Source organism: Arvicola amphibius, chromosome 1, assembly GCF_903992535.2.
Source record: "Arvicola amphibius chromosome 1, mArvAmp1.2, whole genome shotgun sequence".
Taxonomy (NCBI): Eukaryota; Metazoa; Chordata; class Mammalia; order Rodentia; family Cricetidae; genus Arvicola; species Arvicola amphibius.
This window is the reverse complement of record NC_052047.1, coordinates 13,113,060-13,353,860: the sequence shown is the minus strand read 5'-3', so window position 1 is coordinate 13,353,860 and position 240,801 is coordinate 13,113,060. Positions and strand designations below refer to the sequence as shown.

Below are 240,801 nucleotides of genomic sequence, written 5' to 3'. Positions count from 1 at the left end.
CTCTGCAGTTGCTCATTTTAAAACTCTGAAGGGCAGACCGTCTATTCAAAACTCCCAAAAAGCTACAAATTTAACCATCTGTGTGCTATTATTTTTGCTGACTCCCATTTATCAACACAAGTCAAATGACAACTATTAACTCACATTTTACTAGTGGTGGAGCCTGCAGGTAAGTCACCTGTCCGGAGCCACAGTCTGAGGAGCCTCTGCTTTGCTCTGTCAGGGTGTTTGAAGCCAAAGCCTGCCTACCTTAGCAAACCTCCAACCTGAAGTTCCCTCGACTCCTCTAATGTATCCCCAGTATCTGGAAGACTGAATTTGTAAAGTCATCTTTTAAGATCAGAACATTCTTATTATATAGCAGAGTTGCCTATACTCAAACAGTCAAATGTGCATGAGAAACTTAGTTTATTTTGTTCAGGTGTTCCCATCCCTTTATCATTAAAAAATATATGGTTTTTATTTTTATTATTTTATGTATATGGGTGTTTTGCTTGCATGTATTTCTGTGCACCTCACATGTGCCTAGTGTCTAAGAAGGCCAGAAGGGTTAGAGTTCCCTTGGAACTGGAGTTGTAGATAGTTGTGAGCTGCCATGTGGGTACTGGGAATCAAACGCAGGTAACCTCTAAGCCATTTCTCGGCCGCCACTGCCATCCTTTCTTACCCCGTCCTCCAGTAGGACCCATGACTCCCTCTGATTTGTCTACATTTATGGCCTGTATGCCACTAAGCTGAAGTCCTTTGGTCTCTCTAGGTCCTGTTTCATTGTTCGGAAGCAAATGCCCCACCTATAGCATAACAGCAAGCACCAGGAGTCATTCCTCAGCTTCACACAGAAGTCATGGCTTTTCTGCGTTAGATAAAGCCCAACTCAGAGCTGACAAGCATCTGGAATCTAGTTTCTGGAGGGAAGCTGCCAGGCTCAGGGACCCACAACGATGTCAGGGCCCTTCCCCACCAATCACTGTGTGGGGTTCAAAGAAGCAGAAGTCTTCTTGAAGGAAAGATGAAGCAGCTTCCAAGAGAAGAGTCACATAGGACAGGATGCTGAACGGGATGCTGTTCTCTATAGCCCTGCAGAGAACACTGCTCCCAAGTGTCTCAGTCAGGTCACTATTGCTGTGACAATACACCAAGCAAGCTGGGGAGGAAAGGGTTTATTCCGCTTACACCTCAACATCAAAATCCATTGCTGACAGAAGTCAGGACAGGAACTCAAACAGGGCTGGATCCTGCAGGCAGGACTGAGGCAGAGGCCATGAAGGAGTGCTGCTTACTGGCTTTTTCCTCATGGTTTGCTCAGCGTGCTTTCTTATAGAACCCAGGACCACCAGCCTAGGGAATGGCACCACCCACAAAGGGCTGGGCCATAGACGGACGTTTCCTGTCAGAGGCCTAATATTATTTATAAATGCTCAGCCAATAGCTCAAGCTTGTTACTAGCTAACTCTTACACTTAAATTAGCCCCTATTTCTTATTTATCCTCTGCCACATGGCTCATGGCTTGTTAACTCATTTTTCACAGGTTCCTTTGCTCCCTCTGACTCCACCTTCTTCTTCCCAGAGTTCTCTGTTTCCTCTACCTCCTGCCTGGCTGCCAGCCTGCCAGCTTTTTATTAACCAATGAGAATACATATTCCCAGTATACGCAGTATACAGAACGATTATTCCACAGTACTGGCCCCTCCCACATCAATCACTAAGAAAATGACCTACAGGTTTGCCTAATGGAGGCAGTTTCTCAACTGAGGTTCCCTCCTCTCCAATGCCTCTGCTTGTGACAAATTGGCATAAAACCAGCCAGCACACCAAGGAAGTAGGTTCTCTTGCTGAAGTTGCCACCTGGTTTCTTCTTGCTCACAGTAAAATGTTTGGTGAGAGAGAAGCCCCAGAAAGAACGGATTTGGGAATGGTTTTGAAAACCCCCAGGTCCAAATTTTATATAGAAATTTGGTTTATATACCATGTCCTGTCTGTGGAGATATTTGCACTGTAAATAAATGACAAAAAGTGTCAGGGGCTAAGGGTGCTTGCTGCTGTATCATGAGGTCAGAGTGTGATCTCATCAGCTGTGCTGGGCAGCTCATGGACGCCTCTAACTACAGTGTTGATCTAACTACAGTGTTGATCTAACTACAGTGTTGATCTCATCAACTGTGCTGGGCAGCTCATGGACGCCTCAAAGGGTCTGACACCTTCTGGCCTCCTTAGACACGTTCACACACATGTGATCATATATTCTCACACATACATAAAAAATACATCTTTTAAAAAGAGAGTAAAGCAATCAGAAATAGAAAATGGTTAAAAGCGCTAAAAAGAAGCCTGGCGGTGGTGGCACACCTTTAATCCCAGCAACTCGGGAGACTGAGGCCGACAGATCTCTGTGAGTTTGAGGCCAGCCTGGTCTACAGAGTGAATTCCAGGACAGCCAAGGCTGTTACACAAAGAAACCCTATCTCGAAAAAAATAACAACAACAACAACAAACCAATCAAATAAAGAAAAAGGAAATTAAACTGAATAACAAAAAAGTGGCTATCTCCCCTCTCCAGGACCCCCTGAACTGCACAGTAAAACAGTTAATCACTTCACAGGTAAAAGCCTACAGTTTTTGAGTCCAGTAACACTGAGTTGATACGGCTGTAGTAAAAGAGAACTCTTGTGGGTGGGGTTACTACGCAGTGTAGCTTTATCCAAGACCAAGGAACCACAGACCGTCCAGCCTAGCAATTCCATTTCTAGCAAAGACTTGTCCATCATCTAGTTTGGATAAAGAAAAGGAAAGTTCTAAGAACATTCAAACATTGTTTATTACTCATGGTTCTGCAGAGGCCATGAGGTCTTTCCGCTCACAGATAAACCCCAGGGAAACCAGGAATGTGAAGCACACAAGCTTATCCTCAACAGAAGGGATGTATACCTGCTTTCACCCAGACGTCTGGGAGTGTATGCAGTTAATAGGGAGCGTGTGCAGTTAATAGCCCGGGGGTGACCTTTGCTATCTGTAGGGCCAAGCCACATCTGAATCCCTAAAGGATTATGTTTATCCCAGACTCTCCCTCCCTAGGCCTTTATTTTTAGCTGTTTCTCAGACAACAGAACCCATCCTTAAGGGAGATGTCACATGCGCTTTGTAGCTTGGTGACCTCTAAAAGATCTGTATGACCAAGACGACACCTGCTTCTTCCCTAGGCCTTCAAGGTGTCTTAAGCTTTGCTGTGCACATGGGGTTGAGATAACTGCCACCAGCAAACTTTTTCCCCAAAATTGTACTGCTCTTAAATGCCTAAAGGAAAAGCTGCCCCGTGCCAGACTCTAGAAGCTCAAAGCAGGTACCGGCTGCTGAGCGGGGCTCTTCTCACCTCACACAGATCGTTTTCCTATGGTCGTTTCTCTGATGGCTGTAGTGTTTGCAGGGATGCCCAAAAGGCTCTAAACAGAAACATCTAACCACTTTTTGGCAGGAAAATAATGAATTATGAACGGTTGAATAAAGAATGCAACATTTAACCAAATGAAAGATGCATTTGTGAAGACTCTAATACTGGGCCAGGGGAAGATGACCCAGTTGGAAAAGCATTTGCTGTCTGAGCATGACAACCGGGCTCGGATCCCGGTGTCCATGTAAAAAGTCAGGCCTGTGATCCCGGTACAGGGGAGGCAGAGACCAAAGGGTCCCAGGCCTGTCTGCCCCTATTGCCTCTTGCTGAGAGGGAACGAAACTGCACCGCATTCCCAGTTCAGAGAGAGAGCAGCTCCATCTCAGAAGATGCGGGAAGAGGAAGACACTGGATGTCGGCCTCTGGCCTCCATGTGCACACACGTGCACACACCCCACATACAACACACACAGAAGCCAATGCTGAGTCATAGTCAGCAACAGTATAAATTGATACTCTGTAAATTTTTCACAGCACCATGCTGAACACACGCTACAGGAATGGCAGGCATGAGCCCTGAGATTAGCAGCTCTCTTGAGGGAGGAGTCGTGATGAGAACTTCATTTCACCCTAATGCTCTTTTCCTTATAGTTAATTTCTTCCCTTTAAGACACACACTATGTAGTGCAGAGCCTGGGCTGGCCCCAGGCTGCTCCTCCCGCCCGAGTCTCCTGTGTGCTGGGATTACAGATGTGTACCACGCCAGCCTCACATGCTTTTATTCTTTAAAACAATATAATATATTATGCTGAGTTGGTAAATGTTTCATTGTGCTCTATATTTAAAGTCACAGTTATAAAATGTCTTTATCTTTTAAAAAGAGGAAGGTTTATGAGGCCTTGAAACAGGAAGTTGTGAGGAGTACCCTCTCCACCTGATCTGCTTCCCGGGCGATTCCTTTCCCAGAAGGGCAGTGGGTTCCTATTTCGCCCTACGGCTTTACTCCTTGGCCCAGTTTCCTTTTAAGGCCCCTTTTGATGCTGATTTAGGAACAGAAAGTCCGCCCCAGCAGCCTCTTGCTGAGATGAAACTAGAGCTGTTCCTGGTTTTTGCTAAGGATGCTTTGTATAAATGCTTAACATACAAATTATCAGGATGCCTAAGACAGAAAAGCCGGCACCATATTCTTCCTACTCACGGCCAGCAGCCATTTTCATGTGGTTATTTTATTTTAAATACCATTACTGTATGTGCCTCAAGGGAGAACTGTCATTTAAAGTGTGACATCCTTTTTTTTTTTTTTTTTTTTTAAATAAGGACTCTGTTTGCATTTAAAGAACTCTCTTAAGTCTTTGTACAATTAGGGGGAAAAAGTGTCTCTACTCTTGTATGTTAAAAAAAAAAACCTGAAATTAAGACATTGCTGAAGCTTCTGTGCACTTGGGGTTAATGTTTTCCAACTGCCATATGATTTGATGTAGATGTCAGTGTTTAAGGATGAGAACCTGAGTTGCAGTCTCCAGCAGTCCCCTCTCCCCTCACATGGTGGCTCACGCCTGTACCCCCAGAGCTGCAGTGGCAGAGGGAGACAGGCGGATTGCAGGGGCCCACTAAGCTGGCCAGCCTAGCCAGCCTGTGAGCTCCAGCTTTAGTGAGAGACCTTCTCAAAGACTGTGGGTGTGCATTAGTGTACACTTACACAGAACCTTGGTGATTCGCTTTGGAGGCAGGGCTGTGCTACCTGGAACTGGCTCCACAGACCAAGCAGGCTTTGGATTTGCAGCAGTATGCCCATCATTGGGATTGCAAGTGGCCTAGTGTGGACCCCTGTGCCTGCAACCTACAGCATCTAAGAGTTCACTAAGATGCAGGCTTTAAGCTGTGTGTGTTTCCTGCTGAGGTGAATACTGAGATGCAATTTGGAACATTCACCAAGCTTAAGTGTCCTTGGTGCTGGAGCACTTTGAGGTTGGGTCTTGTGTGTCCTGCGCAACTCTCAGGCTTGCTGTGAGGTGCTGGTATCACAGGTGTGCACAGCCATGCCTGGCCGTATGTAGTATGGGAATTGAAAGCAGAGGTTTGCATATGCTACACACCACACACCCGCCCCCCGGCACCTGGACTTTTCTGTTATGACAACAGCTTAATATAGCTTATCTTTTATTATTATTTTTTTCTGTATTTTCTGACTAGCTACTAAGCCCCACTCCCAAGGTTGGATGTTAGTGCCTGTGTGGTCTTAAAGGTGACAGCTGGAGATCTGAGACCAAGTCCGGATGTGCAAACAGGACAATATGCTAAGACTGTCACAAGGATGCAAGAACTTAAACACATTCTAATTTCAGACATTAATACATAAAAGCCTTAATATCACTTTATATAGTCCCATATACTGCTTTAAAAACAGCTTAACCTCAGGCAAGTGCCGGGCAGGAGGCTCATGAGTTTAACCTGATCTACAAAGTAAGTTCCAGGGCAGGCAGGGCTACACCAAGAAACCCTGTTCCAGGGCAGGCAGGGTTACACCAAGAAACCCTGTCTTGAAAAACTAAATACTAAATAAAAATAAACCAGCTTAACTTTTTTCACATTACCAGTGTATACATCCTGTGTATGTTTTCAGAAAAGGTCTGTGTAGCCCGGGCTGGCCTTTAAATTCATGAGTACTAGGATTACAGCTGGGTACACATCCAGCTTGTACCTTAGTTTAAAATGACATCGACTAACAACTGTTGCTTTATAGTCTACCTGTGACGGCGTGGGCGTGAAATGCTCGTCACAGACTAACCAGCCGGCAGCGGTGGCTGTGGAACGGGGAACCTTTAGGGGCCAAGGGGAGGGCGTGAGCTGACGTACACAGAGTCAGTCTTGTTTTTCTCCTGCCTTCTGGAATGAGACGTCTCGGCCACACACTAGCACCAGGGAGCTGCCTACTGCCACGCCTCTCCCTCCTCACAGTTGTGTCCTTCAAACTGGGAATCTAAATAAATCCTTCCCAAGTCATTTCTTGCTGGATATTTGATAAGAGCAAGGAGAAAATGATCACTATTCCTCCTAATTATACTGCATATTGCCTGTATTCTAGAGATGCTGTATTATTCTTGCCATTTAATGTTATATTGTCTGCAGCAAAATGATCACAATGTATGTTTTCATATAAGAGTTCAAAGAAAAATCTGTGACTCTTGCCATATTCTGATCATTTTCTTTGACGAAAATCTCAGCTGAGCGGTGGTGGTACACACCTTTAATTCCAGCTCTTGGGAGGCAGAGGCAGGTGGATCTCTGTGAGTTTGAGACCAGCCTGGTCTACAAGAGCTAGTTCTAGGATAGGCTCCAAAGCTACAGAGAAACCCTGTCTTGGGGAGGAGGGAGTGGTAAACCACTGAGTCCAGTCCTAGCAAATGGCACCTTTGACAACACTGTGTATTGCTGGCAGAACTGAGAGATGGTGATGGTTCTAGAGAATGTTTCTAGACCCCAGGAAGCCAGTGTGAAAATGAGGAAGAAGAGACAAACACCTCTGGATGCTTTTAAATCACACCGTCCTTGGGGTTTAAGGTGCACGTCCAGGCCTGAAGTGTAGCTCAGGGGGAGATCACTTGTTCCACATGCACGAGGTCCTTCATTTGATCCCAGTACATCCCCTGGAGGGGGGGCAGCCTCCTTCTCATTACAGAAAAATTTCACAAGAATGATCCTCCATGTACCTTTATTCCCATGTCTTTTTTCTTACACAATGACATAAGTAAAAAAAAAAAAAAAGTGCAAGACTCAGAAAGTAAATGACAATACATCTTACACACGATCCCAACACCCCCCCCCCCCCCCCAAGATTTGGCACATTTTCTGCATGTTTTTTACAATCTCCCACATGTATACCAGATTATACAGCAAACACTTTTCATACTTTAACCTTAGCCTAATAAAACACAGAAGCAGAATCTGCAACAGAAAACAACACACAGAGCTCTATGTGCACGCGATTCACCTGCAGCTGAAGCAGTGGTGGCCTCTGCTCCCTCTGCACCTTTACAACAGAGGTGAAAATGACCAGGAAAGGGGCCCCGGAGCTCGGACCCAACCTAGCGCTCCAGGTGCTGCCAACTTCCTTCTTGTAGTCCAGATCTCTCTATTCTACTTCGTTTCGTGTCCCCTTCCCCGAGACAGGGTTTTGTTATCTTGCTAAGTAGGCCAGATCAGCCTCAAACTCACAGCAACTCCCTGCCCTTCATCATTCTCCCAAGTACTGGGATTGTAGGTTATGTCACCATGTCTGGTCAGAAAACACACTCCAAAACCAGGGAAGGGATTAACGAGAGGATGCTATTTGGGAGAGCACCATTGTCTACATACAGTTTAAAAATATGTTCCTTAAAATGGATTAAACAGAACACTCAAAACAAATGTTTAGTTAAAATAGAATTTCAATGTAATACTCTATATACATTACAAATATTCAATGAATTAGAATATAAATAAAAACAAAATCTGCATTAACTATAACCTTTAAAAACCATACCAAGACCATTACATCTTAAGCACAGGACTCAAGAACAAGTTTTCTACAGCGCTGCCCTGCCCACGGCGGGCATCGGGCGCATGGATTATGGTGCAGTGTGAAGGCTCAGTGTGTGCCTACTGCGAAGTGACTGGATCTTGACGAAGCACAGCTGTCTTCATGGAACACAAGTGCAGTGTGTGTAGCCACAGCCACCTAACAGTGCTTGTACACAGTGGACAGTCAACATGTATTTTAAACTAGCTGCCTAGACACTGAACTTGACAGTTAAAAGAAACACAGCAACTTAACTATTATAAGAAAAAAGAAGGAAGGGGGGAACCACCAAAACACAATTTACTAAAAGAGAGGTAGGCGGTGTGACATTTACAGACAGCCTTGGCAGGCAGGGTTAATCAGGCTCGAGCATGTGCTGTACCTGTACCCTCCACACTACAGGAGACACCTGGCTAGCACAGGGATGCGGCAGAGAAGAGCTGAGACTCTGTCTTGTCCGGCGCGTCTTTACCAGTGAAATCTGCTAATGCCATAGAGGCAATGAGCTGGTATTCCGGATTTAAAATGCCAAGGCCTGAGTATGACCCCTAGCAGCCCAGACGTGGTAGTGAGCAGCTGGGAGGTGGGGCAGGAGGGGTTGAGAGGCCACAGAGCACAGCTGCAGCTGGACTCTTGCAGCTGATTTCAGAGCTGATGCACAAGAAGATGCCTGAGGAACACGAGAGGAAAAGTAGAGAGTTGTTTCAGGTCTGACACAAGTCTGCACTGAACACTTCCTCCACAGCTGTGCTGGGGTGAGGCTGCGGGCAATCCCCTACCAGGGACCTAGGCCACCATGGGGGAAAAGTGACAGCGGAAAATAAAACCAAAGTTGATCCCAGCAACCCAACAGAACAATGAAAGGGGAAAGGGAAAGCCAAGAGCAGAAGCTGCTACCAATCCCGAGGGGTGGAGAACTGCCCTTCCTCCAATCCCGAGGGGTGGAGAACTGCCCTTCCTCCAATCCAGAAGGACAGAGAACTACCCTTCTTCCAATCCAAGCATAGACGGCTGAGGCAAAAGGCACCAGACTATTTCTAAATCCAGCAGCCTGCATGCAGACTGTGTCCCACAGGGGACTCAAGCGTGACTGTCCACTGCACACACCTATCTGACATTAAAAACGTGTAGCTTTGGTTGAGAACAAGGTAAACAATGGGCTGAGAATGAAGGGAACTGATCAAACCAGTGCAGAGTAGGCACTTGGGGCTGGAATTCTCAGGGGCAGAGAATCCACTCAGTGGTAAACACCAGAACCTGGGGTTGATCCCCAGCAGAGCAAAACAAAAACAAACCCCAACAGCAACCGAAGGCAGAGGAGAGAGAGAGCAGGCTGCACAGACAACCAAACCCCAACAACAGACGGCAGAGAACAGGCCACACAAACGGAAAGCCCAAAGGGTCTGCGTTTCTGGTTGGGGTTTCACTATGAGCCCAGGCTGCCCCTGAACTAAGTCAGTATGTTCCAAGCTGGTTCTAAAACCATGAGCCTTCTGCCTTAGCTTCCTGAATGCTGGGATTATGGGTGTGCCTCTGCACCCTGCTAGATATTTCAAAATCACTATTTAAACTTAAGGCAATTTTAAAAAGGGGGTCTTAGCCAACTCTTAACACTAAAAAGAAAGAAGAAAACAACACGGTCTGTCCAGCAGGAGCCTGCTCAGCAGGCAAGCCTATTACAAGTAAGAACCTCTTACTCTTGTAACACCAGCCTGTGTGCAGAGCATGTATGACTCCCATCCCGCAGTTAGTCCAGGAGCCCAGCGACTCCAGGAATCTGGACCAACAGCCACAAGGAACTACTTACAAGCTCACTATAAACACAGCATATACACCTGCCCTCACTGGGGCTCTGCTCACTCAGCTGTGCATGCAGCAATTAGTAGGCACTTGCTATTGCTCTGACTTAGAAAGGAGATCTTAACACCACTACTATTTACATTCACAGTCCCACCAGCCCCACCTCCAAATTAAAAATACCAAATTGCTACAAATGCTATTGTGGTTTCCAAAATATAGTGTCTCTTGTCCTTTTAATGTAAGCAAATATTTACTAATTTTCAGCATGTCGATACACACAGCAATGGCAGGAAACGGTAACTTGCTGCTACGTTACTTCATTCTTTTCCTCTTTTTCAAAAGTGCATCTCGTAGTGCTAGCTGCAAGAGAAGAGGAAGAAAATGTCAACAGTAACACTTGCTACACCAACTAGGTCATAGTTACCAGACACTAGGTCAACAGCCATTCTAAAAATGTCACATAGTGAAGTATTTCACCAGATGGCTCGGTGGAGAAAGGCGACGCTGCCAGCCAGTAACACAATCTTACCATCATCACCACTGTGACTTCTTTTCCATGGCAAAGACTTGAAGACATTAGCAAGGGGTCAAAACTCTGGGTATTGGGCTCAGGACAAACAAGCATTTCTTCCTAGTTAATCCAGGCTGTCAGTCTTTCACTTCCTCATCACTTTGTGTCAGAAACCTATCAGGTGAAGTGAAGGCAGCAACGTGTGCATTCTAGCTGGACGGGACTCTCTTCTAGCCACAGCAACGTGTGCATTCTAGCTGGACGGGACTCTCTTCTAGCCACAGCAACGTGTGCATTCTAGCTGGACGGGACTCTCTTCTAGCCACAGCAACGTGTGCATTCTAGCTGGATGGGACTCTCTTCGAGCCACAGGAATGGGGACTCATGTGACGATCACATATGGGGCAGAATTAGAGTTTAAGATCCAGTTTAAGACCAAAACCAACGTCTGCAGTGACCTTACGTTTGCTACAGAAACAGCATCACCTGCCTTCAGGGAGGGCACAAGCATTTCTCTGCTCTGCTCGGCACTTGGAGGTACAGATGTCCCCTCGAGATTCTTAACCCTCCCCAGGTAACCAGAATACGAAAGGCTAAACAACAAGTCCAAGTTTTAAGTAGTAACGGCAAGCAAGGCCGAGGCACACATCTCCCTTAATTCCCGACACTCACCCTGGCTTTTACTCACTAAGGTGTGCTAACTTGTTGTGCTGTGTTCAGCAGACATGTTTGGAAGCCAGGTATCGTGACTCATGCCTTCAGCACCTGGCAGGCTGAGTCAGAAAGACAAAATTTAAGGCCAGTCTGGACTCATACTCATCTGAAACCCTGTCTCAAAAGTACTAAGCCCATTCTAGGTTAGCTGTTGCCTGGCTCTACATCCATGCGTTCTACAGCTCTGGATTTCACATCTCCATGCCTTCAGCTTCCTGCTGGAGTTTGGATCTCCTTGCAGGCAGGTGGAGTTGTGAGGTTGGCTGAGGAGTGTCTGGCACTCTCCAGGTCCTGCTGGCTGTCTGCATTTGCACTTCACTGTAAAGCACACAGTAAGACCCTGTCTTAAAACAAAATGGGCAGCAAACCAGCTAAGCTACAATGGACAGAAATTCCACAGGCTGTAAGCACAATGCTCTCTGAGACAGAACACTGACATCACAACTCACCACAACTGTGTGCTGAGCTGAGCACTGCCTTCCTGAGCCAGTCCACACCCAAGCAGTGCTTCCTCCTGATCAATCTACTTCACAGGCCATGGGAATGGACCTCAGAGGGGACCCAGCTTGATCCTTTCACTTCAGAGACGATGATCCAGGGTCACCCACAGGTCACATGGCGACCCCATGAATCCCACCCTGATTGCTCCCAGCCTCCCCAAGCACACTCGGCATGTGGTCCTCAGAGGCAGCCCTCTTGTAAAACACAGCTGTGTCTATGTTGCTGGACTCAGGCCCACGCGGAACCCACCTGCTTCTCCCGGAAGGAGCGCTTGGTTTTTGAGCGGACATTCTGGCTGTAGCGCATCATCATAAAGTTCTTCTGTTTCTTCTTCTCTTTATTTGTGGAACTGGAAAATGGATTTATTTTGGTTTTTTTCCTCACAAATTCCTTTCGATCTGTCCTTCCTGCCTGTTAGTACAAAGAGATTAGTGTTCAGTATTTCTTCAAGTACACACCGCAGGCGTTATCTAACCCCTCTGTTTGATGCCAAGGACAAGACAGAGACAAAGTGCAGCTCTTGCTCCCTGGGACTCAATCCAGCAGACAAGGATGGAGCTCAGTGAAAGGAAACGTCCTCATGCAGTCTAATTCCAGAGGCCGAGCTGGGGTTGGCAGGTGGGAAAGGGGAAGAGGTCGGTGTGTGGAAAAGCGGGGGAGAAAGCACACGGCTCTCACTGCCCACAGAGTTTCCATTCACAGAATGCGAGAGTGAGGAGGGGCTGCTGCCAAGGCACAGAAAGCAGCAGACGCGTGGTCACCGCACAAACATGTGCAACAGCACAAGCCGCAGGCCCACTCTGACTGTGACATTTCTCTATTGCTTTAATCAATGTGCTAAGCATTCTGATCCATGAGCACGCAAGACTGCATTTCTGTCCTCTACATCTTGTTTTGGGTGGTAGTCACAGGGTTAAATACAGCTGTCAAAACTCAGTCAGGTGTGGAGGGGACATTTTTAATCCCAGCACGTGAGGGGTGACCTGAGTTCAAGCCAGCCTGGTCTATATGGAGAGTTCCAGGACAGCTACATAGAGGGACCCTGTCTCAAAATAATAAAAAGTACACCAAAAAACAGACCACAAAAGCTCCCCTCTAATTAGAGCTGGGGTGCGACTCCGTTGGTAGAATGCTTGCTTAGCAGGCACAGGCTCCAGGTCCTTTTCCCAGAGCTGCATAAGCTAAGCAAGGCACAGGTCTGTAAACCACCTGGGGAGTAGAGGTGGGAGGGTCAGGAATCCAAAGGTCATCCTCAACTAAAGCTTTAGGCCAGCCTGGGGTGTGGGTTATGTAAGATCCTGCCTGCCTTAAAACAAAACAAAAAAACACCTAATTCAACTGTTATATGTTAATTATACCTTTAAAGGGAGGGATGGAGGGAGGGAGGGATGGAGGGAGGGCGGGCTGGCATGGACCAGGAAGCTTACAGCTACACACACTGGGGACTAAGACTCCTATCCACCTCCTGTTTACAGTGGGGAAGGGTACGCCTCACTCACCATGGCGGTTGCTAGTCTTGTCTCCTTGTCAGACTTGGGCTTTTTATGAAGGCGTTCAATGTCCCGAAGAGACAGCAATTCACCCCTGTGGTGGGGATAAAAAATACGAAATGATGGTGAGCTCTTCCCCGATGCTTTCTTCCACTGCAGCGAGCGACTGCAGAGCTGGGCGTGGGCCACTTTCACCTGGACTCCTCGTCGCTGTCGATTTCTATGTATTTCCTTTTCTGGGCTTTCCCGGGGGCAGCATCCATTTCTTTCTTCATCTGAGCCATGCGGATTTTTTGGAAGTCATCCTGTGTTAAAACCCGACTTGTGCTGATGGCTGCAGCTTTGGCTTTCCGCTCCTCCATGGGCATGCTGTCCAGCTTCTTGGCCTGGAAAAGCGTACAGCCAAAAGGAAAATGGCTACCAGCTCAAGTGACAGCTCAGTCATTTAAATTTTAACATGGCCCAGTAAACATGGCATCTTGGCAGAGTGACACCCTTGAGAGAGGTCACGTGGACTTACAATTTCTTGCTGCTCTTCGTCGGAAGAGTGGTGCACGTCCACCCACTCACCCTCCTCCTCCTCCCCGCTGAGGCTGGCGCTCTCCCATCCGTCTGTGAAAGAGAACTCACTGACACAGCCACCTCTTCAGGTCGGGCAGTCACAACAAGGTGAGCTAATCAGCAACGAGTGTCTACTAATAGCCAAAACCTAACAGTGACTTATCTAATTCTTACAGCTCAAAGAGGAACAGACAGAGGGACAGACTCTGAGTTAAGTCACGTGCCAGGAAACACAGCCTGCACCGAATCATGGAGAGCCGCCAGCATCCCCTTGCTGTCCATCAGAACTGTGCCTGGACATTTAACTGGAGCCTGAAGCATGCATATGACTAACTCACCTAATGTACTCAAGACATAGGAGAAACAACTCCAGTGACCTGGAGTACAGAAAAGGCTTCCGGATACGAAAGAACCTGAAGACACCTCATTCAAGAGGCTTCCAGGACACAAGAGTATCATAGCTCTTTGGTCCAGCATTTACACAACCACTCATAAGCACCCTGATCTTGCCAGGTAGCTTCAGGGGCCAGATCTTCTGTAGCATAAGTGAGAGCCTGGGTTCAATTCCCAGCAAAAGGCAAGGCAAGGGAAATGAACCTTCATCATTTTCTGCATCCTCTTCTTTCTCAATCTCTAGAACCTCTGCTCCCGGAATGTAATCTTTAGCATCTAACTCTCCATATTCTTGTATTCTTGCTTCAATGGAGGCTTCAGTAGGTTTACCCTACAAGAGAAAATTATTTAAAATTCAGATGCTTAGATTCAAAGGAACGTTCATAATGAAAGGCCCTCTAGGGTGAGAGGAACCTGCTTACACATCAGGTCAACAGCGTAATCCCAGGCAGAACGCAGTTCACTTCTCACTGTCTTTGGATCTAAACCGAGAAACTGGCTTTTGTGAAGAATAACTGCTCTGGCTTTAAGTCTCAGCAGTGCCACCTCTTTGTGTTACAAAGCTTCCCTCTCTGCCAATAGGCGGCACCCGGCTGGGCTGTGCATCAGCTGCTGACGGGCACTGCAGATGCCAGCCTGCCGACAGCATCAACACTGTCAAGTACGAAAGCCGGCACACCGTTAGGACTCAGCCTCATCACAGAGCGCATGTTGGCCACATGGGTTGAGGACCAAGGAATTCAATCAATGGCGTCCTAAGCTTGAAGAACAGAACCCACACATCACGCACACTCCCCATGAAGCATCGCTCATCCATCATGTGACCAGCAGGCACTGCCCTCATGTCTGACCACAATCTTTAGACCACCCCAAGTATGCTTCACCTACCCGGAACTTCTTCTGCAGCATCTGAGGGTTCAGTGTCCGGAAGAGATGGATCAAAGTTCTGGCAGACATCATTACGTCTATAAAACACCACCTTTAATTAGAAATGTTGAAGCAAAGACCACTGAGAGGTAAAGGCGAGACAGCTGTGCCGCTGGCCCAGAGAACGACAGGCAACTCACTCTTATCTTTGTGTGTCTTGTACTGAGCCAAGTCCTGGAGAAGTTCTTCAGTCATGGCCAAAGGACATCGAGCTGTTATTTCCTTTATAGCATTGATTCTGGAAAAGGAAAAGTAAATTTAAAATAAAAGAGTAATTTTATGTTCAAAAATCAAAAGGAACACAGGTTGGATTTCACAGGCTTAGGACCCTAAACCTATAGCGTGGCAGAGAAAGAACGTGAACAGCCGTCCAGGCTGATATTCCCAACAGTCACAGTTGCTCTGCCAGTGTAACAAGGACCAGTGTTGGGCACAACAAATCATGGCAGCATTTGCTCACCCACTCTAAAGAGAAGGCAGGAAGTCGGCTTGGAAGGGTTAAAGGTCTTTAGGGCTGCTCTCCCAGCATCAGTTTGCACGGGAGATACAAAGTAACTGCTTAGTATACCACACATAGCCCTTTGAGTCACCCAGAGGACTGCAGAAGTTCTCCAGCCTCTCTTCAGAGTGACTAACAACCACTTGTCCCAGTGTAAGGGAACTTCATGGGATTGGTAAACAGTCCCGACACAACCATCACATGCTGATCACAAGGACAAGTATTTTTGATCTGAGTCCCTCCTTAGAATTCTGACCAATAGAATGAAAACACCAAGCCTCCTGAGAAGAATGCTCTTCCAGAGGCCGAAGCTACAGCTCCATGTTGGTCTGTTAAACCCACCCACAGTCCCACGCATGCTCTACGTACCCTACAGTCATGACTTCCCCAGAGTTCTTGTCAGTAACAAAATTGTTGGCCACCGTCATGAGCAGCGACTGAATGATCTGAGTTGGAAACAAAAGAGGTGAGTCGGGTGAGAGGCCCTTGCTTCCAGAGCAGAGCAGTCCTCAGCGAAAGCAGCCTTCCAGCTCCAGGATGGGAGCTGAGAACCAAACCCAGGCAAGTGAGGGACTTAGTACTCTGGGTTATACTTCAGGGGAAGGTTACCAGCATTGGACACAATGTCCTCTAACATTGTTTCCTTTTGTAAAATTCTGATACTTTAGTGTGTGGGTGTGCACACACCTGAGTGCACACCAGGGCATATGTGTGGAGGTCAAAGGAGAACTTGCAGAAGCCAATTCTCATCTTATCCCTCTCTGAAACAAGTCTCTCATTTCTGACCTCAACACTCCAGGCCAGCCTTTACTCTTTGAGGAGATTCTCCTGCTTCTACAGCCATCTCTTGGCAGAAGTGCCAGGAATACAGGAATACAGATGCCCACAACTGCATCTAGTTTTAAGTAAGCTCAGGCATTGAACCCATGTTGTCATGGTTTTGTGGTAAGTACTTTTACCCACTGAGCCTTATGACTGGCTTATAACACAGTTTTCCTTTTTTTTAACATTCATGTTTTAGGTTGGTGTACAAAGTAACATGTTCACTGCCAGCGTGGGCACTGTTACACTCGGGCCATTCCTTTGCTAGACTTCATTTCTGAAGCATCCTCCCCCACCTCTGCTTCTTCCCTTCTCCCAAACAGTCAGGCTTCTGCTTCCCTTTTAAAGAATCTTGGTTTTTACTTATGTGTGTATGCCATGTGTGCTGGTGGCCTCGGACGCTAGAAGAGGGCACCAGAGCAGCTGGAGCTAGTAACAGGCAGACTGTGAGCTCTCCAACTTGGGTTCAAGGAGCCAAGCTTGGGTCGCCGAAGAACAGCAAGTGCTCTCACCACTGAACCATCTCCCCTCCCTGCTTCTGCTTTGTTTGTTTTCTCAGAGAAAGGGTTTCTCTATGCAACAGCCCTGGCTGTCCTGGAACTCGCTCTGTAGACCAGGCTGGCCTCCAACTCAGGGATCCGCCTGCCTCTGCCTCCCAAGTGCTGGTGCTCAGCTACTTCTGCTTTCTTACTGCACATATTCCATTACATTGTTTTTAAAAATGGCACTATCAAAACAAAACTTTGCTTTGACACAGGATAATTCAATGTTGATCAAAGAATTATCAGCTTAAACAATAATCACTGTGAAGTTATAAATATTCTTGGATCTTCCTAGACATATAATTTGGTTGTTAAAGTCAGAATCCTCAGCTTGTTCCCCTTCTATGAACTGTATAGCTAACTTCTATTATATCTCCTGAGGAGTTAGGTCTCCTCTGTTCATGGAAAGGGGATAGGAGAGACAGCAACTCTGGGAAGAAACCCTAATATGCCCAGCAGCAGCATTGCACATTCTGGAACTGGGAGGCAGCACCGCACTACACTTGTGTGTGTGTGTGTGTGTGTGTGTGTGTGTGTGTGTGTGCGCGCTCTCCATATCCCTATTCTGGAGGTCATGGCGCGTTCTCACCTCTGGAGGCACCAGGTGATGAGAGGCTTGTGCAGCAAACAGAAGGATCTTCGTGACTTCTGAAAGCACAAGAGACAAGAAAGCACACACATTATCATCTGCCTCCAAGGACTACAGCAACATGGCAAGCCAACTCAGTTATCACATGGCCATCGCTTAACTTACTTCACCCAAAGACCAACCCCTACCTATGTGCTGGGTTCACCTCTTGGCTCCTTCAGGTCCTTTGTTCCGTCCTCCATGATCGCACAGGCTAACAGAGCATCTGCCCCCATACCCACCATTGCCCTTACTCTGCTTTTCTCTTCCAAACCTTTGACCTGGATATTATACACCACGCTGTCAAGGACTCTGCCTTACGGTCACCATAACCTCAGTGTCTAACAGGCGCACTGCTCCGGGGCTCTGTGTGGCAGCTCACACCTACAGTCCTAACACTTTGAAGTGGCAGCAGAGACAGCAGGACCCCGTGACTGGGGCCAGCCGGGACTACACACCAAATCCGGTCTCAAGCAGCAAACTAACCAAATAAGTCAGCAAACAAACATCTGTTGGACAGACACAAGCGCACATGTATGAACACACTCTCTTCCAAGAGGCTGCATAGTGCATGGAAAGAACAGGCCTTTGGACCAGGCACATGGCTCATGCCTCTAAGTGGAGCCCACGAGAGGCCCAAGCAGGAGGCCCTCTGATGTGCCAGCCTGGGCTAGAGACCCTGCTTCAAAAACAAAAAACCAAAGGAGGCCCTTGGGAAAGAGGCAAAGCTGACCTGTCACTCATTTGAATGACCGTGGTCACTTTCTGAACTTTAAAGAGGCCACTTATCAATTTCATCGAGTGATTACAGAAAGCACTTAGCATAGTGCAAGGTTCATGTCAGATGTTCAAATGTCCACTTTCTTCCCGTTTAGACAAAACAAGCAACCATCTTTCCCTGCTTCTGTGTCATTGCTAACTGAGAAGGCACACAGGGCCATGGAGACCAGTAACCAAAGGCTCGTTACCACAACGCTACAGTTAAAGGGGAAAACTAGATTCTTTTTTACAATTTATTTCTTTTTTATGTGTATGGATATTTTGCCTACACATGTGTGTGTGTACCACATGCATGCCTGGTGCCTGTGGAGGGCAGAAGATCTCCTACTGTAGTTATGGATGGTTGTGAGCCACCATGTGGGTGGGGAAGTGGACACAGGTCCTCTGCAAGAGTAGTATAGTGCTCCTAACTTAGGCGCCGTCTCTCCAGCCCCCAAACTAGAATTTTTGACAGAATTTATATTACAAAAAGACTTACAATCAAGAATTTATCTTTACCATTTTTTTATAGGTGTGTGTGTGTGTGGTTAGGGTTGACCTGAAGTGTCCTGATCCTCCAACCTCAGCCTTCCATTTTTCCTTTCTCTATATAAAACACAAAGGCCATCTATCCTTAACGACGCTAGAACAGACTAGCCACTTATTAGGTCACAGCCAAGGATCAGACACACAGGTTACCTCTCTGGTGGGGCTGCAGAAACCTTTGCACAAAAGGGTAGAAGTTGAAGAGGAAAAGCTGTGGAGAGAAGAATGTACTGACTTTAATATTTATGAAACTTAAGCATGACATTTCATCACCAAAATAAATGCACTGGGAATCACTTTGACTATTTGAGTCAGTAAGCAATCTCACTACAGGCAAATTCAATGCGCTTCAGTAACCCAGGGAAAGAATATTCTCCCCAGCACTATCCTCTTATCTTTACCATGTGAGAGAGAAAGAGCAGATAAAGCGGGGAAAGGCTAACAAAACCCAGCACTCTTCTAGTTTTGACCCTGGCCTGGCTACAGAGCTCTGTCTTGGTGTTCACAGAAGGGGAGCCAGACCAGGACCAACACTGGTCCTAAAGTCCCTGGAGACAGAGAAGGGTAAAACTGAGTGGCCCTAGTGCTGTCAGACTGTCACAAACTGACAGTCCGACTCTACTCTCATCCAACCACACTGGAGGAAGAACTCTGAACTATGTATCTGTAATCAAGGAAACCAACATGCTGAACAATCTCAGAACAGAACCAGTCATGACATCTATGTCAGAAAACCAGGCTGGAGATGACTCAATCCTTAAGAGCACTGGCTGCTCTTCTGGAGAACCTCACACTCCCAGCACCCACATGGTGACACACAACCATCTGAAACTCCGGTCCCGGAGGATCCAATGCTCTCTTCTGGTTTCCATGGGCAGTGAACATATGCATTACATAAAAATGCGCAGGCAAAACCCCCATACACAAAAGAGAAAAAAACAAAGCAGTTAAGAGAACACTTTCAAGGGTCACTTCTTTGTGACCTAAAATTTTAGTAACCTTTTTAAAGGTAGCTACTCTGAAAGTATTCACACGTACACCACTCAAACACCACCAAGGAGCTCTTGCAATATAACTCAATACCAAAGAAATACCCAGGGCTCCCATCTTTGCAAACGTACAACCCCTACCAGAGACACCTGGAAGTTAATATCAGGAAGGGTTAGGCACACTGAAAAGCAGCAAGAATCAATAGAAGTATGTAGTTTATCCTGGCTCAGGAACACGCTTGTTACTTGTGAAAGTAACAAGAGCGAGCACGTGATGGCTCCACGTGAACTGAATGTGCATAGGTTAGTACCCACACACGCTGGAGAGGAATCAGTGGTAAATAAAAGCAGCTGCTTTCAGACAAGAAGGCTGGATTCCCTGCCGATTCTAACTGTGCAAAGGGCTTGAGGATTAAAACTGAAACATTGTTCTACGTAACTGCTAACACCCCGAGAAGCCGCACAGTCCGCACCTCGTGAATCCCCACCAATCTGGAGATGAGGTTCATGAGCATCACCTTCACTTCAAACCTCTCCCTACAGCTCTCTAGCTGCTTCAGAAGCTTCTCCGCAAAGTCTGGAAGGAAAGAATCAGAGATCGGTGGGCTCATGGCTGCAGACAGCATTTAACAGGCACAGGGAAAAGGGCACAGCATGAGGAGTTACATCAGTGAGAAGATCAAATACGATACCCCAAATTCATCTTAAGAGTTCCCAAGATGTTTTATTTTTTTTTTAGACAGGGTCTCACTACATAACCTTAGCTGCCCTGGAACTCACTGTGTCGAGCAGACTGGCCCGCAGAACTCAGGGATCTGTCTGCCTCTGCCTCTGCCTCCTGAGTGCTGTGCCAACACTCAAGGTGATTTTTAACACTTGTTAGAGACTAGTTACTTATTTTTATTTATGTATATGCACATGTGTACACACATTCATAGAGGCCAGAAGAAGGTGTTGGATCCCTTAAAGCCAGGCTGGCATTGTGTGCCATCTGATGTGGGTACCAGAAAGCAAACTTGGGTCCTCTGCAAGAGCAGCTAGTGCTCTTAGTCGCTACGGCAACTCTTCAGAGCCCTGGATTCCTAAGATATATACTTAAAATAATTTCTTTTATCTTTTGAGGTTATAATCACATCATTTCCCCTTCCCTCCCATATACCTTTCCCGGCCTTTTTCCATTAATTGTTGTTTCGTGCATATTTGGGTATGTGTGTACACACATATTCCTAAACACAGATTCCTGAGATGCTGGGCACCAACCTCTATAGTGGATACAGTTTTCCAATCTACTAGGACTTTCTTGAGAGTGCAGACTCCAAAGCCACACCCACACCCTAATGAACCAGAATCTGTACTTTACCCAGTTTCCTAGGAAACTCAATTAAAAAAAAAAAAAACTGGTCTCAAGAGTAGTAAGTTAACAGGGAGTGATAAGGCCAACAAGGAACTCAGAAGCAGTAATTATGGTACCTTGGGGATCATGAATCAAATGAATAGCTGAAAAGTTAAACACTTCTGGTTTCTTCTTCTTCTTTTGTTTCTGAAAGAGAACAGAAACCCAATCAAAACCCCTTGGTCATGAATTAGCCAGTCCTCAGACTGTGTCCTGAAGCCATCAGCCAGTCCTAGACTGTGTCCTGAAGCCATCAGCCAGTCCTCGACTGTGAGCTATGTGCCCAGCAGGGGAGTGCGTCAGTGCTTTGTCTCGCTGAGACTGGGTTTCTTACTGAACCTGGACTTGCTGCTTCTAGCAAGGCTGTCTGGTTACCAATTCCAGGGACTCACCGGTCTCCTGTCCCATCAGACCTAGGCTTACAGATGTGCGCAGCCACATCTGGCTTGTGCTAGATGTCTGAACTCAGGTGGTCATGCTTGCACAGCGGAGTTCTTATCCACTGAGTCATTTCCCTGCCCCCATTACACTAGCTCAAAAGAAAATCTTGTTTTAAAAATCTCTTTTCATTTGGAAGAAGCCAGATGTGGTGGTGCACACCTTTAATCTCAGCACTTTGAAGGCAGAGGCAGGTGGATCTCTGAGTTCAAGGCCAGCCTGGTCTATAGAGTAAGTTCCAGCACAGCCAGAGTTACCTACATAGTGAAACCCTGTCTCAAAAAAGACCAAACCAAACCAAACAAACAATACCAACAACAAAAAAGCTTTGAAAATATACCAGCTATGAAAATGTGTGAGACAGAAATTTAAAGATGCAAATACTAGCACCACATAGAGGCTAGGGAAATGGCTCAGTTGGCCAAGTGCTTGCCATGCGAGCATGAGGACCAGAGTTTGCATCTCAGCACCAAGAGGGATGTGGTGGTGTATTTTATAACTCAAGCTCTGGGAAGGCAGAGAGGGGTGGATTCCAGGAGCTCACTGACTGGCCAGGCTAGCCAGGTTTCAGAAGGGATGTTTTCTCAAAGAGTAAGGTGCAGAAGTGATTGACCGACACCCAACATCAATCTTCGGCAACCTGCACTGTGTTCACGTGCACCTGCACAAACGTGAATGCATGCACAAACACGTGCACATACTAACCCCCACACAAATAAGCTACCCTCACATGCATGCACAGGCACAGACTCCATGGGGATTAAACTAACATTATTTGGAAAAACCATCACCAAATACCAAACTTTTTCTAAGAACCCATGTCTAGTTAGAGTAAACTTAATCAAACTTATTCAAACCATTTTTGTCAGAGCTGAATATAACCTATTTATCTAAAATATCAGTACTTACAACTCACCATCCATTTCTAAGGTTTGTTTGTTTTTAATGCTCTTTCTCTCTCTTAAAACCTTGGCAGGCAAAAAAAAAAAAAAAACAAAAAAACAAAAAACCCATGCACACTCCACACTCTGAGGATCCCGGCTGCAGTTTCCAGGCACGGGCCTCACCTTCAGCACCTTCATTGCCTTCTCCAACTTCTTCTTGTTTTTGGAGCCCTTCTTCCCCGTGGCATACTGCACCAGCAGGTCTCTTGCTGTGGGTCCTTCATCCTAAAAACAAACTACACTGGGAAACTGGGAACAAGGAAAATCTGCACAGGAGCAGCGTACAGGCCTCCCAGCTACATTCTGTTTTGTTCTAAAGATTTAATTTTTATTTATGTGTATGTGTGTGTGTCTGTAGGTGAGCATGTGCACGAGAGTTACACGAGTCTGGTTGTTTACCATGGCTTCTACAGACTCAGTTTAGGTCAATGGAATTGCCCCACGAGTGCCTGTATCAGCTGAGCCACCTCTCTGGCCCCTAATTTTGGTTCTTAGACTTTTTTCACACACCCACTAATGAATACAACCTTTTAAAAATCAGGAAATCAGCACACATGTGCAAAAACAGAGCACACATTTTCTCTACAGCAATGATTCTTGCACCCTTCATCTCAGTATGACATCCAGATACAATGTTGCTTTTATTCGTAGGAAACTGGAAATGTATTCATCAATAGAAGAATGCTTAAAGTATAATACATTCATATTCTGGAATATTCTGGAATATTCACAGATCTAAACAAAATGCATCTGCACACACTGACACACAAAGCACACTGCAGTGTGTACATATGCTCCAGCTTCTGAATGCTTACACGGGACTTTCTGTACAAACATAAATGCACTGCAAACAAAATGGTTACTGAACGAAGGAAATATGACAGAAATAACCCAGTCAAGAAAACCCCTTACTCTGTCTACATTATCTCAAATTTTTACCATGAAATATGGTGAGTTGTTACCAGGAGATCCTGGTCTAGTTACCACAATACTAAAATTTTTTATTTGTATTTGTGTGTGTGTGCGTGCACCCGTCCCTGCAGATCCCTGCGGAGAACAGAGAGGGTGTTCAGTCCCTCGGAGCTGGAGTTACACACAGCTGTGTGTGTCCAACCTGAGTGCTGGGAACCTAGCTCTGGTCCTCTACAGGAGCAGGAAGTGCCTGTCACCCAGGGCACCGCTCTAGTCCTGCATGTATGTGTTTCTAGAATAGATCTTTTTACTTCTTCGAAGGAATTATTCATCACAAACCTTGATTTTAAAGACACCACAATATTATGCTCCTCTTTCCTACGTTTGTGATGTTGGGACCACCCCAAAACTGCCAGCATCTTCTCTTCCTCCAAGGTTATATATGAACAGGCAGAAACAGATCAGAGCGCAGACCAGGGGCGAGTGAATCTGAGTCACATTTTAGTCAGTATTGCTAATAAATAAGAGGAATAAGTTTTAAACTGAAGCCTCAGCACGGCAGAACTCTGAAAGGACAGATATGACACTCACTTCCTGCAAACTCAGCATCTAAAGGTCTGACAGCCTGAACTCAGCGGAGCAACACACAGGGAACTGACACCTCTAAGGCCCTGCATTCAACCCACCTCAGATTCGGAGTCACTGTCCTGTTTCTCTTCCTCATCTTTCCCAAGGAAGAACGTCAAAGCAGCAACCAGTATCTAAAGACCAATAAGAAACAAGTCAATGTACCCAACCAAGAACAAACAGACTTCTGCCTGCACTTCTACCCCACATGCGCAGACTGCTGTGTCTGAAGAAAAAGCCTCCAAGGGCGGGAGGGAGGGCCGCTTGTTTCACAGACGCAATAACATCCGTCACTAGAATGAGGCGAGGGACACAGCTCAAGGGCAGTGCACATGCTCGAGAGTAAGCCCAATCCCGGGTTTCCACCCCAAGGGTCCCCAAAACCAATCATTTATTAGATAAAGAACTGCCACAGAACATGCCACATGAAAGGAGAGACCAGCTCTCTCCTGGACAAACGGAAGGGCCGCGGGCCTCCCAGCACACGCCTAGCTAAGGCACTGGCACCGCGCCTGCAGCATCTAATCACGTCTTCAGACACTTGTATCCACTGACAAACACTAAATCAACCAACAGAAACGACCACCAGGCTCTAAACAGTCACCCTTCAGGTAGACTGCAGAGAATCTCCGCATCCCCCAGAAAGGAGCCGTCACAGCCCTTCCGACAAGCCACATGCTGTCTGAGTTTCTCTCAACCAGAGCCCACAGAAGAAGGCCGGCTATCACAGGGGATATAATGCAAACGGCTGCCGTGATCCGTCAACATCATGCGTCAGACGGTGTTTCTGTTTACAGTCGCTTTCCTGGCTCACGCTTTAGAGGAGTCAACCACAACTCCAGGATTTGTAAAGCATGGCGGAGTAAATGGCAGCCATCTCCTCCCGACACACCCAGCTCCTCTTCACCCTCAGCAACAGACAGCCCTACAGCTCACCTTGGTGACCTTTGAGAAACAGGCAGTTGTGATAACATTGACAGTTTTAGCATCATTCCTAGAAGAGAAAATGGCACAAAACAGTGAGTCCTTCTGACATTAGGATGGTCAGTTCTAGGACTTAAAGTGACAACCCCCTAAATGAGTCCGCATAGGTACAAAACTTCATCACAATTCCAGCTCAGTCTTAGGACACAAAGCTTGAAGCCATCAATGTGAAGAATATTTGGTGCCACAGGGTAAGTGTTAAAAAAATAAAAAACAAAATGCCAACAACTTGGAAGGAGAAAACAATACAGCAAACGCAGAGCTGGAGGAACGGCTGGTAGGAGAGCGCTCGTGCGAGTATGAGCTCCAGAGTTCCGATCCAGGACTCCTGTCGGGGCGCATGGTGGCCTGTCTGCTGGCAGACACGGGATCCCCACAGCAAGCCGGCTCGCTGAACTAGCTCAACTGAATTCAACTGGGTTCCAATGAGAAACCTTGTCTCAAGGTATAAGGTAGGAGTAATTGGGGAAGACAGCAATAGGACGTCAAGTTTGAAGGGCGCACGCACACAGTTTAAAACTCGCAACAAATTGCAACCACAGCTGAAAAGAGGTTTATTTCAGCTCAACTCCACACTGAAGCTGGCAGGGCAGCAGCTGAAGCAGAGGCCCCCAGGGGGCTGCTTATCGGCTTCTTCCTCATATTACTCAGCCCGCTTTCTTAAACACTCAGAACCACCTGCCCACCATGGGATGTGCCCTCTCACACCCATCACTAATTAAGGATGCACCTAAACTGCCTACAGACCATGTGATGGGGGGCATCTTCTCAACTGAGGCTCCTCTTCCCAAATAACGAGCTGACAAACGGACCAACCATATCAGATTGCCTCTGTATTTTATGTAAACTTTCAATGTACGACAAAGTCTATTAAAATGTGTAAGATTAAACAAAGACAAAAAGCCACACTTATCTATGAGCTCTGTTATCATTACAATATGAAAAATACAGCTGGGCGGTTGGTGGAACACTTGGAAGGCAGAGGCTGACAGATCTCTGAGTTCGAGGTCAGCCTGGTCTAGACAATGAGTTCTAGAATAGCCGGAACTTATACAGAGAAATCTTGTCTCCAAAACAAACAAAATACAACACGTGTATGTCTATTTCTCATGAAAACACTCCTGTGCGTATTACCAGATGTTCCTTCTGTAGAGCTCGATCATGACATCCAGCGACATCTTGGCTGCAGTCGCGTTCTGTCTCTCAGCATGGTGTACATGAAATTCTGCGCCAGCACCTGGGGAACAAAGAGGATGAGGGACTCAATGCACAGACAGCACAAAGCTTTGAGCACAAGAGGAAGGGCACTTACCACATTACTTTATTGTTCTTGTGTTTGGCATTTATGTTCTTGATGTCAGTCACGATATGTGTGTATAGAGTCTGAGGAGACAAAGCACACACATGAAACAGATGAGCACTTCTGATCTTGGAGAGAAACGCACCAATATACAGGACAACTTTGCTTTTCCTATTTCATTCTATAACAGAAGAGAGTCAAAGGAGGCAAACATTCAGGATAGAGAGATGGCTCAGCACTTAGGAGCACTGTCTGATCACTTCCAGAGGACCCGGTTCAATTCCCAGCACCCACGTGGCAGCTCATAACTGTCTATAACTCCATGTGGGTATGTGCACATGAGTGCAGGTGCCACGCAGGCCAGAGGTGTCAGGTCCCTGAAGTTACTGATAGTTCTCACTGCTGACGTGGGTGTGGAACTGAACTTGGATCCTCTGGAAGAGCAGCAGTGCTAACACTGAGCCATCTCTCTAGTCACTAACTCTTTGTTAAAAGGAGCAAGCATCTGACTGAATGCACAACAGTTCACCAGTCCCAAAACATGTCCCATGGACCATTTGTAGCTCACAACTCAGACCATGGCTACAAATGATCAAATCAAACAGAAGCAGTCTCTCTAACATTTGCTATGAGGGATTAACTTAATGAATACAAACTTCAAATTTTTCTTTTTTTTTTTTTCTTTTTTCTTTTTTTTTGGTTTTTTGAGACAGGGTTTCTCTGTAGCTTTGGAGCCTGTCCTGGAACAAGCTCTTGTAGACCAGGCTGGCCTCGAACTCACAGAGATCCGCCTGCCTCTGCCTCCCGAGTGCTGGGATTAAAGGCGTGCGCCACCACCGCCCGGCTCAAATTTTTCTTTTTGAAATTTGTTTTATAAGCCTTCAGCTCTTATCTTAAGCAAATATAGGCATAGAAAAATGTTATAGCAATAAAAAGTTTTCATTGTATAGGTTGGTTCCAGCTAGTGTGCGTGCCCTCATGAAACCATCCAACAGTGTGGTCACAAAGAGACTAGGTTTTGGCACCAGACTGCCTGGGTTCACGGTCTAGCCCTGCACATGGAAGCTGTCTGACCTGAGACAAGTAATTCACTGTGCTTCAACCTGTCTGTCTGTCTGTCTGTGAAGCATTAACAATAAAGATCTCAACAATCTCTAGCTCAGGTTTTTGTGAATAAGCAAATACTTGAAGCCTCTGAGATGAATGGCTAGTCCAGAGCGGCATTCAGCAAGTGTTGGTTATCAATACTAAACTGCAAGGTATGACGTTTGCTCCTCCTGAAGGATCAGCTATATCTATCACCCTACCAAAAAAAGTCAATAATTCCGCGAACTCTGAGCTCGGCTGTGTCAGCGCAGGAAGAGGGGAGCGCAGGGATAAACTGAGCTCGGCTGTGTCAGCGCAGGAAGAGGCAGCACAGGGGTGACCCCGCCCCTCACCTTTCGCAGGAGCTTGTCGTGGCAGCGCAGGAGCTCGAAGAAGAGCTCCAGCAAACTTGATGGGTTGATGAGATTTTTATTTCTCAGCAAGATCAACGCTTTGCAAAATGTCTAGGGGAGGAAAAGAAAACATACTGAAGGTGAAGTTAATCAAACGAGGAAACGCAGCATGCACGTCCCATCTGCTCCCCCAGGCGCTGCAGAGACGTTCACTGGAGGTGCTCTCACTTCGCCCTCATCGCATGCACGGGACCTTTGACCTCTCCTACCATGCGGAGATCCGGGTCCAAGACGGTGTGGTTGTAGGAGAGCAGCTCCTTCAGCTCCTGTGGGAAGCTACTGAGATGCTCCGGGTAGCAGTGGGCAATCTGTAAGAAAGCAGGGCTCTTCTCAGTGCGGCCTTTCTCCCTAACTTCAGCAGCACAGTTAGATGCTCAGGGAAGGGCATTGTTCCAGTAGTTTTGGCAAAATGCATGGAACACACTGAGAACCTGCCTGTATGACAAATTAAAGAAATTTTTTTTTGATTAATTTTTGTTCTGGTTGGTTCTGTGTTAAAAATTCATCAAAATTCTCTAAAATATCTTAGGAAGAAAAGAAGAGCTACAAAAGGGAAGGCTTTAGAAAAATTTAAGTTTCCACACAGAGGCTGGAAAACACAGGGATGGGGTGGGGTGGGATGGTGGTACTTCTGCACCTCACTGTCTCACTGAGAAATCACCTTCTTACCTGCGCCATAAACATCACCAGCTCTGCCAGTTCTTTGCTGGGTTTATTTGGCTGTAACTTGAAAATCTCCATATTGGATTTATAGTGATTATACTGCTGGAGGAACTGTAGGGAAAACGAGAACAGTTTGTCACACTCTTTTATACAGAGTAACAAGCTGGCACGCACCTTTGCCAGTGGTACAGAGAAAAAGACCTAGGTATACAAGAGCGGTGTGAACAGGAGTCAGGAACTCAGATTCTGGCCCTGTTCTGCCATTGACATTACATGACCCGTGTATGAAGGGCACCTGGATCAGCAGGAAGATGCCAGGCCACTAAGTGTGGAGTACACCTGAAGGACATGACGCCTTCTAGTCAGTCACCCTCTTAAATACCACTGAAGCTTCATGCTGGAGCTCTAGACAGAGATGCTAAGAACCAAAGACAGCGCAAGAGCGCTCAGCGGTTAAGAGCACTTATTCTTGCAGAGGGCCTGGCTCACTGCCCGGCACCTACACAATGGTTCACAACCATCACAATTCCAGTCCCATGGGATCAGACGCCCTCTTCAAAGCTCCGAGGGTAACAGGGATGCATGCACATAGTACATGCAGCTGAGACACTCAACACAGCTTTTTAAAGTTAGAAAAAAAAAAGAAGGGGGAGAGGAAGAAGGACAAGAATCATCATCATCACCAAAGACATGGCTGGAGAAATGGCTCAGTAGTTGGGAGTGCTGGCTGTGTAAGCCCGAGGACCTGAATTCAGATGTCAGCACCCATGCAAACACCTGTGTGAGGGATGGAGACAGCAGGATCTCTGGGGCGTACCGAATACTAGCTTAACTCCAGAACCAGGGAAAGGATGACACTGGGCAGAATGAGAATCTAGGGCACCCAACATCCTCCCATGGCCTCCACACAAGGCACATGTGTGCATACGCCAACCCCTGCCTACCCGACCCCATCCCGGAAACAACAAACCCAAGGGTAAAAGACAGAAGGAACAAGAATAAAGCCGCAGCTTCCACTTACTAAGCACTTCGTTTGTGCCAGGCTCATGATACACACGGCCTCGTCTGACCCAACAAACACGCCAGTTTACCGCTGGAACTGGAACTGGAGTCAAGCCTTAGGTCCACGCCCTATAGTTATTGTCGCTCACATATGCTGCTGGCTGTGGTGCTGGGGATGGAACTGAGGGCCCTCAAGTGTGCTAGAGAAGTGTTCCACTGCTGAGCTACATCCCAGCTTCCCACAGCCCCTATGCTTAACTGTGTGTCAAGGTCACACACACATTCACACACTGTCTTAATTACGGTTTCTGCTGCTGTGAAGAGACACCATGACCACAGCAGCTCTCAGAAGAAAACATTTAACTGAGGTGGCTACAGTTTCTGAGGATCAGTACACGGCAGGGAGCCTGGTGCCATGCAGGCAGCTGTGGTGCTGGAGGAGCTAAGAGTCCTACATCTTACAGGCAACAAGAAGTTGACAGAGACACTGGACGGTATCCTGAGCACAGGAAAACTCAAAGCCCACCTCCACAGTGACACAGTTCCTCTAACAAGGCCAAACCCATTCCAACAAAGCCACATCTCCTAATAGTGCCACTCCCTATGAGATTATGGGGGCCAATTACATTCAAACACAACACATACACACACAGAGAGAACTTTTTTTTAAGTCAGGTTTTCACTGTGTTGTATAGCCCTGGCTGTCCTTGAACTCAAGAGATCCGCCTGCTTCTGCTCCCAAATGCTGGGTTTAAAGGCGTGCGCCCACTGCCCAGCTACGAGAGCACTTCTTAGTCATCAGCCTTTCCTAGTCCCCAGTTTCTCGGAGTCTAAGAGTTAAAAGACCAACACCATGCTTGACTTCTCACCTGACCCCATACCACCACCGAACAGGAGTGAGAAGGCCCCCAAACTCTTCACGTTCCTAACCCAATCCTGTTCCCAGTTCCTTCAATGCTCCAACCAGGGCCCACTTACTAGTGTCTGCCTTGACATGAGGAGGACCAAGCCCATTCTGTCCTTCATGCAAATCCATCATCACAATGCCCAAAGCTCCACTCTCTCCCTCATCCCTGTCATTCTAACCTCCACACCGGTACCCCAGAACTCTGGGGGTGAAGCCAGGGCAACCAGGACTTTTGAAGTAGCCCAGCCATTCTGATTCTCCCAGGGACCACAGATGGCGCCTTCATCCAGCACCGCGACATCATTTTCTTGCACCATGCATTTTCTTGTACTGACTTAGCTGAGTCAGTATGTGTCCTCTTTGTTCCTTATGCTACTTTTAGAGTGCTGCTCTCCTTCCAAATGGACTCCTTTTCTTATCCTTGATTGGCCGGCCCACTTAGTCCTAAATCTCGCCTCAATCTCTGCCCTAGCCATAGTTCACTGAATGCCATTCCTTCCACCATGTAATGAGAAACTCTGGATCCCACTCCACTCTCTGGCTTCCACTCCATTTCCCCTTCTTCTTGTCAGAACAACTTCAAGAACTATCCATGCTTGGTACCCAGTTGATTTAAATCCTCAATGGCTCCCAGAAACACCAAAAGTCAAATCCAAACTGCTCACCACTGTTGGGGAAGCTGACCAATCACTTGTCTGAGGGGCATGGCCGTTCCAGGGCGGTTCCGGGGGGGGGGGGGGGGGAAATACCTTTAAAATAGAACCGGGTTTTGGTAAGCCCCTCCTTCTGGTTTCCCTGCTCTTCGCTGGAACCTTGGCTCTGTAAGCTTACCCCATTCCCTTCCCTTATTAAAGTTGATTAATTAAGGCTGGTTTTGATTATTTCCCATTGCTGACCGACCGCCACGCTTCACACCACCATCTAAAGGACTTGCTACATCCCCACACTACACTTAAGGGATAACAGGCGTTCCTGCTTCATTTCTTTCCACAACAGTCTGCCAGTCCTACTCCTGCCTAGAATGCTCTGACCTGCTGGGCTCACACCACCATTGCAGAAAAGGCTTCCCCACTCACGAGTCAGCAGCCTGCTCCTCTAACGCTCTCACCCAGGGCCACCTTCTCCAGCCCTTATCTTAAACATGCACTATCCTCCTTAGAAGAAGTCCAAAAAGACAAGGCTCAGTCACGTCCTACTTGTCCCCATATTCTCCATGTCTAGAAATATATTGCCATATTAAACTGTGTGCATGTGTGGATCTGCACACATACTCAAAATGAATGGAGGAGGTGAGTATTTACCTTCTTGAATATTAAAATACAAAGGTTGTTAACCTTCTTTAGGTACACAACTGGTCAAAAATAGAACCAGAGCTTTGGGTCAGCTGTGAAACAGGTGGTCTTATTCGCCTTCTGAAAGGACTCCAACAGCACAAGAAAGAATTCAAAGGATTGATCAATGGGCTTGTGTGCAATTAAAAAAAGTTCTGTACAGCAAAGGGGAAAACCAGCCCAGTAAAGAAAACCTACAAGACAGCAGAAACAAGCTTTCCCCCTAGCCAATCATGGGACTGCTAGGGAGAATATATAAAGAATCATATAAATCAAACTCCAAAACAAATCTTCCAATCAAACAGACTAACGAACTGAACAGACAACGCTCAAAAGAAATGCAAATGGCCAAAACTATCTGGAAAAAGCATGCAACATCCTTAGCCATCAGGGGAATGCAAATTAATTAAAATCATCTGAGACTATCTCACCTCAGTTAGGATGGCTATCATGGGAAAAAGAGGGACAAAGGCTGGAAGGATGTGGGAAAACAGAAATGTGTGTGTGTGTGTATATATATATATATGTTATGATACATATGTGTGTATATATATGATATATATGTATGTATGTATAATTCATGGAAATAGAGTCACTATGGAAAACTAAAAACTGAACTTCCATATTGCCTAGCTATAGCACTCCTGAGTATATAACAAAAGGAATCCAATCAAATACCCCAGATAAACTTGCACATTCATGTTTACTGGTGCATTACCTACTATGGCCAAGAAACAGAATTAGCCTAGGTGTTCACCAACAGAAGAATGTGGAATGAAAATTTGGTACACACACTTTTTTTCCCCACCCAGGAGCAACAATGAAACCATGACATTGGGAGGAAATCATGTGAAGAAAATAAGCCAGACTCAGAGATAGCCCATGTTTCCTCTATAAGCAGAATTTAGATTTAAATTTTCATTTGTGACACATCAGAAAAGGGAATATGGGAAGAGATTCTTTTTTTTATGTGTATTGAGTGTTTGCCTACATGTATGCCTGGTGTCCAGAGGCCAGAAGAGGATGTGGGATCCCCTGAAACTGGAGTTACAGATGGTTATGTGCTATCATGTAGATGCTGGGCACCAAACCTGGGTCCTCTGGAAAAGCAATCAGTGCTCTTGACCACTGAGTCAACTCCCCAGAAGAAGAGACCCTAAAGGGGTGCAGGGAACTGAGATATATTTGACATCAATAGCAAGGGTTATTTGGGGAGAGGAAGGGGACTAGTAAGAAGGGGACAGGGAGGATTGGGAAGAGAAGCAGAGAAGGGGGACACATAAGAACAAAACACTGCACATATGTATAAAAGTGTTGAAATGAAACCCACCCACTCTGCAAGCTAACTCACAAAACTAATAAGGGAAAAAGAGCTGCAGGGGCTCTTAATCCAATCGGCTGTGAAGGACGGGACAGCGACATTGGAAAGCCGTGCCTGTTGCCACTTTGTTGTTCGGTACTCTGTACTGGCAAAAACATTCGCATCAATATTCACAAGGAAAAGATACATATATTTGGATAAGAACCGCCAAAACAAGAGCTGAGTTATCTACTCAAAAACAAAAGCATAGAGTCGATCGAAGGACTGAACGGCGGCCGGCTGAGATGAGGGTTTAATGCTTCCGAGACAAACGGACCCGCTCTGAAGCATCTACCAGGTTAACAACACAAAGTCACCCCTTTCATTTCGTCTCCTCTCAGTTCACACACTTGAAGTGCTAAGTCCCTCACAGCGTGGGCCTAATGTCACTTCCGACCTCATCTTTTCCCATAGCATCTCAACTCTAGCTGGCTCCCTCCCAGTGAGTTTGTACCCTGGCTTAACTGCACCTTCTAAGTTTCTGATGGTGGCCCAGGCATCTGAAACTCTCTGCTCTTCCTGGCAGAGCCTGGGGCACTCGGGAGCGGCCGTCTGTGGACAGCACCTTTAAATTAAACACGACTCATCAAATCTCAGGGACTAATGAAGAGTGTCTGGGACGCAGCCTCTTCGGCCCTCGGCACCTCGGCGGGGCAGCTGCATAAACCCGGAGGCAACAGGTCTTAAAGTGTGTTTCAGTGGCTGTGGGACCCGCAGGGCGGCAGGTTTGCCAGCGGTGGGAAACGAGTCCTCAGGAACGCTCCCTCCCCACACCCGCTCTCCTCCCGAGGGTCCCGGAAGCCTCCGGGAGGACCCCAGGGAGCCGGGTCCCCGTCCCACCTCCTCGATGTAGGCCGGCGGGTCCCGCTTGATCAGGTTCTGTAACTGCGGCAGGTTGCTGGGCAGCTTGTTGTTGTTCCTGCCCGACATGGTGGCTGCAGACGGGCTCCCAGGCGAGCAGCTGGTGGAAATCGCAGGCCTCCGTCAGTCACTGCCCAGTCCCCGCGGCAGCTTAGACGCGTGAGTCCCAGTGTAACCGGAAGTAGCACGTGGGACACCGGGCAAGCCGTACCCAGCTACGGGAGCCGCAGAGGCTCACACTTCTCCGCCCGGCTTGCAATGCTTTGTTGGGATCTGCATGCTATTGGCTCCTGCCGTTGGGCCGTCACTACCACTGTCACCAAATATTTTTGACACAATCTGAAGGTTAAAACTGGGCTGTGGTGGCGCACGCCTTTAATTCCAGCACTCGGGAGGCAGGGGCAGGCAGATCTCGAGGCCATCCTGGTCTACAAGAGCTAGTTCCAGGACAGGCTCCAAAGCCACAGAGAAACCCTGTCTCGAAAAACCAATAAAAAACAAACAAACAACAACAAAAACAAAACCTGTGGGTTTTTCTTCCATATGCAAGAGTAGGTTTCATTATCTCAACATCCTTTTTCATTGAAAATATTTATTTATTTATTTATTTATTTATTTATTTATTTATTATGTGTATAATATTCTGTCTGTGTGTATGCCTGCAGGCCAGAAGGGGCACTAGACCTCATTACAGATGGTTGTGAGCCACCATGTGGTTGCTGGGAATTGAACTCAGGACCTTTGGAAGAGCAGGCAATGCTCTTAACCTCTGAGCCATCTCTCCAGCCCCTGAAAAGAATTTTTATTCAATATATTTGATCATGCTTTTTCACTCCTCCAATTCCTCCCATCTTTCTCAGCATTTTTAGAATGGCACAAATGAATGAGAATTAATAGCGTACCCAAGTATGGCGGCACACGGCTGTAATTCCTCAGGAGGCTGAGGCAGGAGGATTAAGTGTTTGGAGCAAACCTGGGCTGAGGCTTACCCTGTCTCTAGGAAAACAACAGAAATTAAACATGGGCTTGAGGACTGGCTCAGGTGGTCTCTCTTATAAGAGATCGTAGGTTTGTTCCCCAACTGGGTGTATTGGCTCATGCCTGCAATCCGCATATTTACGAAATGGAGACAGGAGGGTTGAGACTCCACGGTCATCCTCAACTACATGTGGAATTTGAGGGAACCCTGGGATGCCTGAGAACCTGTATTGCAAAATAGGTTCCGGGGCGAGAGAGATGACTTGGCAACTACAATCCAATGTTGTTGTTACAGAGGACCCAGGTTCAGTTTGTAGCTGGCAGTCAGGTGTCTATAACTCTGACTCCAGAGACATATGAGACTCCAGCAGGCACCTGCACTGACAGTGCGCTTAGCCACACACAAATGCATAAACATAGTTAAAACAAACAAAAAAATCTTTTTAGAAACGAGATTGAAGTCAGGTGTGGTGGCACCCTCCTTTAGTTCCAGCACTCAGGAAGCAGGCAGGCAGATGTCTGTGAGTTCGAGGCCAACCTGGTCTACAGAGCAAGTTCCAGGACAGCCAGGACTTTTACACAGAGAAACCCTGTCTTGAACTACCCCTCCCCCAAAAAAAAGAGGAAGAAAAAGAAATGAGGATTGATCTTTCTTTAAACTTTACTGTTGTGGAATATTAAAGTGGGCAAAGATGTGTTACATTTGTTTATACTGTGGAATATTACTTTAACTGTGTGAAGGTGTGTTACATTTGTTTATACTGTGAATATTTAACTGTGTAAAGGTGTGCTACATTTGTTTACACTGTGGAATATTTAACTGTGTAAAGGTGTGCTACATTTGTTTACACTGTGGAATATTTAACTGTGTAAAGGTGTGCTACATTTGTTTACACTGTGGAATATTTAACTGTGTAAAGGTGTGTTACATTTGTTTATAATGTGGAATATTACTTTAACTGTGTAAAGGTGTGTTACATTTGCTTATACTGTGAATATTACTTTAACTGTGTAAAGGTGTGTTACATTTGTTTATGCTGCGGAATATTACTTTAACTGTGTAAAGGTGTGTTACATTTGTTTATACTGTGAATATTTAACTGTGTAAAAGTGTGTTACATTTGTTTATGCTGCGGAATATTACTTTAACTGTGTAAAGGTGTGTTACATTTGTTTATACTGTGAATATTACTTTAACTGTGTAAAGGTGTGTCACATTTGTTTATACTGCAGAATATTACTTTAACTGTGTAAAGGTGTGTTATATTTGTTTATACTGTGAATATTGCTTTAACTGTGTAAAGATGTGTTACATTTGTTTATGCTGCATTTACTTAACATGTAAGGATGTGTGTTTAATTATGTAAAGATGTGTTGAATTTGTTTCACCTTGACTGCCTGAAGCACCTGATTGGTCTAATAAAGAGCTGAATGGCCAATAGCTGGGCAGGAGAGAGGATAGGCAGGGCTGGCAGGCAGAGAGAATAAATAGGAGGATAACTCTAGACTGCGGAGAAGAACGAGAGAAGAGAGAACAAGGGAGATGCCCAGGGTCAGAAGCCAGGCAGCCGCCAGCCAGCAAGAAAGCAAAAAAAAAAAGGTAAAATGCCCTAAAGCAAAGCATAAATAAAAGAGAAACAAGTTAATTTAAGTTAAAAAGAGCTAGCCAGAAATGTGCCTAAGTTAGGCCAAGCATTCAAAACAAATAAGTCTCTGTATCATGAACTGAGTGCTGGTGGGTGGCCCAAAAGAAAAAACCGGGTACACTGTACTAAAGTGAAAAGAAAATTCCATGAGAAATATGCCTAGAAAACACTGTTTCAGACAATGACGAGAGCAGGGGGTGGAGGTTAAATCGTTTTTTGTTTTGTTGTTGCTGTTTTTTCAAGACCAGGTTTCTCTGTGTGGCCCTGGCTGTCCTGGAACTTGCTCTGTAGACCAGGCTGGCCTTGAACTCAGAGAACTGCTTGCTTTTGCCTCTTGAGTACTGGGACTAAGGGCATGCACCACCATATATTTGTTTTCCTTTTGGTTTTGGTTGATTGAATTCATTGTGGTTTGAATGAAGAGTGCAAACTAGTTTGTATTTAGAATTCAACCGCGGTTAGAGCTTCTGTGGATGCCCCTAAGCTAGAGTTTTAAATTCAGGGCTGGTGCTTGGCGACGTTTCTACAGCCCCACAATGTGCATCAGCGAACACAAGCTGGCTGGCTGGATGAATGAATGAAATAACGGTAATGTTCATACAGGAAAACACCATCATCCACCCTGTGCCCGTACTGTTCAAGCACTTAAATGAATTCCTTCAATCCTCAGAGTATTCCTCTGAAAAGGTGAGAAACAGCCTAAGAGGGTGATTGCCCAAGTTCATCACCAATGTCAAGGAAGCTGGGACTCAATCTAGGCGACTATTCTAGCTACTGTGTGTGTGTGTGTGTGTGTGTGTGTGTGTGTGTAGGGGTAGTAGCTGCTGGATGGAACTGCTCTGACACTAACGTAAGAATCAGTGTTATTCTGTTTAACCCAAGCGTTTCCCCAGACCAGCTTCACCCAAGGACACCTGCCACTCTTTTAGAGTCCAAATCTAAACAAGTCTGTTATCCCACCTTGACACAGTCCTGATAATTAGATATAGAGCTCTTACGAAGGGGTTAGTGCTCCAAGGAGAAAGCATCCTCCCTCATCTCTTCCATGCTGATGTCAGACAGCAGGATCTCCCAGCACGGCATGGAAACAGCATGACAGCAAGCCATATAGTGTGAAAGAGGCAGGAAGGCTCACTACTACAGCGGGCCATCAGCCCTTGAGCAGAAGGAAGCTGACACTGATTAAAATGACTACTGGCTTAGCAGAGGGCTTCATTGACTGTGTGTGTGGGGGGGGGGGGACACGATGATGCTGCTAAAATTTGGTAACTGTCCATTGTTCCTGGGCACAGTTTCAAAGGACTTTTCCTTTCATGTGCAAGTATTCTAACCTTGATGTTTGCAGCCTGATGGCTGGTGATTTAGCTTGGAAATGAGGTACATATTATATTTGTACATGCATATTTGTAGATGTACATATACATGTATATTTATATATTTGTACATGTATATTTATACATGTATTAGTGTTTTGTCTGCATGTTGGTCTGTGTACTATGTGCATGCTTGGTGCTCATGGAGGCCAAAAGACAGTTTCAGGTCCCTTAGACTAGAGTTCAGATGCTTTTGAGCCAACATGGGGGTGCTGGGAATTGAACACCAAGCCTCTAAAAGAGCAGCAAGTGCTCTTAACCACTGAATGATCTCTGCAACCCAGAGAATTATCATTTTTAACGAATGTCCCGGGCCTTGTCATGAGTCTGAGGAACTGTGGGTGCTCCAGCTCCCTGGAAACACAAAGGTAGGGTAGTGTCCAGCGCGGCTCCGGGGCTGACCTGACTGGGGCCGGGAAGGAAGGAAGAAAAGACAAACGTACAGATACGTGGGAAAGCTGGGATTGCGTGGACTGGGCTCTCTGACGGAGAAGCTGCAGCAGGCCGGAAGCTCAGTTGAACAGGGAGGTAGTGCTGTTGCGTGCAGCAGGAGGGAAACAGGTGTACCTATTCTTTGTAGGAGTTATCTCCATAGGAGAACAGTCTTGGGGCTGTAAATATAGGCCGTGGGGTGAAAGAAAGCATTTTTTTTTTCTATACGCACTATCAACATTTGCATTCAGACCAGGAGGGAAGGCTCTGCTGTTTCCCTGAGACTGAGGAATTGGGGGTCCTTAGCATGGCTGTGCTCATGTCAACTGTACACATTCAGTCAGGAAGGTACATCCGCTTAGGGCTTCCTCTGCTCCCCCCTCTCTCCCCCCTCTCTCCCCCTCTCTCCCCCCTCTATCCCCCCTCTCTCCCCCCTCTCTCCCCCTCTCTCCTTCCCTCCCCCTCCCTCCCCCAAGTCCAGCTTATGCTGTTTATATATCTTTGCATGTGTGGCCTTCCACTGGAGCATGGTGAACTTCATAAGGGACTACATCCTTAAAGAAAACTGACTCTTCATCCAACAGCTGTCAAGTACCAATAATTCCTCGGCCAGTATCTCAGAAACGTGGGCCGGAGAGATATTTCCACAGCTGAAAGCACTTGCTACTCTTGCAGAGGAGAGAGAGGTTCAGTTCCCAATAACTTCATGGTGACTCACAACCACATGTAACTCCAGTTCCAGGGGATTTGCTGCTCTATTCTGACCTCCTTGGGCACCAGGCATGAATATGGTACACATACATTTCTGTAGGGAAATGCTCATATCTAAAAAAAAGAGGAAAAATATTTAAAATCATCTCAGAGTGGGTAACAAGAATTTCATTACTCTCATTTGAAACCAACACTGAGGGTCCTGGAGAGAGAGCTCAAAAAAGCGGTGGCTGCTCTTGAAGAGGACCCAGGTTCAATTCCTAGCAACCGCAGGTCTGCTCACAATTCTAACTCCAGTGCCAAGATTTCTGACACCCCTTCTGCCTTTTGTGGGTATTCTGCATGCATGCAGTGTACAGGCACAGATGCGAGCAAAATGCCGCACTTATAAAAAGAATCCAGCATTGAGAACGGTCAGAAACGCCAGGTCTGCTTCAAACCTGTTTTAAGACACTGGGGGGAGCTCCTGCTCTGTCTTAACAAGAAAACCAGCAGACTTGACGCCATGACCACATGAAAACTCATTGAAACAGACCTCAGTCTTTTCTAAAGCTGACTTTAGGACCAAACTGGGGTTGCCCTGCTTGGCAGCCTGCACCTGCTCCTGCTGAGCCTGCTCACTGGCCGCTGGCTTCATTTTTCATTGTTCTTCCCTGTTCCCACTATTTTGTCTATTTATTGTGAATGCTGCCCGAAGGCCCATCTATTTTTTTTCCGTTTCTGGGAAAAGAGAACTATTGGGGTAGTCTGAGGAGGACAAACCTATAATCCTAGGCTTGCTGCGGACTTGTGTGAGTTTCATTCTTTGATTTTTTTTCTAAATCACTGCTAGTTCCTAAAAAATATTTCTCAAACAAACAAACAAAAAAACTGAATAGTTTTGCTTTCTCTGTCTTTCCACTTAAAAAAGCTGAGTAAAAACCTATTTTGTTTCCTTCTGTACTTCGTTAGTTGTTTCATACTTCATTAATTCATTAAGCAAATGCTGTGGCTGAGCAGATAGCTCAGTCCTTAAGTAGCTTGTCTTATGAGCTAAGAACCCAGGTTCCTCCCCTAGAATCCACATTAAAAAAGAAAAGAGCTGCCATTGTAGGCATATGGGGGCATGGGTGGGGGGCATGGGATTGGGACAGGAGGTAGGTAGATAGATCTTTGCTGCTCACTGGCCAGACAGTCTGGCCTATTTGATGAGGTCCAGACAATGAGATTGCTCTATCTCAGAAACAGGTGATCAGTGCTCAAGAAACCACTCCTGAGGAGGTGGTCTGGCCTCCATTTGTATTCATGCACCCAGGAACATGTACACCCCCCCCTCTCTCTCTCACACACACACACACAGGAACTAGGCTATGGTGCAGCTCTGTTTTTTGCCTAGCATGAATGAGACCCTGAATGCCATCCCCAGCCCCACATAAACCAGACACGTGGCACACCTGTGATCTCAGCACTCAGGAGTTCTATGATAGTCTGGGTTATAAGAGACCCTGTCACAAAAACCCAATAACAAATTGCACATGTTTAATACATATAAATTGATGAATTCAAACATATTCACAGGCCGATGATCCAGCCCCACAGTCAACATGACACACAGCCATCACCACCAAAAGTTTCCTTGAACTGTGTGTGTGTAAGAACAATTAGTCTATCCTCTAAACAAATTTTAAATTAAGTGCATAGTATATTACTGAGGGAAGGCACGTGTATACAGCAGATTTTTAGGGTGGTGACATTTTAGTTGACTTTGAAAGATCTTTTAATCATTCTGAGAATCCCAGTTGGGCTGGGTGTAGTAGTGCACACCTTTAATCCCAGTGATCAGGAGGCAGGGATAGGTGGATCTCTGAGTTCAAAACCAACCTGGTCTGCACAGTGAGTTTCTAGAAGAGTCAAGAGACAATAGAGAGACCCTGTCCCAAAAATACTACTACTGCACTAAAATATACAGTGGAGAAGCAATTGAGGAAGACATCTGAATTAACCTCTGACCTCTATACAAGCATGCATCACCTGGCCCTGCACAAACACACACACATCATAACTCACCCATACACATCCACACAAAGTTTTAGTGAACCTGACAGGAAGCTTTCTTGCTCTTGGATGCCCTTCTTAACTACTAGAGATGTTTGGTTAGCTCAGTTTTAACTGCCATGGTATAAAAATGTCCAGGCCAGCACGCCCCTCACCATAGGCCCCAGGCAAAGAGATGTCTACTCTGAGGCAAAGTCACCTACTTTCAATCTTGTACAAGTGATCGCTGCATTTAAAAACAACACACACACACACACACACACACACACAATCCAGAGCTTTATTTCCCCTTTCTCATATGAGTTATGTCAATTCTCCTCTCACTTTATGGAGTCTGATTCTCAGTTTCTTTCCTGAGGAAGTTCAAGTTGTCTACCTAACGAGAGTGACTTGCCAGGTCGTCGTGGTCTCATCCATACACAGACAACCAAAGCCTGGTGCCCTGGAGAGGGTGATGCCGGCAATTTTTCTCTTATTTGGAAAAATCAAAATAAATTATTTATTAAAATAGCCTTGAAGCATTATAGTACACTCAAGGGGTAAGAGTTCCTTATGTGTGTAGCAACATGCAGTTTTTTTTCTGAGAGGGGTCTGGTTGTGTAGCCCAGACTAGCTTTGAGTTTGAAGACTTTCCAGCACTGTCTTCTACATGCTGGGATTATAGGTAGGGGCCACCATGCCTGGTTTATGGAAGACTTTTAAGGAAAGTGAATAGTTGTATATAATTAATATTTTCCCCTCTAATCTATTTTTTTCCTCTTTTTCCCCTCTATGGTGGTTTCAGTAAGAATGGCCCCCATAGGCTCATATGTTTGAATGCTTAGTTATCAAGGAATGGCACTACTTGAGAAGGATTAGGAGGTGTGGCCTTGTTGGAGTAGGTGTGACTTTGTTGGAGGAAGTGTCACTGGGGGTGGGCTAATCCCAGCACTCAGGAGGCAGAGGCGATTGGATCTCTAAATTCAAGGCTAGCTTGGTCTACAGAATGAATTCCAGGACAGCCAAGGCTCCACAGAGAAACACCGTCTCAAATTCCCCTTCTCCACCCCCACCAAAAAAAGCCCAAGCACACAGTCCCAGTGTTTCTCCCTCTTTGTTCCCGTTGCCTGCTGATCTGGATGTAGGACTCTCAGCTCCTTCCCCAGCACCATTTCTTCTGCCTGCATGCTGCCATGTTCCCCGCTATGATGACAATGGACTAAACCTCTGAAATGGAAAGCAAGCCCCAATTTTAAAAGCTTGCTTTCGTAAGAGTTGCCATGGTCACAGTGTCTCCTCAGAGCAACAGAACACTGACACCTGCCCTCCGATCATTTATCAGTTTATTGCAGCTCATAATCTTATTCACGGATGAAGACTAGACGGGTTCAGTTGCCAAGAGCCCTGTGGCTGGGCCTGGATTGTAGCTGAGTGGAAAAGCACCAGCCTTGCATGCCTGAGGCCCTGAGTCCTAACTGAGGCAGCAGTGAGCACAGAACAGTTTCCATTTTCTCACACATACATCTCTCCCAATTACTTGACTGAGAGTTTGCCAGTTTAAATTAAAAAAAAAAAAAGTCTTTTATTAATTGTTTAAGACTACAGTGCTTTTTGGCATAGAAAAACAATTAAGAAAAATGAGAGAATCGTTCTTCCTGCTTGAAGACAGAGGCTTCAGTGTGTCCAGGGGCCTCCCAGGATGCAGTTTTGAGAGAGTAGGACTTGGATCATATACAGCAGATGTCAGGGAGGGGTGTGAAGCCGCGCAGGCGAGCGCAGGCGAGTGCAAGGACGGGCAGGCTGAAGGAAGACAGGGGTGCATGGTGACCATGACCAGAGGAGTTGAAACGGCTTTGCAAAAAGCCTTTGAGGAAACTCAGGGTGAGGCATATAACCAATTGACTAAAAAATTCTTTTTGTTTTGTTTTGAGACAGGGTTTCTCTGTGTAACAGCTCTGGCTGTCTGGAACTCCCTCTGTAGACCAGGCTGGCCTCGAACTCAGAGATCTGTCTGCCTTTGCCTCCCAAGTGCTGGGATTAAAGGCATGTGCCACCACTGCCCAGCCTAAAATATTCTTAAGGAATACCTAAATGCCAGGACCTGCTCTATACCCTGGGCATACAGTGGTAAAGAAGACAGAATTTCTATAGCCAAGCAATATAACCTTGTGTCTGTGATGGAGAACAAGACACAATCACGTAATTTTATTAATGATTTCCTAAGTACATGTATGTGTCTGTGTGTGGGTGTGTGCACTGGAGTGCGGGTTACCCTCACAGGCAAGAAGAAAATGCCATCTGCAGGTGAAATTAGAACACGCATACAATATATGTACACCCTTAACTCTCTTGTTAGCCTAGCTGGGTTGCTTTATTAATGTTACTTCACTGTGAATTTCTTTTTAATTTTTTTATTTTAAAATATAAGTACATCATTTGCTATGGTTTTCTTAGTGGGAATTCTTTAAAGCTCTGTCCCATCCCAGTTTTGTGAATGAAAATATAGCTCTATCTTACATAATAATATCTGGCGTTGTTGTCATTGGTGGGATCAACTACTAAGTGACCAACATGCAGCAAGGGAAGGACGCAGTGGGAGCTTGTGCCAGCCACTCCTAGTTGTTAGGCTTGCTTTTCCTTCAGAAAAACCAGCATGTGACATATGACCCCTTGACAATTGCACTAAGCAAAGTCGAACAGTATCAGTCGTGTGTTGTGTGTGTGTGTTGTGTTGCAGCAGCATGGGAGCCATGTTGTTTCATTCAAAACGATAGTGTAAAATCTAAGTGTTTCATTTCATTCACACCTTAGGTATACATACCCCACGTTAGAAGCGTGTGAATAACAAGAGTCTGGGAAAGGGGCAGCTATTTTATGGAAGACGAGATGGGGAGGAGACTCCAAAGTAACATTCAAACTACAGTGGCCCCCGTAGGCTCAGATGTTTGAATATTTGGCTCGCAGCTGGTGGTGCTGTTTAGGTGCTGGGAGAACTAAGTCACGGGGGCAGCTTTGAGGTTTCAAGCCACATACCATTCTGGTCCCTCCCCCTCTCATCCTTTCCCCACTCCCCCTCTCTATCCCCTCTCCTCTCCTCCTCCTGTCCCTCCCTCCCTCCCCTCCTCTCCTCTTCCGTAGTTCACCTTGGTTGTCCTGTTTTTGGCTTAAGATATGAGCGCTCAGCAGTTTCTGCCATCCTATCTGCTTGTTGTCTGCTGCCAGGATGGACTCTAGCCCTTCGGGAACCATAGCTCCAAATAAACCCTCCCTTCTACACAGTGCCTTTGGTCATAGTGTTTTATCACAGTTCTAGAAAAGTAACTAACAGGTAAACTGAAGCCTAAATGATAGAGCGCTTTACACCATTGTACCGGTTAGGGAACCGAGTCTCTGTTAGCCCTTGTTGGGACAAAGGGTTTGTTATGGGAATCAGGGGAGGATGCTGAGAAGCAAAGTCCCAGTGGGAAGATCGGGGACTGACGAAAGAATTATCAACGGATCCAGTAGAAGCTCTGGGCCAGCTGGACATTTCAGCTCGTGAGAAAACTCAAGACTCGCGCCTGGTTGCCAAAAATAAGGGTTGCTAAGGTTTTGGTGGAAGCTGCTGCTTCTGGATCAGTATGGGCCACTGTATATCCATCCTTCTGCTCCTCGTGGGGACCTGGTGAGCACCAGTGAGCACAAGGTCAGCAATGGAGAAGCTGAGCCAGCTGTGGCAAGAAGAGACCTGACATGCTGGAATCCAGTGCATTCCAGCTGGTCTAGTAGGTCCTCTGAAGATTATTATCACTCGTGCTCCATTCGGAATCTCACCCAACTCTGCATAAGCTACTCTGAGGAGGACACAGGGAGCGAGATCCCAGGAAATGCAGGGCCCAGTCCCATTAAGGTGATGGCGCAGTCCAGCCCAGCACAAGCAGAATCTACAAAGGTCTTGAGAAGGAAATGAATTCTGTTCTGTGCGCTCAGAAAACAAAAAGCTGAGGCTCACACATAAAGGAACGTGATTGGAGAGGCAGGTAGAGCCCAGCAGAGCAGATGTGGACAACTTTGACCCAATTGTAGATCCCAAGAGATTTTAAAGCACAGTATTTGTATTTTTAATTATTTCTTTAGGATTTATTATTATGCAGGGTTCTGCCTGCAATGCGTGCCTGCAGGCCAGAAGAGGGCACCATAGTCTCATCAGAGATGATTGGTAAAATCAACCATGTGGTTGCTGGGAATTGAACTTGGGACCTCTGGAAGAGCACCAGTGCTCTTAACCTCTGAGCCATCTACATCCAACCCTTGAATTATTCTTTTGAAACGATCATCCTAGTGGTAGGGGATGCAAGACAAACACTGGGATATAGGAAACCACAGCTGTAACCAGGAAGAGGCCATGGTTGTCTAGGTTAGAGCTATGAAAATGTCCCTAGAGAGACCTGATTCGGAGTCGCATTTCTCCACACAGTAGCTCTCTGTCCAGGAGGAGTGGGGGTAGCCTTTGGTGAGGGCAGGTCTGGCAGTGCTGAGTGGTCAGGGATCTAGCACTCCTACGCACCAGATCTGTAGGCATTCTGTCTCTCATGATGGGCCTGCATGAGGAAATGAATGCAGAGAGGGTTACATGCTTGGGCCAAAGCCACAGAAGCCCAACATAGTGGTCAGTAGTTCCTAATTTTCAAAGCTAAAAAATCTTTGCTCTTCCCACAGCCATCTGAAGGGCCCTTGGGGGAATTCACAATCTACCACTAGTGGCTGACGCCTTGCCCACACAACACACCAGTCCTGGCTTCTCAGTACCTCAGTTATACAGCCTGGATGTTTTCTGTCACCTTCAGCGTTCCGAGAGTTTCCCACACACTGGCATAGCTCTTGTCCGAGTATCGTAACTATGGTGACTCTCCATCACTAGGATAAATATGTGAGCCAATCAATATAAAAGGAGGAAAGGTTAGCTGGGTAGCATAGTGCATGCCTTTAATCCCAGCAATTGGGAGGCAGAAGCACGCAGATCTCTGCATGAAGGAGCATGGCCAGAGAGGGCCTTTGGAGGATTAATTTTCTAAGCTCTAGAACCCGAGACTCAACCATAATTGATCTGGCATTTGGGTTCTCCACCAGTCCCCTACTTGAGGCCAGCCTGTCTACAAGAGCTAGTTCGATTACAGGCTGCCAAGCTACAGAGAAACCCTGTCTCAAAAAAAAAGTACGAGAAGTTATATTCTGGCCCATGGTTTCAGTCTGTGGGTCCAGCTTGAGCTCATGTGGCACAGTGTATCACGGAAGGGCTTCAATGACCGAGAAGGACGTTGACAATTGTTGACAACATGGTATTCAGGAAGACAAAGAGAAGTGGGGCGTGGTTGGAAGGGTTAGGATTTCAGCATCCTCTTCAAGTGAATGTCCTTAATTTCCTCCCAGTGCCACCACCTCTTCAAGGTTTTTATCTCCTCCAAAGAGGTAACCACAGGCTGGCAATTAAGCCCGAGAAATACACAGGGAAAGAGATTACAGGAAGCACAGCTCCCAGTACAGTGGCATCGACATAGCATGGTCCAGCCTCCAGTACAGTTACGGTGACAGCACAGTCCAGAACAACAGGGATCCTGCCCAGGCCCTGAAAAGGGAATGAGCGCGCCCCAGGGATGCGAAGAGAGGCTCACTGCATGAAGGAGCACGGCCAGAGAGGCCTTTGGAGGATAATTTTCTAACCCCTAGCACCCGAGATTCACATAATTGATCTGGCATTTGTTCTCCACCATCCCTACTTGAGGCTTTATGTTACTTTAACATACATGATTTTAGGGGAGAGAAAAGGACTTTATTTGGCTTGCTGGGCTTATAGCTCACTAGAAAGCATTACTCTTGATAACTAGAGCATACATTAAATGCCACATAATCTTTGTATTTCTATTCGAGTGTATGGACCTTTTGCTTGCATGCGTGTCTGTGTACCCTGTGTGTACTTGGCACTGGATGAGGCCAGGCGAGGAAGTCAAATCCCCCAGGACTGAGTTATGCTGCAGGAGATTTGATCACACTGTGAAACTCTGAGATTGGGTCAGGGTGCAAGGCCAGCAGCTAGTTGACAGGAATTAACCATAGAGAGGTCGAAGGACCTGGGAAGACGGATAGAGAGACACACAGGAAGAGGAGTAGGGAGTGGTTTAGAGATTCACAGTCTTTTTTGGTTTGGAACAAGTGGAGAGATGCTTCTCTCGCTAGGTCTCCAACCAAAAAGAATGGTCAGCTGGTTGCTTCTCGGCTTCTGGTGTAGCAGGTTTTCACTCCAACACCTGGTTCCCGAGTCTTTAGTGGTAATTAGGATGATAGAGACTTAATTAAAATCTGCATTTGGTGGTCACAGCCAAGCTGGTGCTGGAGGAACCAGAAATCCCATCTGGCCATGGTTGCTGAATGCAGTATCTTAGGGCACAGGCGGTAGTTAAAATATGACCAATAGCCGGGCGGTGGTGGCGCACGCCTTTAATCCCAGCACTCGGGAGGCAAAGGCAGGCGGATCTCTGAGTTCGAGGCCAGCCTGGTCTACAAGAGCTAGCTCCAGGACAGGCTCTAGAAACTACAGGGAAACCCTGTCTCGAAAAACAAAACAAAAAAAAATATGACCAATAGGCCAACAGAAAATCAAGACAGTTGTAAGCTGCCATGAGGATGCTGGGAACTGAATTCTGGAAGAGCAGCCAGTGCTCCTAACCCCAGCCATCTCTCCAGCCCCTGCATGACTTTGTTGTTGTTTTTTGAGGCAGGGTTTCTCTGTAGCCTTGGCTGTCCTGAAGCTTGTTCTGTGACCAGACTGGCCTCAGAGATCCGCCTGCCTCTGCATCACCATCATCACAGCCAAGCCCTATTTAACTCTTATAAGTCTATGTTATTGTAAGGTAGGGTGTTGGGTTGTTACATGTCAGCTTGACACAGGCTAGGGTCATCTGAAAGGAGGGAGCCTCAATTGGGAAAATGACTTTATAAGACCAGGCTATAGGCAAGCCTGTAGGATATTTTCTTGGTGATTCATATGGGAGAGCCCAGGTCATTGTGGGTGATGCCATCACAGGGGTGGCGGTCTTCGGAGCCATAGGAAAGAAAACTTAGCAAGCCATGTTGAGCCAGGGAGTAAGCAATACCCCATGGCCTCTTTTGTATCAGCCCCTGCTTCTAGGTTCTGCCCCTTGATTGTGTTTCAGTGACGTAATTTGATTTGAAGTTTACGTGAAAATGAACCCTTTCCTTCCCAGTTGCGTTTGGTCATGGTGGGTCATCACAGCGATGGAAACACTAACTAAGCAGGAGGTGCTGTATTATTCCCCAAAGAAGTTTGTTTTCTTGTGCCTAAGAAACCCCTTAAAGTGCTGGTCGTGTCTAGATCTCAACTGACAGCACTACTAGCTTGTTGGGAATTAGGTCGGTACGATAAATCACCAGGCTAGCTCAAGAATAACAGTTATACTTTAAATAAAGTAGGGGAAACTCACCATAAGAGTGGGAGGTCCGACCTACATCATCCAGCGGGCCAATGGTGCGGAGAGAGTGCACACCTGGATCTCCTAGTTTTTTCTTCCTGGGGTCCAGGTCACCATGCCCCAATTAACTGTGACTGGTTAACAGAGTTTCCCCCATTAAGCATGAGATGAAAGCCAAAAAGCAAATGGATAAAGGATATGTAGGAATTATTCAGAAGCCCATAGCAGTGAAAGGGCAGTTTACAGACATTAAAAAAAAAGTTTATTTTGGTATTAGTGACCTTTGATATCCACCAGTCCTTTCACAAAATAGCTTCAAAGGCATATGTGCCATATTGTTTTGGATTAAAAATTAGAGTTATATCTACAAACCCATGCTGTAGGCATACGCTATATATCCACCAGAGTTACTGAGTTGAAAACACACAGTCTTTGGCTAGTTGGTATGTACACTACCCACCTGTCACAGCAAGGGCCACGGGCTAGATAGTTAAAAAACATTTTAGCTTCCCCCACCCTCAGAATAAGTTACTTGGAGGGAGCTGAACGACTGCATGACTATGTAATGGTGTTTGGCTGGGAACAACACTCAAAACCACCTGTAGCACGAGGAATGAGAGTATTTGGGGAAGTACCCTAATGGAGGCTGAATTTCCAGCCAGAGACATTCTCTTCTGCTTAGCTCACTGGACCTCCTCTCTAAGGCAGTTTCCAACCCGCACCCCCGTGTCTGCCCCCGCAGAGGCTAGCTCGGCCCCAGCCGTGCCTCTGCCAACAGAATTTACTATTTCCTGTAGCTCTTGCTTCTTTTAAAAATATTTCTGCAAAGATTTCATTTTTATTTTAAATTATGTCTGTGTGTCACGTCTGCGTGTGGACTTGTGCACATATCTGTGCAACGCTTACAAAGGCCAGAAGAAAAACTTGGATCCCCTGGAGCTGGAGTTGCAGGGGGTTGTGAGTCCCCCAGTGGGTTTGCTGGGAATGGAGCTCTGGTCCTCTACAAGGGCAGACCACCTCTCCAACCCACTCCTTTTCTGATGCGGCAATCGATCTGATAATACTCTGGGAATTCTGAAATGAGGGAAGGTAATAATGAAGCTCATACTTGCCTAAAATGAGCTTATTAAAGGAGTTGACAGCTGTCGACTCGTAGAAGCTGGAACCAATTAGCAATGATTTCAGAGGAATTTTCCACTGGGGAAAGGTCTGGCAACTTGCCAATCAGTAAAGCCTCTCTTTGTTATGAGCTTTTGTGCTTCGAGACGTCCTGTATGTTTTGTGAACAGTCTGGGGATATCCACAATGTCTGTCTTAACATGTGGTTCCTATTTGTTAGACTTTAGCATCCTGTCACAGGTAAGGCTATGCTTTTACCCAGCCTTGTGTACTTGAAGAAGCCTGAAGATAATGAGAAAGCTAGGCAGAGGAAGAGAAAGGAAGGAAAGGAAGAATGAAAAGGAGGTACAGCAGCATACACCTTTAATCCCAGTGTTTAGAAGGCAGACCTATGTGAGTTTAAGGCCAGCCTGGTCTACATAGTGAGTTCTAGGATAAACAGATGAGAAACTGTCTAACAGAAACAAACAAACAAGGAGACCAAGGGTTAGAGTTGTGCAATGTGGAGTGGCCTGGATTGGCCAATGCCTGGTGTCTAAAGGCCTTTCTACCTCTAGCACACACGGGAAATCATTCAAAACCAAGTTTTAGGCACCATGGAAGTTTTAGGAGAATAACCTATGGCTCCTGCCCTCAAAAGACAATCACATTGGAAAGAGAAAACAAACACACAAAAAGTAATTAGATAACAATGAAGTTTATTCATGAGACACCGAGCAGCAAGTGAAATAAAACTGAAGAGAATTTGAGTAGCCAGAAAATCTGCACTGTTAGTGATCAGCTCCAGGCCTTGTCCGTGCAAGGCAAGTGCTCTACCACTAAGCTACCCCGCAGCCATCTAAGAGGGTTTTATTTAAGAAGCAAAACTTGAAATGAGCCTTGAAGATGGGATCAAGTCAATGATGAGATCACATGGTCTCAAAAGGTACATGGAAGGCTCTGAAAGCCAAGTCTGGTGATCTCTACTGTGGAACTCAAAAAACATTAGCACAGATCTCTGCGACAGACTATGTGCCAGGCCTGTAGGCTAACCCAAGTGCAGCTGCTGATGGCCAGATTAGCGAGGTCTTGCTCACCAGCATACAGACAGACTTAGGCTTGGTGACGACCTCAGAACCCTCCGGATGCTGCAGTCTAGAAGCCCAGAGACAGCTGTTGGGCATGGGATAAGCACGCATGGATACTTGCCCAGATTTGAGATTATCAAGACTGTGTTCAAGAGCTTGATGGAATTTTGTTGGCTGCGTGTAACAAAGACAGTTTTTGCCTCTAGCAATCTTTACTATTTGGATTTTACAATTAACTTTCTAGCGTTAGTTCTACTTTCAAAATCATGCATTGTATTTTCTAGCCAAGTTAATGAGCTTACGTATTAAAGCCCGCTCCCCACCGAAGGCATTTTTAGTATGATCTAGAAGGCCATTTACAACGCAGAGCGCTAGCTGGGAAAGTTGTATCTCACGGAGTCTTGAGCGAGGACCTTGGGTTTTTTAGCTTTTCCGGTTTTCTTGAACTTTGATGTTTTTTTTCCCCCTCTTTTGCTTTTTCTTTTGGCTGATCTGCAAAAAGTGAGAAAAAAAAAAAAAAAGGACAATGCTTTCACACGTAATTTTCTCTCCTGATGGTCGAACTCCTCCCAACCACAACTTGTTCCTTATCCTTAGCACCATGTTAAGTTCACTGCTCATTACCACCCGTTTTTTCCCATATTAAAGAAGCAAATCCAGCTCTCTCTTTGCATGTGTTTGTCTGTTTTCCTGGCATCTTGCTGTCTTATCTCCTCCTCCTCCATCACCTGGTGCCAAACACACCTCTGGGAGCGGATACTCCTATGAGTCAGGGATTCTCAACCCGTGGGTTGAGACCCCTCTGGGGTTGCATATCAGATATTCCGCTTATCAGAAATTATGAGGTAGCAACGAAATAATTTTATGGTTGGGAGTCACCGCAACACGAGGAACTGTATTAAAGGGCTGCAGGATTAGGTCAGTTGGGCACCACTGAATGTGGATGAGGCTGTGGGAGAGTGTTGGCTAGGGCTTCACAGTGGGTCTGTGGCAGACCCAAGAGTCAGACTCAGGGGCTCAAACTCCCCACTGCATACTCCATGGCCCTTCTCAGACTCAGCTCCTTAACGCTTCACACAGGGTTCTTCCCGCTCTGTCCTGGCTTCTTTCCCATCCCAGTCCCTTTGTTCTCTAGACTTAAATTCCAGCTACTTACTTCGGACTCACCGAATGAACGAATGAACGCAGCCAGCTTCCTCATGAAGCCACTGACGCCCACACTGTACTTAATTAACTTCCTGGTAAACACCTTCTCTATCAAGATCCAAAACTGAGGTCACTCGACACAAAGATATCTACCTTAATACTTTCCATTCTGCCTCTGGCCAAGCCAATTATCCTTTCCTTCATTAGTTTCAAAATTCTTGTGTAAACACAATTCTATACATTTCCCACGAAGTCAATGACTTTCCTATATTGTTAATGATGAGTTGCTATCAAAGGGTGGGGTTGTAGCTTGTTACTTTTGAATCTTTAGTGTATTCCTATTTGATACAATTCAAACAGATGGAAAATGTATCCTTAATGGCTATGCCCTATGCTCCCTTCCAGGGTGACTCTGAAAGAGAGAAATCTTTTCTTCCTGTCACCAACCTGTTTCTCCCAATCTTGCATCAGCTTCTTCACATTCACTGAATCTGGGTTCAGACAGGTTTGAGTTCCGGTCTTCAGGGTAGCACTGCCGAAGAAACACCAGTGAGCTTTCTCCCCAAATAATTGAACAATTCTTAGTAGAAATAGTGGGGGGAAAACATGGATTTTACTGAGTTTTCCAAAGAAACCACTTAAAATACAGTAAGATGTTTTCCTAAGATTATCAGGTGGATTTCAGAAATTTTAGCAGATCTTTCAGGAGAAATTTTACTTTAATTATTTTTTCTAGACAACTTGAGAATAAGAATAGCTTTTCCATACAGACTCCCTTGATTTAGGGTCAAAAGTCTTACATATACATAACTTTCACATCAAATCCAAGAGGCTGGAATGGTGGAGTATGCCTGGAATCCCAGCACTCGGGTAGCTGACGTAAGAGGATCACGAGGTCGAGGCCATCCTTGGCTACATGAGAAGACGGTCTCAAAAAAAAAATTCTAATTTCTAGAAAAGTATTATTAGAAGAATTAAAGATTCTACCATAGCAGTAGTGTAACAATAGAGAAAATTTTGACACAACCTACATTCCTAGCAATGGGAATTGCCTATACAAATTATGGCATATTGATATGATGTAAAACAATTTAGCCATTAAAAGTCATTGTTAGGGTCAGTGGGTTGGCTCAGCAGATAAGCATTCTTGCCTCCCAGGCCTAGAGAACTGAGTTCAGCCCCCACAGAACCCCATATGAGGAGACAGGAAAGAACTGACTCTACTAAGTTGTCCTGACCTCCACATGCATGTACATTTGAACACACAGATTAATGCATTAAAATTTATTGTACTTTTGATTTACATGTGTTTCTGTGTCCATATGTGTACTTGTATGCAGGTGCCCACTGCATCCAGAAGGTGGTGTAGGATCTCCTGGGGATGGAGTTACAGATGCTTGGGACTTGTCTAACGTGGGTAATATAAACTGAACTTGGGTCCTCTGCAAGAGCAACAAGCGCAGCAAGGTGGTAGTGGCGCACACCTTTAACCCTAGCAGGGAGGCAGAGGTAGGCAGATCCCTGAGTTCGAGGTCAGTCTGGTCTACAGAGTGAGTTCCAGGACAGCCAGGTCTACACAGAGAAACTCTGTCTCAAAAAAACCCAACCAAACAAACAAAAGACAAAGAGCAAAAAGTGTGATTAACCTCTCAGCCCTCTCTCCAGTGACCCCTCAAACATTTTAAAAGTTATTCTTAGAACTCGGGAGTAGTGTCTGGTGGAGAGTATATGCAAAGACTATGCAAAGTCCTGGGTTCAATCCCTAGGCTCCCATCCCCAAATAACCTGACAAGTATGGCATTATTAGAGAAAATTAACTGATTGAGAAACTGTCCATTGTTGCTGTGCTAAGGAAAAAGCAAATTACAACTGGGAATTTCTCCTTACCCGTAGGGAAGAAAGATGTCCAGGTTCCTACACTCTCAGGTGATGCCTATGTACTTATGATAAAGTCTAATGGGTAAATTAAAAGTAAGATAGTAACAACAATAAATAATATCAAAATAAAATAACTACGACAATGGACCATAATGAAATTACTGAAAACTTATGAACCATTTGTTTCTAGAATATTCCATTCAATATTGCGGCACATAGTTGACTTCAGGAGACTGAAATCTAGGAACTTGAATTAAAAGATAAGAGGGAACTACTGGGTATAGTGTATAACTTAATTGACTTTACTTTTATATGCATGTACCTATGTATACATTGCATATAAATAGGAACACACATGTGAAAGACCTGAAGGTGCTTTGAAATACGACATGCTGAGGTTGGGAGAGCAGAACTCTGATTATTATCTTCTTTTCAGTAATCTGCCTTAAACATTTAAGATTCTAGGGCCCAGTTTTTTTTTTTTTTTTAAAAACAACTCAGTATATCCTTTGATCTTTTAAAAATTGTGTTTTTATTCATGGAGAATTCCACTCAATGTAGTTTGATGATATTCATAAGAGCTAATTGTTGACATTATTCAAACATATGTTTTCTGAATTAGAATCCTCAATAGCCTTGAAAAGGTCAGCTGGTCTTATTTAGATGGTATGTCATCCTTCACTTTCAGTCTCATCAGAAACTTTTTATTTCATGGGAGAAAAAAAAATGAGCTGACAGATTTATAGAGAGCCAACTGCCTGTGTAAGCAAGTTGTCTTGAGGGTGAGACTGCCACTAAGTTCCATGTGGGATGCATGTGTTGGAAGTTTTTACTTACATGATTTCAGTTTTGTTGCACTGAGGGCTTGGGGCAAATTGTTTGAGATCTCTTAAGGACCTGTAGGAGGGGATCATGCCTTTCCTGGTCCTGATACAGGAGCAACGCTGATTCCTTATGACTAGGGCTCCTATAGGAAAGAAAACATACATGCTTAGGTCAAGGTCTCACTGGGCATGGTTGATGAGAATGATGATGAGAATTATTGCTGTCCCTGAGCGTGTGACAGAGTTTCCAGGCAGGCATTATTTCCATTCTGTAAACGAGGAAGCCAGGGTTAAGGACAAAGTCATTTAGCAAAAGGAAGCAGGGGAAGAATTTCAGTTTAGGTCACTCTGAGTCCACTACCTTACTCTACAACCTAGGAAGAACAGAAAACTTCCCCAGTACTTAGTTAAATCCCCACTGAAGTTAGGCACACACATACACTCTGTACTGTGAGGACGGATTCCTCAACCCGTTTATTACCTGACCTCAGGGGCATGGAGTTGACGTAGGAATGGACAGAAAGCTCTGCTTGCAATAACCAATTATCACTTCAATCCTTATCCTTTCTCATCCCACTGCTCTGAAAAGTCTTTTAAAATATTCTGTCTTGGTCCCTTAAACCTTCCATAGACTATTTGCATCATCTATTTGCATAGCATTAACTCCAAAACTTCGACTTTGAAGATGCAGAAAACACATTCTAGGAAGGGTATTTGTCCACCGTAAACTAAGTCCCGAGTAAAAAGGCCAGAGGCAGCCTCTCTGGTTTCTGAGTTCTCTGTTGGTTAACCGCAGATGTTTATCAGTGCACAGGATCAGATGAAGCTGCTGCCGGAGACAATTTAGAAAAGGATCTCCTGGCTCACCACCAGTTGCCAGTGCTACAAATGTCATATCTCTCATGACAAATGTCAGACTCACGTGAAATGGAAACAAAATACTCAGAAATGCCTTTACATCTGAAAATGGGGTTTCTTGTTATCCAGATATGGTTTGAACCCTCATTGGAAACTCACAATACCTACACCAAGAAGGCGTGTTTGACTTGGCAGGTGCAAATTATGACCTTTGGATAGTTGGTCACAGCATCCAAATGCTTTGATGAGTGAGCAATATTACTTTTTATTGCATGCAAAACATTCAACTTTATCTCTTCAACCAAGAAGTCTTTTTATAGCAATGGATATATCAGAATTTACTAACTTGATACAATGTAAAGCTCCTCACCTTGAACCCCACACTGGTCCAGGAAGATGACACCCAAGAGAAACAGAGCAATTGACCTCATGGCAGAGCACAGTTCTATGGAGCTGCTGTGTCAGGTTCAAGTCGGAGAATGTCTTTGGAGAACCTGTTCTTGGGAATCATATTTATTTAGGAAATCCCTTTCCCTTCTCGTCTCTGATTGGCTGGTCTCCTCAGCTGACCTAGAACTAAATTAACCACAAACTCGATTGTCCTGGGGAAACCCCTACTCTCAGATCCCAGGGAATTTCTGCACGTTTTGCTTCCACTTCACATAAATGGGTAGGTTTATAGGAAGGGATGTGAAACCGCTAGTGCCCGCTTTTAGCACAGCCAAAGTTGCTACCTGGATGCAGAATGGATTGCCACACGATGAAGGCTGGAGGCGTGCTTCTCACGTGAGAGATATGAACGTCCAGGGAAGTGACTCTTTCATATTTGTAGCGTACATAGATCTGTGCACTATGTAGCTACATTAATCTTTTCTCATATTTTCCACATAACTTAAAGCATCTTAATTTGTTGAGGGACTAGATTGTTTTCTCCTTGTGGCAAATTCATTTTGTCTCATTGTTGCTACAATTTTTGCCATATTTTAATTGTTAAATGAGTTGCATAAGCCACAGCTGTTTCATTCCTTGCTACCTTTTCCAAATGTTTCCCCAAATGCCTGTAATACTGATAGCGTGACTATGGCATGAGAACATGCAATAATGAATATTTCCCAAGGGGTTCAAAGGGAGATACATCTATTAAACAGCATTCAACAGCAAATAATTTAAAAAAGAAAGTAGCTATCAAAACATCCTGGCTACAAGATTCTTGTAGCTGTTGAAACTTCAACCAGAGTGTGATGATGAGAGACATAGCATCACGTGTCCTCAGAGAATATTATTTTCCGGGACAGGATGAGAGCTGGAGGAAAGGGGGAAAAAAAAAGCAGGACAAAGCCAAAAATTACCCTTTCAAAACAGGAACAAATAAAATCAAAAGTGCATAAACTGCCGGTGCTATATATAGTCCTTTGATGCTTCCCATCCAGATAAGGGTGTTAATTAGAATCTAATAAAAGCACTGTAAAATCTGACCAAATGCTGGATAAGACTGGCAACAGGTGTCAGCATCTTCTTCTCTACTTCACGCCATAGTTAAGATAGTACTGGCAAAAAGTATTAGAAATTTTTGCCTTTACTTCACATGATCGTTGGGTACACTTGTTAACAGGGAAAGATGGTAGCTAAGAGATGCTACTGTTGTGTAGTTGAGCACACACACTTATAGACTTTGTCTCCACATCAACTGCATCTAGACTTTCAATCTTTCTATCTCCCCTAGAGACACTAGGCCAGCTTTCAGTGAACTAGCGCATGCAGCTTTCTTTTCAACTCAACCTAGAACACCATTGGATAAAATGAACAGTAGCATGTAAGTTACCTTTCTTCTCCTCCCTCTCTTCCACCTGTTGCTCCTTTCTCTCTTTCCCACCCTCTCCCTAGATCTGCTGGTTTGGCTGAATTGCAGGCAGCAACCCCAGGCATACCCCAGTCTTGTTAAGATAAAAGCAAAACATATTCCTCAAATCAAAATAAAAGTTATGTAAACAATATTTACCAACTTTTCCCACTATGTACTCTGCTCCTCTATAGAAAAGCATATGTAACTTAATTAAAAAATTTGTAAAATAAGTGAACCAAAATCAAAAGTAAATTTCTCCCTAAAGAGAGATAAAATACATATATGTTTATATGTATGTGCGTATATATAAATATATATTTCTAACTATAATATATATATACACACACTATACTAAAATGAATTTTATAAGGTGAGGTTGAACTTTGGTTGAACACTAATCATTGTAATGCAGATTTTTTTGTTTTGTTTTGCGATAAGATCAGGGACTCATTCTGTACCCCTCCCCCCAGGCTGACTTTGAACTTGCCATTCTCCTGCCTCAGCCTTCTGAGTATTGGGATTGTAGATCCGCATCCTGTGCACTGACTGATAATGTCTAAGAGGTTTTTAGGCTTCCCAGACTGATGGTCATCCTCGGAGCAGTTATACTTCCCCCTCCCTAAGGAATGCATGTTTTAGAATAAGAGGATTACTTACAGCTCCATTTTATGTTACATGATGTACAATTTTCACTTGTTTCTACGTGGATTAGTAATACAAATAATACAGAAATCGTTTTGAAAAATAAAACTTGCAGTGACTTTTGACAAGTGTATCCATTGGTTATGTTTACTCCTGGCAATGGCTGTGACGGTGGCTAGGGTGGACCTGGGTTCAGGTACCAGTTTTACTACTTGATGATTGTCGAGTATTGATAGCCTCTGCCAGCCTTGGAACTCTCGTCCAAGAAAAGAGCGGTCAGTTTCACAAGCGGTTGTTAAAGATTAATAGCAAGAATATGCTGCCAGTGGGTAGCATCAGAGATTTGCAACCAGTCAGAGGGTGGAGAATTAGTAACTATAGAGTGCTCTGATCTTAAACAGGACATCCATGTCACCTCTGCCTCCAGGTTCAGGGAATATCCCAGAGGAGGTGCCAGAAAGAATGTAAGAGCCAGAGTTGGGGAGGAGTGCTGAGAGATTGTTTTCCAGCCTGGATACCCCATTGTGTGCATAAACTCAGAGCGGCTGTGTTTACCTGCTCAGGACATGTGGAGCATGATAGTAACTGTTTCGTCATGCCTAGAGGAAAGGCTCGGGAGGCCCCACCCTTAATTAAGGTTTATGAGTCAAAGAGAAACAAGAGTTCAAAGTAAGAAGGGCATTTCTGGGAAGAATGGTTTCAATAGGAATGAGGGACGAGAGAGGGCAATGGGTGGTGAAAAACGCCTGAAATCCAGTATATGCCTGCATGCAATTGCCAAAGTGTGTATAGAAGGAACATTCTCCCAAACGCAAGCACCGCGAAGCCGTGACTATAGACGTGACTATTTTTTCTAGCAGAGCTGATGTAGACTTCCTAGAAGAAAGAGGAAGAAGGCTCAGTATGAGCTATTTTTCCAGACTCTAATTGCATCTTTTTTTCTTGTCCTGACTTTGAAAAAAACATCGCTCATGTCTTTCTCATGTCTGTAATGTGATACTTTTACCTTATTCAGCATCCCGACTTTGGGAAGCCGTCACTTAGCTCCACAAGCGCTAAATCCTCATGGCACCTCATGGCTTGTCTTCACCGAGCAGGCAGAGTAAGCAATGTTAGACTATCTGGGATACTCTGATCTCTCCTATTAGGAGGAGGGTTTGTAAAGATCCATGTTTGAGTATGGCCATAACCCAGCACCTATCCTGGAAGAATGTTCTTGAAGCCTAGTATATACTAGTAAATACTCAGTATAAATGTTCACAAGTGACAAATAGGGACCAGAGCCCAGCTGGGCAGATCTGGCATCAGCCGAGGATTGAGATCTTGAGCCACAGATTCTGTGACCTCTTCTAGTGGGACTTTGCAGAGTGCGCATGCCCAGCCAGTTTGCTTCCAGAACTTTCACCCAGAGCGCCCAACGCTTGCTCTACGCGTGTAGTTGCTGAGGCTGCCTGCACTTGTTCATCTACTGAAGAGAAGAAGCACTTTAGGGAGGAAAGGTAATGTGTGCCGGAGGCTCTCCTCTCTGTCCCCACTGTCCCTCAGCCTCCTGGCCTGAGAAGGCCATTTGTCCCGAGGAAGCCCAGCGGAGGCTCAACCAGGTGCTAGTCTTTCCGGGAGCTCCCTAGGTGGCTTTCTCAGGAGCCTTGATGAGGGTGGGAGGGAGCAATGGTTCCAGAAGCCTTTCTCATGGCATGGAGGTCACAGGGCTGGGGAACAGGACTGGGTGACCCTGAGGAAGGTCCGTTGGGCGGGAGCTGGTGTTGAGGTCGGCCGGAGCTCCCGAGACCATTAACCCAGGATGTCCGGAGCCACAAAACCTCAGAGCCCCAGATGCTCTGATCCCCAGAGGCAGCGAGCTCCACAGCCTGGGCTCCCTGCTGCCTTGCAAGGGTTTCTTCCTCTCTAACAGCTAAGGAGGCCTCCTGAGCAGCGGGAATATCCTACCATGGTAAGGCTTCTCGGATTAGTCTGGGTGCTTAGGCATGAAGGTTTAAGATAGACAGTTGAGTTCAGGCTCTTAAGACATTTGCTTTCCAGACTCCATTTTTGACAAATTCAGGACGCTTCCAGAGGAAGTGCGGTGCAGACTAGAGAAAAAGAAGAGGGAGTCCCCAGAGACTGCGTTTATGGATAGAAGGCTTTTTAGGAGAAAAAGAAACTTGCTAAGACAGACAGGATGTTGCTGGAGTTTCTCACAGGCCTGGGAAGAAAGCCAAGGATTATAGGGACTGTTGGAATCAACAGACAGTTCCTAATTCCCCCTTGAACAGCAACAACAAAATAGTCTTCATTTTTCCCAAGTCAGTGTCCCTGAGGAAATCATTGGTGATGTAATCTGCAAGAGCCAGGCACAGCAGGCTTGGTGGGTCTGTGTGTGTCATCAGCCTCCCCTTCCACGTGCTCTCTAATGGAATTGTAGAAATCCGTCTAAATAGGTTAACAGTGGGCTGTCGTAGTAGAGACAGGGTGCTTCCCTTTGCTTGTCAGAAGGGAAGTTTCTCTCAAATTGAAACTCCTATTATGCTTGTTTGAATTTCTCACTATGCCCCCCTTTTCACCGGTTTCTGCTACTATTCAAGAATCCTAACTTTAAAACAGTGTATTTCTCGAAAGTCTCAAGCTATGAGTTAGTGTTCTGAATTCTTTCCCCTCAGTCAGGGAGTCCTTCCTTTAACCAACAAAAACAAACAAACAAAAAACTGAAAAAACTTTTTTGCCAGCAAATCGTACTTTTGTGTATTTCAGGCCCTTAACGACGGAGCAAATTCTTTCTTCATTAATCTTATTATCTTGGCTTCGCGGTTTATATCTAATAAAAGCTCCACGGCTGGTTAGATTTGTAACCAAATAGTTCTGAGAGAGAACTTCTGGACAGCTTTTCAAGGTCAGACGTAAGCCGGGGTTGGCTTGTCCTGTGACTTTTGGCAAGCTGGCCTGCAATCTGAGGACATGCATAGACAACACCTGCAAAAGCCCTGCTTCCAAGACTGAAGGAAATCATCCTGAAACAGAGGACACGTTTTTCTGTTTTAAATACTCACACTTATTGTAAGTGATTTACTTTAGAATTTAGAAAATAGCTCTCCAAAGGCCGGGACGCAGAAGTTTTGAGGGCCTGCTGCTCTGGCTGAAGGCACAGGTTCAGTTCCCGGCACCCACATGGCAGTAACTCCAGTTCCAGAGGACCTGTCACCCCTTCTGGTCTCCACAGCATGGCATGCATGTGGCGCACAGACGTACCTGCACACAAAACACCCATACATATAAAACTATGTAAATCTTAAACAAAATCCTCTAAGGGGAAAATCCTTTTTATTAATTTACTTTTTTTTTTTGAGACAAAGTTTCATGTAGCCAGCCTGACCTAATTTTTTTAATTAATTAATTTATTTATTATGTATACAATATTCTGTCTGTGTGTATGCCTGCAGGCCAGAAGAGGGCACCAGACCCCATTACAGATGGCTGTGAGCCACCATGTGGTTGCTGGGAATTGAACTCAGGACCTTTGGAAGAGCAGGCAATGCTCTTAACCACTGAGCCATCTCTCCAGCCCCTAACCTAATTTTTTCATGTAACTGAGGATGAGCTTGACCTCCTGAGACTAACCTTCTGAGTCCTGGGATCACAGGTGTGTGCGTGTCCATGCTAGAAGATCCCACGTTCACAAGCGCCTTATTTACCTTCTGTTCCATTCACTCCAGTTTGTTCATCAAACCTTTTTTTTGGTTTTTTTTTTTTTTTTTTTTTTTTTTTTTTTTTTTTTTTTTGAGACAGGGTTTCCCTGTAGTTTTCTGGAACTAGCTCTTGTAGACCAGGCTGGCCTCGAACTCAGATCCGCCTGCCTCTGCCTCCCGAGTGCTGGGATTAAAGGCGTGCGCCACCACCGCCCGGCTGTTCATCAAACTTTTATTATGATTTTAGATTCTAAGGACACAAATTTTTCTGCCCTCAATGAGCTTATAATTTACGTGGAGACAAATCAACATTAAACAAATAATGGCTGTAGGGCCAAAATGTTAACATAAAAGGACAGTACACAATTACTGGGTGCAGAGAATCTCCATCTATTGTGAGATGCTTCAGGCAACCGTTGGACTATATTCAGAGGGGAAGACTGAAATTCCTAACTTCAAGAAAGTAAAGAGGCACGAGAAGGCATTCAGAAGCAGCGAGGGCTGTGCAAGGGTAGAAGACGGTGGAAAAGAAATTGTGAGGATTGGGTCGAAAAATGGAGCCAGCCGCTGAAGGGCAAAGGGGCTTGGAGTCTGTGAGGGTGAAAAGAAGGATTCTAGTCAAGAAAGCACATCGTGGAGGTTTATGAAATGCACGAACACACACACACAGGAACATGCACACACAAGCACACACACGAGTGCACGCACACACGAGCATACACACAAGCGCATGCACACATAAACACAAGCACACACACGCACATATAAACACAAGTACATGAACACACATGAGCACACACACCCTACCTGTTTTTGTATATCTGTTACTGATTTTGTCACATTTTTACCCATTAATTTTACTTTATATAAATGTTTCCTTTGCCTCTATGTGGATGACGTATTTTTTTTTAAATAGTTCTTTATATGTCTAGACTGTTCTCAGTGCTGGACATTTGGGTTGTCCCTAGCATCAGTAACACAATAGTGCTCTAAGTATTTTGTTTTCTGGTTCTGTGTGAGGCGGTGCGCCCCTGTAGTCTGAGGTACCGAGGAGACTGAGACAGGATGATTGCATGAACCCCAGCGTTCAGCGCCAGCACGGACAACATGATGAAACCATGTTTCCTAACAGAAATGTTTAGCCTTTCCTTTTTTGAAATTAAAAAGAAAAATGGTAAGAATATTCAATATTTCTGTAACATTTGATTGCTTGCCAGAAAGAGGTTAATTTCATAATAACACTAACTGAAATGTACATGTATTTGTTCCTCGGCCTTCTATTATTTGTATTTATTATGCAAAAATTGGCATATGAGATTTCCAGTTGTACCACGCATGTGTGTGCACGAGCTTGCGTAGTCATGTGTGTATAGGTGTACAGGCATCTAGAAGCCAGAGGTCACCCTTAACTGTTGTTCCTCAGGTGCTGTCCAGCTTGGCCTTTTTTTTTTTAAACAAAGGTTCTTACTCTCCTGGAACTTGCCAGTAGGCTACTCTGGCTGAGATTTACCTGTTTCCATCTCACCAGTATGGGGGATTAGAAGCACAAAGTACCCTCACCCAATTCCCAGTCCCCCACCTCACCCCATTCTCTCCTTCTCTGTTCCTTCTCTTCACATACAGTTGGGCATCCATGTTGTGGGCTGTCTTACCTAGTGGATACCGGCCAGCCACACCGTGGGCTATCTTATCTGGTGGATACCGGCCAGCCACACCGTGGGCTATCTTATCTGGTGGATATCGGCCAGCCATACTGTGGGCTGTCTTACCTGGTAGATATCAACCAGCTATTTCATGGGCTGTCTTACATGGTGAATATCAGCCAGCCATGCCGTGGGCTATCTTATCTGGTAGATATCAGTCAGCCTCGCAGTGGGCTGTCTTATCTGGTGGATATCGGCCAGCCACGCCGTGGGCTGTCTTATCTGGTGGATATCAGCCAGCTATGCTGTCTTACGTGGATGGGTTCTGGGGATTGAACTCGGGTTCTCATGCTTAAGTGGCAAGCACTTTACTGACTGAGCTATTGTTCCAGTCCTCCATTTTATATTACAGTTACATTTTAGCTTATCTTGGTTTCATACTTACGTATAGTCTACCTTTCTAAGATCAGTTGTCAAATAGGGTCAGAGTAGAGTAGTCTTCTGATCTTGGTGGATCTACTTCAAAACCTTCAGCGGATGCCTGGAACCATAGGTAACACCAAGCCTTGTACATGACTATACTATTATATATACCTATAATAGGTTTAACTTATAAACTAAGTATGCTAAAAGGTTACAGCTATAACAGTATACTCCAACGAGAGGTATGGGAGGGCGATGTCTCTCAGAATATCTCTCAACAACCTTGTAGTGCCTGGTTGTTTGAACCTGTGGAAGTGGAACTGAGAATACAGGGGATCACGGTATTGGCATTGTAAATATATGTCAGTTGTTTACATATTTTGGTTGGAAAAGTATCCACTTAAGTGATATTTATTTTGTTGCCTTCCTTTCATGATTTTTTTTTAATTCAACTCACATCATGAGCTGGTTTATGTCCCCCAAATCCTTTTGTGGAAGCCTGAGTTTCTGGTGTTCTCAAACTGTGACTGCATATAGAGATAAGGCCTTTGAAGAACTGATTAAGTTGAACTGAGATCCCAAAGGGGAAACCAAAGAACAGATCTATTAGCTAAAAATGTCAGATCACTTGTCTGAAGCTTATAGAGGCAAGGAAGCCAGTGCAAAGAACAACAAAATGAAGGCAGCGATAAAGAAGTGGGAAATTATAAAAAATTATAAAAAAGAAACTGTACGTTTTGGGACCTAGAAAATTTGAAACCTTCAGCAGCTGGTGGGAAAACGTATTCTTGAGGCCCCGGGATCAGTCACCAGTACCACATGAAAACCCAACTGAATATCACCCAGGACGTCTTCAGTGGCAGTTTTGAGTTGTCAGGAGGGAAAAGAACCAACATATGTGAAGACAAGATCATGGGGATTATTGAATCTGAGAGCAGAAAGAAAATACTGAGGAAGAGAAAATAGAGCCTAAATGTGTGACACCTTCAAGTTGGCCCACACATCCTTAATGTGAGCTTGGGAAGGAGAAAGGGCAGAGCAAATGTTCTCAGGATCAAGACCCTCAGCTCCCCAGACAGGAGCACTCAGTGCTCTGTGATGCGGGTTTGCTTGTCAGTTGACTACATCTGGAATTAACTCAAACCCAAAAAGGCTGGGCACACCTGTGAGGGACTTTTGCTTAACTGAGTCATTTGAAGTGGTGAGGTCCACTTCTAATCCAGTTCTGAGGTGGGAAGACACCTTTAATCTCGGATCTTTTGAGGTGAGAAGACCCACCTCTACTCCAGGCCACACCATCCGCTGGCAGTCTGTATAGAGGACATGGAAGGAGGAAGCTTTTGCTCTTTGCCTGTTTGGCCTTGCCATTGCTAGCAAGTCCATTCCTTGACTGGCATTAGAGCCTACAACTGGGATTCCAGCGTACTGAACACCAGCTGAGACATCCAGCCTGTGGACAGCTACTGGATTCTTGGGTCTTATGTTGGTTAGCCAGCCATTATTGGGTTAGCCAGACCACAACCTGTAAGTCTAATACATCCTCTTTCTCTGTATATAGAGAGATCCATTCTGTAAATTCTGTTACTCTAGAGAACTCAAATCCATGCTCCAATAAGACAAATCTGGAGATCTGTACAGATATACCCACAGTCTGCTTGTCCAAATCTGTGGACAGAGGATCTTTAAATCAGAGGCTGGAGGGGGGTGTGGCATGCCTGTACACGGCTTCTTTTTTTATCAGTCGTGTGCCGAACATTACCGAAACAAGCATTTTTCTGGACCACTTGGGTGGTATCCCTCACCCATCCTTAGTGAGAATAGCTGCAGGGTAGGCAGGGGCATCTGGAGTTCACTGAGGCTTGGCACAGTTCCCTGAAGCAGCCATGACTGAGGCAAGGCCCCTGCAAGCAGAACCCATGGCTTCAACAGGCGGAGTCTCAGGGCTTCTTACAGCCGAGCTACTGTGAAGCCGTCAAGGCAGCAGGGCATCATGGTGACCATCCACTTGGTAGCCGAAGAAGGGGTTGATGGATTGACAGCCCTTTGCACAAGGTAGCTGTGCGCTGTGATGTGCCGGCTGCCAGTTCAGTGGCTGAATGGCCCATTCTCAACGGCTGTATCTGGTTAAAGCAGCAAAGGGTGCTTACAGTTAAGAACCAACATGAAAGTAATACAAGGTGTCAGTGGTGCTTAGTCTCCAGACAGCCTAGGGAGAGCTGGGTCCTGCACTTGTCACTCCCAGGGGAAAGCTGAACTCTAGTGCGTTCTAATCCTCTTAAGGTGTCAATATGGTCCCCCGCCCCCTGTATTTTCTCCTCTGGAGGTGAGGGATTTGTAACTTCTATCATTTATGAAACTTCATTGGCTTTCTGACTTCAGTTGTACGTTTTAGTTTTTGGTAATTTAGTTATAGACATGATGCTACACTTGGCATTTTAGACACAGTCTTCTCCCTGTGTGTAGCTTTAATTTAGCTTTTGTTTTATGTGCCAAATACAGGAGGGGCGCTTCAGTGTCTGAGGATGTAGGGCTTGGAATTTTTACACTTCTGGTATTTTTCTCTCGGTACTTTCTCTCCACGTGAAGTGAATAGTTTTTCTTAGTCCCGAAGGTATGTAATTATGTATGGAAGCCTGGGGATATGACAGCAAAAAGGGATCTGTGATGCTTGCTCCCTGGACAAGTCTGTCTTCTGTATGTTCCCTGGAGAGTTTCACTCTGGGGTACATTGTTGGGAACAGATAAGTGTATCAGAGCCCTCTTGCTTTGTCGTGCTCTGCTCGAGGTTATCCAAACTTTGCCTGAACAATATCCACCCTTTTTAACCAGGGCATTGCTTCCAGGTAGTGTTCAATGTTAGCATACACGAGACAACAGTGTTTTATTTACTTATACTGACACCAGTCATTGGAAGACATACGGTCCGCAGCATCTCAGGTCACTGTGACGTACACTTAGTACAGTCTTAGAGTGGCCACTGTGTCACCAGGCCATAGCGTTTCTCATCTAATAATCATGGAGCCAGTATCCTTTAATCTGGACTCTCATGGATTCCCATACATTTGCCTGCGCATAGAGTTTATGTAGTCTGCAGCAACAAAAGCATTATTATGTAGTGATGGATGGCAGTCTATCGTTTTCAGTCTGTGCTGCTTGAGTCCTGAGAAGCAGAAGCTGTGGATTTTCTGTGTGTGCGTGTACGCACGTGCGTGCTGACACAGGGAGTCTGTGTAATAGTCCTGGCTGTTGGGCAACTTGCCCTGTAGATCAGGCTGACCTCAAACTCTCAGAGGTCTGCCTGCCTCTGCCTTCTGTTGCGGCGAGCGAACCCTGACCAGCAGGGAAAGATCACCACCGACACAGGATTCTTCTCTGATCACACTTTAATGAAGCGCTGCTTGGTTGAGGGAGAGCTGGAAGCAGGGGGCCCCCCCGAGCCGGGCTGGGTGGCGGCTTATATAGAGGAGGACGGGGCGTGTCTACTGATTAGGTGACGTGGCAGAAAAGGATTGGTGGAAACCTGTTGCCAGGCAGATGTGGCGCGAAAAGTTCGCGCCACATACTTGTTTACTTTAGCCCTCGGCGCCATCTTGTAATGGCGAATGTAAGTGCGGCCGCCACAGTTCCCCCCTTTTAATTTTATGAAATTTAAAAGACAGTCAAGGCTGAGGTCAGAGGACCTTACCCTGAAAATGTAGACATGTCCCGTTTTTCTCAGGGATGGGAAAAATAAGCGGGACTACCCATATGCATAAGGTCATGATCTCCTGAGTGGATCTACTCAGTGCACTCTTAGGTGCAAAACCTCCTGTCCAGGACAACACATCCCCAGATTCAGGGGAACCTCATCGATCCCTCTTTCCGAGTGCAATGGCTCAATGGCCTTCGGGTGCAAAAGCAGGGATTAGGGTCAGGAGTCCTGTAAGATGCTGATCCAAGCTTGGGGGGAGTTACCGGCCTCCAAGGCTGCGAGGGCACGAGCAATGGCCACCTTTTCCCGTTTCCTTACCCGAATCAGCCTTAGAATCAGAAACAACGCCAATATCACTCCCGAAGTTAATATTAATCCTAGCACGCCAACCCCTGCCCATTCCTTAATATATGAAAAGGTATCTACCAGCCAATCTGTAAATTCCCCCAGCGAAACCATAGTCGCCTGGGTTTGATTCAAAGCCAAAATCTTCAAACTAAAATTTGCTTGCAATTGTTCCAATTCCCTTGTCCAATTGCCATTTAGATATTGAGAAATCGCTCGGGATTCATTAAGGGTAGCAGTATAGGGGGTAACACACAAATGCTTAGTACGATCTACACAACCAAAGGTAACTATATCAAACATTTTTAACATATTTCTTTCCACCAAATCAACTCTCTTATTTAACAATAAAATACCTGACATTAATTGATGGTTAATCTTTTCTTGTATATACATAGCGTCCGAGGTTTTTTGAACCACGGAATTGATAAAAGTAACTGTCTGAACTTGATTGGCCATAGCTACTCCTGCAGTAACAGCTGCAGCAGCAGACACTGCAATAGCCGTCACAATAGTTGCTGTAATGCCAAAATCCCTTTTCCGGCGAACCAGGGTGGCTAATGGGAAGTTCTTAGGATTGGCTTTTACAGGCAAAAACACAAAGGTAGGGATGCGCATAACAATCGCACCTGAATGGTAGAAATTCCAACATTGTGACAGAGAGCAATTATCCTTCTTGCAATCAACTGCAGTATTATTTGAACTCCCTGTAGTATTAAACAAAAGCCAGACAAAGGGAGGATCCAGGCAAACTCTGGTTTGCCGTAGAGTAGTATTATGTTTTTTCTCTACACTAGTTATATTAATTTCTTTAGAAGTGTGATTCATAATCCCTGTATAATTATTTAACATAATTATTCCAGAGCGAACAAATGTAGCAAATGGAGACAACTCAGTTATAGCTCCTCTGGAATTCATAAGTATCCATGGTGTAAAGGGTGATCCAACCTTTATCATAAGTTTTCTTTTAACCTTAAAATGGTTAAGATTCCTAAGAACCCATCCAGAATTATTGTAAAACTTATCATATCGTCCTCTGCAATCCACAAATTCAGGGGGATAGCTCAAATCATTACCAGAGCATCTAGGGACAGACCAAGAAAAAATATTATTACTAGTATGATTACTATTGCCAACCTGTGAATCACTATTATTAACCTTGCTAACCTGTACCCAATTGGGCGTTGTAAGGTTGCAACTGATCCCATAAGTGGTAACATTAACAGTATCATTGGAACCGAAATAGGAGCCAGATCCAGATTTAGCTCCAGATCTGACCTGAGGCAGGGCTACGCTAATGGCCTTTCTCAAAAAATTAGGGGTATCTTCTAAAAATGGATCTCTAGCTACAGTAAGATTCATAGCATCTAGCAAGATGCAGTCTGAGATAGAAGTGCTCTGATTTGTGGTAAAACATAAAGTTCCTGCTAGGGGCACTACAGTTTGATTAAATTTCTGTTCCTGAGCATCCACCTTTTTGCAAACTAAGTTCAATTGGCAACTATCAACAAAAAATTGTGGCAATATTGTGGACTCATTGTGAACAGGAATTGGAATGGGCCATGTACGGGCCACAGCCCAGAAATAAGATTCTTCAGATTCAACTGGAACCGGCAGGTTCACCAACAGGATCAGGAGCAGCAACATCTCCTTGCTCTTCGTCAGGCTGTTCCAGTGTTGTCACGATCCTTGTCAGTCTGGTAGGGATCCACACCGGATCTGGCCGATTCTGAGGAAAGACACAAACAGCTCCCCTGGACCTCTGTATCACAGGGTCCGGTCCATACCATTTGTTATCAATTACATCCTTCCATTTTACTAATTCTGTATTTCTGTGTCTGTGGTCCATATGTCTTTCCGCGGCTGAACAGCCATTGGAATCCAAGGTCAAAAAATTAAATGTAAAGAGAGCGAGAGATATTCTATCTCGCGGGGATGCGCCCTCGGCTATTCCCCCTTTTTGTTTTTGAAGCAATTCCTTAATGGTGCGGTTAGCCCTTTCCACGATGCCTTGTCCTTGTGGATTATAGGGCAAACCAGTAGTATGATTAATTTCGAAAATAGAGCAGAACTGTTGAAAACTTTTAGAGGCATATGCCGGGCCATTATCAGTTTTTAAAGAATAAGGCTTGCCCCAAGCAGCCCAGGCTTCTAGGCAATGGGTCCTTACGTTAAGGACCTTTTCACCACATAACGGGGTGGCATGTATAACACCTGAACAAGTGTCCACGGAAACATGCAAATATTTTTGTTTACCAAATTCTGAAACATGAGTAACATCCATCTGCCAAAGGGTAAGTGGCTTTAACCCACGTGGATTAACCCCAATATGAGGCGGATGATGAAAGATCACACAGGAGGAACATTGTTTAACTATCTCACGCGCTTGGTCGCGAGTAATATTAAACTTAAGGCGAAGGGTATTTGCAGGCACATGAAACTTTCTATGAAATTGTTCAGCCGATTGCATAGGATCCAGGGCAACTAAAGCCATTTCCCTGGTAGCCCTATCAACCATATCATTAGCTTCAGTCATAGGTCCAGGAAGACCGGAATGAGCTCTAATATGACCGATAAAAAATGGTTTAGCACGTTGAATTATACAATTCTGAATTTGTAATAACAAAGATGCAACCATGCTACTAGGTTTAACATATGCAGCCACTTCCAGATGTTTTACAGCATTAACTACATAGCATGAATCAGAATACAAATTAAAAGGCTGATGGGGAAAGGCCTTAAAGACCTCCAACACTACTTGACACTCCACGACTTGGGGTGCTCCAGAGCGAAATTTCAGAGTAACAGGCGGGGAGCCATATACCATATAGGCTCCAATTCCAGTTTTGGACCCATCAGTAAAAATAGTCAAGCCATTATTCAAAGGAGAAGCACTGGTAATCTTTGGAAAATATACAACATTCTGTGCCATAAAGGACAGCAATTTATCAGACGGATAATGATTATCAATAACGCCTGAATATGAGGAAATCAATACGGCCCAATCATCAGTAGTCCCTGTCAAAACTTCAATTTGATCTTTGGTATAGGGCAATATTAACTTCTCTGGCATTTTTCCAAAGGTGGTCAAGCTGAACTTCACTCCCAATAATGCCTGTTGTGCCACTAAATCAGGATAATAGCTTAACGTGCGTGAACCAAGTGTATGACCATGTATCCACCAAATCGGGCCTGTCTGCCACAATACTCCAGTAGGATGACCAACAGTGCGCAGAATGCAAAGCAATAATGGTTGTTCTGGATCAAACCGAAGAACCTGCGCTTGTTCTATGGCCTTTTCCACTATCTTTAATGCTTCTTTTCCCTTGGGTGTAAGCTCTCTAGGTGACGTTACATCAGGATTTCCTTCTAATATTGAGAACAACGGCTGCAAAGCTTCACGGGTAATGGGGAGATATCCTCTCAGCCAATTTATATCTCCGAGCAATTTTTGAAAATCATTTAAAGTGCGTAAATGTGATGTGCGAATGCAAATTTTTTGTGGAAAAATCTGTTTTGGGGTAACATGGGCTCCTAAAAACTCTATAATACTTGTCTTTTGAATCTTATCGGCGGCAATAATCAGCCCCTTTTGTTTTAAGGATGCCTCCAGGGCAACTAATGCCCGTTCTAGCATATGCTCTTGTTTTGCTGCCAATAGGATATCATCCATGTAATGGATCAGCCTAACTTTTGGAAAACTACGTCTCACTGGTTGTAACGCCTGATCCACGTATAGCTGGCACATGGTGGGACTGTTGGCCATACCCTGTGGTAAGACCTTCCATTGATAGCGTTCATCAGGCTGTTCGTGATTTATAGAGGGAACAGTAAATGCAAAACGATGTTTATCTAAAACATGCAAGGGTATAGAAAAGAAGCAATCCTTAACATCTATGGCAAAAACAGGCCAATCTCTTGGTAAAGCACTTAAAAGAGGCAACCCTCTTTGGACAGATCCCATGAGTTGCATTTGTGCATTAACTGCTCTAAGGTCATGCAGCAGCCTCCATTTTCCTGACTTCTTTTTTATGATGAAAATAGGAGAATTCCAAGGAGACACAGAAGGTTCAATATGACCAAGCTGAAGTTGTTCTTTAACTAATATGTGTGCGGCCTGGAGCTTTTCCATAGACAGGGGCCACTGAGGCACCCAAACGGGTGTATCTGTGCCCCAGGGGATGCGTAACGCATCATCAGTGGCCCCTAGGAAAAACCCAAGCCCTTCTGATCAGATTTGGGAGTGGGCAACACGGGATCACTTCGTCCTTGAAGGCGAGCCCCCAGCCCTTTTCCTGGTACAAAGCCTTGTGCCTTCATGACATCTTTACTCACTTGAGAATAATCATTGGTAATTATCAATTTTAATTGTTGTTGTACATCCCTTCCCCATAAATTTAAAGGAAGGTCTATGACAAAAGGCTGAAAAATGCCTTGACTGTGTTCCATCCTCCAATGCAATTGCTTAGCACTCATATCTGGAGTATTTTGATATCCTAGACCCTGTAAGGTTTGTGCAGCCGTCTGTAAAGGCCACCTCTTCGGCCAATCCTGTTTACGCATCACACTTCTGTCCGCTCCGGTATCCAATAGGCCCGTAAAGAGCTTTCCTTCTATTTCTAGGGTACACATGGGGCGATCATCAAGTCCTATAGACAAGCATGCTAGTTCAACCCCAGAGGAGCCGAACCCTCGCTTGCCCCTCTCTTTCTCATAAGAGGGAAATTTTTCATGGTCTGATCGAAGAATTAACAATTGTGCAATACGATCTCCGGGTGCAATCGAAATGATGCCAAACGGAGAATGACACATTACCTTAATAATGCCTTTGTAGTCAGGGTCGATCACTCCAGGTAGCACTAATAACCCTCTAAGAGTACTGGAGGATCTTCCTAAAACTAGTCCCACTGTTCCTTCCTCTAGAGGTCCTGACATATCTGTGTCTATAGCTTGAACACCCATACTCTGAGTCAGTACCAATCCGGTGGTGGCACGGAGGTCCAACCCTGCGGAGCCTGTGGTGGCCCTTCTGATGACTGGGGTGGTCTCATGTTTGGCTCCTGAATTGCCCCATAAATTCTCGGGCCCTGGGGTAGTGGGCCCTTCTGCCCGTTTTTTGACATGGCTGATGTTGCATTAGGTATGGGCTGTCCATTGATATCCTTTACGGATCGACACTCATTTGCCCAGTGTTTTCCCTTTTTGCACCGCGGGCATGTGCCCGGCTGTCTCTGACCTTGGCTCTTTTTATGTGTGCCTTGGGGGCAATTTTTTCGTACATGCCCCGGCTTCCCGCAATTAAAGCAGGTACCTGATCTTCCCTGCCCCCTGGAGACTGCTAGCATAGCAGCCGCTAGGCCAGCATTAGTTAGAGGGCCGCCTATCTCTCGGCAGGCCTTAAGCCAAGCATCCAGTCCTTTATTTTTCCACGGCATGATGGCTCTCTTACATTCTTTAGTAGCCTGTTCAAACACTAACTGCTGAACCAGAGGCATAGCTTCTTCCGCCTCACCGAAAACTTTTCCTGCAGCTTCCATCATGCGAGCCACAAACTCCGAAAAAGGTTCAGTAGGGCCTTGAATAATTTTAGTAAGGTTGCCCGTCACTTCACCTCTTTTTGGTATCATTTTCCATGCTCTTGTGTAAATTTCATTAATTTGTTGATATACCTCCACTGGATAGGCTGTTTGATTAGCCGTCCATTGCCCTTGCCCTAATAACATGTCTGCATTCCAGGGAGCTCGATTTGGCGTTTGCGCATTTACTCGAGCCTGAGTGTGAGCAGCTTCTACCACTATAGATCTATAATCTAGATATTGACCTGTAGAAAGGCATGCTCTAGCAATTTCCCACCAATCTGTTGGTGTCATAGCTCTGGTGGTCAACCGAGTCAGTAATGTGCGGGTATACTGCGCATTAGCTCCATAAGTCTTTGCCGCTTCCACTAAATCTTTTAACTCTTTATAAGGGACTGGCTCATGATATCTTTGTTGATTTTGATCCTCAAAAACAGGAAATACCACCACTGAAGGTGGATAATGCACAGCTAACTGCGCAAGAGTGCCCCTGTCGATGAAATGGCAGCTACTCCTGGGCTGCACGTAAGGAGGGGGAAACTCTCTAGTAGGCACTTTTAGAGCTGGCCCATATCTCTCCTCCTCATAACGTGCATCTTCCTCCTCTAAGCTCTCCTCCTCTGCCTCTACCAGCTCTTCTTCAGCCAGCCGCAAGGCTGCGAATTCATCCAGCACCGGATATAGGGGAGGTGCTGAAGGTTTATTTATCTTAGGATCCTCTTTTTCTTTTATATCTTTCTTTTCTCCTTTTTTGTTCCTTATTACCGTGCACTTTTCTTCTGTATCCTCCTCTGTCTTTGAACCTGCTTCTGAAAGGCTGTCCTGGTGTCTTGCCAACATTTTCCTTCCTTCTCTTAACTCCTCTACATTTTTTCCGTCTTTCAAACAGGAGTGTACTAATCTCCAAAAAGGATAAGTCCCCTTCTTTAATTGCCCCTGTTCCTTTGCTGCCTCCAAATCTTTGCCTAGCTTTCTCCAGCAATGCAGATTTAGATCCCCAGACACCGCAAACCACGGCGCCATGCGATCAATATCCCCGACAATCACCTTTATGGTGGATTTCGAGATTTTCAATCCTCTCTCCTGTAGTAACCGCTGTATGGGATCTACAAAATCGCATACACTGGAGACAGACTGATCGTTGCCCATCTTTGCTCACTTTTCTACAAGAGGCTTACAAAAGGGCAGAAAAATCGCCTTATCTGCTACGGATTTACTTTCACTTTAGATGTTACAGCAGAGACACTCCTCTCCTGGTCTATGACAACGGATAAAAATGCAAAAGGCATAAACCACTACAGCAAAAACAACCACTGCTAGTGCAAACCACAAAGGACTAATTCCTCCAAGAAGCATACCTAAGGATACTTACCGGCGCCGACCGCTTCGTGTGTAGAGTTCTGAATCCTTTTCGGCCCCCTGTGTGTGTCCGCCGAAGTTCCCGGGTTTCGGCACCAGCTGCGGCGAGCGAACCCTGACCAGCAGGGAAAGATCACCACCGACACAGGATTCTTCTCTGATCACACTTTAATGAAGCGCTGCTTGGTTGAGGGAGAGCTGGAAGCAGGGGGCCCCCGAGCCGGGCTGGGTGGCGGCTTATATAGAGGAGGACGGGGCGTGTCTACTGATTAGGTGACGTGGCAGAAAAGGATTGGTGGAAACCTGTTGCCAGGCAGATGTGGCGCGAAAAGTTCGCGCCACATACTTGTTTACTTTAGCCCTCGGCGCCATCTTGTAATGGCGAATGTAAGTGCGGCCGCCACATTCTGTGTGTTTTATAACATAAAAAGTAAACTATAGTGTTGATGGCAGACACCAAACACAGACGCTCATGGCTTAGTTCACATCTGTCCATCCACAGCATCTGTACCTGCAGCTGCCTTCACTTTCTTCAGAGTAAACACACGCGTGCCTTTGTGTGTGCTCTCCTGAACTAAAGGTCACTTTTCTGTGTCCGTCAGCTGCCAATGAGTCTTTCAGGCCCAGCTCTGCCATCGCGTTCGCAGGACAGGAATTCTGTTTTCTGCTGCAGTTTTTTTAAGTCCACAGAATAACAGATTGCCGTTGTCTCTGTTTAACCGTTAAGCTATACATTACAGTTGTTTCTTGTGACCTGACATACAACCAGCATAAACTGTTGAATACACACCTTGCCTTTGAACAGAGAGATGTTTAAAGCCCTCTCAACAGCTCTTTGAAATGTGCTTGTCAGCAGCCCATTAGGTAGATGCTGTGGTTTGAACGTGTCTCTCCTAAAACTCAGCTGTTAACCATTGTGACTAGCTTCAGAGCTGAGGCCTTGACTCTGGAAATGCAGTTTAGAAGAAAGTCATGTCCCTAGCTTGTAAGAGGCCTTGACTTGCATCCTAATACAGTAAAATGAAACACCCCCCACACACACAAAAAAAAAAAAAGAAGAAAGGGAGGGTAGATCCGTTAGCCGCCGTGTAGGTGGTAGAATCTAAACCTGGTCGAATCTTCCTCTGGAAGAGCAATCAGCTCTCATAAGCACCTCTCCGTCTCTGCAGCCCCAGCTTTCTTAGTTTAGCATAGACTATGCCTGCCAAAGAAGAGGACAGCAGACGGGAGGGAGATACGATCAGAGCACAAGCTGTTACCTACCTACCACAGAGACAGACTAGGGCCCTACCAGTCCAGAAGCCCTGGTTGTGTCCCTGGTGCCTTGTGTTCTCTTTTCTCTTCTGAGTTATGCATTTTAAGTAAATCATTTCCTTGTTTTCTGGCATACACACAAGGCTCTGTGTTTGATTTCTAGTATAACCAAAGCATACCAAAGCAACAAAACTGCAGGAAATGGAGTCCTCTGCCCGTGCTCCTCTGTGGCGTGTTCCTTCTTTATCTCGTTCGGTGCTAATGGCAGAACCCAGAGCCTTGTGAATGGCAGGCCAGTGTTCTGTCACTGAGCCCCTTTTAACTTAGAGACAGTGGCTCACTAAGTTGTCTAAGCTGGTCTTGAACTTTCAATCCTCTCACCTCCCCGCCTCTCAAGTAGCTGTGCACCACCACACTCACCAAGTAGCTGTGACCACGGGTGTGCACACCATGCCCACCAAGTAGCTGTGACCACGGGTGTGCACACCATGCCCACCAAGTAGCTGTGACCAGGGGTGTGCGCCACCCCACCCACCAAGTAGCTGTGACCATGGGTGTGCACCACCACACCCACCAAGTAGCTTGACCACAGGTGTGCACCACCACACCTACTAGGACTGTTTCTCAGTGTGGTGTGTTTTCGTTGACACATTTCACTGAATACCTCAGCTGCCCCCTCATTGGTTTCCGGTTTTTGCTATTGCTAGTCATGCTGCTTTAAATATTCTTTAAAAAATCTTTATTAGCGGGCTGGAGAGATGGCTCAGAGGTTAAGAGCATTGCCTGCTCTTTCAAAGGTCCTGAGTTCAATTCCCAGCAACCACATGGTGGCTCACAACCATCTGTAATGGGGTCTGGTGCCCTCTTCTGGCCAGCAGGCATACACACAGACAGAATATTGTATACATAATAAACAAACAAACAAACAAATAAATAAAATCTTTATTAGCATATGTTAATGAATTTTGTTGCCACATTTGCATATATGTGCATAATGTGTTTTGGTCATATTCATATTCCCGCATGACCCTTTCTTATTGCTCCTATTCTTATTGACCCTTTCTTCTTCCCAACTAGTGTGTGTGTGTGTGCACGCGCACGCACGGACTTTAATGACCCAGTGTATTGCGTTAGAGTATTTACAGGATCCGACCAGTGGCCACCCCACTATATCCTGCATGGGTGATGAGGAGATGAAGAAATGACAGACACACACACAGAAAAGCTGGAAGCAGACTGTGGTCTCTCTGATGGAGAGTGCCTATTGTTTCCTGCAGGAGGAGGGGTTAGCCAGTCTCAGTGGGAGGTCTCTGTAGGAGACACCTCAGGTAGTGGTCATCCAGGAGGAGGGAGCTGAGGTTACTAGTTCTTGGCCAATCATCTGTAAACACTTGCGCTGGACCAGAGGAAGGCTTTGCAAGTTCTCATGGGGCTGAGGCATGGCTGTGCCCATGTCGATGATGCACAGATATTCAAGACTTCATCTACTCCCCACACTGTACTCCCGAAGAAATGCCCCTTCACCATTAACTCTGTATGAATCCCCCAGGTTGGGTGAAGTCTCATGAGTTCTCCCCACTTCCATGACAGAATATTTAGGCCCAGTCTTGTGCTGATCTCATGCAGGTAATCCTAGCTGCTGTGGGTTTAAAAGTACAATCTTCAAAAAGAGAAACGTGATTCTCATTCAGTGTTCCACATCTCTCTTCCTTCCTGTTCTTACATTCCAGCCCTTTCTTCTGCTGTGTTTCCTGGGCTTTGGCGTGCATATGCGATCATCTGTGGTCCCAATTTCGGCTGATTACTTGGCTGTCACCATCCTCATCATCCAGTCAAGTAGGTGCCTTTGTAGTCACTACTATCAACCGCAGAGAACGGCAATAATCCACAGGCATAAACGGTTATTAGAAGGCAATTTGATGAGCACATCATATATCCAGGCGTGGGCTTCTGACTGGCTTTATAGTAGCAGACAATGATCATTTACTCCTGTGGAGTAGGCCTCAGATCCCATCAGAGAGCTTTCGGTCACCCTAAATAGACTTGCAGCGAGTGCATCGGTGGAGACCTTGCCTAGCCTTGGTAGTATTGCAGGATCCAGAGCTAGGTTGGACTGTTGTTCACTGTTCTCCAGCCTCAGCATTTTTCAGCACTGTGAGGACTAGTCAGCAGGGTAGAAACTTCCAGGCCGATTCCAGTGTATGGGGTCATCATCAGTGGGCTCTTACCATCTAGTTCTGATGAGTAGCCAGCACTGCTGGAATATCCTTGTATATGACCTATGAGACAATGGATTATTGGATGGTGATAGAATTGCTCGGGCATACAGGATGAGGTGTTCAGTTTCAGAATATCACACTCTTTCCGCAGAAGTCATGACTACTTGTTCTCAATAGCCATGAAAGGACCTTTCTCACTGTTGTATATTTTTCTGTTGTCAGAATGACCTGATTTATTTATTTATTTATTTATTTTTTGCCAGTCTGATGGTGCAAAGTGAAGTGTTTAAGGATCTGAGAACACATTTCCTTCATGAAAATGAGGTTGAATACCCTCTCATGTTAAGGGCATGTGCTTTTCTTCTGTGAAAGTCTTAACTGTATTTCAGCTGTTAGTCTTATTTTAACGTTTTTGTCCATGAGAACTTCTTTAACATTTGTAATGTGTGTGTGGTGGGTTGAGGTGGGGGAGTGCGCACAGCCTACGCTATGGGTGTCGCAGTCAGAGGACAACTTGCTGGAGTTAGTTCTATCCTCTTGGGACTCGGGGGTTGAACTTGGGTCTTCAGGCTTGGTGTCAGGTGCCTTTCTCTGCTGAGTCTTCCTGGAGACCTCCATGAGAGTTCTTCATACGTTCCAGAGACTAATAATTTATCAGCTGATAGTGTTGCAGCATCCTCTTAGTCACTGATTAGGAGGTAAGGAAGAAGTGGTCATGTGAGTGTCTTGTTTGGGGAACTGAGTGGACAGTGGTATAATTAAACAAGTCCATAAAACAGAGGTGAAGACACAAGGCTAGCAGGGAAATGAATTGACTCCGAGTTTGCCTGTGCAGTATTCTGGCAGAGATGTCTAGGAGTCTGTTCGAGCTTCCTCTCTGCTGCTGTGCTAAAGACCAAAAGCAACTTCAGGGAGGAAAGGGTTCTCTCCAGGCAACGGTCTATCACCAAGGGAAGCCAGGGCAGGAAGCAGGAGCAGAAACCACGGAGGAGGCTGCTTACTGGCTTGCATCCTGGTTTGCTTCCTCTGGCTAGCTTTCTTACACAACCGGGGAACCTGCTCAGGGTGACCCTGCTCAGGGTGACCCTGCCCAGAGTGGGCTGAGCCCGCCCACATCCGGCATCAGTCGAGACAGTCACCCTCGGACATGGCCACAGGCCAGTCTGGTTTACACATCCCCTCAATGGAGACTCTGTCTTCCCAGACAACTCAGTTGTGTGGAGTTGACAATAAAAACTAACTGGGACAGGTCCCTGCCCGTGCCATTCTCCCATGCCTTGCCAGTTGTATAGGACTCTTACATGGTGGGCGGTGAGGAGGCTGCACTTAGGAGTGTGGCAATTCTCCTTATCTGTTTGTCCTCTATCCATCCCATACCAACTTCTTGTCCAAGCCATTGAGTCTCTAAAGCTCTGAAATAATTCTCAGTCAGATGAACCACAAGGCATTTCCGATTAGCTATTTTACTTTATTACCTTTTGGTCTCAATATTTTCAGTACAGTACATTTTTTATTTTGAAAACCAACACCTTTTGTGTTATGTAACATTCAAAACCTCTTGTCTGTATAAACTTCTCTAATTACTCATTGATATGTGTAGTCAGTTACAAAAGTTCTTCCATATACAATGAAAATTGTACAAAAACCATACATCTGGAACAGTTGTTCATTAAATAATATGTATACATACATTTCTATACATTCTAGCTTCCTGTCAGTACTTTGAGTTACGAGGGTCCCTTGGGAAGACGGCAGTAAGCCATGAGATAAAGCATGGCCTCAGGAGCAGGCCGGTGGGAGTCTTACTGTGACTGTGTTTGAAATCAAAGAACCCAGGTAACTCAGATCCAAGAGATCTCCTAACACACCTTAAGACAGGGAGGACGAGGAGGGTGAGAGGAGCAGCAGGCAGGGCTTGGCACAAGGCTAAGAGTGTAGCACCTCAGCGTAGCTTATGGTACAGCGCCGGGAGAGCCATTGCAGTGGTTTGTGTGAGAACTCGGGACCAACTCTTAGGGAACTCTCGTTACTGGAGTTGCTCTTGTCTCAGGACGATGAACTGTCCATCGTCCTGATGTCACTAGGAATAGCAGCTGATGTGACCATGGTTGGTCACCTTTCAGGGAGAACCAGGGACAATTAAGGCTAGCCACACACGGTGTGAAGGGAAGTGATGGAGACGGGCTCTTGGCCGTCTGTCTGTCTGTCGGTCACAGCACTGTGGTGATTGGCTTCTGTCTTAAGGAGCTCTTTTAGACCTGTAGAAAGAAGACAGTACTGAGTGGAGTAGATCGACTTCAGTCTGGGAACCCAAGGAACCTTGAGAAAAAGGCTTGGTGCACTTCCTGCTGCTAGCCAGTTACTGTGGGTCACAGTGGCTGTTGTTTTTGGAGAGGCAATGTGGAAAATTGGACAGCTTTACCCAGGGACGGTTATAACCGCCTACAGGTTGCAGTAATTACCTGTCACTCCTGGACTATAGGTATTTATGGCCTGAGGTGATACCTCAGTGTTGTGTAAATAGAGGTGGGAAAGGAGCATGGGGGTCACGTGACTTTAAGGCAAAGATCCCACAGCAAAACCCAGTGCAGAAGCTGCTTCCTACGATTGCCGTTTCCTGAAAGAACAGCAGGAAACCCACCTTTTTTTGCTAACTGCTTTCACTAAACTCTTGATGGCCTCAGATTCTGGATTCAGACACCGCTTCTCTTCAGTCCTTTTCATTGTGGCGCTATAGAAATGGGCAGCGAGATAGGTAGATTAGCATCAGGCCGACAACAGAGGCACCATCCAAGTCCACAGTGAATTCAAGTCCCGTCTGTTAGGTGGAGAGTTATCACACACACAGCCTTGGCTGATCTGTCCCGATTACCATCACATGTTTAACATGCAATTACATAAGGGGAGTTAGCTGTAGGTTGGGGTTTGACTCACATGATCTCAACACGTGGACAAGATTGACTTGCAGGAATAATCTCCAGTTTTCCTATGGCCCTGGGTTTTACAGGCCGGTCATCAATCTTGATGCAGGAGCAGCGGACTGTTCGTGAGAGAGGGATTCCTGTAGGAAGGGGGAGAGTGACACAGGCACTTAATATAGGTGAGGCGGTGATGAGCAAAACCTGTCCCCATTATTGTCACTTAATCTGAGAGATGTAGCTCATTGTACCATAGGTCCGAATGGCTAAATAGCTCATTACTGTAAAGAAGGGAGCTGCCTGCTACTTCTTAATGATGAAATCACGCCCTTACGTATAGATTATATTATTAAATAGGCTAAGGTAAGAAGGCATCTGTCCTACCCCCCTCTTCTCTGCTTCTCCCCTCCCTCCTCCTCCATCCTCTCGGTTCTTTCCTCCCCTTCCCCTCTTTCATCTCTTCTTCATTCCCTTTCTCTTATTTTTCTCTGACTTCAACCAGCATAAGTTGTGCAAGCAGGAGGAATCTCTGCCTGTCTCCCTTTCCTTCCTAGGCACACAATAAAAGAAACGCACTGTTTAGACTCGAGCCCCACCATCTTTCTGACTTGGGAAATTAAATAGCCCTGGTGTTCCTTACCCTGTGTCCCACTCAGACTCAGCAGGATGAGGCAGAAAACGAGGACCGTGCTTCCGTTCATGGCGCTGACAGTGGAGGCTTCGGGATGGCTGGCTCGGGACAGATGTCAGTCAGCTGCGGTGAATGCCTCAAAGTGCGGGGCTACTGTGCAGTATTTATCTGCAGAGAGTTTCCCTCCCTGCCTCTTGATTGGATGGCTGTGGAGTTGACTCAGCAGGACTTCAGTGTCCTTTAAGGGAAGTTCCCTGTTGCAAAATTGAGGTTATTTGTGTTTATTGTGAGTTCTGAGTTTGGAATTTCCCTCCCTGATCCTTTTAATTTTTAACAAGTGAACGAGTTAGGTTTCACTTTCCAGAGCATGAGCTGTTTGAGAAAAGAGATGGAGTGAGCTGCCAGATAAGTTTGAAAATGGCTTTAGAATCTCTTCTTTCCCCTCTTGTAAAACTGAGTTAATATTTAAGTCAAGACCTAAACACAGTTTTTATTTTTGTTGCATTTTCATTATTTACTTTTGCTTTTTTTTGAGAAATGTGTTTATCTTACAAACTTTATTATAAAACCTTGCAATCAATAAAAAAATCACACACTAGATTTTTTTTATTCATTAACCAGATCTAAAGTCTATACAACTTAATGAGCTTCTGTGTGTTAGAATAGGCATTCAGAGCAGAAGCTGTGGGGCCCTGAGTGCAGGTGATGGTCACAAGTGAGAAAGGAGGGTGTAAAGCTGGGTGTCGCTCTAGTTCTGATTCTGTCGTGGATTTCTTGATTGTTTTCTTAGCAAGTGTGTGTCAGCGGGATCAAGGATGAAGGTGATGCCCACTGGATGCGGGCATGACTCTGCAGTGCAGAAATGCGGCAGCAGGTCTTAGAACCTAGGAGAATACATGGGAGGGCTTTCACAGAGGTCCCAGGGATGCAGGGACAGGCTGGGAAGTGGCAGCGATTTCCCGGGGTTGGGCTATTGACCCTTCAGTGTACTGGTTCAGAACGGTGCTGGTTGCCAGGAATGAAGCCCATATCTGCAAACTGGAGAACAGGAAGTCTGTCACCAGGACAGGAAGTGAGTTGCTGTTTGGGAAAGATGGAAATTTCTAGAGTGCTAAATCCTAGGTTGATGTAGTCCAAGGACTAGAAGAGAGCTAAGCCTCCAAGTGAGCAAGGCAGACAGCTGCAGGAATCTGGAAGGAAAAGAAGGAAGGCGACTGAGGCCAGGTTGACAGAAGCCAAGAGACTTCTGATGAGGGGTGGCTCCTATGAGAGGGGGCCCCAAGGAGTCCCTGCACACCTGCTTCTGCAGACTGGTACTGCAGTGCAGGCATGTCAGAATTCCAGCGTGGACTCTGAATGGGAGGGGTGCTGAGCAGGGTTACATTAAACAGTCACAAAGATACATGGTGACAGTTTTATTTTTTTATTGCACAAGTTCACAATATGCAAAGGAGAAAACAGATTCGAGGTAGATAGCAAATCGATGACTAATAGTCATTCATTAAGAAGAAAATATTTTTTAGTAAGAATTGCATGGCATTGAGTATCTGTAAGTCACTCATGAGCTGCAAAACCCAGGACCCCATCTCTAGCCCACACTCTCAAACACTTGAGTACGAAGAACAGATCTCCAAAGAGCAGATTCATGGTCAAGGTTATTGACCTTCCCCTCTGTCTATTCACTTGGATGAAGTCATCTTTGAGGTTAGTTTGGAGTTTCTGGAACTAAAACATCTAGGAAAGGTTTAAGTTAGATTTATTTTACACCAAATTTTATGCTAAAATGAAAATTACTATAGTCTATAGTATATATGCATTGCATGTATGTGTTACCCGATAGACAGACACATGATAGGCATGCACGTGCATTTATAAGCAGTTCTCTGAACTGAAAACAGACATTTTGCCCTGAATCCTGACAAAGACTATATCAAGTATGGCATTACATATCATGGCATTTTTGTGGGTAGGGAAAAAACATGTATTTTTTTTCCTATGTATTAAAATCTGTAAAAAATAAAATCAAAACCAACCACCTATAAGGTTAACGTCAAATGACTAAAATAAAGGTATCTAATGTGGAAGTTTCTAGGAACATATACTTGCTGTGTCAGAAATGCTTTGAAGGCCTGAAGAAAAGGTCAGCCTTAGATGATCCTTAAGAGTGGGGTGTACTTACAAGCTGTATGATGGCGCAGACCTTTAATCCCAGCACTCCAGAGGCAGAGGTAGGCAGGTCTCTGAGTTTGAGGTCAGCCTGTGCTACAGAGTGAGTTCCAGCACAGCCAGGGTTACACAGAAAAACTCTGTCTAGAAAAAACAGAAAAAAGAGGTGAGGTGTGCTTACAAGATGTTCATGGTGGAACACACCTTTAATCCTAGCATCTGGAAGGCAGAGGCAGGTGGATCTCTCTGAATTCAACACTGGCCTGGCCTACTGCGTTCTAGGATAGTCAGGTCTGTGTTGAGAAGCCCACTACAAAGAAAAAAAAAATGGCCAGGAGGGGGAAGCATATGCAAGTATAGACATGCCACCACAAAACAAATACAGGGGAACCAACCAGCCAGTCAGGAAGGTTGGTGAGTGGCATGGGCTATTGATCCTTTGTAAGAGCCTGGAGTTCAGCATTGCAGGTTTCCAACACCCTTGTCCCCAGTTATCCCCAGCATGCTCTTGCAGAGCTAATTATGCCAAACAAATCTGATAAAGATGAAGGCACAAATTATTTTTGTTGTTGTTGTTATTGTTGTTTTGGTTTTCCAAGTCAGGGTCTCACTATGTAGCTATGGCTGTCCTGGAACTCACTATGTAGACCAGGCTGGCCTCAAACTGACAGAGATCTGTCCACCTGCCTCTGCATCCCAGTGCTGGGATTAAAGGTCTGTGCCACCATGCCCAGACTAAGATGCAAATTAAAAGTTGATTCCTTTTTGACCTACCTCCAGACCTAGCAATACCACTTTGGGGGTATTTACCCAAAGGATGCTCAATCGTACCACAAGGACATGTTCTCAGCTATGTTCATAGCAGCATTGTTTGTCATGGCCAGAACCTGTAAACAACCTAGATGCCCCTTGACTAAAGAATGGATAAGGAAAATGTGGTACCTTTACACAGCAGAAAAAAAAATGGCATCTTGAAATTTGCGGGCAAATGGATGGATCTAGGAAACATCATATTGAGTGAGGTAACCCAGACCCAGAAATACAAATATCATATGTACTCACTCATAAGTGGCTTTTAGACATAAAACAAAGAAAAACCAGCCTACAATTCACAATCCCAGAGAACCTAGACAACAAAGAGGACCCTAAGAAAGACATACATGGATCTAATCTATATAGGAAGTAGAAAAATATAAGATCTCCTGAGTAAATTGGGAGCATGGGGACCATGGGAGAGGGTAGAAGGGGAGAGGAGAGGAGGACGGGGAGTAGAGAAAATATATAGCTCAATAAAAACAATTTAAAAAATGCTGAAAAAAAAGTTGATTCCCTTTTAGTGTGGGCCTTTCCATGACCAGGATGGCTGGTTGAGGTACGGATCCAGGCCACCCAGTTCCAGGGTCAGGGTGCCTGAGAATGTGAACTAGGAATCTGTTCTGCCTCTCAAGAAGAAAAGCAAAACAAAGATTCCTTCTTCTGTTTTGCATGGGAACCTATTCAGGGCATAAACCTCATGAACTATGGGAAAGGGTTCAAGAACAGCTATGGTTTGGCTAACCTGCTGTGACGGCTGACCTGACCTGCGTGGGGTATGTGAATGGAAGAAAAAAAATAAAAGGGAAAGTGATAACTTTTAAACTTTATTTTTCTTTCAAAAATTCTCGAGGCTTTGGTCCATTTACTAGAATTCACTATTCGGTACTCACTTTGAAAAAAAGCAAATTAAAGAACTTAGTTTCAGTTTCCACTTGGTTGCTTCAGCTCCTCCTCCTGTAATTATGCCATCAGACCAGAGAGGAAACACAATAAAACAGCCTGTCCCTGAATGCTTGTGAGTGCAGACCCAGAGAAAAGGGCTTTCTGAGAAACGAAAGCTCTTAGAAGAAGCGCGGGAGCCAGAGGTTTGTAGCCGGGATTCCCCGCCCAGATGCAGGACAGGGCTCTGACTTGGTATCAGCCAAGCTTCCCCAACCTAGTTTTGACTTGGCACTTGCTGGGTGGATGGCTCACGTGAGTCCCTGTAACAAGGCTGTCCCTTCATTCAGGGCAGCCTGAGCCCTGGGCAAAGGAAGCGCTGACAAAGGAGTGACAGATAGGGATCCCCTTTGGGAGAGAGCTTCTGTGCAGCTCATTCTGGTGGTTCTCAGCCTGCGGGTCACAACCCCTGGGTGGCTACCCTTACTTTATAGTTTACAGCCGTATCAAAATTACAGTTACAAAGTAGCAATGAAATAGTTTTATGGTTGCAAGTTGCCACAATAGGAGCTGCATTAAAGGGTCACAGCATTAGCGAGGTGGAGAAACAGTTTTTCTTTTTGTTTTTTCAAGACAGGATTCTTTGTGTAGTCCTGACTGTCCTACCTAGCAGTCACTCTGTAGACCAGTCTGGCTTTGATCTCAGAGATCCACCTGCCTCTGCCTCCTGAGTGTTGGGATTAAAGGTGTGTGCCACCACTGCCCGGCTTTGAGAACCACGGTTTTAGACCATGCTGGGGATCCAAACCAGAACCTTGGACATGCTAGGCAGGTGCTCTACCATTGAGCTGTGTCATATCCCTAGCTTTCCCTACCTCCTGGTGGGAAGTCCTTTGGATGATACGGTTACCACTATTGGCACGTGTTTGCCTCTCTGCAGAGTTCCCAGGTTGTGGCTAAGTCAGCCCTGGCACTGAGGACCTTAATCATGTAGGCTTTCTTCATAGGAAAGGGCTTATATTGGTAAGCCAGTTTACCTACAGGATAAATAATAGCACACAGTGAATTCACAAAGCAAGGATAAGATACCCTTTCTGTGTACTGCAGGTTCTATCCTAAAGGTTAAACAAAGGAGGACAAGAAGACAGCATCTTGCAGATGATAAAGTCACACAGAAAACTCAGGAGTAACACATCAGAGATGATAGAAGGTGGTATACTGGGGGCCATCTACATAAGTAGTAAATAATTTTAAGATGTTCTATAAAAATAATTTATAGTAGCAGCAATACTTCTAATAAAGTCAACAAGCAGGAAAAAACTTGTTTGTACCAAGTATAGATGAATCTAAGATACTATCAACTAAAATAATATTGAGTCAAACATCTCATGTTTTCCCGTTTGACAAAGTTCAGCAAGTCAAAAGTCGAACAGTATCTTGTCTGGGCATGGGTGCTTGTATGAGTGGCTGTAGGCACACTGCCCTGAATGTGCTTAGTGGCACTGAGCTGAAAGCAAGTTTTATGCTAATGTTCCAGTCACTGCCATTCAAGGTATTTGAATGAAAAAAAAAAAAAAAGGAAAGTGTGGTGATGTTTTGTTTGTGCTGTATCCAAGAAAGCTTGCCTGAAGAGTGCTGAGTTAGCCACACTAGTGAGCCGTAGAGGCCAGGCTGTGGTAGCACACGCCTTTAATCCCAGCACTTGGGTCGCAGAGGCGGCCTACCTCTGTGAGTTCAAGGCCACCCTGGGCTACCTGAGACGACCCAATAAAACAGAAATAGAGCCAGGCGATGGTGACTCACACCTCCAATCCCAGCACTGGGGAGGTGGAGACAGGAGTGATGTGGCTGGGTGGAGAGAGGAAGATAAGGCGGGAGGAGACACGCGCTCAGAGCGGTCAGTCTGAGGATTGGTAGGGACAGGATACCCCTTTGGCCTGAGGATTTAGCAGAGGTAAGAACTAGTGTCTGGCTGCTCTGCTTCTCTGATTTTTCAGCATTAACCCCTGCATCTGACTCTGGCTTTATTATTAATACCAACTAGAATTCGTGCTACAGGAGAGTGATAACTTCTAAAATTTATTTTTTCTTTCAAAATTCTCAAGTCTTTTGGTAAGTTTACTTTGCTAGTAGTCGCCATTCTAGGCTCACTCTGAAAAAACAGTAAGAGTTAAAGCCAGGCCTGGTGGCGCACACCTCTAATCCCTGAACTGGGGAGGCAGAGGTAGGTGAGCCTCTGTGAGTTTGAGGCCAGCCTGGTCTACAAAAGCTAGTTCCAGGACATCCAGGGCTACACAGAGAAATTGCCTTGAAAAACCAAAAGGGGGGAAAAAAAACCAACTTAGTTTCAGTTTCCATCCCATTGATCCAATGATTCATTCTACCACACATTTAAAAACAAAACTCAGGATAGTGTTTGGATTTGGAAGAGCTAAAGGAATGAGGTACCAGAGTTTTTTAATGCCCTTGATTTGGGTGGAGACCACATACATAGGCCTTCATGTTATAAATCTAAGGATGCAAATGCGTGGGCCAGGGATAGAATTTTATGTGCCATTATTAAAATGACAATCTAGTCTGCACACCAGAGATGCAGTGAACAGCGATGCTGGGTGAGGTAGCACGTGTTTGTAACTGCATCTCTGGGGAGGTCGAGGAAGGTGGACCACGGTGAATATGAAGCCAATGTGAATATATGAGTTCTAGGACAGCCTGAGCTTCAGAATGAGACCCTGTCTCAAAAAACAACTGCTACTACTAATAATTAATAATAATAATAGTAATAATACTAGTAATAATATAATAATAATAATAATAAAATAGCTACAAAGTTCTCTTCTTGGGAACAACAAGCACAAGGCTTTATTTAGATTCCTGGTTCCTTGTTGGAAGAGAGGAGCCAAGGAAAATGTACCCTAGCCATGTGGTAGTCATCATATTTTACTCCCAGAACTCAGAATGCTAAGGCGAGGGGATTGCCACAAATTCAAGGTAATCTGTCATGCATAATGAGTTCTAGGATACAGAGTGAGACAAAACCATAATGGAATTGTGCCAGCATTTTCCTGGGTCATACCATCTTAAGAACTAGAAAGTTCTTGAGAACTTCCTTTGATATTAGGCTGTGGCAGTATTTTGATTTAGAAATCTGGTAGAGAGACTTAGATCACTTAGTTTTCAGATGACATTGGAGATCTACAGGGGAGAGCCTGGAAGGTCATGGTTAAGGAAATAAATGTAACAGCTGAAATGGGAGGAGAGCGAATCAGATGCTGGGCCGAGAACAGGTGATGGGAGCTGCTTGCCCTCCTTCTCCCTTCCCAGCTCCCCACCCGCTCACTTTGTTTCTGTCTCCCCTTCTCCCCTTCTACAACCGGAAGGTTGTGGCTTACGATGTTTTGAAAAATCCCAGCACAGGGAATCTCAATACATGAGCAGTTTAGTGATGTGAGCAGCTCAGTGATGTTCCAGAGCAAGTTTCCACTCTAATCCCAGGCAGTGGAACGCCAAAGCCTCACAGCCACACTGCTGTCCTGCTTGTCTGTGTTACCTTTGTCATCCGCCTCTGTTGGCAAGGAAAATCGATGAGTCTGTAAGTCAGGACATTGGTTATCTCGACTCTAGAATCGTAAACTGTCTCCGGGGAATGAGCAGTTCTCTCATTCAGTCTGCCTGGCCAGGGTCAACAGTGCACGTCTCACAGGGACTTCAGGGAAGTAGAAGACAGCTGTGAGTCTGAGAAGGTTCTTGTTTCAGCAAGAAGTCTTTTGATCTAATGTCGAAGTGACATTTCTGAAGCTTGTTTTAGAAGCCGAGCTGATAATGCAAACACTGATTACAGATGAACGGAGCTCGTGATCAAGTAGCAGTGAGCAGAAAAATTTGAAAAATATGTTGTGGAAGTTGATGGTTTCTGTCTTAAAAATTAGTTGGTATAAATCCATAACATCAAAGCAATGACGCACTTCTGGCTCCCTTGCTCTGGCTCTGCCCACAAACCTTGTGTTGTGTATCCTCTGCCGGGATGTGCCCTCACTGATAGTCACTTAAACATCTCTTTCGTTTCCCCCCTTTATTAAAGATAGATTCTTATACAATATATCCTGATCACAGTTTCCCCTCCCTCTACTACTCCCAGTTCCTCCTCACCCCCTCCCATCTAGATACCCTGCCTTTCTGTCTCTCGTTAGAAAAGAACAGGCTTCTAAGAGTAGGGCCCGCAGGTCTACCCCTGATCCCGGGGTTCATCTTGAGCTGTGTGTTTCAGGGTTTCACTCTGTGTAATGTCTGGTTCTGGGTCTCCATACTTGGTTGCATCTGCTGCAGGAGGAAGCCTCTCTGGTGATGGCTGAGCAAGACACCGATCTATGAGTATAGCAAAATATCATTAGGAGTTGTTTTTTTAAGACCAGTAGTATTTAGTTTTGCCTAAATCTCTGAGCTATCTAGTCTCTGGCTCTTCATCACCCAGGCAACATTAGGTATGGGTTCCATTTCACGAAATGAGCCTTAAGTCAAATCAAACCTTGGTTGGCTACTCCCACAGGCTTTTTGCCTCCATTGCCCTCGAGTATTGTGCAGTTCATTCCCTGCTGTGTCTAGATCAAAGGTTTCGAGACTGGGTTGGTGTTCAGGTTTTCTTTTGGTAGCCTGCAGTCTACCTTCCCGTGCCAAAGACATTAGACTGTGGGTGAAGGTCCTCTGTAGACACCGGCTCGTCCACTCCATGCTCAGTGAGTTGTGTGGCTGTTACTTTTAGAAATGGAGCCTTGTAGTCAGTTTGCAGAGAGCAACCTAATGTTTTGACAACAGCCTGCATTGTTTGGGGATTTCCATGGACCCCTTTGAATGTAACCCAGTCCTGGTACTGGAAGGTTCATTTGGTGACAAGAAATGCCCACTTGGTGCTCTGCTTCCCCCATTATGATTTCATTAGGATTGCTTCCATCTACTTTAAGCAGTTGCCACTGCGTTGGGTTGTAGCATGAATAATAAAAACCCAAAGACAGATATTGGGGTTCAACCTGAAGATCAGAAAAGCAAGGCAGTCAACTACTAGAGAGACCTTTTACCTCTATCAAATCTTAAGATGAAAGGGGTGAGATCCTGTCTCCATGAATCCTCACATTCCACACTCCACACTCCACACTCCAGTGAGTTCCTGTCTCTTCCCTTTTTTTTCTCTCTCTGCCCAGCCATATCTCTCCTGTCTCCACCTCCCTAGTGCTGGGATATTGGGATTTAAAAGTGTGTGGCTCCTAAACACTGGGATTAAAGGTGTGAGCCACCACCACCTGAATCTGTTTCTGGATCAGTCTTGTGCAGTGCAGGGTAGACTCGAACTCACAGTGATCCATCTGCCTCTGTCCCCTGAGTCCTAGGATTAAAGTTGTGTGCCACCACTCCCCGGCCTTTATGGCTGACTAGTATGGTGCTTTGCCCTCTGATCTTCAGATAAACTTTATTTATTAAAACACAAATAATATATCACTATATTAGGTTTCTAGACCACCCCTCAAGTGCCCCCTAATTCTAGGCATATCTGCCAGCATTCCTTCCTTCAACCCCTGTCTCTCTTCCTCCTCCTCACCTGATCTTTCCTCCCCTCCCCAACCTGTCCCCAGTCCACCCATAAAATCTATTCTATTTTCTCTTCCTCCATACCTCACCTCTCTGGATCTATGAATTGTAATTTGGTTATCATGGCTAATATTCACATATATGTGAATACATATAATATTTATCTTTCTGTGTCTGGCTTACCTCACTCAGGATGATTTTTTTTCTAGTTCTATCAATTTACCTGCAAATTTTATGGTGTAATTTTCTTGTTTTTGTTTTTGTTTTTTTGAGACAGGGTTTTGCTATAGTTTTGGAGCCTGTTCTGGAACTTGCTCTTGTAGACTGACCTAGAACTCACAGAGATCCACTTACCTATGCCTCCTGAGTGCTAGGATTAAAGGCATGTGCCATCACCATCTGGCTGATGTCATTTTTAACAGCTGAGTAATATTGCATTGTGTAAATGGGCCACACTTTCTTATCCATCCTTCTGCTGAAGGACATCTGGGATGTTTCAGTTTCTGGCTGTTCTGTACAGAGCAGCAGCGGACATGGTTGAGTGAGTGTCCTTGTGGTGGGGTCCTTTGGGTGTATGCGCCAAGAGTGGCAGAGCTGGATCCTGAGGTAGATCAGCTCCTGTCTTCCTGGGGAACCATTGCATTGATTCCCACAGTGACTGTAAGTTTGCACTCCCACCAACAATGAAGAAGTGTTCTCCTTGCTCCATATATTTACCATATATGAACTATCATATGTGTTATTGATCCTAACTATTTTAACAGGTGTAAGATGGAATTTCAAAGTAGTTTTGATTTGCATTTCATTGATGTCTAGTTGAACCACTGGAAAGAAATGTTGAACATTTAAGTGTTTCTCAACCTTTTGATTTTCCTCTATTTCTAATTCTCAGTTTAGATCTGTACCCCTGATGGCGTAAATCACAAACAATCCCACACCAGTTTGGAATTATGATTAATAGAATGGTTATTTATTTAAAGGGGAAAAAACTTGCAGATCACCGTCCCAGACAACAGCCCTCTGCACAATCAGGAAGGGAGCCTAGTCGTCAGAAGCGGAGCCGGAAGCCAGAGAGCGAGCGGAGGGAAGTGGCCGCATTTTTAAAAAGAGAGACCACGCCCCAATGGGCTGGTATCTCAGCGGCTATTAGCTGAAGGAGCAGAAGGAGCTCCCGCAACACCTCCCCCATTTGTTTAAGAGAGTTCTAGTCTAATTATAAATGACAAACATAGATGACTACTGATCTATATAATTCTCAATACCTATCTAACTTAAAGACTAAGACAATAAACAACTGTGCAATAAATGAGGACAATATGACCTCCAAATATAAACAATGTACAAATATACAATGCAATATGGTAAATACATACAATATATATATCAATACAATATATATCAATACATAAATGTTTTAAACAGAGGTAGAAACATGCATGCATGCAATAGTCAATATAATTTAACTTTGTATCAATATACAAGAATTGATACCAAATTATTTGTCTAAAAACACAAATCTATTATCCCATCATCCAATTATTCCTCTTTTTTTTTCAAAAAGATCCCTGAGCTTATAAAATTCCTCTCCCAACTCCCAAACCCTCAACCATAAACTAATTATAATCAACCCTTAAATAATGTCCCTAAACCCAAGGACAAACTTTACGGGGAGAGCGGACGTTGTCCTCTAGAATTGCTTTTAGCTGTCATGGGGGGCGACGTCTTTCTGGGGGATCCTGTGAAAGTAAAATGATGGTTAAATTTCAAGATCAATATCTTTTAAAATTGTAAATAGTCTCTGAGTATTTTGTGTAGGTCTGGCCAGAATGTTGTACAAAATATGCACCATTTTAGATAACCAAGTTGGAACTGTCTTGTGCAGCTGGTACCCAAAACAGGTCTTGTAGTCTTGTAGTAGCGCTATCAACCAGGTGGAGTTGTTGTTATGGGGCCCCATCTTCTTCCTGGAAACTTCAAATGTCACTGTAGGAAAAACTCATTGTTCATTGTGAAAAGCTCAAACATTAATCATATAGACATATACAGACATACATATATTCAATGAAAGACATGATATGTTCAATGAAAAGTATGAGAGGTATGAAGAAAAGCAAAGATGTTTTTTAAACTCATATTTCTTTTTGTCCCATATCATGGCTCTTGACATGAGACAGAAACTCCAGAAACTCTGGGTTTTTTCTTAACAACAGGCTTGGAATTAGAGAGGGACTGAGCCAGAGTCCAACTCCAAAACCAGCTCTATAAATTTAGAAATATGATTTAGTATATTTTACTTATAGAATCCATTTAGTTTTTTTGATAATCCCTATAGTTATTTTCCCATCTGTCAGTATTTAAACATCCAGGGTCCCTTGAATTTTTTAAAGATGAATGTTTACCTGTGGAGATAAGAACAGAACCCTGCCCCCATTCTATATGTTTTTTTTTACCACCTGTATGAATATCATCATTGTGGATGAGCTGTCATTTCACCTTTCCAAGAGGTTTTTCCTCTTTAAATCGAACCTTTATTAATTTTGATGGTATCCACAATTTTTTTTCCTGTGGAAACAAGAGCAAAACCCCTTCCCCAACGTAGCACATCTCCTGGTTTCCATTGAGAGGTCAGCACATCTTTGAAATAAATTGGTTGATTTAGTTTAGCAGACTTTTTCATTATCCAATGTCTTTTTGTCGCTGTTGTTTCTTTCTCATTAGCGTTAAGAAAATTTAAGGTTAATAAAGCATTATGTAATCTATTTTTGGGGGTATTTTTTGTCCCTTTTTGTTTGTTTAGCATATCCTTTATAGTACGATTTGATCTTTTTATAACTGCCTGACCTGTAGGATTATTTGGTATACCTGTAATGTGTTTTACATTATAATAATCAAAAAAGCGTTTTATTTTCTTAGATACATATGTTGGACCATTGTCTGTCTGTATTTGTGTAGGTATACCCATGATGGCCATAACTTTTAATAAATGTGTGATTACTGAATCAGCCTTTTCTGAGCTCAGGGCAGTAGCCCATTGAAAACCTGAATATGTGTCTGTGGTGTGGTGTACATATTTTAATTTACCAAATTCCATAAAGTGAAACACATCCATCTGTCAGATTTCATTCCTTTGATCTGTGAATATGTTGGTTTGGAGAGGTCTTGGAGTTCATTTGTGAATCATCTTAGTTAGCATCTGTGGTAGTTAGAATGAAAACGGCCCTCATAGGAAATGACACTATTAGGAGGTGTGGCTTTGTTGGAGTAGGTGTGACCTTGTTGGTGGAAGTGTGTCACTCTGGGGGTAGGGTTTGAGGTTTCATATATGCTCAAGCCATGTCCAGTGTCTCAGTTCACTTCCTGTTGTGTGGGGGTCAAAGACGTAGAACTCTCACCTCCTTCAGCACCATGTTTGCCTGCGTGCTGCCATGTTGCACCATGATGACAATAGAACAAGCCTCTGAACTGTGGATTACCCAGTTAAATGTTTTCCTTTGTAAGAGTTGCCATGGTCATGTTATTTCTGCACAGCAGTAGAAACCCAAAGACAGAAGTTGGTACCAGAAGTAGGGTATTGCTGTGATAGGCCTGGCCATGCTTTTGTTTGAAAAGATATGGAATTTGGGACTGTGGATTAGAAAAGCAGTTGAATGCTTTAAGTGCTGCTTAATGGGCCATCCTAGCAGGAGCATGGAAGACAGTGGGGCTTAGGGGGATTTGAACTATGGGCCTGGCTCAAGAGGTTTCAGAGGAGAAGAATTTTAGTATGTTGCCTAAAGATTATTCTTGTAATATTTTGGTTAAGAATGTGGCTGTTTTTCACCCTTGTCTGAAGGATCTGCCTGAGGCTAAAGTGAAGAGGTTCAGATTAATTCTGTTGGCAGAGGAAATCTCAAGACAGCCTAGTTTAAACTCTGTTGTGTGGTTATTACTGGTCACTCTGACACAGATTTATAATGAAAAGTCGCAAACTGAGTTAGGAAAATACAAGATGTACAATTTGAGGAGAAAAGGAGCACCAGGAAGTGGAATGGAGCTAAATCCTGTGTCCAAGGAGATAAACAGATCAAGAAATGGAATAAAGGGAGTGGTGACTCAGGGCAAGATCCCACCCACCTACGTTTTTAACTTTAATTCTAAGGAATTGAAGAACAGCTTAAAGCAGGGCATGGTGGTGCATGCCTTTAATGTGAGCTCTTATAAGGCAGAGGCTGGTGGATTTCTGAAAACAGAAAGTTGTTGAAGATGTAATTGAATGTGGGGCCATGTTCCAGTCCCAGTAAGCAGCAGAACTTGGCAGCTTCAACCACAAGGATCTGGCTTTAGAGTTAAGGACAGAGGAAGGGGCTATTGAATTTGCCTCTACAACTAAGGAAAGCCATGAGGCCAGGCATGTGTCAGGAGTGTTCATGAATGGAGGCCTAGAGAAGCCATTGTGTGAAGCTGTGAAGTTGAAGCCTGGATTGCCTTGGAGAACCCAAGATGTTGGAGACACCAGATTCATGGAATACCTGCCAAGGAGAGCTGCTAACAGAAAGTGGAACCAGCCCCAAGAGGAAGAAGTGTGGTATGGTCAACAAAGCTGGAAGGAGTTGGAGATGGGAAGATTGTTTTGACATCAGACTTGGAGATGCAGAGTCTGGAGTTTGCACAGCTGGTTTTTGGTCTTGCTTTGGTCCAGTATCTCATCCCTGTGCTCTCTTCCCTGTGCTTTGGAGCAGGGAAGTATCATTGTACATTGGAAGTATGTGATCTAATTTTTGATTGTATAAGGGATAGTTAAGAGATTGCGTGAATCTCAGAAGAGACTTTGAACTTTTTTTAATATTTATTTATTATGCATACATTCTGTCTGTGTGTATGACCACAGGTCTGAAGAGGGCACCAGACCTCATTACAGATGGTTGTGAGCCACCATGTGGTTTCTGGGAATTGAACTCAGGACCTTTGGAAGAGCAGGCAACGCTCTTAACCACTGAGCCATCTCTCCAGCCCGAGACTTTGAACTTTTAAACATGGTTGAGACTGTGATAGACTAAGGGACTTTTGAAGTTGGACTAAATGCATTTTGCATTATGATATTGTTACAAGCTTGTGGGGGCCAGGGAGTGGAATGGGGCAGTTTGAATATTACCAGAGTCTACAAAGACTCCCAGCTGAAACTGGAGTCTCCTTTTTCTCTGACATTTAAGCCACTGCCGAATTTGGACTGGCTCGGTGTCGGGTATCTTCCAGGAAACACTCTTTTGTGATACTTACACAAAACTGTACATCACATTATGATCTCAGACTTGGTCAGCTTAGTTATCAGCATTTTGAAAGTAGAATTAGCAACTAAGACAAGAAGAAGCGACTATTGTCTCCCCTGCATAGAGATAGCAGTTCTGTGAGTGTGTATTATTTATATTCCACAGAATGTGTTGACCACATCATAAATACTTATGTTTATTAGTTATGGATTTTTTTTTGAGATAGATTCTTGCTATGTAGCTCAAGCTTGTTTCAAATTTGTGATACTCCAACCTCACCATCCCAAGAGCTGGGATTACAGGCACTCATATAAACACCTGATTTCGTGACAGGAAGCTCATGCGGCAAGTAAAAGGGTATGCTAATTCTATATGGACATAGTGGGCATCACACTCATTATCCAAAATAGTTAAATGTAGCCTTTGCTCTCAAATAGTACTTTGCAGAACTATTCCATGTATTTGGGGACTCTCTTGGTTAGTTAGAAGGAACAGTCTTGAATTTCTTTTTTTTTTTTTTTTTTTTTTTTTTTTTTTGAGACAGAGTTTCTCTGTGGCTTTGGAGCCTGTCCTGGAACTAGCTCTTGTAGACCAGGCTGGCCTCGAACTCACAGAGATCCGTCTGCCTCTGCCTCCAGAGTGCTGGGATTAAAGGCGTGCGCCACCACCGCCCGGCCAGTCTTGAATTTCTAAGTGACTGTTAGTAATTAATATTTCATGTTCTATACATTTAAAACCTAGCCTTCAGATTTCCCCAATAAACCAAAGTTTCCAAGTTAGAGGCAGTACTGTATTAGTTACCTTTCTGATGATACTGTGACCAAGTCTCTGACGAAGTCACTTGAGCATGGGTGTATTCTGGAGCACAGTTCAAGGGATACAGTCCGCCCTGGGAAAGACATGGTGGAGGGTGGTGTCATCTGTGGAGGACGGTGAGGAAGGCAGGGTGGAGGGCGGTGTCATCAGTGGTGGCAAGACTTTGTAGTATGGCTTGCTCACATCTCCGAAGCTGATGAAGCAGAGAGCTTGGCTAAAGAGGAGCTCAGCTCTCAGGCTCGGTTCCTGCCCTTAGAGTCCCACAACCACCAGCTAGTCCTCATGGCCAAAGGTTCTACAATCCCTCAAAATAGTGCCGCCAGCTTGAGCCCAAGTGTTCAAATGCAAGCCTTTGGGGCACGTTCCCCTGTACTTTCAAACCCCTCCGTGTATTTCTTAATTCCCATCTCTGCTCCTTAGCATTTTTTTCTTGATTCCTTTTCTTAGTTTCTACTGTTCATCTACTCCATCCCTCAGTCTATGGCGTATTTCTCATTTCTTTCTATTTTTATCATTATCTGATTGATTTAGCCCTTTCTGTTGTGATAAAATGAACATTTAACTTACTATCATAGCCACTTAAATTATAGGTGATTGGTAGTGAGCACATTCCTAGCACTGTGCCAACGTCCTGCCCCCTCCCCTGGACCCTGTCCCCATCCTGTGCTCGTTTATCTCAGATACCTGTGCCCACCAAACAGCATTCCCCTCTTTACCCCAACCTCTTGAATCCCTACCAACCTTGAACCAGTAGATACACCAGATTATAATCCTATGATATTTTCATTTTCCAAATGTATATGCAGCTATATGTAAGTGCTATAGTTATAGGTTTTGATATAAGAAAAATAATTAATTTAATTGTTAGTTGAAGAATCTACAGGAAGACAGGAGCAGGGCTTCTAAAGCATTCCAACCTGTGATGACTTCATGTCCAAGTATGTTTATGCGACCCCAGATGATGCATAATTATATAAAATAGGCATGCAAGCAAATGCTGATAATATACCACAAATAATATATTTTTAAAACAATAATTTGCTGTACATATAATTTTGCCATTCATGAAAGACAAGAATGGTTTCATATGAATAAGAATGTACGTGGTTCTTTTTACATAAAGCATTCTGTTTTAGCTGGGTGCTTGACATTGGAGGGAGTGGAGCATCTTCAGTGCATTTCAAAGTCTGAGGAGATGTTTTTTAGTTTTTTTGAGACAGGGATTCTCTGTGTCACAGCCCTGGCTGTCCTGGAACTAGCTCTTGTAGCCCAGGCTGGCCTCAGACTCAGAGATCTACCTACTTCTGCCTCCCAAGTGCTGGGATTAAAGGTGTGTGCCACCACCACCTGGCTGGATATCTTTATTTCAAAATTGTCTGTGTTGAGGACACTGCTTTACATAGTTGTACAAAAAATATGACATGTATTTAGGGCATTTCAGAAATTTGTTGGAAATTCTTCTCTAATCCTCAGCTAAAATAAGCTGATTTCTTTTCAACAAAGCTCAAGTCACCAACTCAAAGAGCCATATACTGTCAGTGCTGGGGATTGAACCTAGGGCCTTGCACACGCCACGCAGTGGCTCTAGTATTGAGTTATAATCCCAGTCCTGTAAGGGCAGTTAAAAAACCAAATCTTCTAATTCAATCCAACCCAAGGATACCCTGTGATACTTTTACATACTGAATGATGACAGTATGAAAATATGAAGAGCCTTTTTCTTTGTAATTAAGCAGCAGTGTTTCTGTAAGAGCAGGCGTCTCTGTATACGCAGCAAACACTTCAGTTGCTGCATATGCAGTGGTCTCCAGTCTGAGTGTTTCAGGCACAATTGATTGATTGCATTCATGGTGTCATGGCATGCACAGTCCTGTAGTAGGATGAGAGCCCGAATGTTCGGCCCTGCGGCCCAGCTAGCTTAGCCCCGAAATAATCACACAGAAACTCTATTAATTAAATCACTGCTTGGTCCATTTGCTCTAGCCTCTTACTGACTTAACTCTCACATCTTGATTTAACCCATTTCTATTAATCTATATATTGCCACATGGCAGTGGCTTACCGGCAAAGATTCAGCATGTCTGACTTTGGCAGCTCCATAGCATCTCTCTGACTCTGCCTTCTTCCTCCCAGTATTCCGTTTAATTTTCCCCACCCACCTAAGTTCTGCCCTATCAACAGGCCCAAAGCAGTTTCTTTTTTTTTCTTTTTTTTTTTTTTTCTTTTTTTGGTTTTTCGAGACAGGGTTTCTCTGCAGCTTTTTTAGAGCCTGTCCTGGAACTAGCTCTTGTAGACCAGGCTGGCCTCGAACTCACAGAGATCCGCCTGCCTCTGCCTCCCGAGTGCTGGGATTAAAGGCGTGCGCCACCACTTATTAACCAATGAAAGCAACACAAAGACAGAAGGACCTCCTACACCACAGTGCAGTGAAACACATTATGCACTCAGAACCAAGGTGACAGTATATATCCTGTAATGAAACATGGGCAAATGCTGCTACAAACACCATGGACTAATGTGTTTGATTTGTTTGGTTGTTGTGCTTTCAGAGGTCTTTTACTGTTGCCAGGTGGTGTGTGTGTGTGTGTGTGTGTGTGTGTGTCTCCGTATTCGGTGATGTTGTGATCCCCTGTTTATGGAGCTACGAACTGACAATCAGATCTGCAAAACTGGCATACACATACGGGAGCTAGGTAGAAATGTCCCATCAGGGCCAAGTCAGGTGCTAGGAAGCCGCTGACAAGAGTGTCACCGCTGCTACGTTGCGGTCTTCCTGATACTGTCTTTGTGTCCTGGCTGAAGTGCAGAGGGTGGGGTAGGCACAGCCAGGCAGAGTCTTTGTTGAAGTTGATAGGAAACCTCCCTTTGCTTTCTCAGTCTTGGCTGGGCTCAGAAAGTCACAAGGTAAGGAATTTGTTTAAGGGAAAGGGGAGGAGGTGTTGGTTTAGGAAGAATCCCTCTTAATCCTAAATAAATGTGAATAGATTCCTTTATGACTACTTTCTTTTTTTTCCTGGTGTTTCGAGACAGGATTTCTTTATGGTACCTGGGCGGTCCTGGAACCCATTATGTAGACTAGGCTGGCTTCAAACTCGAAGATCCTCCTGCCTCTGCCTTTCAGGTTCTGGAGTTAAAGGCGTGCACCACCTTAGCCAGCTAATTTACTTTTATTTATTTAAGAGTTTTCTAAAATACCTTTTCATTATATTCTTTCTCATCCCAACTCCTCCCATTGTAGTATATTTCTAAAGAATTCTGTGTAGTGACATGTAGCTGCATGCCTCTAAAATACAAAGTAAAAAAAAAAAAATCTAAAGGCATATTGATGCCCAGAAAGCAAACAGTTGTTTGATTTAATAACAGTCATAGGCGCTGACTAGAAAAACACAAATTTTATTCTTTTTAAAGAAAGCCAGTTTTAGCTATCCCTACCATTCACAGTTTGACAAAGGAAATGTCCAAAGTATATATTTTTCTCGGAAACAGAATCAAAAAGAATAGATTGATATGCATATGTTTTCAAGGAAGCATTAGGATTCTTTCCAGAACTGTCTGCAGTACATCTCGTGAATGAACAAACAAGATGCTACATGGAAACTTTCTTCTAGATGCTTATGTGCCTTGGGATATTTGGGGAAATGAATGTTTATTTGTATGAAAAATCCTTTAAGGAATGTCTTACTACACACACAGATGCTTTTGAGTCCAGTACTGGACTGGGCTCCAGTAACAGTGAGTCCATTGTAACCACAGAAGGTAACGCGGAATGCGCACCCATGCAGACACGTGACTTTTAGAGATAAATATTTCTATAGCCAAGCAGAATAGTTAGGCATATCAAACTTCCTAGAAGGTTTTGCGACTTGGTAATTTATGGGTGTATATTCCAAGACAGAAGGTCGAGCTCTTGTCTCCCAGTTCATGCTTGAGTTGTCACGGACTCTTCAGGTTTCCAGCCCCCTTTTCTTTAGGACTTCACGTGGTTCTGGCGCTTTGAAGAATTCTTTCTCTCTATTGCCTGTAATTAGAAAATGAAGAGATTTTGTTTTATTGTTTTTTTTTAACCACAAAATATAGGTTTAATTACTATTTTAAACACTAAGGGCCGGGGGAAGACTAGCAAGGAAACAAACCATAAATCCTCCAGTAAGGCTTGCAGCTCTGAATAAGATAACATTTTTTCCTCTGAGTTTTAGAACATAAAAGGATGGTAGTAAATGACCATTTGGTACAGACAGAATCCTCACGACCTTTCTTACAATTAGATTTTAACATTTTCCACCAATAAAAATGGGTAATGTATGAGTTATTCACATAAGTCACAGATGCTGAAAGGAAAACTGACTTCAGGTAATCAGTGTGGTATTGCTGAAGTAGGTTTGCTTTTTTTTTAAGAAATAAAAACAGCAAATTATCTTGTAGTAGGAAATATAAAAGCAAGCATGACACATGGCCACGCCACAAACACCAGATTGCCAGTGGACATAAAAGGCAGAAGTTGCTTTCTAAAATACGGTTACATATGAGCGGTGGATGTACAAATTCTTTGAAAATGAAAAGTTTTATATACTGGGTTGTTTTGTTTCCCCAGTAATTAAGGGCTGACCTCTAAGGATACGTAGCAGGAAAAGGATGTTGCCATAACCCAGGACCCCTTTTAACTGAATGTTTCCTGCAGCTTTCGTTAGGATTGTAATGGGGTCTTCCTTCAGTTGCCTGCTTTCTGTGGTCCAGAGCTCTCGTGGATAAGATCACATTCTGGCTTGGAAGTCTGGTAACCTACCTGTTGTATGATGCGTGCTTGCTTTGATTTGGGGTTCAGACACCTTTCTCCTTTATTGGCTTTCAGGGTAACACTGTTAAGGAAGATACAGAGAAGTTTTAACCCTTGGGGGAAATGTCAACAAAGCGAAGACACCTACCCCACGGTCATCTCCAGCAAGCCCATTCCTTACATCACTTCGACTTTGGCACAGCCTCTAGTCGGGTAGATTATGGAGACTTTCTCAATATCTGCCATCCTGACGGCTTTCACTCCGGGGTCTAGGCAAAGGCAGCGCCCCACTCTGAACATAGTGAAGCCTAGAACAGATCACGGAACTGGTTAGTCATGGCTGTGAATTACAGTCCTGGGGGAAGGGGCGGCGGCAGACACATTTCTAGAGTGTGGATTGGAATTAAGTTAGGATCTCCCTATAATATTTCCCTCTGCTTTATGCTAATTTATTATATCCTTGATTATTTCACTCATTGATTTTTATAAATTATTAAATTTAGGTTTCAGATAGGACTCGTTTGCCGTTTGACCCAGGCTGGCCTCCAGCTCACCGGAAAGCCCAGGATAACCTTGAACTTGAAGAGGTTCATAGCAGACCGCACATTTTAGTGTTGTCCTGCCTTCGCTCAGCCTCTTTAAGTCCAGAACTTACATTGTGGTGCGTGTGCCACCAGGCAGGCACTTGAGTACCTGAAATAACAACTCCACAGCCTCAGGGACACGGGAGCAATGTTTATTTTAAATGGTTTTCTAGCTGGCACAGACCCTGGTAGTCTTTTCTTCAGTAAATGAGCAAATAGTTAATAATTCTTTTGATCTTTGTCTTCCCAAGATCAGATTCTAGACTAAAGCCAAGTATCATAAATCATGCTATCCTCCAGAGCTTACTGGCTTTCAGACCCCACAAGTGCCTCCAGGGAAACCACAAAGAGTCGCTGTTTTCTCAGAGCAGGGAGAGTTCTAAACACGACTAGGTTTGTCTTGTAGACCCCATATTCCTTAGCCCAGATCTGCTGTGATCAGAAGAACCATCAGAGCACGGGAGATACAATTCTAGGTTCAGCTGATGGGGAAATGTCAATAAGGTTGCCCTTTAGAGACAGTATTCTTGGCGGGGCGTGGGGAATGCAGAGCGTTGTCGGTACCCACACTGCCCCAAACACGCTTGTCCTTCAGCAAAGTATTGATCAAACACATATAACACATATAACATTACTATGACCATCACCCCAGAGAGAATTTCCTTTTTTCTATTATTCTGAAAGTATTGGTTATAATAAATCAATGAGCTCTTGCTTAAAAAAACTAATTTTCCCACACACCAACATAATCCCATATAAGATTCTCTGAACAGACACTGAGAGCTACCTCTAAAGGCTCTTGCTAGGTAATTGTCAGAAAATTAAGAAATCTATAAAGTTTATCATTCATAGTTAAAATAATCTTTTCATATAAAGATTTCCAACATTTCCCACTGTTGCTAAAACTTCTAATGTGTGAAATTAAATTGACTGTATTTTAGAGAAAAGTCACTTGAAAGATAACACTATGAACGAGCGCATAGGCGCAGAAGCGAAAGGAATCATATACCTTGGACAGTTGTAGCACAGATTAGCACAGCGAAGGCCATGGCCATGCCCTTCATGTCCACCCAGCTGCTGCTGTTCTGCCTCGGCTTTGATGTGCTCTGCAGAGAACAGTGGGAAGGCTGAAGCAGGAGCATTTTATAGACCAGCAGTCCTGGCAGCAGCAGGAATTTCCCTGCTTGACTCATGCTTCCTAGAGTTTCCCTTTCGTCCCCATGTCAGTGCCTCGGCAGGTTCCTGTCGGCTGCAGTGAGGACCGTGACTGGAATGTGAAAGTACTTGGGAACTGGAGTGCTGCAGGTGCCTTTACCTACAGGTGCCTTTGTCTGGTGCTTCTGGACAGTGTAATTCCAAGTCCCACAGACTCAGGCAGATCTTCCAAGTTCCTCCTCCTCCTCCATGTAACTATAGGAAAGGGCATGTGTATTGGACAGAGATTATTTGCTAACAGGTGACCTGCACTAACTTTGCATTATTTTACTTTCATTTCTTGTTTGAAGTTCTCTCCCCTTATCTATGTGTTTGCATTTACTTTTTTTAAATTGTTTTTATTGAGCAATATATTTTTCTCTGCTCCCTTCCTTTCCTCCCCATCCCCTTCTGCCCATGATCCCCTCACACCCAATTTACTCGGGAGATCTTGTCGTTTTCTGCATCTATTTGTTTTTGAAGTTAAAGCCATATGTGTGCTTGTATGGAACTAGCTCTTGTAGACCAGGCTGGCCTCGAATTCACAGAGATCTGCCTGCCTCTGCCTCCCAAGTGCAGGGATTAAAAGCATGTGCTACCACCATCCGGCATGTGTGTGCTTTTTAGTGCATATACTTTGTATATTTATATTTATACTTTCATATATTTTCTGTTAAGGACTATAAAGACAAAGTTGTTGTCTCTTCCTATTTCTCCTAAGTTTTCCGACTCTGTTTTAAATGTGTCATTTATAGAAACATAATAAGTTCAAGTCTAGGAGAATTGCGGTTTCTTTTTTTAAAACTTTAGACTGGGTGCGGTGGTGGCACACACTTTTAATCCTAGCACTCGGAAGGAGGTATAGGCGGGCAGATTTATGTGAATTCAAGACCAGCCTGACCTACAAAGCAAGTTCTATATTTGCAGATCGCTTAGAATATTGCTGGAGCAAATACAGAATGGAAAAGTGTCCTGCTCCTCCTCCCTGAGGATGACACAGATGATCTGCTTTTATTCTGTGTCAACCTAGAAGTGGAAGAGCCGAGTCCCCCATAGGGGTATGGCTGCGTCTGCCTTCCCTCTGAAACATAGTATAAATGCCAAGGAAGGTTTCAGTCTTGACTTCAGGTCTTCAGATACTGGATGTGAATGTATGGTGAGCTGGGAGGGGGGCTGCTTTTGTATTGAAACTTTCTTGCCTGATTTCCTGCACCTAAGGAAAGCCCAGCCTAAGGGTTGGCAGGGATGTCCCCCCTCTTCCTCTCAGTAATCCAGTTTCCTGGAAAGCCACCCTTTACAACAGTTCAGCAAATATTTGCTCCCGGTCCAATGTATGTTACAGCCTGGCATTCTCAAGAATAACTAAATACCTTCTTGTTGAGGCAGAATTTTGTAACTTTTGCTCCATAAGGTTTCTGCTGGCTCTACAGATGTGGTGTGGGAGAGCTCCTAAGGATTGGTTCTGATTTGTTCTTACCTGACAATCTGTGGTGTTCCAGGAGAAAGACTCTTTTTCAGAACATCCCCTCACCCATGGATCCCCTGTGCCCTGTGAAACTTAGTGCTTGTGACCTGGAATGTGTCATTCATCTCCTGTTCAGAGCCCCTTAACTCACCATATCTTATCTTCATGACTTTTTTTTTTGACATGGTCTCCTGCTATGGAATTCAGGTTGACTTAGCTCGTGACTATCTCCTTGCCTCAGCCTTTCAAATGCTTAGAATATAGGCATGTGCCAATATGACTGGGCTCTCATTTATTTCCTTGAAAAAGTGATATCTTTTTTTATATACCTTTTTTTATTTTTCTCATTTTTTTATTCAAGATTTCCATCTCCTCCCCTCCTCCTCCCCCTTCCCTTTCCTTTCCATCCATACCCCCACTCCACCCCTCTCCAAAGACAAAGAGCCATCAGGGTTCCCTTCACTATGTTAAGTCCAAGGTCCTCCCAGCTCCCTCTAAGTCCAGGAAGGTGAGCAACCAAACTGACAAGGCTCACAGTGAGCCCGTCCATGCTGTAGAGTTCATGTTCATTGCCATTGTCCTTGGTTTCTCAGTCCTCCTCCACCGTCAGCCACATTCAGAGAGTCCGGTTTGGTCCCCTGTTCCATCAGTCCCATTCCGACTGGACTTGGTGGTTTCTCGTTAGATCTGTCCCACCGTCTCAATGGGTAAACGCACTCCCCGCGGTCCTGGCTTCCTTGCTCATGATCTCCCTCCTTTTGCTCCTCATCAGGACCTTGAGAGCTCAGTCTGGTGCTCCTATGTGGGGCTCTGTCATTTTCTCCATCCAATGCCAGGTGAAGGTTCTATGGTGATATGCAAGATATTCATGAGTATGACAATAGGATCTGGACATTTCTGGCACCCTCTCCTCAGCTGCCCAAGGAACTAGCTGGGGGTGAACCCAAAGAAAAACATATAGTTATCCTCCTGGATTTTGGAAGTAGACAAGATTGCCGGACAAAAAATGGGAACATGGGGGTGGGGTGGGATGGGGGGATGGGGGGATGGGGAGAGAAAAGTGTGAAGTGGAGGATGGGAAGAGCTTGAGGGAATAGGATGGTTGGGATATAGGAAGGGTGGATATGGGAACAAGGAATTATATATCTTAGATAAGGGAGCCATTCTAGGGTTGGCAGAGACTTGACTCTAGAGGGGTTCCCAGGTGTCCAGGAAAAAGTGATATCTTAATATTCATACTATGTAATGATTACTTCTAATTTTATAGAACTGACTGTTCTTGCCTAGCTTATCCAGGAATAATGTAAAGTACATCTATGATTTTAAATCTCTAGTAGCCACAGTTAAAAAATAAAAATAACTGAAAATAATTTAAGCAATATATTTAATGTAATTCAAAACATAAAAGATTATTTTGCTTCCTAATCAGCATTGAATGAGTTTGTTCAAACTGAACCAGTCACATGCCAAATGCTCAGTAGTCATATGTGCTTAGTAACACATAAGGGACAGGAGGACCTAGGTTAATAGTCTTATACACTGGCTGCCATGATGCTCGCTCTAAAACAGCCCAAGACTGGGTGTTAGCTTTCACTGTCGACTTGACGTCTAGCGTGACCTGGGGAAAGGGAGCCTCAGCTGAAGGTTCACCCAACAGACTGGCCTGTGGTCATGTCTGTGGGAATCATATTGATTAATGTGAGGAGGGCCGAGTCTTGGGATGCATGAGGAAGTCGGCACGGAACAAGCCAGTAAGCAGCAATCTTCCACGGTCTCTGTTTCAGGTCCTGCTTGAGTTCCGGCCCTGACTTCCCTCAGTGATGGAGTGTGACCTCTAAGCAGAAATAAGCCCTTTCTCTCCTAACACCCAGTGCTTCCAAATGACTCAATCCATGGAGACCAGACAATGCTGGGGCTGAGGGGGGGAGCTCAGAGGGAGCACATTACCTGGTACATCTGTAGGCTCTCTGGTTGACCCCAAAAATTTCCAACATAGTTTTCAAATTTGAAGCAATTAATGCAAGTCATTTAAGCGTAACTTTAACTCTCTATTTAATAAGTTTCAGAAACGCGGACTGACTCCCCCCCCCACCTATGTTAATACCGAGGATATTTTCTTTAGTTAGTGAAAAGTGGGCTAGAAATGGAAACTGTAACATTTCCATTTATTAGAAACCAGCATGACGTAACAGAATCCTGTTTCAGGTTTATAGACAGCAGATGACTCACTCCAGCGGGAGAGAGTACCAGAAGTCTTGAAACAACATGCCCTGACTGAGCACGGGGATGCCCAAGCCCAGCTCCTTAACCTAAGATAGCACAGCACCTGCCACCCTTTTAGCGAACAATTCAATCGTTTTCGGAAGCTGTTAGTCAATTTTTATATTGTTAAGACAATGACACTATGATCTCCTTATAATATTAAAATAATACTGGCCCAGAAGTCAGGAAAAAAAAAACCCATACACCATGTTCAGAGAATCTGCCAGACCCTGAGTAAGACCACACAGCAAAGGAAACAGAAACTAGACATAAATCATGTAAACACAAAAGTTCATTAAAGCACTGAGAAAATTATGCATTTTGTTGTTGCTGAAAAGAACTCCAGAGTGAACAGGAATTTGAGTAAAGCTATTTCTAAACTTAATATTCTGATAATTTGACCTAAGGAAACGTTTTCAAAAGCTGCATTCTGCCATCTGGCATTTGGAACATCTGCCAGGGCTCACGTTGCATAAGTACCGCTTCGTGTTTGATGTGAACTGGCCCAGATGTTACAGTACTGAGTATGTGCACCGAATAAGAGGCGGTCTCAGTAGCCACCACCGTCTGACTGACCTCCCCATGTTTGAGAGAGCCCCAGAGAGTCCTCATCTCCTGCCTTGTCAGCATACCGGAGAGGATGGAATCAAAACTGAAGTCTGCTGGACTTCAGTGCTAATGGGAAGCACCTTAGTGTCCGAAAGACAGAAGACAAACAGCTTTGGACTTCCAGTGGTCAGAGATTTTAAAGGCTGTTTACTTTGTGTGTCTGTGTGTTCACATGTGAGTGGGCGCACACATGTATGCCTATGGAGGCCTGAAGTTAATGCTGAGGGTCTCCCTGGTTGCTCCATTTTACGGATCAGGCAAGGTCTCTTGCTGATCTCAGAGCTTGCCAGTTCTGGCTAATTAGCCAGCTTACCCTTGTGTCTGCCTTCCAAGTGCTGGGACTATGGGGTACCATCATGCCTGCCTGTCTTTTATGTGGGTTCTGGGGCTGTAAGCCCCAGTCCTCACACTTGCCAGGGAAATGCTTGGTGCACTGAGCCAAGGCCTCAGCCCCTGATAAACATTGCCGAGCGCTGGATCTACGGTCCCAGTTCCTGCTGGGCTGGTGACCCTGTCTCCAGCTTCTTCCTGCCCTTAGTGTGCTCTGATTGGCTGGGTTAGGTCTACTGTGGGTTTTCCTCTGGTAAGCTGTAGGCGAGGTGTTTATTAAGCTATCTGCTTCCATTCACTTTGGAAATTGAGTTTGAGCTACAAAGAGTTTGGGCTGTTTCCCCTCTGGATATTTCTCTACCTTTTTTAGAAGAAAATTTATCATCAGATTTAATAGTAGCTATAATGGTGGTTATTATTTATTCCTTTTTTTTTTCTTTTCTAGCCTGGGAAAATGCAGTGCCTCAATATTGTTTTATCTATAACCAAACTCATTTGTCTTGGGATGTCACTTTTTATGAAATCTTCTCCCAAACTAATTATATTAGTACGTAATTAACACATGCCAAAGCTGTTCACTTATTTTTTATAATTTATTTTTTACTTTTATTTTATGTTCATTTATGTATTGCCTGCATATATGCATGTAAGGGTGTCAGATCCCTTGGAACTGGAGTAGCAGACAGTTGTGAGTTGCCATGTGGGTGCTGGGAATTGAACCCAGGTCCTCTGGAAGAGCAGGCAGTGCTCTAACCACTGAGCCGTCTCCCCAGCCCCACTTCTTTTATTTTTAAGTAATTCTAAAGGAAAGAAAAGAACTCGAGTCTGAAAACTAATTTATTTAGAATCTTAGGTAAGTTCAGCAGAATCTTATGCCAAAACTCAGAACGCAGACTGGAGCGGTGGCTCCATGGTTAAAAGCCCTGGCTGTTCTTGCTGAGGCCTCAGGCTCAATTCCCAGCACCCCCTTGGTGGCTCACAACCATCTCTAACTCCAGTCCTGGGGGATTCAACACTCTCTTCTGGTCTCTGAGGGTACCAGGCACATGTGTGGTACATAGGCATCCATGCAGACAAAACACCCATGCTTATAAATGAAATGAAAATAACTGTTGCAAACACAGGGCGTGTTCGAGTTCTGTAACCTCGCTGGCTAGACTGACCCGCTTTTCCATGTCCTCTGTTCCACCCTGGGAGTTTGCTGTCATTTGCATGTGTTGGAGCCAGGAAGAGTGTACAGCACAAAACATCGTCAGTGGCACCATAAGCTTCAGAGAGAGCATTTTCCTCCCAACAAAGGCAGCTCTGTGCACGGCCTTCGGTTGGCCGCCCAGAGCAGAACACGACTGCCAGGCAATGTCGATGTTCATGTGAGTTTTCCAAGCCTGGAAACAACATGGCTATTGTTAAGGAGTGGAAAACACGTGAGAGAGTAGCAGCGAGCAGCATTACAAACAGCTCGTGGATTCAGCAGCAGGGCACACTTGGGCGGCAGCTTGATTGCCAGTCCTGTATTGATCCCCTGAGAAGAGGGGAGGGGAGCACCTGAGGGACACTCTCCCTGCTCTAGTTGGAGGATCCTGCTTCGGGGATGAGTTCTGTCTGTGACTGTTAGGAGAGCCATGTGTGTAAGGTATGACATTGCTTTGGGCTTCTAGTGTTTTAATAGGCTCCGACTCAAATGACCAGTTGTCGGGAGCATTCCAGGACATGGACACGTGGTTTGCCAGTTTGAACTAGAGGTGAACCAGAGCTGTTTGACATGGGAGACCTGCCCAGGAATGTAAAAGGGATTGGAAGGACATTCTTGTCATTGCAGATATTTTATTATATTAAACTTAACTGCCTTTTTTATATTCAAGACAAGAATAGTCTTTTAAATATTTAGAAAAGCTACAAGTTTAGTGGCCTTTAAGAAATTGAGTTTATTTCTTTTTAGATAAAGTAAAAGAATCCTGTCATTGGCCTGTTTCACAGCTTTGTGTTCTCTCTGCGGTCCCAGCTTCCCAGCTCTGGGTTTTAATGCACAGAGAACTGAGTAATGAGGGTCTGGTCAGAAAACCATCTCTGTCTCTCTCTCTCTCTCTCTCTCTCTCTCTCTCTCTCTCTCTCTCTCTCTCTCTCTCTCTCTCTCTCCCCTCTCTCTCTCCCCCCTCCTTCTCCCTCCCTCTCCCTCTCCCTCTCCCTCCCCCTCTCTCTGGGTCTGGATGCCCACTCTGACCTGCATCTGTACCTGTTGGTGGCTGGGTAGATGGTAGTAGCAGGACAGATGGCTAGGAGACCAGAATAATGGCTGTTGTTTGTTTGATGTCTACAGTGTGCCAGTTTGATGTGTGCAGTGTCCCCAATCCCATAATGTTTCAGTAAGAAAGAACACGTCTTTTTAAAGAAGAAAACAAGGATTCAAGCATGTGTACAATGCTGTCTTAGTCACTTAAAACCACTTATAAGAAGCAGGGTCAGAGTAGCAGAGAGGAACAGCGCAGGAGAATTCCTTTCTACTCTGTTGCAATAGGAAGGAAGGGCGACCACAAAGGTCTGACTATAACTCGCGTTCTAAGGCCTCCTTGAGAAAAGAAGGGTAGAGCGGGAGGCAAGTGTGGGCAGCTTGAGACAGTGGATCCGAGGGTCCTGGGGAAGAAGCAGCGGTGAACGTAATTTACCTTCCAGACGTTTATCGTGCGCCTAGGCAAAGCAGTCATATCTCCCTTCTGTGTCTCCGTCCTCACCAGCAGCAGTAGCTCCCAGAGCAGCCAGTGCGTATCCCACGGACAAGGGAAGAGGTGACAGAACTGTCGTTGACGCTGGGCTGAGATGGACAGAAACTGATGTGGGCAGTGACTGACGCTCAGTGCAGCAGGTCATCTCCAGACTGCAGGAATTGTGACCTTGGGTGGTCACAGCATTTCCCGACTGCAGCTTGTACTTCAAGTGCCTTCTTAGAGTCCCAGTTATCCTAGTTCTTACTTCTTCTCATCCCAAGCCCCCTTATTTTGAGTTTATATTAAAAATGTAAAATATAATATAAAATGGGAGGATGCCCAGGATCAGTCCAGTTAGCAGACCGAGTTCTGTGAGGGCTAATCATCTTGTGAGGGGTGGTGGTGGTAGTGGTTTTCAGCTGTTGCTGGGGCATTTTCCCCAAATTCAAATAATGTGCAGTGTCCCAAAGTGGAGTCTGGAAAACCAGGAGGCCTAGAAACATGTCCTAAAACCAAGGACTCCAAAATAGTTCTCAAGCTAGGAATCTGGGATTAGAGGAAGAGAGTCGCAGGCTTAGGGCAAGGGACCGTCCCAGCCTCAGAAGTCACTAGTAACCAGTATGGCTATTCAGTAGAAGCAGAGAAACGTGAGTGGGGAGACCCGAGTAGACAGAAGTCCTCTTGCCCATCAAATCGAGGGAAGAGTGAATCAAAGAGATATAACTTCTACATCTTAGTTGAGGCTTAGAAGACTTTTCTCCTGAGAAAATGGATCCACTTCCTAGGCTAGCCAGCTAGAGTAGTTAACCTCACAGTGATTCTGAAATACACACACTTAACTATCATGAGAGAAGTTACCTTAGGAGAAAAGAATGAATTTTCAAATGTAAATTGAATTAGGTAGCATTGATAAGTGGGAACCACCTGTAAATTAGAATTAAAGGAAAGGCAGTCACTTTGGTACCTTATCATATACGGGTATTTGTTAAAAATCTAATTTAGGGTGCTGGGGAGACGATTTGGTGTGTAAAGTGTTTAGTGCAAGCGCGAGGACCTTGTCAGTCAGGCATCCTGGCACATCTAGCCCCCCAGTGCTGGAGCCGTAGAGACAGACGGATCCCCCAGTGCACTGACCCGCCAGTCCACTCAAACCGATGTGCTCCCTCCCAGCTCCAGGGAGCTCCTGTCTCAGGAAGCAAAGTGGAGAGTGGCTGAAGACACTAGACAGCACCTTCCGGCCTCTACACATAAACACACATGCTCACACATATGTGCATCTACCCACACAAACACATGCACCATACACACAAAAGATAACTTATATGTATTTTTTTAAAAAAGTTATGTGCCCGGATAGCTCAGTTGGCAGAGCGTAAAAAGGAAATAATGAAAATGAGAATAATAGGTCCACAGAGATGGCTCAGCGGGTGAAGCCATTGGCCCAGTGGCCTGGGTTTGGAGCTCCAGAACCCACGTGGAGCTGGAGGTGGCAGTGCCCCTTTGTGACCCAGGTGCTCCCATGCTGAGATTGGAGGCAGGGGCAGGAGACCCCCCTGGATCCTGGCCTGCACACTGCAAACAGCAAGACGCCCTGTCTCAAGGCAGAGAGCAAGGTGCGGAGCTTGAGAAGAAGCAGGGGAGGGGCCTCACTGTGAGAATTAGTTAGACAGAAAGCGGTCAGATGCATACATTAGCACTTAGGGATGATAACCGTCACCATTTCCGCAATCAGTCACTACTGATTCATTACATATGTAGATACATTCATCTCTATCTTTCTGTTTTCTTTGGCAAAAAAATCCCTAATTATTTAAGAGGTGAGAAAATTGAAAAGAACTTTCCTGTCTATTTCTACACACAACACAAACCATCCAGTCGCTGCAGAAGCCGCTTAGCGTTACTGTTCTGTGTGTAGCCGTGGCATTCCCCACTTTGTACTGAGGTAACACGTTCAACAGAAGCAGCGTGTATTCTCATTCATCTTTAAATTTTGTGGGGATTGTGGGGTGTCACAGCACATACTTGCTTTAGAGCGTCCGAAGGTCAAGGTTCTCTTAGTTTGACCCTTCTGCCCTCCACTCAGTCCTTTTGCTTACTATATAGTCCAGATACCACCTCAAACCCATGATCCCCCTGCCTCAGCCTCCATGCTGGCTCATGGTTTTGTTGTTGTTCATTTCATTTTGTTTTGTTTTTGAGTCACTCATTGTGTAGCCCTGGCTGGCTTAGAACTCTATTTAGACCAGGCTGGGCTCAGACTCAGTCACTCACCTGCCTCTGCCTCGCTTCCACTCCTGACTGGCTTTGTTCCTCCCTTTCTCCTGTGGTGGTTTTGCTTTTCCCCATAGCTTTTGTTCCCACTTTGAGTTTCTTTGTTTCTCCAGTCTTGCTTTTTAATAGCAGGAAACTCAAGTGTGCTGCCGCCAGTGGTAGTACCATGGTTTTGGTTTGTGGTTTTCTTTGTTGTTGTTGTTTGGTTTTGTTTTGTTTTTTGAGATAGGATCTCACTGTGTAGCCCTGGCTGTCCTGGAACTCACTCTGTAAACCAGGCTGGTCTTGAACTCACAGAGCTCTGCCTTTGCCTCCACAGTGCTGTGATTAACATGCAACCCCACTTGTAGCCTGAGTATTTTTTTAAAATACCTATACATTTTTTAAAAGAGAGATTGTGTTCTTGGCCTTAACGTTAAAAGAATATAAATCACACCTTTCTTGTTTCTCAAACCTGTAAAGTGGCTTTTTTGTTGTTGTATTTACTTATTTATTTTGCTTGTTTGTTTCTTCAAGACAGGGTTTCTCTGTATGGCCCTGGCTGTTTCGGAACTCACTCTGTAGACCAGGCTGGCCTCAGACTCAGAAATCTGCCTACCTCTGCTTCCCACGTACTGGGATTAAAGGCGTGCACCACCACAGCCCATTAAGTGGCTTTTTGTATATCTGTTCTCAGTTCACTTCTCTCTTTGTAGATCTCTCAAAAGAAAACGATATCTTGTCCTTTGCCTGCCATTCAGCACTACATACTCTAGTTGTTATGTCCAGGGAGTCCCAAATTGTATGGATGACTAAGTGACAATTAGAGAACTAAAAAACTACATTTAGTTAAGGGAAAACAGAAGCAAACTGTGTTAAGTCTCAGAACTGCCAGGTTTGCATGTGCTTGACAAAGAAATGAAGGCTACAGAGAAAGCCATCAACCAGATGACATTACGTCACACTGGCACAGTCGACAGGGCGGCCGGTATAAACACTAACACCATGGCAGTTCACTTTCTGTGGTCCTTGAAATGCAGGAAGCTTGTCTGACACACCTGCCTGCTCCCCTCATTTGTATAAAATAAAGTGAATGGGAGGGGCAGGGAGAGAGGAGCAAGCACAGCCAGAGGCTGGCACTGGTGTCTTCATTTGTATAAAATAAAGTGAATGGGAGGGGCAGGGAGAGAAGAGCAGCACAGCCAGAGGCTGGCACTGGTGTCCTTCCTCAGTCCAGTCCACCTTAGTGTTTGCGACAGCGTCTCTTCATGAACGTGGAACTTTCCAGTTGCTGGCTGACCAGCAGTCTTCAGTGATCTGCCCATCCCCACCCCTCCAGCCGTGCAGTTACAGACACCACCATGCTTAACTTTCACATGGGTGCTGAGGATCCGAACTCAGGTCCTTAGGTTTGCATGGCTGACCCTTACCTGACTGAGCCACCTTCCCAGCCAGTAGAGTCAAACCAGAAACTTCATTTCTGTAATTCCTGTCTTGTAAAATCTCCCCCTTTTCCTTCACTTTTCACTCCCTTTACAGATATGGGGCTGAACTCTCCCCCAGTCTGACAAGGGAGAGTGTGTGTGTGTTCGTGTTCATGTGTGTAAAGGCCAGATATGATGACCTGTGTCCCGGGTCTTTGTCCCAGATGTTTTCAGTTGGTCTTTCTTGTGAATACACATAGTGTTGAAGGACTGGGAAGGTAAGCACACAGATCCAAGTTCAGATCCCCAGCACCCAAGCGAAAGGCTGGGCCTGGCAGTGCACATACTGGACCAGTACTGGTGAGAGAGAGCCTGGGGCCAGGCCTGGCAGTGCACACCCCTCACTGGTACTGGTGAGGGAGACTGGGGGTAAAGTACAGGGTGTGACCTTTAGCTGAACTTGTCTTGAAAGACTGATAGAGGAAGACCCCCCCATGTCAACTTTTGACCTTTACACACATGAACACGCACGCGCGTGCGCGCGCGCGCACACACATACGCACGCACACACATGCACACACACGTACACCCTGAGGATAGGATGCTATTCTGAGACCCCACAGTGGTGTAAATAGGTAGCAAGGACAGCAGCATTCTCTCTGGGTGCAGCTCTTAATCACTAACGAATCTGGAGCTTGCTGAAGGCGTCTGTTAGGCAAAATTATGACTTAGGGACTCAGCACGGCTTCCTAAGCATCTTCAGGACTTGGCAAAAGATACTAGAGTATGACGTACGAGCCGGAAGTTTGGCGAAGACTGAGGAAAATGGCATCCTGGCACATGCCTGTATTCCTGGCAGTCAGGAGGCAGAGAGGCAGCCTTGCCACAAGTATCCTACCTTGATTGACGTTGTGCCTATGCATGTGGGTACCTTAAGTAAACTCCTGCAATTGCGTCTTTCCTCTCTCTACGTGCCCCTGCTCTACATAATCGTTGCCATTAACCTTCCTTCAGACCCTGTCAGCACGGATTTAGTCAAACCCTCATGGCTCCATGCTTGAATTCGCCCCAAACTTCCCATTGCTTCTCCCTCGCTTCTAGCCAAATGTTTCTTCAACGTCACCTTTGTCCTGTGTGGCATGACTTGGAGATGGGATCATTTCCTCCTCTACTTGATGTCCTTTGCTGCTTCACTGAAGTTCCAACCTTAAAGGCTCTTGGTTACCCAATCAAGATCTTCCCTGCCCTCCCTGTCTGCAGCTTAGACCGCAGTGCTAGCTGGTGAGTGAGGCAGGCACTTTCAGGAGCAAATGCCAGTTTCACTGCCCCTCAAAGTGTCCCTTATTTCCAGCTGACATGCAGGCTGAAAGGCCCGGATTCGCTCCTGCCTACTGTACTGACATTTTTAACATGTTTCATGACTGCAAGCCAAGCATGCCAACATGTGCCTGCTGTCTTTCAGAAATGTATGACTGTCAACTGAGCACACTTGGGAATGAATGAATGGATTCTCTAAGCGAATGTGCTCAGGAATTTACCTACCTGTGTGCATGGGCTCCCCAAGATAGGAAATACTATCAGGTTCTTAGTTAGGTGTCTACTGCGGTGATAAAGACCACGACCAAAAGCAACTTGGGGAGGAGATGGGTTTATTGCAGCTTACAACTCTCAAATGGCAACTCCATCACGGAGGCGGGGAGTCAGCACAGGAACCTGGGGGGTAGGCAGGCAGCACAGGAACCCAAGGCAGGAGGCAGGAGCTGAAGCAGAAGCCATGGAGGAGTGCTGCTTACTGGTTTGCTCAATTTGTTTGCTTATACTATCTAGGACCACTGCCTTGCCAGGGGTGGTACCACCTACAGTGAGCCCCCCTCCCAACATCAATCACAAATAAAGAAAATACCCCACAGGCTTGCCCACAGGTCAACACCACAGAGAACTTCTCTCACCTAAGCTCCCTTCTTCCTAAATGACTGTGTGTCAAGCTGAGGTAGAACAGCAGTGAGCCAGGGTTCAGGGAGGATTTGCTTTAGCTTGGGCTCCTCAGACGGTATTGTGGGGATATCCTGTTAGCTTCTTTTACTATGGGAGGACACTGTGTCCCATGAATTCCTTACCTTACCTGCTGCAGGTGGGGAGTCTTCCCCACCTCTCATGCCTCGGCTGGGCTGCTTTGGGCTTTGCTCTTACCAAGACGGGAGCACATTGTGTTCTGTGAAGTATCATGTCATGCAGCCGTATGGAGTGGCTTGCACTTTTTGGAATATGTGCTGTTCTTACATCATCAGTGCCTGGGATTTTCTCTCTTTTTTTTCTTTCCCTCCATACTTCTTCAGCTTCTAAGTACAATGGTCACCATAGCATCTCTGCCCCACTGCAGGAAGTTGCCCTCCTTTGGAACCCCGACCACCTGACCCACACAATCTTATTTTTGATATGATGTACTACTAGTCCTTTCCTATTGCAGTGATAAAACACCACGATCAAGCCAACCTGTGGAAGCATTAATTTGGGCTTGTGGGTCCAAAAGGTTAGAGTCCTTAGGGGCAAAACAAGACGCGGTGACAGGAACTGGAAGCTAAGGGCTCACGTCTTGAGCCACAGGCACCAATAAGCAGCAAACAAAGTCAGATGGCACAGTCTTTAAAAACTTTCAAAGAACAAGGTCATGCCCTCTAAACCTTAGCACCATCAATTCAGGACCAAGCACTCACATGCCTGAAACTGGGGGGCACGCTTCCATCCAACCATCACATGTGGTATCCTCTCGGTACAGACTAAGGTGTTCAAGGACGGGACGCACCCCACCCCCTTTTGTGCCGAGTACATGTTGGACTCAGTAAGTGCTGTTTAAAGAGCGATGAGCAGAACGCCCGCACATGAAGTAAGCTACAGAGTGGGTTCCGATCATCTGGGACAGTCTGATCTAAAATGTTCCTGGGGTAGTTCCATGGCAGCCTTTTTATTAACTTCCAATAGAGCTAATGGAATAGCATCTAAATTTGGTATTTGAGAAGGAGCAGACAGCTTGCTGAAGAGTTAGTTTAAAAAAGAAAGCTGATAGGGGTCCCGAGACCCACTTCGGTTACCGTCTGCCACCTCACACACAGGGATTGTCCCTCCTAGTTCTGCTTCCTCTCTTCTAAAAGCCAGTGTTTCCTGTTTCAGAAGGGAATACATTTGCGCTTCTAAAAAAGAAGTTAGTTATCTTTAGCTTTCTTTTAAGTTTGGCTAATGTTCCCACAACAGTTACTTCATGGGGGTTTCCAGCCTTGGGAATAGCAACTCTTGATTACAACACCCACCGTGCCACAGGGAAGAGCTCCAACCTTCCCGCATGCTATGCGATGGATCACTTACTTCACAGTCATTAAAGAAGCAAATGTCCTTCCTTCCCCTCAGCTCTCTTAGGTCCCATCTTCCCTGATTTGGGTCCTCAATCCACAGGCCCTGTATTTTGGACATGTTACGCTGAAAACAAATTGCAATATCTTGTTTCTTAGCCCATTTTGCATTGTATGGGGGGAAACTGCAGATAAAAGTGATTGCACTGGAGGCAGGTAAGTGGTATGTACCACCAGTCCCATGCACTGGAGGCAGGTGAGTGGTATGCACCTCCAGTCCCAGCACTCAGGCAGAGAGGTGGGTGGATCTCTGAATTTATGCACAGTCTACAGAACAGGCTCCAGGGCAGCGAGGGCTACATAGAGAACCCTGTCTTGAAAAAGAAGCAGGCAAACAACAACAACAAAAAGATTGAATTGAAGAGGACAATAGGGCTGGAGAGGTGGCTCAGTGGTTAAAAGCACTGATTGCTCTTCCAGAGGACCTGGGTTCAATTCCCAGCACCCACATGGCGGTTCACAACCATCTGTAACTCCAAGATCTGACACCCTCACCCAGACATACATGCAGGCAAAACATCAGTGCACATAAGATAAAAAGTAAATTAAAAAAAGAAGAAGAGGGCAACAGAATAGATGGTGTGAAGAGTCAGAAAGCGACCGGCCTAGCCTGCTGCTCCCCGTGGGCACGGTAACACAGGACAGTTTTTCCTTCCTTGTGTCAGGTTACAGTGCACTGGTTTCTGGAGGCCTGATTATAACAGTCACCTCTTTCCCCGAGACACAGACATCTTCATCTGTGCAGAGACGGACTAACCGTGCACCCACATCTTCCTGTGAGAGACCCACTGAAAGACCGGTTCAGAATTTCCCTGCAAACTGAGGAAGCGGCTTTCCACTTTTCCGTGTTACACATACAGTAACTTCACTTCAAGACACTTCTCTCACCACATGCCCTGAATGAACAAGAGCTTCTAGACCCTGAGGGTTACCTAGGAGACATGTTTAGCAGGAAGGTCGGGATTTCCCATGGCAGTGCCATTTCCAGTCCCCACCCCACCGGCCCTTCACTCCCTGGCCTGGGCTGCGCTCACCATGGATCCTGCTTGTTTTCCTCAGCCTTAGGCTGACTGCTTGCTCTAGCCCAGCCTGTCTGAAAGAGATGCAGGGAGCTGGGTATGGTGACACATGGCTGTATTCCTGTACTCAGGAGGCTGAATCAGGATTCCAACTTGGAACCTACCTGGGCTGCATAGCAAGACTGTCTCAAACAAACAAATAAGCAAATCAGGACAAACAGAAATGAGGCTACAAAGGTATTTGGGGGGAGGCTAGCCTCATATGCATGAATTCTCCCTTGGGTTTGATTCCCAGGACAGCATAAACCAGGCTCCATGACACATGCCTGTAATCACTGTAGAGGCAGAGACAGGATAATTAGAAATGCAAACTCATCCTTTGTAGCACGATTAATAAAAACCCAGAGACAGAAACTGGGGTGTAGTAGGAGGCCGCTTGTTCATTTCCCAGCTGCCCAGAGTCCCGAAATAGTCACACAGAAACTATATTATTTGAAACACTGCTTGGCTAGTGACTCTAATGTATTCCTAGTGAGCTTTTACATATTAAATTAACCCATTTCTATTATTTTATATTTTACCACAAGACTCATGGCCTACCAGCAAGGTTCTGGCTAGCAGTTCACATCTTTCTCCTCTGGCGGCTCCATGACTTCTCTTGATTCCGCCTTCTTTCTCCCAGCATTCAGTTTAGTTTTCCCCACCCAGCTCTGCTCTGCTAAGCCACTGGCCAAAAGCAGCTTCTTTATTCATTAACCAATAAAAGCAACACAGATACAGAAGGACTTCTCACACCACTGGGGTTCAACCTGAAGGTCAGAAAAGCCAAACAGCCACTGGCTCTTCCCTCTACCTCAATCTGAGATGATGACCCTGCTGCCAGGAATCTCAGAATGAGACCGTGTGTGAGAGCTGTCTCCTCCCGTCTTATATTCCTCTCTAAGTCTGGGATTAAAGGCGGGTACCACTACTGCCCAGTTTCTATGGCAAACTAGCACGACTACTGGGATTAAAGGTGCATGTCACCACTGTCTGGTCTGTAAGGCTGAACAGTGTGACCACAGTTTTACTCTCTGAACTTCAGGCAAGCTTTTTCTATTGAAATACAAATGAAGTATCACTACAACCCTTAACTACATAACAAATTGGAAGTCAGCCTGGGCAACATGAGGAAAAAAAAAGTAAATAACATTAGCTACGTGGATAATGAAACTTTCTGAGTTAGGTGTGGCTGCTCACACCTGTAATCCCAGTACTTGGCTTTAGCTGGAGGATGCCCCAGAAGGTCAACCTGGTTTACATAGCAAATTTCCCACCAGCCTAGATTACAGAGACACTGTCTCAACAAACCAAAGGAAAAACTTTCGTGTAGCCACACTTGAAGAAACACAAGTGAAATTAATATCACTGATTTTTTATCTTATTTAACACTTTGTATCTGAAGGGCATATTTTACTTTCTTGCTATGTTTAATCCTTTAGGGGTTTTATACTGACAGCCCTTAGCATTTGCATACTAAATTTTCATCTCAAATAATTGATCTATATTTAGATTTCATGAAATGTCAAGTCCAAAAATAGATGCAAATACTTCCGTTGTTCTAAACATTGAAAACTTTTCCGTAAGCCAATCATGGCTTTAAGATGAAATAAAGCTAAATGCCCTGAAACCCTTCTTCTTCCTCTCCACTAAGTCACTTTCAAAGGGCTCCGTGTTTGACTGGGGGCTGGAGAGGCCATCGAGGCTGTCCACTGAGACGACTTTTCCTCCAGCTCCCTCCAGCTCCCTCCCTCCTGCCCTGGCTTAGATGGTGCCCTGCCAACCTCATTCAGCCCACTCTGTTTAATACAGAATTGCCCCCCTTCCCCTCTCCCCTCCCCGCCATCTCCCACACCCCTGTCTCCCTCCCCCGCCATCTCCCCTCCCCACACTCCACAATTCTGATCCTGCTCATTCCACAGGACTTTAGTCTCTCCCACCAAATGGTTGCTAACTTATTATCTGATTTGCTGCCTCCTCCCTCCCCTCTACCACTTGCTAGCTTGTAAGCTCCCTGGAGCACTATCTGTTAACTGATACTATCTCAGCGTTTACAGCTCAGGAGTTAGGGCCTCAGCTAGAGATAGTTTGCTGGTCTTGGGTATATTCTCCAGCACTTGAAAAAAATGTGAATTAGATTTACTAGATTACTCTTTTTTTTTCAATTCGACAAATTTATTCAAAAAAGGAACAAATAGAAACATCAGATGAAACAAAACGAATGCCTAATTGAACTTTAAAACGTGTATGTTTTCCGTAGCATTGGGTGTATTTACTCGCCCATTTGGGCACCAGTTTGTGTAGGGCAGTAGATGAGCCTGGCACTGTTTGGTGCTGAAGGAGGGGGCGCGTTACATAAGTCAGTTTCTTTTTGAATCTCGTAGAGAAAATCAACTATACTCAAACGCATAATTCTGGGCATTGACAAGCGTCCTGGGATGGGGGAAAGGACAGAAATTAAGGCCGGCTGACACATCTGAACAACTGGTAATAAACAAAGGCAATGCAATTCACTATAAATCCCAGAGCACAGCATAGGTACACAGTGAATCGTTATTGGATAATTTAGTGGCTAGGGTTATTGTTTTAAATACAAGTAAATTAGTTAACAATAATGTCAGTAGAAGAGAGTGTATAAATTTTCTGAAAAAATAGGATGGAATTTTTTTCCAATTGTTCTGCATCTCCTTTATTTTTTTTTCTTATTTTTTTTCATGACGGTGGAGGAGGACTGAGAAACCAAGGACAGTGGCGATGAGCATGAACTCTACAGCATGGACGGGCTCACTGTGAGCCTTGTCAGTTTGGTTGCTCACCTTCCTGGACTTAGGGGGAGCTGGGAGGACCTTGGACTTAACATAGTGAAGGGAACCCTGATGGCTCTTTGGCTTGGAGAGGGGCGGAGTGGGGGTATGGGTGGAAGGGAGGGGAGGGAAGGGGGAGGAGGAGGGGAGGAGATGGAAATTTTTAATAAATTTTTAATAGATTACTCTTATAAAGGCTTATTAAGTTGTTAGAAGGTGTAGGCTACATTCAGTAAACCCCATAAAGATTCGAAAGCATGGTTGCTGAATTCTCTGAAATGCAGCCTGAACGTGTCCTTTGTATCCCGTGCTATTCAAGCTGGAAGCGGTGGACAAAGGAATGAGGAGAGAAGAAACTTACAATTTAGTTACAAAGACAAAGGTCATGACACACAGTGAGGATGTTTCAAAAAAACTAGAATTGGTGCTGTGTGTGTTCTTTTGAGTGAGAATTTCCCAGGAGGCATTTCAGCTACATGCTTCCATATCATGCACTTTTTGACACAGGTGACACAGAGAGAACATGCAGCAAACGGGAGCGTACAGACTAAGAAGCCTGCACTTGAAAACGTGTTTGAAACACGGGACAGAGAGGAAAATGGGCTCCAAAAATAAGATTGACCCAAATTTTGTAGCAACTAATTTATTATACAAATTTTTAAAGGAAAGATATTTTGAAACTAGAATTATATAGAAAACTTTAAGAATCATTGCATTTTAAGCTGCTGTGATGCTCTGTGGAGGCCAGAGGATGCCCTGGTGCAGGAGATGCTTCCCTCAGCGTGGAGGGACCAGAAATTAAACGCAGTTTAACCTCCTCAGTCACTTTGCCACTTGAGAACTGCATATAACATTTTAAGTGTATTTACCTTTCAGGACATTAACACAGCTTCCATACCTGAGATATATAGTAAAGTTTGACTCTAGGCAAGAGAGGGGTGCTTTCTTCTTGGAGGAGACTCTACAAACACAGCTGTAGAGGCCCACCCCCCGAAGTCTCAGGACTCTCAGCACCGGGCAGTTTATGTCTAATTTTAATTTTTTTCTTTTGCCTGTTTTTGGGGGGAGAGTTCAAGAACTCTCGAGTTCTCTTAGGAAGACACTTTGTCTCGCAGACAGGAAATTGCGATCGGCAGAGGATGAGTGAGGACAAAGGTTCTTTCCAGTTTCCTGGAACTGGCGATCGTCACGATGGAACATCTAGATTTCCTTTTTTCTTTCACTGAAAATGGATTTTTAAAAACATACATATTCTGACTACCATTTCTCCTTCCCCCTACTCCTCCCAGTTCCTCCCCACCTCCCCTTCCCATCTGGATCCACACCCTTTTTGGTTCTCCTTAGCAAAACAGGCTTCTAAGGAATAATAATAAAACAAGATATAAAAAGCAGACAAATCAGAATGTGATTAAAGAACCGAACAAAAGGAACCAACGGAAAAACACAAACTCATAGGTGCAGATACACAGGCTCGCACACTCGGGATCCCATAAAACCCAAACCACAAGCCACAGTCTATACTCAAAGGACCTGTAAGGTAGGAAGAAGTATGTATTATAGGAGGTGTCTACTGTAGGTTTCCAAACGACCCTTCAAATGGCCCTTAGTTTTTGCTGTCCTTCCCCAAATTCTGTCCCTTGCCCCTCTTCCCTCCCTCTCTCTTCCCTCTCCCTGTTTGATCCCCCATTCCAGTCCAGCCCCCCATCCATAACTATTCTAATTCCCTTCCCAGGATGATCCTTCCTCCCGCCTAGTCCCTTACTCTCTACCTAACCTCTGTGGTTACACAGATTCTATCTCATTTATCAAGTAACAGCTAATATCCATATATAAGTGAATACATACCATGTTGTTCTTTCTGGGTCTGAGTTATAGCACTCATGGTTTTTTTTCCTGGCTGCATCCATTTCCATTATATAAATGTGAATTTCATTTTATAATGGCTGAGTAATATTTGTGTATAAATTACCATATTTTCTTTATCCATTCATCCATTAGTGGACATCCAGATTGTTTTCCGTTTCCGCCTATTAGGAATCGAGAAGCAACGAACGCGGTTGAGCAAGTGTCCCTGACATAGGATGGCGCTTCTTTGGAGTATTATACATACCCAAGAGTGGTATAGCTGGGTCTTGAGGTAGATCAATTCCTATCTTTCTGAGGAACCACCGCACTGATTTCCATAGCGACTGTACAGATGTGCACTCCCACCAGCAATGGATGTGTGTTCTACCTCCCACGTCCTCACCAATATGAACTGTCTTTTGTTACTGATCTTGGCCATTCTGATTGGTGTAAAATGAAATCTCAAAGTGGTTTTGAATTTCCATTTCCCTGATGGCTAAGGATGTTGAACATTTCTTTAAGTGGTTCTCAAACATTTGCATCTCCTCTTTTGAGAATTCTGTTTCGATCTCTACCCCATTTTTAATTGGGTTATTTGTTTTCTTGGTGTCCAAGGTTTTTTTTTAAGTTTTTCATAAATTTTGGTTATTAACCCTCTATTAGACGTGAACTTGTTAAAAATCTTTCGCCATTTTGCAGGCTGCTGCTCTGTCTGAATGATGGTGTCCTTTGCCTCACAGGAGCATCTCAGTTCCATGAGGTCCCATCTCTTCACTGCCGGCCTTGGCACCTGTGCTATCAATATTCTGCTCAGAATGTTGTCTCCTGTGCCGACACAGTCAAGGCTGCCCCCCACTTTCTTGTCTAGCAGGTTCAGTATCTGGTTTTATGTTGAGGTCTTCGATCCATTTGCAGTTGGGTTTGTACGTGGTGATAAGTATGGATCTATTTTCATCCCTCTACAATGCAGCAATTCAGTTTGAGCAGCGTCATTTCTTGATGATACTGTCTTTTTTCCAGTGTATTTCTGGCTTTATTTAAAAAAAAAAAAAACAAAACAGGTGCCAGGCGGTGGTGGCACATGCCTCTCGGGAGGCAGAGGCAGGCGGATCTCTGAGTTCGAGGCCAGCCTGGTATACAAGAGCTAGTTCCAGGACAGGCTCTAGAAACTACAGGGAAACCCTGTCTCGAAAAACCAAAAAAAAAAAACAAAAAAACAAAAAAACAAAAAAAAACAGGTGTCCATAGGTATATGAACTTATTTCTGTGTCTTCAATTCTATTTCATTGATCAGTGTATCTGTGTATCTGTGTTTGTGCCAATAAAATAAAAAATAAATTTAAAAACATGCTGGTTTTTTTATTACTATGGCTTTGTATTACAATTTGAGGTTGGGGACAGTGACACCTCCAGCAGTTCTTTATTATTTGGGACTGTGTAGCTACCCTGTGTGTGTGTGTGTGTGTGTGTGTGTGTGTGTGTTCATATGAAGCTGAAAATTGTCCTCTCAAGTTCTTTGTAAGAATTGTGTTGGAATTTTGATGGCGATTGCATTGAATATGATGGCTACCTTTACTGTATTAATCTTACCAACCCGTAAGCGTGGGAGATTTTCCACCTGCTGAGACCTTCAGTTTCTTTCTTCAATGTCTTAAAGTCTTTATTATACAAATCTTTCACTTGCTTGGTTTGAATTACCTTAAGATAGATTTTTTGAGGCCATTGTGAAGGGTGTTTCCCTGTTTCTTTTTCTCAGTCTTTTGTCATTCAGTATAGGAAGATACTGATTTTTGTATCCTGCTACTTTGCTGAAAGTGTTTATCAGCTGTGGGAGCTTCCTGGTGAATTTTTTGGGGTCACTCATGTATACTATCATATCATCTGCAGATAAAGATAAAGGCTTCTTCCCTTCCAATTTGTGTCCCCTTGATCTCCTTGAGTTGTCTTATGGCTCTAGCTAAGACTTCAAGTACTACTATATTGAATAGGTATGGAGAGCGGACCGCCTTGCCTTCTTCCTGATTCCAGTAGAATTGCTTTGAGTTTTTCTCCATTTAAGTTGACGCTGGCTATGAGCTTGCTGTAAGCATAGTAATAACGAAGACTTTTGTATCCCTGCCCTCCAGGACTTTTATCGTGAAGGGGTGGGTGTTGGGGGGGCTGTCAAAAACCTTTTCTGCATCTAATCAGATGATCATGCGATTTTTGTCTTTCAGTTTGTTTTTATTGTGGGTTACATTTATTGATTTTCAATATTGAACCATTCCTACATCTCTGGGATGAAGCCTACTTGATCATGATGGTTGCTTTATTTATTTATTTATTTATTTTTTTTGGTTTTTTCGAGACAGGGTTTCCCTGTAGTTTCTAGAGCCTGTCCTGGAACTAGCTCTTGTAGACCAGGCTGGCCTCGAACTCAGAGATCCGGGTTGCTTTATTTTTTTTAATGTGTTTTTAGATTCTGTTTCCAGGTATTGAGTTTTTTTACATCTGTGTTCATGGGGGAGACTGTTCTGTAATTCTCTTTGTTGCGTCTTTGTATGGCTTAAGTATCAGTAATTGCGGCCTGATAAAAATAATTTGGCAATGTTTCTTGTGTCTCTGTTCTATGGAATAATTTGAGGAGCATTGGCCTTAACTCTTCTTTGAAAGTCTGTTAGAATTCTGCATTAGAACCATCTGATCCTGAGGGGTTTTTTTTTGTGTGTGTGTGGAGGGCAGTTGGAGACTTAATGACTACTTCTATTTTCCTGTGGGTTATAGGTCTGTTTAAATTGCTTATCTGATAATTGATTTAACTTTGGTAGGTGATATATATTGAAAAATTATCCACTTCTTTTACATTTTCCAACTTGGTGGCGTTCAGGATTTTCTAAGCATGTCCTTACGATTCTTTGAATGTCCTTGGCGTCTGCTATTTTGTCTCCCTTTTCATCTCTAATTTTGTTAATTGGATTTTCCCTTTCCACCTTTTAGTTAATTTGGCTAAGAGGTTTTCAATCTTAGTGATTTTCTCAAAGAGCCAACTCTTTGTTTCATTGATTCTTTGTATAGTTTGCTTGTTTCTAGTTTATTGATTTCAACTTTGAGTTTGGTTATTTCTTGTTATCTGCTCCTTCTGGGTAAGCTTGCTTGTTTTTGTTCTAGAGCTTTCAGGCGTGCTTTGAGTCTCTGGGATGAGATCTCTCCCTCTCTTTTGCTAATGTGGGCGCTTAGTGCTGTAAACCTACCTCTTAGATCCACTTTTGTTGTTTGGGTGTACTGTGTTTTCATTTTCATCCATTTCTAGAAAGTTTTTAAATTTATTTCTTAATTTTTGCCTTGACCCATTTCTCTTTCAGTAGAGTTGTTTTGTTTCCATGGGGTTTTAAGCTTTCTGTTGTTTCTGTTGTTAACATCCGGCTTTAATCTCTGGCCTGACAGGATACAGGGAGTTATTTCAGCGTTCTTGTATTTGTTGAGAGGTTTGTGTGTGTGTGTGTTCACGTACATGGTCAGTTTTGGAGAAGGTTCCAGGAGGTGCTGAGAAGAAAGTATATTCTTTTGTGCGGATGAAATGTTCTGTAAATATGTTAGGTCCATTTGGTTTATTGCACCAGTTAGCTCCAGCTTTCTCTGTTTAGTTTTTGTCTGGATGACCTGCCTAGGGTGGAGAGTGTGGTGCTGAAGTCTCTCCCTATCACTCTGTGACAGTCACTGTGTGATTTTAGCCATGGCAGTGTTTCCTTTATGAATACGGGTGCCCTTGTGTTTGGTGCATAGATGTTAAGAGTTCAATATCCTCTTGGCGTCTTTTTTCTTTGAGGAGTATGTAGTGTCCTTTCTTATCTCTTCTGATTAGTTTATTTTGTTAGATATTAAAATGACTCCACTAGTTTGTTTCTTGGGTCTGTTTGCTACGAATATCTTTTTTCCATCCTTTTATTCTGAGGTAATGTCTTTCCTTGATGTTAAGGTTTTGTTTCTTGGATATATCAGGAGGATGGATCCTGTTTTTGAGTCCAGTCTGTTAGTCTGTCTTTTCATTGAGGAGTTGGGACCTGTAATGGTGAGTTACCATTGTTCAGTGTCTAGTGATATCTGTTACTCTGTTGATTTTTTTCCCTCTTTCTTTTGACTTTCTTTGACTGGTCTGAGATGATTGGCTCCTTGCGTTTTCTTGGGTGTGGTCAGCCTCTTCCGGTTGAAGTTTTCTTCCTAGTGTCTTGTGTGGGGCTGGATTTATAGATAAACAATGCTTCACTTTGGTTTTATCTTGGACTATTTTTCTTTCTCCATCTATTGTAATTGAAAGTTTTGCTGGGTATAGTTGGCATCTGTGCTCTCTTAGAGTCTATAGAACATCCGTCCAGGCCCTTCCTGGCTTTTAGAGTCACCACTGAGAGGCCAGGTTTCTCTCCGGGAGCTCTGCCCGCTTGTGCTGCTCCATCTTTTTTCCGATAGCTTTAAACTTCTTTCTTTGTTCGGTATGTTTAGTGTTTTGATTATTGTGTGCCAAGAGGAAGGATTTTCTGTTCCATTCTATTTGGTGTTCTGTATACTTCTTGTATCTTGATATGTTGGGGAAATTTTCTTCTATGATTTTGTTGAAAATATTTTCTTATGGGTCTGACCTGGGTTTCTTCCCCTTCCTCTATTTCTGTTATCCTTAGATTTGTCTTTCCACAGTTTCCCAAATTTCCTAGATGGTTTTGTGCCAAGAGTTTTTTTTAAAATGTAGCAATGTCTTTGACTGAAGTATCCGTGTCTTCTATCTAGTCTGAGATTTTTCTCTTGTTTTTCTCTTGCTGCTGTTTCTTCAAATTCCTCATTTTTTCATTCCCAGTTTCTCCTCCACTTGGGTTTTCTTTATTGATTTTGTTTCCACTTGCAAGTCTTGGGCAGTTTCCTTCATTTCGAGCCACTGTCCGCTTATGTTTTCATCGGCTTCTTCAAGGGATTTATTCATTTCCTCTTTAAGGATCTCTAGCATTTTCATAAGGGTCTTTTGAAGTCTGTGTCTGCTGCTTCAACTATACATCATTGCTCAGGACCTACCGTGAGTCGCTGGACTCTAGCGAAGGCATATTGTCCAGGGTGTTCCTGTGTTTTACCCTGGAGTATAGATATCTGGTCTGGGAAGATTGTAATTTTGGATGTTGCTATCTGGTCATGTCTTTGTTGAGTGTATACTCTGTTCCTTGGTTTCTGTTGCTCTCTTTGGATCTTAGGAGAATGTGGTGGGCTTGTGTGGCCTGGTAGGGAGTGCTTCTGAGTTCCTGTCAGGCGTGGCCACTGGAGGTTCCAGTTGGAATATGTTTCCTGGATTTGGAGTTGATTCTGAGGAATGGCTATGGACTAGGAGGGATTGCTTAGGGTGCCAGCAGGAGGGTGGAGAGTAGGGTGCCATCAGGATCTGCTAATCCCCTGGGATCAGGGGTAGAAAGGGGTAGAGGCCACAGTTGGTGGTCTGCTGCAGAGCGGGGGGGGGGTGTTGAAACTGGGGGACTGGGTTTAGAGGAGATGAGGAAGAGTGAAGATAAGAATATTGCCAATCTGCTGGCTGGCTGGTCAGGCTGGCTGTGGCGAGGCTGCCTGCTATGGCTGGCTGGTTCCCAGAGAATTCTTGTAAGAGTTGGCAGTTGAGACAAAGGGATAGGGTGGTGGTGGTGAGGGAGCCTGTAGATCTGTCTGATCTGCTAGAAATGTGGGCAAGTGGTCTGTTACAGAGCCAGGATGAGACTGGGGGACCATATGGGGGGTGAAGGTTGTCAACCTGTTTCCATGGCCAGTATGGCTGGTGGGTTCCCAGGGAATCTCTTTGAAAGTGAGCCTAGGAGAGCTGACCGGGGCAGGGCCAGCTTCCATCTTCTGTGAGAAGACGGCCAGCAAGGGAGGGGAATTATATAGAGCTCGTGGGAAAACCACCTGCTAGCCAGGTTGAGGGGAACATGTGAGACGTTTTCACTTTGAATTCCCAGTGTGGGGAGACTGTGATGAGGGGATTTACAGGAGGATGTCCATGAGTATGCAGAAAATATTTAGACATTGAGCCGGTCGCTAAATGTCACCATTGCAGAGACTAGGCTAACATTCCGACCACCAGAAAACAAAGTACATTTTTCACTGTGTCAGAGTGGCACAGGGTGATGGGGAACCGTATGTAAAATGGCAAGTACAAATTTTTACAATGAAAATGTAGCTGGTTGAAACAATCTGACCATGACTTAAATTCAGAGTTCTCCTCTGCCTCAGTTCAACCATTAAAGTGGAGCGATTGTGTTCTGGTGCTGCCCTCTGGTGGTCACTTGTCTTCACAGCGTCCTTTGGCCTGGCATGCGCGTCCCAGGAGGAACTTCCTTTCTTCAGGCGAGTGTCCTGTCTCCCCTGTCTCTTAGATGCGCGTGTTCTTCAGTCACCTGTGATAACGCCGGGGTACCGCAGGTCCCCCTGATGCCCCAGCTCTCAGGCTCTTCACTGACTACTGTAGTATCGCAGGTGCCTGGTTGGGGTAGTGTTTTGTGTATCTGTGTAGATACCAGAGGAATTTCCAGGAGCCCCCGGGCAAGAGCTTGATTTTTGTTGTTGTCTAAGATGACCTGAATCTAAACTTGTTCTGTGACACTAAAATTCATAATTTGATTGTAAGCTCTATGACTTTTGCCAGCCATTGTGCAGCCGCCACTGGAGTTATGATTTAAACATGGCGGAGGGAACCTAATGCTTCTCTCCTTATTTGCAATCCAGTCCTTAAAAGTAAAACCAAGATGATGACACATGGATCAGTAGATAAAGCACTTGGTGGGTAAGTTCAGTTCCCAGAATTCACAGAAAAGCCAAAAGTTATGGGTATACATGTAATCCTCAAACTCCTCTGGCAAGATGAGAGCCAGAGACAGGAAAGCCAGTCAGCGGGGAGGTTATGGACAGCGGCAGAAACAAGACCCTTCCTCGGCAGCTCCACAGGGCTGTGCTTGAACCGACATATGTACATGTCGCATGGCTGTGTCATACCTATGTGTGTACACTCCCACATGAATGGTAAATAAAGGAAACACAAAGCTTTTTTAAAGAGTTTTTGATTTGAAATAATAATATTCCTATACCATAAAATTTACCTAATTAAAATGCACAGTTCTTAGCTGGGCATAGTGGCATATGCCTGTAACCCAGCAGTCAGGGGATGGAAGCAGGAGGATGGTGAATTTGAGGCCAGTCTGGACTACACAGTGCATTTGGGATCATAGTTGCTGTCATTTTTGAGCTACCAACATGTGACATGTGTGCTTTTAAAGCATTGCGTATGCCAGGCAGAGGGTCACCAAAGACCATACCCTGACTCTGGTGATCTCTAAGTGACAGAGAGGAAGGCGAAGCTGTGATGACCAGATGTGGGCGAGGGACTGGCACGGCCTTCTGTGGAGGGAGGAGGCAGCCGCACAGGTCCTAAGGAAGCTCCTTCGATGCTGCTTTTATTGCTCCACAAAGGAAACCCTGTTTGTTAGCAGTCTGCCCGTCTCTCTCCCGGACCTTTAGAAACATTGTCTTCCCGTTTCTCTGCTTGGTTACTGCAGGCATACTGGAACATATCAGGACTTCCTAATTTAACATCTGAATAATACTCTGTTTCTCCGTTCATTAGAGGACAGACATGGAGCCGAAACCTAGAATTATAAGTATTGCTAAGAATATTTATAAATGTTGTTACAAATAACACTTATTATAAATTACTGCTATTAAGAGAAAGAATGAGGATAATGAATCAGGTATAAGAAATTAAGGTAGTTGGGGCTGGAGAGATGGCTCAGTGGTTAAGAGCACTGCCTGCTCTTCTGAAGGTCCTGAGTTCAATTCCCAGCAACCACATGGTGGCTCACACCATCAGTAATGAGATCTGGTGCCCTCTTCTGGCCTGCAGGCATATATGCAGGCAGAATACTGTATAAATAAATAAATAAATAAATAAATAAATCTTTAAAAAATTAAGGTAGCAATCATACGAAGTCTGAGTCAGTGCACAAGGAGAAAAGCTAACACCAAATAAAAAGCAAGGTGGAAATTTAGTGCCATTAGAAAGTCTGCAGTTTTCCCATACTCTGGACAACACTGAGTTATATACATAAAAACTATAAATGAACAATGCTGGTAATTTCTTCATTTTTTATTTTACATGTATGGATGTTTTGCTTGCATGTATGTCTGTGCAGCACATGTATGCAGGACCCTTGGAGACACCAACAACTGCCATGTGGACGCTGGGAATCGAACCCAGGTCCTCTGGAAGAGCAGCCAGTGCTCTTAACTGCTGAGCCATCTCCACAGCCCCAGTGACCAATTTCTTCCCTAAAAAAAAAACGAGGGTAGTGGATGAAAGGCGCTTGGTTTGTGAGTGTGAAGACCAAGTTCAAAACCCACACAGAACCCAGGAGCGGTGTTGTGTACTGGTAATCCAGGCACTGGGGAGGCAAAGGCAGGAGAGTCCCTGGAGCCCCCAGCCAGCTAGCCTGGCCATACTATTCCCAGGTTCAGTGAGGAATCCTCTCGAAAAAAATGAAATGGAGACTGATTGAGGATGATCACCAGTGTTGAACTCAGGCTCTTTCCCAGCCTCACACAAGCTTTTCTACATTTACCCATGTGAACACGCGCACACACACGCGCACACACACACACACACGTGTGCAAACTGAGACTCATATGCAGTTTTTCAAAGCATGCTGTACACCTTGAGGCAAAATCTTTTTCCCTTCATTGCTGCCCACACTACATCTTGTGGCTGCATTAGCCCTGAACTCAACTTCAAGGGAACAGGACATGAGGTGACAAGGGTGGTCACCTCCCTTCTTCATCAACAGTTTGTGAAAATTCTCCCAAGCATGGAGATGCACGTTGGCCCAGCAGTACCCACCGTAATACTGCAGGCAGGGGACATTGGCATAGAAGTGGGCAGATTTTTTTAAAGATTTGTTTTTATTTTATGCCTATTGGTGTCTCACCTGTCTGTGTGTCAGTGTAAGGGTGTCAGATCCCCTGGAACTGGAGTCACAGACAGTTGTGAGCTGCCTTGTGGGTACTGGGAATTGAACCTGGGTCCTCCACAAGAGCCGTAAGAACCCTTAACCACTGAGCAATCTTTTCAGGCTGGTTTTCCCTGACTTTTGAATTCCATATGTCATGGAATGTGTACATGTTTGTCTCTCATGTCAAATTTTGTTTGTGATATTTACCTACATAGTTATATATGCTAGAGTTTATTCATTTTGAATACTATGTACAATTTCAGCATATAAACATATTTCACAGCTTATTCCAGTTGGAGATACTCTGAGTAGTCACCGTCAGCTTTCTCCACGTGTCCCGATGTAAACACACACTAATGTCTAGATCTGTGCTGGCTGGAGTTCGGTCAGCTTGGCCCAAGCTACAGTCGTCTGAGAGGAGGGAGCCTCAACCGAGGAAATGCCTGTGTAAGATCCCGCTGTAGGCAAGCCCGTAGGGTATTTCCTTATTTAGTGATTGGTGGGGAAAGGGCCAGTGTAGATGGTGCTGTCGCCTGGGCTGGTAGCCCTGGGTTCTGTAAGGAGGCAGGCTGAGCAAGCCACAAGGAACAAGCCAGTAAGCGGCTCTCCTCCATGGCCTCTGCATCAGCTCCAAGCTCTAGGTTGGGCTCCTGCCCTGACTTCTTCCAGCAGTAAACAGTGTGTGTTGTGGAGGTGTAAGCCAAATAAGTCCTTTCCTCCCCAAGTTGCTTTTGGTTGCAGTGTCTCCTCACAGGAACAGTAACCCTAATCAGGACCGATCTCAAGATAGATTTTATCTGTAGTCCCTGAAGATTATGCGTGTCCATTGTTGGCTTTGCCCTGAGTGCTGTCTTGGGGTTTCTGACGCTGTGATAAACACCATAACCAAAAGCAACTTAGAAAGAGTCTGTTTTATCTCATACCCGCAGGAAGAGTCCATCATCAAGTGGCTTTTGGACAGGAACTCAAACAGGTAGTAACCCGGAGCCAGGAGCTGATGCAGAGTCCATGGAGGGATGCTGCTTACTGGCTTGTTCCCCATGGGCTACTCAGCCTGCTTTCTATAGAAGCCAGGACCATCAGTCAATGGATAGCATCACCCACAATGGGCTGGGCCCTCCCCCATTAATCACTAATTAAGGAAATGCCCTACGGGTTTGCCTACAGCGGGATCTTACACAGCCATTTTCTCAGTTGAGGCTCCCTCCTCTCAGATGACCATATCTTGTGCCAAGCTGACAGAAATCTAGCCAGCACCTGGGCTTCACTCAAGAGTTCTAGATGCAGGCATCCCCAGCTCCCTTCCTCCTCAGCATTCCTGGCAGACTTCTTTTGGACTTTGTTCGTTCTGAGCAGTTCTTTCCTGGGTGTGTTTGATGCATACACATGTTGGTTTATTTTACTAGACTGTGAACAGTCTTCAGTACTTTGTTTGTCTACCCCCAACACCTGAAATGCAGGGTACCTGAACTACAGTTATCTAGTTGAGCAAGTGCCGACAGCCACCACTGTTGACAATGTTTAGCAAACAAGCCCTCTTCTTTAAGGTATCATCTTACATAGGACAGTCAAGCCTTCCCTCCATGGCTGGTCAGTGTTGGGAAGTGACTTTTGCTGAAGGGAGTCCATCACCAGGCTCAGAAGTGAGCATGCTCCGTGGCAGGGGGCCTTGCTGTGGACTCTCAGGCCTCTTGGAGATTTAAAGCCTTAACAGCAGAGGCTCCAGGGCGGAGTGTGGGGACCAGATATAAATAGCAGAACGCAGTGGGGTAATGTGCCACTGCCAAGCTACCACTAGGGGTGTTATAAAAAGAAAACCATCCCCAGGCAGCTCTCACTGTCAACAGCACCCCATCCTGGAGGGACTATCACCACAGCTGAGCGTGGGAAGCAGTGTGAGCCGGGCATCATTTAAACTTCCCGCAAAGGCCCCAACACCAGGTAAACATTGGGTTTATTTGCTGAAATGAAGACCAGGAAAACGCTGGCCCATAGCTGGCTTGGCACATGCTTGCTGTGTTGTATTCCTTTTATTTTATTTTGAGAAAGTTTGACACAGAGTAACAATTTAAGATAACTACAGGTATTTTAATAGTGCTAGACAAAAGAACTGTTTTTGAAGAGAGACAGGAACCTGGGGCCAAGATGAGTTACAAAAAGAAAGGCTATCCTTCCGTCCCCTGTGCCATTCGTTTCCCCCTTCAGAATCTAGTGACTGGCAAAATAGAGGAAAATAGAGGTTTCGTTTGAGTTACAGCAATGTCAGCATTGTTGAAGCATATGTATACAAGAGACTGGAGGCCTTTATCACTTAATTGAGTTAGTTAACGGCTCTGGATAGCTTCGGCTCGTGAGGATTCTTGTCTTCCTGTCTACCCCTTATGCTGCCACAAGTACTTGAATGGATACTGGGCATTCAGCCAGCGGGCCGCTAGGATCTAGTCAGAATCACTGCCTTTCCTAACTCCAGAACACTGCACACTTGCTCAACCTTGGTTGTGAGGAGCTGGAGGAAGGAGGTCACCTCAGGTAGTCCACTCTGTCCTGCTGCTGACCTCACCCGTTCCCTCCCGCCCTGATGGGCATGCTCTAACTCGCCCAGAAGGTGGGAGAATGGAAGCCGTGCACGGGGAAATTTCCTGACCATTCTCAGAAACTGGGGGTTAGGGGAGCAGTTTGAGAGCGTGGTAGTTTTAGTGTGTAGTTTCCTGTGCACACTCAGGGGGGATTTAGAGGTGGGAAGACTTGTGCCCAGGGGCGACTCTGGTGGGAAAGGCGTGTCTAGAGTTGCAGGAGGTGGAAGTACCGAAGTTCCCTAAGGCTTTATTTGACCTCTAGATAAAATCTAACGGCTCTGGCAGCCACAGGAATGCCCTCAATAGTCTTTCCTACTATCAGAATCACCACCCACAATGAAAATATATACAGCACGGGTTTTTTTTTTTTTCTCTTCTTCCCTATACCTCACTGTTAACTGACTTAAAATTCTCATTCTCATTTAGAAGAGAAAAATGAAGATGGGACATTTTGAAATGGTCACCACCCTGCTGGCAGCCATGACGCTAATGGACATCTTCCAGGTAATGCTGGGAATGTGCTCACTGGCATGGGAGCCTGTGACATTGCCCGAGGAATCTCTGTGCACTGAGAGAAGCCACTAGGCAAATTAGCTTGAGTAGCTTTCCCTTCATTTTGCAGGTGAGACATACGTACGTTAAGTGTAGAAAGTTAAGAAATTAAAACAAAACCAAGAGCACAGAAAAACTTAACCATAAGCTCCCCACTCTCTCGAAGGGAGAGACTCATAGGGGATAGTGTAGGTAAGCCTACATGGCTCCTGGCTCTGTGTAATTTGTTTAAAAAGTAGGTCAATACTGTATATCATACTTTAACCTTGCCTTCAAGTCATACTGCACAGCATTTCCATGTCAACAAATATTCTGGAAATATCGTGTGTGCTCCAAATAATGCCACGGTGTTTGATTCCATGTTTGCTATTAAACTACATAATGACTGTTCCCTTGTTGTTGCCTTACTGATAGAAATCTTATGATTTTATTTGCCAATCAACGTTTAAAAGCTAATATACTTTATGTATGTATTGTATGAGACAGGCATCTCACTTGCCTTCTTTAAGATACCTTAACTTTAAAAACTGTATCGATTGTTCGAGTGTTGACCCACTTTCTAGAGCATTATTGCATGTTCTGCTCCCTGCATGCTCTGTTGTTTGCTCTTTAACTTGAGGCATTGTGCTGGTTTGAAAGAAAATGGCCCCCAATTGGGATGGCACTATTAGGAGGTGTGGCCTTGTTGGAGTGGGTGTGGTTATGTTGGAGGAAGTGTGTCATTGGAGGCAGGTTTAGAAGACTCATATACGCTCAAGCCAGACCCAGTGAGACAGTCTACTTCCTGTTGGCTGCATATCAACCTGTAGCAGCTCCTTCTCCATCACCATGTCTGGTGCACACTGCCATGATGAAAATGGACTAAACCTCTGAAACTTGTAAACTGCCTCCTCAGTTAAATGCCGTGGTCATGGTGTCTCTTCACAGCAGCAGAAACCCTAGTGCCAGAAACTAGGGTGTTGCTGTGATAGGCCTGTCCATGCTTTTGTCTGAAGGAATATGACCCTCGGGACTGTGGAAACTAAGGAAGGCAGTTGAACATGTTAAGTGCTGCTTAACGGGCCCTGGGCCATCCTAGTAAGAACCTGGAAGACAGTGGTGCCGAGTGTGGGGAGCTGGCCCAAGAGGTTTCAGAGAGGAAGCATTTCAGCATGTAGCCTAGAGATTGTTCTTGTGATATTTTGGTGAAAAATATGACTGCTTTTTGCCCTTCCCTGGAAAGTTTGCCTGAAGGGTTTTAGATTAATTTCATTGGCAGAAGAAATCTCAAAGCAGCCTAGTATATGCTCTATTGTGTGGTTACTAGTGCTAACTCTAATGAGGATGTATAATGAAAAGGAGCAAGCTGAGCAAGGAAAAATATTTGAGAAGAAAAGGAGCACCTAGAAGTGGAATGGAGCTAAGTCCCGTGTTCAAGGAGATAAACAGATAAAGAAATGGATTAAAGGGAGTGGTGACCTCAGGGCAAGATCCCACCCAATACCCAGTCAAGTTTCCAACTTGTGAAAAGGAATTAAAGAAAAGCTTAGAGCCTGGTGTGGTGGTGCTTACCTTTAATTCCAGCACTGGGAAGGCGGAGACTGGTGGATCTCTGAGTCTGAGGCCAGCCTGGTCTAGAGATCCTGTTTCAGGACAGCCAAGCTTAGGCAGTGAAGGGAAGAAAGCTGGTGAAGATGTAATTGAATTAAGAGGCTGTGAATTAGCCCCAGCAATCAGCAAGAACTTGGCAGCTTCAGCCATGTGGTTCTGGCTTTAGAGTCAAGGATAGAAGAAAGGCATTATGGAACCTTCCTCCCTGACTAAGAAAAGCCGCCAAGGCCAAGCATGTGTCAGGGGGTGTATTTGAATGGAAGTCTAGAGAGGCCATTCCATGAAAGTATGAAGTTGAAGCCTGGATTGCCTTGGAGAACCCAAGATGTTGGAGATGCCAGATTCATGGGATACTGCCAAGGAGAGCTGCTAACAGAAAGTGGAACCAGCCCCAAGAGGAAGAAGTGTGTTGTGGTCAACAAAGCTGGAAGGAGTTGGAGATGGGAAGATTGTTTTGACATCAGACTTGGAGATGCAGAGTCTGGAGTTTGCCCAGCTGGTTTTTGGTCTTGTTTTGGTCCAGTATCTCATTCATGTGCTTCCTTCCCTGTGCTTTGGAGCGGTAATGCACACATCTTGTGTCATTGCATGTGATCTGCAATATGTATGGGATCTGTTTTATTTCGATTTTATAGGGGTTTACAGTTAAAGGGATTGCATGAATCTCCCGAGAGTCTTTGAATTTTAGACTTTAAAATAAGTTTGGAATTGTTATAGACTTTGGGAACTTTTGAAGTTGGACTGAATGCATTTTGCATTATATGGCTACAAGCCTTTAGAGGTCAGCGTAGAATGTAGTGCTTTGCAAGAAAATGGTCCCCAAATGGAGTGGCACTAATGGGAAATGTGGTCTTGTTGGAGAGAGTACGTCATGGTGGAGGTGGGTTTAGAGGCCTCATATACGCTCAAGCCACACCCAATGAAACAGTCTACTTCCTGTTGCCTGCATATCAACCTGTAGCAGCTCCTTCTCCAGCACCATGTCTGCCTGCAGTCATGCTCCCTGCCATGATGATAATAGAGTGACCCTCTGAAACTACAAGCCCACCACCTCGGATAAATGTTTTCCTTTATAAGAGTCGCTGTGGTCATGGTGTCTCTTCACAGCAAGGGAAACCTTAACTAAGACAGACAGATAATTGAGATCCCTTTAAAAATATTTTAAGCCACACCAGTTAGTGGTTTTTAGTGTCTCTGAGATGTTGTCCAGCAGTAACTGTGGGGTGGCATAGCTTGTCATCCCTCGAGAGAAGCACTTTGCGCCTGGGAAGTTCACTGCCCTCCTCCCCTGTTCTCAGGCAGCCGGTGAGATTTATGGACACTCCAGCAGACAGGAAGCTTGCATCATATGGCTTTTGTGCTTGGTTTCTTTGGCTTAGCATACTATTTTCAAAGCCCATTCATGTGTAGTATCCCATTCTTTTCATTTATGAACACTAATGCCATTACATGGCTGGGTCATTTTGTTTATCAATCAGGCCTTTGGGTCATTCGACTTTATGCTGACTATGAATAGTATTGCCAGGAATATCTGTGTGTGGGTTTCTGTATAAATGTTTCCAATTCTCTTATATAATTATTATTCTCTGGGGGACTCATACAAGCACTGTTGCTAGCCTTATGTAGTATTTACGTGAATTCCTAGTTTTACCTATGTAAGTGAACATGAATTAGCCAGGCTGTGCTATCCTGCATGACAGAATTGCACATTATTGCGAACATACATTTCATGGGTATATATGTAGAGCAGGGTCGCTGGATTAACATAACTTCCTGTTTAAGTCCCTGAAGTTCTGCTGCAGCACCTTTCCTGCTGGTGGCACTCTACATCACTCCCTGCAGCCTGGATTAGGGCTCCAGCTCAGCCGCCTCCTGTTTTGCTTCTCATTTTCCTGCTCTGCCCTTGGATTGTTTGGTCATTATTTCCTTTCTGGTGGGCAGGACGTGGTGCCTTGTGCAGCTTTAATTTGCCTTTCAAGTACTGGCTTGCCGCACATCATACTAATATCTTTTAATGTTTTCCCATTTAACTGGTTTCTCTTCTGAATCACCAAGGTCATTTCCACATATTTAAAATGAACTTTTGGTAGTTGAAGTTCCTCGCCAGGAGCTTTTGTTTAGGTGGCTGTGTCAGAGGAAGAAAACATTATCAGCTCGCTCTTCTCATCTGCTGTACCTGCTCCTTAGTGTCCATTCATTTGTCCTGAATGGTGATGGCATTTAGGAGCTTTGCCACCGCAAGGCACGCACTGTTCAGAACACACAATCAGCTCTGGTGTCTGGCCAGAAAGGCTTGCAGTCTAAAATTAGACATGTCAAGACTGCCCTGAGGCCTCGGGAAAAGACGGGGACATACTGGATCAACCCTGACTGATGTGGCTTGAGGAATGTGGGAGGCGGTCTCAGGTCTGATGTCTTATGTTTCCGTCTTCAAGATAGATCACGCTTTGGAACTCAGGCTGAACTCTGGTACACTCTGTGCTACAGAGCAAAGTGCATTTCTTAGCTGTGAGACCCAAGGGACTTGATCTCTGAAGCTCAAGAAACTGACTGACGGACCCAGGAGCGTGAGCGTCTCAGTGACACCCAGCTGGAAGTGCTATGGCTAGGAACCATGTCCGGAGCTGGCCCACTTAGTTGTCTCTTTGGAAAATGTTTTCTTTTGTTTAGCAAAACTGAACTCTTTTAAAGGTGTTACATACCTGTGAGCCTCAGCATTGGAACATTCTAACATTTTAGAAGCAACGGAAGATTTTGGTTAAGAAGGTAGAACTCTGGAACCAGACTGTCTGGGGTCAAATACCAATACATGTCTCAGTATCTTAGTTTCCTTCTCTTTAAAGGAAAGGGTGGAAGGCAGGCTTGGGGCTGGAAGATGGGTGGCCATGAGCACCTGCTGTGCTTACAGAGACTCTGGGATGGGTTGCCAGCACCTGCAGGACTCACGAACCACCTGTAGCTCTAGTTACATGGCCTTCTGACATCCTCGGCGCCAGGCGCCCATGTGGTGACTTCATGCACGCAAACAAACACTAATGCTCATAAACTAAAAATAAACCTTTACAATAAAAGGGTATTAGTGATAGTACCCGTCCTGAGGGTTCCTGTAAGCGTCACGCGAGGTAATTCATAGGGAGCATTTAATGCCAGCACACGGAAAGGGGATGCTTGTGAGGCCGGGAGAGAAGACAGCCCTAGGGGTGCCTGAGACAGAAGTGTCCACAAATGGCCATATGAACAGATAGGCAGTAAGTTTATACATTTGGTCTTAGACATGGATGACGGGTCTTTGGCATCCAAACAAAGGGATCAAGTAGGCAGTTGACAATCTTGGCCTTACAGCCTCGTCCCCTTCCAAGTGCCCTTAACTTTCTTTATCCCCCCCCCCCCCCCCCCCCCCGTGGGATTACAGGCGTGGCTGGTGAAGTTCCTAAACCTGCGGTAGCCTGGGGCTCACAGTTTTAAAGGGAAAGAGGTGGGATTTTGGAGAGGGTCTTGGGATTGCTGGGCCTTGGGCACCTGTTTAACTTGGGGCTGGAAGTGCAAAGTCAGTCTAACCCGCTCTCTAAGAATGAGCGAGTGTACCCAGGGGCAAAGGTCACCGTGTATTTTCTACCACATGCGGTATTTTAAACATGATACTTCAAATCCTACAAAACAGTCTTGAGAGTTCGCGGGAATAAAGGTAAGGACATTGTTCAGCCTGGACTACCACTAAGGTTTGTGGTGAGCCCCCAGGACTATACAGTAACTGTACAGCTGACAGACCACTATTCACCAAAAATAGAGTATTGTGAAGAACCCATTTTGCAGAGCTGCGGGAACACCTGTCTTTTGGATTAGTCACCATAGATTCTGTAGAAATCTTGGGAAATCATGGCTCTTCTCCCTTCTATAGCATTCTGGCAGTGTATAAACCTGACTTTTCCTGGAGGACAGTGGGATACCTTCCCCACACTGCGAAGCATTCACTTGTCAAACCTTTGTTCTCATAGGAAAATATACATAAAACTAGTCCCCCACAACTTTCTTCCCTGATAGCACTCAGTGATAATAAAGCAGCCCCAAACAGGTGATAATAAAAAAGCCCCAAAAGCATTATGTCTGCTCTAACAGCAGGCTAAGGAAGGTGGAACCTACTGGGCTTCTGCTCTAACTTAACAAATTACTGATATTCTTTACTTACCTTTCACCTTGGTTTCAGTTAACATAAGACCATAGCCCAGGAAATTAACTGTTTATACAGAGGGGGAAAAGCCTGAGTCACTAAAACTACCTTCAGAGAGAAAAATCCTCACTTGGGCACCTTGCTGGAGTCCAAAGCAAAGTCCCCAAAAGAGATTCCCTTTAACTCAACCAGCAAGATGCTCATTCAAATGAAGCCCCTAGGTCACTATGGCTACCAATGCTGTGTTCCCAGACTGCTGGGAGCTTTACAGCCACGCCCCCTCCGAGGTGTGATCCTGCTGTGCATGCTAGCCTATGGAACTGCCGACTTGTCTGTATGCCTATATGAACTGAAAGCCATGTGGAGAACAGTCCTCCCCCCCTTCTTTCCTTCCTTCCCCAAAGGAATAAAGAAACACGCAGGAGGAACCTGTTCGATTGTTCTGCCCCTCAGAGCCTTTCCCCAGCCAGTTTTCGCCTGCCATGGCGAATCTTTCTGGACCCTGAAAGGGTTATTGGGCTTAACCCCCAAATAAATCTCAGTAGAGGCTTTGAGTCTCTTTTGTACCACAGCTCAGGTGAATGAGTTGTAGGCAGAATTCCTACCCCCACTCACTACTGCCGTTTACTCTCTCATGTGAACATGTCAGAGTCGAGAGAAATACCCATAGGACATGGGATATACTTCACAGGTAAAGGGGATGAGAGAGTGGGCATAGTGCCTGGAGAGAGAATTATATCAAATAAAAATTTGATTGCAAGAGTGTTCCTTTCCTTTTGCTTTGAAGGGGCAGGCGGAAGTGTTAGACATGGCGGAGAACTCGTTTGACGACGAATACCTGAAGTGCAGCACCAGGATGGAGATTAAGTTTGTCCCACAGCTGCTCAAGGAGGAGAGGGCCAGCCATGCACTCCTGGAGACTGTGTGGAGCAATGCAGAGGTCCTGTGGAAATCTCGGAAGGCTCGGGTCTCGCCCCCCACGAACTTCAAGGACCCCCATGGAATAGCCCTGATGGCGTTCATAACAGAGGCTCAAGCACAGACTCCCTTTTACCACGCTTTCAACAGGGCTGTGACGTTGACCGGCCAGTCCCGAAAACATTACATCTATGACTTCCCCTTCAAGGCCTTTCATTTCTACCTGGCAAGAGCCCTGCAGATGCTGAGAAGACCTTGTGAGGACAGCTACAAAGAGGTGGTGTACCTCACACGCCCACACATTTCCACACTCGAAGAGCAAACCCAAGCCCGACTGGGCAACTTCACACTGGCGTATTCAGCCAAACCCCTGACAGCTGGCAGCGAACCGTTGCTGACCGTCTACACCTGTTTTGGGGTTGATGTGGGAAGATTTTTTGAGAAGGAAAGAGGAGGAGTTGTTTTAATACCTCTGAGTGAGGTTTTTCAAGTGTCGCAGGAAGGAGCCAGCAATAACCTTCTTCTCCAGAGCATGAACAGGACCTGCAGCTACTACGAGTGTGCGTACCTCGGGGGTAAGTGTCTCAGTCATGATCTGGGTTTTTCTGAGAGGAAAGGAGTGGGGTGCAGGCCCCAAAAAGTGTATGGGAGGGAAGGAGTGGGGTTCAAGCCCCAAGAAGTGTATGGGAGGGAAGGAGTGGGGTGCAGGTCCAGACAGGTGTCTGGGAGAAAAGAGTGGTGTGCAGGCCCAGGAGAGCAATGTGTGCTTGCAAGGAGAGATACCAGCCGATTTCAGTATCACACTCTCAGACCATTTCTTATCCACAGCTCGGGTGTTGTCTAATACGCGTACTTCATTACTAAAATTAAAGAACGAAGCAGCACAGAGGTGAAGAAAGGGTATGGTCAGAAACATTTTTGGTTGTCACAACTCAGGAAGATGTGGGGTTGCTATTGGCCAGGAATGGCTAAACAATTCTTCAGACCCTGCCAAAACAAAGAATTATCTGGTCTAAAATGTCAGCAGTACTGGTGTTGAGAAATCCCATTACAAGCCATGCAGTAAAAACAGTCCATCCCGTTTCCAGGCCTCGGTGGCTTCCATTCTAAATCATGTTAGCATGTTAGCTATTTTTTTCCAGGTCTACACCAACATGTTTATAAATGAATAGCATGCTTTTATTATTTCTGGATTTAAATATTTTTAGATGTGGTCTAAATATTTCCAGTAGAGTATTTGGCTTATTTGCACCATGTATCATTTGAGACTTTTTTTTTTTTTTTTTGGTATTTCTGGGCCAATGATGCAGGCTTGTAATCCCAGCTACTCAGGAGGCTGAGGCAGGAGGGTCAAGCTCAAGGCCTACCTGGGTACAGAGTGAATTCAAGGCCAGGCTGGGCTTCTTAGAAACCCTGTCTCAGACAGCAATAGGTTAGTGATAGAGCGCTCGCCTTGCTTGCACAAGACCCCGGGTTGCAGTTCCCAAGGATTCTAAAGAGTCATCTTTCTGTCAGCTTTAGCAGAAAACCTAATAGTTTCATTGGCTACGACCAGGCTTTCGGGACCATGGCTCCACTATGTCCTTAGTAACTCAGGCTATCTTTCTGTGCCACTGGCTTGGGAATTCACATTTGCGTTGTCATTTGCGTCCAGGCATCAGTTTGTATCCAAGACAGAGACGGAAGGGGGACTGTCAGCCAGAGATCTATCTGTGTCTCAGGAACATGAGCCCTATACCAACCAACCACTGACCACTTCATACAGGAAGGAGGAAATCACTTCTGCCACCTCTGTAATGCAGGAAGGAAGGGGATTAGAAATGGCCTAGGATGCTGGAGCACATCTGTGATCCCAGCACACAGGAAAAAGATGAGGACTTTGGGTTTGGGTCTAGCCTGGGATATTCAGAGATTGCGCCTCCAAAAGAAAAAAGATGACTACTGTCTCCTTCTGCAATAGTCTGGTGACTCCACCATTGTCTGTGTGCGCTTGGTCCAGTAGATTGGTGGGGTTTTGGTGTTTTTTTTCCATCCCCCAGCCTCGTTGTACTTCCTTTGCTGGGGTGATTTATGACTTCATTTTAAATATCATATTAATAATTCACCCCAGATCCTTTGGTAGAAATATCAATCACTCCTGTACATCCATCTTCCCGCCCCCCGGACATACGATCTCTCCATATATTCATCCCCCCCCTTGATGTACCCGCTTGGATTCCCATGTCCTGCTCTGGGCTGTGCTCCTAGGCTCACTGAAGGCCCTGCAGTCTCTTCGCACCACCAGCCTGAGGTTGTGCTCTTCCCCACAAGCCCTGTTCATGATTTTCACATCTTCCCCCAAGTTACTCCTTTGTTTGGGGAGAGGGCAAGTGTTGACCAGTTTTCTGAGAAATGGTACCTTGAGGCAAATTTCCTACGATCTGCCTTTAAGCTCAGATAATAGTTTCTGTAGCCTTCCATGTCCTTGCATGGCTCTAGGGACTTGGATCTGACTAGGAGGTGGGGAGGGAATGAAGACAAGACAGAGAAGAGGGCAACCAGACACAGACACAGAGAGAAATAGCTAGAATCGAGCGGTCTGGTTCTCAATGAGAAACCCCAGCACCCTAGAAACTCAGCGTGCTGTTATGTAGATTGAAGGGTTACTGCACACAGCTGAACTGGCAGGCGGGGTTATTACATACTGATAATGAGCGTGTGTGTGTGTGTGGGGGGGGTTATGGTGTACAGCTGCATCAAGGGGCAGGCCCAACTCATCTCAGCTGGAGGGGCTCTGAAGGTCCTCAGGCTCTAAACATCTGAGGGGACAAAGCTGTGGCGGCCATTGTCTGTACGCTAACACTCACACTTGGTCCTTGAGGATCTGAGGATCCCTTGCCATCCCTTCCCGCTGAGGCTACCGGCTCCTCGACAGGGCTGTGCAGAGGCACTCTGATTGTCCTGACTTTGGATGAGTCCTGGTGTGGGTTTTTTTTTTTTTTTGATGGTTTTGGTTTTGCTGTCACCGTTTTTATGCTGCTGAGGCCGGAACATGCTAGGAAAGTCCTTTAGCACTGAGCTACGTGGATCCCAGCCGAAGAGCTGATCGCTTTATTCTGGAAGTCTTAGGACATTCTCTTTATTTGCAGCATCCTGAAATGCTAAGGTTTTGTGTCTTGCTGTATGTGAGTACAGGGTTAAAAACAACCCCACCATCCTCCCTCCGATGAGAATGACTGGATCTCTTTGTAGCTGGTTTTTTGTAATGTGCTAAGGGCAGAATGATGGCACTATACCCAACACTGCCTGTGGTAAACAAAGCCTTAGATGGTGAAGTACATGCCTGCAGGAGGATTAGGAAGGGACCTAAGTTCCTGGGGCAGAGCGCCATGGTTTCAAACTTCCTCTAAGCGGTGCTGCATGTCCAGGTTCTCTCCTTGTTGAGTTGGAAGCAGCAAGACTCTGGGATGGATCTGCCCTTCAGTGGTCTGTTCAGGAGTTACTGTGTCTCAAGTCACCTCCCGCAATTAAGGAGGGTGGGACTAAAGACCACTCAGAGGACTTCACTTGTGAAGGCATTGACTGCTTCCTGTTGTGTGCACCGCCTTGCATTCTCCTGCATACACAGTTAGCAAGGAGCTGGCCTTTGGGTCTGTGTGGCTGCTAACTGAACCCAAACCCACTGCTGCTGGGACTTGCAGTGAATGTTACAGTTGGCCCCAGACACAGGGAAGACTTTAGGCCTTGACTCTGTGTGCCTAGTGCACGGAGATAAATGGGTGGGTAGGACAATGCTGAGGAGAGGGATGCTCAGCCGGGATGCTGATGGAAGCCATGCTGAGGAGAGGGATGCTCAGCTGGGATGCTGATGGAAGCCATGCTGAGGAGAGGGATGCTCAGCTGGGATGCTGATGGAAGCCATGCAGCCCTTGCTGGGCTGAGGTTGCAGGCTTTCAGGAAGTGTTCTCAGGGCCGTCCACTTCTCTCCTGTACTTTCCTTGCTGTTGAGAGTGAATAGCTCCTTAACCACTCTAGGCACCATTCTTCTTGGGTGATGTCAACACAAGCAAACAGATTATATTAAAAAAAGCATCCATCCCCTTTATCTATCGGCCATGGCCCCAAACCAGGACAGCCAGAGCCAGCTTATACCGGAGTTGCATCTTTTGCCTGTTCCTCCTACACCACAGCATCACCGGGACTTAAAATTGGCCACAGTTGAGTTACTTGTTGTTTCTCCCTACCCATGGGGGTGATATGTTCCAAGACCTCCAGTGGGTGCCTGGAACCATGGGTAATCGTAAACCCTGCATGGACTGGGTATTTTCCTATACATGCACACTCATGAGAAAGCTCAATTAATATAAATTAGGTACAATAAGAGTTTAATAATAATAGAATAATTACAGCTGTATGCTGTACTAGGCCTTCTGCAAATGCCATCTCTCCCGAAGGGCTGTTTGCAGGCTCCAGCTCACCATTGGTGACTGAGGCCATAGAAGGTTCGACTCTGGGGAAAGGGAACATGGAAATGAGTAAGCTGTAAACCCTCCTCCTCTCCTCCCCTCCTCTCCCCACTGAGTGTGTTTAACTTCTCTAGAACATCACAGTCAGAATCCCAGTCGCTGCTGGACTGTAGAAATCATACCTATTTTGGTGCCCCTGATGCATTCAGGCAAATGCCGTTTATGGAGGCCCTGGTTATATAAAAGCTCTGACACCAACCTTATTTAGCACTGGTACCAAGTGATGGCTGGGGTGGGCAGTGAAACCCAGAGCCCGTGTTTGTGAGGTGAGTTGTGATGCAACAAAAGAAACCGGAAGATGACCTTGTGGATCGGTTCTGACCGAGCCAGGGGCTCAAGGCTCTCATGGTGCTGCATGAGCCCGTCTTGTAGGAGGAGAATGAGGACGAGGGGAGACTGTTTCACAGGTCAGTGTTCAGCCAAGCCAAAGGAGGCGCTTGTGGGGGCTCATCTGTACCATGTTTGCAGAGCTCCCACCAAGTCAGCTACTGCTTTTCATGTTGGTTGAAAGCAAAGCTGAAGGCAGGGTTTAGCCATAAACTAGCTCTGTGCTGCCACCTAGAGACAACCAATGGGAATGCACAGTCAGAACTTCCTTAGGTGTGGCTGAGTGGTAAAACACTTGCTAGCAAGCCAGAGGCCCTTGGGTATACCAGCCACCCTCCATCACTGGGTGGGGGTGGGGGTGGGGGTGGGGGTGGGGAAGCAGCACGGGACATACAGACAAAAGGCTATGGTTCTGGATGGGAAAAGGCAATGTTTCTAAAAGATATTTAAATTTGCTAAACTTAGCATGCTGCCATAGTCCTGTTACTGTTGAGAACTTACCTGTGATTTCTAGCATCAACATAGAGTGTGGGTCTTAGAAAAACTGACTAGCCAAACAAACAAACAATCCAGTTCCATTTGTTAGGAAATAGAGAGACTAATTCCTGGTTAGTCTTTCTGTCAAGCCAAGGAAAGAGTAAAACCCTTCTCCTTCCTGAGAGAGACTGCAGCAGGGCCACCAGCTTAGATGTTTTTCTGGAAGATCTGGTAATGATGGAAAGTCAGCTGTGTGACCAGACTAAACGCCTCCTTTAAAGTGTCCTTTAAAGTGACACTGTCAGATAGCTGTAACTGGATTTGGGGGGCTGTGGGTCAGTTATGAATCCCTAAGAGAAAGCTCAAGCTGTAGTGGCCCTGCAGTGCCAATGCAATAGGCCTACAGAAGACCAACAAGCAGAGAAACAGAACACACCATCCCCGAACCTAATCTCTTTCTCTCTCTCTCTCTCTCAACGGTTTCTATGTGTAATAGTCCTGCCTGTCCTAGAACTCACTCTGTAGACCGGGCTGGCCTCAGACTCACTGAGATCCACCTGCCTCTGCCTCCCGAGTGCTGGGATTAAAGGCATGTGCCACCACTGTCCAGCTGGGGTTTTCTTTTTTTTTTCTTCTAAAGATTTATTTATTTATTATTTATTTTTTATTTATTCAATATCCTGCCTGTAGGCCAGAAGAGGGCACCAGATCTCATTACAGATGGTTGTGAGCCACCATGTGGTTGCTGGGAATTGAACTCAGGACCTCTGGAAGAGCAGTCAGTGCTCTTAACTGCTGAGCCATCTCTCCAGCCCGCAGCTGGGGTTTTCTTATAGTGGTTTTGTTTTGTCTTGAGATAGGGTCTTATTGTGTGAAGAGGGAGAAGGCATTCTCCTTCACCTGGGGTTCCATGTGTGTGTACTCAGATCCAGCCAGGGGGGTGACACTAGGAGGAATTTTCATTTGGCAGCCTGGTCCTTTACAAATGGGCCCCTCCCTTAGAAGATTTGCTTGTAGATCCAGCAGCTACAGGAGGTACCGTGCTACCCACACGTGCTGTGCGTTGTCAGTCTCCGAGTGAGTTTGTCAGATGCATACCCACTGAGCTCGCATGTGTCTGCTGCATGCGCTCATAGAGACACTACATGTGGATCTCTCTTCAGGAATGCAGTTCTGAGTGTCTCAGTAGACTGATTGTATAGTGAGGGCATCAGTGTTGCCAGACGAGTCTGTATGTCCATTTCATGGTATAGTCTCCTCCGGGATCACATGACATTTGTCGTCCTGCCCAGCACACACTAAGGCAAAGAACAATTAATACCATTGCAACACATGGCTGCAGGATTAGTTCTGCTCACCCTGAAGACTGGCTGCTTTATCATCAAACTGCTATTTTTTTTTTTAGATGTCAGGCTTTGTAGCAGGGCTCCCATTGAGCTGGTTGCTGGGCGAAGTAGTGGGGATAAGGACGGTACAGTGTCTGACATCTCAGGGATTCTCAGGCTGTGGTGCCCCTTCATTTCTTATGTTTATTCATAGGGACCCTTTGGCTGAAAGGAGAACCTGGAAGTTTTATTGTTTAAGTAGTATCAGACAGATCAGATGTGCCCAACGTTGGAGTAATTATTTGAAAAGATGGCACATCAGTCATACAAAGATGTGTTTTTATCATGAGCATGATCATTAGGCATCTTTTAAAAATTACTGTATGTCTTGTATGATTGGGGAATGTCACAGCTTTGCCCAGGAGGTCAGAAGACCACTTCCAGAGTGGCCTCTCTTCCTCCATATTTACCTGGGTTCCAGAGATTACTTTCAGGCCTCTCATCAAGTACTTTACCCCGTGAGGCGTGTGTCAGGCCACCAAGCTGTCTTAATAGTCTTGCTCATGATACGTTAGTGTAACTTCTGTGCGGGGTGTGACCTAGTCAGCGGTGTTGAGACTGACTCAGTAATCAGATGTACGGTGAGTCCTTGTGGGTGACGATGAGACTCTCTCCCTTTCCATACCCTCAGCCTTTTCCTGTTTCCTCACCCTGCTACCCCCATAGGCCTAGAAAGTCTAGAATCTTACCGTCTATGTTTTCCAAGTCTCAGCTAACCCAAGGTGAGGTGTGGCCCAGCAGCAGCTCCTGCCCCAGTCCAGATGCGGCAGGCGTCTCCAGAACTGGTTTCAGCTTTGCCTCAGTTCTATTCTAGTCAAGCCAGTGTGGTTTGCATTTTGGTGTTGCTGAGATTCTTTTCCCACGGTTGTGGTGAGCTACTCCGGCAGGTTAAGTGGGAGGGGCTTATTTAAGCTCTCAGTCCCAGGCAGCCCCCATCATGGGGGAAGTGAGAGCAGTCGCCACCCACCACAGACAAGCGCAGAGGCCCATCTCCCAGGTTGTTCTGGGTTCACTGGAGTTGACTGCACCAGCGTGGGCATCAGGCAGGTTCTAATAGACCCATTATTCTCTGGACAAGTGGAAACTAGTCCAAGTTCCCTGGATTCCCAGCTCAAACTCTAAAACCTGATACGAGATTTGAGAGTAGATTGTAGAAAAGTACATCTGTTTCTCAGGGGCTTATCCTTGGGCAACTAGACTTCAACATTAAGTCAGTGAATCAGAAACAGAGAGACCAAGGCATTCAGACCTCCATGGGACACCTGGGCAGCCCCCCCACACACACACAGACACATGTTCACAGGGCACCTGGGCAGCCCCCGTGGCTTACACAGACCTGTGTTTACGGGGCACCGGGGCGGCCCCCCCCCCCCCCCCGTGGCTTACACACACACGTTCACAGGGCACCTGGGCAGTTCCCCATGGCTTACACAGACACGTGTTCATGGGGCATCTGGGCAGCCCCCGTGGCTTACACAGACATGTGTTCATGGGGCACCTGGGCAGCCCCCGTGGCTTACACTGAAATCTTCTATTTTCTCGCTGACCGGCTGCTCTTAGGCAGACGGGCAGAGGCCTGTCTCTCACCTAGGGGGAAGCCCCGGAGCACTGGTGGCAATGCTGTGGCATCACCAATGAGTGTCTAGAGCCATCAGAAGCACCATGTTAAATGCCACGCTCCTGTCCTCCCAGGAGCGTAGATGTTTTCATATACACAGGTGTGTTTGGGAGACTGACAACTATCTTTTGGTATGAAGCTGAGAATCTTTGCTCATATGTTAAAAGGTCTTGAAAATATGTTTGAGATGGCTCTTGTACGGGTAGGGATTGTCATGTAGAAGACTGGGTACTGCTCGTTATACGCAGAGGAATTCAGTTAGCCAAGTACATTTCTTTGACGTCGGTAACTCACCTCAGATATAGACTAGAATGTAAAATGGCAGTCCTGTAAGGGCTTCAGCCAATGGTCACCGTGTGTAATTTGTTAGTAAAACTGAACATCCAGAAGGTATGCATTTTGTTAAGGTTCATACCATTGGTTCGTGCCTGGCCTGTAAATACGAAAACCTATGTTTCTGAAATGTTGCCTCCCCACTAAACTATGGCTCTGATAGGCTAGGCATTTACAGATTAGATTGCTGATAGCCACAGATCATTTGAAACTTACTAGGGTAGGTTATGGCTAAAATTTTATCTTTGTGTTTCAGGTCTAAAAAATGAAAAGTGTGTTAAAAACTCAGGTAAGACATGTTTAAATGATCATCTCTGTCATGGGAATTTTGTTAATTTTTTTCCCCTCACAAATATGGGTCAAACGCCACTATTGCCACCCCCGCCCCACGTCATACTGTCATATGGTCAGCCATGATCCCTTAAGGCTAAAGTGTGCTTTTGTTAGTGGCTCTAAGTCCATTCGCTGTCCACCCAGAAACCAACGTTCAGGAATTGGGAGTTAGCAGGAAGAAAACCAGGTTTATACACAAAGGTCAGCACCCTGAGAAATGGGGCAAACGGTTATTTGGGGGCCCATCTCAAGTATAGGAAGGGACTTTACAGGAAGGTGAGGCTATTTAAAGGTAGTTTTCTTGAGAATTGACAGTGCTGGCCAAACTCTACACAGTGCCCTTCGCAAAGTGAGTCAGTCTGGGGCAGCCGGGGTGGCCTAGTCAGAGTTACTGTCACACTGTCATTGCTGTCTTCCTGGGGAGAGCTGTCCCTGCCCGTCCTGGTCTCCGCCTCTGGCTGTTCTCTCAAACACTTCCTGTCCAGGGCGGGCTGGGTCCAGGCCACTCTCACTCACTTCATCCGCCTCACAGGAACTTCCGGACTGGGGCTGGTGAAGACCCTTGTAGCTTCAGCCATCTCCCACATGGCTCACGTGCAAAGAGCCAGACTTTAATGACTGTGTTTTGGCATCTCAGGAAATAACATTTGGGAGAGGAATGGAGAGAGTGTGGCGTAAAAGAGAAAGAAGGCCTGGTGGGACCCGATGGGTCGGCTTCAGCTTACTGGGGGGGGGGGACGACGATGTAATAAAAGGTAATGTCTAGTGCGGAGGTGGTGGGAGGGTGGAGGAGGAGCACTTGGGAAACTGAGCCTATGGTGGCTCAGCATTATTGAGGGCCCGCAATGTGGTCAAAATGAAGAATGCCTTCAACTAACACAAGCTGTCAGGGAACTGTCTGGAAGATTTCCTCCCTTAAATGCCTAAAAACAAGAGTCCATTTGTAGCTGTCTATCCTGGCTAGCTTTTCTATGCATTATTCTCTGGGTTAAAGAAAAAAAATCCATTATCTCCATGTTTTTGAACTGAAATTTCATGTTTCTTGTAACCATGTAGGACAGCTCGAGTCCTTATTGTTAGTATTTAAAACAGACTGACCTTGGATGGCATCTGGGCACAATAACATGGATGAAAACGTTTGTATTTCAGAATACATTGAACCGGTGTATATCTACAACCCCGGTGAGTATGGGCTTTTACGAACAGTCCAGCAAGCATGTCTAATAGCTCTTTCCTGTGGGCAAATGCACTTCCTACCCGAGTGAAGGTGGTAACTTGGCAGATCCAGGAGGAGGAGGGAAGCAGTGTGTTCTGGGAAATGACCTCCTCCCCCGTGGTCACTCTGTGTCCCTCCCAGCAGCAAATGTTCTGGGGAGTAAAGGCAGGGACACCCCCAGAGCTCACCCAGGGCCAGTCTGTGGGGCCTGTGTAGCTCTATATTCCACCATTGGAATTAGCATAGGGGACACCCACATTCAAGTGTAAATTAATTCTCAGCGTCTGTGCTACTCCCGGATGTCTGATACGTTCACAGAGCACACTCAGCCTAGTTGAGAACACAGGAACTTACACTTATTTGAGTTAATTAGGGTTACCATATAGGAAACCAGAACTTGAAGCCATCTTGAAAGTGTGCTCTGAGATTTTACAATGTGGCAGCTTGATGTACAGCCAAGTGCTGCTGGTGAGGAATTAGGCGGTGTTGGCAACAGCGAAGCCGTACAGCCTCCCCCGTGGGTGGTGTGGGAAGGGCCTGCTGAACAAAAGGAGCAGAAGACACGGGGTGTGAAGCCCACCCTGGGAGGTGCCCTGCATAGTGCTGCTCTGCTGCTCTTCATTTTGATCTAAACAACAGGGGATTTGACTTTTCTATTTCCACATGTGGAGACTCAGAGAACTCACTGTCTGTATTTGGGTTCTTGGTTTTGCATTGAAGAGAAAAAAAAAAAAACCTTGCCTTTAAATGTGCCATTTTCTCTCTGTTGGGGCGATGCCTCCTGTCCCCACAGAGGTAAAGCCACTGGCTCACGCCCTGGACTTGCCTATAACCCCGCCTACTGGTCCTTTGTGTTCACAAATTCTGACCATTGCACCGGACCTCGGCCAGCTATTCAAACTAGACATTGTTTTCCTGCCTCCTGGACACCCCAGGAGACTGGTTCTGTGCTTTACCTCAGTGGAGGCGGTGGAGAAGTGTCCAGCTCACTGCCCACATACATAGAGACTAGGTGGCACTTGCCTTCAGGGACGTGCCTCCTGGTCCCTGAGAGTTCTTTTGATCTTTCGGTAAAACTGATGCATTTTGCTTGTTTGTGATGTAGATCTGGAAGGGCAGAACCTTGAAGACTCTGGTAAGACACTCTCAAACTCTGGGACGTAACATTTGCAAGCTGTGAGCGGGTGGGGAGAAGCCAGAGCTCGTCTTAGCTTACTAGTTTGATCTATCAGATTGAATTCTTTATAAAAAAAAAAAAAAACCACACAGGGGCTGGAGAGTTGGCCCAGTGGTTAAGAGCACTTCCAGAGGTCCTGAGTTCAATTCCCAGCAATCACATGGTGTTCCACAACCACCTGTAATGAGATCTGGTGCCCTCTTCTGGCCTGCAGGCATGCATGCAGACAGACCATTCTATACTTAATAAGTAAATCTTCTTTAAAAAGAACAAAGACAGCACTCACGCCTGTAGTCGTCTCAGAAAACAGAGGAGGGTCTGCAAACTTGCATGATCCAGACCTGTTGACAAAACAAATAGCATTTAATTTTCCTAAATTAAAATGCAGATTCTTTGTATGTGGATCCAGGTAACACGTGTACTCGTGTCCACTTGATGAGGATGCTCCAAAGTAAAACTTACTCCAAAGTTTTTAATTAGAAAAGAAAGAAGAAAAGAAGTGTGGGCTGGAGCGATGGCTTGCTGCTGTTTTAGAGAACCAGGTTCAGGTCTCAGTGTTCACAGCAGGTGGCTCACAATTACTGTCTGTAATTCAGTTCAGTGGCTCTGGACAGATACCTGTGAGCAAGTGGAACACATACACCCACTTAGGCACACATGTACACATGGAAATACATGTTTTTCTGTGTGAGTGTGCATGTGTGAGCCCACATGTATGTGAAAATGTCTGTGGAGGCCAGAGGTTGATACTAGGTGTCTTCCTGTATACTGAGATAGGATCCCTCCCTGTGAACATGAAATCCTCTGTATACTGAGGCAGGATCCCTCCCTGTAAACATGAACTCCTCTGTATACTGAGGCAGGATCCCTCCCTGTGAACATGAAGCTCTCACTAGTCTTGTTTTGGGGATCCCCTGTCTCTACCTCCCCCGTGACACCCGCCTGGCTCTTATGTGGGTTCTGGATCCATGCTATGGTACCCAGGCTTGCACGGCAAGCACCTTATCCACCAAGCCATCTCCCCAGCTTTAAAGTTCCTCTTTCTAAAGATGTTATTGTCTTCCAGGGCTAGGGTACAAAGTTCTCAAGTTACTCGAGAGATCATTGAACACTTTTCTACTTTCTTTTTTCCCATGGTGCCTCGAATCAAACCCTGGGCCCCCTGCAAGCTAGGTAAGCACACTATTGTTGAGATACACCCCAGCCCCTGGGACAGATTTCCTAATGGTTGATCCAAGAGAATGAACCTCAAAAGTGACTCTACCTTTAACCCAGTTATAACTCGGAAACCAGAACAACATAGAAACTCGAGTATAGAACTGTGCTTCACCTCTGAGCTATCTCTGCCCTCTTTGTACCTTAGTTTTGAACTTGAAGGCAGAGTCTGAGCATAGCATGATGGTGCTCACCTTTAACCCAGCAGAGACCGGCAGGTGTCTAGTGTGAGTGTGAAGCGAGCCTGCTCTATATAGAGCTTCAGGTGGTAAGAGACTCTGTCTTCAAAACAACAACACAAACAAAACAAAAAACCAAACACAAAAAACCAAACCTCAGACAGGGTCTGATTAGATTAGCTGATCTTGAACTCATTTTATAGTTCAAGCCTTTAACCTTGCTCTGCCTTCTGAGTAGCTGGGATTTGCAGGCCTACACCCCAGGCCGCAGGCAATCCTACATTTCTTTAAAAGAGGCTCCAGGGAGTCAGAAAGATACCCAGTTGTGGACAAGCCATGACTCAGAGGCTCTGCCAAGCAGCTGACCAAGCTCAGGTAAGCTCTGGCTAGGTCCACTGGCTGACAAGTGCCCAGAGACCCGAGGCATTATGTGGCACCCAGAGCACATTGTGACATTCCTATATAACCACTCGTGGGTTATGCAGTATTAAATAATATTAACATTATTAAACACTAAACCTATAAATTAGGCTTTAAAAAGCATTTAAAGATACAAGAAAGCACTTATAATAATATAAGAGTTGATGGTCTACTCAATAAGTAGAGTGCTGGCCTAACATGTATGCAGACCTCCAGACACACACACAGATGGTAATGTGAAAATCTATCCAAAGTCTCTGACACAGTTTTCATTTTATATTGTATATGTGTGTATGTATATATGTGTGTGTGTTATATACATTATATGTTTTATGTTTTCAGGTCGTATACATAATACATGATAATTGTAGAAATGAAAAATATGGAAAATTATTAAGGATTAAAAATTTAAAAGCTCAGATCGCAGATATTAATTTTTTAATATTTATTTATTATTTATTTATTAATTATGTATACAATATTCTGTCTGTGCGTATGTCTGCAGGCCAGAAGAGGGCACCAGACTCCATTACAGATGGCTGTGAGCCACCATGTGGTTGCTGGGAATTGAACTCAGGACCTTTGAAAGAGCAGGCAATGCTCTTAACCTCTGAGCCATCTCTCCAGCCCGCAGATATTAATTTGTAACATTTTTTGGTATATTTACTTTGAATCTTTTTGCATATGTGTGTGTATCTTGTTTTTTTTTTGTTTTTTTGTTTTTTTTTTTTTTTTTAACTTTGGTTTTGGTTTTTGAGAAAGGATTTCTCTGTAGATCAGGCTGGCCTCAATCTCAGAGATCTGCCTGCCTCTGCCTCACCATCACCTGGCTATTATCATACTGGGAATCAAATCCCTCCACATATGGGGCACCTACATGTTGTAGCACACTCATGGAGGTCAGAGGACAATTCGCAGAACTTGGTTCCCTTTTTACTATGTGGGTTCCAGAGACTGAGGTCAGCAGGCTGGGTGGCGAGCATCTGTACCTGCTGAGCTGTCCTGCTGGCCCTGGACTGGTTTACCTTTAACGAGGAACTGTCTGCTTACCTGAAGTGCGCCCCGAGCGATGAGTTCAGCCTCGGTGGCTTGGTGACTCTTCCCTTCTCTTGTCATTTTGTCCCATGTCGTTTCTCAAAGCTTTCTGAGGTTTTCACTAAAAAGAGCCCAATGTAAACCTACATTAATGTGGAAATGGATACTTTGTCTCATTTTCTAACTGGATCTCATGTAGCCCAGGCTAGTATGCAGTAGAGAATGATCCTGAACTCCTGATCTTCCTCTCTTAAAACTGGGATTCCAGGCATTGGCTCCCATATTGACTCTACCCCTCCCCCTGCACAAACCCAAGATAGTTCTTATTCTTAGCCTTAGAAATAAAGAGCCAGGGGCTAACCTGGTAAATGAATTCTTTCTTACTCTATCAGACTAGCTATCAGGTTATGAATTAAGCCGCTGTAGATGTCACAGATGTCACTTTTGAGTGGGTTTTTTAATGCCCTGTTCAGTGAACCAATATTTCAGATGCAGTATTTTCCCATTAATCCTTACTTCTTATAAAATGCAAGCTCTATCTTTTGCATACTCAAAGACTCCAAAGTCAGACCTAATACCTACAGTGAGAGTGGAGCGGAATCAAGCAGACTTTGCCCAGTAGTGTTTCCTTTAAACATGGATGGACTTGGAGCAGTGAGGACTAAATCATAGGTGCTCCTGAGATCTGGCTTAATGGATTTGAATTCATATTGTTGCTGTGACATTTATGACTTACGTTTTTAAAGTTTGGAGGTGGGAGACAAAGGGGGACTAGTAGCAGTGCCATTAACTGATAAACACCAACAGCATTTATTTCTGCCTTTAGGTAGGAAAAGCTTTGAATCCACTGAACTACCAGGTAAGGTTGTTTTCTCTTTACTCAGAGCTGGCCTGAGCATTACAGATGATGCCAGCATGGGATGATAAAGGTTTTGCTTTAGCATCATGCCAGTCATCTCTACAGCTTTCTCTCGAGTAGACTGTGCCCACCCTGCCTTCCCAGGATGCTGGGCACTGGCTCTGGGCGGGGCAGCTAGCTGTTTAGAACATGGCTCTGGGCCAGCTTGCTGGGACCTGATTGCAGAGGGTCCAGGCCTTCCTGAAGCTCTGTAGACACTCTGCTGCTTGGACCAGCCGAGTATCCAGGCTCACAGGCTCAGGCTTCCTCTGGGCCCTGCAAGTAACAAAACATAGTCCTCTGCCGGGACAGGCACAGCTCAGTGAGGTCCTGTTCACAAGCTCCTCAAGTTTGGTGTGGATGTCCAAAAGCCGGAAGCTACAGTGCAGAGGGACCTGGGGCTGGTGTCCAGTACTCACCACCCAGGAGTCGGAAACGACCCAGGAGCAACCAGAGGCCACTTAAATTCTTCTATTTAGGAAAGAAAATTGCAGAATCTTTCCTCCTTCCTGGTAAGCCCCGGTAGACACACTAGAGGGCAGAACATGCCAGCACAGGATAGAAACATTGTCATCGTTACATGTGCCAGGTCCAGTAACTTGGCACACAGTCACATGTGAGTGAAGGACTGGACCCTTTACTGTTTCTTCCTCAAAGCTGGCATTGCCTCGGTGACTTCCACTGTATTTACCATGGCAGATGTCACCTGCCTTCCACAGCAGCCACCAAACACGTATTTCTAAAAGTAGGAGGGCTAGCCAGGGGCAAGTGAGATGAGAAATGGAGCTGGGACTCCAGTAAGATTGCTTAGAAGTCCCTCAGCACTTCATGGTGATAGGGGAGAGAACACGAGAGGGCACATTTATCACCTTGCTCAACAGGCACGATGCCTCTGTGGCTCGGAACTGTCACCTTTCAAATGTGACCACCTGCCATAGCAACTTCACAGGAGCATGACACCACAACCAGTGCTTAACAGCCCTGCTCTGGGTTCATATAGCCATTTGAGAGATTTTTTTCCCAGTAGATTCTGTTAATTATGGGCATGGTCATCTGTTTAAATGTTTAATTATTCACTTAATTATTTACTGGGATTGAACCTAGGGCTTATGCATGCTTGATGAATACTCTACCACTGAGCTACATCCCTAGAAGATTTAGCATGTGCTAAATCACATCCATGGTTCTGACCATTGTTGGCCACCACTGTCTATTTAGACAGTAGGCCACGTAGAAATAGCACGTCATAGTTAACTTACAAAACACAGACACAGAAAGCAGGCCTAGCAGGTCTTTTGTACTGGTCCAGAGTGGCAGTGTTCCCCTTACATCATTTCCGTTCTTTGGGCCTAAGTTTGCACATTGCTCTTCGGGGTCTTCAGTCTAATCTGTGGCCATCTGAAAAGCAGCTTCTGGCTGAGTGTGGAGAACTAATGGGGGCTGTGTAGACAGACCTGGCATCACGTTCCCATCTGCCTCTGGTAACTTTGTGTAAATAACTTCATTTATCCAAGCACCCCCCATCGTAAGGGACGGATGACTCCACCTTTCAGGGCTGAGGATCTGATGTCACAAGCTATCTACAGTAGTCAAATAGTAAATAGAAGCTGCCATTTTTATTAACTAAAAATCTTCTTTTTTTAATTTAGGAATTAAAGTGTTACAACCAGATGAAAATCCTCTCCGGATGGATAATAAGCCTGGTAATTCTCCATGGTGGGGAGGCCCATGGGATTCTAAGTTCTTTACCACCATCACTCAGATAGCTCAGGGTCTGGGGGAAGGCATCTGGGCTGTAGTTCCTGACACGTCATCCAGATGTTAGAAGGGGAAGGGCTGAGAACCCGCTTCTGTGTGAGCAGGTTGCTAAAGCCTTAAAAAGGCCAGGTGGCCTGATGCTGGACAGCGGTGTCCAGCTGTACTTTTATTCCAAAGCAAATCATGAACTGTAGGGTGTAGATGCAAGAATACACTATGGAACGTGGGAATGAGAACTTTGCGGCACACCCTGCAGGACCTGCCTTTCTGTGGCATGCCTTCTCTTCAACTGGTTTTGTGCCCCTTCTGGAAAGCTGTGTGTAGTGCAGGTCTTTTAAGGCCAGGCTCATCTAATCCAGCAAGGTAGATCAGGAACCTGGTGAGGGCAGACAGCCAGACTGACACCCTGGACTCCTAAATTATGGAAATGTGGGTACCGGTATTCCAAGGCTAGCCACACACCTGATGGCAGGACAGCACAATCGGGAGCAGATGTCAAAGTTAGACATTGACCTCACGGATGCATTAGCTGATTCCATGCACATGGAACCTCAGACAGCACAGACACCTGGTGCATCCTTGATGTGCTGGCTCTGCCCGGTAGGATAACAGTGTGGAGCTGTGCTCCCGTGACACAGGAAGTGGGAGACGGGGTGCTTTGTACTGGGAATCTGAGTCCAATATATAGAAAAAAGTTGGTAAACAGACTTCACATTTATTCTGATGAAAACACACACGGGGTAAATTTCTCAGAGAGCAGATGTGTCAAAGCCTTCTCTAACCTCACATATGCCTCTGGACCAGTTTCCCTTGGCCCCAGGCCCACTCCCAAGGGAGAAGCAGCTTGCTCCAACTTAATGAGATCTTTCATGTCTGGAGAAGTGTATAATGCAGTAACTCAGAATCTCTTTATGTTCTAGAAGACAAGCGTCAAGGAAATGCTGACAATCCTAGTAAGAAATACCTCCTTTTCTTTGGACGATAAATGCTCAAATATAAAAATGAGAAGTTAATTTTTTTCTCATTAAAAGTTGACAGTTGCAGGCACATATATACATGCCTAAGATGCCCCCACCCATCTATCTCCTTTACATAAGCACTGTCTAGAGACTCTGGTTAGAACATTGTTTTCTCAAGCAGTCCTTTTTCAAATCAACAAATATTTCATGAAGCCTTCACAGCACCCTGAAATAAGATCCGCAGTAAGATGTACCTTACCTATACGAGAATTGGATGCTCTTACTGGGTTTTACAGTTATATGCCTCAATGCATAAATGCTAAATTCATAAACATATCTTTTATGAAAATTTGGGTTGGAGAATACTGGAAGGTGTTCCATAAAAGATCAAAGTGAAGCAGTAGACAGTAGATAAACCGTTTAGTGTTAATTAAAACTATCAGAACAGCAGGTGGTGGTGGCGGCACACTCTAATCCCAGCACCTGGGAGGCAAAGGCAGGACGAGCTCTGTGAGTTTCAGGCCAGCCTGGTCTACAGAGTGAGTTCCTGGACAGTGAAGGCCACACAGAGAAATCCTGTCTCAAAAAGAACCAATCAGAAACTACTTGATTTATACGGCAGCCGCTTGAGGTGTGTGAGCGCTGGATTTACATGTCAGGTGGCATCCGCAAAGACTGCAGGGTGGCTCCGTGCTTCGCTGTTGAAGGCTAGCCTAGGCTAACAGTGGCAGAGCTAGCACCTGACTTCAGCCATTAGCACCGCAGTCTACCCTGGACAGCGGTCTAGACTGCCTCTCAGGTGCAGTGCTGCCCACTTGAGAGCCACTCACCTGCAGAGCAGCCTGACACACGCATGAGTGAGCTGCCAATCCACCTCTGGCCACGTGACTGGCATGTCTGCAACTCTAGCGAGCAAATTCATATGAAGCCCTAACAAGCTACCGTTTCTCTTGGCTTTGTGTATTATGAAACCTGACTGGTCTTATACACATCCAGTTGGAGAAACTCTGAGAACTCTCCCTTCCCTATGCAGTCTGCTTAAACCAAAGTGTAAGTTCATTCCCCAGGTTTAAAGTGGAGTGAACAAGCTAGTTTTCTCCAAACCCATGTAGTGGAGGAAGCTTTTTTGCCAGTTTGTAGACTGTGTTTTAAAAATGCACTTGTATCCAGTTGTAACTGAATGTACACACATTGTGTTATTTGAAGAAACACTTGAGGTAAACTCTACAACGTGTGATCTAAAGCACATGGGAAGAGAACATTGCTAGGAAATTCTGGTGCACTTGAGCAAGAAATAATTGTCTCGGTTGCCTATATAGATTTAAAAACCCTGTGAAACAAGTACCTGAGAGGTATCTCAGTAGGCTCTGACTGACTGCTGCTGTTCACACGGCTGATGCTCCGTCCACACCGCCACTTACGTGTCCACGACTGTGTTCTCTTTAACAGCTCTGGGTCCCGTCCCCGCTCCAGGCCCCCGGAGCCACCCTTCGGCATCTTCTGGCAGAATGCTTCTCCCGTCAGTCACGGCATCCACTGCGCTCATTGTCACGTCTGCCGTACGCATCTTCACTGCTCTCTAGCTCGAAAGGACACCTTAATGTATATTTGGAAGACGCTATGGAGATTCCACAGGAGGCCAAGAGAAAAGGTGTCTTTCTCACTGGGGCAGACACACTGTGTAAAATAAGAACTGTATATTCGTTCCCTGGCTTACAGTTTAAAAAGCTGGTCCAGATAGTGTCATAGAATTAACTCCTCATTTCTGTTTAAGTTTAGGATTGCAAAAATCCCAAAGCTGTATACTTTTGATTGGATTCAATAAAAGTTTTAAATTTATTAAGTGTTTTCCTGTAGAATCTCTGGACATTAAAAGACCATTACTAATGTGGCTAACATGAATTTCATGCCAGAATCAAAAGTGAATGATACCTGTTTCTCTCTGAAGAACCAAACTATAAATAAATAGGTCGACAGAGATGGCAGGCTCTTGTTCCCAGGAGACAAAGCAGTAGAGAACTGTAGGCAGGAAGAGGCCACTTGGGGATCCCTCCCTTCCTACAGGGAGCTGTTACTTTGCTTCTGTGTATCTGTCCTCTGTCTTTCCTCTGACCAAAAGTGCTTACATGAAAGGTGAGATGCGATCCTTGGTCAGCTATTCACCCCTGGGCCTGTGCTCAGTGGTCACCGTTTAGGTCTATGGAAGGCACACAGAGCACCAGACACTCCTTTCTACACTTGGCTCCAAAGATGGCAAAGTGAAAACAAGCACATGCAAAGAAAACCTTCTCCCAAAGCCACTAGCATCTCAACAAGCATGAAATAAGATGGGAACAACCAGGGAAGAGTGGTGTTATGTTCACATGCCACACACTCAACAGCAGCGACTATAAAATTCTAGCAGCCAACTTGGAAAGAAGCTTTACAGTCTCTACCTTTACAGTGTAACTCCTCTGCTTCATGAGGAGTCGACACAGCCCTTCCCCCACCACCCCTCATTAGTACAACAGCAAAGTTCACCGTGTTCTCTCGCAACAGCCCCCCGGTGTAAACCAAAGCACCACACAAACATACCGTAGTCAGGGTATCTGCAGAGGTGTCAACACCTGCGGCCCAGGTATGTCCTGAAGTCAGAAGTTGTATTTAAAACTGGTGGGCTATGGAAGAGTCCTATGATGTCATACTCAGCCACTGTTGTCAGATGTTAACATGAGGCTCTTCATCCTAGATGGTTTCACTTGTTAGACTCTAGTCAAAATATGACAAGTCCATAAATAAAACACCAGAGGACAGAATTACATAAAACTGCAAATTAACAATTTATTTTAAATTTCATTTTTAGAAATAAAAAGTTTGCAAAAATGGTGATTTTTGTTAAATCCTAATTGTTTAGGTATGTTCTGTTAAGTTCCAAATAAGTAAAATAATATAAAAATATATCTTCAAGTCTTCATAGAACAAAAGGAAAACCACACAAATCATTAAATATTTTGGGATTTTCTTTACTCCCCACTGCTGATCTCACAGATATAAAATGCAGATATGCATTTAACTCTGAAGCAGTCTCCACAGCATGTAGTTACGGTTTATTCTGTTATGTAGAAGTAGCTATGTTTCATTCGTGCTATGGAAAACGGGACTGGAGAATAACCTTTAAACACCATGACCATACTTAATGCTGCTGTCAAATGTACAACAGTGCATATACTCCGGGTAATCGTGTACTTTTTTAAGTAAATAGAGCTTTTAGATAAAAAATTTTCAGATTCTCTTTGAAGAGCTTTGTGGTGTCCATTTCAGATTTAATGTACAGTGATTTCTCAGGAACCTCAAACATGCCAGCGAGGAAAAGGATTCTTTTTCCCGTCCATGTAGTCATCGTACAGAAGGCCTGCTGTAGCAAGATGCACTTTATGAACCTCGGAGCACGTCTGTAAATGGTCAGCTAAAGACACCGCCTCTGCTATGGATGGTTTCATTCAATCCATGCTCTACCAGTTTTATATCTTCTAGGTCATCTTTTATGATGCTAATCAAGTGGCTAAGGCCTTCCTGTTGTTGTTTCAAATGCTAGAATGAATTAAGAAAATAAAACATCAGTGTGCTACCCACAAAACAGCACTAGCGACTATATACAACAAGCATGCAGCCAGACAACTACCACCAACACATGTCTACTGTGTTTTAGATGTGTTTTCTAGACCTGCCTCCCGAACACTGGACAGTGGGTGTGTACTGTCTGTTGCTGTGGTGCTGGGCTCCATGCATAGCAGGCAAGCACTCTACCAACTGAGCTACATCCCCAGTCCCAGCTTCTCAATTTAATACACAGATCATTCTAGATTATAATAAAACGCAGTTTACCTTCCCACTGACCTGAGTACTCCACTGCCCACCCTTTGACACATCTATTATGTGGACAGATTGTGGAGGGAGGACGTTTGGCTCTTTATATGCGGGCATTTTCAGTGTCCAGAGATGTGTACATTCACATCGTTGGGCACTTTGCCTCACAGAAGGGGAATCATACATTACTTGTCCTTCTATGACCACATATTTCAAGGTCTACCCATTTGTTGCATGTGTCAGAATTTCCTCCTCTTTAGGAAGGAGTCATACTGCACTATATGTGTTTGTACATAGGAGTATAAATGTCTTTGCAGATCCCTGGTAGTTTATACCTTGAATCTCAGCACTCAAGTGGCAGAGGCAGATTCTGAGTTCAAGACCAACCAGGGTTACATACTGAGACCTTGTCTCTCAAAAATAGATGGAGAACTGCCAAATAATATGGCAATTCTACTTTCACTTTTGTTGTTTGCGAGACAGGGTTTCTCTGTGTAGTCCTGGCTGTTCTGGAACTTGCTCTGTAGACCAGGCTGGCCTTGAACTTAGAGATCACTTGCCTCTCTCTGCCTCCCAAGTGCTGGGATTAAAGGCATACATCCCCAATGCCCGACTACTTTTAATTTTTTTGAGGAAGCAATGTTTTTTTATATTTTATGATACTTAAAGGTGCCTGAAGGTTACAACTTCTCCATATTCTAATGAGCGAGTATTTCTGCTGTTGAGCAGCAGCCATCCTGATAGGTATGAGGCTGTAAGCTGAGCTCACCTGCTTGATTTCTCGCAAGAGGTCCGCATCTATGTAATACCTCTCTTCAGACTTCACAGCTCCAAAGTGATTCTGCATCCTGATCTGGGACATCAGTTCATTTAGTCGACCCTAAGAATGAGCCAGAGACAAGCACTAACACTAACAGCTACTACTGAAGAAGGCTGTTTTTGAAAAGATAGCTTCAAAACCATCAGTTAAAACTCCCAGGTCTTTGATTTGAAGCACTAATGCAAGCCAAAAGTACCGTGACTGGGAATTTATTTTCGGAAGTTCTAATTAGTGCAAACAAACACACTGCTGTACGTTCCTGTTCAGCTCCCCAAGCAGCCTCCAGCCAGGCTGACCACCAAGTCTTACTTTGAACTGAGTAGGGGCATTCAGCTCGCCCTGAATAGTGTCCAGCTGAACCCGCAGCTGCTCCTCATCAGCCTGGATCGCATAGCCGCTCTTCCTTTGAATCTCCTGTTTGATTAGGACCTGTAAAAGAGAAGACACCGGTACGAACTAGTAGACTAGTTTTTAAAATCAATTATGGACTTGCTGATAGACACTGGCTGAGAACTAATACGGGGTACTTTGAAATCCTAGCACTCGGGAGGCTAAAGCATGAGGAAAAGGCTGAGGCCAGCCTGACGAAGGAGAGAGCTCCAGGCCAGTCGAGGTTGCATAGTTGAGACCCTGTCTCAAACAGTTTAAAAAAAAAAGAGAGAGAAGAAGAGGAGGAGGAGGAGAAAGAAGAAGAAGAAACAATCCTAGTGCTTTATGTTTACTCTGAAGTGCTTCTATATATCTGCCTACATCCCAATTAGATTTTTTTTCTCTATTTTGTTTTGCTTTTTCGAGACAGGGTTTCTCTGTAGCTTTGGAGCCTGTCCTGGAACTAGCTCTTGTAGACCAGACTGGCCTCGAACTCACAGAGATCCATCTGCCTCTGCCTCCCAAGTGTTGGAATTAAAGGCGTGTGCCACTACCACCCGGCCAATTATATTTTCTTATTAAAGAAAATATCTTTGTATAAAACGTAACACAGCTAATCCCAGCTGTGTCCACAGTGCTAGGATTACAGGAATGCACCACAACACGGAGATTTAGTCAATTTCACTGTAAAGCTTTCTGGCCACGTGAGCATCCTGCTAATGTCTGAGTTATACGGGTTAAATGGGTGAGTGGCTCCTGAGAGACATGGCAAGTCTCTGTAGAATGACAAAAATATCCTAAAACTGAAAACACACTCACAGATGGTATATTATATCCTTTGAGTGAGGTAAGTGTATGATATATGAACTATATACCTCAATGAAATTGTTCAAAGAGGAAAAAAAGCCATAAATATTTTTCCTTGATTTAGGAAGATTAAAGAACATAAAAACTAGCTTTTTATTACTTAGACAAAATTCAGCAATGAAATTAGCTACACTGTGGGCTTCCACGTGGACTTTAGTAACTCTCCTCTGCTCTCCAGCTATTACCAGTTCTTTCACTTTGCTGTACCTTACTTTTGGTGATTTCTATTTGTTAGAGAAAATCACCTATCTCCCCGGGTTTCAAATCTGAAACACCATCTTTCTACTACTTAGGCCCGTGTGTGGCACGGTTTCTCTGGTCGGACGTTTCTCTCTGAGATGGTCACTCATCTGACGGCCATCCACAGTCAGCTTTTCACGTCTGTGCACAGCCACTCGGAATGTGCCGCTGTTTCTCACCTCTCTTACAGGTGTCAAGCGTACCTTAATATTTCTAAACTTTCTTAACAGTGAGCTCAGATTTTTATTTGGTATTTCGACAAAGGCTTTCGAATCTGGTCTGTAGCACTTTTCTCATGACAATTTATGATTTCCCCTTCTGTTGCTGTCCCAGTCTGGTAAACTGGTGACTGGTTTAATGGCACACATGGTCACATTTTTTCCCTGGCACTCAAATATGTTCTATACTTTAGGGAGCCAGGAGTTGCTGATTTTATATCTTCCCTGTACCAAAAGTGTTTCTGTCACCTTGTCACTAAGAGGAACTTTAAAAATATTTTTACCCTTATTTCTCATCCTGTAGGATCTTCCCTCCAAATTTCTGTTGTAGGATCAACCCTCCAACTTAGGTCTTTTTCCTATTTAAAAAACATTTCCTATTTGGTGTGTATTTCACTTATAACCTCTTATAAACACTGGGGGAATTTCACATTATTACCTGTAAGGTTCTGTGGGAGAGATCCATGAGCTTCCGCTTGTACTGTGCTATCTTGGCCATAGTGGTAGTTTGATTCTTTTGTAGCTCACTAATATCTTCAGATATGATCTGTTAAAAAGACATGTTTTTGAGGATAAACCAAGCGTGACACAACAGCTATTTAACAGGCAAACCTACGTGTACTAGCCTAATTCTCAGATAACCCTGAGAGCCATCTCTCAAAACATTAGCTTTAGTTCGCCATTTTAGCATTTGTAAATTCCTTTTTGTGTGTGCACGCCTGTGTATTTGTGTGTGTGTGTGTCTGTGTAGGTGCACTAGAGTCCAGAGAGGCCTGGCACAGGTGTTTGGCATCCAGCCTTAGTCTTCTGTGCAGTGCAAGCTCTTGACCGCCCAGCCCCATGATTCTGTATTTTGTTTCCTTCCTTTACATGTCTAAAAATTAAAAAGCACTATTCCAAAATTTCTTTAGAGCTTTCAGATATTTAGTGATGAGGCAGCATACTGTGAAAACAGTAACATTTCAGAAATAAAGAATTTTAAATAGACCCAGGCCTGACTGAAAAAAAATTAGGATCTGTCAGACACTGTTGGACTTAGGGTTCACAGTCTGAAGTTGGTGGAGCTGGGAAGAAAGTATACTCCATATCTTGGTACCGAATACCTGGAGGGGATAATCAGAACAGAGAGAAAAAGGAATGAAATAAATCCAAAAAGTGAATATGTGAATATATTTTTTTCTCCCTGGCTAGTGATGTTTTTTGTCTGGCCTAAAATCCTAATACTTTGCCCAATGGTATGTTAAGCTTACCAAGGCAGACTTAATTTGTGTGTGCACATGTGCACGTGTATGTGCTCTGAGAGTACAAGGCACATGCGTGTGTGGAAGCCGGAGGGATAACCTCAGGTATCTTTTTTTTTTTTTTGAGATGCAGGGTCCCTTGGAATTTGTCAAGGGAGCTGAGCTGGATGAGCAGTGAGCTTCAGAGACCTGCTGTCCCCACCCCCTAGCGCTGGGACTATAGTCATGGGCTATCACGCCTGGCTTTCTCACCGGCTCTAGAACTGAAGCCAGGTCACACTGCTCTGCACGTTAACAATGGCCTCATTCCGTCCCAAACACGTTACAATCTCTCCATCACACTAAAGCATCCCAACCTATGGTCGTCCCTATCATAATTAGTTTCTATGCCACTGGAGTGTTAAAGAGGACAAAAAGGTTGGATAAGCTATGTTACTATGCCCACCTACGTAGATCACCTTTGTTTGGGGTGGGAAGGGGGACACACTTGGGAACTGAACCAACCTAAGGCCCAGCATATACTACACAAGCACTCTACCACTCAGCTACATCCATCAGGCCCCTTTTCACATTTTATTTTGAGACAAGATCTCACTACATTGCCCGGGTGGGCCTTGAATAACGGTTGTATCCAACTAAAGCCTTGAACTTGCGATCCTCTTGCCTCAGCTTCCCATGTAGCCTTGATTACAGACAGGCCTGTAACACCAGTATGGCCTCCATTACTTTTAATGAGACACCAGGACATTATTGAGGGGACAAAGGACAAATTTAGGTTGCTATGTTTATCACCCAAATTTATTTAAAAAATTGGAAGTCAACAACAAAAAAAAGAGGATGTATAAGATTTTTGAAGAGAGTATCTAAAAACTAGTTCGAAGGACATGGACGGCCTCAATATTAAAGGATGAAATGATTCAACATCACGAACCAGTCCTCACCAGGTGCAGTGATGCGCAAACACCTGGAATCTCAGTACTTGGGAGGCAGAGGCAGGGGAATCAGAAGTTGAAGGTCATCCTTGGCTACACAATTCATTTTAGGGTGATACTTATGAATTCAGCGTGTCCAGCCTAACATCATGAAGTGTCTGGAAATTGGACCACAGAGAAATCATGCTGAAATTTTTGGGCAGAGAAATACTGGAAAGGAGGAATAGCTACATGGTGATATTTGCAGGGCTCTGTCCCGACACAGCCACACAAATGCTGGATCAGTGTAACAGGAGAACTGCGTCCCCAGAACTCATCACTTTATAAACAGTAAGCTCACTCCTGTCTAATGAAATCGAAACTGCATGTCAGAGAACATGGAGGTCAATTCAGAACACCCACAGTTTTGTTTTAGAAGTTAATCAGGGTTGGACTTGCTAAATCCTTGGATTAAAAATATAATAAAAAGAGAGATGACTTTGAATAAATCTAAACTCATAAAATATGTCAAGACAAATCTATCGGTCAGATGTTAAGAGCTCTTCCAGAGGACCCAGGTTCAATTCCACACTCATGGCAGTTTTTAATTCCAGTTCCAGGGGATCTGACGCCCTCTCTAGCTTCCAAGATATTGCACAATATGTGGTGTGCAGACCATATAGGTACCAGCTATACACATAAAAATAAAGAAAAAACAGTGTATGTGCAGGGCTGCTATCACAAAGAAAGCTGGTACAGGAAGCTGTCATGTTCTGCAGTGTACGAGTTCCTCTAGGAAAAAATAGCACACACGGGAAAAACAACTCCTAACTTTTGTTCACTCAGGATAGAGAACGCAAAATGAATGCTTACATCTAATCTGGTCTGATGCTGCTTAGTCATCTGGTCTTGAACCTTCAGTCTTCGAAGCAGCTCTTTGAAACCCACCATGGGTACAGGAATTAATCTAAAATGCAAGGTTGCTTTTCAGAACTTATAAAACCAATAAGATGTATTTTGTAACAGACCTCATGAAATTTACAAGGAATTTCTAGTCCACAGCATTGAGATCAACAAGCTGCCATGCTATTTTCAACCTCCTTATTTTCAGTCAAAAACTCGCACTCACTGTTAAGGCAAATGTGACAGATGACTAGGATCCAGGTTTCCCCAGCCCTGCCCAGTCTCACCTCATCTTGCTGCCTTTCATGGCAGAACTGTTTTAAAAAGCAATGAAAATAACTCTTCAAATGCAAGAATACAACTAATAGCCCATGTCTGTTTGCTTCCTTTCTGGTAAGTACCAGTCTGTATATAAAATAGTGATACACTTACTTTTCAGAATCGGGGTTATCCACCTTGGCTTGTTCCCAAATAATAGGATCAACACCTACCACAAACAAAAATATTCTTATAAAACATGATTTTCTGTGTTTATATTTGTATGGGAAATGCTTTCTTAAAGTCAGAGTTCAGAAGTTATAATGAGGAATTACTTTTAAAAAATGTTCATTATAAAAATAATTTTATAAATATGAATTGAAAGGAAGTATCTGCAGCAGATAGAATAATACGTCCACCTCTAGCACACAAAGAGAGCCCACATAAACAAAAAGTGCAATGACTCGAACAAGAAATGAGCAAAGGACATAAAAAGGCTATTCTCAAGTATGAATAGTTATTTGACCTGTTATCAGGAAAATACAGACTCAATATTAATTTTTTGCTGCTGTGAGGGGCACAATACACTACAGTTGCAAATACACTGGTAGAAGGTCTCTGAACCTAACAAATGTAACGTGGCCACTGTGTCCCCTGGGCTGCCCCCGTCTCACTCTGCAGTCCAGGCTGTGCCCTCAAGTTCATGATCTGTACTCCATCTTTCAAGGCTGAGTTACAGCTACCAGAGACCTTATTCTAACAAAACTAAATACTCACATGCTCTAAGATACATTCCTACAGATATTAACTGCTGCTTAGTTTGGAAAGGTGAATGTATAGAAACAATATTGAATTAAGTAAGGTCTATCTATAGAATACTCTAGTGTTTAAATAGAGTAAAGTTCCTCTTCAACTGCGAACATGGGAGGCACTAAGAATCTGTAACTGAGAAGGCAGGCGGAGCGTGTGCGGCGCAGATCCTTTTCTACTCCGAGCACATTTGCCTACACTTGGAGCAGCAGAGTCCAGCGCTACTGTAGTTACCGCTAGGGAAGGGAGACAAGCTAGACTTATCAGTCTACTTACTTAGGATATCTAGACTTTTTTTTAAAGCATTAACATATTTAAGTAAGTAATTAAAGATAAAAAACCCAAAACACTTCTATCTACAGGCAGATGGGTTAAGAATTATTTTTGTCACTTTCCAAAATTTCTAATGTCTTAGTTATATAATTTAAACTTACAACTAACTAAAACACAATATTCAAGAATACATTCCAAATAAGCAAACACATGACAAGCTCCCGCACTAATAACCGACTAGCCAGCTACAGCACCTACCAGCAGGAGGGTTCTGCAGGAGCTGTTTGATCTGAGCAGGGGACAGCTCTGTTCTGGTCATAGACAGCGTCACCCCGAGCTGCTGCAGCTGTGTTTTAATGTTGGCTTGTTCAAAGTGGGCATACAGTGTTGTCGCTGGGACTCTTCTCGAGGTGCCATTTGGAGAACGCTCAACAACATAAATGACAACTTCTGTCCTGGAGGCAAACAACCAATTTATCACGCTGACTTCATGGCCCACAGCCACAAATGTCTGGAAAGACTGATGGCTGAAGTCAAAAGTGGTTTTTACAGGAGAAAAGTTTTTTTGTTTATTATTTTTTTAAATCTTAAAAGTAAACCTCTATATTAGGTTCATTTGTAAATCATCTTAAATAACAAAAACCAAAACGGGTAGGTAAATAAGGTAGAATTTAGGGGGCTGGAGAGATGGCTCAGAGGTTAAGAGCTGCTCTTCCAGAGGCCCTCAGTTCAATTCCCAGCACACATGGTGGCTCACAACCATCTGTAATGAGATCTGGTGCCCTCTTCTGGCATGTAGGTGGAACACTGTAATAAATCTTAAAAAAAAAAAAAAACTATCTCAAAATAAAAGAATAATGCTTAAAAAAAGGATAGAATTTATTTTTTGAGATGATTTGCTTAGCAGTATGTTTCTCTATCAAATGTTTCTTACTGTTCCCTGCTCCCTAGAACTATTGACTCTTATGATTCTGCCAAAACTTATGGGCTGCCTGTTGCAGGCAAGACCCAAGAAGTACAACCTGAGTCAGTCACTGGGTATTACTAGAAATAGTAACGATATAATTCACCTAACCTTAAATATCCAAAAGTAAGTATCTCGCCACCAAGAAGAAATTACGAAAGGACGAGGGAACTAGAGCTATCACACTGTTCATGAACGAGCAGAGTGCATGGGTTGGACACGGGACTGCATCTCTCTAACTCTAGCACACAGACAAGGCAGGAGGAGCACTCTAAGTACAAAGTGGATGGATAACCAGCACTACACAGTAAGATCATCTAAAACCCATCAAAAACAACAGCAACGAAAACCAAAACAAGCAAAAGGAGTTAGTTATTAAAACGCCCCAGTAAAGCTTCATGATGTGGGATGCCCCTCTGTAAGGCTGTGAATATGTTTTATTAGCATTGATTAATAAAGAAGTTAATTTGGCCAATAGCCACAATAGAGCCAGGTGGAAAATCCAAACAGATACAAGGAGAAAAAGGGTTGGAGTCAGGGAGATGCTGGCACGTGGCAATACAGATTAACAGGAATGAATTAATTTAAGATGTAAAAGCTAGTTAGTAATAAGCCTGAGCCATCAGTCAAATAGTTTGTACTTAATATTAAGCCTCAGGGTAAATATTCAGGAACTGGCGGGTGGGAGGGAAACCTCCAGTGATAGCTTCGGTCTGCATGCAGCTGCAATGTGCCCTGCGGTTCCTGAATGAAATCTACATCCTAGTATCTGCAAAGTTTATCTGATAAAAAATCCAAAACAAAGAAAACAGAACTTTTCAACACTTCTATAAATTTGTTAATAATCACCAACTAGAGATAGCATTCTGCTGAGATTTATGTTTCAGCAGCAGCAAAACCCACAAGGGAACAACCCACGCACATGTTTACTTACTGATCATCTGGCAGGGTCTTAATGCCCTCCACATTGACAGTCAGGGTCTGGTTTCCTCCCAAAACCTTATGCAATGATTCTACTAGCTGCTGCTGCTGGCTTCTAATGTCTGCTTCTTTCTTGTTGAAAACTAAAACCACCAGTCCATCTTCATCTTTATTATTGGGCATACAACTATAACCTACAGCCTGTGAAATGAATGATAGTATTAAAAATACATGCAGACGTTACACGAAATGTTTAATAGCTTAGCATCTGCTAAGATGATGGAAACAGCAAGCACTCTGTGGGATTCCACATTAGCAAACTTCATTTCCCTAAACTACATAAATTTAAATTTCCTCTCCAGTATAGGAACTAAAGAATTTTCTCTGGAAGATTGTGAAAGTCATTCATTTTCAGAGGTTTCTTATATATTGGAACAACTCATATGTCACACATGTAACTGCAGAAGTCATGGGCTGAATGTACTTACTTCACTATAGAGATGACTCATGAATCTTTACATTTTAAAGAAACAATTTACAAATAAAGTATGTTTAAGGTACAATGACACTGTCGAGATACTAATGATATCAAGAATGTCTATTTTATGACTACAGGTTACAAAAGTATGAAACAGGTTATTAGTGTAACATTAAATGAGTAAAATTACTACATATTATTAAATACAAGGAATTACACATTGCTAAAAATAGCTTATATATAGGAACATTTTGACCTTTGTCACCACTTATATGTAACTTTTAAAAAAGTTTATTCATATGTACATTATACATTTTACTATGTATATTATGTAGCAACTTTTAAGAAAAGTTAAAACATTTAAACTGATACTTCTATGTTTACTACTGTATTATCTTATCGCCAAACAACAATATTAAAAATTTCAACTAATAATTCAGATGATACAGAAATTAAATAACCCTAGTGTGCAAAGCTAAACTATAAAGTACTCCAAACTCTGAAACTTTCTGGTGTTAACATGATGTCTCAAGTTAAAAAAAAAAATTCTACAACTGACCTTCTATGATGGGTCACAGCACACAAACACACTAAAGTTACTGTATAAAATTACCTTTAAGGTATATGTACAAGCTGAAGCTACATAAATCAATTTCCTATTTAGAGGAGTTCCTCAAGGTATACCATTATATATAAATATTCCAAAAGTCTGAAAAGTCTAAAATCTGTAATACTTCTCTGGTCCTGAGGTGCTAGGGTGAAGTTCAGTGCAGAACGTGTAACTAGAACACATGAGGTTCTTTCTGGGTTTGATTCCTAAGCATCACCCCCCTATACCTTTACATTCCCCAAAAGGCAGGGTGAAGTACAAACTTGATTGTAATATATTGATTTGTTATGCGGAAAATGCAGTCAGCTGTGCGTGGTGGTGCAGCCTTATTATCTCAACACTCAAGAGGCTGAGGCAGGAGGATCATGAGTTTAAGGCCAGCTTGGACTATTGCAGCAAGAGCCTCTCTTCTGTTTTTCTTTGAAGAACAAAAAAATAAAAAAAGGAAAGAGAAGAGAGATCACATATATACAAAAACCAAAAACAAAGAAAGAAAAACAAATGGTCAAGTAGAACACTTCCACTGTCAAATTTCAATGAGATGGTTGTTTACAGACAGTGAGGCAGAACAAAGAGAACGGCCATTACTGTTCTCGCGCCTTTGGCACCAACTCTTGTAACAGTAACGGGTTCTACATGCCAAGGAGAACTTTCCAGACTAGTCAGATGAACACAGCCTAAGTCTGGTACCCTTTAAAGTGACAAGCAGACCACACTTTCTTTTTTGTTTGCGTGTATGTATGTATGTATGTATGTATGTATGTATGTATGTATGTATGTATTTAAGGGGGGGGCTGCCATGGGACACAGGGAGGTCAGAAGACAACTTTCAGGAGTCATGTGCTTTGGGGAGAGTGTCAAACTCAGATCATAAGGCTCGGTGACAAGCTCCTTCACCCACTGGGTCACCTTACAGCTCTGGGTTGGTTGTTTTGAGATGGGGTCTAATGTAGCCTGGGCTGGCTTCCAACTTGCTCTACAGCTGAGGAGGACTTGACTTCCGGTCCCTCTATGTCCATCCCTGAGCAGAGATTCAGGGTGTACCACCACAGCCATTGTTCCTCCGCTGCCAACACCTTCTTCCTCAGTCCTATTGTGGTGGCTGTGTGGTCACTCTGAACCATACACATTTTTCAAAAATCACTTTAAATTTATAATTTTTATTTAAAATAAGAAGTGTAGCCATACCATTCTTAAATGTCATTTTAATCTAAAAGTTACTATATCTCTTATGTTCACTCTTTAAATGAAGATCAAAGACACAACTGATACCTTAAATCGGCAAAAGGGATTTTCTTGTGTAAACTCCACGGGAGGAATGTTATTGTTGAAATATCCTTTTCCTGTTCCCCAGAAAGCCTGAAGCTGGTTCCATTTTGCCAAAATGGCATCTCTCTCATCCCCCAGCAATGTTGGAGCAGAAAGTGCACTGGCAGTGTTGATGAGCTGGTTGGACTGGGCAGGAGCCTGTGCAGGCTGACTGAAGAGACCACCTAAAGCTTAGAAAGGAAAAACAACAAAAATACAAGTCCAGAAAACTTAGATTTAAGGAACAGAGAGTAAACCCCTTCCCAGCTGTCATGTCCTAACTTGGGAACCTATCTGTATACTATCTTACATGCGGGTGAGAGTCGCCAAGGAAACTGAGAGGTAAAGCAAACAAGTGTCAGCTGCCCACAGCTTGAGGCCATCAAAGAGAAGCAGACTGGAAACAGCTGAAATGGCCCATTAAATGAGCAACAGCTTGTGGGATGTTCACTTTAGATGCTGTCAAGGTCTTGCATGTCACTGACCGCTCTGTAGGGAAGGGCAGAGGGCATGGCTATCTGAGCAAACAGCTCTACAGATGCTTCAATGGCACAGTTAGAAAAAAGATAGGACTGCTGAGACCTGATGCTTGAGAGACGGGGCAGCTGACCGCACCTAGAGCTTTAAAAATGAAACAAGCCAGCCGTGGTGGCGCACACCTTTAATCCCAGCACTCGGGAGGCAGAAGCAGGGAGATCTCCATAAATTTGAGGCCAGCCTGGTCTACAAGAGCTAGTTCCAGGACAGGCTCCAAAGCTACAGAGAAACCCTGTCTCAAAAAACAAAGAGATGGTGCTTGTTGCTCTTCCAGTGGATCCATGTTTGACTCACAATGGACCAAAGTAAACAAAGTTTAAATGCTTGGTAGCCTAATTTTAAAAAACAGGACCCAGAAGGCTGAGGCCAATGAAGCAAGATTTTGCTGACACACTCCTAGGAAAAAAAAAGAGCTGGAGAGACAAGTCCTATTGGGGTGTGTGGGGATCACAGGGTGACTGTGTTACCCAACATTAAAAACAACAACAAACCAGAACCACATAAGTGAGGTAAAATTTGTTACAGATCAATTTCAACAAACAAATGCAAGAAGAACCTAGATGAACATAACTCCTTAATCTGTAATAAATGAACTGATCTAAGTAATGATTACCAATGACTGCTAGAATCATTACAAAAAACTAGATATTCTATACCTCTTGATAAAGGATATATAACATCGTCTTACAAATAAAAAAATACGAAACTATCTATGTAAATAAGCCCCTAGATTCCACTCAACAATAAGAGATACAGATGACAAACACTATGTTTAACTACGTAGGAATGAACAGTAAAGAACTAGCTGAAATCCTCTGAAAGACAAAAGACAGGATTTCTTCCATGAATTGATAATATAAAAGAAGGCCTGCAGAGATCTAAGAATGGCAAAGCTGAAGAGTTATGCTGACACGCTCGCACAGGAAATGAAGAAGGCCATGAGGTGGGGTAACAGTTCCTCCAGCGGAGCACTACCTACAAGGAAACGCGGAGCTGCTCAGGGTCTGTCTTGACATGACAAGAGTGTGCCCATATAAATCATACAGTAAGTCACACTATATACAGATTTCTCCACTTGTATTACTGTTAGAAATGACAAAACTTTTAATGGACCGACCGCAAGTACAGGCTCTTCCATCCTAACAGTGCCATTCGGGCTTTCCCTAACTCTCGAGCACAGCACGAAGAGCAGCTTTTGAAATTCCTTGGAACCGATCTGTAGTCCTCAACAGGAAGACAATCTGCATTTGAAGCCATGGCGCTAGCTGTTACGGCCACAACTTTACATGTGAAGATAAAATCCCACTTACTAGTTTGCTGTTGCTGCTGCGGCTGCGTATTAAATCCTCCAAACCCCAGGCCGGTTCCCAAACCAGTACCCAAACCGGTACCAGTTCCCGTTGCTGTGCCAAAACCAGTACCGAAGCCAAAACCTTTGTTCTGAGTGCCACCGAGAAGGCCTTTCAAGGAAAAATCAGAATCAGGTAAGTTAAGAACAACGTTTCTAACGTCTCCCGTATGTCCTTCTGCAGATGACTTGGCTCTCTTACCTGTACTGCCCGTGTTTGTTGGGGCAGAGAAGCTGAATGCAGAGCCTGCAGTTGTAGTTGTTGTTCCAAATCCTCCAAACCCACCTAATTTAAATAAAAAAGATAAAACATAAAGGTTCTTTTGCGTACATAGAGGGAATTCATCTTCAAATATTTTTAAAGTAGTTGCTAAATACAAAGAACATATTGATCTAAATTTTTCCTTTTTTGCAGCATCATTAAAAAAATCCTACACTATTACTAATACACCGCAAGAAATAAATGATGAAGTATTTTAAATAGAAATAACACGGTGCAATACATAGTCCTTTTAACTAAATGGGTAAAATGATTAAAAAAAATGTTAAAACCTTTGCCATAACTGTAAAATGATACAGATGTACCTTTAGACTAGCTATTACAAATTGAAGTGTCTGTATGATTTTGACTAACAAAATTAATGAGACTAAGCATTTACTGACAATGGAGTTGTTTAAAAAGTAGCTTTGCATCAGGTAGTGGTGGCCTTTAAACCCAGCACTCGGAAGGCAGGCAGATCTCGGTGAGTTCAAGACCCTGGAAAAGCCAACAAAATGAAAAAACAAACTAGCATGTTATGGCAGCAGATGGCTTTGCCAGCTTGCAACCATATGTAATTTCCATAACTTAAATTACATCTACATTAGCTTACGTTTCTCCTTAGTCTGTGTGTAACAACTTTTCAAAGGAAACACCAACAGGCTTCTTACCTCTGTAAAATAACAACGTTTTTCTTGAAGGAGGTAAAGGAAAAAAGTGGAGGTGCGTCAGGAAAGGGAGCCAAGGCTACCACGCGCCTCGAAGGCACATCATGGCAACTGACTGATTTTACTTTTAAGTAAATCTAGAAACAAAATGACATATCTAACAATATATGACTAGAATGAAATGTTAGCCCAGTTTTTAAAAAGAGTATCGGTAGTAGTTACCTATTTAGAAATATGCTGTCAAAGACATTTAAAACAAACATCTGAACCATAAATGCTGGGTTATACTCCAGATTTCTGAGAGTTTAACTTGAACCTCACTTATTTCTTGTAATAGGATAGCCTCATCAAGATTGCAACAGAGGATGGGTTTGGTAGTGAGTGTCTGCAATCCCATCAAGAGAGAAGCTAATGCAGGATGACAACTTCTAAATCAGCTTGGGCTACATAGTGAAAAGCTGTCTCAAAAAATTTTTTAAGCTGCCAGGCGGTGGTGGCGCACGCCTTTAATCCCAGCACTCGGGAGGCAGAGGCAGGCGGATCTTTGAGTTCGAGGCCAGCCTGGTCTACAAGAGCTAGTTCCAGGACAGGCTCTAGAAACTACAGGGAAACCCTGTCTCGAAAAAACAAAAAACAGAAAAAATTTTTTAAGCTAGTTTAAATCAATTTTGTGGTGCTGGGATCCTGCACATGCTAGGTAGGCAAGTACTTCATCACTTGATGACACTCTCCAACTTAAAACAATACAATTCAGATTTGGAAATTTAGTGCATAGGCTGCTGCACACACGTAACATAGATTCTACTGCAATATTGCCAGCTAAACTTTTTGATGCAACACCTAAAATAGGAAGTACTGTCTTTAGTCCCCCTTTATCTTCCTACTTTCAAAGAATAACTATGTTACCCCAACTGGCTACACAATAAAAACACTAATCAGTATCTTATCATGTTTCAAATAACCAAAAATGCTTTTTTAGTAAGAGCAGACCTGCATGGCTACAAAAAATTTAATTTTATAGCTCTTTGCTTAGGCTGTTGATTAACATATTTAAAAGCCATCAAAACACAATTTTATTTGTACAACTCAAAACTCAACAGTGACAACTTCAAACGGACATGAAATCAAGCAAATACAAACAGGTTTATTTGTTGCTGTTGAACATGGATTTGCTTTATTCTGAAACATAAATTTCAAAATAAGGTTTGTTTTGCCCAGTGCCAATTTTAAGCAAAATAGAAAACACAAACACAGCAAGGGCAGTGCTATGTAAACACCTATAATACATCTTTATCCTTAGCACGTTCAAGTCTATGTCACATTGTTTTCAACTCAGAGAATAAGATGATATACAGAATGTGGAACCAAGTGAATGGACAAAATACCTAACTGTCCAAGTCAGCTCAGGAAGTAATGTTTACCAAATGCATATAATTGGCATGGGCAGAAGTGGCATAACATAGACTATGGACGATAAATTCATATACGAGCAGCTGAGGGTCGAGATGTTTCCAAGGGTCACTTTACGTTGAGCTCACATAAATTGGGACAAACACACCCATTATATTTGTGTTTTGAAAAATTTAAAGATCTTCAAACCTGCAGATTAAAAAAATCTTCATAATTCTCCTTTTGAGTGCAAAGATGTCTAGCCTACTTTTTTGAACTCAATGTCATCTGGTAAATTAAAATGCTCATGGAGCCTTTCCCAAAAATGTAGCAAAGAATTGGAGATTCTTTCTACAATTACATCTCTTATAGAAATACATACTAACAGTTGAATTAATGGAAGAAAAACGTTGTCCTACAGATTGAAAAACAAGACAAGTCACCGCTGTTCGTATAAGATTTGTTTCTCTTGGAAACACAAGGACAATAAATGAAATCCCAATGAAATATGTATAAAAAATGAAAAATGACTGCAGGAGTCCAAGAATCCCAGGGAACCGCTGAGCTTATACTGCAGCTAATAATTTGAAAAACATTCTAATTCAAAATAAATTCCATTTCAAATTCTTATTTTGAAGGTGTACTCTGTATGATTAAATGCAAACCCACAAACGAAAATTCTAGCTCTCCAGGCTTTCTAATTAAAAAAAAAATCACATCTTTTAAGAAAGTCAAAACTTGATATACACTCAATTTGACCTCAGGAAACAAACCCTTCCCTTATTAGAGAAGTGCAATCCCCCCCTCCCCAAACTCTAGGAACATCGGAACATTCTTGGACTCCAGCCCCCGACCCTCGTTATACACATGACCCGCAGTATCTACCTGCACTCGTCAGACTGTTACCAAAATTGAACGGAGTCGCCGATGTGGTAGAAACACCGAAATTCCCAATATTAAAGTTCACTGCAGGGTTAGCAGTTAATCCGAAACCCCCAAAATTAAACCCACCGGCGGTGGAGTTGGCAGTCTCAAGCCCACCAAATCCTGATAGACGTGGAGGCAGAGAAACAAAAATTTGAAAAGGTGAGAGGTGGGGAAGAGAAAAGGAAAAGAAAGCAAGATAAGAATTACAAGAATCAGCAAGAGGCTTCACAGCGTGGATAAACCTGACCGGCACCGGAACCGGTTAAGAGAGCCGAGGAGGTGGGGACAGAGAAAGGAGCGAAGGGCACCAGGGGCAGGGGCCAGCATCCCCCGGGCTGGGGTGGGAACGGAGGAAAGCCCTCTGGCCCAGTAGGCCGAGCCGGACGAGGGGTCGCGGGGTCCCGGGAAGGGAGAGGGGCGTCGCCTACGGCCGGCCTCCCCCGGGCGGAGTCCCCGTTGGCGGGAAGCCACCCGGCGGCCGGGCCACGCGGGATGCGCGCGCCGTGCGAGCCCCAGGCCGAGCCTGAGCAGCCCGCGGCCCTCCCGCCACCGCCGCCGTCGCCAACCCTCTCCAAATGTCCCCAAGGTGTCCCGCGTGCCAGGGCGACCCCGGACCCCCAGCCGGGTGGTATAGGACCGAGGGGGCGGGCCCAAGGCTTCCGTGCCTTGGAAGGAGGTCCAGGGGCTGACTCACCCGCGGGTGCCGCGGTAGCTGCAGAGGTGCCAGACGTGCCCGATGGAGCCCCAAAATTGAAAGCCATGTCGCGGGAGCAGTGCTTAGGTTGTCCCGGGCTCCCGCGGCTCCGCGCTCAGTGCTCTCCGCTCTTCCGTCCGTCCGGGAAACGTCGGGCTGCACCATTAGTTCCGCCTCCTTTCGGGACTAAGCGGAGGAGGGAGGAACCAACCAAGGCCGGAGTATGGAGGAGGGGGGTACAACGAGAACGCCTCCGTTCCGCTCACTTCCGGGGGTGTGTTGTGGCTTCACGTGGCGCAGGGCGTCACAACAAAAGGGAGGTGAGGGGCTGCTGGGCGAGGAGTGTCGCCTGCCAGCTCTTAAAAGCCACCTTAGCGAGAGGATTCGGTGCGGAGACTGCGAGCACTAGGGTGTGATGGTGCTGACCTTACCACCGAGCTGGGGCCTTCCCGAGGACATGAGGACGGAGCAGATGAAGCAGCTGAGAAAGAGGCTTTTAGGAGTGATAGAAAGATAATGGGGATGTAGCAACACGTGTGTTTACTACGTGGCACGCACGCTACACCCCGTTTTTGCATAAACTTAATCCCCAGCTGGTTTTCAGACAGTTTACCACTGTCGTCATTGAACCAGAGGGAGGGCTGACCCCGAATGAAACAAACGAGCCTTCTAACTGCTAAAGCCTGTGCCCTGTGTTGCTCTTCTGGGGGACATTTAATCCTCAACCACACAGAGAAATTCTTGTTATTGACTGATTCGCACGGATGAGATGGAAGCGTCCCCAAAGTCAGTTCCCTGGTACATCCTGGAATCTAGTTTGGAACAAGGTTTTTCCCGACATTTTCTGAAGGGGTTAAACTCTCCCACTTTCATAACTGAATTTAGGTTCCAGTTCTCAGAAAAGGGCACACAGGTGTCTTTTCCAACAAAAGGCCCTTCGATTCAGGCTGCGGGGAGAGAACAGAGGGCCTAAGTCAGCCTCAAGGTGTCTCAAGGACAAACCCAGCAGCCCCCTTCTGAGTCACAACCAAGCTTCTGCAGTGTGTCAAAAAATAAGACTAAACCAATAAATAACCCAGGACGGTGGTGGCGTGTGCCTTTAATCCCAGGATTTGGGAGGCAGAGGCAGGCAGGTCTCTCTGAGTTCAAGGCCAGCCTGGTCTACAAGAGCTAGTCCTAGGACAGCCAGGACTGTTACACAGAGAAACCCTGACTCGAAAAACCAAAACAAACAAACAAACAACCCCCAAAACAAACAAACAACCCCCAATCCAAAAACCAATCTAACTAACCAATTATGTAGCTGTCCCTGAAACTCCCCTTGGCTGTGCTTAAAAGGAGCCTACATGTCCCTCTTGGGTTTGGGGTTGACGCCATTTTGTACAGGTGAAGGACTGCTCATGCATGCTGGTATAATAAACACTCTTTGTTCTTGCATACTATTTGAGTCTGGGGTCTTCCTTCAGTGTTTCTGTGGACCCTGCATTCGTAGAAGTATTTATGGTATTTTGAATATATATTCCTACCTCTAAACTTTCTCTCACATTCCACCCCTCCTATTAGTTTCCTTTGTTCCCCAGTGGCTTTATTTCAGTTTTCATAGTACGTGTGTGTGTGTATTTAAACTTAGGAATCATAAATGAGAAAAATTTGTCCTTATGATTATCTTCAGTCATATCCATTTTTGTGCAAATGATGTAACTTCAGTGCTTGTGGTTGAAAATCTACACCACCTTTTCTTTACATGTCCGTCTGCTGTCGGGCAGCTTCTTTAACCATTGTGACCGGTGCTGCCGTCGACGCTGACAGGCACGTGTCTCTGTGATAGGCTAACATGGAGTCCTTAGAGGTGTAGCTGAGGCCTATGGTAGATCTTGTTTGACTTTTTCTGAGGAACCCATTTACCCCAACTTATTTAGTGTGTGTTGGGGGAGGCCAGAGTTTGATATGGGTGTCTTTCTAATTTACTCTTATCTTTTGCGACAGGGTCTCTCACTGAATCTGGAGCGCATCCATTTGGCAAGAGTGGCAGGCCAGCAATTCCCGTGGCCTCCTGACTCTGCATGTCCAGTGCTAGGTGCTAGGTGAACCCACGGTGTCCAGTGCTAGGTGCTAGGTGAACCCACGGTGCCCAGTGCTAGGTGCTAGGTGAACCCACGGTGCCCAGTGCTGGGTGATAGGTGAACCCACGGTGCCCAGTGCTAGGTGCTAGGTGCATCCACGGTGCCCAGTGCTAGGTGAACCCACAGTGCCCAGTGCTGGGTGATAGGTGAACCCACAGTGCCCAGTGCTGGGTGATAGGTGAACCCACGGTACCCAGTGCTAGGTGAACCCACGGTGCCCAGTGCTGGGTGATAGGTGAACCCACGGTGCCCAGTGCTGGGTGATGGGTGAACCCACGGTGCCCAGTGCTGGGTGCTAGGTGAACCCATGGTGCCCAGTGCTAGGTGCTAGGTGAACCCACGGTGCCCAGTGCTAGGTGATAGGTGAACCCACGGTGCCCAGTGCTAGGTGCTAGGTGAATCCACGGTGCCCAGTGCTAGGTGCTAGGTGAACCCACGGTGCCCAGTGCTAGGCTGGATTTCAAATCTCAAGGTTGAGCTCAAACCCTCAAGCTTGCATAGCTAGCACAGTACTGCCGCACTGTCTCTCCAGTCCCAGCTTTAAAAATTACCATTCCATTTTGTTTCCCTGTAGATTATGGCCAGGATTTCATACTCTTTCCTGAGAGCAACAAGAAAATCTTTGAAGAGATTCCCTGACCAAAGCAACTTCTACAAGAAAGCATTTAATTGGGGGCTTGTTTGCCATAGAGGGTTAGTCTGTTATCATCCTGGCAGGCAGGTATGATGTTGGAGCAGTAGCTGAGACTTTGCACATGACCTACAGGCAGCAGGCAGAGAGAGAGACTGGACCTGGCTGGGCTTTTAAAACCTCACAGCCTACCCCCACTAACACATCTACTCCTACAAGCCCACACCTTCTTTCTTAAACAATTCCACCAACTGGGAACCAAACATCCAAATCTATGAGCCCATGGGGCCATCCTCATTGAAACCACCACGGGTAGTTAACCTGCTCCCTCCTGCTCCTGGGCTCATCCTGCTCCCTCATCTGAAATGCTTTACCGTGCCCGAGGCACATTCCCAGGGCACCGTGAATCATGAATGGATCCCACTTACTTGTATGACTATTGAGCCACTTTTTCCCACTAGACTGTAATTTCCATGTGCCTCCTTCATGTGTGTAGTATGTGGCATAAAGGAGGTACTTTTAAAACAAATGCACTCTTGTGAACATACAGCATGACATAGAAAATGTAGGCCATGGTATCACATGGTATTCACATATGATTATATGAAATGTGTGTAGCATATCTTAAAGCTGTATAAAAAATTTTTTAGATTTGATAAATGAATAAATGAACTTATTACTAGAAATGGGAGTTTTATCTTCTGCAAATCTATATACATGTTTCTATACTCTATTTTGTGGCTCTTATTCTAGATGTTCTTTAAATATTGTTCCTAGGTATATGTTTTAACACCTTATTGGTCTTTTGAATATATTTTCTGGATTCTTATAATACTAGATTTCAAACATTTGGTCTAGATATGGGACATAGGTGTACGTGTCTCTGTATAGCTTTGGGTAAGAAGTCAGTACTAGGTATTTCCCTTGTGATGCAAGCAGCTGAAATTAGATCTAGGGTTCCTAGAAAGGACATAAACTAGTGACCAAGGTCCTTCACATGTAAGCACATTGGTAACACTAACAGGAAACTTTCTGATGTTCTAGCTTACTCTGACTTCAGGAGGAAGGTATACTGTTGGGATGGGAAGTTCAAAAGGGAATCAGAATTTTAGGACTAATAGCTTCAATCTAAATGTTCTTGGGGTGTGGGAAGTTCTTCTATGTGTTGCTTTTACTGGTTAATGAATAAAGAAGCTTTCTTGTCCTGTGATAAGGTAGAGCAGAGCTAGGTGGGGAAAACTAAACTGAATGCTGGGAGAAAGAAGGCAGAGTCAAAGAGAAGCCATGTAGCCCCGCCAGAGACAGACACTGAAGGGAACCTTGCCCATAAGCCATGTGGCAATACACAGATTAATGGAGATGGGCTAATTTAAAATATAAGAGTTATCCAGAAATATGCTTAAGCTATTGGCCAAACAGTATTGCAAATAATATAGTTTCTGTGTGGTTATTTCAGGGCTGAGCAGCCAGGAACAAACAAGTAGGCTCCTACAACATTAGACCTCCACTGTGTCTGATCTCCTAGCGCCCTTCTTAATGGGCTGTGAGCATTTCAGTCATTGTTGTTGGGGCAGCCCAAGGTAAGATGTTAGTGCAGGTTAGTGTGGTATGACTTGGGAAGAAACAGCAAACAGCACTGGGGGACTGGCAGGAAAGATCAGGAAATGAGTAGAATCTAGTAGAAAGCACTTCCTAGCTTGGGAGAGAGGGAGGGAAAGGGGGGTAGATCCTTCTAGGCCCTGCTAGAGAGCAGTTCTAGACCAAGGAGCCTGACATGACTCACTGATCAGAAAGCTGCTGGCCCCTTCAGTTTAGGGTTGCCTTCGTTTTTGGTATTGACTCTCCCCACATTATCAGGGGCTTCCACATCTCTGAAGAAAACCCTGAGGCAGAAAAGCAGGGAAAAGGGTCTGCTTGGAGTGGCCTGCCTTTCACAGTTGAGCAGAAATTACAAGTGGCCCCAAGAGTGTGAATTAGGGATGCATCAGCAGAGGCGAATTTCTCAAATGAAACTTCATCCAATGAGAGACAGTTCACGCAACTTCATATAAACTTTTTTTTTAATTAGTGAAACATTTCATTGCATATGGGTAGAAATAAAATCAGGTCAGGAACCACAAGAAATGAACCAACTGTGTAAGGTACATGAAGAACATAATGATCAGACTTTTTAAGATCAGGCACAAGCAATTGACACCAGTTACAATGCTCAGAGGGCCTTTGGAAGGATTCATACTGCAAACAGCGAGCATTCTTAAGTGAAAACCCCAATAGGGGTTAGCGGTGCAGCGATTGTTCCATTGGATCTTTAGTGATCCCTGTAGAACACGCGGAAGTAAGGTCTACAGGGCAGAGCCGGGCAGAGCCTGGAGCCTACCTGGAAATGTCCAGCCCTCACTCTGTGCCCTCCCAGTTCCCTGCCATCCTGTGATATGAAAATGCTGGTGGCCCCACCGTCTTTGGGACCTTCCCAGGACAATGGTCTCGGCCCACACAAAATGGGTACATTTGCTGTTAGTCAGCCTGTAATTCCAACTGTGGCTTGTGGGTTTGCCACGGACCTTTTAGGAGGAAAATATCAAATGCGATTTTGAGCCATCGCTATCAATAACCATGGCGCTAATAAAGAATTAATCTATATTTGGTCTCCTTTTCTACGTGAGATTCAGTCTACTATGTACATCACTAACTGCTGTAATTTCTGTGTTAAAAACATCTCCTCAGAGATGACCACGTCCTGAAAATAGGAATGAACCAATTAGTATGCACTAGCTTACCAATTTAATTTATTGTGGATAAGTAGTTGCATAAAGATAGTTAGGTGTAGTGCACACTTGTAATCTCAGCTCTGGGGAGGCTCACCATAAGTTCAAGGTCAACCAACGCTACCTAGTGAGTTCTAAATCAGCCTGAACTACAGAGTGAGACTCCGTCTCAATGCCTGAAGACGAGGATATGCAAATTACCTAGTTAAATATTGATAAAGTCTAGAGATATTTGTCATGATTAGAGATGAAGTATTTTCAATTTGGTTTTCACAGCCATGTTTGGGGTACCAAATATTTCTACCTTGGTTTGTAAGAAAGGTGAAAATTTAACAAATCTGTCCCTTCAAGAAGGGAAACAGCAGTCAAGCATGGTGGCTCACAGATCCCAGCACTCGAGAGGCAGAGGCAGGTGGAGATCTGTGAGTTAAATGCCATCCTGATCTACACAGTACATTCCAGAACAGCCGGGCCTATGTAGAGAAACTCAGTCTCAAAACACCAAAATAAAAAAAGAAGGGAAACCTCACATACCGCTGTAGTGTCAAGAGAGGAAAATTTGGGCCTGTACATTAAAGCAGCATTTTACCTTCAAAGATGTATGTGAAACTTCAGGTTTTTAATTCTTTTTGTTTACATTTAAATTCAGTTTTAAACGACAAAATTCAGTTTTCATGAACTTATATAAGAGGTTGGCCAGATAACAAATAGGGTTCCTCAGTACAAAATCAGTGGTGAGCTCTGAGAATCAAAGACAATGCCCTTCATGATGGCTGGGACGCCACTGTCCTTCAGGGACCCTCTGAAGAGAGTAGCTGGCTTCTTCTCAGATGCCTCGCACTCTATAAACACTTGTCGCTCTGTCAGGAAAACGATTGTCAATGGGAGCAGAGGGCACTTAGTGAGTGACAGAGAAGCCACCAAACACTGGCCGGGACCAAATCTAAGGGATGATTTTAAAATCTTCTTTTCAAAGGTGAAATGCCTTGCTGGATCTCTATGTGACGTAAGCTATGGGCAGACAGACTTTTCCAATGTTCGTAATTTTACAAATAATCGCTCAGTGTTTGGCAGTCACCGTCATTCCCCATCACCACCCCATTTGGCAAAGATGTCTGGGGATACATGCCATCGATTCCGTTCTCCCAGAGGCGTGCTTCTCCATCAAGACAGCTAATCTATAAACTCACACCGAACTCCTCTAAACAAATACCCTCACCAACACCTCCACAAAAGCACATCCCAAAATCCTCAAGAACACAATGCTATCTACAGACAGACACCGCCCAGCCCTGTCCATGTGACTCCCACTCACCATCAAATAGTCGAAAGACTGAGTTATTTTCCTGAAGGGATTACAGTCTGGAAGTCAGAGTGAAGTACAGCGTGTGACGTGTCAAGGAAGGAAAGCAGACAGGTTTGCGGGGCGCGGCACGCGGAGCTATCATCTTACTCTGGGTGTCACACTCTTCCTCTTGTGTAAGGAGTTGGATGGAGAGGAACAGGAAGCCATACGCATATATTTTGAACACAGTTCGGAGAACGAAACACACTGAACCAGGTCAGGCCAGCTAACGCTAACAAATGATGCAGACTCTGTATCTACAATGGGGGTCACAAAAATCCCACAGCTCCCAGAGCCCAACCACAAAGTTTCTACACAGTTTATTAGATACTTCCTAGACACATCAGAACTATTTCAGAGACATGATTTGATAAAGTATAATGTCCATCCATATCACCCTGCTCGTTACCCTCCGTCCAGGAAGTTCTCCTTACTTGCCAGCACTGAGACTTCTCCCTCTTCTTGATGGGCCAGGAGCCTGTGAGGATTCAGGGATTCCCCTGTCCTGGTCCAGATCAGGGCAGTGCAGACGCTCTCTCACCAAGCTCAGGCGACAGGTAAGTTTGATTAGGTTCGTATGAGGGGTGCTCTTTCATCTGCCGTTCCCTGAGACAGACAACGGAAGATGCAAAGGGTTAAATGTTAAGGTCAGCAACATCTGTCCTGATGTGAAAAGTTGAGGCCAGGTGAGGATGGAGAAGGTGGAAGGAGGAGAAGCCGGACAGAGGTAGTTCCACTCTCCGCCCAGCTGCCTTTGCTCTTTAAGACTCTAACCAGACGGTTAGAGGTCAGCTCTTCCTCTCCAGCCCCCATACCAGACCTGCGATCTCCCTCTCTCCTCTGGACTATATAACCATTAGCATCCTGGACCGAAACAGCCTCCTTCCTGATTTGTCCCACCCAGGACCAGTGCTTCAGAAGCGGATGCTCATTGACGCTCACAGAAGCCCTGAGGATGGCTAATGATGGTTGCTAATGAACATTCCTAGGAGGTCTGTTTATACCTAGTAAAATTCTGCCGATGACAAGGACTGGCAGATCCATAGATGGCAACGGTAGACAGTTTGCCTCGTTGCTAATTCGGGCTTGCCCGACTAGCATGACTGAAGGTGACATACTGGCAGGGTTAGCCAAGCCAGCATCATTCATACAGTTTCAACAGCTTCATCCCCTACTTCACACTGCTCAGACAGTTTAGCCGATAACAGAAGGGAGAAATATCTCATAAAAACAGAAATTGCTGAGCCTAGACCAAGTCTGGCGGTTCAGGTCTATAATCCCAGTCACCGAGGAGACTGAAGCAGGAGATTCATAAGGTCAAAGCCCAGAGGTGCCGCAGAGCAAGTATAAGGTTAGCCTGAGCAGTTCTGAGAGACTTATCTCAAAAATACATTTGTTTTTAAGGACTGGGCCTATGTCTCAGTGTTAGAGTGCTTGCCTGGCATGTGTCAGGTCCTCGCTTCAACCTCTAGTTCCTCTGAAAAGAAGGGGTTCTACAGAGGAGCATCATGAGGTATTCAGCCTCCTGGTCACCTGAGAGGCTGTTCTGAGCCAGTTTATCCCACCCTTCTGGAAATGAACGATTCTCATGTACTCATCTGTTACCATTGCTATGGGATCTCAACCACAGCACCTTCAGATACACCAGGGATTCAAAGCATGTCACTGCCCCTTTGCTCTACAATATTGGAATTATTTTATCATAGATAGTAGCTAAGTTTATTAAGTAACACTGAGACAAGTCCTCTTTGCTTTCTACATTGTCCAATCCACTCCAGAAACTCACAAAAGAGACACTATTTTCACTCTATTTTACAGATGATGAAATTGAGGCCATTTCAAGTGTCATATATAGACTTGATTAGAACCCAGAAAGTCCATCACCAAAGCATAGGCACTTAAAGGTTTTATGTTTCTTTCAAATTATTGTTTTCAAAAATGTAAAGTTACCTTGTATGGGATATATCCAGGAATCCCAAGCCCACCAAGAGAGCCTCAAATACCAAATGGCACTGGTGGTTCTAGCACCCTCCCTATCCCAACACACATCAGCCCTGCCTCCTACTTGGTCCATTGGTTATACAACCACAAAAATCAGTATTTCCCTCCTCCGTAAAACCCCCAAATCTACCCAAGGGAGCCACCTGACAGTCCTTCAGTAAAGCTTATTGAGGAATTCCTCAGGTAAACTTATCAAAAAGTGTGGAATATCTCTTTACATTGTGTGAATATATGTCTCTGTGACTGGTTTAATAAAGAAGTTGACTGGCCATTAGCTGGACAGGATAAGCTTAGGTGAAGAAGCTAAACTGGGAATGCTGGGAAGAAGAAGGGCCAAGTCAGGAGTTCTGAGCACAGAACACAGAAGTGAGAATGGCATGTCGTACTGAGAAAAGGTACCAAGCCATGCTGCAAAGCAAAGATAAGAAATATGGGCTAATTTAAATGCAACAGTTAGCTAGTAATAGGCCTGAGCTATTGGCCAAGCATTTATAATTAATAGTGAGTATCCCTGTGGTTATTTGGGAACTGGTGGAAGGGAACAAAAAGTCCGCTTACAAACAAGAGAGAATTCCCCTCGCTAGCACTTACCTCGTTCATGGACCCCTGTCCTCGGCACGCAAGCCATGTGAAAATCAAGCCAAGGAACACGCCCAGTGCCATGATGATGTAGGGTATGTTGGTGACGATCAAAGTTGTATTAGTCACAGACTTCAATCGGCTTGCAGTCTCTTTGTCAATGAGGACACTCTGGAGGAGGAAGAAATAGTATTAGCTTGAGAACTAGATTGTGTGGTTGGTATGTGTGTGTGTGTGTGTGTGTGCATGTGTTTCAAACAATAAAATACAATTTGATTATGTCTTTTTAAAAAAAAACAAACCAGATAAACTGAAAATACACTCAATATTAGAATAACCAAAGAGAGAATTTTCTCATATATTTTCTCTTGAAGACAATTATAACTCTTAACATAACTTGGAAAAGAGAGAAAAGATACTAAGAAATGTAGAGATAATATGTATTAGGGTCAGAGTATGAAATGTCCCCACAGGCTCAGGTCTTAAATGTTGACCACATCTTGTAGTACTGCGTTTGTTTGTTTGTATTTTATTTTGACACAGGGTCTCATTCTGTAGCCCTGGCTAGCCTGGAACTCACTATGTAGACCAGGCTAGCCTTGAACTTGTGGCACTACCACTGGAGTGCTGGGGTTACAGGTGTGTGCTGCCATGGTGTACTGCTTCTGAAGACCATGGAGCCTCTAGAAGAAGACCTCACTTCTCTCCTGAGTCCATATTACTGTCACTAGTCCCAACAAAAGTGATTCGGATGAGTTGTGTTGCTAACAAGAATTGGGGAGAGAATTCCTAACTGAGAAAAATGCTCTAGAACAGCATTTTAGTACGAGAACAGGTTTCCTCACTCAGTGTGATGGTTGAGGCATCAAAAGAGCACAAGTCCCTAAGAATGATAACAGTTCTGCTTAGTTTGCTCCGGTGCGGGGCAGGTTCTGTGGCAGATTTTCCTGTAACTGTCCTAGGTTTGTCAGAGTCGGGGCTTCCTCCTGACGGCAATCTCTAGTGTGGCTTCCAGGCCTAGTACTTTTCTTTTCTCCCCCTCTTCCCTTATTCTTATCCTCTCCCCCTCCCCTCCTCTCCTTCCTTCTTAAGACAGGGTAACCCTAGGTCTCACTAGATAACCCTATTTGGCCTTAAACTCACAGAGATTCACATGCCCCTGCCTCCTCTCCAGTACTAAGACTGTGTCATTATGCCTGACCTTGACATATAATTTTAAGAATATTTTATTGGTTTGTTTGTTTGCTGTCGTTTGGTGGTGGTGGCAGCGGTGGTGTGTGTGTGTGTGGTGTCTGTGTGTGTGTGTGTGTGTGTGTATGTGTGTGTAAGATGGAAGTAAGAAGACAATTCTCGAGGTTGATCCCATTCCCCACCCTATGGGGGTTCTGGAGTCCAAACTCAAGTTTTTCAGCACTGACAGAAGGTACTTTTACCTGCTGAGCCATCTCATCTGCCCCTGACATGTGACTTTTACAGAAGGTGTCTGGAGCTGTCAGGGCTTCAGTGGAGGCAAAGGCTTTAGGGGACAGAGCTTGGGGTGCTTTTGTCACCTTTGTAGCTCGATTCTCACATAAGTGGCACCTTGGAAGGGTGTTATTCAACTGGTGCTCTTGAGACAGAAAATGTCCAAATAAACTCTCAGGTACAGACCTTTTCTGCAAGTATTAAAGAGAGCTTTTCTGGGGGCAGCACATATTTTAAAAAGTCCATTGAGGCTGGAGGGACGGCTCAGCAGTTAAGAGCGTCACTGCTCTTGAAGAGGACCTAGGTTCAGGTCAGAGAGCCCACATAGATCAGCTCACAGCACCCTGTAATTCTGCTTTGCGGGGGTCAGAGAGCCCACATAGATCAGCTCACAGCACCCTGTAATTCTGCTTTGCGGGGTCAGATTGTCTTCTGGACCCCGTGAGCACCTGTGTTTACACTCACACATGACACATGAACACACATAATTAAAAACAAATCTTGGCTAGGCAGTGGTGGTGCACGCCTTTAATCCCAGCACTCAGGAGGTAGAGGCAAGCAGATCTCTGTGAGTTTGAGGCCAATCTGGTCTACAAAGCTAATTCCAGGACATTCAGTGCTGTTACATAGAGAAACCCTGTCTCTAAAAACCAAAATAATAATAATAAATCTTTGTTTTTTTTTTTTTTTTTAAAAAAAAACACCTTTTCCTCTTTTCATAACTTAAATGGCACACCACCACAACAGTAGACATTATAACGGAAGTATCCCAAGCTTGGGCCGGTAAAACATACTTCTTCTCTTGTTCAGAACTTACCTCATTGAGATACATCACTGGGAAAACCATGGTCCTAATGTCTCCTGTTTCACTACAAAGAGAAAGATGGTATTATGTCACAGACATCCTCACGAAAACATCTCTCACCTGGAGAGACATGATCACACAAAAATTACAATACACTTAATCCACTCAGTCACCTAGATTTGACTGTGGACTTCTTGGTTAGCTTCGCAGACACATATAAATCAGAAGTCAAGACCACAACATTATCAGCCAGCCATGCAAAACTGCACGTCTATGTGGTATTTTATTAAAACATAAGGTATGGAATGCAATCATTCAAGGAGAACTGTTCAGCAAAGAAGACACGAGTTGCCACTTGGGCAGTTTCTAGGCCACCTTCACCTGCCTCTGCAACAAGAGCCCACTGACCACTGTTTGCCCATCCTGTACTCAGTGTTTGGGGCTTTGTTTTATCCAATTCTTGCAGCAGTCACACGCCGTGGCTCTCATTATGCAAGGGTAGGAAGAAGGGAGTCCTACTAATAGAGACTAGGTAATCTGCCTGAGATCACCAGGAGTGAGCAGTGGAACCGAGATTGTAATTCCATTTTGAGTCTGAGGGTCTAGCTCTTAACTACCATAATAAACTGTCTCAAAAATACACAGACAGGTGCCGGAAGACATCCCTGTAAACCATGTTTGCTTTAGAAGGAACTCATAACATGGGATTAAATCTGGAGAGTTCAATGGGGAAATCCACCATTATAGGCAGATGGATGGATAGATTAGATTGGACTAGACAGTAGGCAGATGGACGGATACATAGAGAGACAACGCGTGTGGTTTTATGTCCTCGAACTTGTGATCTGTCAGTCTCAATCTCCTGGGTAGCTGGAATCACAGGTCTATGCTGCCAGGCTCAGCAAGATTTTTGACCTTTTCAATACAGTGCAAGACCCTTACATTGATGGGATCTCCTATCACCTTAACGTTCTTTTCTGTGAATGAGAGCAAAGTACATATACATATCTGGTACTGTCTACATTAGTAACATATAGGAAACTCAATACCTATAGAAGGTTTGCCAAAATTATGTTTTTGATCAGTATTTTCTAAAATTTAAGAAAAATCCCACTGGCAAGTCTGGGCAGGAAGCTATACTCAGGAATTCTTACTAAGGAGTTGCTACAGTGAAATGTGGGAGAGAAAGGCTGGATTCAGCCTCCTGCAACTGTTCAGATGAGAACTTGTAGGGATAGACAAGCCAAGCCATTAGAAGTAGCTCTCATTGCTCCAATACCATGCCTACCCGAAAGTCATGAGGCAAACCCCACCTCTACCTCTGTAGGAAGAAATGACGCTTACACAAAGCCATCCAGTTTCTTAACATAGGTGTTGATTTGGAATCTCTTGGCTGCTCTTAAAATGATTCCAGTCAACTGCGGATAAAAAGAGAAAAAAATTAATAGTTTTTCCAGCTGCATTTTCAACAGAGTGTAACTCTGTGTGGTTCTGACCTACAGGGACCCACCGCCATATTTAGCAAGCACAGTAAACAAGGGAAGACTGGTCCCTGCAATGGAACCACAAGCACTAACTGTGCTGGGTGGACTGGGCTTTGTGGAGACTGAGAATCCCTGGGAATCTGCTAAAACACAGATTCTGATAGGCAGATCAGGGTGGAGCATGAAACGAGGCATTTCTAGTAGGTTCCCAGGATATTGCAAAGCATGGAACACCCCATCAGAGGCTACAAATTCCGTGTTGGGTATAGATATTTGGGCAGCTGTCCAGAGCTAAGAGGAGGATGACTTCCAAGTGCAGGGCTCCCCGTGCCAGAGTGCAGGAGGCATGGGGCAGCAGCCCCCGACAGGCACTGAGGGTACAGGAGTTCACCTATCCCTAGTGACAGGCCCCGCTGTTAGCCTGACGAGAGGGAACTAGATGGTGAATAGAGAAGAAGTACAGCCATGCCTGAGGCCTGGGCTGCAGCTTAGAAGGCACAGTGCTTGTGTAGCATGTGTGGAGCACATGAGAGCTCAGGCTGGCCTCGGACTTGTGAGCCTCCTGCCTCAACCTCCTCGGTAGCTGGGATCACAGGTCTGTGCTGCTGGGCTCAGAAAGATCTCTGACTCTTACACTGAAGGGATCCCCTATGACATTAACATTCTTTTCTCTGCACTCAAAGTATATATACACATATCTGGTACTGTCTACATTAACAATATATAGGACACTCAGTACCTATAGAAGCTTTGTCAAAAGCAAATGAAGCTAATATTTCCATTTAGATCTGTGTATTCTGAGCAGGGAATACACAATTCACCTGTAATTCTGAAGGTGAAAGGCATTTGTGTTCCTGACCAGTACATGGGTCCAGCCTCTGCTGTTTTTGGGGACTGAATTTGTACTGTTTTCATTTCATTTTATTTTTTTTTTATGCTGGATTGAACCTAGGGCCTCATGCAAGCTAAGTAAGTACTCCACCGCTGAGCTATATCCCCAGCCCTGGGGTTTTCCTTTGCTTTCTTTCTCTTCTTCTTTAAAGCAGGTTTACTAGTTTCTGTAGATTTGGTCCACGGAGTTAGGACTTCCCGTTACAGGCTACGAACACCGACCTCTTTCTGCCCTCTTAAGTATCCACAGAAGACAGTGTATCTCTTAATGCATTGGATTAATAGAACCCACACATACACAGTAAGACATGAGGAAGTGTGTACTCACAGGATTAATGTCTACAAATGTCTCATGTTCTTCCTTGTTTGGGCGCATGCCTTTTATGGCAGAAACGAACTTCTCATCAGCTTGGTAAAAGTGTGGGAAAGACATGATTATGGGTGCACCTGCGTGGTAAGGGACAGAGAAATGAATGGTGTTGATTTTAAATCTAAGGTGAATATATAGCTCCTGACCACAAAGTTGGTTCCTAAAGGAAAAGGAAAGCCATACCCAAGTGTACATCATCCTAGCACCCACAAGGCGGAGAGAGACGGATGGAGCATGATGCCAGCCTGAGCTACACAACAGGCCCCTGCCTCAAAGCAAACAAAACCAAGAGCAAAAACCAGAAGAAAAAAAAAAGGACACCTGTTAGGTAAGGCTCCGTGGGTAATTCTGCTGTGACATCTCACTGTTGAAATTAACCTCTGGGGCTGGAAGAGATGGCTCAGCAGTTAAGAGCACTGACTGCTCTTCCTGAGGACTACGGTTCGATTCTCAGCACCTACATGGCAGCTCACATGTGTCTGTGACTCCAGTTCTAGGGGATCTGACACCTTCACACAGGCATGCATGAAGGCAAAATCACCAACGCATATAAAATAAAAATTATATATAAGTGTAATATATGTATATATTATAATATGCATTATTTATAAATAACCTTTCAAGACAAAAAGACACCTTTTGTCAGCTGCAGCTTTGATGATTCTCTCTCATTCTTGGGAAGGAACATCGCTGAGGCATCAGGAAACAGAGAGGGAGAACAAAGCGCTTAAAAGGTAGACACACAAGCCTGAAGACCCGAGGGAGCTCTTGGGAGCTCACATAAAGGTGCAAAGGAAGAGCTGACTCCACTGAGTATCCTCGGAAGCCACATGTATGCTGTGGCATACATGTTCACCCATTCTATACACACCAATAATAATACAGCCAAATGAAAAAAAAAAAAAAAGAAACTCACGATAAGAGTTCAAAATCATTGGGAATCTTAGCCAAGGCATGTGCTACCAAAACTAGGAATTTAAATTGTTTGATAGGTATCATCATTGTCATCGTCCTTGTCATTATCCACACGGGGGTTAGCTATGGAGCCCAGGCTGGCCATGAGCTCGATATGGTCCTGCTTCTGCCACCTGGTGCTGGGATTGCAGGCATATTCCAAAACATTATCCTTGAAAGGCTGGGCTCGCACTGTATCTCAGGTTGGTGACAAGTTCTTTGTTGAACACCCCAAGTCTGTCTGCATCCTAGACACCTTAACCACAACCTCTCTAAAATTTCTTACCGTTCTTGCAGATGCTGACATTCAACACTCCTGAGTCCATGCAGTTTCCTTCAGGTATACAGAAGCCGGCGTTTTCGGAGGTATTGGCTAGAATTTCTGCAGGCACCTTATAGCGAAAAGCAGGCAGTCCCTCCACACTCTCAAAACCGCTGAAAGTTATATATACCGACCTGGTAGGAGGGATGAATACAAAGTCAATATAGGAATGCAGCTTACCGGTAGAATGCTTGCCTAGCACCCGTGAAACCCTGGGTTCAAATCCCAGCCCTGCACGAACAGGTGCGGTGGCTCACGTCTGTAATCGAAGCACCAGGGAGGGGGAAGGAGGAGGATGAGAAGGTCAAGGTCATCAGAGGCTACAGCAGGCATCTGGCAGGTTTAAAGCCAGCCTGAGATACATGAGCCCCTGACTCCAATAAATAAATGAGAGAGAGAGAGAGAGAGAGAGAGAGAGAGAGAGAGAGAGAGAGAGAGAGAGAGAGAGAGAGAGGAGAGGAGAAGAGAAGAGAAGAGAAGAGAAGAGAAGAGAAGAGAAGAGAAGAGAAGAGGGCAAAAAGAAGGAAAGAGAGGGGAAGGGAGGGGAGGGGAAAGAAGGGAAAGGAGGTAGAATGGTTAGATAATGTGCCCTGGGCCACACAGCTCCTAGTAATAGTGTTAAGACCCAATCAACAGCTACCTTGTGGAGCCCATGCTATGAGTCATTACGCATCATTCTCTCTCAGTGTACCTCCAGCATGTCACCAGTATGTGTAAATTCCCGTGTACGACACGTGCATGTTTAGAGCTCCTACCTGCAGAAGTCAGAGGGGAACACATAGAGGACTTCATCCTTGGTGATGAGGGGATGGAAAGAATCTCCATCCGTCCCGTTAATCATGTTGCACTCATCCGTGGTCCACCAGTCCAGCGACCTGCAGTTGATAAGCACAACGGAGAACAGAGATGATCGAGTCTGACTGTGGGATCTCTCAATGGGCAGGACCTTGCCAGGGCTAAGTGGGACTGGCTACCTCGGCATCTTACCCACAAGCAGGCAAGAACGTGCTAGGAACCAGAATATTGGAAAAAAAGTAGGCCCCAAACCAAAATTACGTTTGATAAAGATAATAGCCACAAATTCCTGTTTTCTTCCTCAAAAAAAAAAAAAAAAAAAAAAAAAAAAAAAAAAAAAAAACAAAAAAAAACTGCACCTCTCATAGGTGTTTAGAAATACTGATTTAGGGACCAGCAAGATGGCTCAGCGGATGATGACCCTGTCTGTAGGACTCATAACCACAGGCCAATCTCCGGACCTATGTAAAGGTAGAGGAGAAAAACCAAGGCCACAAAGCTGTCCTTTGACCTCTGTGTACACACTGGAGCACACTTGCTCCCCATCCCACATCATATACGAACACAAGAACAATAATAGAACTAACTGCTGGTTCACTTAAAGCAGTAACCCAAGTAGGCATTAGTAATAGCCTTGCTCATAGCTTGGCCTGGGACAGATAGACTTTGCACAGATATATCCCATTCTTTAATATGCATGGAAGACTATTAACTACTCTCTCAATAGTTCTTGCTTCCAAAAACAACAGACATGTCTAGGACAAGAAGAAATGCTAACTCTGAGTTGGCCTCACACACCGAAAGTACAATTGAGACAGCAAGCTTGACTAATGGTACACGTAGTGCCCTAAACGTTTACGATCCCTCCAGGTCATGAGAGGGGAACCCTGACGTAAGACTAGTGACCTTAGATTAGAGCGCAGGAACTGACTCGGCCCTTCCATCGTGTTTGACCTTAAAGCGAGAAGACGGCCTTGTAAGGAACAACACAACCCCGCCCTCATCAGAGCTGCAGGGACGTTGGTCCTAGGCTGCTCAGCACACAGAATTGTGAAGAGTAAATCACTGCTTTTTATAAGTCACATAGTCCGTGATAATTTGTTATAGCTGTCAGAATGGACTAAAACAGTCCAAACACAAAAGAAAGGAGAGGGCAAAACATAAACAGCAATTCTCCCAATTTAGGTCCGGATGCTATTCTCAGTTTCTGCCTTGAGGGCGTCTGCAGAGTGAAAATAGGAAATAAAGGATGATAAAATGTGGAAGGAAAACCTTCAGACTGCCCGTAGCACATTCAAAACACAAATGAACATCCTCCTAGACAAAAAGCTGGCAAGCATATAGTATTAAGTTGAGCTAAAATGATACTGTTCTGCTCGCTGGAAGCCAGGAGGAAGAAGCAGAGGTCAGTTTCTGCGTTAATAAGGATAGAGAGTGCTCCATCAGGGGCTTGAACCAGGGGCCAAGGAACAGAGATTCCCTGGTCATCAAAAGAGGTCAAAGAAAGCAACATCTACCTGCTGTGTTGGTTTTGGAGTTGTCCAAAGGTGGTGGCTGGGGGTAGGAAGACTCAGAAATGCTTTACCCAGAACCTGAACTAAGCTGTCTCTGGATTTCTCCCATGTCATGGTGGGAGGCACACCTTGTACACTGGTTCCAGACTACATGGAGGCCAACATAAGGAGAGATGAGGGGATAGACAGACCGACAGACAGACAGACACACACACACACACACACACACACACACACACACCCCAGACTAGCTTCCCAGCTGAAACAATTGTGCAAATCATTTTTCAATTCAAACTTAAAGGACAGAAAACCAAGTCACAAGGAAATGAATCCAGGCTAATTCCATAAACCTGTGCACAGTATCACATGTGAAACAGTAACTGTCTTAAAAATAACAGGGGCTAGGGGCACGAGAAATGGCTCAGGGTTTAAGACGCTGCTTTTTAAGAGGATCTGGGTTAGGGTCCCAGTATCACATCCAATGGTGGCTCACAACCCTCTGCACCTTAAGTTCCAGGGAATCGAATACCCTTGGGCCTCGTGGGCATCAGAACCACACATAGTGCACAGGCTCACATGCAGACAAAACAATCATACATATAAAATAAAATAAATGTTTTTTACATTAAAAAGCAATGGAGCTAGTGATAGCTTAGATCAGGTTCTGCTGTGAGGCTATTTCTGAGTCTTCCTACCCTCAGTCACCAGCTTTGGGCAACTTAGAAACCCACATAACAGGTAGATGTTGCTTTCTTTGCCCTCTTTTGATGAGCAGGGAATCTCTGTTCCTTGGACCCTGGTTCAAGCCCCTGGTGGAGCACTCTCTATCCTTATAGAAATCCCTTTGACTTATAAACATGAAGCTCTGATTTCCATTACCAATACCATAAAAAAGGAGGTAAGTGGGCGAAATATGAAAAGAAAAAAATGAAACAAAATCAAGATTGAAAAAAATAGAAAACCTGGATACAAAATATTTTTTGGAAAAAAATCAACAGGGGTAAACTCTAAACAGTGGCTGAAGAGAGAACCCATTAATTAGAAGATAGTTCCAGGGAATTTACATAAATACAAGATCATAAAATGAAAAGTTTAATAATTAAGACACGGAGACTGAGTTACGAGGACTTCAGAGTCCAGGAGGTAGGGAAATGGGACTGAGGTCGTCAAACATTAGTCAGTACTTTAGTAACTCTGGACTCCACTTGGCTGGGCTACACACTTCTCCACACAATCACCAAGCAACCTGTTGGCCACCTAGGACCCTGACTTGCACCAGGCTTCACTTAAGCAACGAGAATAAGTTACTTCAAAACCAACCCATTAATAATACCTTGTTTCCATTCCAATGCATTATGGACAGGGTGTTGACCTGGTCCTAAGGGCGAGTTTGGGGAGAATTTCCTAATTCTTTTCTTATGCCGAGGTAGAGTTGGGCTTACATATAATTACAATCAGACACATCATGGGATGGGACATGAGAAAAGAAAAGGTCATAAAATAATCTGTCAATCAAGATAAAAAAAAAAGCAAACCAAACCAAAACCAAAACACATACTATGATCCTTAGCAATCATACTACTTCTTGAACCAAAAAAAGAGTCCCAAACAATAATCTGGGCTCTTGAGTGCCTTTACTCGTGTGGCCTGGGTTTCTCAACATCATTTCATTTTGATCTGCCTAGCATTTTGCTTTGAATAAAGTCCCCTTGCTGCTTTGCAAATCTACACATGCTTATTTCAATGCTTCGAGTAAGAACCTGGATTCACTTGGCCTAAAACCCAAGCACCTGTAGCAAGACTTGGGCATGTACCAGTCAGGTGAGTAGATAATTCCACCTGTAGCAAGATGTTGGCACATACCAACCAGTCAGGTGAATAGATTAATCCCGTGTGCTGGGATTAAAGGCATGCGCCACCACCTCCTGGCTTGGTAATAAAATTTTTAAATTTGAAACATTATAATACTAAACTCAAATAAATTTCCTCTTTAGAAAAATAATATAAATAGTCCATACTCATGAAGTTAAAAGCGAGGCGGGCTGCCCCCTTCCACCAGAGAGCCCTGGCCTGAACGTGCTTGACCGCGGCTACCACACGTTACCCCACAACTACCAAAGAAAAGCACGCTCCATGGCTTCTACTTCACCTCTGCTTGCAGTAAGCCTACAAACCATCAATTTCATTAGTTCTCGAGGAATCTTAACCCTCATCGTGATTTTTTAAAGTAATAATTTTAAGAACATTTCTATTTTTATCTAAAAGGTAAACACCAACTTCTCTTTCATTGCTGGGATCAAATTCAGATCGCGTGTGTGGCAGGCAGGTGCTCTACCATCAAGCAATATCTCCATTATTAAATTGGGGGGGAGGGAGGCATATTCTGTTGAAATGGAAAACAGAAACAAAGCTCACTAGATCACTAGACATCTCATTAGACTCACGTTTTCCCGTTCCACTCCACGATCTTTGTAAAGTTGAGGTAGTTGTCTTCTCCAGTCAGGAAAACATAGTCTCCGTCATTAGTGCCATTTTTCTGAAAATAAGTGAACGTCACAATTTTTAAAATGATAAAATATAAGTGATAAAGCAACAACAACCTTTTGAAATACTGTGATGCTCCAAACACCCCGTGAAAGCCGTGCTCCGTGAGGTGGGGCATTCTGGGGAACATGTATTTGGGCTGCTCTCCCAGAATGAAGAGAGCAGTGTGGCGAGACTTGACCTCCAGACCCATTCTCCCACAGTAGGATTTAAAACTTGCTTATAATTCTGTTTGAACGGCCTCTAAGTTTCTGAACACTTAAGGCTCGCCCTCTACAGGAGAGGAAGTGAACCGCTACTGTTTCATGCACTGAGAGTGAGACTTTGGACAGTCACGAGTCAGCAGACGAGCAAACCCTAACTTAACGCTCTATTCCTGCGTTAATTTTTATCTGTCACAAACTTTTTGTTCAGTTTCTCCCTCCCCCCTTCCCCCAAACCACTGTCTTATTTTTCACAGACTTTTTAAAAATATTTAGAACCCTGGTCAATGTTGGTCTTCACCTAGAAGAAAGCCAGCCTCAAGATGTACTCTGTCTTGGGCACCCTCTGCCCACTGTGAGCTGAAGAGAAGTTTTAGGAGGAAAACTTACACCATAGAACAGGCCAAAGTTCGGGGAGATGTCAGGTCGGAAAATGTGGACGAGGGACAAGATCTCATCTTTGTAGCCCCAGAGCAACTCGTGCACGGAGTGAGTCACAAACAGCTTCTGCTGGTAGGTTTTCAGCATGGCCTCGATGATCTCCTTGAGGAGGGGCAGCTGGGCCAGTTCCACAACGGTCTGCGGAGCAGAGGCGGGTTAACCAGTGTTCCCTCCGAAACACCTACCTGCCTCTCTTCCCGCTCCTCAGAGGAATGGGCCAGAAACTGAGACCTAAAGGTTTGAGACTACACAGAAAATCCAACCGGTGACCTACTTGTCAGTGTGGAGTAAGAGCTTGTGTGTTTGTGTGTGTGTAGACTTCATGACCTTGCACATGGAAGACAAATGCTCTTCCATTGATCTCTATCCTAAGCCCCAGCCCCCTTTTGTAAATTTTGAGATGGTCTCACTAAATTGCCCAGGCTAACCTTGATCTGACTCGAACCCAGTCTGGGTTTTCCAGTCCTCCAGTTTTTGCCTCAGAAAGAAGCTGGGATTACAGTGAATTTAGAATTCTCATTAGCAGGAATGAGATCATATAAACACACAGGGACCTTTGACCACAAGGTGGCACCACGTCCCCTGGAGTTGACTGGTGGCTGAGTTTTTAAACTACATTCAGCAGCAGGACAAGGCAAGATTTAGGATCTGTGCTCTTTAAGGTCCTGGGTCCTCCATCAGTGTCAAGGGGCAGTCACTTGAGTGTGGGAGCCTCAGAGGAGGTCGGTGCAGGGGACTAAGAAAGCTCCCTGGCGGGCTTGGGATGTGGCTCGCAGGGTAAAGCAGTCCCTTGCCGACCCCCCCGCCCCCACCAGATCATTCAGGAAGCCCAGAATTTTTGATCCCTAGCACCACATTAAAAAACAAAAAAAGGTGGTAGGTCAGCCTGGACATAAAGGAAAAATCCCAGAGACCTATCTTTGAATGACTTTTGAAATGGCCTTGTTTTACAGACCTCAGAAAAAAAGTCTACATCTATATACTTAACAAAAGTACGTATACATGAAAGGCTGGCTAGGCACTGCTGCTCGAGTGTGCCTGTAATTCAAACATTGGGCAGATAAAAAATTGCTGCAGCAAGCAGGGGGCCAGGAGGGCTGTGTGTCCATCGTTTGTGTCTGGTTTGTCTGTCTGTCTGTTTGTTTGTTTTTGGTGCCACTGGAGTTAAATTCAGGAACTCACCATGCTAAGCAAGATGAGCCCACCCTGTAATATCTACATTTTATCATAAAATAATAGCTTTTGAATTACATAGAATCTTATCAGGCTTGCCATCTTCCTCCCACAAACCCACCATAATGATACCACAAGGCCTACTTACCAACAGAGGAATATTTATTGTTCTAATCAAGTCAACGTTAGGGTCGCCAACAGATTGGTTTCGTTCAAAAACATATGCCTTGTTGCTGACAGCAGATATGGTCGTTCCATTCTCTCCAAACTGGATGTTTGCCTTGTTCCTGAGTTCCCTAAACAAACGAACAAACAAATGAAACATTATTTGAAAATTGATACCACATTAACAAACAAGACCTTTCCCTCCACTCAGTATTAAAGTTACATTTTATCAATATAACATTTCTAATAAAATGACTATTTACATAGGCTGTTGATACTCAGCCCTTAAAAACTACAGATCAAAGGCAAGATGCTGAAGTGGGGGAGGTCTAGGAATCACTTCTCAAAATCCATTGTTCCCATTTTTTTTCTTCCCAGAATCAGGGAGATGAACTCTTTTCTGAATTACAACTTGGTCCTGAAATATTTTCAGTTCAGTTCACAGGTTCAATTTGTTTCAGTCTATATACTGACGGCTTTGGTTCCAACTTGAATTTAATTGTAAATTTATATTAAAAATTGAGATCACAGTTTGGTGGTGGTGGCATACACCTTTAATCACAGCACTCGGGAGGCAGAGGCAGACGGATCTCTGTAAGTTTGAGGCCAGCCTGGTCTACAAAGCAAGTTCTAGGACAGCCAGAGCTGTTACACAGAGAAACCCTGTCTCAAAACAAATAAACAAACAACAAAAAAAAACCCCATTGAGCTAGATGTGTTTGTTGGCACATGTCTGCAATCCCAGCACTCAAGAGGCTGAGGCAGGAGGATCACTGACAAGTTTAAGGCCAGCCTGGTCTACACAGTAGCAACACTGTCTCAAAAAGTTAAAAACAAAAGCAAAAACAGTGAGACCTAAGGGACTGAGGGTATAATTGCAATGGATGGTGGGTAGGCCAGAGAGAGACAGACAGACAGACAGACTGAAGGAGACAGAGAGATGAAGAAATGAACTGGGGCCAGCATAGTAAATTGGAGCTTATTCCCGTTTCTGTGCATAATCCAGCTTAGTTCAAGTGAGCTCCTCAAAATGAGGCATTATGAAATCTCTTAGAAAGGGGCTGGTACACAGTATATTAGGTAAGAATTGCTGACATTGGTAATTGCTTCTAAGGAGCCAGGGGAGAAGGGAGTGGGCAGGGCCTGGTACAGGGGCCTAAAGTGAAGGCGAACTCACCAAAGGTGTGAAATGCAAGATGTATGTATCAAAGGCAGTCAAGATAAAATAATATTTTAATGCAATGTTTATTTTTTTTTCTAAATTTGGTGGAGCTTTTTGTTTTGTTTTGTTTAAGATGGGATTTTACTCTGTCGCCCATGCTGGCCTCTAACTAGGGGCAATTCTGTGTCAAGCTCCCAAGTGCCAAGATTACAGGCACGCACCATTACATCTAGCTAGAAAATCTTTAGTTCCATATGTAGTTAACAAAATGTCATCTAAGTGTCTATAATAACATACAGGTTAGAAGACCCCAGTAGCTGGGCCACGACCACTTCAGACCATGGCATTTTGGGGGGATTTTTTCCACCCATCTGCCTATCTGTGGAGTCTGCTAACTTGCTTTAGGCACTCAGCTATAAACCTCTGAGTGAAATCATTTAGATTGTGAAGGAATTGCCACATAACCTACAGTAAAATGGCAAGCAAGGTGATGTAACAAAACAACAGAAACAATCCTGCCATGTAGCTCTGGTTGGTCTGGAACTCACTATATAGATCAGGCTGTCCTCAAACTTGTGGTGACTCTCCTGCCTCTGCCTTCTGAGAAACTTGGATTACAGTTCTGCACTCTCGGGCCTAATACTTTCTAGATTTAAAATAAGAAAAGATAAGAAAATAATAAAAGCACATATAATAAACAGGCATTCACAAGAATAGAACAGACAAGTCTTCAAATGTTCTATAGCACCAAGCTCTGCGCTGTACGGTTAGCATGAAGATCTGACCCTTGCACGGCCCTTCACAGGGCTGACTAACAAATGTCAGCGGGGTGTAACCAATGAATGCTCTAACACAGGCCAAATTTAAATAATCACGAGAGAGAAAACAATCGCATGTCTTCTAGGAATATATAATACATCAGGTGGATCAATGTTCAAACACATTGACGCTTGACGTCCAGAAGTCTGCAGTGACTTCAGCTGTCATCTGAGTTCCAGCCCCCTGTCTTCTGGTGGCAGTCTGATTTCCTTTTCTCTGTCCTGGACTACTCAGGGTGCTCAGGGCCTGAGTGTAGCAGCTCTTAGGCCTCTCCATCTGGACCACAGTGCTTCAACAGCCCCCGCCCCAGCCGGAGGCCCAGCATCCTCCTGGTAGGGCCCATGGGATCTGATAAAGCACACACTCCAATGACTTAGATATTTAGCTTATTGGGGGAGGGCTGTTTGGTTTTGTTATTTGAGGCAAGGGTTCCCTACATGGGCCAGGCTGTCCTTGAAGCAGCCTTCTAAGTACTGGGGTTCCTGGGGTGTCCCACCAGGCCTGGCTTGTAGCATGCATCTTTCAACCTGCCCTTTCTCATAAGCTGTTCCTTTCCTCTCTGTTAGTCTACGTTACAGCCTTCGAGCAGGTTCTCCTGACTCCCACGGAACAGGTCCAACCTTGCTTGAGATCAAGCATTCCTCCTCCGGAGATCACATCTTAGTCACTGTGGCTGAGCAAAAAATTTGGGGACCAAGCAGGCTTAAAGTCTTGGTCACCTGACCTCATATCCCTAGAAGTTAATTCAAAGTGACTGTTAGAAGACAGAGAAAGGCAGGAAATTTCCAAGTCAAACACTTGTTCAGCCAAAGCTGGTTCCTACACGGAAGGCTCCATGGAGACCCCTCCTGATTGTTCCCATGTTAAGGTCAAGCATAGACCACAGGGGATTTGGTGGTGGTAGTATCGGAGCACCCACGCTGACCCACATCCCACTGAGGAAGCAGAACAGTGGCCAAATAATCAACAATTTGAAAGCAAAGAAGGCAGGTCCAGGGAGCTGAAACCGTCACTCAGATCATCCTAAAAGTCTAGGGGCCAATGTGGTCATTACCTAATGTCAAAATCAGGGTCTTTGCTAAGCATATTTTGTTTATTTGTTTTCTTCTCTCAAGAGTTAGTTCATGAACCTAAAGGCCTGAATAATCTCAAGGCTAAGGCCTGCTTCATGTGTGTTTATGTATGTAATATGGACTGAAGAGATAGCATGTTGTCTTTATTGTTTACCCTGTGGAAATCTGATGGCTAAGGGGCAACTGAGGACAAAGATGCCAATCAATTCAGGCCTGCGCCCTGACTTGGTTTCTTAATAAAGTTCCGCAGGTCAAAGCCAAGGTTTTCCAATATCATCCCTGGGGGACGCTGACCAGGTCAGTCAACTCACTGCAACTTCACGACTTCCTTAGCTACGTGGAGTCCTCCACCCACCACCCTATGGCATCACTGACTCGTGGCCTTTACAGAATGCTGTACATGAAGAAAAGACAGTAAGACATCGGGAGAGAGGGCGAGGAGGAGGAGGTGGGAAGCCTTCCTCTTAAAACAGCATGTAATTGGCCAAAGACAGCAAAATTTTTGCTCTGGCCATGCTCAGACAGACAGTTAGAAGGGCTTTTGACAATATCAACAAACCTGCTCAGCAACACACTGTGTATCTGCACACATAAGTGCATGCCAGCCACCAGCAGCGCAACAAGTCAACGTGAAACAGTGAAGTTGCTGGTAAACTGCAGGCGACAGGAAGAAGGGATCAGATTACTGTCAATCACATTAGAGGAGACCTAAGAGCTATCTAGAAACACAGCATCTTTTTTTTTTTTTTTTTTTTTTTTTTTTTGGTTTTTCGAGACAGGGTTTCTCTGCAGCTTTTTTAGAGGAAACACAGCATCTTAAAACAGAAACAAAAGCAATCTTGGGCCTAGACAGTGAATCAAGAAATTGTATTTCCAATTGCCAGGTACCAGTGCCCTGTTCTTCAGTAGATGATGATAACCTCATACTATAGTTTAATGTTAATCACCATGATGGAGCTAGTTGTGGAAAAAAAAGAAAGATAGAGAGGGAGGGAGGGAGGGAGGGAGGGGGAGAGAGAGAGAGAGAGAGAGCGCTAGGACTAGGAGCCACATCTATAGTCCCTGCTCTGGGGAGGCTGAGGCAGAAGATTTCAAGTTTGAAGCTATATGGTGAGACTTGTCTCAGAAAGAAAGGAAGGGGAGGGAGGAGGGAGAGGAGAAAGAGACTGGATGAAAAGCTTGATTTTTCCATGTAATCTCAGCACTGGGGAGGCTGAGGCAGGAGGATTACTTTAACCTAAGAATCCAAAAGTTTCAGAATAGCCTGGGCTCTGTTAAAAACAGAGCCAAACCAAAAACCAAAGCTCTGTTAAAAACAACATCAAAAACCAAAGAAAGGAGGAGGAAGAAAAGAAAGAAGCCTGGTACCACTGGTGGCTTCCACTTGAGGTCTCTGGATGGAGAGACTGAACCAGGATTGCCGTAAATTCAAGGTCAGCCTAGAATTCACAGTAAATTCCAGGTCAGCCTGGGCTGTCTCTAAAGCGAAGAAAAGGAGGATTTGATCTATACTCCGTAAACTATTGTATCACAGTAAACAGGGGCAGCATCACCCTCCCCTCCCCCACTGAGCCCTCCAGGCCTCCTGGCACTTGTGGGCAAGAGTCAGCTGCCCTGGCTGGGAGGAGCTGCTCACACCTTTAATCCCAGCACTCATGAGACAGAAGCAGCCAGATCTCTGTGAGTTAGAGGCCTGCCAGATCTACAGAGTGAGCTCCAGGATAGCCAGGGCTACACAGTAAGACCCTATCTTGACCGGCAAGAAGGGAACTCACTGCAGCATTCTGTCAGCTCAGTCACAAGTGGCATCAGATCTACTGAAGACTGCACAAAGCAAACATAGGCAAATAGGCTCCACCAAGAAGCCTGACGACGCCCTGAAAAGCCATGTTTATCTCCAAACCCAGATCTCAGGGCGCTAAGCCAACCTGCATTTGCAGCCCGTTCATAACAGCCATTCATTCTCAGGACCTGGTTCTTCTCAAATCTACCCCCGACCTCCCCTGACTGGGTCTTGTGGTTCCGCCTGAGCTACTCACATCCTCCAGACTTAATCGATTTCTCCACTTGCGTCCTATGGATCCTAAACTGCGACTGAGAGTCTCTCCTTCCATGTGTATTCAGACTCTGGATATTCAAGATGAAACAGCCTGAATGAAATTTGAAATGTTTGCCCTGGCGATGCTGAAGCATGCATGGGCAGCCCGTATATGGCCGTTCTGTTGAACTTGTCCATATAGGGTTTCATGGTCTAAGGTGATGGGGATGACTGACCAGGTCTCTTCTTCAAGAGGGCGCCAGATCTCATTACAGATGGGTGTGAGCCACCATGTGGTTGCTGGGAATTGAACTCAGGACCTTTGGAAGAGCAGGCAGTGCTGTTAACCACTGAGCCATCTCTCTAGCCCCTGTTTTTCACAGGCCTTCCAGTATATCAAGAAATCAGATACATATAGTCACTTTTGGGTATATTTGTATGTGTGTGTGTTTGTTCCTGGGGGCCAGAGGCTGATGTTGAGTCTCTTTCTCAATCATTCTTCTTTTATGTATTAAGGCAGGGTCTCTCACTTGAACCCAGAGCTTGCCACACTAGCCAGCTCTTCCCGGATACTGCCCATCTCCACTGCCTACCACCAGGATTACAAGATGGCTGCTATGCTTACCCGGTGTTTGAGTGGGTGGTGGGGAATCTGAACTCTGGTCTTCAGGCTCATGTGGCAAGTACATTGCTCACTGGACCGTCTCCCCTGCCTTGCTTCTCAGACAAGGTTTCATATAGCCAAGGTTGACCTCAAATTCTCTATACTTCAGCCCAACCCTGAACTTCCCATCCTCCTACCCGCAGCTTCCTAGTGCTGGGATTGCAGACACGCACCACCGCGCTGGTCCGACACAGCGCTGAGGACTGAAGCAAGGCGAGCGCCCTACACCTGAGCTGTATCACCAGCCCCTAGATGTAAGTATCAAAATGCCTTTCGTCACTGTTGCAACGGGCACGCATGCCATGGAGAGAGCATTTCGGGTCAGAACAAGTCTCAGGAGAAATGGGCACGCTCAGCAGGAGGGGTGTCCTCACTCCCGACTGAGACGTTGCAGTACGCCAGCCCAGCGTACGCCAGCTTACGACGGTGTTGGGGGAGGAGGCTTACAGATGACTGAAGCGTGGTGAGAACTGAGCTGGGGTTTGGCAGCTATGAGACACTTATTGTGCTCCCAGAGAACTGGAAAGTCAACTCTGCCCTTGAGCGAGGTTGCCTGAGGTTTCCTGTAAAGCGCCTTCCCTGACAAAAGGGAACAGAAACCAGAGGAAAGGTTAAGGGGCTTGTGTTTAGGCCTTTACTTTTTTTTTTTCAAAGATTTCATTTACTTTTATTTTATGTGTCTGTGTGTTTTGCCTGCTCATATGTCTGTGCACCATGAGCAATGCTTGCAGGGGTCAGAAGAGAACCCTGGATCTGCTTAGGACTAGAGTTACAGGTGACTGTGAGCTCCCGTGTGGATGCTGGGACTCAAACATGGGTCCTCTGCAAGAGCAACAAATGCTCTTAGCCACTGAGCCATCCCTCCAGCCTCTATTTGTTGGGGACTGCAGACCACCAGACCCTGAATTTCTTGTAAAACAACTTGTTTTCCTCTCCTCTGAGCAGCCCGCAGCTGCTCTGAGCACAAGATCCTGATGGCAGGGGAGAGGGTTCTGATGAGTCTGCAGCTGAAAGATCCTGAGAGCTGGGGCATGGCCAGAGCCCTGTATAAGCTGCCCCTAAGCACAATAAAGTGGGCATTCCTGGCATTCTTGTCTCACAGATGTCCCCGTGGCCCTGTCTGTCTGTCTGTCTCTGTCTGTGTGTAAATGTTTTTAAATTTTCAGCCTAGTTCCCATAGCACATAGAGTGAACAACACTGAACAGTGGTTTTACATCTATTTAGTCCTTTTGTTGACTATCATTTTGATTGAGACAGGGTCTCGCTATGTATCACAGCTTGAACTTACAGCCGTCCTCCTGCCTCAGTTTCCCACGTGCTGCCATTCCAAGGGTGAACCACTGCATCCAGCCTGAGGGAGCACCTCATGAAACCAGAGTATTAGGGAAGGAAAGCACCCCTTGCAAAGGGTTGAATGGGGTGTGGGGAGTGGTTCCGGAAAGAACCAGCTGTTGCAAGTCTGTTTATCAATGCCTTAATTGGGAAGAGCATGAAAATTATGTTCTGTGCTTGTCTTAGTCAGGGTTTCTATCACTGTCAAGAGACACCATGACCATGACAACTCTTATAAAGGTACACATGCAATCAAGGTATCAGAGGTTTTGGCAGCATGCAGGCAGACAGGGTGTTGGAGAAGGAGCTGAGAGTCCTTATATCTTGACTCACAGGCAACAGGAAGTGGTCTGTCTCACTGGAAGTAGCTTGAGCATAGGAGACCTTAAAGCCAGCCCTCACAGTGACACATCCTCCATCAAAGCCACACAAACTCTAAAAAGCCACATCTCCTAATACTGCCTTGGGTGTGAGAATTTTGCTATACTTCCCAGTCCAACATGAAGAAGCAACTGTGCTTCGTTGCAGTTAGCTGTAATTTTGCAGAAAGTTACATGTGGGCCAAGATTCAGACAGTTGGTTATCGTAGAAGATAGGCACATCTTATCATCCTGACTTTTCCTTCTAGCTTTTGTTAGTGCTGGGCCAGGAAGATGGGACATTTATCTTTCAGCTTTTGTTAGCTCAGGCATAGGAAGAATAGTTAATTATATTTAGTGATGTGGCCCAGTATAAGGCCCTCAGCTGCTCCTCAGGTTCATTTTAACTGAGCAATGTCAAGCAGGCTGAGGACTGCATACTGATGAGTTAGCATTCCAAAACTGTAGACCACATCTATTGAGACTTGCCCTGCTTGTCAGTCCTAACAGCAAACACTCAAAATGTGGTTAGAGGGGGAAGGGGTGGATCTCGGTGGCAAAGCATTTGCCTAGCAGGCTGAAACTCAGTTACCAGCTGGTGGGGTAGTGACAAGGGGCCAATCTAGGACACACTGCTTAGATTAAATGAAACATATAGAGGCTGGAGTTACAGCCCAGAGGTAGGGTGTTTACATAGCAAGCCCAAAGTCCTGTTAGATTCAAACACCAGCACCCTGCCCACCCTGGCAAAAAAAAAACAAAAAACAAAAAACAAAAAAAAACGAAATATATATCAATCAAAAATGCACATGGGATTTGAAAGACTAGGTATGAAAAAGGAAGACATGGAAGGGCAATAATTCTGGATGTAGACATCATGTTTGTTAAGTTTCAAACCCAGGGCAGAGGCTATAGTGCCTATTTAACGTATCAAAGCAGCATGGCCGCCAGGTTCTCCCAGCATCCTTCAGTGCCTATCTGTTACAGGGTCTGGCTGGCAAACCCCTTCCTCCACCCAGAACTCTCCAACCCAGAGGCTGGGCTGCCTTTCCCCAGAGGCTCTTCCCTATAGAATCCAGACATTTTGGTTACCTGCTCCTTTTGTAGCTTTGGCCTCCTGGCTGCTGCATCTGATATTCCTCTTTCCCCTCTCTCTCTGCCCCCTCCTCCCCACACAGCCCGGCTCAGTCTGGTCTGGACTCTTCTCCCAGATGTCCCTGCCTCTGCCTTTCATCTACAATAAACTTTCTCTTCCACTATACTAGGGACAGCCATCTCTTTCCTTTCCTTTTTATTTCTTTTTTTTTTCATTCAATGCTGAAATATATTTGGGGATCTATTGTGGCAAATGAAATATGAACATTTTTATCTGTTTCTTTTTACTTTGCTAGATGCAGCTACTAGGAAAAGCTTAAGTCACTTGTGTGATTCATAATAAATTTATTAGGAAGCTCTAATTGGAGAATAAGATATTTTTCTTTTTTTCTTTCTTTTCTTTTAGTTTCTTTTTCCTTTCTTTCTTTCTTTTCTTTTCTTTTCTTTTTTCTTTTTTTTGAGAGATGGTCTCACTCTGTAATCCAGACTGGACTTGTGGCAAGTCTCCTGCCTGAGTCTCCCTAGTGCTGGGATTGCTGGCATGTGTTGAAACACCTGGCTCAGAATATAAACTTCCAAGCTAAGAGCAAGGCTATGATTTGGTTATGTGTCCCTGGAGGCCTATTAAGGCTGGTTTCTCCACAATGGCACTACTGGGAGAAGGTGGAGACTTTAAGCAGGAAGGCAAGGGGGAGGCAGGCAGGTCATCCTGGCTCATCGGCCTTTGAAGAGAATGAGACCCAGCCCCTTCCTCTTGTGCTGCAGTCACCGTAGGCCCAGAAGCAATGGGGCCAAGCAATCCTCTCAGAGACCGCCCAAGGTTTGAGTCAAAAGAAACCTTGTTTCTCTACAGTGGTTGTTTTAAAGCTGAAAGAACATGAGTGTCCAAAACAAAAATAAAAATAAAAATAAACCTCTACAGACATCAAGGTAACACAGGGAGAGTCACTAAGACCCCAAGCAGGGAAGTGAAGGAAACAGCTGATAATGCCCTAGGGAAAGTCACTCTGGCAATAGAGAAAACACGTGTGTGTGTGTGTGTGTGTGTGTGTGTGTGTGTGTGTGTGTGTAAAGGGATTAACTCTCCCACTTTCTCAGCTGCTCTTAGGTTCCAGTTCTCTGAGAAGGGCAAACAGGTGTCTTTTGCAACAAAAGAACACTTATCTACAAGGCTCGTACATTCTGGGCCCAGGGAGAAAACAAATGCAGGAGCCAAAGTCGGCCTCCCAGCATCTCAAGGACAAACCCAGCAGTCCCCTTCGGAAACACGGCCAAGCTTGTGCAGATGTGTCCAAAAAAAAAAAGACAAGACTAAATAAACCTCAACCGGAAATATACAAATGTAGCTGCTGCTTGTTTAACCAATCGTGTGGCTGTCCCCAAAACTCCCCTTAATTGTGTTTAAACCTCTCGGGTTGTCGCCACTTTGTACAGAAGGACCCCCACATGCTTGCTGGTATAACAAACGCTGTTTGTTCTTGCATACCATTTGAGTCTGGGGTCTTCCTTCAGCGTTTCCTCAGATCCTACAAGGGGAAGGTGACCAGTAGGAGGCACCAGCACATTCCAGCTCTACAGCATCTGCTCTCTGGGTGCTGTTATGTTTTCATGAGTTTTTGTTGCTGTTTGTTTTGATTTTTGTATTTTCTGTTTCTTTGAAATGCTCTTGCTACATAGCCCAGGTTGGCCTCCATCTCTTGACCCTCCGGCCTCTGTCTCCCAGGTGATCTCAGGGGTCCTTCACGTACTGTGCCTGACAGTGCCTATAGGCATCTACAGTTAACCCTCTCCACGCTGCCTCACATCAGCTCCTTGCTGGCAGTGTCGAGCATCAGGACTTGCGCATGGCAGGCAAAGCACTGTCCCGCTGAGTTATCTCCTCAATATCTTTGGCTTTTTATTTTGAGACAGAATCTCACTGAGTTGTCTAGGCCGACCTTATACTGATGTTCAAATCCTTTAAATAAAAGGGTCCAGGGTTGGCAGATAAGACATACATTTCCCTGCATGCTTTTTTGTTTGCTGTCTGCCATACTGGGGATCAAACTCCATAGTTTTTAATACACTTGGCAAACACTCTAACACTGAACTATACTCCCAACTTCTTCCCATGTACTTCCAGTGCTTTCTAGATTGGAATTACCTATTACAATGTAAATGTTGTGTGGACAGCGGTTCTGTGCTTGTCTGTTTAGGCAACGACACGAGAAGTCTGTATGTGTTTAAAGCAGACGCAACTCCTGTGTGCCCAACCACACAGCACCTGTCAGCAGGAGCCTAGCTTTTCCCCGAGCATTTCCAATGTGGAGTTGGTTAGCTATGTGGATAGGTGGATATGGATATAAATCCGGAACCCGTGGATACAGAGGGTGAACTGTGCACTACGGAGGGAGAAACAGGAAGCATGGGAAGAGTTGTCTGTGGAGGGAAGAAGGAGGGCAATGCAGAGGCAGACAAAAAGGAGGGAGATATAACCCTAAGGATGTTTGGGAAAAGGAAATCATTATTTTACATCTTACAATCACACATGTGTACGTGTGTATGTTCATGTGTATATAAATGTGTGTTTATATATGTGTGTGTGTATATATATATGTATGAGATGAAGTTATGTCTCCTGGGATGACAGTGCTACAGTGCTCCCCCTAATGAAAACCCATCGCCAGGCACAGAAAACTTCCTTTCAAGTTGTTGGTCAGGATGTCCAAGGGAACACAAAATAACCTAGGTTACTGCCATGGCCCGCGGGTTCTGCCTCCCAGAGACTGAGATTAAGTCCCTATTGCCGAAGACACGACACACTTCAAACAGTGTGGAGAAATCAGGCTGGAACCAACCCGGAAGCCTTCTCCCTGAGGACAGGTTCACAGATTATCAGGTTGAGATATACAAGCAGCCATGGGAGGAAGGCAACCAACAGTCCTACTTGGCAACTCTGATGCCTTACAGACCACAACAATAACAAGAATGGCAAGAGATTCTGAAAGGTGGAACTTATATCCTGGGGTAACCAACAGCCTCTTAAGCCATTTGGACTTACTTAAGAGGAAGTTCAACAGGAAGTTTTAGCCTACAACCTGCGGCTGGTAAACCTAGCCAGCTGCCGGAGGCTGGTGAGCCTAGCCCACTATATGTGGCTGATCAACCTAGCCCACTGTCTTCGTCTGGTAAATGTAGCCCACTGCCTGCAGCTGGTAAGGTAATGACCCTAGAGGAGAACCTATGACTGACACTTAATTAAACCAGCACAATACCTAACTGCATCCCAAACACTTACCTTTCTATCCACAGGTAAGTGTAGCTCTCGTCCTTCAAAGAAGCTCCCTTTTACAGCAGAGACCATTACAGAAAATCACAACTGATCAAAAAGCACAGGACAACTGATATCGACAGCACAAACCCTACGACCCAAGGCTCAGAAACTGTAGCAGAGGAGGGGGTGGAAAGTCTGAGAGCCAGGGGACCAGGGCCTCTGCTGCAAGCTCGTGTCTTCTCGATATGACAGGGGAACTGAACTCCTGAAATCTCACCAAGACCTATGAAATGGCACCACCAGTTGACACACCAGCATAGATGGAGAAAATTCACAAGGTCCCAACATTAGATGAGGACCTATGGGTAATTAACGGGCTGCTGAGAGAGAAGGAAGTCAGTGTCTTCCAGGGAAGAGCCCCTCATAGGTGAACTCAGCTGGCTGTATTTATAAATTTGTGTGCGTGTGTGTATGTGTGTGTGTGTGTAACAGTAATAATTAAAGAGGACATGAATTTGAGAAGAAGTGGGGCACAGGAGGAGTTGGTAAGATGATAAGATTAAAACTCAGTCAATTAGAAATATTTTGATCACCATTTTACAGAGAAAAACCCAGACAGAAAGTTGCAGATTTACGATTTGACACACGCCCTCATCTGAGTTGAGGTACAACATGCTGCCTGAGGCGGGTCTGAGGTTTTGGTCTTTAAATTCCCAGCACCTGGAATAATACTGACTCATAACAGATGACTCAACCAACAAACATTCATTCATGGGGCAATTGATTACAACAGACCTGTGAGCATGTCAGTCAGCTGGCAGTCCTGAAAAAAGAACCAATTGTCTGCTTCCTCTATTAATGTTCTTTTGTTCTTTTTTTTGTTTGTTTGTTTTTTTAAAGCTTGGCCAAGGAAAACTTTACTGGCAAGATTCCTGAAGGGGAAGAAGGAGCTTTGGTGACTATTGCAACACGAAAGTACCCTTACTGTAAGACCCAAGTCCTCACCTGCCACCCGCTCAACTTTGAAAGCACATGATCAAGGGCTGGGGAAATGGCTCAGCAGGTAAAGGTGCTTGCTGCCAAGACTTTGGGCTTCACTTGATCCTTGGGACCCACACGATGGGAGGAAAGAACTGACTCCTACAAATTGACCTCTGACCTCCACACATAAGCCATGAACTGAGCATGCACACACAAAATAAATGTAATAAAAAATAATACCATTCTTCAATCGTCTTAGCCTTTGAAACTGGCAGCTACTGCCACAAACCCAGCTACCACCCATTATTTCTTACACACGGTAAGTGCTGCTTAGAAGAAGATGGATGAACTGGGAGTAGTGGAATTGTCTGAAATCCTACTACTTGGAAGGCAGACACAAGAGGACTGTCACCAGTTCAAGTCAAGGCCAGCCTAGGCTACCAAATGAGTTTCAAGATGGTAAAACTCTGTCTCTAAGAAAGGCTGGGAACACAGTTCAGTCAGCAGAATGTATGTAAGGAGTGCTGGGTTCATATCCAACATGAAATAAAGGCTATGATCCCAGTTTAGGAGGCAGGAGGATCAAGAAGTTTGAGGTCATCCTTTGAGACATACTGAATTCAAAGCCATCCCGAGCTACAAGAAATCTTGTCTCATTAGAAAGAGGGAAAAAAATTGGATGAATGAGAAACAGAAAAAAAACTGAATGAATGAGAAACAGGAAAAAATATCTCAGATCAACAGTAAATTCTAGAAACTGACTTAAAACTAAGTATTATGGAAGGAAACTGGAAGAAGCCCTAAAAGGCCGGAGATGGAGGGCAGTCCTGGAGGATAGGACGGGCAGTGTTCCTGAGTAGGACATTTGGGATCCAGCCCTGCCCACAGAGCTCTGTGGAGGAATCTTCCCAGACACCAGCAATGCCACAGACAGAACAGAACCGAAGCCGCGGCCCCACCAGCCCGTGCCCTAGAAAGGCCAGGCTGGCATAGCCTCTAGGACCCCGCACGATTCAACAGTGGAGGAGGAACTGACCTGTAGGTGTACGGCCCCACTTCTTCTAGTATGGGGATTTCTCCTCGGAGGATCTCCTCTGGATTGGTGACATTGAAGAAATAGAACTGAGTGTACACAGGCAGAGGGGGTTTCTCCCAGGAGTCAAAGACCTCGGTACCATTTCTCAACACCATATTCTGGGAAGAGAAACAAAACAAAACGCGTTTACAACAAGGTAAGGCTACTGCTTCTGAGCATGGGGCAGACAAGAGGGGCATTCGTTCCCTGTCCTGTAACTGGGGTTTGGGAGCAGAAACCCAGGTTCCAGAAACCACAAGAAGCTCGTGGCAGCAACCTGTCCCGATGCATGGATTAAAGAGAAGAGTAACCGTGGAAAGCAGAGAAAGCGTTAGTGATGTATTGAGAAGAACACTCAAAGGAGCCTGCTGACTCTGAGTTCATCTTTACAAGTGTGGGGTTTGACTTGGGTTTCACTTTGAAGTCGTAGCCCTGGCTGGCCCTTTGAGCAGTCCTCTTGTCTCAACCTCCTGGGTGATTACAGACATGCACCATCACGCCTGGTGAACTGTTTTGGAGGACTAATTCTCCCAAAACAGAGGGAGAATTAGCGTGGTTCTGCCCATCTTTGTCTCAGGTCTGACCCTGCCAGGTACTTTAATATGTTGATAAATTATTGTAGTATCAACTAGTTCCTACCAAATGATCCACTCTGAGATATAACCACACCATCATATATAATGGTTCTCATCTTTGGATAGGTGAGCCTTGAGGGGGTTGAGCTAGGTAGGACAGACAGACACACCTCAGGGATGATCACGTCCAGTGCAGACTCAGCAGGAGTCTGATCTGAGGAAAAAGCCGGCACAAGAGGGCAGAGCAGCCAGGCTTTCCGCGTGCTTTTAGTTATCTCATGGGCCCAAATCAGGAGTCCATGCTTGGTAGCAAAAGCAGATTCTAGGTGATTGTCATGGCCTGCCCTCCTTGCCTGGTTATTTTAATTAATTCTTCAGCATCCACTTGCAATCTCTTGAGACAGGGCCATATCTCACACTACTAGGCCCTGTTAAGCCATAGGCCTTCAGTAAATATTTGCCCTAACAAAATGATATTGCAGACAGGGCTCATGGAAGGGAGCATCGTGGAGCTTAGGTATTTTGAAGATCCGATAGCACTGAGTTTTAGAAGTCACTGAAAAGCTCAATACACTCCCAGCTGGCCTAAGATGAAGAATTACACAGACAGGTCAGCCTCAGCTTTGGTCCTTCCATTTGACATGGAACCACATCTGCCCAGCAACTCCACCATCAGGAGCTTTTGCATGCATCTTAAATCTATAAAGTAGAGACGGCTGTCTCTGGCTCAAACTCAAACTGAGGCTAGTGACTATTGTAGACAATCTTTTTGTCCCCACAATCCTTCCTTGACTTCCTACTTTTACCAAGGTATCAGGGGCTAATATCCCTCATATCCAAATTCATATTTCTAAGTCCTAGCCCCCAATACCTCAGCTTGTGAGCATCTTTGAAGAGAGGGTTTTGAGGGAGGTGACTGAGGTTAGATGAGGTTATGTAAGTGGGTACCCAATATAACCAGTGTCCTTATAAGAACAAAGCACTAGCAAAGGAAGTACCCCGAGTGCATAGATGAAGCTGCTCCCAGAAGCCATAGGTTACTAAATGAAAACCCCAGTGCCAGGGGTGGGCCACCTCCCTATGAGTTGTTGGTCAAGGAGGCCTTTGAGGCTCCCAGGGCAACACAAATAATTGCCACTGCCCTTGGTTGCCCACCAGAACTTAATGATAATGGATGCTTTGGTCACAGGATGAAGAAATCAAGATGGAACTTAGCTGGAAGCTTGCTCCCTGCTAGCTAGCTCTGATGGTGCCAGAAGCTGCAATGAAGACTTAGGAGGAAGAATTACCCTCAATGAGAGGTCTTCCTCAGCTGTGGCCCCAGAATGCTATGCTATTGACCGGCAATAGTGGGAAGTCTGTTGTGGGAGTAACCAACCACTTCTGATTGGCGGTGAGGCGGGAATTCATATCTGGCACAGGAGAATCTGTCAAAAGCTCATGCTGGCAGGTCACAGGTCCTATTGCCAAAGCTACTGTTGGTTTTTAGCTCATGGGCGTGATATGCTAGTCCAACTGGCCTCTAAATAATTCTGTCCGTGCCTAGAAAATAACGCTGCTATCAGCTGTAGTCAGAGAAGCTTCTTGCAGTGCACAGAGGAACCTGCAGAGATTACTACTATCCACATGATGAGAATCAGTGACCTTTGGTTTCTCAGGCATAAATAAGATATCCTCTAAGACACACAAAGCACTATGAAAGAATCTTCAACCATCCTTTCTATCCAGTACCTTGCTAAGTCAGTGAGCCGAGACCAGATTGATGGAAAAGAAACATTCAAAAACCAACTATACGACACCCCCAAGGTCCAGTCGAAGACTGCTTGTTGCGACTTCTCATTTGTTCCCACATCCTCCACCATTCCCCTCCCCAGGCAGGAACTTGGTCAGCTTTACCCACGAAGAAGGCAGCAGGTATTTAAGAGCTTTGGGATTTATTTATTTATTTTTTCTTTCCATGAGGTATTGGGAATTGAATTCAGCAAAGGATACTGGGTAAACATTCTACCACTAAGCTATATATATCTCCAGCCTTTAAGAAAAAAACCTCTTAATTATTGTTATCTTGACACACTAAGCTACCCAGGCTAGCCTTGAGTCAGTCCAAACTGGCTTTAGTTTCTCAAGTCCTGGGATTTCAGGACTGGCCAAGGTCTATCTTTATGTTCTAAACTCAAGCTTAAACTAGCCAAGGGCAGACAGGACAGGAAACTCAGAGCTTGAGAAGAAAGCCAGACCAGGTGTGCTCGGACAGCTGAAGGGTAAAAGCCTTTCTCCACTGATGTCAGACCTGGATCTGGGGCTCAGTAACTTCTCCCCCTCTCTTCCATTTCAGCTCAGCACACATTTGAATTAAAAGAGCATCTCTTCTAATACATCTTTCATGTACATTTTTGGAAGTCTGTCTCCAAAAAACAGTAGGTGTGTTTGTTCTTTTGCACTTCCTATGACCCCTAGAACAACACACTTCCTGGAGAAACGTTGGTTCAATATAACACTAGAGAATTTTGAGACTAGCTTCCACTGACTTTGCTTTAAACATGGAGAGAGAAGGTGGGGTGTGATCCTTTGACTGGGCGCAGAAAGACCTTGGGGAAAGCAGATAAAGAGAGAACCCCAGTTGTGACACAGCCAGCCACTAGTGGTGACCTTAGCAAGCAGCCTGAACTGTATCCTCTGCTTGTTTAGTGAAGAAGTTGAATTTACCAAATGCTTGCTGTATCCTGAAGGTCAGAGGAACAAGTTCAAGTTCCAGGCTGCAAGATAAACTCCACTGGAGGGTTAACCAGGTTTTCCTTTCTGCTTACAGCCCAGTGTGAGTGGGGGCTGGAATGGCTGCTTCTGGGTATGGGTCAGCTGACCTCGGCAATGCAACTCTCCTTTTCCAAGAATAGAGGAAGAGAGTCTGCTGAGATAGTTCAGTGTCTAACAGGGCTTGTGCAAGTGTGAGGACCGGCTTCCAATCCCCACGTCTCACACGGGAGAAAACACAGGCGTGGCTGCACGTGCCCCTTACCGCAGCACTGACAGTCTGATCCTAGGAGCTAGCCGGGTGAAATGGTGAGCTTCAGGCTCAGTGAGAGACCCCGTCCCGCGGAAACAAAGGTCACCTGGTAGCCTCTTTGTCCTGCTGTAACTTCTGCAGGTGCATGTGCGTGCGCGCACACACACACACATACACACACGCACACACATACACACACACATACACACACGCACACATATACACACATACACACACACTCCACACACAAAATAAAAATAAATTAGTTAATCTTATTTAAAAAAAAAAAAAAAAACGAAAACAGGAAGAGCTGCATCTGTGTGTGGTGGCCCACATCTGTAAGCCAACTGCGGGGGTGGGTGAGACAGAAAGATTGTCACAAGTTTGAGGCTGGTCTGGGCTACAGAGTGAAACGCTATCTCAAAGCGGAAAGCAAAACAAACACAAACAGTACAGGAATGCACCCCTTTTGCATGTCAGTTCAACATAGGCAGAACAGCACATTGGTCAAGAGGGTTAAATGAAAAGGGGTGGAGAAGCCGGAAACATGGCTCAGTGGTTAAGCACACTTGTTGCTCTTCCAAAGGACCCAGGTTCAGGTCCAACGACCCAGGTTCTGGTTCCAGCAGCCACATGGAAGCTCACAATTGTCTGTAATTCCAGATCCCAGAACTCTTCTGGCTTTTGTGGGCAACAGCCCATATGCACACACGATACACATACACATGTAGACAAACTATGCATAAACACAGACCTACAAAACAGATAAATCTGGGCTTGGGAATATAGCCCGATGGCAGCTTTTGCCTTGCCTTGCCTAATATGTGGAAGGCCTTAAGTTCAATTCCCAGCAAGGGATCCTCGAGGGTTGGAGTGGGGGTGGAAACACCAGTCCGGCTCAGGTCAGGACAGGCTACTTTAAAGCGTTACTGTAAAGACTACTGCAAAGGGCAAAAGCTAACAGCAATGCTTGCGGAATCTCAAGGGCTAGGCAAAGAGTTTGCTCTTCTAGGAGGAGTGGACAAGACTAGAGGACAGGATGCTGGGGAAAGTGGGGTGCCTAGGAATGGGCCTCACCTGGGGGCCAGCTACAGCTCATCACCAAGGTGTGCAGAGAATAAGAGGGAGAAAGGACCTGGTATCTCATTTATCTGTTAATGAAGTTCATCTACAAATTACAAACCCCGGAGCTCCACAAGTGATAGCTGAACAGATGGGTAAGCAGCTGGGTTTATCTTGCTTGGTTTTATGCCACTCAGGCAACCCAAGGCGCAAAGAAAAGGGGGGAGGGATTTCCAGAAAGAAAGGGGGCAGAACTCCATCCAGAAAGGGTGGAAGCCAGCCTACTTGGGCCATCTATAAACATGTCTCTCTGACGTACCAGATAAAAATAAACGTTTAGAAGCCTTGCCTCCTTAAACAAGGCAAATGATAACACTCACAGTTAACTATTGAAACGGTCCTTGTCAGAGTGATCCTTACTTGGGCCACAGTTGGTAGTAGACTCTGGTACACGCTAGTATTCTCCCCGTGGTCAGCCTGACCCCACGGTACTTCTCTATCTTGGCTAGAACAGAGAAGAATCCATGCCATCCAAACTCATTGTCCTGTCTCCTCTTACTACATTCAAATTTTCCCCCCTTTTCTGTACCGTTCATGCATCTTTCCTCTGCATGTTTGTCAATCTCAGAAGAGACGCTGGGCCTTATGTGTGTGTGTGTGTGTGTGTGTGTGTGTGTGAGAGAGAGAGAGAGAGAGAGAGAGAGAGAGAGAGAGAGAGAGAGAGAGAGAGAGAGAGAGAGAGCGGGGGATAAGAGAGCAGAGGGAAGTTGTAAACACAGCTGCCAGCATTTCTGAAATGGTTTCATCTTTATTTTTATCCTTTCCTGAGTTCAGCTCACAAGACAGTCACTACTGCCACCACTGCCAGCTGCGTACTACCGTGTCCCTGCCAGAGTCTGGGGCTGTGTCAGGGGATGCATTGCTCCTGAGATAAGAATTTCCAGTTTTCCAATTTGTGTCAGAGCCAAGCACCAAAAAAAGAAATGAAAAGAAACTACAGTTTGTAGATAAGGAGACGGTTGCACAGATGTTCCCAAGCACCAAGTCAATACATTAAATCAAGCCTGGACGAGCCCTGGGCTGCAATGTGGCAAAGTCTGTGTTTTTCTTCCTCACAGTCTGGCAGAATGACCAGATTTAGCAAATGCAATTGAATTTCATACAAACAATTTCTTAAGTATAATTATGCCCCAGATATTACATGAGCTACACAGAAAATAATTTAATCTTTTAAGTGCTTTTTTTTAATTTTTAAAAATTGTATTTGTTTTGGTGTTTTGCCGACATGTATATCTATTTTATTATACATACATGCCTGGTACCCAAGAAGGTCAGACAAGGACATTTGATTCAGTGAGACTGTAGTTACAGATGGCTGTGAGCCACCATGTGGATACTAGGAATCAAATCCAGGTCCTCTAGAAGAGCAGGCAGAAAATGATTTAGTCTTAACAAAGGCATACAGAAGGACCTAGGGATAAAGTGTTGTGATATCTGTAATATAAACTAGTCTGGGCATCTTGTTTTGTATCTAGCAATCCTACCCTAAAGGAAACCATAGCAACAACAGAGAAAACATAATACACTAGACTCTGAGTTTCCCAGGCAGTCACCCTGAGTTCTTTTTTTTTTTTTTTTTGGTTTTTCGAGACAGGGTTTCTCTGCAGCTTTTTTTTTTTTTTTTTTTTTTAGAGCCTGTCCTGGAACTAGCTCTTGTAGACCAGGCTGGCCTCGAACTCACAGAGATCTGCCTGCCTCTGCCTCCCGAGTGCTGGGATTAAAGGCGTGCGCCACCACCGCCCGGCTCACCCTGAGTTCTTAAGGAGAGAAAATATGGCAGCTGCTGGGAAGGGGGGTAGGGGGAGGTTCATGCCAAGCTCCATTCACTGGATGTGAGGACCTAAGAAAAGAAGCTCAGAGCCCCCATAGCTGCTCAGTCCCACTATGCTAACGTATCCAGAGACAGCAAGGGAACCTTGTACCACAAGATGGGCCAGAAAGTTCATTGATCGAACCTCTAGTTTTGCATCAGATACACAAGACATTGGTGGTGCACTGCCAAGAGCCTGCTCTGCAAAATCAGTATTGACAAATGAATACATAACAACCTCAAGTCCAGAGAATTCCGGATCCAAGGAGCCAGGATCACTGCCACAGCTGTCCTGAGCCAGTCTAAACATAAAGCCATGCATGGGGACAACTGTGGTCCATCACCGAGGGCTCTGTTGTGGTAGTGACAGCTCCAGATAAAACTTTCAATCAGCTGAGCTGTCAGAGTCAGGATGCATTAAAAACCCGCACAAGGTCCTAAACCAGTTTCACAAATGATGTTGGCTAGCGCTTGTTAATTTTAGCCACGTAGAATGGGATCGGTTTTTCAAAGCACAATACTGTACATCACTAAAAGATATTGGGATGAATCTCTGTTATGTGTTGAATTAAGAAAAAAAGCTAAACTAACAATGAGGGCAGAAATACCTTCCTGTTCATCAGCCAAAAAGGAACAAAGAGAAGTCCTTCCTGTGCCCAACAGGAAGAAGCCATGTTCTCCAGACGAAACTCAGTTTAAGGACACAAATGTCACATAGAATTGTAAGCCTAAGATAAAATGATTAGTTCACAGAAGTGTGTCTGGTCATATCAGATTGGGAAGAGACATCTGGTGCAGCAGATTAAACAACAGCAACAAGGACCAAACTACAAATGTGCAGCGAGCAATCGTGCAAGCATCCAACCTCAACTCCCAAATAAGGCTGCCATTTGCTGTCACCTGAAATCAGGAAAATGGTACTTGGTTTTCCCCCTGCCCAGGACACCCTGCTGCCATAGAAAATTTGGGCAATAAGTTTTCATTTGCAAAGTCTTTATAATGAAATTTTGATTTAAAAAAAATGTAAGGGAAGTCATCAGTCACAGTAGCCCGTGCCTGTGCTCTCATCACTTCGGAGGCAGAGGCAGGAGGATCAGGAGTTCAAGACCAGCCTTGGCTACATAGCAAGGACCAAGAAGCTAGCTTAGTGGGTAAAGGTGCCTCAATGCACAGGCCTGATGGCCTGAGCTCAATCTCGGAACCCACATACAAAGTTGGATCATCAGAACAGCAATAGGAAGAAGTGCAGCTCCTCAACAACATGGCACACGTGTGCCTCATGACACGTGCATGCTCACGCACACATGTGCACACATACGACAGATAAGAAAAACAAAATGAGTGACAGAAAAGAAAATATAACACCCTTCTAATCCATGCTCCCACTATTAGCATTTCTTCTTTAAAATATTAATAATGTCTTTGTTTTTTAAAAACTGTTTCTATTTTATGCATATGCATGTTTTGCCTGCACCACATAAGCACCACAAGAGTGACTGGAGCCTGCAGAGCCAGAAGAATGCATCAGATCCCCTGGAACTTGAGTTATAGGTGGCTGTGAGACGCCATGTGGGTGTTGGGAACAGAACCCAGGTCCTGGAAGAGCAGCCATTACTCCTGACTGCTGAGGCATCTCTCTAGTTCCTCCTTCTGATATTTTAAAATCTATACATATGTATGTGCATTTTGAAAAAAAACATTATAAATATATATATAACTATATTCTCATTTAGTTTTAGACGCAGTATTTGTGTACTTGTCTGTTATATAGATAGTAATCAATCAGCTCACCTAGTCATTCACTTTGGGACATGTACTCATTTCTGTCCTGCAAAAAATGTTCTAAAATATCTTCTTCTAAGCTATTGATGAATTAGTTTTTAATTAAGTATTACTGTGTGTGTGTGTGTGTGCGCGCATGGTTGGGAGGGAGGCTGCATGTGTCACCGTAAGCACATGAAGGTCAGAAGACAACTTTGTGAAGTCATTTTTCTCCCTAGTCACCCTTCCACAGCTTCCAGAACCAAACTCAAGCAGGCTTGTGAGGCAAGTGTCTTTACCCATGAAGCCACTTCCCCAATCCTATTAATCTCTTCAAATCAGCTGCCACCTTTGGAATTATTTGATCAAGGTTTTTATGAAGTCATGTTGTCAGAAACTTCCAGAAGCATCACCATGGACCATATCCCTCCAATACCAGCCTAAAGATGTTTGAAATTTTAACAGTGGGAAGTAACTTCTTAAATTACAAGAAAAGTATACTTTTTTGTTTTGTTTTACAAAGTTGCCAATGAAGTCAGCAGAATTGGCAAACAGCACAACTTGGAGTTCACGGAAAGCTGGAAAGCTGGTCAGAGGGAGAAGAACCGAGACCCTATCCTGAACTTGGGGACAAAGAGTCCTGACCAGGCCACGCCTGACGTAGGTCAGATGTAGCTGACTGGCTTCTCTACCTAGCACTGTGAAGCAGGCTCACAGTGACCTTTGGGAAAGAAATGGCAGGAGAGTTGTTGAACCAGCTGTCCCAGGGCAAGCCACTTCCAAAGGATAAAAATAAGCACTTGGGGAATTGCGTCAGATTTGACAGGAATCAGAACTACTTTTAAGGAAACCATCAGAGCTCAAGAGCACTACGAGCGACTCTGCAAAGTCAAGAGAAGGCTCCTTAATAATTAAACACAACTCAAGCATCCACACTGCCGTTCACCCACAGTTAAGGCAGCCAGCTCTGAGAACCTGAAGGCTGAAGAGTGTATGTGGCTTTTCTCGGATTCCAGATCAGTAAAACTCGCCAAATACCAAAACATCAGTCGGTTTTGTTTTGAAAGATTGCTCTAAACAAATCTAAGACACACACCTGTAATTTAAATAATTTTCACTACTTCCACCTAGTCTCTGGCACCATGAGATAAAAATTCTGCCGTTAATGTTTTCCCCTTGATTCCTGACTTTGAATTGGAAACACATTCCACGTTCACCATTTTTGCATAATCATTTGCCTCATTCTGGTGAGACTGTAACTGTCACAATTTTAGCTAATGAAAGCTGACAGCTCAGTTTCAAATACTAGCTCACTGGCAAATTGTTGCCCTGTCTCTAAATGACACAGGGATCCTTATGGGAGGCTAGCTACATTGAAGCAAACTCCTGCAAGGAAACACTCAGTGCAGTGTTTCCAAAGGGTCCAGGGTGATCAGCAATGGAGCCAGGGTTGGGAACGATAAGGGTAGCAGCCAGAAGGAAACAAAGGAGTAAGTGAGGGTTTTAACACAGAAATCTGGAAGAGGTGTTGAGTATTTTGACTATGCTAGCCACTGTACCTCACCGTCAAAGCTGGGGACATATATGTGTGTTGGGAGGGTGGGCAGTGAACCAGAGAGCGCTGGAGAAAAACAATTTTCCACTGGAACTAAATAGGAAACACAGCCCTGGAAACAATGTGCATGCTCTGCCTGTAACCTGTGCAGCCTACCTCATTCTTTCAAACCTGTTTGGTTATGATTGCATCTCATGAAGGAGCCGTGTGATGTGATCCTCGCTTGCTTATTTATTTCTCTTTCCCATTCCCGGTAATTATCAGACATACAGTGTCCCTTTCAATGGGGCTTTCAGGGTGGAGGGTAGAGGAGCAATGTCAAAACACAAATTTCAATCAGATAAGAAGAGTAAGTTCAAGAGACCTATTGTCCAACAGAGGGACTGTAGTAAACGCCAGCACACTGTAGGTATGCTCTACCTGAAAACAGCTCAATCGGCTTTTAAACTGTTCTAGTCTGTTTCCCACAGGTAAGTCCATAAGGTGACATATGTGATAAATAGCTTTATTTATCCATTATTCTGTATACTATATCATTTATAGATATATACAATTATATATATTAAAAATCAACATTATTGTATACCATAAATAAATAAATATATTTTGAGTTGTCAATTAAAAAAATGCATCTTAAAACCAGGACTTGTGGTGGCAGATGACATTACTGATGATACTAGCATTCAGTCTCTGGAAAAGTATAAAACTAAGTGCAGAACGGTCAGTAGGGGAGGGTAGTGAGAGAAGCAGGCTGTGTCTGCAGCTGTCAAACCAGAAACTATTCACTTGCACACAGAAACAAGCCTTTGCCCATGTTCATTCAACAAAAGTCTTCAAAAACTACTTTCCAGTTGTTTTGTTTTGGAAGGGAGGATGAGGTGCAGAGAGAGGTCTCTCTAAGAAAGACAAGAGAGCAAGCCTGATGACAAGGGACATTTGCTGGACATTGGGAGCCAAGAGAGGTGTGAGAATAGCAGGTATCATGAGCTGAATTCTCTGTCTCTTCAAAATCTCTGTGTTGAAATCCTCAACCCCAAGGTGACAGCATCAGAGGTGAGGCCTTGAAGTGACTGTCACTGTCACAAGAGCAGAGCCCTCATGAATAGATTAAGGCTTGTGGTGATTAATCATCATTATCAACTTGTCTGGACTTAAGTCATGTAGGAAACACACTGCTGGGAGTGTCTGTCAGGTCAGGTCCAGAGAGAAGTTGAAATAAGAAGAGGAGACCCACACTGAACGTGGGTGGCAGCATCCTAGGGGCTGGAGTTCCAGGTTAGATAAAAAGGAGAGTGTGAGACTTGTGGTAGCATCCATCTCTCTTGACTTCGTGATTGTCGTTGCAGCGTGACCAGTCATCACACTGGGGCTGCAGCTCCGAGCGCTTCTTGATACCTCGCTTTCCCTGTCCTGAGAGACTGCACCCTCAAACCACAATCCCCAAATAAGCCCTTGCATCCATATGATTCTTTACCAGGCACTAAATCTGTCAGCGTGTTGACTCTCCCAACCCTCAGAGCTGTGAGAAATATATTTCTATTGTTCAGAAACCACCGATCTATCGTGGTGTAAGAAACAGGTAAGTGGGCTAAGATAGCGGGGTTGGCCACTGGTCTGCTGCCACGCGGGGCTTGGTGAGGCTTGCACTGCAGAGCTCTGGCATGTGCCGGAAGAAGACGGAAACCTGAATCACTAGATTAAGTTTCCAAGTTTTACTTTGTTTGTTTGTTTACATGTGTGTACGACGAGGCAGGGGGCGCATGTTAGGATGTGCATGTGGAGCTCAAAGGGCAACTTTGTGGAGTTGGCTCTCGCCTTCCACCTTTCTATTGCTCTGGGGTTAAATACAGGTCATCAGGCTTGAACAACAAACACCTTTACCCTCTGAGCCACTTCTCCAGCCCAAATTTCCAGATTTTAAAGGGATAAACCATTTAGGGGTAAACATGTGACCACTGTCCTACAGGGTGGGATCAAATGTAAAGTCACCCAATAACAAGCAAACTACATCCTTCCAAAGACAGAAATTTTATCTAAACTTCCATCCATCCAAGAGCTTTATTAAGCATCTTCTCCATTCCTTTATGTCTTCTTTTCCCTCCCTCCCTTTTTCTTTTCCTCCTCCTCTTCCGAATTCTTTCTGTGGTGCTAGGGATTAATTCCAGGGCCTCACGAATGCCCTACCACTGAGCTACACCCCAGCTCCTGATCACCTTGTTCTGTACAACTCAGTGAATTTGGCAACAGGAAATGATACAAAACCAAATATGTCAGGATCCTTACCTTCAAAAAAAAAAAAAAACTTTCAAGCTAGCTTCGAATACTAAATTGGGTACTACAGACTGAGATCCCTGTGGGTCTGAGGTCAGAGAAGGGCATCGTGAGTTATGGAGAGGCCAGTGTTCTCAGCCAGCTTTAGCAGGACACAATGAAAGGCAAGAGATTCCCAGAACCAGAATCATTAATGGCCCCAAACCTGGGCTTTTGTTTGTTTGCTTTGGCTCTTTTTTCTTTTGAGAAATAATAATCAAATAGGTCATGCAGAAATATAATCGTAGGTATGTATAATTGTTATAATTATATATTATGCATGTTATAATAACAACAAAGATATGTTATATATAGTATGTTGTTATTAAAACATGCATAATATAATTACTATATTAATAATATATAATAATATAACATGTATTATATATTTTTAACATCCCTGAAAAAATTATTAATTTCATTGAAAATGGATGAACACGGCCTGTGGACCCCTAGATGTCCCTGAGACCCTCTCAGACACTCTGCAAGTCAAAAGTTTTTAGTAACACTAGCCATACATCACTTCCTCCCCTCCCCTCCCTGGCTTTGTGAGCATGGAGTAGAGTTTTCCAGAGGAAACCTGACCCGTGAAGACATCCTTGCTTTGGTGGAGGAGGTACATTTGCTGGTGCATTCTTGCATTTTAAAAGTTTCTTAAATTTTAAATTTTTTATTTTTGCATATATATATATATATGGTGTGTGCATATATATATATATGTGTGTGTGTGTGTGTGCGCGCGCGCACACACATGGGTATGGGTGAATATATGCCGTAGTATGCGTGTGGTCGGAGGACAACCTTCGTGTTGGTCCTTGCCGTCTACCCACTTTGAGACTGGGTCTTTGGTTCTTTGTTGGCAATGCTGCAGGTGCCAGACGATCTGGCTTCCGCGTCTCCGTGGACTCTCGGGTCCCCACCACTCATCTCGCTGTAGGAGCATTGGGATTACAGAGGTACGCGACCATGCCTACCTTTGATGAGTTCTGGGGATTCGAACTCAGGTCACTCAGCATAGCAAGCACCTTATCCACTGAGCCATCTCACCGGTGGTCTTTGCTTTTAATTCTACTGTTATAAGAATCAGTAGGTATGAAGCACAGAAACAAAAGTGCAAAAGTTCTCTGGAGTCCTTACTAATTTTAAGAGTGTAAAGAGGCCAGAAGTTTGAAGTGGAAGACAATCTTCTAAGGGCAGGGACCTTGTTTACTGTTTATGTGCGGAGCTTGCTTATTGTGTTCCACACAGCTCACGGCACTCTGCCTCCCAAATGGTTCCCCTTCCATCAGCTCCTGCTAAACAAGCAACAAAAGTGCGCACTGAAAGCACTTTCGAAAAGAGAAAGCAAACTGCTGGGCGTGGCCAGCACTCGAGATAAGGAAGCAGGAGGACCAGGCCGGGTTTGAGGTCCTCAACTTCACAGGGAGTTCAAGGCCAGACTGGTCTGTGTGAGACCAAAAAATAAGAGAGTAAGGGGGTGTTAGAACCAAGGTCAGTGTTTGTTTTCCTTTGATTGCTTCTGACCGGTTACTAGCTTTGATTAAAAACAGCCCCTTTCTTAGCACTGCGAGTGTGTGTGTAATACATTTGATGATATCGGTCATAAGTGTCTCCTCACTTGGCCAACACCCAGTGTTTTCATTAATGAGCTTATTCCTACCTGCTGATTCTTCTTCGTGAAGCAAGAGAGTATCTGGCAGGCCAGATGGCCTCTGACAGAATGAATTGTAAAGCAAAGTGACTCCCATAGCTAAAACCTCCCTACACCTGTTTCTTTCCCCACAAATGTTCCAGATAACAGCAGTATTAGTAGTAATGTCCTCAGCCAGAAATCCCATCTCCAGGAAGAAGACGAGCTAAAAAACATCGCTCTTTAACCTGGTACTGTTTCTAATGAGCCTGACTCAGCAGATCTGGGCAAGGTCCGGCTTCCTCTACACCTCCGGAAGAGACACTGTATCCCCTAGAGTCTAAGAACAACACTGACAGCTGCTGTTTTCCTGGTAATTACGAGTTCACTTGTAGCCAAACACAGATTGAAGAGATTGAAGGAAGCATCATGAGTGTGCTATGGCAAGATGGTGTAAGGAAGAGACGAGCACGCTACCTTGCAGTCAAAATCACTGCCTGTTTATAGCTCCGAGCCCTCCTCGGGTAGAGAGATAGCCAATCCCGTCACTGTTATGAACTTGCAAAAAAGAAACTGAGAAAGGAGCATGCCCCTGGGAGGGTTCATCAGCTGGAAAGTCACACCGAGGTCAGGGAAGCCCCAGGTCAGTAAGCGGCCAGGGCAGGATGAGTAAGCAAAGGAGGCCGGATTCCTGCTGACCTTCCAGTTTCTATCACACTCCCGGGGGCCTCACAGGGCCGTTTCTAACCCCTTGTAGCGTTACAAAAAGAAAAAAAAAAAGTTCTCTTGCTTCTTAAAGAGTGTAGCCCTCCCCACATGCCAAGAAGCAGCAGACAGTAGAATTATGGGAAAACAGTGTAGCGCGGGGTCAAGCGAGAGGTAGCTATAGCAGTTCTTATCCAATCCACAGTGTTTTGGAGGAAGAGGTTGTTAATTCTTACACCAGAGCAGTAAGTCCACACAAACCAGGCCGGGCAATTTCAGGAAAATGGAATGTGGTCATCCTTAGGGTGGGGAAACAGTCGCCAATCGGGAGACCAAGTTGGCACTCCTACCTCTCCCCTGGGCTTTAGATAAGCCATTTAGCTTCCCAAAGGAAAATAACAAAAAAAAAAAAGTGATCTCAAAGGTTTGTTTGTTTCTTTTTAAAACAAAAACCTTAGACTAAGAGTCTAAGTCTTCTCAACTTTAGACAGCAAGCAGCTCTGCCTTATTTTCTGTTATATTTGTAGCCCTTAGCACTAAGTCATGAACCACCCCTCCTCTTTCCTGGTCTCAGGGATTGAATCTAGGACCTTTACCATGCCAATCATGCATTCTACCACCAAGCCATAGCCCGGGCTCCATGTTCTTTGAGTGCAGGTAACTAGGGGAATGAGGTCAATATACAAGAAAAAGCCTTGGATACTAGCTGTAAAGCAAAGGATAATGAACCTATAGTCCACGACCCTAGAGAAGCTAAGTAACAAGGTGAACCCTAAGAAAAGCATATATAGATTCCCCTGGGAAAAGGAAATAGACAAGATCTGACAAAGTGGGAGCATGGCAGGGGGAGAAGAGAGGGTGGAATAGGAGGAGGAGGGGAGAAGGGAAGCGGGGAAGAGAATTTGAGAGAACGGGATAGTCGAGATGGGGGAAGGACAGAGATAGAGAGCAAGGAAAGAGATATTTTGATTGAGGGAGCCATTACGGGGCTAGCAAGAAACCTGGCACTAGAGAAATTCCCAGGAATCCACAAGGATGACCCAGCTAAGACCCTAAGCTATATTGAAGAGGGTGCCTGAGCTGGCCTTGCCCTGTAGTCAGACCGATGACTATCTTAAATGTCATCATAGAATCTTTATACAGCAACTGATGGAAGCAGAGGCAGAGACCCATATCGGAGCACTGGTTTTGTTGATGTCTTAGCATCCCAAGAAGTGGGGAGAGAGGGAGCTGAAGAGGAGCAAGGTGCTTCAGGCACCTCTTCCATCAATGAGAACCAGCGACTACAGAGTTTCCCAGAATAAGGCAGACGTTAGAGGGTCAAGCAGCTCCTTTGCAATTGCCCTGACTGTTCTGGGCCTCTGCAATCCTTTGGTTGAAGGAACTCTGTTGTTCTAGTCACTTCTCTTGCTGTGACAGGACACTGTCCAAAAGGAACAGATTTGTTTGGCTTATATTCCACATCATAGTACCACAGTCCGTCATTGAGGGAAGTTTGGGACTCTCTCTCTCTCTCTCTCTCTCTCTCTCTCTCTCTCTCTCACTCACACACACACACACACACACACACACACCCATACACACATACTCATACACACACATACACACATACCCATATATACACACACATACACACAGACACATACACAGATACACATATATACACACACATACACTCATACACATACATATACACACACACATACACATACACACATACATACACACACACACCAAGATCTATCATGAAGTTCCAGACAAAACACAGGCCTACGTTCTAGGACCCTGCCCCAGCTCTGCAGCTGTCCCTTCCATCCCCTCCATCTGCCAGGAAAGCCCCAAGACGGACCACTGAGAAGGTGGTCCTACTAATTCTTCAAGGCTGGCTTTGGATAAATTGATTACTTCCAACCAACACTTGTGTCAGAATTTTGCTCATGCCCAGTACCGGGCAACTGGGATATTTAGTTCCAATACCACTCCAACCACGCTATTTACTGGTCAAAATAAAAGTCTCATTATAATAAAAGTCTGCTATGTCAACCTAGAACTAAAGAACACTCAAGATATCACTCAAGATAAATTATTTTCTTTCTTTTCGTTTTGTGTGTATATATGGGTGTATGTGGCTATATATGTCCACATGCATGTGGATGCCAGAGGTCAATGCTGATTGTCTTCTTCAGCTGAGTTTATCTGTTTGTTTGCTTGCTTGCTTGTGGCAGGGTCTCTCACTGAATCTAGAACTCACCGACTGCCCAGGCTTGCTGGCCAGAAGTCCCAGGGATCCTTCTGTTTCTCTGCCTTCATAGTGCTGGGGTTACGGATGCATGCTACCCCATCCAGCCCTTTATGTGGGTTCAGGGGATCTAAACTCAGGTCTCTGTGCTTCCGTGGCAAGCACTTATTTTACTAAAGCATCTGCACATCTTTGAGATCAGTTTGTATAAGAATTATCTCACTAAACTTCCCATGATTGGCCAAAACAGTGCTTTTGAATTTCGACCTTTTCTCCATCGCTCTTTTTCATGTTATACAAGTTGAGGCATGAATATCTTCAAGGGAAGACAGTAAGAATTGGAGTATCCAAGTGGATTATATTATAACTATGATAAAGTCAACTCACGAATGAATCGCTCCATAGAAAAACTATTGGAAATAATGACGGCTACCGCATATCCACCACCCAGGCCTCGAGCAGTGTCTAAGTGCTCTTTGCTTAGCCTACAAGACCCAGGTTTTATGGGGCCTGAAGCCTCTGCAATTCAAAGGGTCCTTCCTAGGAAGGAAAAAAATCGACACAAAAATAAACACAGAGAGCCGGGCGGTGGTGGCGCACGCCTTTAATACCAGCACTCGGGAGGCAGAGGCAGGTGGATCTCTGTGAGTTCGAGGCCAGCCTGGTCTACAAGAGCTAGTTCCAGGACAGGCTCCAAAGCCACAGAGAAACCCTGTCTCGAAAAATCAAAAAATAAAAAATAAAAAATAAACACAGGGCTTCGGAAGGACCTGTACAAGCAAAGGACCCAGAGTTTATACTGCATGAGCTTCATGGAGATACAACTGCGTGCCCAGGATGGTTTAGAGAAGTTAAGCGACTTGCCCAGCGTTAAAGCTGGAGAGTCACATATTTAGGATCTGAATACAAGGTGTCCGTTTCCTAATCTCAAACACAATCGCTAACATTTCATTAATCGCCGACTATATTGGGGGGCATACTTCTTTCTTGGAAATTCTTATAATCTTTCTAAATACCTTGGTCATTATTATCAGTGCCTACAGACAAGGAAACATGAATTAAAAAATATTACAGGGTGGAGGGGAAGCTAGATGGAAGAATGTTTGTCTAACGTGCAACAAACCCTGGTTTGATCATAGCATTGCATAAACCAGGTCACCCCAGCACCTGTCACCCCAGCACTCAAGACAGGAAGGCAGGAGGATCAGGAGTTCAAGTTCATTCTCAGCACTATAGAATGAGGTCAGCCTGGGCTACATGAGACCCACCCTCCCCTCAAAAGAAAAAAAATGAACGGAGACAAGTGTGCCCAGGGACCAGCCTGAGCTGCACAGCAAGAAGCTATCTCAAAACAAAAAACTGCCAGAAAGATTCAACAGTAGTCCCTGGTTACTCGAGTGGCGCAGGAGGAGCCAACATCCATGCCCCACGCATCTCATCTGCGGAGTCCTTCTTCCTTTGATCCTCCATTTGGTGCGACCTCCAGGTTACCCGGGCAAGGGCACGCTGGTAACCTCGAGCTGACATTAGACATCCCCATCCACCTGCCGAAACTAACCCGTTTCCTTCCTGTTATACACCACGTGGTGCGCCACTCCGCAGCTAGGGTCCTGCCAGCTGCCGGTCTCTAAATCTCCTGTACTTTAAGTTATTATCAGTCAGGTCGCTTCCCAGGAAGAAAACCACTTGTGGCTGACAAAAAACTCAGGACCTGTGACGCTGCCTCCCACATACCCCTCTGGGAAGAAAGTGAATTCCAAAGAATCGGAGTGGTCCCCGCTGAGGTGCTGGAGAACTACATATCCTACGAGAACTGCTCCCCTCTCCCCCCCCCCCAAAAAAAATAAAAAGAAAATCCTGACCGTTGTATCTTTTAGCTCAAGCCACCAAAGCAAGAGTCTAAGACTAGCTATGAATTTGGATGTGGGGCATAGAGAAAGGGTTTGTTTCTGTCCTTGAACACACAGGCTCAGGGAAACAACAGTCTTTGAGAAGCTTACACCGTAGGCCTGGTCTTCTCTTGGCAACGCTATCTCATTCAGACTGGAAGGGAACTTTGTCTTGATACTTAAAAAAGGTTTTTAATTGCCAGATTCCAAGTGACTAGTTACTGCTGGAAATCTCTGTTTAGGGATTTTTATCTACTGCCATTTGGAATAAGGCAGCTAGTCTTAACCTGGAGTATGTTGGTTCCCAGCAGACCAGGTCTAAGCTTTTGGACCTGGGTGACAGCAATACAGATGAGCAGGGCGTATGCACAGGTACGATGTTAATGAGAAAGGCACTCCAGTGACTTATTTACTATCTACTTATTTTTAAAGGAGAGAGTGATCCTAGTAACTCTCTCCTGTTCCTCTTTCCACCGTGCTTGGTGGATGTGGGGGGAAAGAAATGACACGGGTAGTCCCAGAATGGAGAAGTCTTCCACATGACCAGCCATGCAACTTCCAATCACCCACTCCGAGAGACAGGTCCAGATCCTTTAAGGTGGCTAAAAGCATCCCCCCCACTCCCGCCCCGCATCCCTCCTAATGTCTGAGAAGATCAAGGACGAAACAGAGACAAGACGACAAAGCTGTCTGCGAGACACAAAGCCGCTAAGCACTGGCTACGATGGATAAAATGTCACCCACTCCAAAAGCCTGGCCTGTTTGTCCACTGCCTTGCCCTATCCTGCCCAGGAAATCAAGAACACAATAGACCTCTTACCCGTTTCTCATCCTTAGCCCCACTCCGCTTCAAAGGCAGGGCGGGCAGCCAAACAAAACCTGCCTCTGCTGCGGTGCTTTTATGCATTCCTGTTTCTTCATGGAGTGGGAGGAAAACAAGACTCAACATAGACTGGGTGCGTAGAGGGGTGGCTTGAAACGCTCATGATAGAACGTGAACACAAGGCTTTCTTAAAAGTCAAGATCTGTAGACCTCCGGGTTATTTAAAGGGAACAGTAACCTCAAGCCTCCCTACCCGGCCAAGCCCGGGACACAGGGGACAAACATGGGTTGTGTTCTGCAGGGTCGGGGCCAGTGCGACTCTCCCCACACAGAATCGCAGTGGGAGGATGGCTTGGAAAGACACGCGTGCGCGAACACACACACACGCCTAGCCTGCCTTACCTTTTCTATCGTCTGGTCCACCGCCTTCTGGAAGACTCGAGCCACCAGCAGCGTGACACTGGTCACTAGCAACAGCAGGGACAGTGTCCCCGCCGTGTAGAAGCAGCATCTGCCCATACTACGCGCGGCTCACGGACCGGGCCAGCGACCCAATTGCGAGCGGGAAAGAGCCGCCGCCAAGGCCGCGCAGCAGCCGCCCGAAGCTCCCCGGGGCCCTGCGGCTCCCGCGCCCTCCCGGTGCCGGTTCAGCCGCCGCCCGCGCGGTGCGCACAGCTCTGGAGTCCGCGCGGGGCGAGTGCCGGGCGAGTGCAGAGCGAGCACGGCCCTCGGAGCACCGAGCCGGCGCGATCGCGGGTCCCGGAGACGCCTGGGTTTCGCTTTCTTGGGCTGAAGCAGCCGGGGAGGTGCAGGGAGCGCGCAGAGTGGTGACGCGGGCCGGTGGAGCTCGCCAGCAACCCGTGCGACAGTGGTGGCAGCGGCCGGCGACTGCGCCGGGAAAGCGGGCGGGGCCGGGCGGAGGCCACCAGTCATGTGCCCTGCAGCGGCTCCAGTGATTCGGCGGGCGCCGCGCCTGCATCCTTTCCCTGCAGGCTGCACGGTCATCCCGGGAACTGAATCGCCCTTCCCGATTCGCTCATCCGCTTTCTTTTTTTTTTTTTTGGGGGGGGGGGGAGGGGGCCGGGGAGGGAGATCCGTGCTGAGGGCCTACTGTGGGCCAAACATGGAGTAATCGGGTTGGACGTGTCGTTCCCTTGCTCCAGTGGAGCTCCGGGGTTCGTTGGAAGATTTTAGCGTGGTGTAACGAGTGCTTTTGCAAGACCCATGCTGTTCTGTACCCGCAGCAACATTTGCCCTCGTTGAGTTGAACTGAGTCTCCAGGAATTAGAGTGTCCCCAAGAAAGGGAGAAGGCGTTTCATGGACGGAGGGCAAAGGCGGTAGGAGTGAAAGTAAAACCCTGGGAGACAAGAAGGCTTTCCTGTTGAGTAGGTGCAAGTGTGTAGGGTACGAGATGCCAAGCCCTGTTAGACCAGACTGGAGAGGCTCCCTGTCCTGATGAACGGTGTTAGCAAAGCAAGTTTGACAGGTGTTTATTGTTGGCTTTACTCACCTTTATGCCCAGGTACCCAGGTCAGAGCATACACTCAGCAAGAGTTCAGCAAATGCCATGCCTGGGCTTTACGAGGCCACACACACACACACACACACACACACACACACACGTCCCCCCCCCCCCCCCACACACATTTATCTCCACAGCAGCCCTATTACAAGGCAGTTAGCTATCCCAGTTCTCCAGAGTCCACGCCAGAGAGAAGTGCTGTACAGGTTTATAAGGGGAACCGGAACTGGGATGCCGGTGTCGTTTTTTAGTGATGGGAAGAGGCAAGCAGGGAAGGCTGGGTGGGAAGAAGTGCCTGGCACTACAGGGCAAATTTGGCAAAGCCACGTGGGGTGGTGGGGTGGTGGTGGTCCTTGAGCCAAATTTGCGTGTCCCAAAATTCTGACACATCACAGATGCAGGCCTGCCTTAAGTCCCTGTTGTGCTTAGTCAGCGGATGGAGAGCAACCCTGAGAAGTAGGTCTTTACCAACCAGGGGCTAAATGGGGGGGGGGGGGGGGAGATAGATTTCAGAAGCGCTCAGCAGCTGAGACAGTCATCAATAACTAATGCCATCTACAGGCAAGATCTGGGAGGCTTTTTTTTTTTTCAGTCTGTTCCCTTTATCATTAAGGATTCAACCAACCAGTTTGGAAAACATTCAAATGAGCATGGCCCTGGAGGCCGGTCTGCACTGGATAGGGAGACCTTGTCTCAAAAGAGAAAGTGAAGGAAAGAAGGAACGAAAGAAAAGAATTCAAAAGTGACACCGTTGCTGGTGGACTGTGACAGACAATGGTCAGACTCGGGACCTTTGCACCGGCACAGATTTCTTTTCTTGTCATAATTCCCTAAGTAGTGCAACTATTTCTACCGCGCTACTTTGTATTAAGGATTGTGCATGATCTGAAAATTGAGGCAGAAGGAAAGATGTGTCAGTTTAATGCACACACCTTGCAGTTTCTCCCTCTTTTTCTTTTTCTTTTTTGCTATGCTCTTTTCTTCTGTTGTCTATTTTTTTTTCATTTTTAAGGGTTCATAATCTTGCTCTGCAGGAGGATGATGAACTAATCTTGCCTCTACTTGTCGAGCGCTTGCGAGTACAGGTGTTTGCTATTTCCGGTTTATGATGTGCCAGGGATCAAATGCAGGGCATCTTGCACACTAAGCAAGCACTCTACTGTAGTTACATTCCCATCTGAATGGGAGATATGGGCATCTGCAGAAGTCCTGGAATCAATCCTTTAAGGATTCTGGGGAACACTGAATCACTTTATAGGTCCAACCAGGTGCTGAATGGCAGCAGCTCTTAACTGATGCAAGATGCAGGGCCCTTGGCTTCCAAAGCCCTAACTGTTTCTATTCTGTGACTGCTGAGAATTAGGAGACAGGAATCAGGGGGCTTTGCTGAGGACCTGGGGAGATGGAGTGATGGCGTAAGAATGGAGACATGAGCCAGTCAGTGGTGTACGCCTTTAATTCCAGCACTTGGGAGGCAGAGGCAGGTGGATTTCAGTGAGTTCCAGGCCAGCCTGATCTACAAAGCGAGTTTCAGGACAGCCAGAACTGTTACAAAGAGGAAACCCTCTCGAAAAATCAAGGAGAAGGAGGAGGAGGAGATGGAGGAGGAGGAGGAGGAGGAGGAGGAGGAGGAGGAGGAGGAGGAGGAGGAGGAGGAGGAGAAGAAGAAGAAGAAGAAGAAGAAGAAGAAGAAGAAGAAGAAGAAGAAGAAGAAGAAGAAGCACACATTCCTGACAACTTCTGTTGGGAGGAACTGACTTGGAACTGACTCTTCCTTCTCCCTTTGATTTATGGTGGACACTGTGGTTTGTTAGAGACTAATACAACACAGTAGACATGACCGCATCTGGGAGCAGCTGCTTCAGATTCCTGCTGTTGAAACTCTTGAGATGATCTCATGGGTTGCAGGATGGCCTGGAACTCGATTTGTATGAGGATGACCTTGAACTTCAGTCTCTACTCTGTGCCCCAGTTTGTTTAAGGGGACATGCTAGGCCCCCAATCTTCCCTTTCCCCCTTCTCAGGCATGGGTTGGGAGTTTGCTGCAAACTCTGTGTCTTTTCTTTCCCTGACTAGGAAAAGGTGGGCTTTTCTAAGTAGCCCTTGGTGCTTATCACTCACAAGCTCTTGATTTGGACTCCTAGCCC

General features: G+C 45.0%; 7 protein-coding genes and 1 long non-coding RNA gene across 24 annotated transcripts; 1 reads left to right on the top strand and 7 right to left on the bottom strand.

Moving 5' to 3' along the window:
* Positions 1–9,943: 9,943 nt before the first annotated feature.
* Positions 9,944–34,029, bottom strand: Sdad1 (SDA1 domain containing 1). Its single transcript, XM_038349707.1, is given in 23 exon segments — positions 9,944–10,104; positions 11,720–11,881; positions 12,970–13,054; positions 13,156–13,346; positions 13,481–13,572; positions 14,119–14,245; positions 14,803–14,879; positions 14,982–15,079; positions 15,710–15,786; positions 17,294–17,352; positions 18,791–18,848; positions 20,100–20,203; positions 21,097–21,166; positions 22,525–22,626; positions 24,000–24,074; positions 24,877–24,934; positions 26,059–26,122; positions 26,125–26,161; positions 26,233–26,307; positions 27,664–27,774; positions 27,933–28,031; positions 28,393–28,497; positions 33,827–34,029. Coding segments are annotated over 23 exon segments (2,064 nt in total). The 5' UTR covers positions 33,917–34,029; the 3' UTR covers positions 9,944–10,056.
* A 16,234-nt stretch (positions 34,030–50,263) lies between these two features.
* Cxcl9 (C-X-C motif chemokine ligand 9) lies at positions 50,264–55,877 on the bottom strand. Its single transcript, XM_038334129.1, has 4 exons — positions 55,729–55,877; positions 54,514–54,643; positions 52,246–52,330; positions 50,264–51,144 (listed from the first exon to the last, which is right to left on the bottom strand). Exons 1-4 carry the CDS (start codon positions 55,787–55,789, stop codon positions 51,076–51,078), a joined length of 345 nt encoding a protein of 114 aa, XP_038190057.1. The 5' UTR covers positions 55,790–55,877; the 3' UTR covers positions 50,264–51,075.
* Positions 55,878–59,210: 3,333 nt separating this feature from the next.
* Positions 59,211–162,155, top strand: Art3 (ADP-ribosyltransferase 3 (inactive)). Of its 16 annotated transcripts, none has more exons than XM_038323944.2 (12): positions 59,211–59,342; positions 77,545–77,650; positions 135,792–135,869; positions 142,463–143,168; positions 151,495–151,527; positions 152,721–152,753; positions 153,893–153,922; positions 155,102–155,137; positions 157,640–157,672; positions 159,361–159,414; positions 160,390–160,422; positions 161,878–162,155. In XM_038323944.2, exons 3-12 carry the CDS (start codon positions 135,801–135,803, stop codon positions 162,009–162,011), a joined length of 1,161 nt encoding a protein of 386 aa, XP_038179872.1. In that variant the 5' UTR covers positions 59,211–59,342; positions 77,545–77,650; positions 135,792–135,800; the 3' UTR covers positions 162,012–162,155. The 16 variants fall into 16 exon arrangements, 14 of the variants coding, with proteins under 14 accessions (XP_038179872.1, XP_038179863.1, XP_038179880.1 ...); XM_038323952.2 differs by lacking the exon at positions 59,211–59,342 and adding an exon at positions 59,658–59,794; XM_038323935.2 differs by lacking the exon at positions 77,545–77,650 and having other exon boundaries at positions 59,228–59,342.
* On the bottom strand, positions 79,481–81,747 carry Cxcl10 (C-X-C motif chemokine ligand 10). Its single transcript, XM_038324041.1, has 4 exons — positions 81,592–81,747; positions 80,968–81,094; positions 80,675–80,764; positions 79,481–80,291 (listed from the first exon to the last, which is right to left on the bottom strand). The coding sequence occupies exons 1-4, from the start codon at positions 81,650–81,652 to the stop codon at positions 80,273–80,275; spliced, it is 297 nt and encodes a 98-aa protein (XP_038179969.1). The 5' UTR covers positions 81,653–81,747; the 3' UTR covers positions 79,481–80,272.
* On the bottom strand, positions 100,463–103,636 carry Cxcl11 (C-X-C motif chemokine ligand 11). The gene is made up of 4 exons (XM_038335626.2): positions 103,453–103,636; positions 102,041–102,167; positions 101,869–101,941; positions 100,463–101,103 (listed from the first exon to the last, which is right to left on the bottom strand). The coding sequence occupies exons 1-4, from the start codon at positions 103,634–103,636 to the stop codon at positions 101,053–101,055; spliced, it is 435 nt and encodes a 144-aa protein (XP_038191554.1). The 3' UTR covers positions 100,463–101,052.
* LOC119810529 lies at positions 154,121–162,096 on the bottom strand. Its single transcript, XR_005284765.1, has 3 exons — positions 161,774–162,096; positions 156,829–156,934; positions 154,121–154,305 (listed from the first exon to the last, which is right to left on the bottom strand). It is a non-coding gene; the product is annotated as an uncharacterized LOC119810529 (long non-coding RNA).
* Positions 162,156–163,223: 1,068 nt separating the features above from the next.
* Positions 163,224–181,464, bottom strand: Nup54 (nucleoporin 54). 2 transcript variants are annotated; one of them, XM_038331160.1, is made up of 13 exons: positions 181,288–181,464; positions 180,552–180,713; positions 177,553–177,636; positions 177,313–177,462; positions 175,430–175,656; positions 173,083–173,270; positions 171,443–171,639; positions 170,276–170,330; positions 169,814–169,907; positions 167,228–167,335; positions 165,404–165,523; positions 165,044–165,154; positions 163,224–163,998 (listed from the first exon to the last, which is right to left on the bottom strand). In XM_038331160.1, exons 1-13 carry the CDS (start codon positions 181,352–181,354, stop codon positions 163,870–163,872), a joined length of 1,692 nt encoding a protein of 563 aa, XP_038187088.1. In that variant the 5' UTR covers positions 181,355–181,464; the 3' UTR covers positions 163,224–163,869. The 2 variants fall into 2 exon arrangements, with proteins under 2 accessions (XP_038187088.1, XP_038187081.1); XM_038331153.1 differs by lacking the exon at positions 180,552–180,713.
* Positions 181,465–187,406: 5,942 nt separating this feature from the next.
* On the bottom strand, positions 187,407–238,020 carry Scarb2 (scavenger receptor class B member 2). Its single transcript, XM_038349738.1, has 12 exons — positions 237,534–238,020; positions 217,670–217,827; positions 203,840–203,987; positions 202,468–202,656; positions 201,775–201,866; positions 197,777–197,896; positions 196,986–197,155; positions 195,704–195,822; positions 194,345–194,418; positions 193,013–193,064; positions 190,744–190,902; positions 187,407–188,757 (listed from the first exon to the last, which is right to left on the bottom strand). The coding sequence occupies exons 1-12, from the start codon at positions 237,648–237,650 to the stop codon at positions 188,719–188,721; spliced, it is 1,437 nt and encodes a 478-aa protein (XP_038205666.1). The 5' UTR covers positions 237,651–238,020; the 3' UTR covers positions 187,407–188,718.
* Positions 238,021–240,801: the final 2,781 nt, after the last annotated feature.

Bases quoted from the DNA above. Each gene is read 5' to 3' on its own strand.
- Cxcl9 (XM_038334129.1), bottom strand. From the start codon at position 55,789: ATGAGGTCAATTGCTCTGTTTCTCTTGGGTGTCATCTTCCTGGACCAG. The intron at 54,644-55,728 runs GTGAGGAGCTTT...TCTTTCCTATAG, and splicing joins GGACCAGTGTGGGGTTCAAG to GAGCCCTAGTCATAAGGAAT. The intron at 52,331-54,513 runs GTAAGTAAAAAC...TTTCTTCGGCAG, and splicing joins TGCAACAAAACTGAAATCAT to TGCTACCCTGAAGACCGGAA.
- Art3 (XM_038323918.2), top strand. The intron at 159,415-160,389 runs GTAATTCTCCAT...TTTATGTTCTAG, and splicing joins CCGGATGGATAATAAGCCTG to AAGACAAGCGTCAAGGAAAT. The intron at 160,423-161,877 runs GTAAGAAATACC...TCTCTTTAACAG, and splicing joins AGGAAATGCTGACAATCCTA to CTCTGGGTCCCGTCCCCGCT.
- Cxcl10 (XM_038324041.1), bottom strand. From the start codon at position 81,652: ATGAACGGAAGCACGGTCCTCGTTTTCTGCCTCATCCTGCTGAGTCTG. The intron at 81,095-81,591 runs GTAAGGAACACC...CCCTTCCTACAG, and splicing joins GAGTCTGAGTGGGACACAGG to GAATCCCTCTCTCACGAACA. The intron at 80,765-80,967 runs GTGAGTCAAACC...CCATTTCTATAG, and splicing joins TGTCCACGTGTTGAGATCAT to CGCCACAATGAAAAGGACTG.
- Cxcl11 (XM_038335626.2), bottom strand. From the start codon at position 103,636: ATGAGTCAAGCAGGGAAATTCCTGCTGCTGCCAGGACTGCTGGTCTAT. The intron at 101,942-102,040 runs GTAAGGAATGGG...CTTCCTTAACAG, and splicing joins TGTGCCAAAGTCGAAGTGAT to TGTTACCCTGAAAGCCAATA. The intron at 101,104-101,868 runs GTAGGTTACCAG...TTCTAATTACAG, and splicing joins AAGCACGCATCATACAACAG to GCAATAGAGAGAAAGAATTC.
- Nup54 (XM_038331160.1), bottom strand. From the start codon at position 181,354: ATGGCTTTCAATTTTGGGGCTCCATCGGGCACGTCTGGCACCTCTGCA. The intron at 177,463-177,552 runs GTAAGAGAGCCA...TTTCCTTGAAAG, and splicing joins AACAAACACGGGCAGTACAG to GCCTTCTCGGTGGCACTCAG. The intron at 175,657-177,312 runs GTAAGTGGGATT...TTCCTTTCTAAG, and splicing joins GCAGCAGCAACAGCAAACTA to CTTTAGGTGGTCTCTTCAGT.
- Scarb2 (XM_038349738.1), bottom strand. From the start codon at position 237,650: ATGGGCAGATGCTGCTTCTACACGGCGGGGACACTGTCCCTGCTGTTG. The intron at 202,657-203,839 runs GTAAGTAGGCCT...TCTGCTCCGCAG, and splicing joins CAATAAATATTCCTCTGTTG to ACCGTTGTGGAACTGGCCCA. The intron at 190,903-193,012 runs GTAAGTTCTGAA...TTCCTCCTCCAG, and splicing joins CAGTGATGTATCTCAATGAG to AGTGTCCTCATTGACAAAGA.